Here is a 255,090-nt window from a genome sequence, read left to right as displayed (position 1 = left end):
CAAAGATAAACATGAGTTTAAGCTGCAGTGGGACCCAAACTTAAAAGCAATAATTTGACATTTTGGAAAATAAAAATATTTACTTTCTTGCTGAGTCCAGCAGCTGGTTAGCTTAGCTTAGCATAGCATACAGACTAGAAACAGGTAGTCTCGCATCGCCAGACCGATCTCCACATCGCGCTGTGGAGTAAGATCTGGCTACACCACACATACATTCTGGCGTAGGAGGAAAAAAAACAGCTCAGGGTTATTTGCATTTCTTTAAACCAATCACAATCGTCTTGGGCAGTGCTAAGCTACGGACGCAGCAACGCTGGCTCTGCAGAATGATCTCGGAAATGAACGTGTTTTGGTGGAACATTTGCAACGCGCAAAAGAAAAGGCAACATGCAATATTAAATAAAGTCACCTGTTCACACAATACAGTAACGTGAGCTATTCAAATTAGCTGGATACATGGTTAAACGTAGTTTATATCCATGACGTTCCACTTCCGGGATTGCTCTGTTGCCGTCGGACATTCCACTGGATTTCCCTCTTTTCAGCCGGATGTCAGTTACTTTCCGTTTTGTTTGTGTTGATATTTTAAACTCCGGTCAATTTATGAGGACTATGGTTAACTGCTCCTCAGATCTCTGCAGGGTAAATCGAGACAGCTAGCTAGACTATCTGTCCAATCTGAGTTTTCTGTTTTACGACTAAAACAACTTTTGAACCTACACGTTCCACCAAAACAAGTTCCTTCCCGAGGCTATTTTGCAGCGGCACCGTGGCTTTTCCCAGGGCTTAACGCCGCCCATGACAATTGCGATTGGTTTAGAGAAATGCCAATAAACCACAACACGTTTTTCTCCCATCCCGGAATGCTGTGTGGACTAGCCAGAAGTGGAGGAAGGTCTGGGAAAGCGAGACTAGGTTAAATGTAATTTGCTCTTACCAGTGTATTGCAGTGTGTACTTTGTCCACAGCAATCCTGCCAATCCGTCCCAAACCTTCCCAGTTACATGGTAAATGCCGTAAACATATTCTTTTTAAATCCTTACAATCATTCCCAGAAAGAACCAAGCGGGCCTGCCTTGCTGCACAATCAATTTCTTCAAAACTTGCCATTTTCAGCATTTAGCTTGCTAGCTTTAAGTCTGTTGTTTCCCGAAGCGAACAGAGTTTGAGAACGGCAACACAGAGATCGGAAGGTGAGGATCATCCGGGCAATTATCCTGGTAATGTACTTCCATTGATCCTGACTAAGAAACAGGGAGAACCTGATAACATTAACATGCAATATAGGGTTTAATTCATGCAAAAACTGTAAAAAAAAAAAAAAAAAAAAAAGTATAAACTAGTTGTGGTTTTACATGGGGTTAACTGCCAAACTCTTTTTTTCACTGTTAGCAGTGATGAATAAGCGCAGTTCCCAAAATGTAGACCTATTCCTTTAAAACACAGCCAAGTTGCCCCACAACCACTGAAAATAAAATGAAATGTATATAATCAAGAAATTACAGTTTTTTACAATTGCTTACACACTAAAATTAAAACTTTCCCACAATTAGCAAAACCTTACACTCAAGGAGCAAAACACCGGCCTAGATTTGCACAACTTTTTGCAAAACATCACACACAGTGATTTGCAAAACACTAAACACACTTGTATGCATTTGACACATATTTATCATGATGTCATTTCCTTGCAATTTCAAAGCAAAGGCTTTCAAATGAACACACCCATGAACCAATTGGTTAAACACAGCCACCAGGTATGAAAACACATGATGGCTTAATTGTAGACACACCAATCAGGTTTTAAGGAACACGCCGACTTATTGGGAATTTAGCGTATTCACCGTAACCCCCAGAGTAAGACAAGTCGATACATACCCTTCTCATCTCCGTGCGTGCTGTAACGCTGTCTGACGGCTCCAGCATTAGCTTAGCCCAGCGCAGATGCTGCAGGTAACTGGTTCCAACTAGCCTACTGCTCCCAATTCAGACAATAACGCTAACATGTTCCTATTTACATGTTGTGATTTGTAGAGTCACAGCGTGTACAAAAAACAACGTAACATGAGACACAGCCGTCTTCTAACCCTTAACAAACCGGGAACTATATTCTCAGACAGGCTTGCTGCGAGCATATCACTCCGCCCAAGTACTATATTCTTCCGCCTGAGAATATAGTTCCCGGTTTGTTTACGGATAGAAGATGGCTGTGTTTCATGTTACGTTGTTTTTTGTACACGCTGTAACTCTACAAATCACAACATGTAAATAGGAACATGTTGGCGTTATTTTGTCACTTATTCGGAGCAGTAGGATTACTGGAACCATTCACCTGCATGTTCTGTGATGAGCTGATGCCGCTGGAGCCGTCTGACAGCTTTACAGCACGCACTGAGATGAGAAGGGTATGTATCGACTTGTCTAACTCTGGGGCTTACGGTGAATAAGCTAAATTCCCAATAAGTCGGCGTGTTCCTTTAAGCGCTATATAAAATGCAGCAGGTACGTTCACCTGCCTTCAACCAAAATGGAAGGAGTCAGAAGAAGACAGAGTGAGAATCCACAGAGGAGGAGAAGGAGGTAGAGGAAGAGGCCCAGCCAGAGGTAGAGGCTGAGGTGGAGGTAGAGGAAGAGGGAGAGGAAGACCTGAAGCCGGAGAATATGCTCAAAGAAGAAGAGGACCAAATTTATCAACTGAAAGTCGCGCAACACTAGTGGACCATGTTGTGAACCATGGATTGATGCTGAGGGAGGCTGGACTAAGAGTTCAGCCAAATCTTAGCAGATATACAGTGGCATCTGTCATAAGGATATTTCGACAAGGAAACCGGTAAAAGAAAATCTGTCTACAGTTACAGTAATCAGCTGCTCATTGTATGCACCATAACTTTTGATACCCCTCCCTGTGACATTTGAGGATTGAGGGTCGAGAACAACAAGGAGGAAGGGGGGCCCATATTCACGTGGGGGTTTACAATCTTCGGCCCCAGGCTCAGGTACCCCTCATTGAGGGCATGGAGGACGCCTGTGACCAAGTCGACGCCGCAGCTGTGCAAGGATGGATTTGACATTCAAGACGGTTGTCTTGCCAATGAGGATATCGCCTGTGATGTTGATGAAATTCTCTGGCCAGATTCTGCTAGGCGAAGAGATAATGTCTAGTATTTTCTGTACTTTTTCACATCATTTGTTGTTGTTTTTTCTGTGATTGTAACCTGTACTGGATACCTTATTTTATGTTTGTCTGTTGTTTGCGGAGCTAACAGTGTTATGCACACTACTGTAGTAGCATGAAAACTGGGACTTGTTTTGTTGCGATTCTCCATGTTGACATGTTGATTTGGGTATATGGAGAGAAATAAATGATATTTTCCTCAGTCTGCAGCATTGGTCTTGTGTAGTGTTTGGTGAACTTATTGTAAATTTGCACTCTCTGTGTAGTTAATTTACAGTACTCTAATCACTGAGAAGTAGAATTGCTAAAAGTGTTTTAGGTTAGCAACAGCAGTGTGTAGCTGGTTTAAACATAATTAAGTCAAATGAAACGTGTGTGTTTCATATGGTTACAACATATGTTTTTTATAAATTAGTGTATAGTTTTTGCAGGAGTGTTTCATTTTGCAAAGGGTCTGAGCTGTTCTGCTAATTGGGTGTGTGGTTGTGCTAATTGTGTGTAGTGTTTTGAAAAAGACAGTCCCTGTTTTCAAAATTGTGCTTAAGCAATTGAAAAAAACTGTAAAGATGCCAGTCCAATAAAACAGGATCCATTTCAAGGATTTAATTTCAAGCTTTCTATGGATGTTTGAAATGTTATTTGAAAACTAATTTGATCTGAAAAGCTCTCATGTTAAAACTACCTAAGCAAACCAGCTCACCTGGAAAAGAGCAGAACATCCACAGTGCAGAACCGGCTGGAGAAGAGCTATTGGCAGGATTTTGGAGGTGTATATGATTTAACTGATGGTATGTGCAGTAAACTGCTCAGGTGTGACACTAGATCTGAGCTTCAAATTGCTGGTTCAAGCCAGCAGTGACCTTCCCTCTTTGCATCCAGGACCAAAGTCCTGCAGTATTACATTATAGTCCAACTGGCAGTGGCTTGTGCTTGATTAAGTCGATCACAGATTAAGGGTCAGAGGTCACCGCATCGATACACTGGTTGCAATAACATAACATGTCAGCAAATAATAGAATGCATTATGCTATTATTAAGTTATTATCTACATTATATAAGTTAGGAGGAGTTGAAATGGTGGATTGGTGTGTTAAGACTGTTGCAACATGTCGGCAAGCAGGCTAATTGTTTGTGATGAGTATTAATGAGACTGACTTTAACCATTTATCTTAATAAGAGCTCAAGCTGATGAGCTAAACATTGGCCTGGGGCAATTATTCGATTGGTTTACCAGACGAGCTATACATTACAGTGATGAGGTCAAGCCAGAGGTTTGAGTTTTGGTCAAGTTCAATATGGAGAAGAGAAGAAGAAATGGCAGACACTGTTCCATGGAGGACGGTGTGAGATTCTCCTCTGTGCAGGATCACATACTTTACAATCATGTGTTGTTTTGATTAAACAGAGGAAAAACTGGATGGCTAGAATGAGCAGCGATAGCCGCTATGACTGAACAGAAAGAAGAAGAAAAAACATCCCATCTACCAAAACTACATCAATAGAAAAGCCAGTACCAGAAAGTCCCAGCTACACTGATTGACTGACAGGTGGGTTCTGGGAAATGCAGTGGTGAAACTCCATGCAATGACTTCTGGCACTGAAGGTGGAGTCTCTATTAAATCGAATAAAGCAGTGTATCTGGTACTGTATGCATAGGACATATCAAATGAACATACGACCATTGCACACACGCACACACTATAGCCTTCACATTGCCAGCTGTGTAAAAAGAGGGAGCAGTATCTCTATGGCAACCTGGGGAGTAAGAGGTCATTGTGTGTGTGTGTGTGTGTGTGTGTGTGTGTTTGCGCATGTTTCAAAGCTAATGCTATTTCCTGTGCTGGGAGGCAGCTCTGACTTGATGCTTATCTGGATTTGCCCATCCCTGATATTTTAGTGTACTGGCTGTTGTCTCCCCTACCATGTCCACACTAATGAAGTGAATACAGATCAGTTTCATGTCAAATTTTCCATCCAAATAAACTTCTTCAGATAGCGTTCTATAAGTTTTCTATTCACACTGAAAAAAACAATACAAAAATGCTTAAATCTCTTCTATTGGGCATGTGTAGGGATTCTATGGAATGTGATGTGACTGTTTTCCACATTTTTCCCCAATTTGGAAATCCTAGTTCCCTAAGTACTGTGGTCCTTATCATCGACCAGGAAGGTGTGGACAGGACTTTAACTTCCTCTGTTAGTCATGGAGGTGCCAAATGCTTTATTTGACCACATGCAAAGTGCTTCATCAGTAGGGCTTAAAGGAATAGTTTGGATCTTTTTAAGTGGGGTTGTATGAGGTACTTACCCATAGTCAGTGTATTACCTACAGTTAATGGCCTCAGCATGCCCCCAGTTTGGAGAAGCCTGCATGGGTCCCGACATGGAAGCTAAGTAACGTACTGCTGTGGACGGGGCACACGCAGCCCAATCAATCTGGTGAGCCTAAAAATTGGTCACGTCTTTACAGCACCTTTTTATATGCTCACATGAGAAATTGTGCATACGGCAAGAAAAAAAAAGTACAAATTGGATACTAAAACACAACTGGGAGATGAAGGCAAAGCATGATAAAGTCAGGTTTGATTTAGCCCTAACGCTAGAAAGAAAGCAAGGTCTGAAAATGGGTTCGGACGTTATTTTCCATAGAGATTTCTACCAGTTATCATGTTATACTATATATAGTACTTTAATTTTCAGCTGGTCAATATCACTTTAAAATATAACTTAATAAACGGAATGATTACAGGTGACGTTTCAATCTCCTCTGTCCCTGCAAAGATAAACGTGGAAGAGGACAAGAGAGGAAAAGGAGAGAGGAAAGGAGACAAAAGGTGAGGGGAGGAGAAAAGAGGGTAAAGAGGGTACAAACAGGGGGCAGGAGAAAAGGACAAAAAGGAGAGGCGGCAGAAAGTGGTATCAAGGATGGAGATTTCGGAAGATGAGAGCAGGAAAGAAGAGAGAAGAAATAGAAGAAGAGAGAAGGTGAGGAGAAGAGAAGAGGGGAGTCAAGGCATGTGGGTGATGATTAATCATGACTAAGCGTTATGCTGCTGGCTGTAAGTGAAGTCATTCATCAGGTGGCCGGCGGCTCTTCATTCAACGCTGCTTTCGCTAAACGCAAAGTTTCATCACTTAACTGCAGACGGACAACATCGCCTTAAGATCGATTGCACGCAGCCAGTTAACATCAATATCCATCTATTCTAACTCAAGTGCGGATAAGCAACTTTCCTAATCACAATAAATGAACATCCTACATGATCAGTCACCAGCAATCTAGCATAGTCCGGAACAAGCAATGATACAGGACACTTTTTCGGGGAATACTTTTTTTTTTTTTCTCCTTTGATTCAAATACGTTTAGAAAACACACAACATCCCGCAAGACCTGCTCCATTGAGTTGTTGAAACTAATTCATTAGAACGTTCTTCTATTTTTTTCCACCATCATGGGTTGTGGATGTGGTGGCAGCACACTAATAAGAGAGATAACACAGGTTCCACGTGCCCAGAATATCTCCAGAGGAAGCTGTCCAGCATTTAGATACCTAAACCACATCAACTGGTTTCTTTCTCAGCACAATGGATTCGTCATGCTCCTCGTTCTGTTTTCAAGGGTCAGCCAATACACCCTGCTTTAATTCATTTGTATCTGCTCCTGGACTGTACCTCCAGAATTGGTGACAAAGCACAAACTTTCAGCAAGACCGTGCGAAGACAACCCTCCATAAAGACCCCAAAACCAAACAGTAGTGGTCACTAGAGCACAGACAAGGACAGGAGCCCTTCTGATGCTTTCCACTTATGAAAACTAACCATCATGTTTAATGGTGGTGCCCAAACAAGCTTGAAGCACCATTGTCTTGGAAGTCAAGCTGGATCACTGTGGTGGTAGATCAGGGCTTTTTACACTTGTATTAACACAGTCTTTATAGAACAGTCCACTATCCCTATAGGCATTACGTTCATATTGGACAACTCTGCAGCATACAGTTTATGTACAATAAAAAAATTTAGTGCCAAAGTATAAAATAGTGCAGCAGAAAGTGTGCAGAGGGGTGCACAGGGTGTGCAGGTTTCAGGTCATGCAGAGTCCGACTTTGTGCCACATCACATATGGGCGATTAACTAGCCCTAACCTTTCCTTAACTACAATGAAGTGTTTCAGTTGTCTAACCCTAACCACTGTATATTTTCCATAAGCAAAATATTTCCCTAACTACAACCATTCACCATGCATGGATATAAAAATAGACAACTGAGCATCTAAAACTTTTTTAGCACCGTACGATTGCCATGTTGAATAGTGGTGTGTCCCTCCCAAGGGGAACGGTCTTTGGTGCAAAAGCTGCGGACTGTAGTTTCATGTAATGAATGTCGAAACTGAAGGGTTGCTGAGTCCCACTGCTGTGACATTGCCTATATGAATGGATTTAAGCCTGCTCATCCCAGATATGTTGTATAGCTGAGGGTCTTTTGTTGTACAAACCCTGTCTAATGCACCAAAGAGACTGACAATAGAGTTTGAAGCGAGGGTTTTAACTACATATTCACAGTACTTATTGGAGGTCACTCCTTACAGGAACATTCATACACAGATCTTTCTAACTTGCCTTATTTTATCATTTTTATATATATATATATATATTTTTATAATCTTTTATACAATGAAAGATACAGGCTAATGCGTTTGTTCAAATAGAGGATAGCAAACAAGACAAAAGCAGGGAGGATGGGATGAGTACAAGATGACGATGGAGACAGGATAAGAGAGAGAGAGAGAGAGAGAGAGAGAGAGAGAGAGAGAGAGAGAGAGAAAAGGTCTACAGGGACAAACAATACCCAGTGATGGTGTATATTGTCTCTGTTGTCACTGAGCATGGCAGTTTGATGCATTGCACTGCTGGACCAAAGACAATTCTGCGAATACGGACAGCCTGGCGTATCTGCATATCGATTACTTGTGGCTGCCATAAATACGGTTTAATGGAACTGTCAGTGTGTGCCATCGCATATTAACTGAGGCTGGAGCTCAGCTGCAGCTGGATGCTGCTGCCAAACAATACTGGCCACACCTGCATCCAGGTGGAGAACAGCAGGGACAGTAGCAGGTGGTCTGAGGAACATGTACCGACTTGAATATGGACAATGGGTGTGTAAGAAAAATAATTTTACTTTCAACAACTACCCTGTATATTTCCCGCATGCTGAATACAAAAATAACTACTTTTAAATTTGCTATAATTTTTGCCTATGTTTTGTAAGGGGGCCTTTTTACACTGCAAGGTAAACTGTAATACTAAACTGTATTTAAACACAGGACTTTCACCCAGGAGAGCCGGGTTCGCATCCCGCGTGTGGTGTTTTTCAGCCGTTTTTTTTTTTTTTAAGCCTTTCCCAATGTTTCTTTCCTAAACCGACCCGTTTATTGTTTTCCTAAGCGTGTGTTACTAAAGCCTTTCCCAATGTTCTTTTCCTAAACCCAACCTTTTTTTCTCGCGATAGTATGGCACGTTCTTGCGATAACACGCAACGTGGCAACGCCACGTGGTGTGTAGGTTTACATCCGCTGTATACAGCGTAGACATACGCGTGGATAGCTCAAAATGCGTACAGATAACACGCCATTTGGCTTTAGGAAAGTGGCGTGTATGTTTACGCAAAGTCATGATGCCATGTTTCAACCACATACACTGCATATAGTGCGACGAAACATTTCACCATGGATCAAGTGATGTTACACGCTAAGCACGCGGTTACATTTAAAAATATATAAAAACAACATTTGAGACAAGCTACATTTAGTGCACTGCACACAGATATACAGAAAGTGCAATTACTACTTAAAGTATAGCATTTAAGATAGACAAGGGACAGGACAGACAAAAGACAAGGCATAAGTAGACTTGTAACGGAGCACTGATTGATTGAGCTCTCTAAAGACTTTGAAAACTGGTATTTTCTGCAGGGTTATTGTTATTTTAGTTCACTGTAGAAGTGTTGCTTTTCGTATTAAAAAAACAAGACTTATTTATTTTTTGTGTTACTGTTTTTTCAGGTTCTCCTTTAGCATTCAGACTACAATGTTTTCCCATTTTCCAAATCAAACCATATAAACAGGCTGTGTACTGTAGAATGCTGGGATCTGCTGCAAACAAAGTTAATCATTTAGACTAAACAGCGTTAACTCAGGGTCCACATACTAGATTTTTCTAGAGCTTTCAACCACATCTAACATTCCTAACACATAGCCCCAGCTGTGGCCGTTAATTTTGTCACACTACTCTTTCCAAGGTCAAAAATTAACTTTAATGCTCGAAGTTGATTATGCTTAATGGTGGTTAATCCGTTTAATGATCTGCTGCTTAATTTTACAATCAGATTTGTCAGCAGCTTGTTCTGATTCATTCAACAAAGAATAGAAGCGCCAATAACCTCTCCTTCATCCCTCCATACTAGCTTAAAGGGTAACTTGTCTGTAAGCACCACGCCAGTGAAGCTGTAAAGTTGATGGTGCTTGGGTTTATATTGGAACTTATAGCTAATTAACTTCTGGATGGGACTTGTATATGAATGGGTTTCAAGTTAAAAGTGACATTGGCTCTTCTGAGGCAAAGTTCCATTTAATATAACTATACTGGAAATATTATAATATATACAGTACAGGCCAAAAGTTTGGACACACCTCATTCAATGCATTTTTATTTTCATGACTATTTACATTGTAGATTATTACTGAAGGTATCAAAACTATGAATGAACACATATAGAAGTGTGAAATAACTGAAAACATGTCATATTTTAGATTCCTCAAAGTAGCCACCTTTTGCTTTTTTGATAGCGCTGCAAACCCTTGGTGTTCTCTCAATGAGCTTCATGAGGTAGTCACCTGAAATGGTTTTCACTTCACAGGTGTGCCTTGTCAGGGTTAATTAGTGGAATTTTTTCCCTTATTAATGGGGTTGGGACCATCAGTTGTGTTGTGCAGAAGTCAGGTTGATACACAGCCGACAGCCCTACTGTTAGAATTCATATTATGGCAAGAACCAATCAGCTAAGTAAAGAGAAACGAGTGCCCATCATTACTTTACCAAATGAAGGTCAGTCAGTCTGGAAAATTGCGAAAACTTTGAATGTGTCCCCAAGTGCAGTCGCAAAAACCATCAAGTGTTACAACGAAACTGGCTCACATGAGGACCGCCCCAGGAAAGGAAGACCAAGAGTCATCTCTGCTGCTGAGGATAAGTTCATCCGAGTCACCAGCCTCAGAAATCGCAAGTTAACAGCAGCTCAGATTAGAGACCAGATGAATGCCACACAGAGTTCTAGCAGCAGACACATCTCTAGAACAACGCATCTCTAGAACAACGGTTAAGAGGAGACTGCGCGAATCAGGCCTTCATGGTCAAGTAGCTGCTAGGAAACCACTGCTAAGGAGAGGCAACAAGCAGAATAGATTTGTTTGGGCCAAGAAACACAAGGAATGGACATTAGACCAGTGGAAATCTGTGCTTTGGTCTGATGAGTCCAAATTTGAGATCTTTGGTTCCAACCGCTGTGTCTTTGTGTGATGCAGAAAAGGTGAACGGATGGATTCTACGTGCCTGGTTCCCACCGTGAAGCATGGAGGAGGAGGTGTGATGGTGTGGGGGTGCATTGCTGGTGACACTGTTGGGGATTTATTCAAAATTGAAGGCATACTTAACCAGCATGGCTACCACAGCATCCTGCAGCGACATGCCATCCCATCCGGTTTGCATTTAGTTGGACCATCATTTATTTTTCAACAGGACAATGACCCCAAACACACCTCCAGGCTGTGTAAGGGCTATTTGACCAAGAAGGAGAGTGATGGAGTGCTGCGCCAGATGACCTGGCCTCCACAGTCACCGGACTTTTCAATTATTTCACACTTTTTTGTTAAGTACATAATTCCATGTGTTCATTCGTAGTTTTGATGCCTTCAGTGAGAATCTACAATGTAAATAGTCATGAAAATAAAGGAAACGCATTGAATGAGAAGGTGTTTCCAAACTTTTGGCCTGTACTGTATATAAAACAAAATTTGCTGCAAGGGGAGGGCTAAACGGTCACTTCACAAAGCAAAGTTTAAACTGGGACACCACAACATTTAACAATAATGAGCAACCATAACGGGGACCATCTAGGACAAGAGTGAGGTGAACCAATGGCATTCAGCATTAGTCTTCCTCCCTCTTTTCTTCCTGTCCTTCCAACAGGCAGCTCTTATCTGCCCCCCCAGTATATCTTCAAGGCCTCTATTAATTCACAGAGCCATAAATTCTCCATCTCAGATTCACAGGAGGAAGGGCTGGGATCATAATGGGAGGGTCATGACAACAGGTTGCTGGATGCAGTTTCTTTAGAAAAATCTAAAAAGTTCTCTCTATAATTAAAATCATAGAGTTCTAGTATATAGACCGATGTTGTCAACCGTACTGTAAGCCTTCCATTAGCGAATTACAGTGCAGATGTTCTGTGTTTGTCATGAGGGTTAAATTTAGGAAATAAGCTTATTTGCTTTCTTATGCAGATGTAAAGATCAAAACCAATCTCCCGACTGTATGTACAGATGTAGAGCAGTTTAAAAACTTTTTTAAATCTGCCAATACCTAAAAAAATTATTTATTTCCACATTATATCTTTAATCTGTACACAAAAATAATGGGGAATTAAATGCTCATAATTTGCTTGCTTGCCAAAAACATGGACAACATTCCATGAAACCACAAATTGTCTCTTTAACATTTCTGTTTGTGTATGTATCTGATATTGACCTGTGAAGACCTTGACAATACCAACATTATATCAATGAGAATCCTTGCATATGTGGTGGTGATTAAAGTACTGTTTGGAGTTAAAAGGAACAAGGAAACCGTCACTGTAACTAAGTGTGGCGTATACATCCAATGTGTACAGTGGAAAAGCTTCATTAGGAGTGCTGGTTCTACTGTTGTGTGTAGAAGTAGCAGAACTAGAGGCCTGAGGGATTAGCAGAATTGTCCTCAAATTAATGCAGCAGATAAGAATTTTGACAAAGGGATAAAAATAAAAGGCGCCTCTGCTAGAAATTATCTCTCAGTGGATGAGTGTGACTTAATGCACCCTCGCTTACACACAGAATATAAAGTCACACACACACACAGCTGCTCACACACAAACCTCAAATACTACACACCCTATTAGAACGCACACATGGACACACTTGCACACTTTAAACATCCAGAATCATTAATTTAAAAGCAGACAAAAGAAGAGACGAGAAGAGAGAAAATACAAGTCTACTGGCCATCTGAGATATGATATTTCTGTCCTTTGCCCTTCTCAACAGACAGTGATATTCTGAAGAACACCAATAACAATATGTGTTATCTTTTGATCAATGTCAAATATTCTGGGCTACTTTTAATCTTTTCCAATGTGTATGGGAAAGAAAAAAAAGACAATACCACAGTGTAAAAATACCATGTAAAAGCAGTAAAGTATTATCAGCAAAATGTATTTAAAGCATCAAAAGTAAAAGCACTTGTTCTGCAAATAAATGACCCTTGACTGACATTCATTTAAATCACATGAATATAGAGCTGGGCAATATATCGATGTTATATCGATATCGTGATATGAGACTAGATATCCTCTTAGATTTTGGATATCGTAATATGGCATAAGTGTTGTCTTTTCCTGGTTTTAAAGGCTGCATTACAGTAAAGTGATGTCATTTTATGAACTTACCAGACTGTTCTAGCTGTTCTATTATTTGCCTTTGCAAATATTTTTGTATTAGTAATATTTTAATATATCCACATTACTGATGATTATTCATCAAAAACCTCATTGGGTAAATATTTTGTGAAAGCACCAATAGTCAACACTACAATATCGTTGCGGTATCGATATCGAGGTATTTGGTCAAAAATATCGTGATATTTGATTTTCTCCATATCGCCCAGCCCTACATGAATAGATTATTACAATGCATCAATCTGTTAAGTAGCATTTTACTGTTGTAATTGGTTGAGGTGGAGCTAGTTTTAATCACTGGACAAAACTACCATACTTCATACATTTAGCTACTTTAGTCCAGTGAGTCCCAATCTAGGGGTCGGGTCCCTACAAAGAGTCACAAGATCTATGGCGTGGGATTCTGGGTTTCTTTCCAAATGGATATTTATTCAATGGTACAAATACTATTGTTACACTTTACTAGTTTCGTATACGTTTAGTGATTATGTATTACATGTGTATATTTCCAAGTATTGAGCTAACCATTCCTTGTTAGTTGTGTACTACATCAGTCAAATCCTTTCCAACAATTCCTGCTCTCTAGCTGCTCCTGCACTGAAGGCTTTCAATAAACATCCAAATAATCAATAGTACCCATCATCTACTCTGCTAATTAGCAAACCAAAAACCTGTGAAACAAAAGCAGTCTTCCTCTGACTGAGTCTGATTCAGGGTTTTGAGTGTAAATCAAAGCCATCAGATCTGCACGCTTCATTCAGCACACTGATGCTCTGCTGCTGTTGGCTGCAACCACATTACTCTCCTCCTTAATAAAGTTTATGTGTACATCTGCCACATGCACGAGCACAAATGTCTTGGTGTTAAAAAATTAGTACTGTGTGTAATTATTCATGCTTGTTAAAGACTGCCAACCTGAAGGACAATGCTTGTGATGTTTGTGTCTATGTATAGTTTTATTTTTTCAAAGATTATTTTTTGGGCTTTTCCGCCTTTAATGGCTAGGACAGCTAGGTGAGAAAGGGGAGAGAGAGGGGGAAGACATGCAGGAAATCGTCACAGGTCGGATTTGAACCCTGGACCTCTGCGTCGAGGCATAAACCTCTATGTTTATGTGCGCCTGCTCTACCCCCTGACCCAACCCAGCCACGTGTATAGTTTTGATCCTAATGCACTTGACTTACAAAAAAAACTATACTGTGTTTGTGTGCATAACAATTAGATATAAGGTTTGTGTTCCAAAACAAAGTATTCATATTTGTATGTATCGTGTGTAAATGTATGTCTGAACGGTGTCATTGTACAGGAAATGTGTGTATGTGTACAGTATATAGGTTAACACTCTTCATTGTGCTGCTGTGTTAGAGTGAGAGGAGGAGCTATTCTCATTAGGGGCCTTTTTAAAAAGCTAATTGGCTGAGCCAGTAAAGGTCAGGAAGCCCAGCATGATGCAGACTAATGATCCAGGACTCCACATTTTGTTAACAAATCTCTAGTTTCAAGCTCTAGCCTCCCCATATGTTTTAGAAGAATACACACATTAAGTTAGCTTCTTTTTTATAATCATTTTGGAAAATGAGATGAGAAAAGGTGGTAGGTTTTGGAACTGTAAATCTACATTGGGTTGCATGGGCAGCTCTGCTAAATAACAAACATATTTGCTCCATAGCTGTCAGCTCTGCTCAGTAAAGCACCTTGATTCACAGCAATGAGCATCTAGAGTTTAGAGATTTCTTTTTGTTGTTTTGTTTAATTCATTGTTCCTGTGCGCTCATCTCGTGGGTGTTAAAATATTTCATGCTTTAAAGAATACAGTATTAATGTAAAGCATTGTTTTAAAATTGGTCTACAAATGTATGTGAGACATTGGATCCACTAAAGCTAACTGTGGAAAATAAGAAATGACTAAAGGGAAAATACTAAAATAGTCTATCAAATAAAATTTATTTCCCAAAATAAAACACTTTCTGTAATGTTTACTGTAAATGTTTTAAGCTTGTCCAGAACAGCAATATTAATATATATATAAAATAAATTAAACCATTTAACACATCACAGACCTCTTGATGGCTTCTGAAAAAAATATTAAACGCTTTACACAAAGAATAAAGTTGTTGTTTTTTTAAACAAAAAGCATTCACAAGCGTATTCACATTTAAAAAATGACAGCCATCCTTTCTGGCATTTCTTTTGTCTTCCAAAACTGTTAGGAAAGTGCTACAATTACAGTTATCAAACAAATAAACAGAGCCTAACATACAATTTAACTGATCTAGAATACCGTAGATTAAAATTAACTTCCTATAAAAATGCTTCTATCACTTTTTGCAAGTCGGTAAATAACTCAAAATGATGACAAAATTATTCCAAAACTGGATTATCAGAGTGTCCCGATACTATGATTACTAGTAGTTATTATGGAATAAATGTTCATTCCTTTGGGTGTTGACTCATTCTGGCTGTGTTGGATGTAGGAGACACGTCCTACCTGGTCCCAAACAGAGGAAACAGATGGCCAGAGTGCCGCAGATGGAGCGGAGAAATTGGTACACCTGGACAACAGAAAAAAAACAACAACATAATATTAATATAAGACACAGCTATTAATATTAGAGCTGTTCAGCACACATAAAAACAAATCTTTATCAACAAATTTTCTAAGTAAACAACTCACTATCCTGAATCACTACAGTCCATGTATCAGTAGCTTTAGCAGTGGAGCTCCTCATTGGGGACAGAGCGCAGTTGTCAGCTAAGCTGTGATTCACAGTGCACTACTTTATAATTATTTATCATCATACCTTATTATAATTGATCCTCATTTTATTCTCGTGTCACATCAAAACATTTATTGTGATACTAAGAACCGTGTGAGCAAAGTCCTGTGTAGCACAACCCTACATGCCATTTTAATAGAGTCCCAGGCTAAAAGTGAGTCTCAAAACACCCCTACTGTGAGTTGTGGTCAGTGTAGTATGTAACAAATATGCTGAGCAGACAAAACTCATCCGTAGGTGCATCAAGACATACAAGAAAATCGCGACAAGGGACAAGTGCCGACTTTGCAAATGTGAGTAATTGTGTAGATTAATTTCAAAATTTGAGCTATGTTTCTGCTAACTCAGGTTTCTGAGGGAAGCCAGGATACAAGTCTCAGGGCAGGCTGTGAGACCGAGATGAGATGCAAGTATGAAGGGAAAGATTTCTACCAACCACAGGGAATGTCTTCAGCAGATTGTCAAATTGTGCTGTCTGTATGTAGTCACATACATCTTCTGTGTAAAGCCCTTTTTAACACTGCAATTCACAAAAGCGATTTGTAGATAAATCTGCCTTGACCCACTTCTTTTTTTGTTGCTTTTTTTTCCATCAACACTGCAAGCAGAGCCATGGTGGAGCAGCAGTGTATCGATATCAGGACAAATGCAATGCAATGAAAGCAGCTTGTTGGGTCAAATAGCTCTGGTAACAGGTCTAATCGAATCCGTGTCAGGTTCCCATTGCAGGTACATCCACCACTGCAAGCAGCGGGATGGAAATCAATACGTCCTCTCTGCAACCATGGACACAGGCTAATTTCATTGAAGCCTTCTCTCTCGCTCTGTATATGTCATGCGCAGGTTAATGAAGGTCATTGTATAATCCTATTAGAAAATGAGTGTGTGCGCAAGAGAGAGGACATGCCTTTGTGTGTACAATGTTCTCTTTCTACAATTTGAAGGAAACAATACTATGCTTAGAAATAATTAAAACTTTATGTGATGACTTTTAAAACTCAAATATTTATATTTTTTACTGTGTAAAGCATTTTGCTTAACTTAATCCTTCAGTTTCTTTTTCTGAACTATAGTCTACTGGATAGAACATTGGCGCATAGTTGCAGTGTCACAAGAAGTGGTGAATTTGTTTGTGTTTATAATGAACAGAATGTATACCAATGTTGTCCATTCAACAACAAATTCAGATGGCAAATTACAATTGCTGAAATAGCTTCACACTAAATCAACCTGACTTATCATCACCCTACGAGGCAAAGTATTTTTTGTATGAATCTTTTGCAGTTATACTCACTTTACATCTTTACACTTCAGCAGACTGGATTATTTAGGTCATGATTTATTGTGTACTTCTGTGTATACACAAACCTTGCATACGGATTAAAGGACAAATCCGGCGCAAAATGAACCTAGGGGTTAATAACGCATGATTACAGTAGCGTTTACGTATACTGTACAAGCAGGCGCCATCTTGGGAAAACAGTCATGACCAGACAAACGACGAACGCCTTGCAACCAGTAACCAGTAACATACCTCAAGCACACCTTGAGCCTTGATAGTAGTATAGAAATAGCGAATTCTAGCTTTATAAGCTAATAATCGGTTTGCGCTAGCTTTTTTCAAGCTAGAGACACATTCGATTAGCATGAAAACATATCCCAGAGAACGGTTGACTCGGTAATCATGTGTTATTAACCCCTAGGTTCAGTTTGCGCCGGAATTGTCCTTTAATCGGTATGCATGTATATGTACCCTGAGTGTAGTCGTGGATTTGGGCCAGGTCAGGGGTGTGGAGGCTCAGGGTCTTCAGGATCGGAGGTGGCCTGACCAACGAGTGGGCAGCGACTTTGGGGCAGTGCTGCTCCTCTTTTGGTGCTGGACAGCAGGAGCTGGAAGTGATGCTGGATGGAGTTGGTGGAGGAGGTATGCTCAGTGTCTGATAAGAAATTAAAGTTTCTTTAATGGACAAAATACAACTATCTTCTATTATTCTGTTTTAAAGTGCTTGACAAAAAACATAGATCCAGTGATTTTGCTTCCATAAAAAACAACTGATGTCTTCTTACTTTAAGATCAGCTTCACACAGAGTTAGGGTTTTCTGGGTCTGGATCAAATCTGGAGGGGCGAGAGGGCTGGTAGGAGGCGGTTTTTTGGTCAAGGCCCAGCCCAATTCACTGTAGCTCAAGGTTTGACCATTTATTAGAGCATTGAACGGGTTGGCGTCCATACCCTGAACAAGACACAGCAATAAACAAGACTTTGGTGGCGTGTGTTCACTCTGTTGTTGAACAAACCTTTGTGTCCACATACAGACAAACTGCTCTGGCATTATATATTTGATTCTATTTATCCTTTATTTAAAGCAGGTGTTTGCAGTGCAAAAAATCAACGTGAATCAACAATCCAAAATACAATTACTTGAGTTGTGTTCCACAAGTAAGTTAATAAAACATTAATAAGTCATATACCCAATTAAAGCGAGCTCCAATTTTTGGTCATATATTGTACATATAAACTGTTTAGTTCATTTATTCTCAATTGGTCATACCTGGAGATGGGGGCTGACTTCTTTGTCCTCAATAAACTCCAGGTCGGGCAGCTCTTCCTCCTCAACCTACGACACCAAGAAACTTCCCGTTTCCTTCAGATTCATATTTCATTAACAAATGTAACTGTACAGTGATCTCTGGTTGTATTTTTTGCATGTTGAATTATTTGTTCATAAACCAACATACACAACAACCTGTAACTGTATGTTATATTGCACTTACACACACACATAATATGATGTATTGTGCAAGTGATTTCAGCTGATGGCATTGTGTGATTTCGCATAGCTGGGTACACACATGCACCCACAAAACCTGTTCAACTTTATTTAATATGCAAATACGTATAACAATAACCAAAACAGCTCTGGTGTTTTTGCAGTCACAGACAATAACACTTAAAAAAAAACAATTTTATTCAGGTTAAGACAATACCCCAGTTTCTCAAATGCCATGTCACCGTAACCCAGATAAAATCATACCCCAGTTAACAGATTTAGATTACCAATTTAACCGGGGATTTCGTGCATTCACCTTAACCGGGGTAAATTCAGGTTATGTGTCTGTGCATGCTCCGTAGGTTATAACTGCCACACCTGCAGTGTGTTTTTTACCCAGAAATAGAAGAGAGCATTTGGAAGCAATGGTGCCAAAAACAACAGCAACACAAGCTTTAAACCTTTAAATCCACTGAGGACTTCGCCATGGCAAGTACTATCAAGAAGACCCATTTCTGGGACTGAAAAGTCATCCGTGTTCTCTCCGCTTTCCAAGTTGCTATGATTTTGACAAAGGTCAACCAGAAGAAAAAGCCTTATTCCGACCAGTTGTTTGTTGGCAGAGCGCCACCTACTGTATCGAAGGTAGAGCTACTCCCATTCAGATGGAACTGGCATAACCCAGTTATTCACTTAATCGGGGTGTGCATGTAAACGCACCGACTGTAAAATATCCTTTCCTATGTTCACTTTAACAACTATCCACTCATTAAGATAACAGCGACACAATCCTGTAATCCAATATACATTAAACAGCCCACTTATTGGCGGTCACATCATTTATTGGCCAACAACAAGCTGTGACCTTCTCAATAGTGTGAGTATACATTAAGGAGCATTGGATTGGACCCCTCCCTTTGGCAAGAGGATGTGTGTGTATGTGAGTGTCAACATTTACTGTGTGTGTGTGTGTGTGTGTGTGTGTGTGTGTGTGTGTGTGTGTGTGTGTGTGTGTGTGTGTGTGTTGCTGCAGTGGGCCTGCAGCAGTGACAGTATGGCTGGTAAGATAAGAGCCATGGACAGTGGAGAATAAAAGCTTTACAGCAACATTAAAAGATTGGGTAAGAAAGAGGAAGTGTAAGAGGGGGAGGGAGAGAAGAGACAAAGAGAGTGAACTCATAGACAAGAAACAATTGAGACATAAAGCTGCAAATCAAAGTAACCCAGTATTGGCACTACTGTTTTGTTTGACTGTACTGCAGCCTCAATGCTTTTTACATACATCGGCAGAAGCTTGCTTGCACGCGTGCGCGCGCGTGTGCAGTACCTTCAGTGAAGTCAGCATGGACTGTTCAATCATGTTTGCTGGCTTGGGTGAAAAAGTGGCTACCTCTTCTACCTCTGGCAGGTCAACCATTCCCTCCCCGAGGTAGAGACTCACTGGGCGGATTTGGACACACAACTAAGGAAAGAAAAGGGACGTACACAGAAGTGGGTATATAGATCAAGTTTAAATATATAGCAATATGTATAAAACAGTATTTCAGTACTCTTACGATGGTCACATAAACAGACGGACCCAAAGTTAGTAATGAACGCATACCGTAACTAACCTGAATCAAAAGTATTAATGATGCCAGGTACATATCTAATACACTGATTCAGTAAAGTGTTGTGATGGTATATCTTTACTATATTTTCAAAGACACCTGCAAGCTAATCAAAAACTGGTATTTATCATGACTATGGTAGAAATAAGTGTGTGTGGCTTACTGCTGCACTGGCTGTGGGGCTGCAGGCTGTACCATGGCCCTGGCTCACCAGGATGGTGTGGATGTAGATGTCGATATCAGTATGTGTGTCACACAGGTAGAGCTGAAGCACATCTCCGGTGTAACAATCCAAAGCGCCCACCAGGGTGCGTTCGGAGCACAGCTTCTGGAAAGAAGCCCTTGCCTCAGCAGTCCAGCTGCCCTGCAAGAGGCAAACCACAGCGCTCTTATTCATAAAAGTTAATATAACACGATATTTTGCAACATCTACAGCTGAACAGTTTGAATTTCTTCATCTAAATATGCAAGATAAAAGCATAAAACACTTACACACTACTTAGTTTAAAATGATGGAACTTTTGAACATAACTAATCATGAAGCAGTTGGTGGGCCAACAAAAAGGGAAAATAATCCAACACTGATGGTAAGTTTTAAACAAATGCATTTCACGTGCCAAGTCAAAGGCAAATATTCACTAGGAGTCTAGGACAATCAGTCTGATAACGATGCAGGATGAATGCATGACCAAGAAATGCAAGGACCATGAAATACAACACTGTCTATAATACTAATACAGGATGGATGCCAGATACAGATCACCGCTGTAGTACTAACAAATAGTGAAGGTAGGCCTTTGCAAGAGAGCTCACATTTGCCAGGTAACTGAATATATTATTAAATATGCTATCAGACTCACAGTGGTGGGTTTAATTCCAGCCAGTGATGAAGGAACAGCTTGTGCCGGAAGTTCAGAATAACATGACCTGAGGAAACAGAGATGAACCGTAGAGAGCACAGCAAAACACAGAAACCAATCACCTTAATAGCAGTAGAGGTAGTACTAGTTGGAATGTTTAACTGCTTAAATGTATGAGATGCACCTACTTGAGGAACTTGAGGTTGGTGCTCTGTACCACGGTTATATCGCCAAAGTCGACATAGTACACCTCGACCTGAGTGGGGCTGATGATCTGGTGGATCACCACCCGGTAGAACCACATTCCTTTGGGTGACACGCAGCAGACTTGACCCCGTCTGACAAATCGCTCAGGGAGGCGGTAACGCTCTGACACCTCAGGATAGGTGTAACATCGTCTACAGGCACCAGAGGAAGAGGGGGGGGAAAAAAATAGAAAAGACAGCATGTCATTGCTCAGAGAAGCATCAGGAAGCTTTAAATGTAAAAGTCTATGTTGAGACAGTGTTGAAGGACTGTTGATTAAATGTTGTGAAGTGTCATAGCATAGTTTTGTGATAAACGATAACCTTCGACGTCACTGTGACCTTTAATGTGACTATTATCGCCACTGTTCATCACACCCCCAACCGGCCCGTCAGACACCGCCTACCAAGAGTCTGGGTCTGCCAAGGTTTCTTCCTAAAAGGGAGTTTTTCCTTGCCACTGTCGCGATAGCCACTGCTAATGCTTGCTCTTGATGGAATTACTGTAATTGTTGGGGTTTTGGAAAGTGTCTCGAGATAACTTTTGTTATGATTTGATACTATAAATAAAATTGAATTGAAATTGAATTGAATTGAATTGATAAAAAAAAAAAAAAAAAAAAAACATTAGCACAAAAAGTAAGGAAATTTGTGTTTGGTAGATTATTTCTCTGTGGTAACAATGCTTTTTGGCAATACATCTTATACCTTTGGAAAGCCTGTTTAGTTCCCTTTCAAATGGTGCCCCATTTGTAAGGATCATGCATTTGTGGGATGAGCAGCAGCGCTGAGTATGTGGGTTGCGCCCATGACAAATTTGCCAAATCTTCTCTGCCAATGCCCAACAGCTTATTCTAACATTGACTAGTTTGGTGTTTGGTAGGGGTGGGGGAAAAAAATCGATACAGCATAGTATCGCGATATTTTTCGTGGCAATACTGTATCGATACACAGATGCCAAGTATCGATCTTTTATAACTTATGTGTTGGTCAGTTTGTCTGCTTGACAATCGGATTTTGTAGCAATATAATTGAAGTGAGATGAACAAACAGAGAAATTTATCTTTTTAGATAAAACAGATGTTGACAAAATTGTCCTTTTGGGGGACATCATTTGAAATTGGAAAAAGTTGGAAAAAATGTAATACCTTGCAATATATCGCAGAATATTGCAATATGTTTAAAATCGCAATAATATCGTATCGTGACCTAAGTATCGGGATGATATCATATCGTGAGGCCTCTGGTGATTCCCACCCCTAGTGTATGGTGGATTGGATGACAAACAGGAGGTTCAGTAGCGTGTGGAAGAACCATACACAGCCACAACAGCCTGGCACCTCCTCCTCATGCTGGTAACCAGCCTGGTCACACACTGCTGTGGGATGGCATCCCATTCTTCAACCAGCATTTGTCGCAAGTCAGCCAACGTGGTTGTGTTGGTCACTCTGGCACAAACAGCATGCCCAAGCTGATCCCACAAGTGTTCAATGGGGTTGAGGTCAGGACTGCTGGCAGGCCATTCCATCCTCTCCACTCCCACATTCTGGAGGTAGTCTCTGATAAACCCCACCCTGTGGGGGCGAGCGTTGTCATCTTGGAGGATAGAGTTCGGTCCCAGACTGTGGAGATATGGGATTGCCACTGGTTGCAGAATCTCATCTCTACATCTCTCTGCATTGAGATTGCCTCCAATGATGACAAGCCTCGTTTTTCCAGTGAGGGAGATGCCGCCCCACACCAGGCTGGTGACCAGCGTGAGGAGGAGGTGCCAGGCTGTTGTGGCTGTGTATGGTTCTTCCACACGCTACTGAGGCTCCTGTTTGTGAAATGAATACATTGTTAAATTGACAATATGTCTTGTTTCTTCAAACTTCAATCATCCAATCCACCAAACGAGTCAATGGCAGAATAAGCTGTTGGGCATTGGCAGAGAAGATTTGGCAAATTTGTTATGGGCGCAACCCACATACTCAGCGCTACTGCTCATCCCACAAATGCATATTCCTTACAAATGGGGCACCAACTGAAAGGGAACTAAACAGGCTTTCCAACGGTATAAGATGTATTGCCAAAAAGCATTGTTACCACAGAGAAATAATCTATCAAACACAAATTTCCTTACTTTTTGCGCTAAGTTTATTAAACATTTATATTATGGTTCCCATAATAATTTTTAGAAAATATAGATCTTTTAATTGCCCATCAGATAGAGCAATATGGTTCAACATACTACATATGAGTGTGCCAGGCATGTTGAAATGGTAAATATAAAAGGATTATGTATTGTATTACTGATTATACTGCAATGCCAAAGGGGACAGCTAATATTACAACAGGTACAGGAAGCGTTAGTACATTATCTTTTGACTAAGCTGCCACTAACAAGTCCACCACCTCATCTCAATCATCATGTCCTCCATTGCTCGAGACTCTTCACTCTCGCTGAAGCGGATGTAGAAATGTCCTGGCGACTCCACCTGTTCGACCAGGACTTCTACCAGCTCTCGAGCACCATGGGGTGTCGGCGGTTTGAGACGTTGACTCTGCAGGGCGTCCAGGGGCACTGAAGGGCTGCAATGCACCTGAATGGCAGGGTACATCTGAGGACACATGAAAACCAGATTGGTGAGCGATAATAATACATTTACTTAATTTAGCACTTTACAGAACATACAGAACACACTTTTTACAGGTACACAGCAGTGGTAATAAATAAGTTTCAGAGTTGTCTAACCTGAATATATGGACAAAATCAACAACATTTTACACAGGGTACACCGTTAATGGGACATTGACACCTGCTTGTTAAGTGCTGTGAAAATTCATGTTTGCACTGGCACTGTTGTGCTCCGATTACCTGACAAAATCTTTATTTAGGTAATGTAAAACAACATGATGAAAAAGATACTGTCTAACCATTTCATGGGTATTCTTGGAATTGTTGGTTGTATTGGTCTCTAGCTCCTTGTTCTCATAATCTTCTGTGATATTATCGTTGTCTCCTTCCAGTTTGCCTTCCCAAGGAGACTCTTCACAGCTGAAATAGTAGCTCATAATTGGCAGCTTCCCAATATCACCAGAACTTTCAGTCACCTTTGAGTCTACAAAATAAAGAAAAATACATCTTCTGCTTAGTTGAAAGTCATTGTTGCACAAGAATGCTTCGTCATGCGATATCTCAGGCACCAACCTTTTATTACAATTCATTATTGATTAGAAAAGTATTGATTGCAGAAACAAACACAGACTTGTGTCCTAGTGAGACGCCAGTAGCGGGTTCTCAAGAACACCTCCATATTACATAACAGTGTTTCCTCTATGTTGATGGCGGCCCACCATTGTAAAATTTCCACCGCCACGGTATCAGAAATAGGGCAGTAGCACAACAGGGTTTCCGCTATGTACACCGCCACTCCTTAAGCTGTTTAGGAAAATTCATAAAGTCGTAATTCCGACTCTGCAGAGCCATCTGCTGTAGTGAACTCAAGTGTCCGCTCTCTCTCCCCTTTAGAGTCCATGTTTAGGGTGAGCAACTGGAACAGTGTCAGGACGTCATCACCGTTTATCAGAGCCCAGATGAGATAAGAAACTAACGTTAGCGAACGCTGCGGTCCCTCTCTCTTTGATTCCCTGCTGCAGGAGACGCTGTATTCCTCAAGACACGCTGTATTAACGTTACTGTTTTTAAAACCGGTTTCCAGGTTAGTGGGGGTGCATACCGCTCAAAACCAACATGAAAAATGTAGCTAGTAATGCTCACTCAGCATTTTGTTGTTAAACTGTGTAAAATGAGCGGTGACGTTAAATCGCCCTACAGTAAACATTAACTGGTGATAGCATGTAGTGTAACCACCAAATTAATTGTCCATGTGCAGCATTTTTCTAACCAGCCTTACTACACACCTAATGGAGTAATTGACAGCTGGTATCTAGGGTTGGGTACGGTTTGTTGTTGAGACCGGTGCTAAACCGATACTTAAAAACGGTGCCTAAACAGTGCCTGAACCGACACTACCCAAAAAAAATTTAAAAGAACTGTGTTTAAGCCTGCTGCCAAGTGTTATGTTTACCAGCGTCACACGCAGTGATGCTTTAGTTTCGAACACCAAAGAGCAGCGCAGGCTTTTAAGTGGCACGGAAATGAGGCACCGTAATCTGCGTTGTCATTCAGTCCGGTAGATGCTGGTCATACTGGCACCGGTTTTCGGTACCCAACCCTACTGGTATCTTAACACATACACACCTGATTGCGTATTGTCATCGCCATTTATGACCATGACTATCCAGTGTTGCCCATTGTCATCCACTACAGGTTTCAGGTGGAAGGTGTCACTCATGGCACTGACCAGTTCAGTGACACTGACAAAGCCGCTTTGTTGCAGTGGAACATCCTCACCAAAAAGCCTCTGAGGAGCAAAACACATATTTCATTACTATCTGAACTAAAGAACAGCTTAGGCGCTTCATAATCACTATTAGGGTCAAGTTGGCTAAATGGGAGTGAGTTACTTTCTAGATCAGTAAGGTGCTCAAAAAAAGCAAGAAACAAAACCAAAACAGTCAAGCCTATGCTTTCTATTTAGCTGGATGTGGAATGACTGAATCTAGTTCCTCAACTGAATGAGTTCTTAAAGGGTAACTACTGTATTTTTTGAACAAAAATCTTTGAATTTGGTCCAGTATTGATCGAGATCGCAATGACGAGCCGGCGCGAACTGAGCTACAATGTAACCTAATGGGGCAATTCTGGAGCCTTGCTTTTTGTCCAATAAAAATGATTCAGGCTCAGATTGTTACTATAAGTGTCCGACAACATTATCAATCTCAGGTCGTGACTTTTTGTCCGAAGACAGCGGTGTGGAGAGTGAAGCGCTAGACGAGAAAAAGGGGTTCAGGTAGTCTCGGAGTCTTTCGGAGTAGGCTACAGAAATTATAGGCATCTGTTGTATAAAAGACTTTCAATGTAATGGCTCAATATTTAAATGATTTTGACAAGGTGGATGAGGTCGTTATAGTTCGATGACCACATGTAGGCCGTTAATTTGAGCCGGAGTAGGCTACGACGTTACAGATGAAGAGAGAGAGCGTGAGGCAGCGGGCAGAGGAGGGTGAAGCAGCGGCTGAAGGGCTGCGAGGCTCGGGATATTGGTAGTGCTCTCATGGGTGCTGTGTCCCTATATGCCCAAAGAATACGTTGTAGGGAGTGGGACATGTTGCTGCCAGATATCTGTGGTCTCAGACCAGTGGTCTGGATGTGTCCAGTGATATACCTCGGACACAACGATGTGTTACCACGTCAGGATTCCCCCTTCAGGGCTGTGAGACATACGAAATACAAATGATGACATGCAGCCCTTTCATGCAGCCCCTGCATGTCATTCCCCCCCCTCCCCCTTTCGTGTCTTCAGCTGTCTTATCAAAAAAAAAGCACCTGAAGCGTATACTACTCACTGAGTGACGGCTGAATCATTATGAATGGGTCCAGCACGGGTCGAACATGCTTTGGCTGGTCAGCGGCGTTACACACATCTTGTGTAGGCTACGAAATGTCTGTATCGTCACTGCGCTGCATTTTTATGAACTATGATATTCTGGCCATGGGTCACATCTCTCGCCCAGGTCCAGCAGGCTCCGTCTCACACACTATTACTCAACGAACTGAAGTTAGTTGCATTTAATAACTTCTAATGTGTTTTTCGCCGTGGCGGCCGCAATAACAGAGAGTTACCAGCGGAAACACTGGTACCAATACAAGTTTCCCTCTCATACTTAACAATATACAGCTGTGTTAATAACAATTAAAACTGTAGACAAATGTCAGCAGTTTGGACCGGCGGCGCTGTATTTCTCCAAGTTGCAAGGGAGCCGTGTGTGAGTGAATGGGGGCGGTGCCGCGCAGAGGAGAGATCCAAACACAGGCACGGCTTTACAGAAGGAATGGGTCATGTAAGGCAACATTAAACATATTGATAAACGACATTGCTTCGCATGTGGAGAGGCAGCGGATGAGAGGACGTTAGGTGCACCGGTGCGACCTAGGAAAAATCTTAGTTGCACCCTTACAAATTTTGGAATAGAGCCTGTTTTCATTGAAAATCTTTTAGATAAACACGAAAAAAATAATTTGTATTGGACAAAAAGCAAGGCTCCACAATTGCCCCATTACGTTACACTGTAGCTCAGTTCGCGCCGAGCTACAGTGCTTAACTACCCTGTGAATATGGCTCTATTTGGAACAAGAGCTGCTCATGAATATTTAGAATGAGCTGCACGCTGATTGGTTTGAGCAAACTACATAGAAACACATGGGAGACTTGACAGGAGGTCTTGTATTTCAGACACTGCAAAGTTATTCATTGTTTGTCGGGCTATTTTGTTATTAAATTCACTTCTGAGACTTTTTTTAGCGAGAAATCAACCATATAAAGCTCAAATATGGGCCGTTTTACGAAAATTGATGGCCAATTGCAAATTTGGTAAGACTGTGTGTCGGAGTTCAGCGGCTGGTGCTGCCTGTGTTGCTGCCTGGGCGCCCGGCCTGCCTTCCTTCACAGACCCCGGCCTGCTGTGAGGTACTTGGAGCTCCGTCATGGCTGGCAGCCCACAGCACTCCATACCCGCACAAAGTCACTACGCACGCTAATGGACAACCAAACGCTGCTGCCCTGACAGAGCTCCAGGGCTTGAAACTCCTCTCTTCCTGCTAGCTAAATGGCCCGTGTGTGAGAGTGAGAGCGCGGTCAGCGAGCTTGTTACACCAGAATTCGCTTACCACAGTTCCAGTTAATCTAGTCAGCTTCCGGCATAACTAGAGTAGCTATATTTACAGTTTGAATTTCGTCACGCCACGTATACAACATCTACCTAAATGTCTTATAAAGCTAACAATGGTGTCCAATTTCAAGTTAATGAATATTTGTGAAGATTAGGGGTTTCGTTAGCTGCAACTGTCCCTTCAATCCTAGCTACCTATGTGTAGCTACAAATCACGGATAGTTAGCTTCATTTTCAGCGTAATTCGAGTATATTTACAGTTTGAATCTTATAAAGCTAACAACGGTGTCCGATTTCAAGTTAATGAATATTTGTGAATTTCAGAGGAATTCGAAGAGGAGGCTAGCTAGCTCTCATTGAAAGAGCTACATCCAGCCGCAGGCTCTATCAATGAGACTCGCGGACAAGCTGCGTTTATTTCCCCAATCGTTTGTTTAAATAACTCAACACATTATAATTGCACACATTAAAAGATTAACTGTAACTGTGGTAAGAGATTGCTGGCGTAACAAGCTTGCTGACCACACTCTCACTCACATACACCGGGCATTTAGCTAGCAGGAAGAAGGGAGTTGCAGGCCCTAGAGCTCTGTCAGAGCAGCGGCTCATAGCAGGCTCATAGCAGGCCGGGGTCTGTGAAGGAAGGAAGGCAGGCCGGGCGGCGAGGCAGCTACACAGGCAGCACCGGCCGCTGAACTCCGACACACAGTCCGACACACAGTCGGACAAAATTTGCAATTAGCCATCCATTTTCGTAAAATATTAATTTTTGCCCATATTTGAGCTTTACATAGTTGATTTCTTGCATAAAAAAGTTTCAGAAGTGAATTTTGTAATGGAATAGCAGAGATCTGCGCGACCTAGATTCAGAAGCCAACCTGATCTCAGGTCAGTTGTGTAGCTTATGTAAATGTTGGGGCGTGACCGTTCTCTTAATACACCCATGGGCGTGACAAAGGTACAGGTCTTGGGATGCTTACGTAAGCAACTAGCTTTGTTGAGATTCGCCCGTTTTCAGCGGCAGTTTCAAAATATGAGATTTTCATAGTAAAGGGGCGTCAATTGGATTTTGAGCTTCTATGTATGTCCTATTTACCCACCCAACTGTCTTTATTCAACTATGACAGGGTAAAATCGGTTTTGCATTCTATCACCCCTTTAAAACCTCCTGTGACACTGTGAAGGTGAATAGGAAAACTGCATGACTATCTTTGCTGTTGTTTTTTACCTTGTACTCAGCAGGCAGATCGTGCACCGATAATCCACCACTGGTCTGACCTACAACCTGCAGAGAGCCATGAACATACAAATTACAAGACTTGTAACCATGGTCCTGGTTACATTCTGTACCAAATTAATTCTTGCCATGAAAGCAAAACATTTGAGGTTTTTAGTCACTAGTGACACTAAGACATCTGCTTATAAACAAGCAGGAAGTCTGACCTTTCGCAGCTTGTCCTTCAGCTCCTGACTAATGGTGCCAGCGACTCCATTCTCCACTATTTGCTGGCGAAGCTCCTCTTCCAGCTGAAGTAGAATCATTGTACTTAAAAATAAATACTCATCATTTTTCCCACAATACTTAATTTAGTAATATTGTATTTGTACCAAAACAAGTCTTTAGATTGTAGCTGCCACACAAACACCAATTTTCTTTTGCTTTTCATACTAGTTTTCTGTATCTTGTCATCTGACAAAGTTGTGTCTGTGCATCCAGTTTATGCAGTCAATTCAATTTTATTTATAATTGAAAAACATAACAGATGTTATCTCAGGACACTTTACAGATAGACTAGGTCTAGACTACACTATAATTTAGTGATCCAACAATTGCCTCAAGAGAGAAATCCTTACTTTTAACAGGCAGAAACCTCAGACAGAACTAGGGCTGCACACTCTTAGTCGACCAATCGGTCGTTTTGGTCTTAGTCAACTTAGATTTCTTTAGTCGATTAGTCATGTTTTATGTTTTTTCATGCTGAATTACTTATTTCCAAGAAACGTACGAGCACATCTCCGGTAAACAAGAATTAAAGTGGTGCTTTTGCATGACTCTTTGCAGAGAAACTCAGATTTACAGATCTGTCAATTAAATCAACTAATCGATTAGTCGATACAATTGAATGAGTGTTAGTCGACTAAGAATTTCTTCAATCGAGCACAGCCCTAGACAGAACCTGGCTCTTGGTGGGCATCCATCTGCCACAATTCGTCAGACATTATAATAATCAAATACTGGATAAATGCTCCTTTAAAGAGTCGTGTGTGGTCTCTTCCCCCCCCCCCATCTTCCACATTATCATGCCTTGCTGTAAGCAACAAGATGCAGGTACGACACTTTCTTACCTTTTGGACACATTTCTGAAAGAGCCGACCTTCCTGACAGAGCTCTGGGTCCGCTTCCTGGTCCTTCTCAGCCATCTGTGTCTTGTTACCAACAGTTGTTGACTCTTTATGAACAGGGTCTAAGGTAGTATCAGTAGCTGGATGGCTCAGAGGACTCTGCTTCACCAGGACTTCAGTTGGAGTAAACCACAAAAGGTATTTCAAAAATTAAAACCGCTGTGCCAAACTTACAATGGAGTTTGGAGTGTGTTAGTTTGACATTACTTTAGTAATAACCCCATCAACATTTAGCCAAGCAAAGCATTTTGGGCAGATTTAATAGCTATCCAATCTCAAAAAAGCCATGCGTATGTGCAACCAAAAGACACTGGATATGGATGCTTTTAGTGAAACATTCTAGCATGTTCAAAATGTGTAAATGCATCACCTGGGGGTATTGTTGGTGTCTGAGTTTTGATGTCTGGCCCTTTGGAGGCTGACTGGACAGTTTTCGGCGATACTGACTTTACGGGTCCAGTTCTCCTTGGTAAGCTAGTCGGTCTGAGCAGCTGCCTGGGCAGCATATGTTCCCTCAGGGTCAGAACTGAGCCCAGCCTGCTCTGCTGGATAACGACTAGGTCCGCCACTGCCTCCAGCATCTCTCCAGTGGAGTAGAAGCCGTAGTTGTAGACACGCAGCTGGTAGCCGAAGCAGCGCAGGAAGCTGGTTTCCAGTTCGGACAACCTGAGTGGACCCTGGGAGAACGGCCGCATCGTTACTTCAAATTTTTGTTAGAAAATTAACATATAGAAAACAAACAGAAGTCAGTCAGGCCTCTACTTCTCGGATTTAGTAGGGTGTGTTTTCATAGTGCACTGCAAAACAGTTCAGACTCATGACGCTATAAAAAGCAAAACTGGACAGGGGACCTTCAAGTCAGACCTGGGAGAGCAGAATGCGGAGCTGTGTCCTCAACTGGGCAGGTACAGCCAAAGGAGCACGACCTCTTCTGGGAAGGACCACAGCGGGGGACTGTTGACAGTAGCGGGGCGAGAAGTAGCCGACACCTCCTGTCCTGGACTTCTTGGTGGTCTTAGACACGCGCTGCTTAGCAACCAGCTCCTCAATGTTTCGGGTGGATTCGTCACTTACAGCTGCGATGGCGGACATATAAAAGGTGACAGCATGAAGTTTTAGAGCTTGTTCAGGTAGATGTTTTAGAGGATTTATGCATCAAACACTTCTATGCTGTGCTGTAGTTATTTTTCCCCCCTTGATGGAGAATTGAAACTTCAGCAAGCTTTAGAATTTGAAATACATTCTCCAATAGGATTCTACCTTTTAAAAATGTGCTGCCATCTACCCTGAAGTTAACCGACACCACATCAGGCATCTCCTTCACCATATCCATGATGTTTCTGAAGCCCAGGAGTTTCAGGGGCATAGGATGCCCCAACATTTGGACATAGTCTCGCCTGAGCTGTTCGGGGTCCAAGCCCAACTTAGATGAAATGAGCAAGGAACGAACATCCTTCTTCAGCTTTGCCAAAACTACTTCTTGGTTCATCTTGCCTGCTGACATCTGCAGAACATGCAAAAGGACAAATGGAACAAGACATACAGGACGGTAACATGCATCCTGAACCCAAACATGTGATTGAAGTACCAGCAAAGAGAAATGCATAGTTATTCCACTAAAATATATACTAGTATTTTATACTAAAATAAAATTACAAATGCTGCATTATTAATTGCTTTGACTCTATCTTTTTTACCAAAATATCTTGAATTACCTCCTTTCTTTTTTTTAAAACAAAATGATATGGTCAAATTTTTCACTTAGATTCATCACAAAAAAACGATAAAACATGTTAGATGACGGCAGCGAGGTCATGGCGTCAAAAGTGACCTATTCGTTTTCGGCCATCTTTATTGTTATCTTACACTTGAACAGCATGCTTTTTGAAACTGTCATTTACAGGTCCAATAAACTATCTTGAGGTAACGTTAACACACCATAAACACGGCTAACAGCTAAGCTAGTTACCATTGCTCTGCACTGACCACTGACACATCACCGCCGACTCAACTGTTAAATTAGCAAACGTGCACTTAGCTAGCCTCTGACTTGCAGATCAGAAAAGCTCTAGAGGTTAAGCATGGCATCCAGTGAGTTAACTGCTAAAGTTGCCGCTGCAGCAATTTTAAATTAATTAATTTTGTTGACAACTTATTTAAATACAGACACAGAAAAAGCCATGTCTCGTTCAAATTGTTCCAAATGTATTGTAGACACGTCAACTTACCCCAAACTTGACGCATCCCCTTCATCAACTTCGCCACACCTGTTGCTAACAAACCACAGACAGTATAGCAGTACACGCGTGTGGTTCAGTAACAATGTTAGCACCGCAAACACAGATCGTTTATTGCTGAAGCAACGATGACTAGTGCTCTTGAGGAAATTGTTAAGACGTAGCTAATTGTTGGGTCTCTGTAGCGTGTAGACCTTTATCTGTTCTTCTGTTAAGATTTGACACTTGTCAAATCATAACAGAAGTTATTTACATTTGTTGGGTTACCATGACTGAGACACAGGGGTAGATTGATGACCTATGTGTATTTAGTGTGTAGAATATAAAATAAACGTCCGTAGATTTCAATATCTCTGGCTCTTTGACTTCTTCCACGTAGCTCGCTACAATACAGTAGAATTGAATTTAAAAAACGAGCTCAAACTACAATGGCTTATTTTCTGATCAATAAAGTAAAAATGTGTGTTAGAGCTGGAGGATACGCATAAAGTTATGATTTCAATATGATCAGGCTTTACAAAGGGATTCAAAAAACGAAATAGTTCAAATACTCTATTACCACTGAAGACGCAGCAGCGCCCTCTGCTGTTTGCTCTTGACCGGGCCCTACCCTGCTTAGCTTCCGAGATCGGGCGTGTTCAGGGCATAGACTGTAACAGTCTATGGTTCAGGGTGGCGAAAATAAAAGTAGGCCTTAATAGTTGATTTACCAGAGCACCCGGTGTCTAGATATCAGGATGATGCACTATAATTTATTCACATTGATTCAAGTGCCATATTCACTCATACATTTGGCCCTGGACCTCTGACCAACCACATGGACCTTCTGGGTTTGCACTTTAGACACAATTAGACTTAGTACTTCCATCAGAAGAACATCTAGAATTCATTTTCAGTTTAATTAAGGATCTATTAGGGAGGATACTGTGTGTCATTTCCTGTAAAAACAGATAAAAAAAACTACATCAGCTCTTTGGAAAGGAGAGGCCTGAGTCTGCACATTCCCCAAAAAGACACACTGTGACTCCCTGAAAATAATGGACCCAGTGACACAAAGATTTAGAGGTATAAAGGTTGTAATGCAGTTAGTGTGCATGTTTTATATTTTATATGAGGTGCACTCAAGTAGCATGTTCTATGCATGATTTAATGGCAATAAAATTAAACATTTCCCTGCAGGACACCCAGTGGCACGTGCCTCAAACAACTTTCCAAAGCAATGATGTCAGTGATTTTAGTAGGCCATGCATACCTATATATATAGTAGATGTGCTACCATGCTGCTTACTAAAACTGTGATTTTTAAAGATTGAAACATTTCTGCACATCTTTTCTCTCTTAAAAAGAAAATGTGGGGATGTGTAGTATTATTGTTATGGGGAGAATTTAAATTTCTGTGACAAAATCAAATGAATCAAGGCAAGGGAATCATTTGATTGAACTTGATACTACTGCAATTATTTACCCTTGTTTGAGCTTTTGGATAAGAATAAGTAAAGAATAGCGTTAATAAATGAAATTGAATATTGCTGAAATAAACTCATACATCAATCCCTGGATGTTTTCATTTTATGTCTGATAAAGCCATTCTGAATCTGGGAAAAAAAAGGGAGAGAGTTGCCTGTAGATCAAGAGATGATTTGTACATCAGAACTTATCATTACCATATCTTGATGTTTTTTTTTTTTTTTACATCATTAGCATTTTATTTATTGTTTGTTTGCTGCTTTGATAGCAGATATTGAATATCATGCTGACAAAAGTTCACTGACCCAAAATAATTTGAAAAAGAAGGTGGTAAGTGGCACTCCCACTGCTGTCCTACTCCCACGCTCAAACAGTCTGCCTAATTTACCATCCATGTATTCTGTCTGATGCACAGTGGACGGCAGCAACACTGACTCATTACAGACCTCCCGCCATAGGAAGAAACTCACAGCCGTAAAAGTCACGCAATTTCTTCTTCCTCTCTGCTTTCAACCAAAAAGAAAACCATCAACCCAAGAAAGATCCCAACAGCCATCACTCCTATGCTCTTTACTGCAGAGCCTCCAGACAGTATGGAGAAGTCCTCCAATGTTAACCCGCCGAGATCCAGAATGACGCCCAGTAAGGAGAGGGAGAGCGGAGCCTCTGTGCCTCCCAGAAGTCACAGACACAGGCCATCGAAGGCAGGCCGGGTCCCAGAGGTATCAACAGTGAGGAAAAACAGGCTACAGAAGGAGAAGCCAGAGACAAATGAGGTGAAGGTGAGATCCACAGTGGTGGACATAGACAGCGTGAGAGAGGATGAGGTCAAGGAGGAGAACTTAGGGCTCCTGGAAGCAGCAGAGCAGGAAGGTAAGTCAAAACCTGGTACATTGTACTCTACGTGCAGCTGGGGAAAGTTTAGCAGTATTTTTCATTAATTTGTATGATGGGTTGTTTAGTTTTCCCTAGTTTGTTGTTCTCAAGATAAAGAAATATGTGTGACTTGAAATTTTCATAATGTTGAATTTCTTGAAGCATACGTTCTGGAAATGTAAGTACAGATAATAAAATAAATAGTAATGTTAATTCAAGAATGCGATGACACAAATAAATAAAAATTCTAAATAAAATTTTATTTGCAATTACTGCATTTTTTTGGTCTTGACAAATCGTAACAAAAAAAAGAATTCAGAAATCTTGGGAGCTCTTAGGAAAATTCCAAATTTACTCTTGATTTTATTTATTTTGAGTATCTCGGTTAGATTTCTTACTCCGTACTGTGGATCTCTGCAGGTCTGAAGCGCAAGAGCCTGGGAGTGTTTGAGTGGCTGCTGATGGTCTTCGTCTTGGCTCTGGTTCTGCTCTTCCTTCCTCTTTCCATCTGGTTCTGTGTCAAAGTACGAACTACACCACAGACCTTACAGAAACCAAACACTACACAATAATCTATGTGATTTCTTCAACAAAAATGCAAATTATTAGGTCAAGGAAAAACAACTAAGACACATGCAGTTTGTGATGGAGTTAAAGGGTCATAAAGGGTGAAAATTGTATCATTCAGGTTTAATCTAAGACGTCTCCTAATGGTAAAAATTGTTTCCACATTTTCCACCTTGACAATAAGTACAATAATTGGAATAAATAGTGAATATTGGGGATTTTTAGAATGAAAATGGGCTATTTTAAAGAGTTAGCATTTTCACCTCATAGCCTTTGTTTAATTTCTAATTCAGCGTACTAGATTTAACAGCCAACACAACAATGTTAGTGTCGTAAAAGCTGGCCTTCTTCTGTTGTATGTCAATTGGAAACTGCCTACTGACTGATGTCTGTCATTTTGAGTGACAGGTAGTGAGGGAGCATGAGAGAGCTGTGATCTTCAGACTGGGTCACCTACTGCGTGGAAAACCTAGAGGACCAGGTTGTCACCAATTACCATTTTTATTTTTCTATTTTTTACAGTTGACTTGCCAATTCTGAGGATGTGTGTCAGTTTTTGGACACCCTACAATTCAAAATCATCTGCATGTTTTCTATCATACAAACATAATAGGAAAATTATAATATAAAAAATTTAATTTTAGAAATCTGTCCTTAGATCAAACCCTTCTCCCTCCTCTCTCTAGGCCTTCTTTTCTACCTCCCAATCCTTGACGTGTGTCACAAGGTCGACATCCGACTGAAAATGCTGAAGGTTCCTCCCCACAGGGTAAGAAACAATAAACAAAAACACAACTGACATACCACCCCCCGCCCCCCCAAACTAATTAACCAAAGAATGATAAGGATTTAATTGCATTAGACTGCTGACTTCTTATACGTCTGTACCCAGGTGGTGACAAAGGACTTGGTGAGGCCAGAACTGAGTGCAGTGTGTTATTACCAGATAGAGAACGTGGCTTTGTGCAGCACGGCTCTGTCCAGTCTGACCACGGTGCTGCCGACTCTGGTCCAGTCAGTGGTCAGAGACATTCTCGCCCAACACACATTCAGCCACATCCTGCTGCACAGGAGGAGGATCGGACAGCAGATACAAGCAGCTGTTGACTCTGTTGCTTGCCGCTGGGGCATCAGGGTGGAGAGAGCAGACATGTAAGACTGAAGATACCATTTGATTGTTGAATACTTGTGCAAAACAGTGGCTGCAGGAAAAAGCTCACACAGGGCCTGACAGCAAAACCTCATAATAACAGCTGATACTTTAAATGGCTAAAGAGAAACAAGATGAGTTTTAAAGAACCCTTTCAGCCCAAAAGAAAGAGGCTGATTTGTACAATATTACACGGTAGCAGTGCTTATGAAAAAAATGCATGAGTGGGCAAAGTATTTTTCCTCTGAAAGCTTTGATTTTTCCCGGTAAACAGCAAAGAGTAATGTAGAGATTTGTAGTGTGCTGTGATCTTCCTGCTGACCAGGCTTGTGTTTGATTTTCTGTCAGAGATGAGCTCAGTTTTCCTGTGGAGTTACAGCAGAGTTTGGCTGCAGAGGCCGAGGCCAAGAGACAACACCAGGTCAGAGTGAGTAACTATACCAGCTTTTTATAAGCTAATGTGTATTGTTTTATATCTTAACGCTTTGTCAAATATTGCATTTAACTAAAGATTAAACTAACTAAGGAACTTAATTATTATCAGCATTATTTCTAAAACCTTTGGAAAATAGATAGTCTTCCCTCAGTATAATTCTATGTGTACAATTAGAAAATGTCTAACTTTGGCAAATCCTCGTGGTAGTATAAAAGACAGTAGCTGACAGCAAAGAAAGCCAGTGGCTGATCTCTGTTCCAAAGTCTTCCAACACGCTGCCCAATGCACCATAGTTTCCGTTTCCATTTCAAACCATTTTTCTGTTTTTCCAGCCTTGCGTAGCCTTGGTTTAGCCTGCCAACTGAAGTTTACCTCAGCCTCTGTCGTTTCTGCGTTCTCAGCAGTATTTGTAAAGCAAACGTGTTTCCAACAGCAGTCCGTCTTTCCTCCAGGTAAATGCAGCAGAGGGGGAGAGAGATGCCTGGGAGGGGTTCAGGGCTTCCCTCCGTCTCCTCCATCCTGCCCTGGTCCTTCCACTCCCCCCAGATCTTCTCGGCATCAACCCTGATCTCTCATCCCTACCACCCCCCCCTCCCCTTTCTGTGGAAGGAGAGGGAGGGACGACGGAGGGGGAACCAGATACAGACTCGCCAATGATGTGACAGATTGTAATGACATGAAAGCTTATTATTGTTGAAATGGTAGCGTTTCAGGAGATTATGATCATGTTTAAGAAAGTAACTTCCAAGCTAAATGATTTTTTATTTAAGTGCAATTTAAAATAAGAGTTCATAATAAGTGTATTGATGTGCTTTCGCTATGAAGGGTTTGAGAGCATCTACTGTAGGGTAACTGGGTTTGTGTAACAATTTGACAATTTCCATGTTTTGATAATAAAGGTCCAGAAAAGTCTAACTTTTTCAAATGTAATGCAGAAACTTTATTTTTTGGAAGGAAACAAAAACCAATATCACAAGGTTGAACAAAACCACAGCATGTCGTTATATAAATGGCAACATCACTATATCCATTCTCATACAACAGCCAAGCAGTCTGAATATTGGACAACCTCCCGATACTGGAAATATCTTATACTTGAAAGGTAGTGCTGGTGAATGATGCTTCTTGGTTATTCTAGTTGTTTTTCTTCCTGTGTGCTACACTATCTTATAAACTTTTGAGACAGTACATGTGTTGGTAATGTGCATCAGAAGTCATAATACCCTTTCCCTTATGGATGTGATTGTGATGGAGTGCAACAACACAAAAAAAACAAATGAAACGTAAAACCCTAAAAGCGATTTTACAAATAACTGGACAGTCCCATACATACATAAGAAGTTGTAACACCTCCTGATCCCATGTCAGATCACCGTTTCTTGTTCTTTTTGGTGCTGCTTGTTTGTTTGGCTTCAGAGGCGGTTATCTTTGGAGGAGCTGGGGGTGTTACTGGTGGTGGGGAAGGTGGTGGGGTTTTCTTTTTCTCTGAAACACAAATAAAGACATGTACCACCTTAAGCTTTAATACTTTTACTGTTACTTTCTCTCTGTCTCAGTTAAAAGTTTGTCGAGTTTTTTTGTTTAGTCGGTACCTTCACTTCTTTTGGGCTCCAGACTAGACCGACCCTGCAGTTGTCTCTCCAGATCCTGAATCTTCTCCAACGCTGACTGCAGGGCTTCCTCAGCCTTCAGTGCTCGCTGCTCGGTACTCTGGACCCGCAGCTCTGAATCCCTGATACACATATGGAAAGAACTCTAACATGGGTGTCCTTTGCACATCCGCAAGTAAATAAAAGGCCATTTCTGAACAACCACAGACACTCGGCTGATGTCCCTCATTTAGGCCGGATGTCTGTTACCTAGGGCTTTCTTTGTGTTGGCATTTTAAACTCCGGTCGATTTATGAGGACTATGGTTAACTGCTCCTCAGATCTCTGCAGGGTAAATCGAGATAGCTAGCAGACTATCTGTCCAATCTGAGTTTTCTGTTGCATGACTAAAACGCCTTACGTGGCTTAGCGCCGCCCAAGACGATTGTGATCGGTTTAAAGAAATGCCAATAAACCAGAGCACATTTCTCTCCCATCCCGGAATGCTGTGTGGACTCGCCAGACCCTCCTCCGCAGCGCTGTGGAGGAAGGTCTGGCAATGTGAGACTAGCTGATGTGTGGACATTCAACAAACTTATTTCCACAATGCTTTATGGTTACTGAACTCGACAGAAACATTTGTATAATTATTTGTTTGTTGCCCTTCTGATGGGATTTTGCTTACTAAACTCCAAGTCTGAGAGGTGTAAAATTGTCTTTCTGACTAATTATGAGAAGTAATACAAAAGCATGGATGTTTAGCCATGGTGGTACTGGTAAATGCTGGTCATGCAAGCTTCCCAGTGGTTATTTTAAACAATAAAGAAACTACAATTCCTGTGTGACACAATTGAGCCAATAGCCAGCGAGTACATGGACAAACTGGATATACATTGATATCGTCCCTTTTTGACAGTTTGGGAGAACATAAGGGGAAGAAAAACACTAAAAGGTGACATGATTGATATATATATATATATATATATAATCACAGCATTACAAAAATACATGTGTTCCACTCAACGATAAGAAAGTTAACTTACTGCAGTTCCTGCTGCAGCAATCCTACCGTGGTCAGATCACTAAAAGCTTTCTGGGCTTCTTCTGTTGTTGGGCATACAACCAGCTCAGGCTGACAGACAGAGACAGATAGGCAGATTATTCAACTCTATACACAGTTAAAGGCATGCCACTAACACTGAAAAAAATTGTGATTTCATTGTCTGACCCCATTCAGGTGGACACTGCTCTCTCCCAGCTTTCTTTGTGTAATGTTTCCATCATAGCTAATCAGCTTCACCACTGGGCTTTCACAAACCGTTAGCTCCCCCTGCTGGACAACAACAACAACACTTTATTTTAGTTTTATACTGTAGCCAGGGCCACACTAATAAAAAATGTCTCAGTCAACTCCTCACCATGCTGTCTGCTGGAGAGACAGGGACATCACTGCTGGAGCCGGGGTCAGCCTGTCGGACGGGCAGCTCCACAGGACCGCCTCTCAATCCTGAGCGCAGGATTATACAGGTCTCCACCAAATCAATGCACTCCCTCTGAGGACGGACATAACAACACACACCACAGTACTTATGTAGGTTTGCTTAGCTTATCTTACCCTAGTCTGTAATTGCAGTATGGCTCTGGAGGTTTGTATTGTTTGAACACACGAGTAGTAAAACAGAGCTGCTGTTCGGTCTCAAAATTGAAATTAGGTTTGATACTATCTGTTCTATGCTATTTATTTAATTCTGCATCAGAACTTTGTTTACCTGTAGCTTTTTGCACTCATTCATCTCATTTTCAGCCTCTACGTCATGTGAATTCTGCAGAATCTGCTCCTCCAGAATCAGTTTGCAAGAGCTGGAGTCACAAAAAAACATTTCCTCGTGAGAAAATCCTGAAGAAAATCCACCTGTGCTGATCCATTCAACCTTAAAGTTACTAAACATACTTTAGCCATCATTTCATTTCTGTGTTGTTAGTTAGTATGTATAACATAAAGAGGTTATCACTGCCCTCTGTAGTAAAATTAATTTAAATACTGTAAGACAACAGTGTTTACTTATTGTACCATGCACTAATTGTTAGTTACTCTGGTTAACAGCATCTGCCTAACAGCAAATTGTAAAAACGGGTAAAAACTTCTGGTACCTGCTGATGTATGTGGAAAAAAGGTTCAGTTTCTCAGCCAGCATCTTGGCATCCTCATCCAGTGTCTGTAGTGAGATGTTTGTAATGTATTGGTGTTCCTGTTCTTGGTTGTGGTCCTCGCTATGGTCAGGTACCATGAGGAGCAACAGCTCCAACATCCAGCGGGTCTGAGCCATGTGAATAGAACTGACCTGGGCGGAGAGGAAACACAAAAACTCAAGCGAAGCACCATGTAACATTAAAGCAAACAAACACATTCATTACATATATAATGTAGTAAATGTGGTTATTTTTGGTCACATATACAAGTTGCTAAGTAACAACATCTTAAGAGTTTTTTTTTATTCGGATGTATTATCTGTGCAATATCTGAGCATCACATTCATAGAGCTGATGGGTTTGCTCCAAAACACTTGATAGAAATGCACTTAAGTGACATTGTAGTTTTGAAACCTTTTCAAAATGTGTGTTGACTAAACCTGGTTGGTACTGACCTCCTCACTAAGTCTCTGCTTCTCACCATCAGTGAAGTTGGACAAGCTGGTTATGAACTGCTGCACATTGTCTAACACCTTTTCTGTGTCTGTACTGGTTGAACAAACAAACACACACAACATAAACGGGAATATTTAAATTTCAGAATTAAAACACAGTCTTAATTTCGTCTCATAATAGATCACAGATCACAAGTGTTAGATTCACAAACACATACAGAACACCAAATTTCTTGCACTGAAGAACATTCAAAATGTTTCATCCTAGGAGTATATTTACAAACTTATCTACAGAATGCTGATAAATTAGGCCTCTGCTTTTTCATTCAATCCAATAGTTTAGCCCAACTTACTATATGTCAAGCTTGTTTTTGTCCTTTTCGTTCTCTGTGTTTGTGCTGGAGACGTTCGGAAAGGCTTTTTCAGCCAAACTCTGCCAATCGCGCAGTGCCTTCTCCATCTTCAGCCAGTCAGAGATAGACATCATCTCTGTCCGTCCAATCACTGCACCAAGCTTGGAAATTCGGGACTCCATCAACCCGAGCAGTGACATGATCTCTCCGTGGATCCCTGAAACAGCATGGCTCATATCAGTTTCAACACTTAAGTCCATATCTTAAGGATTATAATGAGACCCATTACAGCTTTTGGTGATTGCTCACACACTTGTCGCAGAATGTGACTCATTGTGTCAAAACTCTTCATACAAGCCAAATAAGACACAACACTTGGAGAGAAATGTCTCACTTCGATGTCAAAACGAAACTCTGCAATCAAAACGTAACAATCCATTTTCAAAATGGCATTTTTGCAACAAAATAAGACACACGTGCAAGACTTCAATTACTCTTTCAAAGCAGCAACAACACACTGATGTACATTATACAAAACACTGCTCTCTTTAGTACTTTGTATACCTATTTTCTTATACAGGCTTTTGTAAAAGATTGATCTAGTACAGAACCGCTACTTATATTTCAATGAACGCAAAAATAGAAAGGCTTCAGAAAAAATATATAGTTTATTTTTTCCCACTGCAGGTTTTTACAACAAAAAACACAAAGAAAAGTAGAATTACAGTAAATAATCCATAGAATATGTTACTATAAACAAACAATAACATAATTGCAGTAGATTACAGAGCAATGGTAAATAAAACATTTTTTGTAAAGGATGAGGTGGATGGTTTATAGATCCCACCTTATGTTAGGGTCTGGCCACATCACCTCATTCAAATCACAGCAATATCATCCCTGGTTAGGCAACGGGGGAAATATCGCCTTGCGCGCCGTATCACAAAAGAAGTGAGTTCACCTGAAGTCTATTTATAGTGCTGAGGTTCAAACTGATTTGTGTTCACTTACTGTCAAAGTGTTTTCATGTGTTTGGGTGTGTTGCCAATTTCAGATAGTGTTTTGCATTTTGAATAGAAGTATTTTCCCAATGATTGCAAGAGTTTTCATTCTTGAACAAAGTGTCTAATGTAATGTATTGTGTAGCGTTTGCAGGAAGTGTGTTGCAGAATTGCAAAGCAGAAAACTTGTTTGTACTTTTGCCTTTGTTGTTGATGGTTACAAAAGTTAAAGGTCCCATGGCATGAAAATTTCACTTTTTTTTAAATGTTTTTTTAACATTAATATGCGTTCCCCTAGCCTGGCTATGGTCCCCCAGTGGCTAGAAATGGTGATAGGTGTAAACCGAGCCCTGGGTATCCTGCTCTGCCTTTGAGAAAATGAAAGCTCAGATGGGCCGATCTGGTTACCTCCCTTTTCTCTGCTTTGCCCGCCCAGAGAATTTGGCCCACCCATGAGAGAGAGACATCATTGCTTTCAAACAAGCAAAGTGGCAGTTGGTCAAGGCCACACCCCCACCCTCCACCTTGCCCCCCCCCCCTCTCTCCCCCTCAGTAACTACAGACACAGAAATGGCACATACTAAGGAAAGCTCATTATGGGACTGGCTCTAGTGGCTGTAATTCTACACCAAGGCTGAATTTCGGGAAATAGACTTCAGATACAGTATTAGGGGACCACTAAGGTCTATATAAAAGCATCCAAAGAGCACCATGTCATGGGACCTTTAAGGTTTTGATGCTTTTGTCTAAGCATTTTACTAAAAATATATAAAAAATAATAGGAAAAATACTAAAGACAGATATAGGAAGATTCTGTGACTATAGCTTGTGTGTGTGTGTGTGTGTGTGTGTGTGTGTGTGTGTGTGTGTGTGTGTGTGTGTGTGTGTGTGTGTGTGTGTGTGTGTGTGTGTGTGTGTTGTGTGTGTCAGGAGCACACACCGTGACATTCACCAAGGTCCTGATTTTGCAGATTTCAGCAGTTTTGTTCATTTACAGATATCCTTTTGGAAAACAGTCAAGCAAAAACTAAAGCAGTGCCAGGTAAAAGTGTATACTTTACTTACCTGTCTGTAGGCACTAAAATCACAGTTTCTAGCTCATTTAAAATGATTCAAAATGTTGTCTATTATCAGCCCTCACCATTCTCTCCAGTGATCTGGGTGTCCAGCTGTTTGAGGAGATCAGATAGGACCCTTTCCAGCTCTCTTAGGGCCTGTTGGCCTTCACGGGGTTCACCATCAGGAAGAGGGTGTCTTCTGAACAGCTCAAGGCTCATATTCAGCCATCTTTCCTGGACACGGCCAAGCTCGTTCAGTGTCTGCTGGCAGAAAAGCAGCTTCTCACCTTGGTAGTGGTCACACAGGAGGGCCAATGTCTGCAGAGTAAAGGAAGACAGATGAGGACTTTAGGACAACAAAAGAAAATTTGCTGTTGACTAGACATACCGTATGAAACTCATTTTAACATATCCACTAGATATTTGGAATATAATCTAAAAGAAGGATGCCAAAATGGCCACTACCTTATGAGACAGAAAAATACCTTAGACATGCTTAAAAACAACATACTAGTTAGTCCTGGTTGAAAGACTGTGTAAACATCAAGTGTTCAATACATCAGATAGATAACATCAATGACCACAATGAGAAAAAACATCGACAGAGGAAGTAAATTTACTGTCTTACATTTGACCACTGCTTCAAATCAGCATGAATCTTTTCCAATGAAGCTTTCTCATATTTTGGGGTAGGACACCTTGAAAGAGAGTAAGAGCATTTGGCAAAATACACACAGTGATCATCACCTCTTCCATAAATTGCTCTCAATAACTGCTGGTTATCGACACTATAGGCTACTGGGTTTTCCAGAAAATCCTTTCTTCTATAACTGATGGTACTTTGTCTTTGCTTGTCCTTACTTGTTCTGTGTGGTGCAGAAGGCGAGCCACTTGGCGATGCCTTGCTGGATTGCACTGATCTGTTCACACTGAGCATGCTCAGTCTTCTTCAGCTGGGACATGAAAGCAGTCAGCTGCTCCTTCCAGTAGTCACTAAGCTCCATGATGATATTCAGGTCCTCTGTGTCCTACAGCAGGATGGTCACTGTCATAGTCAGAGTGTAATTGAACCACCAGGGATATTTCCAAAGAGTCATCTGGGGCGTTTGGTGTTTTTACCATGAGCAATACAAAAAGTGTTTCAGAAATAGGAACTGAATTGTTACCTTCAGAGTGAGGTAAAGGCTGCAGTGCTCAGCTGTCTTGAACCAGTTCTGCTCGATGATATGCAGCCGACTGATCAGCTGCAGCTTCTTCACACTGATCACCTGATGATCACAGAAAAATCTGATCCTTACAACCCATAAATCATAGTGAGCAACCAAGTGAGCCATATCTATACATATAGTCTATATGGACGATATTCCAATTCCGGGATTGTTCGGGTGCCGTCGGAAATTCCGCTGGATGTCCCTCACATCAAGACTGCTAGCTAGACTATCTGTCCAATCTGAGTTTTCTGTTGCATGTCTAAAACAACTTTTGAACGTACACATGTTCCACCAAAACAAGTTCCTTCCCGAGGCTGATTTTCTGTGCAGAGGTGCTACAATTTAGGGATTGGTTTAAAGAAATAAGACAAATCGAAGGAATTAAAATGCCAATAAACCAGAGCACGTTTTTCTCCCCTCCCGGAATGCTGTGTGGACTAGCCAGACCCTCCTCCGCAGCGTTGTGGAGGAGGGTCTGGCAATGCAAAACTACTACCCATATAATAAAACAATCCATGTTGATATCTTTCGCATTCCTTCTGATTCCACAAGCCAAAGTCAGTTATACTATTATCTATTCTGCATAACAGCACACCAGCACCATCACATGAAAGTCCAATTGAAAGAAAGAAACTCCATCATGGCTCACACACCTTGAGGGCGAGGCAGAAGGTGAGCTGGCTCCAGCAGTCTCTCTCCTCAGTCATCTGGAGCAACTGAGCCTCAAGGCGACCCCTCTGCAGCTCATACAGCTCGTGGTAACCCTGGACCACACTGAGAAGAGCACATGGACCATTTGAAAAGGGAACACCTGGTCACATGTTGTACTTTTGCACTGCATGCTTACTGAAATGCTGCTGCTGCTCCATCTCAGAATAAAATGTGCCTTAATCACTTTTTTACTCCCTCGTATCTATAATTTGAGTTTTAAAAGTAATAATTAAGGACTCAATAACCACTACTGTGTACATTACAACAGGGTTACACTGATAGCAGTACCCGGTAGATAGTACATGTAAAAGTAATTGCTTCTACAGTGTTTTTATAGTTTTTTGATCAAGGCATAAATACATTTTGCTTGAAATAAATCACTCATATCGACCAGATAAATAAGCTTCATAATGTTCACGCTGGAGAATTTTGGAATGCATCAACTTAACGAAAATGTGACCTTGACTGAATGAACAATAGTTCAATTCAGACCTACGAGGGACTGACTCTGAGTTGGTGTGAGTCTGCTCAAGAGCCCCAGCCAGCTGCAGGTGAGCGCGCTCTGCCTGCTGGGAAACAAAGGCATCATGGTCTCTGATTCTGGACAGTTCCCTGAGAAAAAGGATGCACACCCATAAACACACACACACACACACACACACACACACACACACACACACACACACAGAAACACATTTCTCATATTCACACAATGAGTAGAGTGCTATTATTTTTATTTCTTGCATTTATTATTTCCTATTTAGATATAATCACTCTATGAACATGTTCCAATGCATAACAGCACATAGTAATTTTATTCATCATGACCCTGCAGCCTGGGACCTGACCTACGTACATGTTGAGGTGCTGGATGGATGTCTTGATGTGGTGGATCTCCTCAGTTAGCCGGCGGTCCAGAGCCCGCTGCGCCACTGTCTCAGTGTGTAGAGCTTTCAGACGGCTGGGGATTCGCTCGAGCAGGGACTGGTAGCGCTGTCTGGACACATACACACACAAGAGCTGATGGGAAAAAGGCTTCCTTGCATCATTACTGGAAAAGATTTTCTGAAAATGTCAAATTTCTTCCAAACTATCTGTCAAAATACGTTTCAGAAATAACTTGATGTAACAAAAAGGTAACATAGTTGCAGAATCTTGCTTTATTTTATTTTATTATTTACATCCATATGTCCATTATCTGGTTTTAAGGCTCATGATACTCCTTCAACAAGTGGTGCTGTCCTAATGTATTGGCTGCTAACCTGAGTTTGGCTAGCAGTTGTCCTCTCTCAGCACATCCGACGCTGACCTGCCTGATAAGTTCATGGAATACAATGTTGTAGATGTTCTGCTCAACCTGCACCAGCTCCAGCAGACCCTCCATCTGTAAGACATTTCCTTGCACTGTTTTTTTCTCTGTACATAAATGCAGCACAGCACTAGTGTCAGCCACAGAGGCCAGATCAGCCTGCGTCTGTCTACCTGGGAGAGTTCTGTCAGCTCCTCACTCTGCTGATCCACTCCGGCCTTCTCCAGCATGTCGTCCATCATCCTCATCAATTGGACCACTTCCAGTCTGCCACTGGGCCTCCTGGACACTCAGAACATACACACATCCCTTATCTTACCAGCACTTTCCCTGACCTAACAGTACACAGTATTTCCTACTATTAAGCTGTACCATTCCTAATACAGACAACAAAATCTCCCAGTGAAGGCTACTTGACTAAAGTGTATCTGTAAATTAGACAAAATCATGTTTTTTTTAACTCACAGTGAAGGAAAGACCCGTAGCTTCTGCTCATCATCCTGTAGCTGCACTGTGAACGCACTGAGGAAGAGAAGCAACATGGAAGTTGAAAGAAATGTTTAAATCCAATGATAATATGAGGGTGCACAGTTAACATGAAGTATTTGAACAAAATGAAGCAGACTCACTCCTCAAAGAACTCAAGGCTCCGCAGCCCTTTGTTTTTCACAATGTGATATTCTTCTGGGATCAGACTTTCTGAGACACTCAAGTTCTGAAAGATGTGTATAGATGAATGGCAATAAATGTGAGTTTGAAGTCAGTACTACTACAGTAAATCACAGTATTTGTAAGACAACCGTAAAACCTTCTACTACTGATTATGAAAAATCTATTTGAATTTCTCTCCAAACTTTAAAACAAAATTTCAAGTTACTGGAATACTGATCTAAAAGTATGGACAGACTAGTTTGAATCTGCATGGTATCCCTTTAATAGTTGTCTACCTTTTCCCCTTTTGTGCTTTTGGGAGATTCAAATATAAAGTTTTGTGGTTGTTGAGCAGGGATATCTGGTTTATTTGTCACATCTGGTTAATTTTGTTATGTTGTAGTTACTGCTTTTGATTTTGTGTTTAACCACATATTCTGCTAAGAAAAAAACTATCTGGTAAATTATGATAAATTGAAAATGGAAATGAAGGCACATTCTCAGGCCCTACTTGTTTTTGCCATACATGTTTACAAGGCTAGCAAATCCAAACAGGTCAACCGCAGGTAAGACATCTTACCTGCATGTCTCCAATGCCACTCCTTTCAGTCAGTGGTGGGAGGGGTGCGGTCTTCCTCTGGGTTACCACAGCATCGCACAGGAATGAAATATCCCTGTATAGACACCGTCCAATCAGAAAAGAAAGAAACATGCACATCTAGCTGTTTTAGGTCATCTGCAGATTGCAGCAAGCTGAATTTGAGACTTTTAAAGACATCTGTTGTCCTGATTTTAGAGCAATGATATCATTATCTGATTAAAGATAACTATTTCAGACAGAACCTAAAATTTGTTTGGCTGTGCTAGGTGTCCAGTTATGAAAGTGCAAAATCAAAATCAAGCTGAGCTCGTATTAACCCTATCCTGTATTAGTGTCAAGAGTAAAAACACATAAATGTGTTGCAATAACTACTGATACAGCTTATCCACGTCATGTTTACAAGATATCACTACAGACTGATTTTTAGTTCAAATGAAATCTTTGAGGAAACTTCATAGTTGCAACAACAATGTTGCTTATGTCTTGTTTGTCTAGCTGACCTGCCGGCTCCAGTCAGGGACGTTGGCTGCTCCAGAAAGAACTTGTATTTCTTGCGTCCGAGCTGGTGATGCCAGACTGCATCCGGCCGTCTGATTCCACATCCCTGTATTCAAAGTCATCTTAGGAACACAAGTGTGAACTGTTGTGAAGATATAAATGGAGGTTGAATGTACCTTGCAGTGCCGATGGTGTGCAGTGTGCCCCAGTGTGCTCCTGCTGCAGACAGTGGAGGTAAGGCTGACCAGCAGTTCATCTGGGATGATGTGGTTGTTGACAGGAGGAGGTTGTGTCTTCATGCTCTCTGCTGGGACTTGAAAATTCAGTTCTGCCACTGAGAGAAAAAAAAAATCAAACTTAAACAAACCAGTAGGTGTATATGTATTGTGTGAAATATTTTAATTCCAGCTGGATGGAAGAGTGTTTGGGTAATCTGCAAAGCAATAAGTGATAAGATGTGCCATGCATTTCAAACAATGTGATTTAATGTTTATTTTCTCTCAAGAAACTATTTTCTTTAAAATTACACAAAAACAAATTAATCTTCCAATGATTATACTTTCCATCAATAGTTGTAAACAACATCCATTGTTTACAACTATTGTTGTGATACTTGTGATGAGGTGTGTATAGGTGTGTTAGTTTGAGTGGAGAAAGTGTGACTTGTGACCATAGATTGTAGCTATATCAATAATATTAATAATATACAGTCTATGCTTGTGACGTTATTTATCTTTGAGAAATACCGGTAGTTAGCGTGTGACTGTAATTACCGATGCAAAGGTTTGTGGCTGTAACGTTATCTAGCTACCTAACTTACTGTCTGTGTGAGGTGTGCCGTGCCAGTATAAGCGACTAATGTTTTGTTTGTTTATCTACCATCTGCTTAGCTAAGCAGCCAGCCTCCCCCCGACTTTACGCTAACGTCACCTCTGGTGTCCAGCACTGGCTCCGGCCTCGATGAACTTGGCGCTGAACTGGCTCTCATGGACGTAGACATCATGCTGGACTCACGGTGGAGATGTTACCTTAATGTTTCGGCTATCAAATTCCGAAACTTTGACAAAGTAATTTGGCCGAGAACCTAGTGTTATTTGCCAAAAAGTAAAAATACACCGTCCCTTCCACTCGTCTTCTGAGGTCCAACTTCCTGGTCGCGTTGCCATGGGAACACCCAGCGCCTTCTGTCAAAACACTAAAGTTTAGTTCATTTTGATCAGAACAGGGCAGGCTACACATATCACCTCTTTGTAATCAGTTCATAAATGGAGCACAAAATAGACATACAGAAAAAAAATATATATATATTTTATACATATGTTACCTACATTTAGTGGAGTCCTATGAGATCATAGACAAGACAAAATCCTATTCGAGGCGTTTTAGCATTTAATCATTAAAATAAGTAATATATCAACAATTACGTTTTTTTATATCTAAAATAAATCCGCCATTAAAATGCTTGATATCAACCGTCAAAATACATTTTGATCTTTTTTTTTTTAAGAATTATATGGCTTTATTCTTTAAATCAAATCAATAATTAAATTGTAATCAATGATTCTGAAAACAACTTATTCTTTGATTCACTCACTCCTATTTCTATTTTAGGCTAATTCTCAAAAATGGATCAATAATTGATTTTTGATATCAATAGGCTATATTAGGCCTAATATTGGGATTTTAAAAGATGTTTAATTTGTTTGTTTTTTGTTTTGTTTTAGTTTTGCCAAATGCACAAGGCTACTTAGTCAAATATGTAAATTATAGTATTTGGATACTCTTAAGTATCTAAACCCATTTCTGTGATATTTAGGCTAAATGTTATTCCTTCAGTTATCCTTCTGTCCATGCAGTGAGATTGCTGTCCCTCCCATGTATCCGTCACTGCCCGGCTCTGCACGGGAGGGTGTGTGTAGCCTTTTGAACGCCACTCTGTGGTCTTTTTATTATTTCATGCGTGATGGAGGCTCTCGAGGGTGCTCCATCAAGAAGAGAAGTGTACATCAAGTGGATCTGGAGTTGACAACAGATGAGTCGCAGCAGGCATGCAGGAGCAGAGCGATCCGTGTATGACAAGACTTCAACACAACGATCAGGATGATTTCCTGTCACGATTATGGATTTAATTCGCTATAATCATTTTGAATTACTTGCATGCACAATTCTCATCTCATCACTGTTTGTGATAGATGGTAAGTGACTTCTTCTCACGGGTTGAGTTTCCGTTTTCAGTTATTGTTTACCATACTTTGATGTGATGCTGTAGGCTTGCTGCAATCATCATGCATTCCCCTAGTTCACTAATTAGTAGCCTGTTTGTAGAAGTAGTTTCATAGAGGTTTGTTTTGCATTTGAACACCTGCCTGAACATGTTTTGAAGTAGCCTACAGTACTATTTCAAAACATGTTAGTTTTTCAAACGTTTCATAAAACCTTAATATTAGAACAGTGTACACATTAATACCAGCTTCTGTGTTTTCTTGTTGAATTTGAGTAATTGGCTTGCATTTTAACCAGTCCATGCTTGGAATATCAATTACGACTGTGAGAGTTGACATCATGGTGATCTCTACACATTTTCTAAGGACAAAAAGAAATCTAACAATGGGGGGCAGCGTAGTGACCGAGGAGGGGGTGTGAGGATTGGGAGTGTGCAGTTAAGTGATGGGACAAGGGGGAGGCACTTTATGTCTCTGTGGCTCTACAAGACACCCAACAATAACATGTCTTCTTATCACCACTGAAACAAACAGACAGATACACCAGCAACATGCATCTGTCAGGTGACCCACATGTGCTATTTCAGGGCATCCAGATAGGACCACACAAAAGACCCTTAGAAGCAATTTGCATATGAAAAAGCTTACATGCTGTGGGAGGGGATGTGAGGTTGGCTGGAGCTGTGTCACAAACGTCTCAAATATAGACAACAGGCCTGGCTCTGAATCCTCTGAACTCTGCCTCAGGGGAATACTGAAAGACCAGTGGATTCAGTAAAGAGCAAACACACACCACCTGTCATGGTTTCCTAAAAAATGCATGGTTAGTCATTGGTAATTTCTTTCTCCATGGTTATAAGAGTCTGTGTTTTGTAGACATAACATATATACAGTACAGGCCAAAAGTTTGGACACACCTTCTCATTCAATGTGTTTCCTTTTTATTTTTATGACTATTTACATTGTAGATTCTCACTGAAGGCATAAAAACTATGAATGAACACATGGAATTATGTACTTAGCAAAAAAGTGTGAAATAACTGAAAACATTTCTTATATTTTAGATTCTTCAAAGTAGCCACCCTTTGCTTTTTTATTAATAAGGGAAAAAATGCCACTAATTAACCCTGACAAGGCACACCTGTGAAGTGAAAACCATTTCAGGTGACTACCTCATGAAGCTCATTGAGAGAACACCAAGGGTTTGCAGCGCTATCAAAAAAAGTTGAAGAATCTAAAATATAAGACATGTTTTCAGTTATTTCATACTTTTTGGTTAAGTACATAATTCCATATGTGTTCATTCATAGTTTTGATGCCTTCAGTGAGAATCTACAATGTAAATAGTCATGAAAATAAAGAAACACATTGAATGAGAAGGTGTGTCCAAACTTTTGGCCTGCACTGTATACACTTCTGCAACATGCCTCTAATCTGGTCTGAATTTACTGGCTGATCCTTATTGTAATGAGAGCTAATATAGGCATATGGTCCGAGCATCACTATGATCTCCATCACACCCCCAGGACACTTGGCCCATACCTCCAAGTCAAAGTCTAGACATGTATAAGCTGCTCGTAGAGAACCCTGCCAACTGTCTGTAAAATTGATTGACCTCCACCAATGACAGAAGATTGCACTCTTCTACATCTTTTTAGTCTGCACTCAGCCTGATTGTGCTCTTGAGGCATGATTACTCTGCGTGATTATCATATAATATATTTGGAATATCTCTGTATATCACTGTAGCTACATTTTTGGCCCCCAGCTTCATAATGATGTTGAACCAATCATGCAATACACACTTTCAAGGCTTTAAGAAATGTGGCACAGTGTGATTATAATCTAATAGAGGCACCACTTGTTCAGCTGATTTGAAGCCTCTTTTTGTGGCATCATGCCTCTGTGGCCCCTCATGCACATACCATGGATTACGAGGATCGTTGCCTCTGATCTGGTCCCATTTGTTCTGCCCGAAGTATGACAATTTTGAGATGCCTCACAGTAGCTATTTGTCTTTGATGTTTTCTTGCATGTGTACACGTGAAAGGGGGGAAATCTCAAGTTAGACATGATATATGATTTGAGAGTTAGGAAGAGTGAGAAAATAAGCAATGCATCATCATAGGATCGAGGTTCTCAAACTGTTTTTGGTTTTCAGGTCACAGTGAAACTGTTTAACCTATTAAATCTTGCTTGACCAGCACCCATGAAAAATTACATGAGTTTGAAGTAATTTGGAACATCCAAATGCAGAATTATTATTATATTTTCTATATAATTGATGTTTAAGGGGTTTAAGAAGTTAAAGACATTTGCCAAAACATACCTTAAAATGCAGTTGTTTTGAGATTTGGGAAATTAGCTGTCAAGATTATAGAAAATAGTATCCTACAACTACTGCACATTCCATTGCCTGAGTTGGTGCTCCCATAACTTCCCCAAACATACCATTTTAATAGTTCTAGACATGTTGAGGTTTGGAATAGCCTATTTCCTAGAAATCAACACCATCAGTTAATTTATAAAGCTAGCCTAATTAACAAATGTCTACTTTTATGAGGGAAGTCATAAAAGTGGTGGAGTCTGCTATTTGCATATGAAAGATGTCTATGATGAGATGAGAGTCCTTGGATTGCAAGAATATTTATTGTTTTTTAAATGTGTGATAAAATCCATGATCATGAAAAAGTTTAAAGTTGAATTACGAAAAATAGTAAATGAAAGCTGTAATCTCGAAGACGTTCATTTAAATACATGTCTGTTGTCATTAAGTGAACTGCAGTCAGCATCCTGTTGCTCGCAGGCATGCTCACACTGCAAATAAATAAATTACAATCATATTTAGAATAACGTTACTATCAGTAATGTTCCTACATATTATTTGAACTATTGTCTCCATGAAGTCGGGGAAGGTGTCACCCAGTAAGTTCACCCATTGGCAATACAAAGCAATTAATATAGACGCATATATTTACATATAGACACACTGATTAAGTCATACACAGTGTAAGAATTATTGCTTTTCATTGATGTTTCTGGGGAGGATCAAGAGCTGATCCTCTAATTCGGGGGTCTTCAACAGTTTTCAAGCCAAGGACCCCTTATCTGAGAGAGAGAGATGGAGTAGGGGTCCCCTACTTCATATATTGTATAATATTAAGTTGCATATCAAACTGGGCCTACAATAAAAGCGTAAAGCAGGGGTCTTCAACATTTTTTAAGCCAAGCACTTAACTGAAAGAGGGACCCCCTAATACATAATTGTAAAAAATTAACCTGGGCCTACAATAATGCATTTCTGCATATAATACTAAGCTATTAAAATAATAATTGTTGGCTACCTTACCTATGGGCCAGTAAGCCTATTATCAATTTAAAAAGATTTCACAAATAGGCATATTTACATTTGCTAATAATATGTTAGATTCATGTTAGGCCAATTTGGTGGCCCCCCTGCAGTAACTCGGAGGACCCCCTAGGGGCCCCGGACCCCCTGTTGAAGATCTCTGCTCTAATGCTCTAACTCACTGAAATGAGACCTAAACCCAGAGCTCTGGCAGCGTGGCATTAATGTCTTGCTGATTAAAACACAGCATAAAGGAGTAAATGCCTAAAATCTTTGGGGCAACGCCTTCGGTCGGATGCTGTCACCATGGAAACAGATTGAACGCTAAAGCCAAACAGTGGAATTGGTCACCATGGCAGTCAGCCATGAAGCCTTGAGTGGCCCTTCAATTTAAAGTGCTTGTACTGACAGCTGCTAGATTGTTTTAATCAAATCTAAACATAAATTCTAAGAGCTTCATGCCAGACATGATCAAACTAAAATAGCGATCAAGAGCATGTCTGCTCCATCGATGTACATCGATGCAAACAATTGTTACGTAGTACAGAGGAACAATTGAGTCATTGAAAGGGATTGTTTGGACTGTATTCTTTGTGTCACATAGCTTCTTGAAGAGTTTGACATGCTGATAGGGAGCTACTTTCCTAATCTAATGTTACTTAATAAGGTCATTTTTATAGTAATGTAGATAAAAACAGATGTTAAAAAGTAGAGTATGTTTTATCATAAGTCACCAACGCATTTTTAGTTGTAACAACCCATTGTTTTGCTCCAAGACTAAAATAATTAATATGAGAAGTAGCATATTACAGTGTTAGGGAAAGGAACATTTGCCTATATGGGGGCAGTTCAGTGGAACAAGTTAGATCGTCATATTAAAGTCATTTCCAGCCTGAACTCTTTTAAAAAGAGCATCAAGGTCTGGTTACTAGAGAGGGTTGCGGAATAGATTAAAGGGCAAGTTACAATTTATATTTAAGAATAATGTTTTTATGTTATGTCATTGAGTATCTTGTCTTGTCCTGATGTGTGTTGAGTGCCACAATGGAAATAAGTCTTGGACTTTATTGTGTTTTTATCCTCAATTGTATTTGATGTCCTTTTGTCATGTGTAGGGCACTCTCTTACAATTAAATAAAATAAAATAAAATCAAATATTGCAAATTATTATTACTTTTAAATACTGGTTTTGTTAATCTGTACAGCCTAAGTGATGTTCTATGATATTAATATTTTTGAAATGTGATCTGTTCATAGGTGCATCTTCTGACCTGCAGCCTCCACCAGAGGACCAGTGCGCTCCAAACCCGTGCCAAAACAAGGCACTATGTAGAAGCCGCGGGGACGGCTACTCATGCTTCTGTGTGCCGGGGTTTCAGGGCGCTCACTGTCAGATTGACGTGAATGAGTGTGTTTCACAGCCCTGCAGCAACGGGGCCACTTGTGTGGACAGAGTGGGCAGCTTCTCCTGTCTGTGTTCTCCTGGGTTCACAGGTGAGTGGAAAGAACGGCGCTGGGTATCCCAAGAGCATCTTAAGAGTGAGACCACATCGTTTGGATTAATTTAAAAGAAAATGTGTGAAATGTTGAATGGGGTCAACATAGGTCATCCATGTTGTGACAGAGCTGCTAGCATGGCTGTAGACTCTTGCTTTCATATGAGTCTGGCCAAGTGGGAGTTTAATATGATAATATAATAATAATAATATTATAATATTTGAAAACCTAAACCCACTACATCTGATGTGGTGATTTATTCAATATCTTATTGGGATATAATCTCACACCTTTATTCACAATTTTTGCCCTGCATCATGTCTTGATCTTATTTTTATTTTATCTTCTTTTATGTTTCAAATCTTCTTCTTTTTTTTAACTCATTTTAATAAAGAATAGATGAAATAGCAAAACCCCAATGGATCAATCTGCTGAAAGGAGCCGGATAGCATTATGACATAGCATAGGCAAAACAAATTCAGTGACTCAAGTGTCACCTATTTCAATGTTCAGATGGTTTACTGCATTTAGGCAGTCTAAAACCATGTATTGTTAGTTGTATTTAAACTCATTAAGCTTCCATTCTCATCTTTCTCCGACATTGCATGAAGACAATACGATTTCTTTTAGTGCAGGGACAGATTTACAGATATATTATATACAATGTACTGTTTTTAGAATTGCAAACAGCTGCAGAAGCCTTGCCGTGAGATAAAAGAGCAATCCACACATGATCACAGCCAGGACACATGAAAGCTTTGTTCATTTTTGCCCCCTGCCCTCAGTCTATGTAGCAGGCTCACTCGCCCTTTGACATCTGTCCTGCTTTGATGTTCACAGGGGCCACTTGTGAGGTCCAGATTGATGAGTGTCAATCACAGCCATGTCTCAATGGCGGCGGTTGCCATAACTACGCCGGTAGCTTCACTTGCACCTGCCTGCCCGGTTTCCAAGGACACCGATGCGAAATCGACTTTGACGAGTGCCAAGAGCACCCATGCCAAAACGGGGCTCTGTGTATAGACGGGGTGAATAAGTAAGTGGCCCAGCTCCAGTTGCTGAAAATAAAAAATTGTAGCTCTTGCCAAGTTTAGAAAAGAAAAATTGTTTTGTTTAGCACAAATTCCTTTTATATTTAAATGTCACACCTGTAAACACAGACTGGAGGAAATACTGTAAATAATCTCATTCATGTGTTTTCTGAATCCTTGATTGTCTCAGCTACAGCTGTGACTGCTCTCACACAGCCTTCACTGGCAGACTCTGTGAGACACCACTACCACCGTGCCTCTCTGAACCATGCTTCAACAGCGCCATCTGCAAGGACAACCAGGGTAACTACAGCTGCGAATGCTGGCCAGGTACTTGAAGCACTTTCTCGCTCAGTTAACAAGGGAAAATAATTTTATTATTATTAAATTTATTTCTGAGTTACAGGTTTTAAAGCGTTGAGAAGAATGTCTTTAAAGAATTCTGACTTTATTACTTAATTTAAATGGGATGTCACATGTGCTGTCAATCAAAACATATTATTCCCATCAGAAACACTCTGTCTGACTTCCTCATTCCAGGGTTTGAGGGGCGCCAGTGTGATATCGACATCGATGAGTGTGGCAGCAACCCCTGCATGCATGGAGGCCGCTGCATTGAGAGGTCGTGGCAGGCTCTGTATGGCAGCGAGCCTCTGCTGCCTGAACACTATGACCAGCAGCATGCTGCAGGCTACATCTGCAGCTGTCCTCTAGGAACTACAGGTCATTTATTCTGATTAAACAAATTTAACTCATTATGTCTTACATAGGTCTCCAATGACGGTTAGACAGTAGTAGGTGGTTTCCAGTAATGCTGTAGTATGTAGAGACTTTAAAAATTTAAAACAAAACAAAACAGTGTGTACAGTGAGATGTCTGATCACAGGAATGAGCAGTTTCTGATTGGCTCAACATCAGGGTAAATTTAAATGGGAATGTTTTGCTATTACTCAAAACATATAAAACAGTCTTTTCTCTCTTATCTTTTGAAGAAGTAAAGGTTCACTGAGTTCACCCAAATCACCATTTCCCTAATGGTGTCTTGTCATATCCATAGTTTGAATTGTACTTGGGGAAGATCTCAAATGGCAGCCACTGTGGGGGTATAGATTTGTTTTTGTGCTCAATGCATCAAAATTTTACATTTACAGTACATCTTTAACGTTTCCAGAAACAACCTACAGGTAAACCAGAATCATTCACATTTTATTACCAGTTTTGCTACTTCCAAAAATAATAACAAAATAACTTTGAATAAACTGTGTAATGTTGCTTAACTGGATCCAAGTGCAGAGAACCCACTACAGGTGTAATATATTACTTCAGAAAAATATTCTAAAATTCTTTTCTTAAGTCTGCACAAAAACAAGAAATGCTACATACTGCTAGAATGGACAGACAAAACAAACTAAACTGGCCACAGACATAGGGAACTGAACTAACCTACTCAATAACTAAATTAATCTCTTAATGAGGCAGAACTGACTGACTGGAGTGACTTTGCGTTGACATTTTAAGACTGAAGTTGTGTTACAACTGTGTAGTTAGCAGGTGAGGCAAATAATGAGGCTTGGGCACGTTCAATCTCTAAACGGTGTGCACCATTTTGCTACGGTTTCCTGGTTGAATAACATGTTTCCTCGGAACGCCTTGAAGCGGCGTGCAGCGGCTTTGAGATTATGTTTTCTCTTGTTTATTGGCTGTGTCACAGGTGATACCCAATGATACCCAATCAGCAGGGACGTGTCTGTAAACCGTGGTAGTAAAAACAGAGCGCTTGCGTACACAGCAGGGTGTTCAACGCACCCGTTTCAGTTTAAAAAAAACGTGTTGCAATGTTTTGTCGGGGCTGAACGTGGCCCTGATCAGTCAAAGCAAACTACTGGTTATCACTTTCTGCCAGCAGGGCATTCCAGCACACCAGTGTGTATGTCAGGTTTGGCATTTTCTGATTTAATTGATGTGCAGGCCATATAATTGATGATAATCAATTTAATAACATTTGTATATTCACATTAAATTGTTGGTGCATTGATGTCAAGACAATCTTTGCATTGTTGCAGGGATGCTACATCAAATTTTACTTTTTAATTGCAAAAGCAGAAAATGCTAGTTTTCCTGCTTACACAAGACTTGTAGGTAAGACTGTGAGCTGTTGCATGCTGAGAGATCTGTTCTAAAAATTGACCTGCTGCCAGTCACCGTGGCACTGACCCAGTAAAGTGGCCAAATAGCATTAGTTTAATCCCCAGGATCTGGCTTTGCCGGTCTCCTGACTGGAGCCACTCAGACCTATGTTGTTGTAGAGAAGTAGACAAGGAACAGACCTCCACTGGGATGGCATGTACACACAAACTAATATGGTGCAGTTAGACACGTTTGGGGCTATCCTGGGGGAAAAAGCGACGGCATGATGTGGACACCTGCACCATGGATTTGGGGTATTTTGTTGCTTGGAACAGGTAACATCGATGTTTTTGTATAATATTAATTAATTATTCATTAATAGGTATTTCATTAATTTGCATTTTCTTCTACCAATATAAAACAAATAGACCTGTTGTTACAGTATTTTACTACAGTGTGCTGTGTTGTACTGTATAACTTATAGTTGTTGCTCCATATGTGCCTACTCATTGCAATCGTATTAGCTTTTAAATGTATTTCGAAATTTGTCTACAGTACAATTTTAAAATGCTGATAGCCTCTACAGCATAACAATACTTACAAAGATTTCTGGATACAAACAAGCAGACAGACAGTGGAGGATAATTCATGTACAAGTAATTGTTGGGCATCCTGGTATCTGGGTGGTGTAGAGAGAAAAACACACCACCAGCATAGAGAACTGGGGTTAATACCTGTCAGTTTGGATTCAGGTGGGGCTAACTTGACTTGGCATGTGTTAGAAATTAGAAAAAAACAGGAACCATGATACACATAAGAACAGGTGTTGATAAAATATGGAGGAAAACGGGAGAAAAGAACTGGACACATTTGCAGTAATTTCCTCACTTGCCATTATTATGACAATTTTCCCCATAATAACCTAGTTCAGTCAGACAACTCATGATTGAACTGTTTATTATAACAGCAGAATATTGTGTTTGGCAGCCAGACTCTGACCTCATCACTCCCCGCAGATTGGGTTTACATGAGATATTGGGGAGTGATGATAAAGTAGCTCCCCTTGGGTGGCACCTGCAGGTGGATGCTGGAGTGGTGGTGGGGCTTACAGAACAGTCAGCAATACGAGAGCAGGGTAGCAGCGCCATTGACAAGCAGCTTAAATAGACTGCCAAATTGATGGGGTTGGTGTGTGGTAAATGATATGGAGTGTAAGCGTGTCACGTGTATACAGCCGTGCAGCTCGAGTTGCCTGCCTGAACTACTGTAGCTCGCAGGCGTCGCCTAAACTATGTGTGTATGGATGTGACTTGTTTGTAGTAAACGCGCAGCAGGGACATTCATTGCTTAGAAGATCACTGAACAAGAAATAATGACAATACTTCCCTCCTCAGTGAGCAGAATAATTTAAAACAGGCCACATATGCAATCATGTTTTTAAGTTGTTTAATGGGGCAGCAGTAACAACGTTTAAGAGAGTTTGTGTCTTAATGTGACTTTATTGTATTCTTCTGCTAACAGGCTCCCTCTGCCAGGAGGTGATAAACCAGTGTGACCCCAATCCCTGTCAGAATGAGGGCAGGTGTGAGAGTCAGGTTGGAGGCTACATTTGCCACTGCCTTAAACAGAGTAACGATGGCGTCCTCTATGGCGGTGTAAACTGTGATGTGAGACTATTGGGCTGTGAGGGCCATGAATGCCAGAACCAAGGCTCCTGCTCTCCTTTCCTGTTGGATGGGAATCACGGATACACCTGTTACTGCTCACCTGGGCACACTGGACCACTTTGTAATACCCCCACCACCTTCTCCTTTGAGCGCAGAGGCTACCTTCTGCTGCAGAGTCCCCTGGTAGATGCCGTGGTGTCCTGCAACATCACCCTCAGCTTCAAGACTGCTCTGCCCAGAGCGTTGTTGTTCCAGAGGAACAGCAGGGGGATGCTGCTGAGCCTGGAGCTGGATGAAGGGCAGCTTCGTCTCACACTGAGGAAGGAGGCCTCTGCTGGGGCTGAAGCAGAAAGCCCAAGCCAGGTCCTTGAGCTTCCACACAATGTCACAGATGGAGAGTGGCATTCTGTAGAGGCTGTGCTCGGAAGCTGGATGCTCAGTCTGACACTCTTGGATGATGCTGTAAGCTGTGGGAACCAGTCGTGCCACAAGGTGGCTCCAGTCCAAAGCACCATGGCCAGGCTGGTGTCGCCTCCTCAGAACACTTTCATTGGAGGAGTTCCTCAAGACTCAAATGACCCCAGTGACGACTCGCCACTTCCAGCATTCATTGGCTGCATGCGGGATGTGTTTGTGGACTGGCAGCTCATCGTCCCCGAGAATTGGCTGAGCGACTCTGCTGTTAATGTGTCCCCTGGCTGCAGCCACAGGGACCGCTGTCTGGACGTGCCTTGCCAAAACAGAGGACAGTGTGTCAACCTGTGGCAGAGCTACCAGTGCCGATGTCCGAGGCCTTATGAGGGCCAGGACTGTGAGGAGGGTATGTTTACAGCTGTGAAATAATAGACTTCAACAGAAGTTGGGAGAAGATTTGGGTTTTCTAAATCTACTAGTTGGTTCCATGAGGACATCCTCTAACTCCCTCTGGAGCTGCTGCTCACTTCCATTCCCCACAATCTGACACACACACACACACACACACACACACACACACACACACACACACACACACACACACACACACACACACACACACACACACACACACACACACACACACACACACACGTAAGAAAAACTTTGGGATATGTAATCACCAAAAGCAGATATAGTGTATGGGACTCTGGGAGTCTTATTAAAGCTTGAAGATAACCTGATTAATTGAGGGGGAAAGAGTAACAGGTCATTCTAAGTGGGTAATTAGATAACATCCTCAGTTGCTGATGTGTAACAGTAGATAAGGGGGGGGAGGATGAGGCCAATCAAAAGTCACAGTAAAGGACGGAGGCAGAGATCCTCTTATCTGACGCACTGGATAAAGGATATTAGGGATTCTATTTTGGAAATACACAGAGCATTCAAGAAAATCAGTAGACAGTTGAATACTGTAGTCAACATACATACATGATACATCAGAAACAGAATAATAAGTAGAAGGAAAAAAATTGAAGTTTGAATTTGTCACTCAAGTTCCCTTGTAAAAATTAAATAGTTCAGTTTTTTTCACAGAGGATATCTATAGCCTCTTGAGTCTTTCAAAGCAGATTACTAGTGAGCACAAACATTTACTCACATGCGCACAACTACACGCTCGAAAACATCCACACACACATACACCTTAGAGCTTTCATAAGGTTTTTATATGGCCCGTCATACACTGTGAGTCCTCTCTCTTTCGCTTTGTGTGTTTTAAATGTCCTGCCTGCCTTATAAAGTGACCAACCAGCAGTGGAAAGTGCTGACAGTGGACACAGAACATACAGCACAAGGGGGCTGGTGGCTGCTCAAATTTCCTCTTTCTGTGCTCGTTCTTCTAGGGAGCTCAACATAAACTGCTTCAATGTCTTTTCTTCCACTTAGTTAGTTCTGCAAAAACACAAATCATAATGCTCTTTTAAAAGTAAATATTTTTTTCTTTTGCTCAGCACAGATAAGGAAAAAAAAATAACTTTGCCCTCTTGTGCTGAAAATAAAAACGGAATAAATAGTATTCAAAGTCTCATAGATTAGAGAGTGTAAACTCTTTTTGTACTTGGCAGACACTGAAATTAGGTCACATGCACCCCAGCTCTCTTTTTGTCTTTGGTACAAAATTTCTCTACATTCGTGGTTTCACTACTAAGGAATGCAAATACGCCCCCCTGGGTAGCTCACCTGGTAGCGTGCACGCCCAAATACAGAGGTTTACTCCTTGATGCAGTGGCCGCGGGCTCGACTCCAACCTGTGGCCCTTTGCTTCATGTCATTCCCCCTCTCTCTCTCTTCCCTTTCGTGTCTTAAGCTGTCCTATAAATTAAGGCCTAAAATGGCCAAAAAATAATCTTAAAAGAAAAAAGGAATGCAAATACATGATATTCTTAAACTTATAGAACACTTTTAAACATGCATGCTGGCCCAGCTGAAAATATTTGAAGATGTTTTTATGATAGTGAAACCCATCCATATCTTACTCTTTGTTTCCCCCTTTTTGCAGAACATGTGACCACACGCTTTGGGAATGAGGACTCTCAGAGTTACGCAACTTTTATTGTCACCAATGATCTGGGTCACAACCTCTCCATCTCCCTCTTCCTGCGCACACGGAGGCACTATGGACTCCTCCTGGTGTTAGCCAACAGCAGCAGCCAGTACCTGCACATGTGGCTGGAGGATGGCAAGGTCACAGTTCAGCTCCAAAACTTTGAGAGCCTCAAAGCGGAGAGTGCGATTGATGACGGGGAAGTCCACTTTGTGAGTGTAGAGGTGGCGGACGATCGTATGGCGCTGTATGTAGCAGCTCAGAAACAGGGCGATGTGGAAGTCAGGACAGTCAATGTCCAAGCAGGAGACACTGTGTATGTGGGAGGTATGTTGGAGAGTTGGATGACTTCAGTGTTTGGTGGATATTTTAAAGGCTGTATTCAGGACCTGAGGATCAACGACAGGCGGCTGCAGTTCTTTGGGTTGGACACCTCAGTGAGATCTTTTCCTCTGGAGCGCATGGAAAATCTGACTGCTGGATGCACTGGGGACAACACCTGCAGTGTGAGTATAAAGCTTTGGCTTCTTTTCATTGATATTGGTTAACCTTTTATTTTCAGCCTTTATTGACCGTGTCGTTCTTTAGTATGAAGTAGTTTAGGGCGTGCATAAATGGATTCAAACTTAAAATTCTGCTTAAAATGAGACCTCACACATGCCCATGAAAGCATTCACATACAGTATAGTTGTATCTCATATTTAGTGGCAAAAGTAAGCCCCTGTATCACTGTCTCATCCTCAGACAAACCCTTGTCTAAATGGTGGGATGTGCTACTCCATGTGGGATGACTTCACCTGCACCTGCCCTCCCAGGACAGCAGGGCGGCGCTGTGAAGAGGTCAGGTGGTGCGAGCTATCACCTTGCCCCACAGACTCAGAGTGCAAGATGCTGAACCAGGGATATGAATGTAAGTGATGTTCAAGATTTCAACAGTTGCAAGCAGAGGTGTTTTAAGTCGTTTTCTTTTAAGACACATGCAGGTTGTTTCTTAAGTCATGTCACACCAATATAGTACAAGTTTAGTCACAAATCTTTATAGGCAAATTGAAGGTCAAGCTGCAAGTCGTCATGTTCGGACCAAAGATAGCATTAAAATGAGCATTTGAACATCTCCAGTGATAAAGATGTCATAGCCCCAGACCAAGATAGACCAAGTCTTTTCAGTGAGTGCACAGGACTAAAAAAATAATGAAGAGTGTCCTGCGATTCAAGGGCTGCTTGATGCTGTCTTATTCAGTGATTCTGAGATTTTACCATTTCAAAATCTGAATCAGACTCAAGTCCAAGTCAACAGCTCTGGTTATGAGAAACCTTTAATCAGTGTTTATAAAATGGTCTAGCACCTGATTGTTTAATAACTGTCAGATCACGTAATAACATGTACGGTAATAAATATCCTTCTATAAGGGTTCAAAATGTTGTTCATTCCATAGATTAGTAACAGCAGTATTATGTGACAATACTTAATCGAAATACTTAATCTGAAAGTTAAATTTAAAGGTTTAATTGCATTTTCATCCCATTAAGATGGATCTTTTTTCCATTTGTTATTACACTACCAGTCACGGCATGCTAATATTTAACAGCATTAGCGAGGTTAAAATCTCCTAAAAGCAACCTAACAATGAGCTCACTTTTATCCCGTGTCATTAGTGAGGTTTGTTGCCTTCTTGACATAATTTCTTAGTCACATAAAAGCCCTTAAACCCAGACACAGAGTTGTGTACCTCTTAGACTTACATTATATGTACGTTACCTAATATTTGAACTTGTTTGCGGAATTGGTAACTATGTAACCAAGTGATACAACATGCTTGGTCATAAACTAGCCTTAATCCACCACACAGTATTCTCTGTGTGCTCTGTAAAGCAGGATTGGGCTGAGGTCAGCTTATCCTTTTTTTGCTGGGATTAGTGATGATTTGCCGTGTTGCCTGTCTGTCCTGCAAGCCACCCCATGTTTACCTGCTCCTTAGGAACATTTCCGACAGATGACCATATCTAGTTGCCTAAAAGGATAGTAGTGTTATCAAACAGGTAAATGAAGGTAAAAAAAATCTGTGCTCTTGCCTAATGGGCTTAATGTATTCTCATGCATAAAGCCAGTACATAATCAAAAACAAGAAGCCAACTGACAAAGGAGTTTTAATGGTGCAACGAAGTGAGTGTGTAAATATGTAAACACAACAGATATTTTCTCTAATCTCCTAGGCTATTCCAATGCAACTTTCCTGAATGACAGCACTGTGTTGTCCTACCGGGGAAACGGCCACATATCCCGCAATCTAACTAACCTCTCCCTAAACCTACGCACACGAAAGCGTAACACAGCTATACTCCACGCAGAGAAGGGCTCCGATTTAGTCACACTCTCTGTGCAGGGTGGTTTCCTCTTCATGGAGCTTCAGAGTACCACTGGAGACAACAGAGAAGAGGAGGAAGAGGAGGAGGAGGAGGGAGAGCAGGGTGTGCCTACGGTCAGTATCAGCAGCAGGACGAGCGTTAGTGATGGTGAGTGGCACAGTATCCACCTGTTCATGGCAGTGCCATGGGCGCAAACCTCCCGGTGGACTTTGGTGCTGGATGAGGAAATAGAGGAAGCCATCACTTCCAGGAGCCAAGGAGGCAACCTGAACTTCCTCAGGCAGGGGGTGGACATCTTCGTAGGGGGCCTTGCCCCGGAGGCTGGGTGGTCCCTGACTGGATGCCTGAGCACAGTAGAGCTGGGTGGCATTGCCCTGCCGTACTCCAGCTCCTCTGATGTGAACCTCCCACGTGTGCAGGAGGAGCAGTTCATCCAGACATCACTGCAACCACCGCTCCTTGGCTGCAGCGGGGCCCCCGTGTGTGAGCCCAACCCGTGCCTGAACGGAGGGGAGTGCCAGGACCTGTTCAACAACTACAACTGCAGCTGTGCCGCAGGCTGGGCCGGGAGACGCTGCAGCTTCTTCACTGACACCTGCGCTTCCAGCCCCTGCGTTCACGGCAACTGCAGCGTGAACGGGCTGACCTACGACTGCACCTGTGAGTTTGGCTATGCGGGTGTGGACTGTGATGAGGAGGTGGATATGTGTGAAAACCACCTGTGTGCCCATGGAGGCACCTGTCTGCATGGACCGGACAGGTACGCCTGCCTCTGCCCTGATAACTTCACTGGACCCCTTTGCAAGTAAGTTCAGGTGTTTGCTGGATAAACAGCAAAAGCAGGACAATATTGAATAAAATAGCCTAGTAGTCAGTTTCTGGTGAGTTGTGGAAAACATAGACCTTACAGCAGAAGAGAAAACTATGTCATAATAAATATTTCATGCTCCGAAAATTGACTTAGTTTTTCTATGATTAGTTTTGAGAGCTTAGTTAGTTAACCCACACAAAATACAGAAATAAATGCTCCAAATTGCACAAACAAGGGGCCGCACCGCAACACATATTCTTTCAATGTAAATGTCTCCACATCACTGCCTTTGTTCAGCATTTCAACCACGCCTGCAGTGAGCTCCTCAGATGCTGCATTTCTATTCTAGTGTCAGCCAGAAAAGGCCTCAGTCTGCTGTGGTGTCTCACTAAACAAGGCTCTCTGGTTCAGCGCCAGTTTCTTTCCTCTGTCATCTACCGCTTGCCTCGGAGAACCAGCAGGGGAACGCCTCCGAGCATTTATCCTGTAAACACACAGCCTCTTGCATTTTGCCTCTTTTGCACAAGGAGAACCTTTGCAAGTGTTTCGCTAAGACAAGCTGCACATTTCTCTTTACCGGGAACATCTACGCTGTAAAGTTTTCATCAAAATGACTTCTTTTTGTTTGTTTGTGTCTCTTTCTACCCCCTTCCCCTGTCTTTCTTTCTGTTTCTCTCCAGTGAACGCATTGAAGAAATTCCGTGGTACCTTGTTGTCAGAAATGTGTAAGTTTTCTATTTCTCAGGTGTTCGCTATTTGTTTCCTGTTAGATATTTGTCTCCCAAATGTCATGTACGATGTCTCCAGTTTTTTTGTTCAACTGTGTGCAACAAAATGCCAAGCAAAGCTAATATTAACGCTCCCTGTGACATTGTTTGTCTTAAAATGAGATACCCACTGTTTCAAAATGAGAACTGTAGTTCAAAAATGATTCCTGGCATCTAAATTAAAGCTTCACTTACAAAAACTTTACACTTTCCAAACACACAAAAAAAGCCTGTATTTTGTAACCATTGAGGGGTGAATCTCAAGTTGCCAACAAATAAATAGTAGTTTTGGAAGAGAGCTGCTGTGCTTCAGGCAAACAGAAGGTTATAGGCCAAAGAAAAAGGCTTGGCTTTTTTTATTCCTGTACACTGTGATTTGACCTCCTGCTGGTGAATAGTTTCCAGAGGTCTTTAATCGTATTATCCTGGTCCCCTCCTGAGCCTCTTTGTCTCCCCTGTGGGGAACTGCAGGAAGCCGAACAATGCAGCTCCTGTCCGGCTGATACTTCTGCTTCCGGCAGACGTAAAGACGTCAAACTCGACTGCACATGACCCGCTGAACATCTCGATACCTCAGATACCACAGCTTTACATTAAACAAAAACAATGCACGTCTTTACCCTCTTACATGTCTGACTGTCTCTTACCAGACGGCCTAAACTGCCTGTTTCTGTGTGCGGCGATGACAACAGAAACTACACCTGCTTCAATGGAGGCAACTGCACTGACCGAGAGCTGTCCTGCGACTGTCCACCTGGCTTCACTGGACACCGGTAGGACAAAAAAAAGATGTTTATTTTATTAAATGATACCTGTAAGTAAATAAAATGGATCCAGAACTAAAATATACTGTCGTCCCCTGATTTATCTGCAGAGCATAGTATAAGTTCAGACAGAACACTGCCGTCACACTTGCATTGGCTAGTTGGCATCAAACTGTTTCATTCATACTTTACAATCACTGGCCGTGTGGCTTTCAGCTCACAAGTAATGTCCAATCATATTCTTACTCTTCTATTGCATGCCAACGTCGTTTGCTTTTTTGACATAACTAAGATCTAATGTTTATGTATGTTTATAACATTTCTCCCAGCAGAGCTCAAATTCTTTGTGATCTCTCTCTAAGAGCCGAGCCTTTTCCTCCTCAGAACCTACTGGACAACTATTTTGCTATAAGTGGTCACTTCCTTGGCATCAGTGTCCCTGATTAAACTGTAATTGTGTGTCTGTGTAGGTGTGAGCAGGAGGTGGACGAGTGCAAGTCCAACCCCTGTCTGAACGGAGGCTACTGCCGCAACCTCATCAACAAGTTCTTCTGCGTGTGTGAAATGAGCTACGCTGGAGAAACGTGCCAGACGGACGTAAGCGACATTTACTTTTACGTGGCCCTGCTGCTGTGGCAGAACCTCTTCCAGCTGCTGTCCTACCTCATCCTCAGGCTGGACGATGAGCCTGAGGTGGACTGGGGAGGCAATGAATGAATGTGTGTGTGTGTGTGTGTGTGTGTGTGTATGCGTGCGTGCGTGTGTACGTGCATGTGTATGGGTGATTGGCTGATCTTTAAAGATGAGAATGACCGATGGTTTCCCTACAAAGCACAGGGGATCAGATATTTATAACAGCACACTGCCCACATTAGGGTTTCCTCTAGTTTGACGTACGATACCACAGAGCTGTTTCTGTGCCTTAAAATGATACAGTATGTTGATCATCAGAAGCACCTTTTTTTAGTATAGTTATTTAGAGTATATTACTCAATTAAATGTACTTATTTAAGTAGCTATAGATCACAGATGCAACTACAAGGGCACTCGGAGAACGCAGACCTCAGCCAAGGCCATGCCCTATCTCACAATGGTATTGAAAGGGAAAAATAAGTTGTGTATCCACTCCATGATTCACATCCGCTCCAAAATGTAATGGGTTCTACCTTGGCCCATGCTTCACAATTCGGTTTATTAGTTTGTCCGTAATCTTGACAAAGCTGACTGAACCGAAACCATAACCTCCGTGGCGGAGGTAATAATCTCTTGCAAAACCAACGCAGACAAAATACAGTTTAGGGCTGCAATTAAAGATAATTTTCATTATCAATTAATTCATATTGTTGATAATTTCACTAAACACATAATCTATTAAATGTTCTCAGGGCACAAAGTTACAAATTCAAACTAGTTGTTTTGACCGACCAATTGTCCAAAACGTAAAAAAACACTAATTTTGAAACAAAGTGAATTTTTTTTATTTATTTAAAAGATCAAGCTATTATTAAACTTGTTGGCAATTGATCAACTAACTGATTAATCAAATGCGCAGTATAGCTCATGTGGTCTAAAGGGAGGGATTGTCTCCATTTAATAAAGCACTTTTTGATGCAGTGAAGAACATTATAGAATATGTGTTATTTATAATGTTTCTCATTGAAGATATCCTGTCAGTCTTGTCTGAACTGGATTTTGGGAGCTCCATATGGATGAATGTGTGAACTATCAAAAACAGTGCTGTAGTTACAAAGGAACCTAGAGGGGCTAGAAGACGACAAGATGTCTCACTTTGTTCTTGATGTGCGTTCAGAGCACAGCGGTGACTGACTGACTGACTGACTGACTGACTGCTGCGTGTTGTTTTGTACCCAAAGAAGAAGTTTTTGTCTCTAAACCTTCCTGAGTGAGGCAAAGATATTTTAAGCCTAAAATTCTCTGCGGCTCTGCCTGAACGGTACCTATAAACATTCACCATGCTGTTGTGGTCAACATTTCCTAACGCTCTAAATCATTGTCTGTTCCTCATGGACTGTGTTTTTGTGTGTAGTTTAGTCTTGCTGTGCTGACATCATGCTGGATGATCCATGTATGACAGTAACTTCTTGTTTGTCTTGTTTGTCCTTCATTATACTCTGTCCTCATGTCCTGTCTCAGTTTAAATTCAGTCTCTGTCTCTGTCTTTGTTGTTGTCAAATAAAAAAAAACCAATCTTATCAGCCATTGTTTGTCTTCTGTCCTCTTTTCATCTCTGTCAACTTATTTCTCTTTTCAGTCACCACACATTTTGCTTTCCTTTCCAAATTCTTTCCTCCCATTTTCTCCTAGACAAACGTCAGTTGAAGGTTAACTGCTTTACAAAACCTTTCATTGATTTCCTAACTGTGTATCATTGTGTGGATGTCAGTGGGAGCAGAGGCCCAAGTCAGGTGGCAACCATGGTACCAAACACTTGATCTCTCTTAACGAGATGAAGTGTGAGCAGATCCCAGAATAGCCTAGGTTCATACACACACATACACACACACACACACACACACACACACACACACACACACAGCCGTAAAGATCCGCTATTATGCCAGCTTTGCTTTTTTACACTTAACCAAACAATGCTGACATAGTGCAGTCCCAGTGTGGGATTTCAGATAGCATGCCGGCATTCTGGAAGCAAAATAGGCGTGACCGACGTGACATTAAGGCGCTGACACACCAGCCCGATTATCGGCCAGTGGGCAGTCGGATTCAATGACCCATTACTGGAAATGACAAGCGGGATGAGCGGGACGAATGCCTTTCAAAATCTGACGAAAATCTTTTAAACTGACCTTTGTCGATCTGAAATGAAGACAGATTCAGCAACCGCATGGCCTATTTCTCGCTTAAAATGTTTTCAGAAACACGTTTTCGTAAAATACGAGATTGTATTCCAAACGAGCCACCATTATAGTCTGGCTTTGAAATTCGGGAGAAGCTAGACCCACGTGACGCGTTCGTCCAATCAGCTGCTGGTTTTCATTTCTTGGGCGACAATACAGATTAGCGCCACCTGCTGTTATGGAGACGTATTATGTCAAGATTTCGATTTGGCTGTTACTGCCGGCTAACGGCATACCAAGTCTGTCCCCCTATTCCGTGTCCGTACCTTTTACACAGCACAGCGAAGCGCAATAATGGCACAACAATCCCGTCTTAAACATGCTGTGTGAAAAGGGGCTAGTGTAAGTGGTGGCGGACAAAATCTACATTCCTCGTTTTGTCAGAAAATTAGTTCAAAGTTTATGTGAGATTATAAAAAAAGCTTATATAAAATTAACTTTTTGTGTTTTACTCTTGAGCCGCAGTGGAAGGATAGTGAGAAAAAGACCATAACTTTGGAAGATATAGCCTACACTTGATGTGTGTAACTCAGATGTTTGAAGCCTCATATTAGATTCAGAAAAGCTTTTGAAAATACTTTTGCATTAACCCAGGGCTGTAGATGTTGTCCCCCATCACTTACACTGGAAGCACATTAGGCAGTGGCAGTATAAACAGGAGGAATGAGAACAACAAGCCAAAAACAGTGTTATTGTTCATATGGACACCTGACTCCTGTTTTTAAAACAGACTTGCAAAATGGCAAACCTATCCTTTGACAAAGAAGTGCTCGACCTCACAAACGCTCTTGTGGGTGAATGGGAACAATTCCCTGCAGCCGTGTTCCAAAATCTCGTGAAAAGCCTTCTCCCTGAAGACTAGAGCCTGTTACAGCAGCAGATTTATGCCCATGGTTTTGTTGAGATGTTAAACAATCGGTGTAAGCAAATAGGTGTTATGTTCAGCTGTCCACACATTTTGACCATGTAGCCAATATGCACTCATAGGCTGTTACTATTTACAGTCTATGGTTGCACTTCTCTCTTGTACCTGTCTCCTCTCTTCCATCTCATATTCTTCAAGTCTATGTGTGCATGTATGTGCATGTGTGTGTGTGTGTGTGTGTGTGTGTGTGTGTGTGTGTGTGTGTGTGTGTTCCCTTTGAAAGCACAGGTAGCCCTAATGGTGAGGAGAGAGGGGGAGGAAATGGGAAGCAGTTGTTCAGTGTCGGCACTGATGTGGCCATCCTTTGAGAGAGCGAGAGAAGCAGAGAGGGAGAAATGTGCTTCACCAGCAAAAAAAAAGGAGCATCTGGCACTGAAGTGCAGTTTCAGCAGAGAGCTGGTGGCATTCACAGGAGTTCGGTCTGCTTTACAGAAACGTATGAGGGCAGCTTAACACACACACACACACACACACACACACACACACACACACACACACACAGAGCAGGTTGATAGTGCTGACAGCAGGGAAGCATTGCTGCCGTCTCTGTATGTGTAGCAGCTCTGCTGAGGCTTCAGGGTGGCCCTGCCTTGTACCTTAGAGACTGGTTAGTTAGACGTTTCCGTGTCTGTGTGTGTGGCAGTCAGTGACTGATGGCGGATCCTGGCTTCAGGCTGCTCCGGTTCGCTTGTGTCACACTCGCTCTGACAGCCAACTGTGCTGCAGTGACAGGTAAGCACTTTCCAGGAGTCAACAAAGAACCTGTAGCAAGGGAAAGAAAGTGTAATGTCTACAGCGTCGAGCATGAGTGCATAAGTTATTTTTTGCCTCAGGATATGGATGGTTGTATTCTTATAAGAATTACGTTTCCATGTTGATTGCTCAGTGTAAAGTTTGCTGACTTCTGAGATTTTTTCATAGTCTTGTGTAACCTGACAAGTTCTGTAAGAGGCTTTAGTTAAGAAGATGGTGTCAGCCAAAATTTGAAGTATAATGGAGTGATACTTACAGCTTGTTGTGCTGTTGGTAACCTTGTAGCAGCCACTCAGAGTGTCACAACTATCACATCAACCAGAACAACTGATGTAAGTGCATCTGCTGCTCCGTTTTCTGTTGCTGGTTATTAATGAATGTTAACAATCATTCACCGGCTGCACTGGAAGCTTTGATTCGCCTTGATTCGCTGGGTTTAACTTGCAAGGTCAGAAATCTGTGCGTTTGCATGCAAGGTTGTGTTTCTGGCTGGTCGTGAAGCTGCTCATGTGTTTGTGCGGTGTGCGATGATCAAAGGGCCACAGGGCTGTAAGTTAAAAATGAATATTAGCAGGTCTCACAAGTCATTAAAACACTTCATATAAAGCAGCTTTTCTTCCTGCAAGAAAAGAATCATGTGTGTGTCTGTATGAGCTATTTTTGGTGCGTGAGTGTGTTTCTGGTGGTGTATATGCTAATGGGATCACCAGGCAGCATCTTGCCCGTGTGTGTGTGTGTGTGTGTGATCCTCCACAGACGGAGCGTGCTCCATACAGCTCGCGGGTGGTTGCCGTGCTGGCACCTTGTCTGGTTGGCTTGGCGATAGTGGTGATGCTGGGGCTGGCGCTGGCCGTTGCCAAACTGCGAGAAAGGCGGCAGACGGAGGGAGGTTTCAGTCCGCAGCAACTCGAGGATCCTGGTGGTCGCAACCCACCTGCTGAGCTGGGAAACACATCCATCAGCACTTTGGCAGCTCGTGTGGAGCGCCTGGTGTAGTGTAAAGCAGTGAGGAGAGGAGAAGTGTGTGTGAGAGCGTGTGAGTGAGAGGAACAGTGTTTGAGAGAGACAGAAATAAACAATGTATCATGTGAATGAGCGTTTTTTTTTTAGACCAAAGGAAATGTTTCTGTCTTTTTCCCTCCAGTTAACCTCTGAGGGCTTGACCTCTGACCTCTTACTGTCCGTCAGTCTGGTGTCCGTCGTCCTGCTGCTGGTTCTCATCCTCACCTCCGTCAGCCTGGTGATGACGCTTAATCGCCGCGCCACCCACGGCACCTACAGTCCCAGCCGGCAGGAGAAGGAGGGGTCACGGGTGGAGATGTGGAGCATCACCCAGCCGCCACCTATGGAGAGACTCATATAAGATGCAGGGACTGTGTTTACATGCAGGGTAGTAATGTGGTTATTGTAGTAATGAAGGAGCTGATGCTAGAAATACACCTGATGTATAACTTAAATTAATATCTGCAGCCTGCATGTAAACGTGGTCTTCGCCTCACAGTACCTCCATTTGAAACTACAGCTGTCTTTCTTCACATGCTGTAAGACTGAATGAGATCTTGTGACACCATTCTTGTGTTATTGTATATCTCAGTGCTTCATCCATCTTCCTGCAATGTTTTGCACCTGGCTACACTAGTCAGCAGTACATCCATCTAAATGCAAAGATTTCAATTCAGAACGTATCGAATCTGTCACATCTATGCGTCTGATCCATATTTGTTAAGGATTGATGGACCATTTGATCCGAATTTTGGACACACATAAAACATTGTTTTAAAGCCTCATCTGGAAACGAGCAGAATGAGTCAGATTGTTCCTCATGAAAGGATAAGGATAGCATTATTCTATATTTTTCTTATTGTCAACAAATTCCATGAAATTATCAAAACCAAACATGTTAGTCCGTCTTTCATTGGTTCCTAGTGAAGACATGAATCTTTAAAAACATGCTCAGTAGTTTCCTTAAACAGCGGGGCACTATTCTTTTTAGCAAACATTACTCAAACAGGAGTTAATATTGCATTTGTTGGGGACTATTTTCAGCTGCGCATTAATGCACATTTGGTGCTCAAGTGATTTACTGTAGCAAGACCGTGTGTACTGTATGTGGGATTGGCTCAAAATAAATGATCAATTCAGTGTTTTGGTCTTTTCATGGTATTTGCTGATAACAAAAACATAGAAAATCACCAAGCCTTGAAATTCATGAACTTCCATCTGTTTGGATTTATTGCTGGAAAAAGACTTTCAAATTGTTTATGTATTACATGTCTACACGCTGAGTCTTGCTGCCAGTTTTGATTCATCTTTCAGTGAATATTTCCACTGGAAATGCTGTAGCTTCTTACTGACAGAATAATGTACTTGAGAGTCAGATTTCAGGATAAGTTGCACTTGTCGAGAATAGTTTCTTAGTTTTTCTAGGCTGACTCGTGTGTTGTTAGACACAAAAACTGTCTTGACTGCAGTGTCATTTTAAGTGTATATAATGTAATGGTGATTTTTGTTTATCATGTTTTAAACTGTGAATTTAATTTCAACTTTTAATTGTTGGCAACTGTACATTGACAATGTGGTGCTTGATTAAAGTGAATTTATTTGTGTTAATGTATTTCATGTCGACAAAGTTATTATTATAAGGTCTTTTTAGGAACAGTGTTGTGATACTGTAAGAGAGGGTTAGCATTTTTACTCTAGGGTTTGCCATAATCAGTAAGCCGATGCACACTTTTTTTTAAATTAAATAAACCAGCACTCTTTTTGTATATGCTCTGACGCAAAAATGCATTTTTATTTCCCCATACTCTGGTTGGTATACAAATGAGTCCAGAGATGCAGAAGCATGAAACATAATTTATTTTCAGTTCACAGTGCATACATTATGTGCAGTTGTACCAAGTTACTCATCAATAGCACATTAGATTGACCTCCGTTGTTTAAGACAGTTGTTTTCTCTGCAATGAGAACATGCAAGTGTGCACAGAATCAGAAAATCAGTTAATGGCAGACTGAAGAGTTGATCATCATTACAATACCCAAAAAAAGACTGAAAGTTGCTTACTGTAACTCAAGTTGTCACTACACTGAAAATATGTTTTTTTTTTTTTTTTTATAATGTGTGGTTAAGTGGAAGTGATGTTAATATCTTTATAAGTTGAGTGTTCTCACTCCAGAGTACCTCACTAAACACTGCTACATAATCTGTCACCTCCCACTCACCCCAAATTTGTAATTTCAGGACAATTATATATTTATTGATTACTTTACACTTTATTCTTTGCAGAGTTTCAGTGACCCTTAGCAATCACAGGTCTGCAGACATTTCTTTGTTACTATTAAGTAGTTCTTCCCACAAACTTGTCAGACTTACAGTAGCCAGTAACCAAAGTAGGTATGTTTTCTTTTACATAAAATGCAAGGCAGATGACATTTAACTCCACAATACCCAATGCAAGGCAGAATGAGTGTATTGTGCGAAATCCAATGTTTTTTCCATCATTCTCGATTTGATGGAAGAGCTAAATACTGAAATAATAATTAATACCAACAAAATAGACCACAAAAAAAAAATAATCATAGCATACAACACATACATGCAGATACAACAATAAGCATTGTACCGTGTACGAGCAAGTGTCAGTCTCTGCTTATTTTGATTAGAAGGTGTCAAATGCTTCTGAACATAAATGGCTACATGGGACATTTGTTAATATTCTCTATTTTCTTCAAAAAATAAAATCTAAAACATTCAAATATAGGGTATCTTTTTTTCTTCTTCTTTTTTGTTTTGCTTTACAACATAAAACACCAATCATATATTATCCATGGAAAATAAACTCAAGCCAGCAAAAATACACGTCTATTTAGTTGAAAATAATTTGTCATCAATATGAAATGAACTAGAGAAACTCCTCTGAGAAACGTCTTTAAATGCAATTAGCTCAGAATGTGTAAAAAAAAAAAAAAAGAGAAAACTAAGAAATAAAAAGAACACAAACTATACAAGGAATCACCTCATAGTACAATCAAAGAAAAAACCTAATTTACAAGACGTCAAATAACCCAGAGAAATTCAAAGATCTTCTATTAAATACAGACAGGCAGGAAGATTTCCACCAACCACCGCAGCAAAGAAAAACACTGAGCAACTCCAGCTGGGCTGCAGCCGAAAACCGAAAAACAAAAACAGCTATAAAAACAATGCTAGTACCCAAGTTCATTTTTAGGTCTGTTTATCATATAAATTCCATAATGCTCAATGTCTGTGATTTAAGGTGGCCTGAAAACGTTGCATACACCTCCTTTCTATAATACTGTACCTTGTTCTGATTATACTGGGTGGTACTCTTGCTGTATAAGGCACACCATACACACAATTCTGTCACAGACACACCTCAGCTCACACACCATTAAATAGACTTTAATATTTATTCATGTAGGGACACATGAGGCTTACTCCTACTAGAAACTAGATTGATTGTTATTTTTCAAGTAGAAGCATGCATTATAATGTAATTACTGTTAAAGGACTGACCTTTTTTGAAAATGTTAAATATTTGCATAGTAAATAAGCTTTGTAAGTGTTTACAATGAATAAGGCCAGTGCAGGGATTGTTCTAGTCTGTTTTTCCTACTTTTTGGAATTACTAGGACTGATTCCTGGGCTTTTAGAAGCACGCCAAAGACTTTATGAGCAAATCGTTAACGCAGAGCAGCACTCAAAAAGCGGAGAAATAGCTGCTATTAAACTGCCACACCGACTGGCGTCTGGCATAAATCATAAGAACAACGAACCATAAATGTAATAATCCCAACACAAGCACATGAAAAAGCTTTCTTCTTTTCTCCGGGTTTGTGGCGACGCAGAGAATGATGGGAACCCACAATCTCTGGACGCTGCGTTTTCTCTCCACAGGAGAGTCTGTTATAGAAATACTTTAGACTCTGTACACATTACATCCATGTAGCTACTCTCTGAGGAGAACCATATTGCTTCATAACAGTACAATCATCAACCACTGCATTCCATTACAGTGTATGACTCTAACCTAGAAGGACAGATATTGCATTTACCTCCTGTGAGCAAAGAAAGGGAGACAAAGTTATGTGATAAGTCTGGTGATATTATATATTTTTCATAAAATGAACAAATACTATGAAAGAAAGAAAATGAATTTATCCAACAATCAGGAAATCTGTCCCTAACAAATGCACTATTCACTCCTGTATGAGTAACAAAAACCAAAGTTCCCAGCTAAATTGAAGCTACATATTTTTGACCATGTTTTTTGTAGGAACAAATAGGTTTGGGGAAGGGTACACAATGCATTGTTTCATGAGATTTGTTCACAATAAGAAAACATAAAATGTCACCAGCCTTATCGTTAAAAGTTCACCTTTTCCAACATCCTTTTCCAACAACTTCCAACCACATTATCTCTGAAACAACTGGCCGCCATTTTTAAGGTCGAGAGTGAAAGTCCGATGTGCTGAAAGGACTACAAGGCTGAAAATGAGGCGAGACAAAATGCGGGGATAAGTGGGGATGGTGGAGAAAGAAACAGGACAGGGAGCATCGACAGGGGCATTTTCAATTCGTCCACTTCAACTTTTGACTGTATTTGCTTCTCTTCAGAGGAAGAGGAGAGAGACAGAGACAGGTTTCTACATGCACGCATCTCATTGTCTGGAATGCTATTCAAAAACAGCAGCTTAAAGAACACCATATTGATCCAGAGAAATACAGTGCTTACAGTGTTTAAGTACTCCTAGTCTCGCATTGCCAGACCTATCTCCCCTGTGCTGTAGAACACACAAAAAAGTAAAGCACTACTAAATGTTACATATGAGATCTGAAAGTACCTGTATGGTATCTATAGATTTAGACATCAAAAACAATTCACAAGTCCATTTAAGGCATGGTGTTAAAAACATTAATATTACACAGTGTATAATAAGTTTCAAAAGCCTGTGTGGACTTTGTGTGTGGAAAATCTTGTCTTACTTTGTCGTTTTTTGCTCAAATGATGTTAGTAACATATGGTCAAGACTGAGTACAATATGTGCAAATTTAACTTGGTGACGTGAAATGTTTGGAACACTGCAAGTAAAAGATGTAATGATGTGTGGAGAAGATATGTTCCCTTCTTCATCCTAACAAAGTACTGAGCCTTTTTGTTTAATTCCTTTTCCTAAGTGAAGATGGAAAATTCCTCCATTAACGGTTTACTACTTACCCAAAATGTAATTCATGGGTCTTTTTTCAGGTATTACATTGTGAATATGAAAACTACAACACATGTAAATACATGTTATCCATAAATTGAGAGGATTACAGACAGAAATACTACAATGAGCAGCAAAAACACTGCAAAAATCTCCTTATTTGTAATTGAGTTTATAAAATCATATTTTCCTAAAACAAGTGAAACATCTCCAAAAAAACACACAGTTTGTGTTTTTGAAGTGCCACTCTGACAGTTCACTTGGTTTAAGAAATTAAAACTTTATAAACTACCATGTCACTTTATCAGAGTATCCAATACACTCCGAGCAAAAGTACTTATCTTGCATTGGAAGTGAACAAAATCTGCCACTGTAGTGAGATCACTTAACATCTTTCTATTTCAAATCAATGTATTTTAACTGTTGCTTAGTAGAGACCTTGTTTTTAAATTGCTATGTGTCAAGATACAGATGGTAATTTTAAGAAACACATTTATTATGGAAACAGGTTAATATATTCTAACAACACTGGCAGATTTCTTTACTTGTTTGAAGATAAAAAAAAGGTTTTTAGGGCTCTATTTTTCACAAAAAATGTATTTAAAGATGGAGAGTTGTGCAGTGCACAAATTCATCTCTTTCTGTTTCCTGCTCTCGAGGCTGTGTTTGTCTGACATCAAATTTATTCATGTTTCCTGATAGCTGAGTGTTGAGATAAAAAAAGATAATGTTCTCTGAGACTGTGGCTAATTGTAATAGAATAATTACAGTAACTAGATTTCAGTAGAACCTATGGCATTTTACAGACACGGAGTCTTTGACGTCCCTACGACTCGTCTGTGGCTTTGCTCTGGACCTGGCTGTGACTGTTGTTGCAGTGAACCTGTGAGAGCTGCAAGCTGGTGTGTAAGACTGAGCCGAGGCAACACATGGACTCAATCTCCTCGAGGAGGCCTTGATCCTGCACCCCAGCTGCCCCGGAGCTTTTGCCCTGACCCAGGCACAGGCCGAGCCCCAGGAGCCCCTCCTTGGACACCTCTTTCTCCCACGGGATCTGCATAGCGGCCTGGCTGTGCCTCGGCGGGCTCCCCTGACCCTCTTGGCGCCCCTTTCTGCCCGGCCTCTGGAGGGCCTTTTCCTGGTAGTGCCTCACGGTCTCCTTGGACAGCACCTTCCTCCTCAGGATGCTGGTGGAGGCAGTCTGGTTCTGGGCCTGAGATGGCTCTGTGTCGCCCTGGGGTTCTGAGATGGTCCGAGACCGGCCCGCTGGTAGAGGAGAATGGTTTAGGTGAGAAACAGATGCTGGAGAACTGTAGGTGTGAGAGAGAGTGGGAGATGGCGGCATAGGTGTAACTCTATGGGACATTGAGGGCGAGTAGGAGAAGCGGTCTCCTGGTTGTCGCCCTGGACGTAGAGGGTGAGGGTCGGAGTTGAGTTGATGAGGATGTTGCGACCAGGAGATGTCAGCCTCCTGGGCTGGGGGAGTAGCTGTGATGACGGGCACTGCGGGAGGTGTCGCGGGTTTCTTTGACACCTTCAGGCTGCTCTTGTTGGGCTGTCTGCGTGGGGACGGGGGAAGGTGTTTTCCGTGGACCGCGCTGTCATCCTGGCCCATATTCCAGCCGCCCTGATCCCCGCCTCCACCACAGCCACTCTCATCTGCAGCTTGAGATTGGCCGGGAGGTGTGGGCTTGCACTGGAACAGAGGAAACAAGGAATTACCAATTAACTAAATACCTTTACGAATATACCTGGGTGTCATTAAATATCTGCCCTACTTAAAGTGATGGTTCGGAGGGTCCTTTGCACACGACCGCCAAACACTTCAGAAGCTTTGAGTCTGAACATTGGAGTTAAGCGTGGCGTATAGCCGCTGACTAGTATGTGGGCTAATGGACCACGTTTGTATCTCTTAAATGACTAATAATGCCCGAATAATACCAGTTCTACACTAGTACAAATAGGTTATGCACTCATAAAACGATGGATTGGAAAGTTTGTAAGTACACCAGAAGTTTATGAACACTTTCCTGCTCTCTTCTGCTCTCTGCTGCTGCTGCTGCTACCTGCAGTTAGACTCACAGCAGCAACAACAGCAGCAGAGAGCAGAAGCCAGCAGGCAAGTGTTATTTACATAAACTTCTGGTGTACTTACAAACTTTCCAATCCATCATTTTATGAGTACATAACCTATATGTACTAGTGTAGACCTTTGGTATCATTTCGGGCATTATTAGTCATTTAAGAGATACAAACGTGGGTCCATTAGCCCCGCACTAAGCTATTCAGCGGCTAACGCTACTCTACGCTAACTCGCCCAATGTTAGACCCAAGTGAAAAAAGCTTCTGGGGGGGTGTTTGGCTCGAGGTCGTGGTGCAAAGGACCCTAGGGTAAATTACTCCGAACCATCACTTTAAGTCTGTGGGTGAAAACAATATTTCTTGTGTATCTTAAACCTATAGTGCGTAGTTTCTGCCTCCCCCATGAGGAATTCTAAGTAATTACAACACCGCTGTTGCTGCATCCACATGACACAAGACTTCTGTGACCGTGCACCACCCCCACCCCTCCTCCACGCAGTTACTTGTAACCAAGGAGGACACGGAGGATTAAAAACACATGATGGACTCTTCAGAAGAGGCAATTATCTTCACTTGAGCTTCTGCGCGTGAAAGTTGCCGGACGACACAATTTTCTAAACATAGACGTACTGAGAAATATACAGAGAGAGTTGTGTGGAGCGGATAGTCTTAATTAGCTTTGTATCAACTCATTTGGCAATAGCTTGAATGTAACGGACGTTCATTATTATAAAAAAGTTACGCACTAAAGCTTTAATGCCAGCGTTCTGCACACTGTTTAAGTGAGGTTGGCACATGCAACGATTGAATTGGTGTAACTCACTATACAGTCATCCGTATCAATAACCCTGGTCATTATGAAGAAAATGAGCAAAAAGACATGAGTGACGGTGCAGATCTTATAATACCATCTATCCTCAATCCATCAGTGGGTCTTCACATATCTGGACACAGTTCTATACATGAACTCTTTCTGTTACAGCTCTCTGCCCTCTTTCAAGTGCTGAACCTGTACTGTAAATGACGACAGGCCTTCTCATAAGTAAGTCTTCCTCAGACTCTCATGCGTACCGGGGCCTTGTAGTCTAAATCATCCATGGACCTGAAGAAGTCCAGGCTTTTGGCAGCGCTGAGTTTGCCTTGCTCCACCGTTGTGGTGTTCAGAGAGTCCAAGATTTCCTCCAGCAAGTTCATCTGGCCTGAGCGGGAGGAGTCCATGTCGAGGTCTAGTGAGTAGGAGTCGTCGCTGTCCTCGATGTACGACGGGACATCCCCGCTGTCCTCTGAGGAGATCCTGACAAACAAAACAGGAGGAATTAAATAGTGTTTCAGGTATTGTTTCATAAGATAACAGTTTTTTCTCCAGAGCACAAAATGCTAATCTACGGTGGGAATTTTAAAACCTAATATTTTATATATTGTTGTGAATATCACTAGGAACAAGTCAACAATTACGCTGTGATGACCGGTTTCTTTGAAAAGAAGTAGTTAAAGTCTATGAGTGACATTTCTGTCAACTCATGTTGTTATTAAATATGTCCACTTGGGGGCAGTATTATCATGAGTAAAAAAAAAAAAAGATTGAATATGCTTGAAAAAAGCAACTTTCATCCTGCTATGAACTTTTTCTTGATAAAATGAATCAGTCATCCAGCAAAAGTTCCCAAATCTTGACATACATGAGATACATACTTGAAACAACTGATGAATGAAATGTGGCTTTAGTGCCAAAACGTGATTATACGGTACAAATAGGAGTACTTACTTGCTTGCACTGTCCAGCTCATCATCATCTAGCCTGTAGCCAAGGTCTTGAGGGCTCATGCTCATGGGATACTTGAAGTTTTGCTGTTAATGAGAACAATAAAGCAAGTGGATGTAGTTAGACACAAAGCATAACATGATAAAACAATAAAAGTGGACCCAAGTGGGGGGTCTCAGCTTAAAGATACAAGGCTCCTGATAAACACAGAGTCTGCTGAGATACAGCTTTTCATAAAACTAAACTACTACTTAGACCCTGCTAGAGAGACGATGCAGCTTTGTGTCTGGTGTGTCCCCATAAGACAGGAGTAGCAGTTTGTTTTAATGAGCCTAGACCCTCAGGGTTGAGACTAAATTTGTCAAATTTGGGTCAAGGGATAAAAATCTTTAAAATCCCCTGCAGTATTATATCAAACTCAGCATTATATGCAAACTAAAAGCTACGTACACACTGTGAGTTAAGATACTGTATGGGTAACTACATTAATCATTTGCAAGGCGACACCAGTGCACGTGACTGTATTTGTCATTGTGTTGAATGATCAGCGTGTACTGGAGTTGTCTGACACAGTGGGTTTAATAAGCCACCTGTGTACCACATTTAATGGGCGGGTTAAAGAAGAGACAGAAGCTTTACAGAGCAGGGCAGGACTCTCCCCATGGGAGCCCAAATCTGCCCCAGGCCACTTATTAACATGCCTTACACTACGACGCACATGTTCCTCTCTCACTGCAGGTTCACTTATGTCAACACTATCTCTCACTTTCTAATTTACACTCAGTGAATTCTTACATATAGCTGCACACCTCCCGTGTCTATATCTTTGGTAATATCTCAAATTGCCCTTCAGTCTCTTGTGTGTTTTTGCACACACACACACACACACACACACACACACACACACACACACACACACACACACACACACACACACACACACACACACACACACACACACACACACACACACACACACACACACACACACACACACACACACACACACACACACATTTAAGGGGTACAGTTACCATGAGGGGGCACTGCCTGTGTTTTTTTCTTATACCGGTTTGGCTCCACCTCTCTGATTTCTCTGCTTTTTTTCCTCTGTAAACTCACGTTATCAAAGCCCAAACACTGAGATAAAGGCTCTTTACAACCCTAAAAGTAAGCGGAGCAAAGGGCATGGGTTTAAGAAGTTAAGACTGTAATGTTTGTGTGCTCATGTTGTGGTTGTGGTGTAGGAAAAATCAGAAACACAAAAGGTGAAAGGCAACAACAACAAAAAAAAAAAAACCTGACACAATAGCAAAAGGAGTAATGGAATTAATGAAAAAAGGAAGGAAGGAAACAGTGAGAGGTGAGGAAAGATTCCTCAAAGCCCCAAAGAATGATGGGAATGGGGGAAGGGAGGCAGTATTGGAACCGTGAATCAAGCCGGTCTTGATTAGCCGACGCAGTGCCAGCCAGACAGGCGGAATGTAACGTGTGGCTGGCCTGGCCTCATTTAGGGCTTGTGTTCGGCCAGGGAAGACATACACACCCACATATACACACTCAGTCACATACGCACCCTATTACAAAAAAAACACAAAGAGTTAAAGTGCCATTTTCTCCATAAAAGTCAGCGAAGGAGATGTGTGCAGTAGCCACTTAAGCCTCTCAGCAATCGGGCTAAACACGAACACATGTGGTGGCAATGCTGATTGGCCAAGCTGCTCTCCTCCATGGTAGCTTGGAGCTATAATGAAAGAAATTTCAGAGGGGCTCAGGCCTGGGATCCCTAAACAGCCTTTAATGGATTCCTGTGTCAGGGCAGTAAATCTGGGGCCAGGCCAACATGCCAGTCAGCCAAAGCGGGCAGGCAGAGAGGAGATGCACCTGTGAGACATTTGGGGAAGGTGAGGTTTGGACAGAAACAGTTACACACAAACACTACAAACACATGTGCTGTATGTTCATTGTGCATGCAGTTATTTAGACTGTGCATTTTTGCTAGAGAGCTGTGTTTTGGGGAAGCAGGGCCTCTCTCTGAGTCTAGGTGTTTATTAAAGCAAGGTGAACCCAAACACAACCAGACACAGGTCATGAAGCCTGGCCCTCTGATCTCTGTTACAGCTTTGGTGCCGTCTACAAAAGGAAGTTCCATAGGGAGCAGTAAATGGATGGTACCTCACTTCACGGCTTTATCAATTTGTCATTCGCTCTCTTCGCTGTGACCCTTTAGTGCAGCAGTTAAGATTAAACTATTTACAACAACCAAGCATTTTACGATAGAAAGAGTGGGTTCATCACACTTTTTTGTCTTCTTTTTTTTTTTTTTTAAATGGCAAACAAATTGCATTCATTTTACTGGTAATGTGAGATACAAAGTATGCTTTTGTCAGTCACTTGAACATATTGCTGCTCTTCAAAAGCTGTCAAAATCAACATCTTCTAAAATTAGATGTACTGTATGTCAATGTAAAATAATATATATATATATATACATACACACACACATACATATATATACACACACACACATACATACATATACACACACACACTCTACAAATGTAGACATTCACAATGAGATATTCGCAAACAGGTCCCGTGTTAAAGCTGTGACAGCTCTGCCACCGTTCCATACCTCCCCAGGCCTGACAGGACAGTGAAAAGCATGAAATAGCAGAACAACAGATTATCATACTGCTCCTTCATTAGCTTCTCGCTGTCGTCTAATGGGAAGCTGAAAGGTGAAAATGAAAAAGTGATTCTCCTCTCCATGCCTTCCTGTCTCCTATTTTCTCCCTCCATCACTCTGCTGTCAGCGACAGATGTCACAGTTTGTCTGGCTCTCGCTTCCCTTCCTCTCCACCACGTCACCACAAGTGAGACTGTACAGATCGCAGAGAGCAAACGAGTCAGGAGGAGATACAGCAGAGGAGAAGAAGTCATGAAAATAATAAAAAATAGTCAGGTTGTTTCAGTGAAACTAGCTCAATCCAGTATTTTGGAAGAGGGAGAACATTCTTGTGTGATCCTTAAATCAAGGATAAGATTTGACATCTGAGCTTCTCTTGTAAAGAGAACTGGTTTTTTTTACCCTGAGGGAAACATTCTTTATTATGTTTTACATTTTTTTGTAATCTTTGTTTTTATTTGATCCAAGTACCTGGCTAAATAAGTAAAAGAATCCTGATTACCACCAGTTTAGACTTCAGACACACATCCACTTACAAGTCTTTTCAGTCATGGATTGTGAGCAAATGAGGGTAGAACTGTAAACATGACTAACTTATCCTTTACTGTAACCCTTTACACCCTGGCCTTCCTCATGCAATACGCAAAGGTATTAAATATATATCTAAGGGGACTCAGATTTCATACAATAAATTACATTTAATTTCTGTGTTATGGGGGGAAAATAGTCATCACCATCTATTTTAGTAGCTGCATTTGGAGAAACAAACTTTCCCCTCCTCTTCCCTGCATGACCAGTTATGCAGAACAACTATGCCTCTCTGTGACAGGGCCAAACGCTAGCGGCCTTTAATAGCCAGTCTTACATTATACATTTTATATGGTATTTCTGAGTGGGCACTGATCTCACAGCTTGGCAGAGTATGTAAAGAGATGCCGGTAAAATGCAAACAAACCTTGGGGAGAGGCAGAGCCTTTGCAGAAGTACGGCCAAGTCTGTTTAAGAGCTGCTCACTCAAAAAAAAAAAAAAAACTGTGTTTGAGGTAAGATCCACTGCTCGTCTGTCCAACTGGCTGTTGCTGAAAGCCCACTTCCCTTTCGCTTAAAAAAAAAGGAGCCATATAAAAGAAAGAAAATGTGCATTATGCTCATTCTGTTAGACTAAACTAAACTCATCAAGTAAAATCACCAGGTGTCTTTCTGTGAATGGGTGCAGTGCAGTACTTTGAAGGTGCCAGGAGATGGCACTTTGGTTTCAGCGAGGAGGCCAGTTGGTCTCTGAAGTGGGATAAAAATTAAATGAAGTGGAGACTACAAACGCATACAAACAACCATGTAGACACACACTAACATGCACACACACACACACACACACGCGCACACACACAAACACAGCCACTTAAAGTTCATTGTAATACATCTTATCTATTCATCAAACAATATTTATCCACAATATTAATCTTATAATAAATATTATGAGCATATCTGAGCTATTTTCCAATACAGTTACATAAAAAAACTCATTATTATGAATTATGACACACTCACACTGTATGCTCTATAATCTACAGTACATGAATAGGCCGGGAAATAGTTATTAGCTATTCAGTTTACCAAACAAGTATTGCTTTTGCATATTGTTCATACTATAGCATTTTCAATCATGTAATGAACATAATGCACAAACAGTGTCTATGTAATGCTTTATGAGCAATATTTCAAGTTAAGTGTTATTGTACTAAAAATGCATATTAGTATAAGCATGTTTGAACTCAGAGACAAACAATTATTCCTGATATCTTAACCACACAAATGTACCCCCCCGTAATAACAGACACTTCACAAGACATGTGTATAGTGCACATATGTGTCCACTGGCCATGAACACATGAGCTGTCTCCCACTGATGGGACACACACATCCACCCACACCCACAACCACAGACTGCAGCATGTACACACTGAAGTATCCACGCGACTTTGTTCCTCTGTTTTACATCTTTGTCAGCTCGCACTTGCTCCCCTTCCACCTTAGGCGGTGTGGTGTTTTCCGAGCTGGCATCTCTCCTGCCTCACCAGGTGAGGAATCCAGAGCCTTGGGCTGAGCCCGGCCACAAGCCTGCTGGCTGTCATTGTCCATAACACTGTCCCAACCTCTATTCTCATCCACTCTCTTAACAGCTGTCATACTGTTGTCTCCAACCTGAGGCAAACTGCAAAATGGATGCATGTTTGTGTACACACAGTACAAACAATCCAAAACATGCTCATGTACAAAAGAGCTGAGGTACAGACACACCTTCTGGTTTGTAGATGCTTACAGCACAATACTACATCACACACACACACACTCACACACACACACACACACACACACATACACACACACACAAAATGGTTGTTGTTTGTTGTATCAGAAGAAAAGTCAGCAGTCCAATTCAATCTTATTTTTGTCAAACGAAAGGATTACTCCTACATTCTTAATCAACAAGCTCACCAAACACTGCAAAGCACCCACATTGCCAGATACGGCTGAAATATGTACGCAAATGACAGCAGCACTTTCACTTTGGTACATGTGTTGGCTGATCAAATAGAATATGAATTTCATGACTTGGATTATTTTTTGTTATGATTAATTAAAGGAAGCTACTCCAGGATCATTCATTTCATTTCAAGGACAGACATAGAGAGGGGTTTGCACACAAAAAAAAAAAACATGATGAATGATAAAAAATTTATCAGGCTTTTTTTCTTTCATACAGGAAGATTCAGGAATGTCTTTAATCACACCAAATTTTTGGAGCGCCAGATGACAACATGTTTCTGAATTTATATTAGCAGTTGAGTGACCCTTTGTAGGTCACTTGGTCGGAGGTATGGACATGTTGAAAAGACATGGGTAGTTGGTTTAGGTGTATATGTGCTGTAGCTAAGGACACAACGCAAAAATTATGTCATCTGGTGTACGTGGCTCTAAGTCTGAAAGGAAATAAATATAAATATCTTATGTTAATTGTTAATGAGGTGACTTTTGCTTTCAATTAGACATGCATATTGTTCAATAAGCAGGACCACTGCACTAGCTCAATATACACTAAGTTAGTGTATTAGGTACACGTTATGTACAATACTAGGTTTATGTTGTTTAACTTTTCTAGAGAGGTGCTGATTCAACTTGATGGTTATTTTGAAGGCTGTTTTTTTGTGGTGCTGTGTTGAAATGTTATACTGAGAGGTGTTTCTAATAATTTGTCTACCCTTACTGATATATAAATGTCAAATCAAGAAAATGATTTTTGAAAATAATATGTAAGGATTGAAAATGTATGTTTGTATGGCATTGCGATGTTGAGATTGCACGTACAAAGACAGGACCTTGTTTTGTCTTCAGAGACGGAGTGGAGTTAGATATAACAGTAGGTACGGATATACTGTAGGAGTCTGTGTGTGGGCACGAGAGGTAGGGGAGGCATGAGGATAAAGATACGTTTTCTATTTTCTTTATTTTACTTAACCTTTATTTAACCAGGTTGGTCCCACTGAGAGCAATTTCTCGTGAAAGGAACACCTGGCCAAGACAGTTGTGGGCAGAGCACAGTATCAAGATTTCATACTGTAGGAAGCAATCTTAAAACAAAACATAGATAGAAATGATAGAGGCTGAGAGATAAGAGAGAATAAGAACAATAGCTATATTTTCCTCCAACATTCTTTTGAATTAACTGAAATGTAAATATGGTGTGCTTTAAACAGTCAGGTGAAAGTAAAAAAAAAATAGCTAACATAGAGTGGAACTACTTAAGAAGAAAAAAATCCATGAGGAACCTAAAAGAGTCTTTATTTCATTATGTATATTCCAGTGGTATTTTATAGAGAAAAAAAACATTGTTCTTAAACTTGACAGAAAAAAACTGTGTGTAAAAATGAGTTATTTTTTCAGCTTCATTTCAAAGCAATGTGCTTTAATACTGTATGGGTATGAAGACATAAACCAAGCTTATATGACTATCCTGGAAAAACAACAAAACTAGGAGAGAGCCAGGAAAGTGTACTGTTTTGAAGAGTTTCAATCTTTCAGGGGTTACTGCACACTGAAAGGCCATAAATTATCAAGGCTGTCTTGGCTTCTCAATTTTCAGTCTTAGTTTCAGTTGACAAAAAGAAGAAGAAAAAAATCTAGGGGATGTCAGAGTGCACTCTCCTCCTGGGTTTGTGTCTTTAATGTGTAGGGGTCTGGGTGATATACTTAGATACCTGGGTTATGAAGTAAAAGTAATGCTCAATAAGGCAATATGAAAAAAATGAAGAATGGGAAGAGCATTGTGTATGGCTGAAGAGAATCTGATGGATTATATATATACACATACATACACAGTATATATTAAAGAAAAAACACACACACACAAAACCAGTGCTGTGGGAAATGCTATCCTGTGTCCTGTGTGTCCCTCCTGCAGTGGTCTCCAGGGACCCGTTACTGTGGCAATGAACAGGCCTCAATAGCAGGGACAGGGGGGTGAGAGTGTGTATAGTCTAGATGCGATGTATGCGTGTTTGTGGGTGTGTGCGCACATCAATTGCATGTTAACTGTTAATCTAAGTGCGTGTGTGTGTTGGGTTGGCCCATCTTTGTGTGTGCACTAGCTGGGGGGGGGGGAGGGTGGTCCGGAGGAGGCCTTTAGAAAAGCCCTAATTGCTGTTCTTCTCCTCTCCCTGACCATCACACCTTCCTCTGCACTAAGACTTTCCAGCCTCATCACACACACACACACACACACACATACACATACACATACACATACACACACACACGAAAAACAATGCTAATTAGAGACAGCACAACCTCTACTAATCACACTCTTGCATGACTGTGACTTAAATGTCAGTGGGTGCATGCAGGATTCTTTTTTTTTTTTTTTTTTTGAATAGATAGAATTGGGAGTCCACTTGCCATTATTTCATTTAGCAATAAGAAATAGAAAAGCTCCAGCTGTGAGTATGGAGGTACAGATATAAGGTGAGAGATATAATTAGTAACCTGAGAATGTATGCACGTGTTTAATACTGTACAGAAGCGTGCCATTTTAATTACATGAAACTAAACTTCCTGTACCAATAACTATATGTGCACATTTTCATTTACACTACAGTGTCTTATTATTTTCTAACGTTTTTACCTTTATACATGTATTGATGAATGTGTATTTTGTGAGCATGCATGTGCTTGCACATTGTATGCCAGCTCTGCACACAACAAAGAAAGAAGGAAGGAAAAAAAATTGCTATCTACGTATGGTGCACAAGCAAATTCTTCAGAGGAAATGCTGACCAGCAGATGAGTTGCTTCTACTGTCCGTGCTGTTCAGAGAAAAATACTGAATGTACAACATGAGTGCGTTGTAAGACAAAAAATGCTTATCATTACATTTGGCACACTGACAAACTGCTGTACTTTCAAGAGCTGTTACGAGAGAGAGAAAGCAGGGGGAGAAAGGATGGAGATGAAAAAAAGAGAGTGGGGATGGAGAGAGGAAGAAAGAAAAGAAATGAGAGCAAAAAGTGGACAGAAAGAGCAAAGAAATGGAAGACTACATCCATGTCGCCAAGTGAAAAATGGGCTCTGGGATGATCAGTCAGTGTACATGTAGTTGACTCATTTACTTATCTGTGTGTGTGTGTGTGTGTGTGTGTGTGTGTGTGTGTGTTTGTCATACCCGTCTCAATTTCTGCAGTCTCCGTGGAGACAGGCTCTTGGTGCTGGTGGGAGACCCGGCACAGACCATCATCCCCTCTTCTTCTTCTTCCTGAGAGAGAAATGATGAATGTAAATCTTAGATGATTTGTGTTGTAAATGAAGTAAACTGACTAAAATATATGGAGAATAATGGGTATTTGCATTCATGTGAAAGAACCACACCACAACCCATTCAATGTATTACTCCCTCGTTTTAAGATACTCCATTATAAGTGAAAGAATGAAAGAGATTACTGAACTAAAGCAATGATGCTCCTTGTCCTGTTTGTTGCCATGTCTTGAAGTTTATGGTTTTGTTTTCTTACTGCCAACAAATCCCATGAAATGATTAACTGATCCTGCTAAAAAACATTGTGTGTCTAAAGCCTGATACAGCTTATTCATCTGTGCCATAAAGGTTTGTTCAAAAAATATTAAAACACATCAATGAGCCACACTGTTGCATTTGATGACATGTTCCTTTATTACGATGAACATGGGCACTGTAGTTTACCCGTTTACCTTTTACTATAAATATTTGGTAGCGCACCAATTCCGCCCCTAAAAATAGTCCCTTACAAATGCACCATTTACCAGTGTCTGAGCAACGATTTCTAAAATACTATACTGTTTTAGGAAATGACAGAGGCTTATTAAAAAAAGAAAAAAGTATATTCTAATGACCTGTCTTTAAAGATTTAAGTCCTCAGTAGGAGCAAATGTCTCAGAGTCATGGACATGGTCTTGAAGTCAGAAAACATCGAGAGAAGAAGTAACATATTGTTGCCTTCAATCTTTCCATGGGATTTTCAATAACAGCAGATTTATTGAATATCACAAGCCGTATCCTTTACAACATTCTCTATGAGGTTATAACAATTATATTCAAGGTAACCAACACTGATGAGTTTAATTTCAATACATTTGTGTTTTGAGGTCCTTGTGTATACATTTGTGGCTGGCAGCAACATAAATGCACTGCAGATTAAATGTGATCCTGAGAAGGTCGAATTAATTAATTAGTGTTATTTGGGAATTAATTTATGAACGCACAGGAAATCTGTTTAACCCAAAATCAAATACATTTCAACACCTCCATTTGCCCTTACTGTGTGTGTGTGCGCACACACACACACACACACACACACACACACACACACACACACACACACACACACACACACACACACACACACACACAGCAGAACACTGCATACACACACAGCAGAACACTGCATACTCCTCGTGTTCATCATCAGTGCCCTATCTGCTCAGTTTCCCACTGACAGATCAAACTGCTATTGCCTTATCAAATCCATCAGGCTTATGGAAACATACACCTTGTTACATTAGCTTTGAGGAAATCACAGACTCACTGATGAAATATGCAGACAATAAAAGAGAAAGAGGGGCCGGGGCTGGATGACATGACAGGCCATAGCCAGAGGGGCGTTGGTTAAAAATGTACAGCCCTGAACAAAGCGCTAAGCAGGCTTCAACAGTCATTAAAAGGCCCAGCATCAGAATCACACACTCCATGTAAAGCAGCCTTCCTGTCTGTTTCTATGAAGGGGGTGTGTGTCTTTTGTATCTGTGTGCCTCAGAACAGCATTATGTGTGCAGGCATGTTTCTACGAGCGTGTGCATGTGTGTCAGAGAGGTGTGAAGGTGCGTGCTGCTCACCCTTGCTTTAAGTCTGCCCTTAATGTCCCGGATGCCCCTTTTGGCATGACTCTTGGCCTAGGAGGAAAAACAACACACACGGATTACTAATCAAAACACACTGCATTAACATTCTGTCCTGGTTTCATGTAACATCAAGAAATGCTTTGATCCCTGTGGCAAAAACACGAAGACAAAAGGCGGGATAAAAGAGCCTCACACACTAACAGGAGGCGATAACATGAAAGGGCACCCTGACCACCTATTGCACAGCACATAACCACATGGCACTGCTCATCAAACACAGACTTATGCTGAACAATACTCCCATTTCTTCCACTGTCAATTCCAAAACAGACAAGTTTTTTTAAATTAAGTTGTCGTATATTCAAGCAGACTGATTAATTTTCACAAAACAACTGGCAAAATGTCATCTGAGTTCTGTTTCAGTGGAATTTTCAGGACTTAGTGTTTCAAGTTATGTACATAGAAGAGTGCATTAAGCCACATTAATTGGACTGTTTTGCAAAAGAACGTACTTTAGTCACAGCTGTGTTGATGAGTGCTCCTCCTCTCTGTAATAGACACAGAAAATTATTAGTAAGTGATAAAGAGGCATTTTGGGTGAATTTCCACACATTCAAATTTCTTTGAATTTCTATTAAATATTCATGTAAGCATGCAATCATATCGCGGTGATCTTATCAAACATGAATGAATCAAGAGCTAGCTGAAATGCTTTTACAATCAGTTTGGTTTCTGCATTTGTCCTACTGTGACGCACAGTATCCTTATCAATATCATAATTATTTCTACCACATCATTCGACTCCCACAGTAGCCACAAGGGACTCATTTTCAATATCAAACACAACCTCCCTGTGCAGCTGTAAATAGTATTTTAATGCAACATCAGTATACAAATGGTGACACCAGGCAAAGTAGGATATCGCTGAGCCATGATAAACTGCATGATTCAAAGGATTCAGGAGGTTTTTATTTAGAAGCAGCCTAAAGCTGCGATGGAAGGGACCGTGTGTGATTGATTTCTACTTTGAGTTCTGCAGACTGACATTATGGGACCCAATAGCTCTCTGTGCCTCTCTTCTTTTCTCTCTCTCAGAGTTGCTGCATCTCTCCTTTGGCGTCTCTCACTTTTCCTCTGTTTGGTCTTTAGTGTAAGCACAAAGCGCCAGCTAAACGGCTAAACAGAGTAAATGGCAGACAGCGTTTCAGAAGATGGCAGAGGGAGAGGAGGAGAGAGGCCGAGGTGAAGGCCCCTCTTATAGATCCCTGTCAGTCAGGAAATGTGAACTTTAACAAACCTTTGAAGAGCACTCTAGAGAACTAATTCAGCCTTAGCTGACGGCGTGGGGAGAGAGGGAGGGTGAGGGAGAGATACTTACTGAGAGAGAGAGAGAGAGAGAGAGAGAGAGAGAGAGTGAGGGAGATGGGGGGGGCTGTGACAGAGATGAAAAGAGGGAGAGAGAGGAAGATAAAGGGAGATAGATATGGGAAGGAAAGGAGAAGGGGAAAGACAGGAGATGAAGAAGGAGGGAGAGATCTATGTTCTTGGGTCGGTTCAGCGGAGTAACGCCTGTGTTTGCTGCCAGATCAACATGTCATGTCTGAGGACGTCTTGTCACGTCAAATCACTTCTGTCTCCCTCCCTGTCTGTCTCCACTGTCCTGCTGCATGCGCCGCTTCACACACCAAACTGCACTCAAGCTGGATCTGTACATTCAGGCAGCCCCTTCATTCCAAAGGCAACACTAGGACTTCAAACACTGAGTCGTGTCAATCATACTTTCAATTAAATATAACTCTGGAATGAAATGAGTGAAACATAAAAAAAAGCCATAGATAAAAGCATTTAGGTATGATATGAAGGACATTCTGTGAATACCTTCACAGTATGCATCCATTGCTGGTAAGACCTTGAATTACCTGGAGGGATGTATAAAACAGAGAATATGAATTAATAATGTTGCACTCGATATTGCAAAGCAAAGGTAACTATGTATATTACACTGTGACACAGTCTTTATAGTCATCGCTACACACACTTGAGCATTTAAAAATATTGTAGATAAAACCATTTCTATATTTGGTTATAGTTGATTAAAAAAAATTGTAAAATACAAAAACATTTAGTGCATTATATGTTGTTGGCAGTATTTGTTATTGTCCCTTTCGTCAATTAATGAATAATAACTAATAAGTAAGATATTTGCTGATAATGTAAAATTAGTATTAGTATCCGGATATAAAGGACTTGTTAGAGTAGAATAGAGGACTGTTTTAAAGAGGAGATTTGCTTCTACAGTATGGTGTCCAGGGCTCTCAAAGGTTTAGAGAACAGAATTACAGATGACAGCGTGGGTTTGGAGCAGGATCAGAATGAATAAGCCCAATAATATGATGGATATTTTAGCTGCAACATCCGGATGCCATTTCTTTTTTGTTGTTGTGTAAATACGACTCAAACCTGAAGTGTTGCGATCAAGACGGTATAATTTGTCTGAGCATTCCTGTGGGATTTCAAACTTCTGATGTCTCCACATGTACAGTAAAAATGCTCAATCCTGCCAAAACATTACTTATTTTTTCATCAATCTTCTTTTTTTGCCACATTCAATAAGATTTACAAGTTATCTTTGTATCAGTTCCAATAAAAAAATTGTTTGCAAGAAATGACAGTCAAGATGCATGTCAAATATAAAAATATGAACCAATTCACCATGAGTGCAGTTTTTTTTTTTGTTTTTTTTACAGATTTTGTAATGGCTAAGAGTCACTTTAAAGCATAATGAGGTCATTTTTAATCAATAACAATTCAATTCTGTTCTTCAAGAGACAACAAGTTCATTATTGCATTAGTATTCAAAGTGCCAGGTATGTTCATGAGAAATTAAACAACAGCTGTTCATACATGACTTAAACAATAAGTAGTTCAGGACCAGAAATGTTTTAAAATTGAACATTTTGTAAAACGTATAGAAGCACACCACAGTATATATTTATTTACCATATTTCTTTTTTAGCAGTTTATCATTGTCTTAGAATACTTTTTGTAATTGTTTTAGAATTTTAAGAGAGTAATATTTTACATGGGGAGTAAAAGGCTCTTATTGCCTTTTCTTGCAATTTGCAAAACTTCAAAGATTTGTCTTTGTTTAATGAACTCCTTTTGTATCTTACTATAGCACAATAACTACAGCCTATTGCATGAAATATGGCAAATAAATATACTGTTGCTAATTGATAGACAGGTCTTAGCACTACTCACTTCCACAGAAGCCCCCCTCTGTGATCTCTTCTTCAAACACGTCGGAGAAGCCGCGGCCTGCGTTCAATTTGGCCAGCCGTCCGTCGATGAACTACAAACATAAATTACAATGTGCTTATTAAAGAAGGGAGGAGGGAGGGGGGGTGGACACACTTAAACAGATACAAAACACATACACACATATTTAAACACTCAGTGCAACAGTGGGGTGTTATTAATCCTACCTGACAGAAACTACATCCCAAGATTAGGTGGGTTGCAGGTAATAGGGATTTGGTAATGTGGAGCAGGTGAGGGATTAGTGCAGCAGACTACATGCTGCACACTGTCTGAGACATGAGGAAGTTTCATTTCCTCCCTTTGTAACATGGAGCGCATAAAACTCCATCTCATAAATATGGACCTAACAGCCAAGACAGCTACACATTTCATGAGCAGAGTCACAAATTCGAGTAAATATGTTACACAAGCAATCACACGCATTCATTGACACACACATTCACTGATATTTGTGATTAACACAACAAAAAATAACCGCATTCTTTAGACATTAAAGCATGAGAAATAGCTAGTTTTTACAGGCCGTGACCAAATAAAAGCAGTGATGAGACGGGGAGGCATAAGATAGAGATTATATATATATATATATATATATATATATAAATAAAAAAGATTTTGAGATTTTGGCATATCATAAGTGCCTCCTGCGAGCAGTTTACAGGCTCAGTTATGTGACTGACAGTTGGACTGTACAACTTGCAGGAGAAAACTGCACTAACCGTATATCATCTTTATGAATACTGAACATGAAGAAAATCTTTAAAACAATTATGTGAATGTAGATCACTCTGTCACACATATGCTGCACTGTTTTCTATTAGCTTAATCCAACCACATTGACCCCCAAGTTCCTGTTATGGGTGGCTTATAATATCAGCAAATCACTGTGTGGAAATAATACCTTCCAGTAAAATCGTTGGGCTTTCTGGTGTAACAAAAAACAAACAAAAAAAACATGCGACTTCAATATAGTACTTTTCAAAAAGTCTGCAAAAGTCCTGAAAAACTAACTTGCTACCAGTTTGTGTGTAAAGCTTTAAAAAAAAAAAAAAATCTGCAGTATCTTTTTAACTGCAGAGTTTAAATGTAGGAGGGAAAAGCAGCTAACAATCAGTTATAGTGTCTTTCAAAATAATTCGTATATACAAAGTATTTGGATTTAAAGCTAAAATCTATTTTGACTGATTAATTAACAATCAACACATCCTACCTTTAAACCACTCTTTTGTATTTTCAAGGACAACAACAAATGATGCACTATTCTTTTTAATACTTTACACTCGGATAATAACTGTAGCAATCCTCGTCCCACCTCTCTGACTGTGTTCAAAGTGTAACAACAATGTAGGTTGTTTTAGGGCACTTGTCCTCAGGGACAGCCTGCTAACTAGCGACCGACACAGCTACCCGCTCCTCTGGTCAAAAGAGCCAGAGACTCATCATTAGATCATTTTAATTAGAGGTGAGACTGCAGGTTTCAACCACTGCTCTGCTACTTAGCTGGCCCAATTAGTGCAGATAATCAACCCAAATCATCACCTAGCCAAAGCCTCCACTTATCTCCCCCACATACCCCGGCCAGATTACCTGCCTCACTGTGGGCCTTAATTGGACATTACTCAACAATGGCAGACTGTGATCAACACACAACACACACACACACACACACACACACACACACACACACACACACACACACACACACACACACACACAACACACACACACACTTAAAAAAACACTTGCTCATGCCCACGTGCACATACACAAACAACAAGAACACAATACAAGGGCTCATTTTCTTTGTTTGTAAAAGAGAGACCAAAAAAAATCTCTCAACGGAAACAGTAAATAATTTGAGGGTGGGACGTCAGGACCAGCTTCATTCAAACAAAAAGTAGCAGACTTTTAAATACACACTTTGTCAATATGTGGAAATCCAATGACATAAAAACAAATTTACATTCCATTAACAATTACATAATTTTGCTTAAATATTACTTTTACTAAACAAATTCAACCCAAACTAGATGTGTAAATAAAGTCAGACTGTGAATCCTGCTCCATCTCTTCATGTCTACATGTCAGCTTGTTTCCTGTTGCTGTTCGAGATGCAGACCATAGACTGGGAGAGTTATTCCATCTGGCTACCAGCACATTGACTCACTCACGGGTCGGTCACAGTGGTCTAGATTTATTTTAACTCTGGGTATTGTGGAGCCAGAAATTGGGATTAGGACTCCACAGTGGTTCATTTACAAAGATATAAATGAAGAGCCTAAAAGGAAATGTAATTTTTGCAACCTGGAATTTTAGCCCATAAACTGTAGATACTCAGGGATGTAGCGGAAATCACTCTTTGCTAGTTACCAGAGCATGGAAATCCAAATTTGGCCAAAAGGAACAAGGCCTGAGGAGCAAGTGGCAACAACTATCAGTGATTCATACAGTAAGCTGCAATATATGTCAATCAGATATAAGTATAGCAATATATAGTTCTTTTTAAACCATAATGTCTCTTAACCAACTTATAACTCTTAAACTTGCCACAGAAACACACATAAGAGGACATTAAATATGCTATGAGGACCAAAGTCTAATTTGTATTTTAAAAAAGAAGTTGGAACTATCAGAAAGAAAGTTTTTGAAGCCAGCATCGAGCAGCCATTACAAGTAATGAATTTAAAGCATTTTAAAACACTTTGTTTGGACAAGGCAGCTAGTTTTATCCATCACTCCTATTGGTTATAATTTCCAGCTCACTGTAACAGCTGTGATATGGAGTGGATGGAGCAACTACACAATAAGATTTTCAATCAGATAATTAGATTTTGCAAGGACACACCTTTCCCCCTTTCGATCAATGGCTCGGCTGTTGGGGTCATACACGCCGAGAATGACTGATGATTATTGATTGATGGGACGCACGTTGTGTCTATACAGGCTCCTGGTAGTAAATTATCAGACTAAAAGTTCCCCCTACAGACTCAATAAAACTGTGTATGGCTTAGTTTTGTCAATAAAAGGAAGAGACTTCATTGAATCAGTCTCTGCTATCACAATACACTCACATGAGTGTGTGTGTGCACTTATGAGTGTGTAGGAGCTGAGAATGGTTGATAGGAAGCAGGTTAATGTCGACAGGCTTTCCCCACGCATACTTTTAGAAGACTTCTCCCACTTGTTCTGCTCTGAACAGAGATGGGCTGCTGGACCGAGCACACAGGAAACAGGAACAGAACAGAAGTGTGCTCAAAGGTAATACTGTGACATTTTAAGAGGTATGTGTGTGTATATTTATTTTATCGTTGACTTAGTGTCTATATTTCATAGAGGCACAAGATTTTAGGACTATTGTTTCTGCACACAAATCAAACGTTTACATTTTAGTTATTAAGAAGGTGTTCTTATCCAACATCTTAAGGTAAGTCATTTGTTACAATAATACATTTTAATAGGGGTATTGAAAATAATTAATGGCCTTTAATGACATGACAGCAAACAATAGTCTCTCTGTCTATGAGGTCATTCAGCTTATTAAGTATTACTAATGTTTTGCTGAATTTGCATGAACAGCTCCATGCTCTTCCCTCTATAAAACTGGAATGACTTGCTGCTTTACAAGGAATGAAAACAAAATCACCTGTAGAAAAGCAATTTCCTGCTGAAATGGTAACACCTCAAACTCAGGTAACACCTCGACCTTATGTGTGTGCTTTACCGTGTGTGTATAATGTGTGTTGTGGTCTATCAAGTCCAATAATATGGTTTGAATTTGGCTCAACTTTGACCAATTATTGTTGAAATATAGGCGACAGTGACAAATCCCACACTATAAAAGGCCATTGTTTGCAAGTGAATAGAAGACATATAATCGGATATATTGTATCAGACATGTTGTTTCACTCTAGTCTTGCACTAATGACTGGTTGCTTGATAATTAAGGAACCCAACCTGTTTGTTTACGCTATCCTATGTCAATCCCCTTTGGAAATAAAGCACAACCTTTTAACTTCAGTTGGTGAATAGGGAAAACAAACAAACAAAATAATAAAAAAATAAAAGTATGCCACTGTAAAGGGTTAATCCCTGCTTCTATTGTAATATCAGCAATGCAACATTTGTGGATTGTAATACATGTTCTTAATATATATCACAATACATAGCCAGAAATACAAAACATAATTAGTGTTGTGTTAATGTTCATATTACTGTTTATTGTGTACTGTCCAAATATTTGAACACATTGTACTTTGATGCTTTGGCAACACTGTTATTGAAACTTTCATGCCAATAAAGCTCTTTTGAATTGAATTGAACATAGCAGCCAAAGTTTATTACTCATTGTATGTGGCCAAATGCTATTTATGATTCTTAATTAATGGGCATACTAATAAGACAACAGTCCTACTTAAAGGCCTATAAATAATTTGCGATATACTGGCATTGAAGATATATATATTGGATTATAGGTGCAATAGGACAAAAACAATAACACATTGGTATAAAAACAATAACAAAACAAGGAGTAGTACTGGAAAAAATCTAAACATCTCCAGTCCCAGAGTGTGTACTTAAGTTTATAAAAATGAATGTGTGCATGCGTGTGGCCTCGCAAGTCAAGTATTATTTGCGTGTTTGTGAGCGGATGTGGGTCATGGCCAGAGCAGAGCTTGGGCGGACCGCTGGCCTCTCTCACTTTAGTCGAAAGAGGAGTGGAGGAGATAAGCTCACCCCAACCCCCGTGCTGGAGAGGAGGAGGAGGAGATAAGGGCCTGTTTCCCAATGCTACCGCTGAGGCAGGAGCCAGCCCGGGAGGATGCTTTGAACTGCTGCTCGCTATCTGCTCTGCCTGGGAAAATTATAGATGGGGCAGAGTGTCCAGAGAAACAAAAGGCTGATTGAGGGCCGCTGTGCTGCAACTCTCGGGGGTAAATCACACTACTATCACGGGTCAAAGAGCACAAAGAAAAATTCAAGGGGTGAAAGGAAATTTTCTTCGAGGCCAGAAGTGTCTCTCCACTTGGCTCTGGCTCAGCGAAGTTTAGTATTGCTGAAGGGATTTGGGGGCCTATGTAACCACAAATGAATAAAGAATACCTGCGCACACACACGCGCGCTCTCACACACGCGCGCTCTCTCACACACACACGCTCACACACACACACGCACACCCACACACACACACCCACACACACACACACACACACACACACACACACACACACACACACACACACACACGAGTTGATAAGACTCTACTCCACTCTATTAGTGGTGGATATTCACAGAGGGTACATGTTTTGCTTTTACAGGCTTGTGCATACATGTGAAAGACAGAATTCGACCTTGATATGGTTTTGTACAGTAAAAATACATGTAACAGGCCTAACCAATCGTGGTTTTGTTTGTACACCAGGCAAAACTGAGCAAAAAGAGAGATATTAAGACGTTACTTAAGTGTGTTGAGAGATAACTACAGTAAACAGTTTCTAGGGGTCAATAACCGTTCATAATTCCAGACCTCTTTCTTTTCCATTTCTCCTCACTCTGAACTTTTGGACTGTCAAGATACTAAATGCTGACTTTACTCGGCTAAGGTGCTGAGAGACATCTGTAAAAATGAAGACTTTCACCCTTCTAAATCAAAAAATATGATCAAAAAAGAAACCGCTCAAAAATAAAATGGCATTGACAAGAGAGGAGAGAGTAACCTACAATAAAAGAACTTAGTCATATTTTTCTATTTGTGCTAGAGATGTGCATTATGTAAGTCCAAGCAGATATATAATTATGATTTGAAGATCAGTAAATGTTCAGATTTCAAAAGTTAAATGTCCAGAACATCCATAAACATTTTCTAGGATCAGATTCATTTGACAGATTAGAGTACACCATTAATTTGTAGTTAATGCTGGTTAAAAGAAACTTACACACACACACACACACACACACACACACACACACACACAGACACAACACACACACACAGACACACACACACGTTAGTACCTGTTTGAAGAGCTGCAGGTTGACGGCCATGGACAGGAAGTTCCTCATGGTGCTCGATCGATGGTTCACAAAGCTCTCCTCGCAGAAAGTGATTGGCTCCCCCTGAGGAGTCCACAGAGACATTATTGGCAAAAAAAATAAAATCAAAAAGTATACTTGTTCATTTTGGCTCACTTTTCTTTGTACCAATCTGTTTTTTACCATGTTTACTGTTCAGAAATGAGCCACAGCAAACAAAGGCAGATGCGAGTGGTGACTTGAAAGGCAGGGGGTCTAAACTAAACAAGGTTATTTATAATATGCTTCACAGCACTAAGACAATCACCTCATGTCTGTTATCATTATGCACTGTAAAACGTCTTCAAACAAACAAGGAGTATTTCAACTGATTTCTTCATAAGTGAGCCTGAAAACAGAAAATGAGTCTAAACGAGAGACAGGAAGGAAAGAGAAAGGATCAAAAAGGAGGAGGAGGAAGAGTATTAAAAGAAAAGAAAAAAAAAAACAGTGCTCTTTAAAACAGTTCCCCTGGAAGAGCACACATAATCTCCCCTGGACCAGAAGACAGTGTCCCAGTAAACTCCCCAGTACTCCACATGAACAAATGATCACATTATTACTATTTCTTACATCATGTCTGTTGGCCTGTGAGCTATATACACGAAGGATGACAACAGAACCACTGCAGGCCAATCACACGCAGCCCTACAGTCATTTCCAATTCATGTTTTTCTCATAATTAACATCATTCTCACATATTTCAATGATGCTCTAAATTCTTCTGGTGTAAAACAATGTGCTTTCTCTGTTCCAGGCTATGAGTACAGTGTGGCAAATAAAAACAACTTAACAACACCGGAGACTAACCCCTATTTTCAAGGATGGGCGGATGATACCAGTGGCCCAAATTACATCACATGAATACTGCTCCACTTACATCACAAAAAGTTTTTAAGGCGTATTCTCTCGTAAAAGCCGAGTTGAAAGTAGCTTGTTGTAGTTTAATCAGCTTTGCCGTTTCCGTCTGGCTGCTCCAGCCTCGGATCAATCTCCAGCTAACAAAACTGAACAGCATGCTGAGATGAACAACTAACTATGAGTTGATTTAGTGAAACAAAGTTTATCTAGAGAAACAACATGAGGCTGGGCCAGTATTGTAACTGCATGAAAAGAGAAGGCCATGTACTTTTGGTGAATCTGACCTAACCCTTTAAAACACCAAAGTTACACAATAACACTCACTAACCAATCAAGGCAGCGTAAGACCAACAACTCTTAGGGCCCTATCTTGTACCCGTACCTTGTGTCTGTGCTAGTTTAAGACCGACGCAGTTGTCAATTTCCCGTCCAGCGCCCGCGTCGTTTAAATAGCAAATGCACCTGCGCCCATCTTTGCGCCCATGGGCGTGCTGGTCTTACAGGGAAATGTGTTCAGGTGCATTCTTGGCGTATTGCTATCTTGAGGCAGCGGGAAGTGATTGCGCCATTGACCAAGAAAAACCTGGTCTAAAGTCAATAGCGCAGCATTTCTTTATTTTAACAGCAAATTAGTAAAATGTGCCTAGGCCCGTGCACAGCACGCGCACAATATGCTTGTTACACACACACACACACACAGGGAAGCGCAGCAGCACACAAACATCATAATAGCAATGCGCCAAGGTACAAACACGCCTGGCTTTTAAAGGGAATGGGAGATGACACTCAAAACACCCAAAACACACCTATGAATTAATGAAGACACCCTTTAGAACCATGCGCCCGGGGCACAGACCCTTTTTTCCGCCGTCAAACTAGCAAAAGTGGATTTGGACACGCCCTAAACACACCTGCGCCATGCGCTTCACACAGTGCGCTTAGATCGTTAAAATAGGGCCCTTAATGGTAAAATTACTTTTTTTTTTGTCAAAGGAGTCTGGTGGCTTTGAAGAGAGCAAAGATGGATATAAAGGCTTTAGATCCCTGTCGGAAAGGGCTGTCTGACAGCAAGGTAAAGGGGTGAAAATATTCTAAATGTGGCGTACCCTTAAACTGATATTTTCTTTTTTTTAGGTGGGCCTTGTTTTAGGTAGTTAAACTGCACCGTCAACAGCAGTACATTGCTTAGCTTCTTTTCGTCGGAACTCCTGTCTGCTTCTCCAAATTGGGGGCGGGCTGATCGCCACCTACTGTAGGTAATACACTAATTAAGGATAAGTACCTCATACAACCCCACTTCAAAAAATCCAAACAACCCTTTAACTCTATTTTAGAGTAAATGTAGAGCGATGAGTGAGTACTACTTGTTCACTTCCAAGGCTGCTACAATCTGAGCTGCCATGGTAATTCATGTGTTATGGTGAAGTTAATACGCACATTACACATGCATTCAGTGCCAAATGGTGTTTTGTGTTTTAAAAAAATGAGACTTGATGTTATCACATCATTTATGTGTCGCACAAACTGGACTGTCCTCCATACAGTAAGTGTGAACGTGAAACTTGTTTTAAAACACTTGAATAAAACAGAAGCCCTTACTTTAGAGACATGAAAAAAAGGCTATATCTATAAAGACAACTACAAGTTTATCTATGCTTAATGTTAGCCTGACATCAAGCTATGAGACGTATGATCGTTATATAAGAGATTGTAAGAATTAAGGAAGCCATTACATAGAAACAATTATACAGAAAAAAAAGAATCTCATCATGTAGCAGATGTGTCCATCGTGCCAGAACAAGGTGGCGGTTCTCTGTGGATGAAGGTTTGGATCTAGGGCGAACTGAAGTCGCAATAAGCTTATAGGAAATCTATAAATATGACAATATCAATTTCTGTGATAGTTTAAAAGATGTGGACGCTGCTAAATCTATCATCATAAGAAACATTTTTTGTTAATTATCGTGTAAGCATTGTTCCACGTGGATATAATAATTAAACAGCTTCTTTAAATCAAGACTGAAATTCCAAATACTCTTTAGAATAAACGATACTCACTGTAGTTTAAGCTTTATGGGTTATTATCCTCTTTGGTGCTTCAATTTTACAGATTTAGGTGTCTTGTATGTGTATGTGTTTTACGTATTTCAATTGTGGCAATGTTTAATGTTTGTTTTCATTCTAGGGACGGGCATTGGAAATTAGCAATAGCTATAAATGCTGTGATGCTGTACATTGGAGATTTGTTGCACAAATGGTTATGTCTAAGTATCTTTCCCTATTCAAATAAAAATGAAATGAAAAAAAAATGAGTGTGTTAAATAAAATGAATAAAACCAAACAGAGCTGTTTTTTCATACAGCTGTTTTGACATGTGTATTTGAATATACACCGCTTGTTTTAGTTATACCTAGATGTTTCAAAAATATTCCTTTTCAAAAACAAATTGCACCTTGATATAGACCAGTGTGTTCTTGTCTCTATGTGAACACATTATATTGATCTTCTATACATGAGAATATGCAATGTGTAATATTTTCTATCTAAAACGGTTTCATCTACTTTTGAAACGTGATGGCGACCTCCCCTACTCAGCGTTTTCACACCTGGTTGGATGATTCGAACTGGTTACATGCCCCCTTGAGTAGAACTTCGGCTAATTCTGCCCCTAAATAGTACCGAGCACACACCTACAGAGTATGTGCACACGACTTGGCTTCATCAATGGTGGTTAGAAACTAATTTGATCTGCTATTTCAGGAGTAGCGTGATGTTCCACAAATATCAGAACATAGCAAGTATCATCGGTAGCTTCATGAAAGCAGATGTGCTTGTTTGTGCATGTATGTTAACTACACAGATACTGTCTAAAAGAAAAGATGGTGTGAGTGAACTGAGAAATAACTGCATGTTGTGCTCACACAAACACACATGCAGTGAGTTTCAGTGCTTGTGTCAGAAGGGAGGCAGTTTGTTCGTATACTGTCTGTATACAGAGAAAAGAGAGACAGCATCAATAATGTAGCATCTTGACTCCGGGAGTCCACAAAGTCCAATTAATCTCAAAGCCAAAGGAACAAAGGCTTCGCTATTTGACAAACAGGACATGCTGTACTTTTCTCTGCTCTGACTCAGACTTGATAAGAAGAAAAGATCGCGAAAAGAAATGTTAGGGGGGCTAAGTAAAGGAGAGTAAAACACCAAAGGTGGCTAAAAGGGATCTTCAAAGGTAACGTCCTGACTCTTTTCAGCTCCTCTGACATTTCACTGCCACTGCCAGACAGGCCCACCTTAGATCTGCACTCCAGCTGAAAACACACCTTTTACCTTCAGTCAAAACTGCCCCAGTCTAACCAGACTCCAGTTAAATTTGACTCACCTCACCCAAACTGAGATCGCTACTGCATGCTACACAGTCTGAGGAGCAAATATATTATACGCACTTCTGTTAATATTTCTGCTTGTGAATGAAAATACAATCTGTGGCCTTTATACTGAACATGCAATGTATTCCTGTTGTTTTTATATACAATCTGATAGATCATAATCATTGTTTTAAAAATAGTAGTTATAAATATGTTGTTTTGCTGTCCAGTACAGAGGCAAGTCTGAGATGAGTTTAAATGGCAGTTCAGCCATATTACAAAAAGGAAACATTCTTTCTCACTTACATTAAGATGCAGATAGATATAGTTGTAGTTTACATTTTGAGATATCTGTCTCTGAGATTTCTGCTGCCACCCCAGTACAATATGGAATTAAATTCTGGGTCCTAACAATATTAAAGAAAAAAAAACATCAAAACAAAAAACTGTCAACAGTGTGTTTAGTGATTATCCAGTTTGTGAGACATTTTGCTGTGATGATCACAGACAAAATTCCATTCTATTGGGCACGGTTATCTCAAAAACTTGGATTATCAAAACCAAAATTGTCTGGACCGTCTGTAACGGTAGATACCACTAGAGGAAAGTGAGAAATGATGTGTTTTTTTTTTTGTAATTTAAAACAAGGTTAGCTCAAACACTGGATGTACTGTTTGTATCACACTCTGGGTTTGATGGTAAACAAGCATATATCCAAACATAAATGATCTAAGAAAGTAAGGCTCCAACATGACACAGCAATGCTATTACACAAGATGACTGGTGGTGATTAGTGACACTGGATCCTTACAGGTTTATATCTGAGGGCATCTCGATAGGATCCAAACAGAGCGGCCTGCACTCTCAGGAAGGCCCTCGCCACACCACATCCTGTTGCTGTTGACTGCTTCTTCAGCTTGCTTTTCAGAGAGGACACCTGGTGGAAAACAGAAAGAGAGAATGTGGGAGAGAAAGAGACAGAAAGTGAAGGAAAAGGGAGAGAGAGGTTGGAGGGCGGAAAGGGAGAGATGGGGGGGGGGTAAAAGTTAAATTATCACCTCTGAAATTGGTGGAGGAAACAGCTAGCCCATTCTGGGTGTGAAGTATCACATTTGCAGGTCATCTCAAAAAAGGAAAGAAAAGAAAGGGAAAAGCTTAAGCCTTTCCTCCAAGCTTATCTGTTGTGCTGCTGGGAGCACCTGCTGCTTTGCTAATTGAGCGGAGGATGGGGGGGCAGCGAGAGGGAGGGGACAGCAGAGAGGAAATGGAAACTCGCATCTTTGCTCTTCCTCTCTCACCCTCTCCCTCCATGCTGCCACCCCCGCTCTCATCCCCATCACCGTCTTGCTTTTTTCACTTCTCTCTCCATTTCTTACTCTTCTCCTCTTTCTTCCCAATCCTCCTGTTTTCCCCTCCCCTGTTGGCTCTCCAAAACTCCCTCTAGAAAGGGACTCTTGACATAAAATGTCTTTAATTATTTCCCCTCTCCTGGCTCCGTTTCCAGGACTCCAGGCGAGAGTGGAGGAGCAGCAGGCCCGAGCTTGTTTTAGGATGACAAAAGATTCACCCTGGCCAGCGGGCCCTGGGGAGTCTGGGGAGGAAGTTGTCAAGAGCCTCTCCTCACCTGCTCAGCAGTAGTCTGACTGTGTTGTGGCAGAGTGAGGAGGAGGCAGGGATAGCAAGGGACCACTGCTCTCTGTGTGGGCTGTGCCAGCGTAGCACAAAAGCACAACGTTTGATTGGGTTGCACAGGAGGTCTGGATTACTGTAATGCAGTTTGGTGTGGGCTGTGTAGTAGTACGGGCTTCAATCACAATTTTAATTTCAATTAGTGAAAAACACATTAATTGTACATCCTCACTGAATAACTTTGCATGGTTTCATCTTATATTCTATACCAATATAAAAAGCTATACATATATACTGTACAGTATATAAAAGCACAACAATTAATGCTTAATTTCTCTATATAGCACTCAGAAGAGTGTCACATACAGAGCCTAATGAGCCAGTGCCTAGTAAGAATTTGCTGTCTTGCTCAGGGCAGAGTAAGCCAAAGCGCTCCAGGTGAGGATGTTCTACCTTCTTACTTCACAACTCTGCTGTCTGAATATGGGTCGAGAAAACTGCACATGCAGAACTGATAAAAGTGTGTGAAACAACAAGGAATTAACATTTTTGGTTCGCAGTCTGACAATTAGATTTAACACTGCACTGCATATTTCACCAGACCATTCAATCACCTCTTTATAGAGTGCAACATTTTGTGGGGTGTGCTCTGGCGGTTCTGTGTTCGGAGTGTGTGTCAGATAATTGTATGTTAATTGTCTGGCTTGTCTGCCTCTGTGAAGCAGCATAGAACATTTAAAACCGATTCTATAAATCTATATTATTCGTTTCAATGCTGCTATTTGATTGTAGCAGTATTGGTGGGCAGGAAGAGAAAGAAGAGGAGATGAAAGCAGGAGAAGATTTAAGGGTTGTGTCTGCCTTTAAATGACCCCAGTTCTTCTGTAATGTGATACAATTTTGATCAGCTCTACTTCAATTAGAGGTGGCCAAATATATCATGCTGTGTAGCTGCAGCGTTAGAGGGATTGGCGTCTGCAATTAGCCTATCTGGACGACTTCAGGGAGGAGAAGCAAAGTGTTAGCACACAGCTCATACAGAGGACAGGCAGAAAGAAACAGAGGCTGAGAGAGAAGGAGATAAAGCGAGACAGAGAGAGTGGCAGTCTTAAACTGGGACAAAGACAAAACGAACAGCGTGCATTCCTCTCCCCTGGGCTTTCTCACTCTCCACAACGTCCCCGTGCTGCCATTGCAAATGCTCCCAGGCATCAAACAGGAAGTTTATCACGGTTAAATTAACAAGTGTCATCTCCATATTCACTCATTGTGCTAAATGCTTTTATGTTTATGTAAAGCCCTTTCTAAATTAATATTTCATGTTTATATGCGTTTTCACAGATTTTCTTTTTTTCAATCAAAGCAAACACAATGTCAATCTAAGTGGGGGAGGCATACCCCAAAGACTGTCAGAGAAGACGGGATAGCAGCGGAGTTCACTCTGTACACAGAGTTCTGTACAACAGCTTTGAACGGGTGAGAGGACTGCAGTGGCAACCACTTTTTAATGAGGTGGGGACACAATCACTTGTGTTTTGTTACCCAGAGAAAAATGGGTGATAAAGCAATAAAATCAAAGTTTCACGTTTATTCACGAGTAAGATTAGGCATTATGAAAAATAATCTTCTTTAGTCACACGTGGTAATTAATTAAATTGGCACATAACAAATATAGTAGAAGTGCATGACAGATACGAGAGTATCGTTTTGTTGCTAATAGAAAATCTAAGCACAGTCTTTTATGCGCTCCTTCACATACCCGATACAAAAAATAAATGTGTTTAGTAATTGGATATTGAATATGGCGCCTACGCCACAATCATCAGGTATGCCTTCACGGTAATGGCTCTGTCAAACTAATTAACTTCTACAGTTTGAGTGAAGCTAACGAGATGCGTACAGGCATCAGAGGAAGGCCAGGCTCTACAGGTGATAACCCTATTTGGCAGTGACATTTTTTAGTGTAAAGTCACAGTGGCGGTGATGAGATCAAAGGCAGAGAGTCCCCCATTGGGTCCAATTAGAACTATAGCATTGTACAGCGAAGGGGTGGCAGGAGGAGAGAGGGGAGTGGGTGGCTGAGAAGAGGGAAGAAAAAAAAAACTGTTGAGTTATGATATTCATAATCTATGCAGAGAGGCCTTTCCAGTACAGGTCTTCTCCCCATAGCTGTGATCTTTTCAATTTACATCAAGGGAAGATAGTTGGGGATGAAAGTGGGGCATCTAAGGCGCACAACCCACAGAGGGCAGACATGGGGCCTCATTAAGGCCCAGCCCAGCCAGCCCCAAACAGGGTTTGAAGTGCGTCACATAAAGAGCATGGGGTCAAAGGTCAGACATAGAACAGATCTCCATTTAACTCTCCAGCTGGAGATGGTAATTAGCAGGTGCAATGATGATCCCTGCCTGACTGTAAGGGATGATACCGCTGTATGTGACACCAGGCATCTGTATGAACGTACACACGGACACACACGGTGCCTGGTGGTGTCACCTACAGCGGTATCCTCCCTAGGGCCCTTACTCCTATCATTCTCACATGCATGTGAATATAGAATACTCAGGTACTGTGTATATTTACACAGTATCAAATATAGAAATTCTGAGGGCAAACTCGACAAAGACACAAACACCTCTCGCTATCTTTGTAAGAGATGAAGTAGCCTACAACTACTACTGCTCTATTCTAAAACTCAACCAGATAAAATAATTATCACTTTATGTTGTGCATGACAACAAGCAATATTTCTATAGAAAGTGCTCATATAATCAGTCACACCACACAACATATGAAATCTGGTCATTGCTGTTAATTAACTATTGGACATATCATTAACGTCCACTTCTAGTTAACAAGCAAAAACAGAAAACAAAACATGAGAAAAGTTAGGAGCCGGCTAACAATATTATATTTACTATTGAGTATATATATACAGAAAACTCTGAATATATATTTAGAATTTTCCTCTAAATTTTCACTCAAGCATAAAAAAAAACCTTCCCAAATAACGACCCTGACACTTGTCTGTTGTTAAAATAAATAAATAAAAAGTTGGGTTTTCTTCTCACAAAAAAAGAATGTTTTGTTTAAGATTCTGTCCAGGGAAAGAAAGCCATGGGGACGCAATTAAAGAACTACAAAGAAAAAAATAGTTATGAAAATCTCCCACTTTCTTTTGATGTGCTGCAGTCTGAACTGTACACACACGTTACACACACACACACACACACACACACATACGCATACGTACACACACACAACTCTGAACAAAGACACACGGAGAACCGGCATATACTCTCACACATATTGTACATGAGCATGTAACTAACAATCTATAAAATTCCATCATTCAATTCAATATGAATATTTGGTATTTTATGATTTATGTATTTTTTAATTAACCTCTTTTTTAAGTAAATGTCACAATGATAGGAATACTACTTAAGTTATTGGGGTGGAGTTAATTAAAATCTTTCATAACTAACCACATAAAATCACTAACCTCTAGTCTTTGGTAGCAAATATGAATATTAAATTAGCAAAGTGATAAAATAAAGAAATACGTAAAAACAATGAATGACTTATATAGACAAACTATTAAGGCACATCATGAGACATATAATTATTAGTCATTCAGTATGTTGATCTGCTGTTAAGCACATGCAATACAATGCAATAGCCAAGCGAAATGATAAAGAGTGAAAAAGCAATGGGGAGAAAAAGTCTGTGTGTGTGTATGTGTGTGTGTTTTAATAGGGCTATCTCATTGCCATGAGACTCTCCCCGGTGTGGGGTTACTTTGTCAAGCTGACCTCTTATAGCAGCTGAGTTTTGCATACATAATTAACTACAGCTAAATGTCATCTCTCACTTCAATAACTAACGCAGTGGGTGATGCTGCTCTCTCTTTTTGACTCCTAATCCGGAGTGAACCGCCGGCAGAACGAGAATGTGAAAATGAAGTGCAGCTTTTAAACTCCACATGAGTAAATGAGGGGTTACTAACACTGCAGAAAAGGAGTGTATGCACAGTTCAGCGCCATCTAAAACAATCGTAACCTGTAAAATAATGTTTTCAAATGAGCAGATATCGACATTTGCAGTTGGTAAAGTACAGACACAACAACAGCAACAAAATCAAAAGCTTTGGCGCTCGTTATTATGTGTTGTGGACAGCCAGACGGTTTTTGTGAAATACAGTATGTAACTGAGGTGGAGTAACCACATTCCCAGCACTGAGCTAACATGTAGTTAGTACACCATGTGAGGGGCTTTACTGTAAGTGACTCCGCTATACTGGGGAGGACACCAGTGAAATGAAACACCAAAACTGAAAATGAGGGAATCTGGTGGACATAACGAAAATCTGTAAGTAGCAAAAGTTTACTCTTGAACTAGATCTGAATGTCATTGATGAACATTCCTGGCCGACAATGTGTAGGTGTCTCTGTGTGTGTCAGTGCATCTGTGTGTGTGTGACGGTTTGCCTGCTGTCGGCTGTACTCCGTTGTAGATGATGATGTAGATGTTGTTTTCTGGGAGCATCGGAGAGCTGAACACCAAATTAAAGCCGCGATGTTTGATTAAGTGTGCCAGGTGATCTCAGGAGAGGCACGCAGACACAACCTCAACCCCCTCATTCATTTGTAAACCTCCAAATGCAAGCTTGAAATACAGGAAGTAGGAGTGTACGCTGTAAATTCCCCCCTTGATTGGGAATACAAATGATCAAATGTATGAAGGCTAGGAATGTATGGGTACACAGTGTCAGCAAAGCTGCGAGAGGCAGAGAGGAGGAGAATAGAAGGAATTAGGCTGTGATGTGAGAGGGAGCATCTGAAAATAAAGATGTAAGCTGCATTGTAGCACCTCACCTTGAATAGGTGGTACAGAAAGAATAATACATGAAAAAAAAAACTCTTCCGTCACTGGTTTGAGATCAATTGTCGGGATCAAATAAGAATCTGATTCGGTCACACACTGTTTGTTTTCAGAATTAAGAGACTCCTAATTCGCTATTCTTGGATACTTTTAATGACTAGCGTGGTAAACAGCTCTACCAACCAAAAGCCAATTATAACTTTATCAGCACAATCTCTGTGCAGAAGAGGAACTGTGGATCTCAGAAAGAGAAACAAAAATACCTTGATCTTCCAGGGAAAAAAATGTTTTTTTATGGAATATCTCTTTTCAGTGTGCTTGTCAACACATTGATTTTACTGACACGTGCACAGTCTCTCTGAGATTAATATGATTTATTAATGTGTATAAACTATTGAAAATTTTAGTTCAACTTAGGCAATGGTAAAATATGCAACAACCTGCTAAAAATACACAAAAGATCTATTTTTTTAATAATATCCCAATGTTTACCTAAAATATAGGAGTCAAAACAGAAAAGCACAAACTCAAATAAAGAAACAAAAAAAAAAAAAATTCCTTGATCTGCATTATTTTTTATACAAATATACCAAAATATACTGGTTAAAAGAATAAATGTTTGGATTGACTTTAAATAAGTACAAAAAAAATGTACAGGGCAAACAAAACTAAAAGTTAAAGAGATTCATGTGATTAATTTATTGCCACTGTCAAAACATGCTTTGTATATTTAAAAAGACAAATCCAGAACAAAAGTACAATTAATGCTGAACCATTGATTCATATGACGTTTCCAATAAAATAAAATGTCAAACGCCATTCTCAAAAGAGTGTTGCATCCTTTTTTTGACCCGTTACCAATTACTCTGTTATTCAGATCTTTCCTTTTTTTGCCAAACGGAACCGCTACTGGCATGGTAGCATTAGTAATAGTCAATAAATCTAAAATATTATGTGTGAAGTTGCGGGAAAAGACCATTAAGGGGCGGGCACTAGTGGAGCCGGTGTAGGGGTCCTGTCTGAAAGAAGGCGGCTAATTCGGGACAACTGTGAACTCTGAACCTGCTAAAAGCACGGCCACTGGTCAGCCGAGCCACGTAATAGAGTCCACATGTGCTCACAGCCTGCGTTGCCATAATTAGACGGATCTCTAAAGGTTTGCTTAAATCAACATCAGAGTGCTATGTTTTCACTCTTAGTTAGACTTAAAAGACGCACAAAAACTGCCTGTGGCCTTCACCTTTTATTCCATTTCATGGTTTATATATTCATACAAAGTGATGCTGGGCTTTTAAAGTGACAATAATCATTACTTCATAGGTCTCAGGGCTTCAATTTCACACTGAATAAAGCCTGAGTGTTAAGTAGCCAGTGTTACAGTGAGAATTGGAGAGAAATGAAGAGTGTTTCAAAAGCTCAGAAACAACGCGTGGCAACTCAGCCCAGGCAGAGAATCGCTCAGCATTAATCAAAATTTCAGGCCCTGTGTTTGACAAAATGCACAATGCCTCAAACATCTCCTTGTGTGTAAACACAAACATCAAATGCCATGTGGCATGTCCTCATCACTAACAAGCAAACTAACAAGCGACCTGGAATTCCACTCAATTAGTACCTGCTCGCTTCCTTATTAATCTACTAGCCTCCGTGAGAAGATGAGAGGAGACAGAAAAAAAAAAAAAAAATAGTGAATCGGAATAAAAACAACAACAATTTGTTGCAATAAATATATTAATGCCAGTGAGGTTTTCGTTTCAGGTGGTGTAATTTGACATGATATGCAGGCTATGTTCTGTCATTAGTAAGGAAAAATGGTGAGTAAGGGATCAAAGCAAAAAGGTTCTGAGCCTGCCACTTAATTTATCACACGGCAAAGACAAAGGCTTTTCTCTCTGCTTCTGTCGCTTTTCAAAAGCCCTGACTCCTTTTTATGACAAACTCAGTTTGCAATTTAATTTAGGACTTGAGTCCCTGGGTGCAGAAAAGCAAGCAGGCAGGAAGTGAAAAGAAGGTACTGTAGCCAGACAAGCACACAGGCAAAGAAGCAGGAGAAGCAAACAGCGGGAGCTAGAAACGTCCAGGCTGGTGGTAAGTACTGTGAGAGAGAGAGACAAGGAGGCAGACAGGTGTCGTGAAACTCCAGCAGCCAGGCAGAAAGGCAGGCTATAAGGCAGGCAGGAAAACAGGCTAAAAAGTAGGCAGGACATTGTATAAAATGTAGGAAAAGATCTTATCATTGTAGCTTGTAAAGAGGCATCAATGCACACCAGCAGTCGTGGTGGGCTGAGCAGTGCTAAATCAGGAGAACCAGAGAAGTGTGGGAATGTGACAAGGTCTGGAGTCTGTTGGGCAGTGAATTTAATTATATATTGCAGGTAGGGAAGAAGTCCGGTGGAACCTGAGAATAGCAGTTAGCAGTGGGGGTAATAGTGCGTCCGCAGCCTCAGCGGGGCCTCACACAGGAGCTTTAACACATAAACCCACAAAAACAGATAAACAAACAGTTTCCTACTTCGACAAAGACAGGGAAGACAAGCATGCATGTTGCTCTGTGTGTGTGTGTGTGTGTGTGTGTGTGTGTGTGTGTGTTTGAGCGACCCTGACGCCGTGGTGATGTTTCCTGTAGCACTGACCGGCGTCAGTGCTCCATTAATTAAAGAGACGACGCACTGGCAGGTGGCTTCACTGCCCACACTGGTAATTGGCCCCCTTCTTCCCACTCTCTCCCCCTAGAAAATCACCCATCTCTGCCTTTTCTTTTCTTTTCTTTGCCTTGTTCCCTCCTCCTATCTCTGGTTCTCTGAAACGTGCCAGTGGGCAGGCAGAAATGCAAGACTTTGTGAAATAATGATTAGAATGGATGGAGATGAAGGGAAGGGAGCTGCACATTTTCCCACAAGCCTCTGATGGTCGGGGAATGCTGTTCGCCTTCAAGCGTCATACACCGCGACGGGAGTTTACTTTAGACAGCCACAATCTGAGGAGCCAGTACTGCAGTCATTAATGATGTTGGGAGGGGACAGAGCTATACTTTGACAAGTTTCTGTATGTGTATGTGTTTGTCTGTGTATGTTTTGCTGTGTCTGTGTGTGTGTGTGTGTGTGTGTGTGTGTGTGCGCGTGTGCGCACATGGGCGTGAGTCAGTATGAGAGTACATTGGAGGACAAGAGAATGAGTGTTTATTCAAGAAAGACTCGATGTAAAAGAGGAAAAACGAACCCTTCCGTGTCATCTGTAATGAGACAATAAAGGTTAAGAAGCTCTTGAAGGTGTGTGTGTGTGTGTGTGTGTGTGTTGTTGTGTGTGTGTGTGTGTGTGTGTGTGTGTGTGTGTGTGTGTGTGTGTGTCTCACCACGTCACTGGGCAGGTTGTGCAGGTCATCAAAGGGACTCTCCAGGGTGTTGGTGTCCACATTCAGAATGACCACATCCTCCAGTGATCGACTGCGTACTCTCTAAAGGAGGAAATGTCCAGTGTTATCAGCCAACAGTGCACAAGCTGCCACACTAATAACTCTAATCACCATCTCACAATATGGAAGAAATCTCCATCTGTAAATACTATTACAACATGTCCAATTTTGCAAGCAAAAGTTCTAATATAATTAACAATTAAAAAAAGTATTCTGTTTTTACATAATGGAATTTAAGCATTATTTCTCAAAGTGAACCTATTTGTTTTTTGCCATCTAACATTTCATACTAATTAATTGTGTTTACTATTGAACATTGGTAGAAACATGTATGTTAAATAAATAACAACGAGCCTGAAAACCTAGTTTGGTTAATTATCAAATCATGACATTAAGTTAACGTTTGAAAAGTGTGGCCCAGGTGTGTTTCCTAGCAGACAAATTAATTTCTGTCCTGAAGCCCCAGGTAGGAGAAAGCACAGCGGTCACTTTTAAAACCACACTGTCATCACACTCCTTTACGATTAACGATGAAATATGGCGTGTAGGAAAATAAATATTAGGACATCTTTACTGTAACACACACATGCGCACAAAATGAAGAATGGCACCGAGAGGAAACATTTGGATTGCGCAAACATTTTCCACAGCACCAAAACCTCATGCATCAACAACAACAGAGTGATGCTGTGCTGCGCTGTGTGCATTCTGATGGCGACAAATTCAACTATTATTTCAGAGTGGCGCAGGATGCAGGCAGGTGTGGTGGTGGTGGTGGTGGGGGGGGGGGGGCAGCATAGTGTGTGAATTTCTAGTTTGTCACTTTTGTGACAGCCTGTGCAGTGGAGGCTCACATGCTGATCTGGACTAATTATGTAGTGGCGGAAAGGGGGTCTGTCACGGATGCAGAGTGTGATAAATACTGCCACTGCCGCAACTGTCAGACAAATATCACACACACACACACACACACACGCACACACACAACACACACACAACATATGCATTTGCACAATTACACACACACGTGCAAATGTGTGCGTGCTTGCAACGTGCATTCACACACAACCGAAGTGCTGGTGACGGCTTGCCCCCCCCCCCCAACCAACACACAGGGTTTAACAATGAAGTAGAAAAGCTCTTTGTTTGCAGATGCTTTTTCTCCCTTTTTCTCTCTCTCTGTCTTTTGTACTTCTGGTTAAGAATCCACACAAGCAAGACAGAAAGATAAAGAAAAAAAAACATTGTTGATTTTTTTAATTCAATGTGTTAGAGGTGCCAAAAATTACCTTACTAAAAGCTTCAAATATTTTATACCAAAATTGAGAGCACAATTCACCAAACGAGGTGCAGCATTAGACCACTGCCCATATATATAGAGAGGGAAAACTAGGAAGTGACAACGTACAGTTACAGCTTTGTCCCTCAATGTAAATTGGTTGTTCATTTTAAGAAAATCCACTGAAATGTATATAATATATATCTGATGCAAATTAGGAAACATCAACGTTTAATGTTTCATATACAGTACCATTTTTTATTATATACATCAATTTGCAGCAGCACATTATGCACATACAGTATAATAATATATGTGTATATACATGCACTTTTATATGCATACAGATACCCATAGGTTAACTAACGTACCTCCAGCAGACTAAGATGAACTCCCACAAAGTATGGCATGGGGGCACTGTGGATGGAGAGAGGAAAGCTGTGAGCAATATCAATATCAGATGGTTACATGCAGTAAAGAAATATTTATGGTGGCTACACTGGCACAGCATATTTCACACAACCATCTGAAAAAGTAAAATGCATAGCCTAATGTTAAGCTCTGATTAAAAGATTAGTCGACAAATGTATTCAATAACTATGTTGATATTTGATTAATCTTTAGTTATTTATCAAGCTATAAACTAGAATAAATCACAGACCCTTCAAGGTGAGGATTTGGTGCTTATCTTTGCATTCCTATATTTTGTGAACTGAATGCTGTTAGGGTTTAGCAATCTGAAGATATGACCTGGTTGTAATACAACTTGTGATGGCATTTGTAATTGTTTTAACATCTTATACACTAAATTATTCATTTGAAAAAAAATCATAAATCAATAGAATAGAACTAAAGCAAATACTTTTTTTTTTTTTAAGTAAAACCTATTTTAACAACTGCTAGAAATGATGTGAAAACTACTGTAATGCAACAGATGTGCATTGGATGCATTAAAACTAACATTGCATGCGATAACATAAGAGTAGCATAGGCAGCAAAACTCCATATGTTGTTCTTTAACCCAATCATATTACAGTATATGTAGGGCATGGACTAAAAATCGGACTTCAAATTATTTTCCCAGAAACCACCATGCCACTCAAAATGGGAAACAATTAGATTAACTGGTGTGTGTAGCAGCGCAAGCAAATTGATCTGGTGCTACTGGACTGGTTTTTAAAAAAAAATTAAGTTACCAGGTAAACAAGTTTCTCCTTCATTCAGTATTTTTAATTTGGAGTCATTGACTTTTTGCTTAAAAAGTTCAAATGTGATTCCAAAAAGTACATTTTGTCTAAAAATGTTTTCCTTTTATTCTAAAACTTCCACACTCAGCTATCAGTAAGCATTAATATACCTGAAAAGACATTAGAAAAATACTAAGAATACTAATGCTACAGCTCTTATTATTTCCCTTGTCTATTATAATAATAAATAATATCAACAATAACAACAATAAATGTTTTTGCAGGACAGTTAATAGAGTTTGTCCTCTAACAAGATGGTAGATTCACAAAGTACAGACAGACCTGGAACACTTCCCAGAAAGCTAAAGGGTAGAAGTGTCAACTGTTTTCATTCTACCCTCAAAAAATTGTTTGCATGGTTATTATCATGTCATTCTTGTTTTATGTGATATTTATCTTCAAACTGAAAGTTCGTGGCAAGGAAAGGCTGAATCATAGAGTATGTTTCCCATCCACCACGATGGATTAAATCAACAAAAACAGTCAAATAATAGAAACCATTTTTATGATGAGGTTTACAGAGGAGGCAATAATCGGATAGCTTTGGGTCACCGTATTCCTGGCAAGAATGATTCAGAAGCCACAGGCTTGTAATCAACTTAAAGCAACAGCAAAACAAACAGCAGGCCTGTAGCTCTGAAATTTAGCCACGTTCTTCTCTGTTTCATGAATATACTGTCTTTCACCAACATTTACACAAATGCATGCACATATACACATACATACACACAACATCTAATATAATTTAGTTATCTAATCAGTGCGTAGAGGACATCCCTGTGATTAAATAAGATAATGATGAGTCTTCACAGAGTGTTGAAAATCACATTTTACTGTCAGTGATGAATAGCGTTTTGAAGCTGACGTGTCCCTTTGTGCTAAAGCACTGTACTGTAAGCGTCAACGTAAAACAGCTCCTTTTACATGAGCTGTCTTTTCCACTCTGCTTTTTTTTTTTTTTTTAGATATCTGAAGTTGATATGAACACATGTAGATTTGTCGATGAGCTGTTACTTCTGCTCTACATTTAGTTTCAATTAAGTCCATTCAGATTAATTGGATTTGAGTTGGATGGGTGGTAATGAACCCCTGAGAGGGCTAAGATGATGAGAGCGTGATGCTGCACTGGCATGAAATATGGAGCAAGGTGATCCAGGTCGTTTGTTACATCGAGGGGCCACACAGGAGAAGACGCGCCACAAGAGGAATCGTGCGAACGGGTGGGAGAATGTGTGAACATGTGTGTCTGCACTTTTACACAGAGGTTTTAGCAGCAGAGCTCGGTGCATGACCAGCACACATATCCTGGTGTGTGTTTACGTGTCTATGGGTGTGTGTGTGTGTGTGTGTGTGTGTGTGTGTGTGTGTGTGTGTGTGTGTGTGTGTGTGTGTGTGTGTGTGTGTGTGAGTGTGCATGCGTGTGTGTGTGTGTGTTGGAAGGTGGCTGAATAATGAGAGAAAGAAGGAGAGAAAAGGTGGGGGTGTAAACATTTATTATGATGATCCTGATAGTGTTCATGTATGTGTGCGTTTCAGAGATGGTCAGCCTTACCAACAGTAGTCCAGAAGATGCGAGGGCAGAACAGGGATGAAGATGTGCTGCCAGTACATAGGAAAGAGCAGAGCAGCTGCACCGTGGACACATGCAGTTAACTACAGAAAGAGAAAGAAGTAAGAGGACAAACTCAACACAACTTTTCAAGGCAACACAAAAAAAACGGTTAACTTTATGCTGTATGTTCACTGGTAGTTTCCATTATTAAAACAGAAGGTTTGTGTGGATTCAGAAGAATTGCCTCAAAGACAGAACTGCAACAAGTAAAAAAAAAGCAATAAAATAACTTTGAGCTAAATATAATGCTCGTCTTTTTTATTTCTAAAACATTTCTACAACTTGTCCAACTTAGTTTCTTCACTGCTAAATTCTATAGAAGAGAGAACTTCAGCTCTATTTCCTTCCAAACAATATCCTATTTTTCAAAAAATCCAGAAGTCTGATCAAGGTTGCTGCTGTGGTGATGTTTTGTGTTGATGTGTCGATCATCAATGTTTGATTTCACTGAATTAGCCTTTAATCTCGCTCACAAACAAAAGCCCTCAGAAAAAAAAAACGTGGTACATTGACATGCCTAGTGCTGTTGATGAACACACGACCTGCAAGCTATTGTTGGAGGAAGAGAAGAACAGACTGAAAGCTGGAGCGCTTGTCTTAAACTCATGACAGAAACACAGCAGAGGAACAAAGATTTATGAGGAGGTGAAAAGAAAAGTATTGAAAGGGCTGACATGAAGAATGGCAACACATGCTTTACACAAAAAGAACAATGTTTCCACCATATTGATTCATTTGTGGTGGGTCATCACTGCAATAATCTTGCCACTTTTGCACATGGCAATGAGACATTTTAATAAAAAAAAAAAGTAATTCAAAGCACAGATTCTAACCCATTTTGAACACAGAAATGAGAGCAAATACAGTACAAGCCCAGTGTTCATAATTAACTGCTTTTGAATTCAATGTCAAAGTGAGAATTGTGCTGTGACCTGCACAAAAACAACAAACAAAGCCCAAAACAGTGCTGACAGTAACCATCAAAATCAAAATTACTCCAACTCCTATGACTAAGAAATTAAAGAGAGAGAGAGAGAGAGAGAGAGAAAAATAACATCTTTTTAACATATAATGAGAAGCAATCACATGAAGATGGCATTCTTTTTCAAAGGAGCTCTCTACATTGTCAAACCAACATTACACATAAAATTAAAGCCATTGTCTCCCATTGTCTTAAAAACCAGCACTCCCCCTCTTGACATCCCATCTCATAAAAACCTAGCTATAGTAATGACCTGCAACACACACACACACACACACACACACACACACACACACACACACACACACACACACACACACACACACACACACACACACACACACACACACACACACACACACACACACACACACACACACACACACACACACACACACACACACACACACACACACACGGCAGGAGAAAGAGGCGTTAGCTCATCCCCCAGATTAAAATAACATGATTAAATATGGAAAGAGAACAGAGGTCTGAGGGGCTCCTGCGGGACTTCATTAGGGCAAATTGCCAAAGAATGAAACATGAGTTAGCCAAGAGAGACTGCGGGCTAGGCCAATACCGCCGGGACCCCGGAGCAGCAGCCGCCGTTATACTGCTGGAGCTTCACAGTCAATGTGTGAAGCGGACACACACTATCACACACACACGCGCACAACTACCAGGAGACCCCCTGCTCACTGACACACACAATGTCACAATTGACCGGCCAAAAGCGGGTGAGCCTGGCGAATGAAAACCACCGCTGCCAGAGAAAGAGAAAAAGTGCCCCACCCTTTGAATCCACCCAAACATCAAGCCCGGACATCTGAAAAGCTTACAACAAAAAGTGTGTGTGTGTCTGTGTGTGTCCATGTGCCTCCCCCTCCCTGCATGTTTGTTTTAACTGCATTCATTTTTCATATCGGCAGGAAAAAAAGCAAGGATCTTTTTTTTTTTATTGTCTCTGTATAATCTCTCATACACCCAGTCCCACAATAGTTAGGACTTAATCAACATTTAATTGGTGTCTTGCTCTGTGTATCTGCATATGCATATTTCCGCTGCCTGCCGTCTTCAAATAAAACACAACAATGCCACGCTCCTGTCAGGATTAATTCCCTGGCAAACAGTTTGTATTTTTGCGAATTCTGAAAATAAATCAATGGTATGAATATTAATGTCTGAAAGTGAGGTACTTGGTGAAAGAGTTACTATCAAAACCATCATACCCTTCTCCCTTTTCCAAAGCGAGGACGGTAAGAGGCCATTAAATTGTGATGAAGAGAGGTCAGCAATCCGGCTGTGGATATACATACACACATACGTACATGTGCCACACAAGCACGCACGCACACACTAAGCGGAGTGCCAACAGGCGTGTGTATTCCTCCTCTGGGAGTGCGAGACAAGCCCCAGCCATTCACTGGTACCAGGAGGTAATGGCACAGAACACCTCGCTAACCAACTTCAATTATCTCCACCCGGCCTCAAGGTGAGCCCCCCAACTGGCATGATTTACTCTCAGGTTGAAAGGGAAAACAGGAGTCTCTCTCTCTCTCTCTCTGCTTCTCTTCTTCTCAGGCTGGGTGGCTGGCTTGGGGGGAGTTGGCCGAGAGGGGAGGGGGGAGTTACTGAAACTAAGATAATGATTTATACGAAGCAAATCTAGATTTCTGTTTTCTTTTATTTGTTATCTCCAAAGCAATGGAGGTGGCAGTGTGCCTGAGATAAGGCAACTTGGAAGGAACTCCAGAGGAATAGTTCACTTATTTGCTTCTCTAATTCAGCTTAGTACAAATCCCTGTCCTTGTTCAAATTTGAGAACGAACGAGGCAAAAAGTAAAAGGAAGATAAATTGGGGAAAAAAAGAAATCGTACCCCCCCTTTTTTTTTTTTCATTTAGAGGGGGGCTTCACATGAGAGTGGGTCATGAGAGGCTAAGGCTGATAAAATATTTGCCAGGCTGATAAATAATAGATGAGTGGAGCCAAATGGCTTACACGCTCCACAAAAGACCTGGGTGCTTAATATTCCATTCAATGGAGAATCACAGATACAGTCCCCAAGAACAAATACAGGATTAGGTGCTGGGTCCAGTCCTCAGGGACCAGGGCTCTGCCCGGTAATGAGGGGCTGCCTGCCTATTACACTGTGTGTGTGTGTGTGTGTGTGTGTGTGTGTGTGTGTGTGTGTGTGTGTGTGTGTGTGTGTGTGTGTGTGTGTGTGTACCCCCTTCCTCTGAGAGAAGCTAACCGATTATACAGCGACAGCCTGCTTCAAAAAGCAGTCAAGGTCTTTGGTTTTGCCCTGAGAGCTTTTTTAGTGCGCTGTAGCCGAGACAGAAACAGTCCACACTAACACTGGTTTTCCAAGATCCATTCAAAAGGACTAAAGGAAAGAGAGACAGAAAGAGATAGAGAGGAGGTGAATGTGGGAGAAGAAGAAAGAGGAATGGAGAGATCAAATTTGCATTGCAACTTTGAAGTAGGTAGCAATAAACCTAAGCTGAGAGGTCACACACCAGTTTTGTCAATAATGGGGGTCTGAGTGTGAGTTAATTGCCATGCCCCCTTTCAGACTACATACTAATAGTATACAGTAAGTATTGCATACTAAATGTCTCAGCATACTGTTTTTGCTGTAAAAAAAAAAAAAAATCAACATAATCATTTTATACTAACAGGAAATGAAGCAATGTGTGTGCCGTTGATGTCAATCAAACTGTGACTTTGGAATGTCACTACCAATTAAACTTTACAAATAGACATAAAAATATTTTTCAAAGATTTAACTGTTATTCTTTTGCTTTCTGCTGTGTTCACAAAGCTGTTTTACCACCATCTACAATTTGTTTTTATACTTTCCAGCTGTAAGCAGCTCCCCCATTTCCTTTGAGTATTGCATTGTGGGACAATAATGTCAATCAACAGCACACTGAAAGATCCAGTGTTGCACACTTACCAAACTGTGCCACTTTTAGATTGTGAACATGCCACATACTTAAAACCTGCAGGGAATTAGGTGTGTAGTATGGAATAGGGATACAGCTAATGCAATTTTTTTTATGCAGGAAATTAACCAAAAAGCTGAATTATGACACAAAGATTCACACATTTAACAAAAACAATTTGTTCATTACTTGTGGATTGCTATCCCAACTCTTCTGACGGCTCTCCACATTCACACATCATCACATTGAGATGAGTCAACAGCTACACAATCCTTCAACAGTGATGTCTCCTTAAAAAGCTGGACCCACCAGATACACCTCTTTCACATATCTTTCATATTAAACGGCAGTGTAATGGAGATTTTACTGAACTGGGAATATAACAACACTCATTCCCTCTGTTTGTATACTCTCAGATGAGGGAACCTATCGCACATGTTAAATTACAGCGAGAGTGAGACAAATAGCTGCTGCTGCAGGCAATGTAATTCAATTTGACAGGAGGAATGGTATCAACAGAGTCGCTCTTGACCTCTTCACACCAGCCTCAAACACTCATTTCCCTTCCACTAGCCTTTCCTTCCAACTCCGTCCCTGCACACTCTCTCCAAATTCAATTCTCCTTTCCCAGCCTCATATCCATCCCAGTTCTTCATTTCTTATCCTGTTTTCCTCCTCTCATCCTGCTGCCTTCTGTCCATTGCTATCTCTCCCTCATTTCTCCAGTGGGTTTAAAACTGTGTTAGCCTTTCCCTCTCCCCTCTCCTGCACAGAGTAAGTCACCAATTACCCGTGCTCTGCTTCTCTCTCTGTTGACAAACGCCGGTGTCAGGCCCGGCACAACGCAGGTGTGCCACAAACAAGTAGGTGGCACAGGGAGAGAGAGAGAGGGGGCACACAGGACGACAAAGGTAACAGCTAACGCCAGGCCTCCCACACATGCACACACAGTCACTGGCTCATTCGCAGAAAGACACAAGACATAAGGTACAAACACCTGTGAGTGCAGAAGATACACAAACAGGTGCATGCAAAAGAGACGCAAACACCCACAACATATGCACATACACATTCACAGCGGCACAAGTCAGACACATGGCATGAGGCTGAGATAAGTCTATTGAGGGGAAGGATGTCCCGATGTTCTGCAGATGCCCAACAACAGAGAGACGCATTAAGACACCCAGGAACAGGGAGGCAACGTCTGAGAGAAAGAGAGGTGTAGCCAGGGTGAGTGAGAGACAGATGGACAGAAAATAATGTCAGTGAGGAAGAATAACTAAGACGGAGAGAAAGTAGAGAGACAGAGAGAAGTCAGGGAAAGAAAGGGAAAGAAGAACAGAGGAAAAGGCAGGAAACAGAGAGACAGCTGGCACTCTAGGGCATGGTGGATGGATAGTTCCTTGTTAGCATAGGCCTGACAGGCTGATGAGAGGGCTGCTGTCAGCCGGTGCTGGGGCCGGGCTGTGTGAGTTTGGGCGATAGGCAGGACAGAGGCTGGGCTCGAGAGCTGGGGGGCCTCGGCAGATGAAAGACACGGAGGGTGGTGGGGCGATGGTGGTGGGGGTCCTCCCAACTGACTAGTTAGAGGAAGGGCCGATGCAGCCCTATTATACGGCCCTATGACAAGGCTGCACGCTCGGCTGGCTCCCGCCCCTGCGCCACTGCCGACCGGCCTTTTAAAAACACTGGTACCATTCACCTCCGGTCACGAAACAGCAATAAGTCAACTGACGCATTGTTGTAAGATCATGATTTATTCCTTTGCTGTTGGCTGCTTGCGAGACACGCCAGCCATGTACCGGCAGACTGACACACCGGGTTCACCAAGGGCTTTAACACAGGCAGCACCTAGAGCAGGCAGAATAAATGCAGTATATCTTTGTGTCTGTCTGTCTGTGTCTGTGTCTGTGTCTGTGTGTGTGTTTCTCGCCCTCTTTCCACTTTCTATTCCCTGTTTCTCTTTGCTTGGCTGAGAGGCTGGACAGGCGGAGGTGGTGAAAAGCAGCTGGATGGTACTAACGATGTTACTAACAATACCTTCTCTCATACATCCTCTATCTGTAGCAAGCAGACTATAGAAATATTACCTCTCCATCCAGTGACTGCTAACACTCACTTTAACAAACATTTTTGACAAACTCTGACGTTAATTATATATTTCCCGTCCGTTAAGATATTTGATCGCAACACAGTGGTGTGGATAATGAGCTGGGCTCTTTGCAGATAAGTATGTATACACGTAGATAGCTGGCTTCCAGAATCATTGGCAGCCGTTTCCACAACAGCAAAAAAATAACGCATCACAGGAGCAGTAATAACATCAGGCCTGCTAGTAATCCCAGTGGAGATGTGGAAATACCTTTGTAATACAGTGCCTGACATATATCGCTGCCAAACCAAAACACCTCTCCCTGAGGAAGACGGATGGATAGACAGATGAGTGGATGAAGGATTGCAAAGGATAAAAGGTTTACACAGGTAAAGGTCTGACGTGGAAGCTCTTAAAAAATCCTATCGGCATAAATTTGTTTAAAAAAAAAAAAAAAAAACAAGCCGAGATTAGTCGCAGGCGCAGAAACCTATAAATCACGGACAAATATCGCCTCCACTTCCTCTTCCTGCTAAAAAGAAAAACACCTTCACCCTTGAGTCTGATAATTTACATTGTGTAACCCTTGTGTCACAGCACAGCGTGCAGCCGAGACCCTGAGCGAAGTGCTGCTGGTCTGAGAAAGCTGAGGGGAGACAGGTGATATTCTCTGAGGGCTGGGTATGTTTTTTTTTTTTTTTTTACAGCTTTTTCTGATTATAGCTCCTATGGGAGCCGTTCCCTGCAGCACCCATCACCACTCACAGGCCCCTTCGGCTGTTCAGTGTTGTGCAGCCTTGTAGATAGCAAGGCAGGACCAGCTACACTACAGATAGGACTTGGATGACATCACTTCCATCTCCCATTTCATCTGTCATAAACATTTGGCTCTGCCTCATCAGCCGCATAGATAACGGGGGGGGGGGAGGTTGGAATGAGGAACAGAGGGAGGAAGAGGGGAAGAAAGACACAGAGAGATTTCCTCCCTCATACAGACAGACAGAAGGGACTTTAAATTATGTGCGAGAGTTAAGACATGTAATAACGGATAATTTAAGGCTTTTTTTGGCCATTAATATGTTGCAGTTATAAGACAAACAGTCAAGTATAATCCAGCTTTAGTGTGGATTTCACAGCTTGTCAGAGTGTGGTGATAGTGCTGCTGTCTGACTGCAGGATGCCAAGGCAACGAGGGAGGGGCAGACCGATCAGTTCAACTCTCTCTGTACAAGTAGCGTAGCCATGTCAGATAAATATTCTCATCATACTAATTAGAGTTTGATATCCTGCTGGATTATTAATGAAGAGAATCATGTCCAATCTACGAAAAGGTCCCAACATTTGAGCTGCATACTTTTTTAAGAGGGCAAATCGGTATCTGAATTAGATCTGAAGCCAAAAATAGCAACCGTGACTCTCACAAAAACACAGAGCTTAACATTTCATGACTGAAAGCTTCCCCTCAACTTGAAATTAAATGTTTAGGAAACTCATCTTTCAAGTGCAGTATTTTAACTATTTTCTAACTATTTTATAGAGCAGGCCAGAGCTGGTAACTGACTACAGCTGAGAGAATGACTAGGAAGGAATGGACTCACAGTGCTAAGCTTGCTTGAGGTAATGATGATGCGCCGTTCATGCAGCATACTGGCGTAGAGCTGGAGCATGTTGTTGACGTCCACAGCCACAAAGTACTCTGTCAGGTTCCTCTGGAGATAGATGGGAACAGAAGGATATGCAGGTACATAAACTGTCCTTGCTTACAGTAAAGTGTCAAAGCTACAGACGGTGAGAGTGCCAGAGTGTGCCATAAAGAGAGACATACAGTAGTGGCTGAAAAAGGACTTGGACTTCCATGTCTGCACGTATTGTTTTTGCAGTAAGAAAATAAATGGCTGAGAAATACAGATTCAAACCATGTGCTATACCGTAAATTCTCAAATAACGGACGGGCCGAGGCCTTTATTTACCTAAAAATACAGAGGGTACCAGGCCATTACTTGAAGCAGACCTATATTGGAGACAGGCTTTTATGTCTAATTCACTCCGTTTATATTTGATCATATTTTAGTATGAAGCATCGTTCTTTTCTAAACTGCTCCCGTTTGCTCAGTTAAAATGTTGTTACTGCATTATGCGGTTAATAAAAACTTATATCCACGACGTTCGACTTCCGGGATTGCTCCGGTGCCGCTGGAAATTCAGCCGGATGTTCCTCTTTTTGTCCAGATGTCGGTTACCTTCCGCTGTCTTTGTGTTGGCATTCTAAACTGAATCTGAGTTTTCTGTTGCACGACTAAAACAACTTTTGAACGTACACATGTTCCATCAACACAAGTTCCTTCCCAAGGCTATTTTGCAGCAGCACTGTGGCTCCGCCCGGCGCTTAGCCCCGCCCATGACGATTGTGATTGGTTTAAAGAATTGCCACTAAACCAGAGCACGTTTTTCTCCCATCCCAGAATGTTGTGTGGACTAGCCAGACTCTTCTCCGCACCGCTGTGGAGGAAGGTCTGGCTATGCCAGACTAATAAAAACTCAACACCTCCTGTATCTGTTTCGAATTAAAAGCCCTGTAGCGTTTTAGTGGACAGAATCCATAAAATGATTATATTGTTGAATTTATTCAATTAAAGTAATGGAAGTCAAGAAGTTTACATTATTCTCAGTTAGCATGAACGTTTTATAACAGGCACCAGAAGTTTATCCACCCTTGATTTTTTTTTCCCAGCCTTTATTTGAGAAAATACGGTAGTCATAGATAATAGATAAGAAAAATAGATAACGTATCAATCAATGTTGCTTAAATTTGTCAGATACTGTTTTCATCTGGTGTCCCTTGTCATGAGGACTTGGGCTGCTAGAAGCTTGAGCTACAATTTGAATACAAAATCAAAAAAGAACATGTGTTCAGCTTGAATCCTCTAATACCCATAGCAATCACTGAACTTCGACATTAAAAGTACAAGCACCACAGGAAGTAAAGCTGAAACAAGAGGATGATGCAATAATTTCAAAAGGTGACAAGTGAATCTGATTAAAAAACGATTACAGGCAGAGATGTTTCCAGAAGAGAGGGATGTCTCTTTATCTCCTTCGGTCTCTTTTCTTTTTTTAATGCATACTTACGCTCTCAGGGATAGTTGGCAGTCCATTGATATCCGGGGCGATGAAGTAGGAGTGCTGGAAAACACAAACATGCAGGAGAAAGAAGAGGGAAGGTCACAAGTGAAGCATACCACTCACACAGAAGAGAATGAGGGGAGGGGGGAGGTCACTTTGTTCTATGATTTATGGCTCATCTTCAGCTCTGTCTATATGAATTGCTGAGCTGGTGTCTGAACTGTGGCAATGCTTTTATCAGGCCTACAGAACAGAGAAAGCTCAATAGCAGCTCAGCTCCCCATAGACACAGACTGGGGTGATGTCTCCGGTGGAAAACTGAGTCTTTATTTAAGCATTAAAAAGGCTTGCGGAGCACCAACACAAGTATACGTGCACGTGTGCATCCACACAGACACACAGGTTGTTTAGAGGATCACAGGGCTGCCTGTCTCACTTTGGGAGAGCAGGGCAGGTTCAGTGTTCAGATCAAAGGGGGCCTGAGAGAGGTGGTGTTTGGAGACAGGTAGACAAAGCACCAACTGAAACACACTATTGTGTTTCTCACACACACACACACACACACACACACACACACACACACACACACACAGTCTCCTGTATCCTTAGTACACCTGCGTTTCTCTAGGCCTTCACTAGACCATCTGTTGCAGGTCTTCACTTAAATCTAAAGTACATTCTCACATAGTATTTAAAGTAAAATATTAAAATGAATTTAGTCCTCTAAGACTTCACAGTGTTTAAACTTGTGACTACTATTTATGTGTTATGCAAATCTTCCAACAATATCAGGCTAATACCCAGTCAGGGTTTTCTCGAATTGTTGAGAATTGATTTGATTTGTGGCCCCTGTGGCAGGAAGAATAACATCTAACACTCTGAGAGTTGGTAGCACAACAGTATCGCATTCATGACCTCATTCTGATTAGGAAACAATCTGCACTTTGAAAGGGACAAACAATAAATAGGACAAAATAAATTCCTTAAAACAGAAGACAACAGTAATACATTACAATATGATTAAGAGTATGCAAACATAAGGAGTCATTTACAATCAGCAACCCCACCAAAGGTACCGCCACCAAGAAAGCAAGATGTCTCGGATTATAGAGACATAAGACAGGAGAGAGAAAGCCTGTCACAGTCGCACAGTAAAAATATGAAATTTAAAAGATCCATGACAATGTGCCGAGCAGGATTGTGACAATTTGACTTAATTCTGTGCCATTCTGAACAATGCTGGGTTAACCCTTGACATTATTTAGCTAACTGATTCAACAATCTTCAATAACTACAATGTTAAGCTGTTAGCACATTTCACAATATAAAGTGCTGCTGGTCAGTATTGTTCTGGCGCCTGACACTGAAATGTATCAAAATGTATATCATAGAGCAGTGCAGTTGGAAAGGTCTGCTAATCCTGTTAACACCAGTTAAAAGAATGATGCTTTTTGGTCTTAGGAGACAGTTTTTAGCAAATAAAACATTACCGGACTGTAAGGATGAAGAAAAAGCAATGGCCGCACATAACCACTTACTTTTTGTCTGTGGTTGACATTGGAACATTTAGTTTAATGTAAAACGAACTAAAGCGTTTCACCCCCTAAGTGCATTAAGTGTGAAAAATGTGAAAACAATCGTCATGAGTAAACAATCCTGATATTCCCAGAGGAAGGTCATTGCTGTAGTCGAGTGAAGCTTAAAGGAGATGAACATGCAGCAAACACTAAACTGAACCCAACACCCAGGGCTTTGCCTTTTGAGTTTTTGTATGGGGAAAGGATACTGCATCTGAGCATATGCAAATTCTACACACACTTATTTATGGCAAGTGAGCAATTTGTTAAACGTTTGAATTACTGCAGAAATATTGTCATACACGTTTTCTATAAAAACACATTATTTTTAGCTGAGAAGCAGAAGTAGGCTACGGTTAAACAATAACAGACAGCTAGCTAGTATTGGTGATTAGCCGCTGACTTTATAAAATCACAAATGCACTGCATGATTTGAGTTATTGATACAAAAACGCTTGTGAAAGAAAGTAAACCTGACTTATCTTTGCCTCCTTTCTGGAGCTCTTTCCTGATTATATGTTTTAATCAGCTCATTTTAAAAGGGGCTTTCCAGTGGCACTTGTTGGACTTCTTAGTTTTTGTAAAATCATTAAAATAAGACAGTAGGTAATAAAGTATATATTTAAATAACTGTTCCTATCATAACTTGTCAATTAACTCATCTAGGTAACTCTCATTCTTGCACTGGTATGCAATGAGGATACAGATGAGCCGCAGTGCCATTTTCTCTTTACATTAAGCTAAATGCTACATGACGGACAAGTGGATTTGAAAATCTTTGCTCCTTAGTCATTTTAGAATCAACAATCAACAATACTGTAAGCCTATTCATAGTTGACTAAAAAAAATAACTAGTACAGTAAAATAAATAAAAGATCAATTGTAACCAAACCAATAAAATTGTAATCAAAAGAAGCAATTCACCCGGGGCACAGAACACACCCCATAAGCATACGTACAGTTACTACAGTATACTGTATATCTCGGTCTTTCTTCTCCTGTGCTCGGTGTGCTAAATAACGTTTCCCTGTTGGTCTACCAATTCATGGCGCTGTGATAATCACAAGCCATGCTCTTCAACCCAACCCGGGCTTTCATTGGCTGTTTGCTTGCTTATCTGCTTTTTTGTTCTTCTTTCGAAGACGTGTTTATATAAAAACATTGAAAGTGGGTTAACTGGAAAGGCATCAAGGAGATTTTTTGAGCACAATTGCCTTTGCTTTAAACATAAAGAGGAGGGGGGAAAAAAACTTTTGATATTCAGAGAGAGAATATAGCAGTGTGGAATGGCATGAATCATTTACAAAGTTTGATTGTTTTCCAGAGGAGAAGAAACATACACCAAGGCCCAGGATAGTTTGTTTTTTGTTATATTTAAGAAGATAGCGCAGCTTATTTGGCCAAATTGGAAAGCCGTGGCTCCCATGCGATTAGTACAGCAGTGGTTTCATATATTACAGCAGCCTCCTTCCCTCCTCCAGTTTCTGCAGTTGACTCATTCCCCTCCACTCACCGGCTCCTTGCTCCTCCAATCTCTCAGTACTTGCCCAGTGGCAATATACAACTGCTCATTCTTGCACAATGAGAGAGGGAGATAGAGAACAAAACAGGGTTCACACATGAAAGTGGACAATGATCCTTCTTCTTGGCTGCCGTGATAAAACAAAAAAAACACGCTTTTAAGGAATAATTCTGCTTCATCAATTAAATATCAAACTAGTGGCTCCAGAAAAGACATGGAGCTATCACCTCTGTTCTCCGGGGCTTCTTTTCCAATGAAGCTCTGAGATGCAGATGAAAAGATTCTGTTCACATATACAGCTGATAAGGAAAATACTGACACAAAGAAGAAATAAAACACAAGGAATCTTAATTAACCTTGTTAACCTTCATGGAGATATATTGATTACCTCATATTAGTCTTGTTATGTTGTATATTCATCTGTGTAATTAGATGTGTATCCTTCTGAGACCTATGCTGCAGAAATGACCCAGAGTTTGTTTAGTTTTTTTACTTTTTTAATTGGTCCAAAAAAAAAAAAAAAAGGAACGGAGGACAAATGCTAACACTAAAACTCTTTTGATCCCATTACGGTGTGGAGTCTAAGCAACTTAGAAATAAAGATATTAGTGAACAATACACTACGAGTTTGGCATTCCCACTGAAAATCATTGCATTCTACTTATATAGGCCAGGCTAATGGGAGTGAAAACTATTTAAGAGTGAGTGTTTTATGCAGGAGCTGAAAAGGAGAGGTTGTGTCAGAGTTAACCTAAACACGGGTTGACTTTGAGGGACCCGGGATCGTTAAGCCATTTCAGTTCTTGATAAGCGGGAGACATGACGAGTTGTGAAAGGACCCTTCGAGTTTTAACATGTCCAGCTTTGGCTTATCACACACAGACCTGTTAGTGCCACTTCTTGTTTCCAAACAGAGTGTCAGACCTGGGCCCTCGCTGTCTCTCTGTTCCTACCTAGTGTATCTTAACCTCCTCCTGCTCTCCACTTCCTGTCTGCTCTGTCGTTCCCTCATTTATTTCACCCATTTCAAACTCTATGCTTTGTCGATCTCTCCCAGTTTCTGCCTGTCTGCCCTATTTTCTTTCTGTCTGGTTTTTATGCCCTCTTTGTCTCCTCCTCTCCTCTTTGTGTCAATTTCATTTTATTTCTCATTATTCCTCCCTTTGTCTCCATTATAAATGATGGTCTTTAGTGTCTCTCGCTCTACTTTTAACTTCTTCAGCCAACTGTTATCATCTTCTTTTCTTTTTTGCAGTCTCCTTCCTGATGCAACACGCTACTACAGTAACCTACCTGTCCCCCCTCTCCCCCTTTCTACCTCTACTCTCAGCTGTCTTGCCTCTGATAAGGGGGAATATGAGATCTATACCTACCACACTCAGGTTGACTGGCGTGAAGGGCTTTGGCACTGGCATATCATAGAGAGAATTCAGCATGTCATTCAAGTCATTTTCCTGGGGGAGAGAAACAAACAACAATAGAAGAAAAAAACATGAAAACATAGGACACATGAATTTGATTCACTTGTTTTGTTGATGTCGCGAGTTATGTGTCAATCTTAACAACAGTGCTGGGACAGGCGCTGCTGCAGACCAGAGGGCAATCCTGCAGCGAGGCCTGAAGGGCTCCAAAACTTCCGACTGACATATGTTTAACAAGCAATGGTGAGGTTAAAAGACGGCTGAGTGTAGGGCTGCAGACGCTTATTATCCGGCAGCGTTGATTTATGGCCAAGAGTGGGCTGTCAGTAATTAAGCAGGGGTCCCCGCTCCAAAGACTGGGGCTTTAAGAAGCCGTCAGAGAGAGCTAGCTTGACCACAGAACAGGCCCAGAGATTATTCTTCCAGCATTTATGAGCTCTACGACAAGACTGCTATTTACACTCGGGCCTCTGGCTGGAGAAGTCATCGGGACAACAGTTTGTAACTTGTACTTAAACTAAACTAACGACTGTGAACACAGAGGTTACGCAATGTTGTTTGCTTTAGATTCTTTTTCTATTTGCCCTCCCAGAGAACTTTGTTTTGGTTTTGGCTATGAACCGTTGCTTGTTTAAGGAAATGTGCACGCTGGTGAGTGCAGATGTATGTGCGAGCCAGAAGGAAATAGAAACTCGAGAGAGGAATGAGCGGCAATATACAGTAAGAGAAGCAGAAGAGTGGGAGGGAGGGGAGGGTTTAGGGTGTGTGCAATCGAACAGCCTCCTGTCATGAGAGGCTCAATGCTCACACGCATGGTCAGCAACACGGCCTGGGGAAACAGTTCATTTACCCCTCGCCTTAAACCCTCATCGCTCTTCTGTCTTCTCTCGTCTGTCAACATCTCCCTCTCGCCTGGAACGGACAGCGGGGTAAATAGAAACCAAATCATGCACACTAACACTTCAGTCACACAGGATTTCCAGCAATCTTTCTGTTTCTCTCTTCCTCGCACACAAACTGGTATATTCTCTCTAGGCCCTATATAAGACTATCCTGCCTCTCAAACACATAAATGTGGGTGTGTGTTGAATGTTTATGTGATCATTTTGTGATTGTCTACTTTAGCGAGCCTCTCTGTCCTGATCATGGCTCTCTAAGGGTCTTGGAAGAAGCAGCGCCTACATGACAATTGAAAGGGGTCCCAAAGCTCTCTGCATCTCTCCCTTGCTCTGCCTCCCTCCCTCCCTCTTCTTCTCTCTTCAGTATAAACATGGGAACATCACCTACACCCTCTGTGCTAGACGCTGCACATCTCCCCAGTTTGTTGCATATTTTACATTTCCCCTCCCTTTGCTAGTACAATGCAGTGAATAGTCAGGGGAAAAAGACTTTTGTGAAGTGCGAGCAGTTGTGTGAACGTTTGTGTGTGTGTGTGTGTGTGTGTGTGTGTGTGTGTGTGTGTGTGTGTGTGTGTGTGTGTGTGTGGTTTCGTTTTTTTCTTAACGATTTGTTTTCCAGTAAATCATCAGGAATAACTTCCAGTGTCAGATCAGCGTTTGGTCTGTGAAATGTCAACATTGTTGCTGCTAACAACAGGAGCCAAGTCGAGCCCCAGACGGCGAACAAAACTTGCACACAAAAGACAACATGCAGAAGAACAGAATGGAGGAAAAATATCTTAGCACAGTACAATTTCAAAAACACTAAACAGTGTGCTTGTTTCTCAGTCAAATCAAACCACCATGTCTTATTTTGTATGCACTTACACTGCACCATACATACATACATACATACAGTTATAAATACATCCAGAGCAGATGATTACCTGTTGTTTTGTTAGGTAGTCTGCCAGCGTATTCAGCAACTTGTAATAGATTTCAAACCATGGTAGATAGCTGCAAAAGTCAGAGAGACAAATGTATTAATGACAAGGATTCAATTAACTTTTATCATCTTCTACAATAAACAAGCAGAATGTGCTTCAGTTGTTATTATCACAGGATTGTAAAAGTAAAAGTACAACAAATGTAGAGATTTGTTCAAAAATGTATTTGTGTGTTGCAACTCCATCTTCGCCCATCACAATGTCTACAGTATAAATAATTTTCCCCATCTACTGGACAGCATTGAACATTGAGTTTGTTATGCAGGGCCTTGCAATATGACTGTGTGTATGTACTGGCTATTGTCGGTGACCTATTGCTTAAAGATCAAATGCACACAGCCCATTGATAATGGATTGTGTTCCCACCTACTCCAAAGCACAGAGTCGTTGGAAAAAATAAGTAAATGCTATCTAGTCCTTATTATGACATTCTTCGTACCCATGGCGCTCCGCATGCTAAGGATTCCTGTCATGTCTGCCCTTTAAGCCAATAGGAAGGGAGGGTAGGAAAAAAAAACAATGAGTTTAGATTCTTTAACAAAAAACACCATAGCTTTCATGTCATGCGGAGGGACGCTATGGTTTACAAGCATGCTGCTTACAGATGGCTTAACAAAAATGCAGCCCAAGATGCCTCCTGCCCCCATTTCCTCCTCCTTCTGCCCCTCTCTGTGCTTCTTCTTATGCCCTTCGCATTAATAAAAAAGGAATTTGCCTTATGCAATTAATGTAAAATAAATAAATGTATTAACAAGCTCAAAATAATTTATACTGCAGTGTTTGTGTTAAAGCTAATCACTGAGTACACCCACCATAAGCTAAAAGCATCTGCAGCATGGCTTTCTTTACAAAGTTGACATATTCTTGGCCAAGTCGAATTGCTTTCTAGGTGGAAGATGGCCAACATTTTCTTTTGGCATAAAAGCTGCGAGGGGCTTAGCTCATTTAATGTTATGCAATCAAATGATAAAAACATGGTGTCCTATCAATGTATTGGATTTTTATTTAGTTTGAGGTTTTAGCATGCAGTTCAACACTGCATGAGTAATGATTCTAGATAAGGACTTCTTAGCATTAGCATTACTTCTTAGCAATAAACAGAAACTCCCATTAATGCTTCATTAACTTGCCTGGATGCAGGGGTTGCAAATAAAATTAGTGGCCAAATAAGCCAATCAATCAAAAGTGGATTCTCATTTGCTCACCAAAGTCAGCGAATAGTTCTTAATGTCAATCAGTGAAAACAATATAAAATAAATGTCATTAAGACTACAATTTAATTGAAATTGAAATAAAAATCTGACCAAGAGCTTAAATCTACAGTTTCTTAGTTATAATAAATGATACATTCGTAAGAGTGAAGCTTTGATTATGTGTGAGTTTATAAGCCAGTGAAGTCCTGCTCAAGCAGTTGGCTGAAGACTGAGGAGCTTCCAGGGCATGGGTCACTGGCTGCTCTGTAGACTGGAATTAACAGACAACAAGAAAACAATAAAGTCAACCTAATGCAAATTTTCATATCGCTAAATCCGCAAGGGGCCATTGACAGGCCAGGTTCCCGGAGAAGTGCAGCCAAGCGCACCAATCAGAGAAGCTGAGTGACCATTAGCCTGAAACAATCAGCCTCTTAACATGCCTGTATTTTGACGTCTGTGTGAAGATTTACCGCAATCAGGTCACATTCGCAGGAGAGCCTAAATCAAAAATGCGTATGTTAATGCACATGCTGACCGGATATGAACCTGAAGACCTATTTCTGCCACGTCAAACAACATAAAACACAAATATCTGCATTTGGGGTCCGTTTACATTTAGCAATTACACAAAACGTCCAGTCTGATATTATGACTAAGGGGGAGAACAAAGCCTTTGTATTATCTGCCTCCTGTGCGTGTGTTTAAAAAGCCAGGCTTCTGGACATTAATCCTTCATTTTTCACAGTTGAAGGGGATGTAAATAGGACTCTCGCTGTCAGAGCAGCCGTCAGGCCTCACAGATCTCACAGTCATTACACACCTACACCAAGGTGCTGTAAATCCTTTGTTTTAGAGGAAAACGCATGATGCTGGTGAAGTCAGCCAACCATAAAGTATCAATATTCTTCTAACATCTTCCTACAAATGCAATAGAATGAATATGTTAAAGTTATAAAATGTATTGTTTTGTTCTACTTATCCTCCCCACCCCCCTTGCTCTGCTCTCTCTGTTGATGCAAAGTTAAAGTTTGGAAAGCTTAGAGAGATACTCCTACTCGTCACAGTTCATTGCTCAGATCTGTTTGTGCTTCGCAAATCCTCCGATAGAGAGAGAGGCATCCATCACAGCAGTGCTCAGTGTGTGGGGGCCCCGCAATCTCTCCTGCCATTTTAAACACATGTCTTCTCAAAGTGCCATGTACTCAAAGAATGAACCAGTTAATCTGCGGTCCACTCGCAGCCCGTCGTGCTCTTCATCCCCGGCACAGACTACCTAACAGCACGGAAATATCTGACAGAAGACAGGGACATGGGGGTGCCTTTGGAACTTACAAGTATGCTATAATGGATAGGAGAAAGACAAAAACAAATGCAGCTGAATTAAGCCTTTCAAAAGGAGTTTTCACGAGCATTGTATATAACCACAAAAGGAAATCTAGAGTGAAATAAAACAAACCATTCACAAAATCTCCAAATATTGTGGACACTCATATTCCTACATGTTATCTATACACATCAGTAGTTAAAGTGTTTGATTAACCCTTGGTATTGGAGCCCTTTTTGCAGCCGTAAAGTACCTGTTGGGTGCTAAGTACGACACTTATTCCTATTCCTTAGAGGAGTCTTAAATCTCCTTCAGTGCACGGGCATTTGTAATCGTAAGTCATCTTACACTTTGTAGACGGGTCAGTGGAAGATTTCATTACACCTTTACTTTCTCGGGTTAAGGGTTAAGTACAGGGAAGGAAGTGTCCTCCGGCGATCCACTAAGTGACCTCAAACTTGAGCAACGCAGTCCCTAAAATGTATCCTAAAGCCTCAGCCATTAAATGAAACTAAGGAAATCCACATTTGTCTTCTCTGAATTACTCACATTTAACAGAACATTTGTCCAATGTGAGAGACAAAGAATGAGAGAAGACAGGGGATAACAGTATGCAATTAAACAAGTTATAATTTCTCGTTTGTGTTGTTTTGTGTGTGTGTCAAGAATGTGCCTGAAGGGAGCACGGCCCTTTCGGCCACGGCTTAAGCAGCGAGACTAGAAAGGGTTGTCCACATAAAACTGTCCTACTCATTAAGGCACTTCCTCCTGTAAGCAGAGGTGACAATTTTATGGTCCCAGCACTTCAACAATCACAGAGACGCAAACTGTTTTAATTACTTTTATTCTATATCCATGGGAAATTATAAATTAAAAAGACATTTTTACCAGACACATTTTAACTGATCTTTCTTTTAAGAAAAAAAAAAGTATCTGTATTTTTTGTTGGTTATTATTTTAACACAAGTATTCTTCTGACATTTCCTTAATACCGTCTACTAATACGGCAGAATGAAAGACAGTTTAAAGAATAACAAACGAAGACAAAAACGCTTGACCAAGGACCTTGAACGCAGGAATATAATTAACACATTTGTCACATTTCTTCGATGAGAAATGTAAAATGTTTTTTTGTTAAGCTTTAGAATATTTTCACTTATCTACCTAAAAAAATTGAAAATGACCAGCACAAACAAGAGAAAGAAAAATCTGAGGAACACACAAACAATTTTAAATTAACTGCGACCAAAAAAAACTTTCTATACGTTGTTTTATTAAAAATGAAGGAAGCCATGCAAACTACTCAAAATGCATAATGAATTTTATACATCATATGTCAAATGAATTAGCATGTCTAACTCAGCGAGAGGGACAGGGGAACCTCTGCTAATTGGCAGTGAAGCTTCATGCATAATTATGGGCCAAGCGTCTTTGCTGTCGCACTGTGGCAGTAGCCGAATAACGAGGAGAAAAGAGAAAAAAAAAAAAAAAAAAAAAAAAAAAAAAAAAAAAAAAAAAAAAAAAAAAAAAAAAAAAAAAAAAAAAAAAAAAAAAAAAAAAAGAGAGAGAGAGAGAGAGAGAAAAAAAGAAAAAAAAAAAAAAAAAAAAAAAAAAAAGAGAAAAGAAAAAAAAGAAAACAAAGACCATGGAAGGTGGGAAGGCTGGGTGGTGTGGGGAGGAGGGACACTGTTCTTCACAGGAGCTCATCAGGGCAGCGACAAACCCACGACTGTCCATCACAGCCACCGCCCCCCCCACCCCCCACCACCACCACCACCACACACACACTGCTTTACACTAACAGAGAAAAAGAAAATGCTTTGTTGTTTGTTAAACTGCTTAATACATTCATACAATTGATTTATTTGTCTAAATGTTGCTGTTTATTTTAAGTGCATATGCCTGTCCACTGAGATTAACACTGGAGGGCTCCTTCTTTGTAATGGTTAGGTAATTACATCCTTTAAAAAATAAAAAATAAACATTGTGTCAACATGCAATTACATGGGAATTAAATGATAATAGCCTTTGTTGGAGAGTAATTATGCAAAGAAAATGAAATTTTCCTGGGTTTGGTATCCTCATTTAAGTACACTGTGATTAGATAAATCTACCTATGAAATATCAAAAACTGCTAAACTTTTGGTAATTATAGGCACATCACTAACATATTTGTGTGGGCAGATGAAAATATAAATTTGTTATTCTGGCATAGTGCAGCTCAGTGTGAGAATGAATGAAAATCTTGTCGAAAAAAATCACTTCTAAGATCTGGTAAATTAATTTTTTTCATCACACTTGAGAAATAAATGCAGATATAAAAAATAGTTCTGAGACTGATACATAGATAATTTGAAAAAGGGCAAAACAGTCCAAGTCTTGGTTATCTGAACGAGTAAATAAAGACACTAGTGTTTGAATAAGTCTTTTTCCAAACATTTTCTTGTTTAGGATTCAGAAAGTAAAATGTGAAAGGCTGACTTTTATATGTTTGGATTTGTGAGGTGCAGCTTAACTTTTAGCACACCCAGTTGTCTCTCTTTTGTTTAATTTATGGAAAGAATTAAAAAGTATATGATACCCATTGTTAAAGACGGCAGTAAGATTCATTTCATTAGGACAACATGATTTTGTATAAAGCACACAAAATAAATATATGCTCCTTGGTGTATTAAAAGCACACCAAAAAGATTTAGGGAGCATGTGAATGTGTGTATGAGTGTCTTTGTGTACGTGTGTTACCTGAGCAGACATATGCAGACCCGGCAGCCTTGAGTGAGTCGACAGAAACCAAACCTCTGTTTGCCGTCGATGTCCGTCAGCACAAAGGTGAAATTCTGCCCCACCTGATTCTGGGAAACTCTGGGGCCAGACACGAGGGACACACACACACACACACACACACACACACACACACAGTCACAAATGGCCCAAACTTCATAATGCCTTAACAATCAACTGAATACAATAGGGTGCAGTAGATATAAAAATCATAAACATTTAAAATACAAAATAGCAAAACACAATTTAGTCTGCCTGGATCAGAAACAAACTCATTCTCAGACAAAATTTCACTATGAGCTGCAGTCAAGGTCCAAATCTGAAGTCGCATATTTCTAGTATGGCTGCTTGAAAAACTGTAAAAAGCTTTTCAACCTCTAGGTAAATTTCAGAGCAGCTCTGTACATCCCTACTCCACTAGATGGCAGCAGCTCAGCTTCAGTAAAAAGAATGTACTTTCTCTCCCCCCACCCCCCTCACTCTCACTCTCTCTCTCTCTCTCTCTCTCTCTCCCTCTTCCCCTCTCCCCCTCCCTCTTTACAATGGGAATTTTAACATGTCATTTTCCATCCTCAAAATAAAAAGGCCGGTTCTTTTCAGAGTGCTGCTGGTCTGATCGGACCTATATTATATAGAAGAAAACACAATTCCCTAGACTCTGGACTCTTTTACACACTTACACTTCTAAACATGCTACTGTGCACAAAACATCAAGTGGGCAGGTCACTGATGACCTCATCGGCATCATCCTTAATGGAACTTGTTGTTATCATTATCATCATCGTTATCGTGTGTCCTCACCATCACACCATTTACATTCTTAGGGAGATATTTTGCCAACAGCTGTGTTGTTTGCGGGCACAGTCGGTTTTGCAGATTGTATGCAGGGAAATGTCCGATTAGTTGGGGTTCAAGACCAGAGATGCTACTTGCAATCACACCAACCAATGCCCTCATCATTACAATTTGACAGTTAGTAAATTATATGGCTGTACCTAGAAATGATGGTAATTTTACCGTAACACAACTGTGTGACGCACAAAACACACATCATCTCATTTCCTTTTTTTAAATGCATGTGTCTATGTAGGTGAGAAGAAAGCTAGGTGCACGTGTGTGTGTGTGTGTGTGTGTGTGTGTGTGTGTGTGTGTGTGTGTGTGTGGCAGCGAGGAAGAGGAATTGTACCTTGCCACGTCAAAGGGAAAGCAGAACTTTGGTATCGTCTGAAGGACCTCCTGAGAAACCAGAACAGAGAAAGACACACACACACACACACACACACACACACACACACACACACACACACACACACACCTTTTAGAGAAACACACATCACAGGGAAAACAAACAATAACTGCACATTTCAATATAAAATCTCTTGGGCTTCCACTAAGTGGGTGCTATCAACTGGCTGAACAAAATGAGGATTAATGTTAAATGCTGCTGATAGCAATCTGACAAAGTCTTCACATCCCAAACACTGCAGCCTAAATGCACTTAATCCAAATGAATGGGCAACCTAAACCACTTCATTTAGCAGAACAGAGTAGAAAGGTCCCCTTTTTTTGCCGAGGATGGGGAGGAATCCTCAGTCCACAGCTTGAATAATTAGCAGTTAATAAGTTCATCGATTATCGGGTGCCAAAGGGAGATGAAAAGATAAAGAGAGAGAGAGAGAGAGAGAGAGAGAGAGAGAGAGAGAGAAAAAGAGAGAAAAAGAGAGAGGGGACACACAACACCAAGGCAATGGTGGCAGATTGTAGTGACAATGGGCTAAGCAGCTCTGAGGGGTTAAGAGGTAGGAGGGGGGGTACAAGCCTTCAGGGCTTTACCTCCCAACACCTCCCTTGTGAGTTGGGGGAGTGCGGGGAGGGTGAGAGTCTGCATGCTCTTGAAACAAGGTAGGAGGGGAGGGGAGTGGAGGGGGGGCACCTTTTCACCAGCAGCATATGGATTTAGACAGGGAGCAGGAACAGAGCGGAGCACCATATGGGTGAGCCACTCCAGACCAGCCACACAGCCACAGAGGAACCGGGTCCCCCCCTCTGTCTGTCGCTCTGTCTGCCCGTCTCTCTGCTGCTAACCTGGCCCAGAGAAGACGCCATGCACCAGGTCCTCTTTGCCGGCTGTCTTTCTGCTACCTCTCCCTCTTAGTTCTGGCCAGGCTCTGCCAACCCCACAGACTAATCCTTGGGACTGGGTGGCTGTGTGCTATGCTCTGGCCTCTCTCGCTGTCTCTCTCTCTCTCTCTCTCGGTTTGCCTGCCAAGCTCAGCCACTGAACCCAAGGTCTGTCTCTTCTTTCTGATTGGAGATGTCCGAGCTGAGAGTGATGCAGCTGCTCCACTATCTCTCTGTCTGCCTCCCCCAGAGGCCGATCCGGACGACAGGTTGGTTGTCTTCTGCTGCCTACTTTGCTAAGACCTCGCCGTGGGGAGCAGTCACTGATTCCCCCCCCGCCCCTCCTTATCAAAACTTAAAGCTGCTACCACAGCACAACACGACCATCGCCACAGACAAGCAAGCAACAATGAGCTATGACAGAAGGGAGGGGGGTATGAGTGTGTGTGTCATGTGTATTTGCGAATTTCAGTTCATGATTTATGTGAGTGCCTGCCTGCTTCAAGGACTTTTTGCATTCAGTATGAGAGGGTGGTTTAGCATGTACATTTATATGTGCTGTGTATGTGTGTGTGTGTGTGTGTGTGTGTGGTTGGTTGGCTGAGTTTGACTCGGCTATATGTTTGTGTGTGTGCCCACATATGGAGCGTACGGGAGGGGCAAGGAGGCGAGGCAGGGTGGGTGGGAAGTGGTTGTTTTTACTTATCAGGATCTGTGATAAAATTGAGAACTTAACAAAGACGGAGGTCTCTGTCTCTGCTGTGTGTGTGTGTGTGTGTGTGTGTGTGTGTACAAGACGGTGTCTTGGCGTGTGCGGCTGTAAAACTGTCACACACATCAGAGCTGCCATCGCTGTATGCGTTTGCTACTATTATTAACCACTATGTACGCACACCAATATGTTCCAGAGAGCCCTCCTTGGCGCACTGCATATGGCACACAAACCCAAACAGACACACACATGCGCGCGCACGCACGCGCACACACACACACACACACACACTTTCCCTGCAAATAAAAACATTTGACTTGCCAGATTTGAGAGTTGTCACAGCCCCGCCCACATCAGTTTGAGTGACAGAGTGTAGAGACTCTGATCTCATACAGGACCAGTGGGAAGTGATGTGTTTGTATGTGTGTATAATGTGACAGCAGACATGCTATATATGTGTGTACATATTACAGTCTATAGACATTTTGAACCTAGATAGGTTTCAGTTTCTGAAATCAGTGAAGATCTACCTTCGTCTTTATTCACCAATTTATTTTAGGGCTGCATCTTATTAAATTATTATCAAATAATCTGTCTGAATGATGAGTTTTCTTTCAATAGACTAACTGATTAATAGACAAATTGGTTCAGCTCTAATATATTTATATGAATATGATAACAACTCTTCACAGAATTCTTTTTAAATAGAAAATCAAACTTTGAAGGGAAACTGCTAAAGAGTAAAGGACCCAAAATCATGAAGTGTTGTAGTGTAAGATAAAGCACAACTACCAGCAAATGCTTTGGCTGTCTACAGGACTTTCTCAGTCTACACGAAAATCAACTGTGAAATGCACCAACAGTGTGACTTACAGGGTCACTTCACCCAAGTTACAAAAAACATTTTCTCACTTAGTAGTTTTGGTTGTCGTATGAGACACCCCTCTCTTAGATTTCTGGCTCCAACCCAATATAATGCAGTTGAACAGAATTAAATTTGTAGTGGTCACAGAGTTGAAGAAAAAGAAAAAGAAAAAAAAGACATTTCTTTTCCGCAGCATGTCTTTTTGCAATCATTGTCTCCATTACTCTGGATGATCTACAGACTTCACTGTCAAACATTTTCATTGGGTGTATTTCTTTGGTAGAAAGCAGTTCCATAAGCAAAGAGATGTGAACATCTTAAAACATAAAAAAAACAACAACATATATCTCAAAACCTGGGAGAATAATACCAAAACTATCTGCATAAGGCTACATACCACTGGAAAGTGAGAAAATGTGTTTTGGATGAATCACACCTTTATACTGAGCTCAACAGTGATCTTGTTCCAACATCCCTTTTAGTTTTTAACCAAATAGACTGCTTCTATGTGATATGCAACTCATAATCTTTTTTTCCCCCTCATCTGTCAGTCTGTTTTCTGTTTCCTACATCCTACCTGTATTACTGATAACTCTCCTTCACATCTGTAGCTCTCTTTTCCACTTCCTTCCCTCCATGACTGGGCCCTATACCGTAGGGATATCTAAACAGGAATGGCACAAAGGGGGGGGGGGGGGGGGGGGTTATCTTCCACAGTTTCTTAGTATAGTAAGCCCACCACACACACACACACACACACACACACACACACACACACCCCCTGCTTGCCATTTTCCCAAGACAAAAGAAAAAGAGGCAGCTAATATATTTGCAGCTTTGTGAGCGGTGGTGGTGGTGGGGGGGGGGAAGAAGGAATCTGCTGCTAGGCTGGGCTTGGCAGACAGTGTGTGTGTGTGTGTGTGTGTGTGTGTGTGTGTGTGTGTGTGTGTGTGTGTGTGTGTGTGTGTGTGTGTGTTTATCGTGAGTGGAGACAGGGGTATCGCTCAGTGAGACAGAATACTCCGGGTTCCCCCAGCGGACGCTCCTGCTATCACTGCACCACAACACTACAACAGCCCTCAGCAGCACTGTGCAGCTTTGCACCGTGCCCCTGCAGGATAGCACGGTACGGCGAGGAAGAGCAACAAACTTTGCAGCACAGTGCTTTGCTACTAAAAATAGGCCTAAACTTCACTTTTATCCCTGCCCTACCCTTATTGTTTAAGACGTAATTGTGGTGGGTTAAGCTATATATGGTTAAGGCATACAGGGGGTACTGGGGGGGGGGATTTGACACGTGACAGATCATACTCTATGGGCTCTATGCGTGCACCTCCCCTCTTGGCCACTCACCAACACTAAAAAAAGGGGAAAACCAGCTTTTAAGATCACAGCAAGTGGACAGAATGATGTTAACAGGTTAATTATTAACAGATTAAAAGCTAAACTCAGTATCAGACATGGTGTTTCATTTTGGGTGTGAACTTCATGAGCAATATTCATTTTCCCATATGCTTGCAAATATAGAGGAGAGACAGAGGAGTGTTGTAGAGAAATGTGGATCTAAAGAGGAAAGGAATGAGAATGCAGTAGGGCAAATAAAAAATGAAAATGATCAACTATGAGGCAAAAGAAGAAAAAAAAGAAAAAGAAAAGTAGAGAGGCAGACAGAGAGACTGACAAGAGTGAATGTCTTAAGGAAGGAGATGTGGAGAAGGTATTTGATGGACGGACACAACAGTGGAAGGATGGAGGAAAAAAAGGGAAGGAGGGAGAGAGGAGCAGCCCAGTTCACGCCCCTCTCTCCATGCAGCAAGGATTCCTCCCTGGGGGGACTCAGACTTTAAGCCCCTGCCCTGCTTTATATTCCCCTGGCTACTGCAGCCAGATCAATCTAGCTGGCTACCCAGTGTAACTCAACCTAGTTCAGTGTAGCCTGGCCCCCAGAGCCCTCTATACAGGGTGTAGTTTTAGGAGGAATCGAGGCTGGAGGCAGGCAAATTTGTAAATGTACCACTGGTGTACCCATATTAGAAGCAGACTTTAAAAAGGTGTGTTAGCCCATCACTACAATTCACATATACTTTACATTACTGTCAGCTGTTTTCAAAGAATGCTGTACTGTTTTAGATTTGAATGTAACTGTACAATCCATCACAGTGAACATTGCGCCTGCTTTTATTTTTTTGTCAAAGTTAATTTATTATTTCCTGGAAAATGCAACTGCAAGACTGATATGAAAAGCCTGCACTGCATTACCACATAAAAATAACATAACTCAAAAATAATGCAGGCAAGATGTTTACTGTGATCGATTACCTAACTCAAGTTTTTGCAAGAGGAGTTTTTATACCATATGGAAATAAATAGAAATCAATTGAAGCTGGGAAACTAGTAAAAAACATTCAAACAGTGACATCGTTTAGGTCACTACATACCATATTATAAGTTGAAGGCCAGAGCATTTTATATTCGCTCAATGATTCAATGGGGGGGGGGTTTTGGGGGGGGAAAGAGAATGAGGGATTGTTTGTTTTTTTTTTTTTTTTTTTTTTTTTTTTTTTTTTTTTTTTTTTTTTTTTTTTTTTTTTTTTTTTTTTTTTTTTTTTTGTGGGGGGGGGGAAAAAAAAAAAAAAAAAGGTGGGGGAGATTTTTTTTTTTTTTATAAAAAAAAAAAAAAAAAAAAAAAAAAAAAAAAAAAAAAAAAAAATTTTAAAAAAAAAAAAAAAGAACGACATCACATACTGTAGTCAAATTTATTACCCATTTAGCAACATTTTCTCACTCCATCCACTGAGGAAGACCACAAGATTGGCTTGAAAGAACTCTATAAAAAAATATACTCTAGTTTTAAGAATGCCAAAAGTCACACACCTTGTTACACAAACATACAATCTCTGAAATAAATTAGCTGCTTCCTGCTCACAACTCTATTCAAAATTCATTACCTCTTAATTATGGCCATCCATATTGCAATTGTGCTGTGCGCTGGGCAGATGAACACATAAATAGTTCACATTAATAATATCACACCTCACAGGATATTTCTTTCTTAAACTATTCATGTATATGAGGGTATTCCCCAGCTGATGCCTTCTCTGTTGGAATCAAAAGTATGTTTTAAAAAAGGTAAAAGTTGAGAGAGACCAGTTCCTGTTTGAATATGTTTAATAATTGCAAGAAAACTGGCATGTGCAAAGCTATCTTTTCCATATGTGTCAACCATAATGGAGTTTTAAGGCTACAGTGGTTTGCAGCAGGCAGGGACCCTGGTTATCCAGCCAGCACTTCAACAGTATAATGACATAGTCAGCAGGACTACTAACACATCAGCGCTGGAAACCACAGTGTCTCCACTCACCCTTCCTTCACCTCTTCCTCCCGCACGCTCTCGTGCCCTCTTCATCACCTCCTCTCTTCCTTCCCTTCTCTCTCGTTCCCTCCATCCCCCACTCTCCGTCCTCTTTCACCTCCCTCCTAAACCCCCTGTCGTCATCTTAGATTCCCCCTTCCTGCATACCCCACCTTTTCCTCACCCTTACCAACACCCCTCGCCCCCCTACTCGCCCCCCTTTTCCCAATTAGTCTGTCTGTGTGCAGCTACCCAGTCGATCTCTGCCCATCCTGCCGGTGCTGGTTCGCTCACCCAGCCCCTCTGGCGAACATGACAAAGAGACATCCTCAGTATTCAAACAGACACACACTGCTTTCAAATGCCGAATGGCAGGGTCGACCTGGGTGCAGCTTTAAGCAAAATATTCAAATTCTCAGCCTTTCTTTTTATGAATTTGCATGGATATGCATTCATTTGCAATGTGTAAAGGCACAAGGACAGCTGAGCCTTGGTTTTGGAGAGCTAGAGAGGGGGAAAATAAATAATGCAAAACAAAAATGTATGATGGTATGAAACCTTGATTGGGTAGACTGGTGGATTAAAACTAGGCTCCAAACTCAAAGTCACAAACAAAATGACACATGTAGATTTTTGGCACCAAATAATGATGAACTGACAGGGCTTGACATTAACCTTTTGAGGCACTTGTCCTTCGGACAAGTACATTTACGTTTCACTTGTCCATGCATAAAAGTCACTTGTCCGGGTAAAGATTCATCATTTTATAAAAAAAATTGTGTTTTGCTAATGCAGAATTTGAACAAACCGTGGAAAGCATCCAAACACTATCAACATTAATACTATTCTGTTGAAACAGTAGAAACAAACGTGTCCCAACAATAGATTTCCCCTTCAACAAGAAAAAAGGATCTCCAGACTCCATAATACAAAGTAATATGTTGCACGCCGGTGTGCAGAAGTTAATATATTGAGATTCTAAGTCAGTATTTTAAAGTTTGTCATTACTTTCAGATTCCTAGTCAATATTCTAAGTTACTTAGTCAATATATTGAGATACTAAGTCGATACTTTGAGATATTGAGTCAATATATTGAGATTGTAAGTCAATATTTTAAATGTTCTTATTGGTTTGAGATTCTTAGTCTATATTCTGAGTTACTACGTCAATATATTGAGATACTAAGTCAATATTTTGAGATAAGTCAATATATTTAGATACTAAGTCAATATTTTGAGATAAATCAATATATTGAGATACTGAACAATATAGTGAGATATTAAGTCAATATTGAGATACTAAGTCAATATTTTGAGATAAATTAATATATTGAGATACTAAGCCAATATATTGAGATTGTAAGTCAATATTTGACAGTTTCTCATTACTTTGAGATGCTTAGTTTATATTCTGAGATACTAAGTCAATATTTTGACCAGAGGTAGTGGTGACTTGAACTTCTACTATATCTAAAATAATTTTGTAGACATTAAATGATTTATTAAAAATGTAACAATAACAACCACTGGATAGGAAAAGGGTATTTTACAACAACTATGAATGCAGCACAACGCTGGCGGGGCGAATTTCAAGTGAACGCAACATCTGTGTTTTTCCGACAACAGCAGCGGCACACTGTCATATTCCTCTCCAGTAAAATACAGACAGACACACTTTTACACCGTTTAGCTGTCAGCATTTTAACGGTTTACTCCAGCTGCTAGCTAACGATAGGCTAACGTTACTTGCTGTTGAGTGTAGTGTTAACTAGCGTAACATGCGGCGATGTTTAGGTTGCCTCTAACGTCCGTTTTCGGAGCATCCGAGAGAAGCGCAGGCATTTCAGTGGGCACCGCGTTGCAATTCGGTCCGGTAGATAACGGTCGTTAAGGCACCGGTGCCGTATTAGCACCGGGTCTCTCCTTTTCTGTCAACGATGTGGCGAGGAGGTAACGTTAAGGCGGAGTTAGCAAGCCAACGTTAGCTAACTAACACCGGCAGGTTCACCGTGCTTTCATGCTGCATTGCTTACAGAGAACGAGCTGAACAGGGGGCTGGGTCTAACGTTAGCGGTCCGCTGACCGGTATTGCGGGGGAAAGAAATTATCGTTTCAAATCTGTAACATAGACGTAATGAGTGACACATGACGTGAACTAACATGGCATTTTAGTTTGTTTGACTTTTAACTTGTCCAGTGGGACAAGTAAATTTCCCTTCCACTTGCCCTACAAAAAATCCACTTGTCCCGGACAAGCGGACAAGCCTTAATGTCGAGCCCTGACTGATGACTATTATTATCTTCAACTACCCGATCAACTTCCTGAACTACTTCCTGTTTTGTAAGTGATCTCCAAACTGATACTGAAAGGTTACTGGATGTGATACTATACTGAGAAAGACAGAAAGAGACAGAGAAACACAGACGCAAAAACATTAAGACAGAGAGAAAGACTGAAGAAAAAAAAGCAAGAAAGTGAGAGAGAAGAGATCAACTGGGGCTTAATGCTAAAATAGAGCTTTTGATTTGTTTAAAAAAAAAAAACAAAAAAAACAGACTTAAACATTGTAAATCCTAAAGAAACGGTAGTACTGGTTGTAACGTGATGAGTTTCTGTTCCTCTAAGGCAAACAAAACAAGGGGCTTAATCCTATTTCTCAATTGTTTGTTGATTTTCATACCTCCCAGCATATTAATCTAACGCTGTACAAGTATCAAATAATCTATATGAGCAACTTCTTCCAATAACATTTAACAGCCCACTACATCTTCCTGGACAATATAATTATTTTCTAAGCCCCAGAAATAAATGCAGGTATGGTGGTTACTGGAAAGTGTTGCATGAGTCATATTATAGCTAAGAACTGCTTGACCACAGAAAGCCATGCATATACCAATGTAAACCACACTCTGATAATGCAAATTTGTTTTCAGAGTGCATGTCTAAAATGGTAGAGCTACAGGTTATTTTCCTGCAATAATAACTTTTGCTATAAATTGACAATGTGATGAGCCAAGCAGGACTAGTGGTGTTCACGAAGACAGGACATTGAGAGATGTAATCCCCGATGTCAGGACGTATCCGTGTCCTGAGCAGGACACTCTCTTGAATCAGACTTCTGTAGATGACCCTGACCTCTGGCCCCCCTGTCGAGGGGGCATCAATGAAGACAATCCTCTGGTGGGGATCAATGTGGCAAATACATTGTCTTTAATTAATGACTGATTCCTGTATAGATGATCATAAGAAGGTCAACTATAGATATGTTGAGAAAACAAAAAAGTGAACATGTTTTTTTAGAGGCTTCACGGTAAACTCCCTGGCTTTAATTGAAGTGTATTCAACAACATGCATGAAAACCTACAGTGTGCCTAGTCTTCCTTACAGTATGAGGCCAAAGCAAATTTTTTCCGAGCAGATGAACAAATTTCTAAGAGTGCAAACATCATCTGATGCAGACACAGGTAGAGTGAAACTTAATACATGACAGAGAGACACAGACAATGACAGACAGACGGAGGCAAGGGAGAGAATAGAAGCCCGATTTAGAGATGGAATAAGAAAACCTACAGAAGAGTGGGGAGAGGTGCAGAAGAACAACGGGCAGAGGCACAGCCTCCTCTGGCCGCTGCAGACCTCAAACCCTGCAGAGATTCCTTTCATTAGGCTTTAAAAGTATGCTGCCGGCTTGCCATTCTGACCTGCGCTCTGTGCCAGTAATAAGAACGGCCTTCAAAGCCGGACCAAAGCAACAGAGCTGCTTGAGAGGGGGAAATGGTGGGGGGTGATGGAGAGAGGTGGAGGGGCACATGAGCCGATGAGGTGCACTTTCAAATTTACACGGGGGCGTTACATTTTCACATCCTTGCTCACTCTGCTCAGGCTGATAGGCGAGGGAGATGGGGGAAGGGGGAGTTTTGTCTTTCTGGATTTTGTTTTACTCCCCTCCACAAGTTTCAGTTCCCAGTGACCCCTCTGCTGCAGCGTATTTGTGTTAAGGGAGGTTATTTTGGTTAACAATGGTCCCATGTTACCAGGGCCCCATGCCAGGAGGTGTTGGAAGGTGGCAGACTGATCCTCTGGCCTCTTCAAGCACATGCCAACACCTGACAGGTATAGGTGTTCTTATATCCATATGTGCCACCTCTATAACAAGATGAAACCCTGTTTTATGAAAATATTTGTCATTTTCAAATCTGCACTTCTGGACCCTTAAGGACATCACAGATGTATAAACCAAGGACAAAACAAAGGCCTTAGTTTGGCCCTCCTGTGAAGCGCAACAGCACACCTTACACTCCTAAACATCACTGGAAAATTAGCGTCCCAGACGTCGCATTTACCCTCAGAGTTGTCCTTTCTCAAGTTTAATTAGGATAGGTAAAATGTTAGTCAGATTCTTTTTTTCCTCTCTTTAGCATATAACGCACATATAGTATGAATTCATCTACTTAACCTCCCACTGTCCAGCCCCAAACTCATTCACCCGTCTATCAGCGGTTAATGAGTCACCTCTGATATGACAACATTCCACTGGGGTAGGATACATGCCGTCCATTGTACTGCACTCATTTATTTTCTGCATTTTTCCACAATGGATGTATTTATTTATGTTATGGGGTGAAGGGGCATATTGCTTGGAAAATAAGTATATGGCATCAACAATAACAGTGTGCATTATTCCAGTGCTAATAACCTGTCCTGCTGATGTCCTTTCTACATATCACAGATGGGCTCAGAGAGGGGAGAGCGGCAGTATTATGCCTCTGCCGAGATCTTCCACTGAATATATTACCATGTGATAGGGGGAGATGTCTCACTCCCTAACATGCACACACACAGACACAAAAAACACACACACACACAAACACACACACACACACACACACTTGTAGTGTTGGGCCAAGAGAGCTGCATATGCCCCAAACATACAAGCATGGGCTTCATTAATGAAGTGCCAGGAGGAGAGGGATAGAGAGAGAGTGCACATACGTGTGTGTGTGTGTGTGTGTGTGTGTGTGTGTGTGTGTGTGTGTGTGTGTGTGTGTGTGTGTGTGTGTGCGTGTGTGTGGTGTGTGTGCGTGTGCAGCAGCCGGGGGGGATTTCCTTCTTTAAGCTTTCAGCTCCCACTGGGCTTAGCTCGACTGTATGAACCCTGATGTGGGCCTGCCTCTAACACATGGCGTCACACACACATACACCCTCACACACACAAAGAATGTATACATTGAAGCTCAGCAGGAGGGCAGCAGTGCAACACTGGCTCCTAAACATTTGGCTGTGGACGTCTCATTGACAGATGTACACGGAATCAAGCAGAGGAGGTCAGGTCATCGCTGAAGCCTCCTCTTCCTCATTCTCCTTCCCCTCCCTCTCTCCATCCTTCTCTTCCTTCACAAAACATTCTATTTGTTCTGCCATTGCTTCTATCTCGGTCTCTGTCTAAGGAAAAATGCACGCCAATTAAGCTACATCGTGTGATGTGTGATATGTGCGATATGTGCGATAGCTCTGTTGGCAACAGCAGTATGTGGTTAGGGTAAGCCTGGCATCTGATACCGTAAATATGAGCTTCTTGGTTGACAGAGACAAGCTGTTTCCAAGTGTGTAGATGCACTCTTTCTTCCTTTGTCACAGCAGCCGTAATACTGGGGGAGTTTAGCAGCATTTAAAAATGTAATATACGGTGCAATTTGGAGAACATGTACTGAAGCAGTACACTAGTCCAGTTTGCATATGTTAAACCCCAACAACGAGCTCTGGCAAATGGATGTAGAATTCAAGATTTCATTATGAAACAAAACAAGGTAATCATTTTATACCACATGACTATCTCCCTGTTCCCTATTCTAAAATATCTGTTCCGTTACTGTGGTCTTGTGCAAAAATAGTTTCAAACAAACTATAACAGAAGTTACATATTTGTATGTTTAAAATCTTTGATCTTGAATGTTTTTTTTTTTTAGCTGTAGTATCATCTTTATCTATTGTCCATCAACATCAACACACATTCACCATCCATTTACTGTACATAGCTTTAGAAACAATCTGTTCTGGGAGTGGAATGGCAGAGAAGCCAAAGTACATCTGTAGCTGAACCCACTGCTGTCCACCTGCAGCTTGGGAAACACAAGCAGCCAACAGCTCTTTACTCCAATGCCAAAACACACCACCGCTTTTTTTTTTGCCGGTCACTGTGCGATGCTGAAAAGATGTGAGCAGCGGGCCGGAAAAACACTTCTCCTGCTCTCTACCACCCATCTTCTCCCAGGAAGCCAGCCCAGAGGTCAGCGCAATCAGGACCCATGAGCAACAAAGGGCCCTACTTAGGCGTCCGGCTCAGTGCCCGAGCGAAAGGCCAGCTTAGTAGGGCGAGACTGTCCATTAGGAGAGACCCTGGAACACCCCAGGGATCTGAGGTGAACAGGGTTAGAAAGAAGAATAAAAACACTATCAACCAAGACACATATTCTCAAAGAAATACACAGATCATATGAGGCCTTGTTTGACACTGCTGTCAGGATGCAGTGAAGGGGAAAGATGAGACCCGGTGACACGCTGAGACATCTCACACACACACACACACACACACACACACACACACACACACACACACACACACACACACACACACACACACACACACACACACACACACACACACACACACACACACACACACACACACACACACACACACAGTATGAATTTCCATCTTTTTCATCTCTCAGTTTCCCACACCTCACACCTTGCTGTTACAGCAACACAAAACTGGCAGTAGCAGCACCCAAAGAGCTGGCAAAATTCTCTTCACAAATTATCACTACTTTTCTGTCTCCTATCTTTTTGGAGGGTGAGTGGGTAAGTTGGCCTGTGGTCTGACAGAGGTGCTGTACTTTCCTCTCCAGCACCATCTCCTTCACTGACGTCAACTACCCAACGCCTTCCTCTGTCAACCACACTCAACAGTGTGATGCAATACGGTCATTAAGGAGATCACCTACTATCGCACTTATAGGTGGGGTTTCACATCTAAACTTGTCACTTTCTCAGTAACTATAGAGACAGCCTTATCGTTGGAGTGACGACAACATTTTGTGTTGGGTTTGTAGACCCGGAGGCCCCGAAATTTACGCTTTACATGACAAATACATTTTTGGATTGCTGCAAACACAACACTCCTAAAACCTTCACGCTACCAACTCTCCCATCTGCCAAACTAACTCAATCTCTGCTTTTCACTCTCCTCCATCTTTTCTCAATTTCTTTACCATTTTGTCATATTACACACCTCTAACCTTGCCTTTATCTTCTTTATCCCTCCAATCTCATGACTTCACTTCCTTCCAACTTTCTCCATAATGCTTTTTTTTTGCCAAAAATCCTTTTTTTAAACTCATCTACTTCCCATTTTCCACCTCCTTTTTTCTTACGTCTTCTCTTTTTCAATATCATGCCCTCTTCTGCGTGCTATACAAGGTCTCAACTGAGGGCCAGTGGGCCACATATCATTGTCTTCAAGTTAGCATCTCTGTCCCCCTGCTACCGAACCTCTACACACTCACCTTGACTCCTCCACCACCACTCTCACCCACTATCTCCTCCTCTCCTCAGGGTCAACACTCAGGGACCAATCATGTCCACCAGCTCCACTCCCTTACCTCAGTCTCTCAGACCAGTGCTACTTCACCCACCCAATCGAGCCCCCTTTCCGCCTCCCCCACCCATGGCCTGTCCAGAGCTGTGGCCACCAATCACATTATGTCAGGCAGCCTGTCCTGATGGAGTATGGTGTCAGAGCAACACTCAGGGTTGCCAAGGTTGAAGCCTCGAGAGACCCTCCCACCCTCTCTTCTTCTCTCTCTCTTTGTCTGTCCCTCCCTCTCTCCCTGTCTGGCAGATGACACAGTGGGCTTTTGAGCAGAGATGGATATACAGGACTACGTGAACAGAAAAAAAGCCAAGTTTAGCCTGAAGTCATGGCATCTAAAAAAGAAAACTTGACAGTGGTTAAAACTTAATAAAGAAACATTTGAATAACACATTTAGAGACAATCATGGCTACAGCTAGAGTGATTTGTACATTTTGAAAAATACTGCTAAATTTGCCTTATTCCCATGTCTAATTTGTCAAAAGCGGACAATATGACATCAAGTCAAGGCACTGGCCGCTCTGCTACAGTGAACTGTGATACGAGGAACAATTTTTACAATCAAAAACACCTGCTGTAAACAGGTATTTTTTTCAGGTATTGGTGTCAGTCCAACTGAACCAAAGGCCAAGACATTTTTTCTAGGCTCTGTGCTTTGCACCAAATTGTAACAATTACATAGGGGAAATCGCCATCATTGAAGAACTACAGATAATACTTACTTCACCCAAGCCAATTAGTCCAAAAAGTAATGTAGTATCAACACACAAGATGCATGAAATAGGGTTTGTGACTCTTCTTTTGCATCAACGATTGCTCTCTTCATCACCTACAAGTTCCAAATGCAACACACTCATAAAAAAGTAAATGTAGGAAATCATACGAAAATTGCTCATGGCAAGGAGAAAGTACATGACTACGTGTTTCACAACAGAAGTACCTAAGTGCAATACATATCACAAATTGATTATACATAGAAACAAATATGTCTATATCAAAGCACAGATTTACTTTTAGGATCAAATCACACCTGCTGTAGCCTTGGTATAAATGAAAAGCAGCATGTTATACGGTCAATTCCATGCAGTATGCAGCAGGAAGATCAAAGGTTCCCTATTAAAATGTGTGGAATGGTCATAGAGTTAACATCAACTTTAGTTCATAGCTGAGAGTAAAATCTATTCATTATTCAAGATTTCCTTTATTTCTCTCTGGATATTATGCTGCAACCAGGCTGGTGGTTTATGTGTAATTTGCAATTTCGTTCAACAGCGTCTTTATAGGGGAAATATGAGAAAAGGTGTTGAACGAGAAGGTTGATGAACCAGCAGGGAGAAAGAGATACACAGGGACAGAGGGATACTGCAAAATAGAAAGAAAGATGGGCATAAAACAGGGTTATGAAGGTGGAGAAAGAAAAAGACAGGACTGGAGACATGAGAGTGAAAAATCGGGAAAGAAATTAACAGGAGCACCAAGAGGTTGAACCAGAATGACGCATAACGAGGATATGCCAAGAAAGCAAACACGATTATCTCCCTGTATGCATGTGAGCGTGTGTATGGTATGCAAGTAACTGGGGGGAAAGCTTACTGTATCGGTAAGGAAGGAATGTGCAAGAAAGCACAATGGAGAGAGATAGAGATGAGGAGTGTGTGTTACTAGAAGAAAAAAAGAAGATGGAGTGTGCAACTAGAGTACGAGCAGAATCTGGAATAATCAGTGTCTATTTCATGAGTGTAACACACCCATTTTATCCATTTTCATGGAGCATCAAATATGGTGACAGTGTTTATGAAACGCTGCACAGTAGGGGGAGTTTCTCTAAAGTCAGCGTTGGGAAATATGTTTTTAATTGCAGTCATAAGAATCTTCAGGAAGTAGATATCACTTTCACACAAACCTTTAGGTTTATGTCCAACATATATTAAGAGAAACAATGCATCAGCACTAAAACCCAGTAACCTTGACATTAAATGTCACACTTGACATTAAATGTCACACAAAGAAACAAAAAAAGCTAAATATATGGACAATACCAAAATATGTGGCCATGGTTGGCCAGTGTTGATCCACAGTCCCTTCAGCAGGAGAACTGTGTCTCAGTTAATATGGATTTCTGCCTAGGAGTTACAAAAGCAAACAAACAAACAAAAATCTGATTTTTTCCAACACATAATTCTCCAGATAAGGGAATTGATACAAGAACACGGAGTTTCCCAGGCTTGCAGCCACACACCCTAAGGTATTTGCAGTCTTATATCTTTTTTCACAACAATGCTTTATATTATAATAATTTATTGGATTTTTGTTCACTGTGGTGACACCCTATACTTTCTTTGTTACTGTCACCGTTACACACATCTATGAATATCTGACAAAAATGGACCGGTAAATATCAAAAGAAATCATAATCAGCACAAATTCTGAAACGTATCAAACTTCTGATGAGATACAATTTCCTATAAGGAGGCAATTCCAAGTTGGGTAGAATATAAATCAGGTGAGAGTGAGAAATCTGGAAATGAACATAACATTAAAAAAATTAACAAAAAGAGAAACACAGATATGTGTATATTAAAAAAAATAAGAGATAATAAAAGTTGGAGTCTGTCAACCTTAAAAATGTGTTTTTGCCCGCAGTGTTGGGCAAGGAACAACAGCAATTCACAGAGTGGTGAATCTGTGTGAGTAACTTAAATGTGCTGTGTGTTTAAATACTGTGGATTTGCTCATGCTTTAAGATTTCAAAGGGTAATCTGTTTGTGGAACTTGCTGAGTGTGTTTCTCATATAATCATCTGTTCTCCACAGAGGAGTGGACCCTTTATACACCAAACTGTGGTTAGCTAGAACTAACTGGCAAAACCATTTTGTGTGTGTGTGTGTGTGTGTGTGTGTGTGTGTGTGTGTGTGTGTGTGTGTGTGTGTGTGTGTGTGTGTGTGTGTGTGTGTGTGTGTGTGTGTGTGTGTGTGCTGTCTGCTGTGTTTTTTCCACAACTTTGGGATGAGATCTGAGAGGAAACGGACAGATTTCCATCTGTCTGCTTCATTTGCAAAAAAAAAGCCCTTCTTGCGATTCAAATATATGCTTTAGCCACCTCTCTTTTGCCCTCCCTCTCTCTGTCAGTCTCTCTCTCTCTCTCTCTCTCTTCCGTTTCTCCATCTCTCCCTCTCTATCCAAGTGGCATCTGTGGATGACCAGGGCATCAAGAGTCTCAGGGGCTGAGGGAGGAATAGGGGGAGCAGGAGGGGAAAAGAAAGCAGAGAGAGAGAGAAAGAGGGAGCAAGCGCCTCTCACTTCATATTTCCCCAGCACCACCCCGGCGTGCCAGCCAGCCTGCAGTCTGTTCTCCTTTGAGCTTTCTATTCTACCATAGAACAGAAAAAAAAAAAAAATCAATTCATATTTCCATAATCCACACTCCTGTCTGTCTGCATGTCTTTGCCTCTCCCCCTCCTTCCTTCCATCCCTCTCTCTGTCTCCCTCTTTTTCGTCCTCCCTCTCTCCCCGGGGTAGCCAAACCCAACCCTACGCCCTACAAATGTCATTACAGCCTGACAACAACAAAACCCCCAAAAAAAAAAGAGGCTTTTCTCTGTTTTTTGTGCCTCTTTGTGGAGACTGTTGGCTACAACAGCTTAAAGGGGTTTTTTTTTTTTTTTTTTTTTTTTTTTTTTATTTTTTTTTTTTTTTTTTTATATGTTGCCAGGACCTCTGAGCCACAAGACGACAGACTGTGGGCTACAGAGGACTCCAGCCCTCGGCCCTACAAAGGAGAAAAGGAGCGCTAATCCTGGTAATGAGGCCCGTGAATACAGCCTTTATGTATACGGGGGAAAGGGCCAATCCCTCTGTACACAGCACGCTAACTAGCCATCTTAAGGGCCATCTTATCCACACAAACGATCTAGTTGACAACAGAATGAAAGAAAAGTAAGGTTAGGTAAGGGGGGGGGGAGGGGACATGTCGGAGAGGAAGGATGAGGCAGGACCACGACAACCCATAGACTATGTTTACACTATTTCTTCATTTCATCTCTTTTGGCTCTTAGCTTCTCTTTTTACTCCTTTTCCATCGCTTCCATTTCCTGTGCCTATCTCTGAAAGTCAGTAATTTCTTGCTCACACTATCAGTCCCACACTCCCTCTACCTCTTACTCTGATAGCATGCTCTGGTTCGTGTGGGGAAGGCAGACATCGCCTGAAGCATCTTTCTACAAGCCCGTTTATTCCTCAAAGTGGATCAGAGAGGCAGGAGGGCGATTTAAAACTCACTGGCTTGGCTGCTGTGTTGAGATAGTTAGCCTACGCACATGTTGTTGTCTTTCGCTCAAGTTTTTTTTTTTTTAGTTGTCCATTTTTCTCTTCAGCCCATTGATGGGCTGCTGCAGTCATCTGTCTAGTGATTTGCTCCAGGACCTGTTCTGTGCCCGCTTTGGGAACAGAAACAATATGTTGCACGTCTTGTTTTTTTTCCTGTCGAAGCTCTGTCTTCTGTCACTCACACTCTCTCACACACACACATACACACCAATGTCATGGAGTCATCACATGTTGGAGCAACAACAGGAGAATGAGTCAACCTGATCTACTTACAGAGTGATGTGCCCAACATAGAGTTTATTACGCATATTATTACAGGCTGTGTGATTGTTTTGATCAAGTTGAATCTAGACTAGTAGTTCTTTGAAGGTGAAGCCAGAGAGAAATAACAAAGACCCCCTGCTGAGGTGGTGTGTTTTCTAAGGGTAAAGAGCTAAGCTTTAAATAAAAGGGATATCAAATCAATTTAAATTATTCCAAAGATGTTTTTGCATCTGTGTGTGTACATTGTCCCTGAGACAGCTGATAAGATTTGTGATTGGCTTGAAGGATCATTTGGGTTTATGACACCATGGGTCTTATTTCGTAGTTTTGGCTACCATTTCTATCATCAATAACATTGCACCAAGTTAATTCCAAGTCAAGTTAATTGAAGTGACATCACTAATAAGAAGTCAGATGGGGTACTAAACATAATCAGCATTTAGTTAAACAAAACCCCAGGAAATAAAACTAGGGATGCACCAATCCAACTTTTTATCTACTGATAATAATTCCAATACTTCAACTGAGGGTATCAACCAATATCAGGTACTGAACTAATACCCATTTCCTCAAATGTAAAATTTGTATACCTCAATAGGTAGAACTTATTGGAATCATTTTAATGTAAGGTAATTTGAGTCCAGGGATTGTTTTGGCGCTAAAAACTACGGGTGCACCGATCCGATATTGGCCCCGATATTGCAAAAATAGCTGGATCGGAAAAATTAACAGATCAACGCGCAGATCCAGTTTTTTAGATTTTTTTTTAACACTCTGTTGCAGCACCGGGGCCCCTGTTAACTGCGTACCCTTCTCACTCATGGTAGTAACTTTATAACACAACAATTAATAACCCACAACTAACTCTCTTAAAAGGATAAAACATCAAAGTATATAACAATTTGAGACTTAAACAGTTTCTAACACTAATAATTTTACATTTACAAATGTAGCTACACCGCCAAATGGCATGCTGGGTAACATTACAGCTGCTAGCCTAGCTAGCCAGGTAGCAGAACAGTCTGTTAAGCTGGGAGAGGCTATGGTCGCTACTGCACAAGAACCGAGAAGAAAGTTAGCTAGAGGATGAAGAAAGACCGGAGATACACCAGAACAACATGTGCTCAAGAGAGGAGCCGTCTGTTGTTCCCAAGTTTTTTTCTTTCTAACAAATCGGACATAATTTAGCCACTGTTGTTGCCCATCGCTCTAACGTTACTCTGCCGTGCTAACGTTACTGTGCTAACGTTAAAGACATGTCACTTCAAGCATGCAGCGGAGCAACGTTATGAACGCTATCCACCTCCGGTCCCGCTACAGACCGTTGAGAAAGACGTGCAATGACTAAAACTCTGGATTTAAGATGTCTCGCCTCGCTGAAATACGTCCGCCAACCTACTAACATTATTCAAACAGCGAAGGAGGCTGACAGCGGAGCTACGTTCAGTCCCCCACTACAACCACACTACAACCTAACTTACCTGTGGCCAAGGTAGTGGTTATACAGTACTAGCTTACAACTATTTAGTTTTGAAAGGGAAACAGCGTTAAAGTTGTTTGTATGTGTAGGCTATTCATTCGATTTGAGTTTATTTTACTACTTTGCAGTTTGCACAATACAAATAGTTCAGCTTCTGTAACTGTTTCATGGATTCCCCTTCATACAAAGTTATTGTATAATGTCGTGGAGCCAAGCAAACTCTTAATCAAAGCTTTTAGTAAACATGATGACATTAACATGTTTTTGTGATATTCTATGTACTCCTGACAGTAGAATAAGCCATTATAAACCTATATAAAAGTGGCCCATTATTGATGGCCCATTATTATGTATTTAAATTTATTTTAAGAAGTTTGATTACATTATATTTTCGATTTGAATGCACAATTGTTTTTTAAATAACAAATAAATACAGTGTTTCCTCTATGTTGATTGGCAAGTGGCGGTCCACCACGGTTAGATTTCTCCCGCCACGGTATCAGAAATATGTATACAAAAAGCCGTCTATCAGCAGCGATTGTAAAGAGCACGTCGACGGAGAATAGCGCAGACACGCGTTTCACAACGCGAGTGGGCACGCGCGCCACTCGGAGAAAAGGGAGATAGAAAAAAAGAGACAGGCTGTCCGGAGGACAGGTTGAGATGGCATGTGTGCATTCTTGACAACTGTAAGTCGTATAACTTATATTGTCAGTTCATTTAAGCCTGTATTAGTCTATTGTTCTCGCACATTTTTAGTTTCACCTTCACCTGCTAGCTAAATTGCACGTGGCTGTTGATTCAATACAACGCCCTTGATATCAGATCATGGCATAGTAGGCTAAACCGTGATTATTTCGTACATTCATGAAACATATTGGGGGAAATTCATTCAACATAATTCACAGCCAAATAACAATTAAAAGTATGTTATTTGAACATTTATAACCTAACCTAACCTGGCAGGCACTGCCACTGATTTGGTGTCTGCTGCGGTGCGCAGCGCAGCTCGGACCGTGCGCCGCTGCCCTTTTTTTCCTCCATAAACTCCGCTCTCAGCTCCTCTGCCAGTTGCTGCATGAACTTCCTCCGGGACATTTTACAGCTGGTGCACTCCTTGGAGAGGATGTGTGCAATGATTCCAGCCAGTTGTAGCATGTATAAAGTTATATGAACACGTAGACAGCTACCGTCTACGTGTACTGCGCCTTTCACCGGTGCTTTTCTTCTGATTCAGAACCGAGTCCACCCACGCCGTAGCCTACGTTACCGACTCTGGCTTTGCCTTCGGCCCATCGGTGATGCCCACACTTGTTACTTGAGACCGCTAGTTACGTTTCTCTGACAGAGACTATGATTATTACTAAGCAACCAAGATGCATCTTCAACCGCGAAAATCTGAGCGGTCAATATGACAGTATGGCCAAAATAGGTAAAAGTGATTGTATTTTCTTTGCCTTTTGTGTAATGTACAGTATATAAAAACTATTTTAAATGAAAATACAGACTCTTTTAGGAAAAGTCAGGTAGGATTGTATTTTTTTATTTAGCAAAGTTATTACACATATAAATTTCAAAACGGTTCAAAATGACCGTCCTGGCCGTTCTAGTGTAACCCAGCCTTGGAGTTTTTTTCCAAAAGCCAAGAAAAATCAAATGCACACTGCAAGGCTCCCAACTTTGCCACTGAGGCAAATATGCAATTAGTTTCATTATGAATGGTTTCATACTATAGCCTACTTTGGGTTTTGGTTTCCCTATGAAGAATTTCTTGTAAAATTCATTTTGTAGACCTACAGTTCCTCAAAAATACAGTTCAATCAAAACGAAATGAAAATATGCCTCATTGTGTGTGAATAGAGGTGAATAAATATATTTGTTTGTGTTGCAGCGAAGTGTCCGTTCTGTTTAATACGTAAATCATTTCCGCGGGCGGAAACAGATCTGCCCCCACTGCTAAAAAAAAATCCTAGAGGAAACACTGAAATAAGAATTCAGTACATTACATCTATGTTATTTTGTCTTAGTTAGGAAAGTAATGTTTAGTTAGGAAGGTCTGGTGCCTTTAGTGTCTTCCACATGGTGGAAGGAAGGTATGATGTGGAAGGTATACAGTTTATTATTAATTCAGCAACGGTATCGGATCAGTATCAGGTATCGACAGATACACAAAGCCCTGGCATCGGTATCGGTATCGGGAATGAAAAAGTCGGATCGGTGCATCCCTACTAAAAACTAAGTTGGCCGACATGACTGAATGACTATAACTGATGGCAGAAACACTGAATCTTACTTAACTAATTCATTTTTTTAAGTTTTTAATGTGGATTGGTCACTTCATTGCTCATCTCCCATCTGCTTAAAAAGGTCAGTATTGGCCTTAATACCAGTCTGCCAAATTGAATCTGTGCATCCCTAAAAAAAACAAAAAGGTGAATTGTACAATATACTGTAAGTTGTAAACATCCATTACAGGTTATAAACAGACTTCCAGGCTTTGACCTACTGTACTTAATATAGTTGTGGACACACATAGAAAATTACAGTTATATGTCCAAATAAAGCGGTATTCATAATCTGGCTTGTTGGTAACTGTTGGTTTGTTTACAACCTATGATCGTCAGTCTGCTTGTGTTTCTTGCCCGTCGGGTTTTAGAGCTGCAATATTTCCCAGATTGCAGCTACTTCTTGACGAGTACAATGTTATTATAATCAATAGAATTTGTGTTGTGATACTGGAATCAATCATCTTTTAATAACTAGGTCCTCATCAGACATGTGATATTTCAACATTACAGACTAGTGGGAGATACTGAGGTGTATATAACCCTGCAATACTTACCACTGACTGCTTTAGGAGGAACATGGCGTTCCAAAATGTATTGCAAAACAGTTGCAGATTTTGCTTTCAGATTGAAAATTTAACAGATAATGCTATAAATGTGAAACAATAGGAAGCAAACATAGTAGCACAATGAGAGAGAAAGCAGGAGAAACAAATGAGAGAGAGAGAGAGAGAGAGAGAGAGAGAGCAAGAGAGAGAGGTGTGCATTCCTGTCACGGTTGCATGATAATTACTGATTCGTCGGTTATTGAAGACGTGCTCACTGCTTTTCATTACCAGCAACAGACGTACAATGAGACAGAGAGAGACAGAGAGGAGGAGGAGAGAGAGAAATATGGAGAGAGAAGGAGAGGAAGCACTGATAGGGATGAGGAGGAAAGTGGTGGTGGTGATGCTGATAGGTGTTGGGGGGGGGGGAGGTTACCACAGGATGGCAGGGTGAGTGAGGGCATTAGGCAAGGAAGGGAGATGGGAGAGGAGGAGGGAGAGGTTGTCTGTAACCGTGAACGAGTGAGAGTGAGAGCAGGAAGAGAGTGAGAAAAGAATGAAAAAGCAGAGTGTGTTCCAACCTGGTCGGTGTGGTCCTGGGGGAAGCTCCACAGCACGGTTGGATCTAGAGGTAATTGACAGACAGCATTAATCAGCGGGTGAGAAACACACCGTCTTCGCTAGCTGCCTCAGAATACATACATATTAATGAGAAGGGTGGGGGCAAGGGTGGCTGCTGCGAGTCTGTGCACGCACACACACACTTATATTCTCACGTACACACACGTACAGAGCAGTGCACAGAGAGAGAGAGAGAGAGAGAGAGAGAGAGAGAGAGAGAGAGAGAGAGAGAGAGAGAGAGAGAGAGAGAGAGACTAGGTGATACGTGCTGTAAATATGCTAATCTATATTCTCAGTGTAGCTATGATAGCTTAAATTATACACCAAATCATGCACATTTAAGAAAGTCATATCAACACATACTCTAGTTTATTTGCTTAATTATTCTTACATTGATACAAGCCTAGGTGTTTGCTGAAGCAATGTAAAACCTTAACTAAAAGGTTTATCATTATAAGGGGTTTTATTATTTTTTTTCCCTCTACAGTAAATAATATTAATGCTAAGAGATTAGCCAAGTTGATTATTCAATTTTTAGATGGACAGGAAATGAACCAATTCTGATTTTGTCAATTAACAGTTTAGTCAGTTATTGATCGTATATAAAGAACTAACTGTTAGTTGGGTTCAAATGCTTCAACATGCCATTATAAATGGAACACTTTGGGATTTTTGGCTGCTGATCCGACTAAACAAGAAATCTTGAGATACAACTTTTTGCTTCGGGAAGCTGTGACAGGCATTTCTCATTCTTTTTGACATTTAAATACCACATACTGATTGATTAATAAAATAAAAGAACTGATAGATTCATCAATAGTAAAATAATCACTAGTTGCAGTCCTAGACAACCTAGAATGGTCATTATTTCTCCTTTAAAGAGTGTGCTTCAAAAGACATTCAGAATGTATACCAGGTTATTCAGGTTTTTTTTTTATAAATGATAACGACAACAAACACATCAGCGTCATTCTCTTAGTACTGACAATTTGATACTATAGTAGTGAAAATGGGCATTGATCATCAAAGATGGGGTTGGCAAATTGACACAGGACAAGTATACCAAACTGCACAAAATAACTGTTCAGTTTTGCTTAATAAGCAGCCAGCATATGGTTGCCTTCGTGTCACCTTTGCAATATGTTTGCATCTCTGTTAAAGCTTCCAAACCAAAGCATGAGACCTGCTTCTCGCAGGTTTATACCATGTGGTTGAAAGGAAGCAGCCACCAAGCCATAGCCTGAACACAGGGGTCTCTGGTAAACATGGCTTCCACAGCTCCAGGGTCACCCTGTGACCTCAGCAGGAACAGCAAGGGTTTGAAGAGACGAGCTCTTGCATGCCAGCTTCACTGTCGTAGACGTACAAAAGGCTTACGGGCTCACAAACAAACCTCCACCTCTGTCAAAACAAAGGTGGCTGAGAGAAAGTGAATCTGTAAGCAGCAAACCTTTTGACAGCACAGATACTTCAGTCAGAAAAACAATAACTGTGAGTTCAATAGAAATAAGAGGTTGATTAAGTCCCTTAATTAACAGATATATGACCATATTAACACAGGCTAAATTTATGAATGATCCAGCTCTACTAATATGCCCAAAAAGATTAATGTAGACATGTATGAAGCCAGAGGAAAGGACCCCTACCTTAGTAAAGAGGACATGCAATAACACACAATGCGTGGAGTAGCTTCATGGCTAACGCACCAGGCTGCCTGAGATAGAGGGGCATACAATGGACAAACGGATGACAGGACGCAGCAGAATCTATCATGCCTTACATAATCCTGTTGGATAATTTCATGGGCCCCATCTTGAAAAGAACGGCACAGGGAGAGAAAAAAAAGCAGCAGAGCTCAAAGCTCTACACACCAACTCTGACCGCCCCCCTTCTGCCTACCCTATGATCTGCCACACTTAGGGCTATTTTATGCTGATTTACTGGGTGAGAGGATGGGAACTGCTGCTGGAGTGTGATTCAGGGCAGCAGAAAAGGGACAGGAAGAGAAGAGGGTGGTGGGGGGGGGTCCAATGTTTGTAACTTTTGGCAGCAATGCCTACGTATGCAGGTGTGCCTACGTATGCAGGTGTGCCTACGTATGGAAATAAGGGGGAGCTTCAACAGCACTGCAAATTGATTTGTCATGCATGAAATGCACAATTGATTTTACAGTAAGATGTATGCTACAATTAACAATTCTAGTTAGTCCAATTAACCCAAACGTCGTCATACTTTAGGTTTTTTTTCTTTACTGTTGGTAAATCAAAATAACAAAATGACTTCAGTTTTGGCTGAGAACCCTTATGCAATAGCCAAAAATATGAATAGATGAACCGAAATTTAAAAAAGGAAGTTACAGTGCTTCTTTGGGGCTTTTATGCCATGTATGGAAGCTTCATGTCATGTCACATGACTAAATGGACTTCAAATCAGCACTTCTTTAACCAAACATTTAATGGGCACTGAGTATGTTAAAAGTCAGTATTGAGTCACACAGAGGTAGAGTGGGGTAGAGCGAGAGAGAGAGCCATGAAGAAAGGGAGCAAAGGAGGCAGAAAAGAGTGAGCTGTAACAACACACAGCTGAGGACTTCAGAGCATTACCAAACACCTTCCTTTATCATTCATATCTCCTCTTTCCTCTGCATCCTGTGTGCACTTTTCTCTCTATTCAACAGGCTCCACCGCCACATTTCTCTGCCAATCATTGCGCCTCTTGCATCTCTTTTTCACTGTCTTTCTTTTACATATTCCTAATTTCCCCCCCACTTTTAACCTCATTTATGTACCTTCTTCTCGCCTCTCTTTCCCATGCTTGCCTCATTTGTTTTCTATTTCAGCCTCTCTTTCTCTTCATCCCACCATCCCCTGCAGCTCTCTGTCCTCTTCACTTCTGCACCCCCCCCCCTCTTTTTTTCCCCACTCTCTTGCGCTCGTATACCCCTCCCTTTGGACGTGCTGGGCATGTGGTGGGGGTTAAGGCTGAAAGTTGAAGGTTACAGAGGTGAAGAGGACCCCTGCTGCTCCGCCAGGGGACACAAATGTCGCCATGACAGATCCTGCACTGGTTAATCCACCCCACCCACCCACACCCCCCCCACACACACACCCACCCACCCCACACAAAAAACAATACAACAATTCATTTCTGAATACGGTCAACTGTGACGTACAGCATGCACACAAAAAAGCCTGTAATAAACCACTTTCTTTTCAGCACATAATGCACTTAATTGTAAGTCGCTTTGGATAAAAGTGTCAGCTAAATGACATGTAATGTAAAGTAACTTAACAAATATTTGAGGTGCAAATGACATGCTCATAATTATCTCTGTTTAAATGTCATTATTTGGTTTGCAGGGCAGGGATTGTGGACAGCCATGAGTTCACAGTAAATGTATTACTGTCTGCACTCCCGTGGGATCCTTTTCAAAACACAAGTACATTGTACGAATGTTTTGGGCTTGCTCACAAGGTCATAAAACATTTTCTGCATGCAACAGACAATGGTAGCTGTCAGTTACAATAAAAAATGACAAAGTTAGAGACAGGGAGGTCTGCAGAACACCACCAATGCCAAGCACATAAACCTACTCTACATCTAATAACAGCTATTAAAAACTACACAAAGCTACAGCCGTACGCAGGGTAGAAATGCAGTGCCTTGTTCATTGGCACTTACATCAGGCAATAGTTTGACAAATGTCAATATGCAATAATTGCATTGTAGCTTTTGATACCTTTTTAAGACTTATTAACCACTTTGTGCTTTTTCATACACCTGCCTACGCTGCCTGCTACCGGTTTGTCCATACATCTGTCATGCAAACCATGCTCTGTTAGGCCTGCCTGCATGATGCATTGCTTTGTTAGACATTCGCGTCTCCATCACCTAGCCCCAAAATAGGATTCAAAATGTGTTTATTGTATTTCCTACAGTTGACAAAAACTATAAAGAGCTGTTGCAAATAGTATAAAAGCAGTCCATTTGATGTGACACCAGTGGCAGCTAGAGTGACAAAAGGAAAACAACCTATAGCATATTTCTCCCTGGTGGAGTGTAAACCGATCCAGTGGGTGAGAATTGAATTGAAATCACCTATCCAGAGTTAGATTCCTCCATTCACACCCCCAGGAAATGGAGGTGAGGCAAATGTGACGAAAAGCTCAAGGAGTGACCATTGGTCTTCGTTTGCAAAGTGCACGTGTGTCTGTGCACAAATGTGTACTGTACAAGTACATGCATGTTTACAGATAGATGGCAAGCTCACGAGTGAATATTTACTGTACGGTAGCATGTCCATTTATCTCTGCGGGCTTCAAGCGTGGCTGACCTCCAACAGTCACGATGGGGGCAACATGCAGGAAGCCCCTGAGCCGTGACACAGATCCTGGGAAGAGGGGGGTGGTGGTGGTAGATATGGTGAAAAATCAATGTTTTGGCTATTCCTGAGACGCCTGTCTTTAAAAGTCAGAGGAGGAGAGTGAGCGAGGAGAAAGGAGGGTTAATAGGTGAAGGGTGCTGGGAACTGAGAGCGGGCCAACAGGGAAAGAGTGGGAGGAGGAAGGAGGAGGAAAGACGAGGTGAGGGAAGAAATGGATGGATTTCCTAAGAGTGGGAGGTAGAACTCTGGCTCTCTACACTGACACCACGTCCTTCCTACCTATTCAGGTGGATCATTATACGTGATGGGATTAAACAGAATAAATTAGCTAGATATATGTTCACCGAAACATGAGAGAGACTAGAAAGAAGCCTACCCCTTCATCACTTATTTCTTTTATTCTCTGCATAAATCTGTGTCTACTGGCACTTCCAAGTAGGCTAAAAATGAAAAATGCTGGCATCTTCATCTTGGCATAAATCTACGCTTCTTGGGATTTCCAAGTAGGCTAAAAAGAAGCTGTTGGCAGAGGATGTCATTCCTAATGCTGCCCTAATGCTGCTGGCTGGAAGGAAAAGTTGGCGCATAACATCAGTGTGTCAGAAACCTCGCACTGCCCAGCCCTGCAAGTTATACAAGCCATGTTGTCATGAAACTAAAAAAAGTAGAACCCAACTTGCTTACTTTGAATGATATAAAGCTTCATAAAAAATATCCTTTGCAAACTACTGAGAAAAGATATGATAAACATGAAGTACACCCACAGTGCAGAGGCCTATATTTGTGTTTCTATAGGAGAACCTTAGCAGCTGGCTTTAAGACTAGGGTAAAACACAAAAAGACCTAACCCTAAATCCAGTGTGAATACACATTTAGATGAAAGCTTCTAGTTTATAATTCTCTATACTGTGTGAATCAAACACAGACTTAGAGCCCTCATGGCCATCCAATGTTCTAAAGGCATAAAAAAAAAATTGCACTTTTTTCACCTTATTCCATGAACGACTGAATGTGTGTTGTGAGTGAATAGGGGGCCTGTTTGTTAAGAGAGGCTAAATCCCATATGGTGAACAGCAGCTCCTCTGGTGAGAAGAGAGGCTGTGAAAGCCACCGGCAGCCCCTCTCTTCCATCCGTGCTCCGGAGATGAAGGGATGTAGAGCCTGCCTCTTCTTGTTCCTCCTTTCTCTCGCTCCCTTTGCCTCCTCTCCTCCCTCTTTCTTGGCCAGGGGTTAAACTGCTGCACTCTAACCTCCTTGGCAGTGATTTCATTCACTCCGTTTCTCTTGCTTGCTCTCTCATCTATGAGAGAGATTTATTTCACAGTATGTAGTGGATTAGGCCCCCCTCGTACGCCCTCGGACAAAAGCATTGTTTTAGCACTAGCCTGTTCGCTGTAACGGGAGGAAGCTACCGCTACTAAGCATCCACAATACGGCCATTGTGGACACAGGGCTGGAAGGACCCTGCCTCGGAGGCCGTCTAGACTTTGAGCCTGGGCCGATTGGAGAAACAGAGGGAGAAAATCCCATCAGGCAGTGGAGTGAAAGTTAACTAAGGTAACCTGCTGTGAACCTGATGAAGATGTCAAGCCAACATATGGTAAAAAATGTCTATTGTCAGAACAAGGAGCTTTCTTCCCTCTGAGGGAGGGTATGGTGAAGGAGGAGGAGACGAGGGGTGGCTAAAGAAGACTAGGGGGGTGCACAACCTAAAGGGAGGAATAACTGTGGTGGTCATCGTTTTACTTCTGGATCAGTAGCCTTATTCTGGCCCGGAGGAGGCCCAACCCCTAAACTCACAATTAAAGGAGTAAGCAGATTAACTGGCATCTTTCAAAGGCCAGCAGAAAGAAAAACACACTCACAGACGTTTAAAAAATGTCTTTCCCCTTTTGCCTGTCTCGGACTGCACACTGCAAATGGCATTACATTTCATGCTGATTTAGTGAGCAGAGGTTTTCAGAAAAGAAAAACTTCTTAAACGATGATATGGTCCTTAAGTTTACTTCTACTGATTGGTCACACTATGTTGTTACAAATGAGGACTGGGCCACTGACAGAAACAGTGAAAGCCTGAGGCTAGTCAGGAACCACCTGGATTAAATTAGAACAGATTTGTGTTTGACATTAAAACTAGTATCTGGAATTTAACTGTGACAGAAAATGCTGATACAAAACACTCTAAAGGGTATATCATTTCTTGTAAAAGGCACTAGCAAATACGTCATCACATTGGTCTCGATAAGGTCTGGAAATAGGTCTAAATTTGCAAAAGGAACGATACATTTTAATTCCAATGCTTGAAAATGTTAATAAAACAAAAAGGAAAATAAACTATAAGGTAGAACCTCCTTTACCAGCCAAAAAAAATTCAATTGGTAGGCTTCAGATGTGAGAGATGCTGGCCTGGGGGATTTCTTAAGCCATTTCTACAGCTACATCTGAAAAAAGATAAACAACAGCCTCAGCCACTGGAAGGAGAAGAAAGAAAGAACTGCATGGAGATGATGTGACCCTATTAATGCCACATTAGTTGTTCCATCTTCACAGAAAAATGCTTCAGTGGGATAAGCTAGAGAGAGAGAGAGAGAGAGAGAGAGAGAGAGAGAGAGAGAGAGAGAGAGAGAGAGAGAGAGAGAGAGAAGTGAAAGCGATACTGTCTCCAGGCTAGTTGGGATGCAACCCAATTTCACAGCTTCACGAATGAGTGGCACAGCATATGGATGCAACCTTTGTGACAGCCTCTGTGTATCACCACATATCAGCGTTGATATTCCCAGTCAGATTCCATACTGGTCCAACATTATGTCAAACACCAGCTCCGCATGACTGCATCTTCAACACAGCACACAGACAGCATGTTTGTTGGGGGGGCTGTTAGCCTCTTAAGCTAAGAAAAAACAAGTCCAGTATCTCTCTAGACAGACTACTCGCCAACTCTCTTTACTGTACGATGTTCACCTGCTGCAGAATTTCAAAATCAAGTGCTTACATTAAAACAGTAATGTGCTCTAAAATCTGAGATATAACCTGACATCTGAGATATGACCCATATATTTAGTTCCAAATCGAAAGAAAAAAAAAAAAAGGTGTGTAGGCTAGGCTGCAGAGTTCTGAGTGCAACAGCACAGGTTAATTGTGACTATTCCATCTGTGGTTGTTGGCTGATTTGCTTAACCAACATTTCTTCACATAACATACTTTTCTCCATATGGTCCAACCATCTGCCTTGGTCAAAAAACATCTATATAAGCACAGTAAATGAATAACTATCATTAAACTAATGCGCATAAAAAGACATTAATATGTACCAACAGTGAAACATACTTTACAAGGTAAGTTAGCTTTAACTTCACTGCCAACTAGGGCTGGGCGATATGGAGAAAATCAAATATCACGATATTTTTGACCAAATACCTCGATATCAATACCACAACGATACTGTAGTGTTGACAATTGGTGCTTTCACAAAATATGAGATTATATGAGATATAATGAGATTTTTGATAAATAATCATCAGTAATGTGGATATAATGACTAAGTGGGTAAAGGCAAATAATAGAACAGTTCCAACAGTCTGGTAAGTTCAGAAAATGACATCACTTTACTGTAATGCAGCCTTTAAAACCAGGAAAAGACAACACTTATGCCATATTACGATATCCCAAATCTAAGACGATATCTAGTCTCATATCACGATATCGATATAATATCGATATATTGCCCAGCTCTACTGCCAACCATGTTGACTTTTTTTTTTATTTATTTTTTTTAGGTGTGGTCTCATGTGACAGAAACAGCAGCCGATAAGTATGACAAAATTTGGTTCATGAATTTACAACTTATAAAGTTTAAGAATGTTGGTGGTAAGGTTATTGTTACTCAATTACACATGCTTAGGGGAGAGTTCCTTTTCTAGTCTTTGAGGTGGTGGTTGCAGCATCAGAGAAAACACTGTGTGTAGCACAGCAGCTTCTTGAGGTGTGGAGAGGATCGATCTCAGTTAATGTCATATGGCACAGCACCCAGAGGCAGCTGTGTGGTGCTGATGACAGTGTAAAGCCTTGCCTTTGGCGGCTACATGCTTGGTGCTGCCGAGCTGCGATTTGAAGTTCACATGCAAAGGCTGACAGACAGACAGCTCTCAGTCAGCCAATCTTTCCACAGGGATGACAATACATCTGTTATCAAGCGCACGATAGAACAATAGTGCCTAATCCTTAACACATTCACAGGGGTCTCAATGCTCTGCAGGACTGATGGGCGAAATACTGACAGAAAAACACACACAGAGAATCATAACTTCTAAGATTATCCGAGATGGCCATTTGGAGAAAAAGGACCCTTGCAGTCCAGAAAATGTAATCCAATATGTAATGCATTATCATTCCTTTGCATTTCTATAGTATGATCTCCAGTTAAAGAAAGTCAGGGCTCCTATTAGACAAACTGACAAAATGTATAATAATGTATTTGGTTCATTTCACTTTGTGTGATCAGCATGCTTTCTGGGAATCTCATGGGAATCTGAAAAGTGGGCTCAGCCAACAAGTGACTCAGCAGACAGGACTAAGACATGTCAATAAAACTACAATCACTTTCCCACACAAACCCGTGTTTGATGCGGGTCATTAAACACACGTTCTACCCGCATTGGACCCAATAATATCAGACTGTTGTCACAGCTTTAATCCTTGTCATCCACAGTCACACAGGACCCAGAACTGGAGTTCCAGAGATCACTGGGTACAATAGACCTAGGGCCTTATCTTGCACCGGGCGCAGCGCAAAGCCGACGCAAGGGTCTTTGCTAGACGCAGTTGTTAATTTCCCTTCCAGCGCCCGCGTCGTTTAAATAACAAATGCCCATCTTTGCGCTAATGGGCGTGCTGGTCTTACAGGGAGGTGTGTTCAGGTGAATTCTTGGTGTATTGCTATCTTGAGGCAGCAGGAAGTGATCGCGCCATTGACCAACAAAAACCTGGTCTGAAGTTAATAGCGCAGCATTTTATTGTTATTTTAACAGCAAATTAGTAAAATGTGCCTAGGCTCGTGCACAGTACCTATTTATTCATATTCACACACACACACACACACACACACACACACACACACACACACGCAAAAGATTACAAATAAAAATATTACGGTGCAAATCCACCATCATAATAGCAATGTGCCAAGGTACAAACGCACCTGGCTTTTAAAGGAAATGGGAGAAGACATTCTGATTGGTTTATTGCATGTTACGCCCAAAACACACCTACGAATTAATGAAGACACTAAGTACAACCCTTTAGAACCATGCGCTCGGCGCACAGACCCTTTTTTCCGCCGTCAAACTAGCAAAAGTGGATTTGGACACGCCCTAAACGCACCTGCGCCAAGTGTTTCACGCCCTGCGCTTAGATCGTTAAAATAGGGCCCCTAGTATGGATCAACGACATTTCCAGGATAGTTGCCTCACAGCCTCATATCTGGCGCCACCGGATGTTCCGCCGGATGTCCCTCGCCTTCCGCTCTCTGTCTGCTGCCGTTCTCAAACTTCAAGCTCACAAGCTACACAGTGAAAATGGCATGTTTTTAAGAAAAGTTGGATCATGGAAGAAGGTAGGCCTGCTTGTTTTTTTTCAGGGAATGATTGTAAAGATTTACAAAGAATATGTTTGCGGCATTTACAATCTAACTGGGAAGTTTTGGACCGATTAGCGGGATTGCTGTGGACGAAGTACACACTGCGATACACTGGTAAGAGCAAATTACGTTTAACCGTGTATGCAGCTAATTTAAAAATAGCTCACGTTCCTGTAACAGTTACCTCGGAACTCGCTTCCCCGCTCTATATGCAAATAAACACATACATCATTTCTGTTTGCATATAGGCTGGTTGTGTGTGTGTGTGTGTGTGTGTGTGTGTGTGTGTGTGTGTGTGTGTGTGTGTGTGTGTGTGTGTGTGTGTGTGTGTGTGTGTGTGTGTGTTGTTGTTGTTACGGTCTGTCTGTGTGCCGACATAAGGATGTCTTCTGACAGGCAGCGGGAGTCTCAGTGTTTTCAGCTTCTGTGGTTTGAAGTTTAGTATATTATATCTGCTTTATGTTACATGTTCGCCTAAAGTGGTTGTCTTAACGTTACTGCTGACGAAGACAACATTTCCTGATTTTGCAGCTTCGTAATAAAAGCATTTATAACGAGGCACTTTTATTGTAAAGAATTTTTAGGATGAAACGGTTACACAGCTGCTGCTTTGACCACTCCGTTCACCAGCTTTCTCCAGAGATAAAGCGCTGTGTAGCTCTGGCAACGCGAGACTCATAAATAACCAAAGGAGACGACGTAAAAGCAGGAATGTCTGTAGGAAAATCCTACATATTGGTGAATTTGGGGACGTTTTATGAAACTAAAAATAACATTGTAAACCAGCAGCAGCCTTTTCCAGGCAACAGCCCTGCACAGAGCTATGTATTTTTGCTAACAGTTGAGTAGGCGGTCCTCAAGACACATTCCCATTCTCACAGCTATAAGAATGTGGACATGTGGCACAGACCTAGACTGGGTAAACCCAGCCCGATCTGCCGGCAATTTGATTTCGCCCTGCAGCTCAGGCTGGAAACCTACACGTTTATCTATCCTGCTTCCGTTACAATTTTGCGGGCACCAATCACAAACTGGCTTATCCACCTGGCGCGCTATTGGCGGGTTTAACACAATGGCGATAGAGAAGTGACCAAGCAGCTTCTGGTTTACATTCGGCCACTGAAGCACAACAACCTGTTGATGCCACCGTCGCTGCTACATCACCCGGATCGTTGGTCTGATTAGTTGAAGGACTATCCAATTGCGTACAGAGTCATTTGAACTATGCCCATTGATCACGCGTCTTGTGCAGTAGAAAATACAGAGCAGACTCCCCAGACTAATGCTCAATTTTAAAAGATTGAGCTTGGTCTGGTGGTAGCCAGACTACCTCCGAATGTGGTTTTAGTGATCGGATCTCAATGCGTCCTGAATGCATCCTGAGAGTTTTTTCACCAGTACTTAGAGCTGTCCACTTGTGATCCGATCGCTCAGATCGGATTTTACTACCAGGTGAAAATATGGTATAAAATTCCATACAAAAGTCTGGGGTCTAAGGAGAAAGGGGTTCATATCCTGTGCCCTAGAGGCAAATTTGTGATTTTAGGCAATATAAATAAAACTGACTTAATTTGAAAGCAGAGCAGCAGCTTATCAGTTCAGTCCTGGTCCGAAGCAGGTCCTGAGGCCCTGTTGGACAAAGCATGTTAGCCTATTTACTCTGACCATAAGCTTAGACCATAACCAGTTCCAATGGAGTGAGACCATCAGAAATTATTCCACATTCAGGAAATACACTCAACAATAGCAGTCAAGGTGCAGGTTTGGAAGGTACTATAAAATATTGATGGTGTGGAAAGCATAAGAGAGTGAGTGAGTGAAGGAGTGAGTGTGTGTGTGTGTGTGTGTGTGTGTGTGTGTGTGTGTGTGTGTGTGTGTGTGTGTGTGTGTGTGTGTGTGTGTGTGTGTGTGTGTGTGTGTGTGTGTCTATATGAAAACAAAGATCTTGTGGATGAATTATATGATTTGCAATGATAAATGGTCTCAGACATTCACAGAGACATCAAGATTGACCTATATTTTCTGTCTTGAAATATAGGCCAGAACCCAAATTAAGGGCCAGTAGGGCTACTACATGCATGTAAACGCCATTATCTTCACAGTAATTGTGTGGTGTTAGGCAACATAGAAGCAGTCATGAACGGAGAGACATAGCCTCAGGGCGTAGCTGTTGACATGTAAATAGTGGGAATAGAAGCTGAAATGACAGCACAGACAGTAGGCTTGTACAACTAGTTCTGCTTGACTTGGGTTTGGCCTTGGCCACAAAAATTAAGGTCTAAAGGACAACAGTCTAGATGTCAGGATACCAGTACTCATATCATGTCAATAAGTAGGTTGATTTCCTTAATTGCCGGGGGAAATACATTTCTGTCTTTTACATCATTTACCTTTTAGACCATTTTACATCAGTCTACATGGCAGCAGTCCTGTGAGACCACAAACAACCTGAGACTTCATCCTTTGTTACAATCTCTGCCTTTATCTGCTTTTGCCGTTCGTCTAAAAGTGGGGTTTAAAGAAGGCTGGATATCCTTAAGTCTCTCCTGCAAAATAAATACGCATCATTTTACATTAAATGTTATTTGCTAAATATACAATACAGATAAGTTATAGTTATGACAGTCAGAATCCTTTGAGAAAAGCTTTATGAGCCTCTTCTCACTGCACACGACAAGAGAAGTGGGCAGGTTGGTGTAGTCATGAGAAGTGAGTCATCCCCAAATCCTGTTAAAATCCTGTCATAAAATCTGCTCAATATGACAGTCACAAAAATCAACACATTTTAAGCACAGCTTTTTTTGGGGGGGAAATCCAATTTGGCAGACTAGGGACAGATTAACATCACTAAAGCTACATTAAAGCAGGAGCTGCACTAATCCTGTTCATTTGTGGGCTAAACTAGGCCACATTGGTATTACATCAATAAGAACCAGCCAATCATTGTTCTTTGACTCACAATATTTAGTGTGTGTGTGTGTGTGTGTGTGTGTGTGTGTGTGTGTGTGTGTGTGTGTGTGTGTGTGTGTGTGTGTGTGTGTGTGTGTGTGTACATGCTTGTGCCATCTGCTGTGCTGAACATGTACTCCTGGCCATCTATTGTCATCCTTTGACGTGATACATGTGAATGAGAGCTTAGCTTCAAGAGTGGTTTTTGGAAGCTGAATTCTGCCGGACAGTATCCTAGCCTTTGCTTTGCATGCTTTTTATTTTTAAAAACACATAAAATTCCCACAGCTCCCTGGAGCATAAGTTACGAGTGGTCACAAGGGAATAAATGAATCTGCCGTCACACAAAGATGCATAGCACACAGACACAATCAAACAAAACACAAGCCACCAACAACAATGCTGTGAGGCTGCAAGTGGGGGTGACGTGATGAAACTCCTCTGCATTAATCAAAATCATCTTCATTTTAAATCATTGATTGGGTCCCTACTTTTCCCCACTTTTTCGCCGTGGAAAGGGGAAGTCTAAAAATAGCCTGTGAGCGTCAGTGTGCCTAGAAGTCTTTCCATGTTCTCCCAGTCTGGCAGCATTAGTGAATTCAGATGAGCCTCCTGCAGCTCTCACAGCCTCTGTGTCTCTTTCTCATGCACACTTACACACATCCGTGCAGCCGTGCACATGCATATACAGCCATAAATGCACAACACACACTATTCACTTAAACATGTGCCTTCTATCACACACCAAACACAGTTTGCCCCTGGAGTTTCAGTACTGTGTCAGTGAATGGGAAAGCTCAGCCAGCCACCCCATCAGTATATAACCTCTCAGTTTATAGACTACTGCCATCAGCATATCCACCACCCGCTTCATCATCTCTCCCCCATCTCGCTCCCTTCCTCCCTGCCCCACCCCATCTCATTTTGCCCCAGTTCTTCATGCTCTGGCCAATAATGCTCTCTGTGCTCTGAAGAAACAACCATGAAGTCCACTCACAGCTGTCCTGCTGGTGGTGGATGCATGCGTGTGTAACCAAAACATGAATGTAGCGAGGTCACACGGTACTAGGGCTGGGCGATATGGACAAAATCAAATATCACGATATTTTTTACCAAATACATCAATATCGATACCGCAACGATATCCAAAATCTAAGACGATATCTAGTCTCATATCACGATATCGATATAATCGAAATATTGCCCAGCTCTACACGGTACCACCTGAAAACTCCTAGTGACTTGTTCCCTCTCTCCATCCCTGTTGGGCCTGTCTGTCCCTGTCACAGCGAGTGATAATCAGAAAGGATTGCACCTGGATTGTGAAAATAACATGTGACCACAAAGACAAAGGTCCTATAATATGTGAGAAGAACAGGTAGAGACAGGACATTCAAAGTGTGCGTAAAATGTTGACGTCTGAAAAAGGCAGCTGCTCCTGGACAGAATGAATGAACAGAGAATAACAGTGAGTTATGTGTCCACACAAACAGAGCCCTCTCCATCATACCCTGCTGCAAGACCAACTAAATCAGATTAACAAGTGCACATTTATTGCATTACTTTTTGCAGGCAATCTTGAATTTTCGTTGCGTTGTAATATTTGTAGGTTATCATTATTGGCAACGATATATAAACCTAAAATATAGAGATTGCAAAAAAAATTTCATTTGTGGTCTTACCTGGGTAACAAATCCGATGGCGTGTGTCTGCACTGGCAAAAAGCTAACTCAAACAATGATGAGTTATATATTTTTAGTCTAAGCTTCACCATATAATCTGAAACAGAACAAGCCGGGGTGAAATGTGAGGACAGCACTTGCTTCTCTTTTAAATAAGAAAAGAGCTGGAACTAAACCCAGTAAGCAGCAGGCCATCACACAGTTACTGAATGGATGAGTGACTGCGAGCAGGGAGCTACAAATGACCCCAGACACGAACAAAAGAACAAGGCAGTAGAGCACTGAGAGAAGCAGTAACACTAGCTGGCCAACTCTGTCATCTGGATAGCCAAAATGGAAATACAAGTCTTATGTCATAACTTACTGTGTAGTACGCAGGGTAATCTGGGATGAAAAACATTGCATTTGAGGGCGAATCCATCTCGGAAACTGAATTCACATTGCTAATCAAATCAAACAACAGCCTAGTCTGGATTTGTGAACATGTAACTATTCCAAAAATGTCAACCAAATTTCAAATGTACTGTCAATGACGCAGATCCAGGTTTTTGCTCTCAATGACACACTTTCCTTTTCTTTCAGTAATGTAATAGCACCCACACATATTTATGTCGCTTTTTTTTGTTTCAGTTAGAAATCACAAATCACAAATTACAGTCATTTCAATTTCTAGCCTGAGCTGGTCTGATGCAATTGAAACACCTTTTTAAATGTGGTTCTGATCTTCAGTCAGGTAATGCAGTTTTACTTATGATCATTTGCTGCACAACAATAGCGGGCAATTTGGACACAAATGCCCATCAAATGTCTAAAGTCTCAGTAAGTCAAAAGAAAAAGGGCATCAGCAGACAAACAACACTCCAAATATCCATAAACAGCCACCCTGAATGCAGACTAAAAAAAAACTAAAACTAAAAGTTGGACTGTGGGTCAGATATGAGCCTATAGACACTCAGAGGACATAGAGTGGGAGGGGATTTCTCAAAGTTCACTCACAGTGCAGTCATTACCATACCATAGCAGGGACGTTAAGAGACTTCCTCAATTGGCTTCAGAGGAAACCGATAAAAGACAACAAAGACTTGGATGATATCTAATTCTGTGTAAAAGAGCCAATTTAGCAAAGTCATATGGGTGAGACAAAAGGGAAAGGCAGAAGCATTGTGACATAAACAAAGTGTGAGACCCCAGGATCCTCTCAGGAGTGTGAGTGTAGGAGTGTGGCCTCTCTAATGACCAATCAACACCCTCCTTGCTGCCATGGCATCTGTTAGTACTCCAATGGCCTCCTGTCTAAGTGTGAGCCCACCGTGAACTCAACACGCTGCTGGAATCCAATCAGACCGCAGAACCGACAAAGCTTAGGGTCAAGGAGCAATTCTGACATTTTGCAGAATGTCAACGTTCAACCTTTTCTAAAAGTTCTGCTACACAGGAGTTTTGCGCTCTAATATTATGAATAAAAAAAAAAATTGTAAGAAAAAAAAAAAAAAAAAACTTGTTTTTTTAGGACGGGGGGGTGGGAGGGGGGGGGGGGAAAGGGGGTTTTTTTTTTTTTCTTTTTAAGCTACAGCAGAGAAGGAAACAAAATGATAACTAACTAGCGAACAGGTGACATTGTGAGACCTCCGGGTCCCAACGAAAAATGTTCTTAGGCTACAGAACAAAAGTATCTTTTCATAGTTTAACAAAGTGAAGTTATAAGCCCATATGAATCAAAGAGCATAATGTGTCTACTCTATCCTATAGCTTTCTGGTTCTCATACCTATGCAAGTGCACTTATATTTTAACATTTAAATCTCCTGCTGTGTATTTTAATACTAGTGAAAAGCTATCTTGAGATCTTGAAGCAGACACAAACTTGTCACTTACCTCAGACATAAAAAAAAAAGACATCCTCAATGATAAAGAACTGGCAGGCGCAAACTTGAGATGGAAACAAGTTAACAGTGCTTTCACCCATCTTCTAAGGCTGGAGGGTGTCATATGTTGTACAGACTGTAAAGAATGTCAGTCTATTGTAAGGCATGAAAAACATTCACAATCAGACAATGTAGAGCTTCCAATTTTTCTGACTGAGGGAAGAACGCAGAAAAAGATAACTTAAGTGTACACAAAAAGATGCAAAGCAAACCACACAGAAGAACCAGGGCCAGGTTTTAAACCCAAGACCGTAGTCATGAGGATTCAGTGCTAATCAAACTGCACTAATGGAGTTTTTTTTTTGTAAAACAGTAAATCGTTCCCCTAATTGCAGCATGAGTGTTGCAGTAAAATTGATACGTTGATCTATTAAGTTTATTGCTTTGTTACTGGGAACAATCTGGCTGGAAGGATTGGGTGAGGACAGGTAGCATCTGTCCCCACCTACTGCCTTGGCAGCATTAGCGTCATCTGCTAGCTTTGGCAGCATCTTGGAAGTACATCAATATGGCTTTATGTAGCCAGGGCCGCTAGTAGCTAGCATGCCAGTCACGCTCTCAGGCAACGCTTGCTCACAGCCTGAGCATCCACAGAGCACTGAGCCAACAGAGCTAAGCGGAACTGAGCTCGGGCTGAACAGGGAGGCCAGGTCTCCATGGACCTGCATGAGGAAAAAGGGCCAGTGTCTGTCATCTATCCACACATCCATGGTTAGAAGAGTGGGGCCAAGTCCAAATATGAACACTGCCACCGTTGTAGCTGTGAGCACTATTTTCTTGTCCCCCCCCTCCCCCCCACACCATCAACACTTCTGTTGAGGAATGTTGATGCTCTCATCAAATCTCTGTATTGCTGTACTATAATCAAATCTGTAAGGAGATGGACTTTTCTGTTTATACCTGCACCACTGATGTTATGTTGTTACCACAAGTGTTGCCAAAAGACGGTAAAAATTTAAACCTACCCATGGGAGTAATAATTGGGAGCTTATGAGACACTGCTAACAGCAGTGTACTTACTAGTCAAATCTGTATAGGGTGAGCATTCCAGTTTAGAGTTTATTTTAGTAGCACTGATTTTAGATTGGACCATTGTCAGGTTTTTATTACTGGAAATGCTAAGTGACAAAATGTGATGAATGGGCAACTTTACCTTTGAACGGTCTTAAACGATTCTTAGTTATGAGAGATGCACATTTTAAGCAACTTCAGTAAAGGTGCCCTGTAAGTTTTCCTGTAAACAACTTTACATTCAATGTTACTCACCAAAACTAGTTGTGTGTATCCTTGAGGTATAACGAATGTGTCAAGTGCATTTCTTTCCTCTTAAACATTTGCAAAGCACAATTCTTTATTTATTTATTTATTTATTTATTTATTTATTTATTTATTTATAGTATTTTAAATCCAGCATTGTTGACATCTAGGTGTATTAGCTTCAGTCTTCTTCCTCGCTGCCTTTGCTGGCATACTGCAGCATATCTTGTCATGTTAGCGTCACCTGTTGATCAGTGCAATAGTGCGGCATCACCCGCATGTGCAAGTAATAAATAAAACTACTAAACCAATAGAAACTTATAGAAAAACTCCACAGCGCTACTAGAAGCTCAAACTTTAATCAATCGTCCTCCATAATAATGATCAATAATTTATTTCAACACTGCACGTTTACGTTTAGTAAATCTTAGTATTTTAAATTTGCAATTGTGATTGATCACAGCACATGACTGTAATAAACTTGATAAAAAATTTTAATTGATAGACAGCCCTAATAATTATTAATAAAAATGTATTAATCCTTAAAGGCTTATAAAACACAAAACTGTATGTTATTCGCACGACATTGGCTTTTGTTGCAGCACAACCTTTCTAAATATTTGAACAAGCACAAGTTAAAGATCAATTTAAAAAAGCGTCACAATGTTACTCAAAAAACTGTCACTCCCGCTCTGTTGCTCATTATTCAGTAAATAGCCACACAATCAAACATAATAATTCTGCACAACTTGTGTATTGTTCTGGAGGACATTAATAACACTATTTGCAGAGCACTTAAACAAGGCTTAAGCCATTCTTTAGACAACAAAAAATGGCCTGTACTTTACAAATACCTATATACAATAGAAATTTGCATATCTACATGGTCAGGGGTTGGATATGTGCTGCTTAGTGTAACTCAACTTGTAGAATAGATTTGCACAAGGTTGAAAGAGGAAGCAGCAGCCACAGTGAACTGGCAGCTGGGTTTCTCCCGCTGGCCCCGCCCGCAAGTTCCCACTCGGCCCATAGACTTTACATTGTGGTGACGTCACGTTTTTTTTTTTGCTTTTCTCAGATTGAGGGAAGTCTTTCAAATATAAAAACTCCATGGAATAAAAAGTCAGAATAGAGTCATTACCAAGCTTGTTTGCAGTTTGAGGTGTCCTGGCAACAGTTTTACAGACGTCTCTTTTATAATGGTGACATATGGGGGAAAATCCTTTCCGAGTCACAGGGGGATTTTTCACTGCAATACCGCGAGTGGCCACTGGACAAAATCAGCGGAAAGGCTGAGCCCTGTTCCGGGGGGTGGGGGTGGGGGGCTAGACTGTATGCAAAGTCAGCATGGCTCCAGCCAATGAAACCACCCCCACAGATGGAACTGGTTTCCCGTGCCAATTTTGCTCCTTGCCAGTTGATATAGTTTTGAGTTAAAATCTTACAGTGATTAATTACTTATATTCAGATATATATTAACATTAATATTAACAATTCAGTACTCTGGTGTGGGCTTAAGAGAGCATGTCATATAGAGAAATATTAAGTTGTGAATTACGCTTTGCACAGTTCAAATGCCAAAATGTTGTAACATGTTGTAATGTAACTTTATAATGAGTCAACAATCAATCTATTCTGAGACTGTCAGTTTAAAAGGGTCACGTGAAACGTCTTAATAAAAAACAGGCTTATTGCAGGCTTGTCTGCAAACATGTGGGTGTTATCTGTACACATATCGCTGACTACAGAAGGTGTGAAACCCACTTAACACAGGAAGTTGAGGGATAGATGTACTGACCATCTAAAGGGCTAAGCTATAGGTCTATTAACAAAGGGGACTACGCTCCACACTACACTACAATGGTATCATGTAATGCCACTGCGCATAGATCTAGTTTCAGACCTGCAGGACCAGGATGTGGTACGAGTGGGGAAACTGCTGCGGCTCATTCAAAGAGGGCACCCTTTCAGACACTTTTAAGCATGGTATTACAAATCGCATCGCTGGTAGAGGGAGTATATAACTAAAATGCAGCCAAAGTCAATCTAAAATTAAACTTGTATTCCCTAAACTGTGAGGAGGAGATATGAGAAATATGAGCAAGCTGAAACCTTACACCACTTCTCCAAATGCTCAAATGTTCTTCGCCATGTTGCTATGACAATTTAATTATAGTCTATCATGGTTGCACTATTGTTTGTTTGCCTCTGTGAGTTAGTGGGAAGATAATGTGTGAATGTGAAGTGGTGCTTTTTGGCAAAGTACCTAATGTTTGGCTGTAGGAGAAACCGCTCTAGTCTGTGGTGAGTGACTGTGGAGGTTTCATAGCTGGCTAAAGCTGTTCTGTTATGACTCATAGCATTAACCCTTTCAGCTTGTGATAAACGTAAGAAACACAGAATTGAGACAAACGCATGACAGGTCAAATTTGACGGCTTAATGCATGTGTACATATATAAATATTCACACACAATTGCTCAATTCAGGCCTAGTACAATGATAGCACAGTTTTAGCATTCAAGAAGTATTTCATTTCAAACAGATAGCAGATAAAGCAAAGTTAAAGAAAGGGAAATTGATCAGATTCAGAGAGAAGTGAGTCATTCCTCAAATGGTTTATCTGAAACTACTCTTTTAAAAATCCACCACTACCCTAAGCCTCTGCTGGCAGACGACAGTATAGATACATCATGACAACATCCTCAACAGGGACGTTCTTATATCCAATCAGGAATTAGCACAGAAAGGCAGAGAGAGAGCACTTCAGTCAAATGACTGAGCAGAATGCGTACGTTCAATTTGACCTGAGTGGTGTTCAAACGTTGCTCTGTAGCTGTGCTCCAGGGAGCAGGAGCCCGGATATGAGCCTGACCCTGGATCATACCTGGGGGAAGTCGGTTATTACAGCGCAGGCCGGTGGTTTATGAGTTTGGTTCAAAATCCAATATCAGATCTACATCCAAGGACAAGTTTCAGTCAACTCTGGTCAGCTCAGCAGCTGCATAACCCAACCGTCCACATAACACCTCTTTAACGTCAAAATTGAGCGGGCAAAATAAGACAGCTGGTGTAATGTGCAGCGAAAATGTTTTTACACGATATTTGACTTATGGGTGACACTGGATATTGATGTGAAATATAGGTTACTTTATTTCCCATATTCATAAAGGTAGAATATAGTGTTGTTCTTCATTTGCCACAGTCATTTCCCGGACTAGTCTGAACACTTTTTGTCCTGGACACCACTGCAGGAATGTTTGACCACTGCAAACAGCAGAACAGTTAATGCAGCTCGCTGACCCAAGCATGATCTTTGTGGGGTCACGGTTACAAGAGAAATGCCTGCACTGGTTAACTTATGGTCCGGCTTAATAAAAGAATAGTGCAGACTGGAAAATCAGTCAAATAAATGAAGAAAGAACACTAATAAAGATCTATAAGCAGCTAACATGTGACATTTTACAGCTAAACTCAGTGTTGACCTGTTCTAGTCCTTAGGATCTTGACAGAGTCAACTCTGGAGCACACAATATAACACCACAGACATAATGATAGCTCTCATTGTGCAAGACTGGACTCAGTCATGCTGTGTAGTTCTGTAACGCTCGCTGTCTGACTTTTAAGCAGAAACACTGCTGCCAACGTTACATGACATCTTGGCTGTACAGCCTTACAATTACTGTAGTTACAGTAATTTTAACAAAACACATGGCTTACAAAAACATACAACTGGCAAACACACAAAAACATCTTTATTAACATGGATGTTAAGGCCACTACCAACTATTTTCATTGTTGAATACTTTTTAAAATGTATTATGAATCAATTAATTGTTTGGTAAGAAATTTGAGAAAAATGTCCATCAAAATTTCCCAGAACACAAGTTGACATCTTCACATGCCCAAAGATATTCAATTAACAGAGATATAAAAGCGAGGAAATTTACACTTTTGAGAAGCTGGAAACCAAGACTGTTCGGCTTTGTCGTTTGATAAATTACTTACTGTTAATAAATGACCGTAAACTTTTCTGACGAATTAAAATGTATATGCTCTATAGGGCTGCCACTAACAAGTATTTTCATTATAGATTAATCTGCCAATTACTTTCTCTATTAATAAATTAATCTTTTGGTCTATAGAAAATGTCTAAATGAACATCACACTTTATAGAGCCCAAGGCGATGTCTTCAAATATCTTGTTTAGTCCAAACATCAGTCCAAAACCTAAAGATATTTAATTTACATTGAAACAATGATGGAATCAGGTTATTCTGGGCATGTTTTGTTCTTGATGTAAAGCACTTTGGATACCTGCTGGTTGCTGTAAAGTGCTATATAAATAAACTGTTAATTGATTGATTGATGTTTGGCTTATAAAATGACTTTGATGATAGTGGAAATAATCAATGAATCGACTAATTGTTTCAACTCAACCTCTATTAATTATGCATGCGGTTTAAATGTTCAGAAACGTTTTCCTTTTACTTGTCTACACAAAGCAACTGACAGACAAATTATTAATGGAAATAATGACATCACCTACCCTCATTTTCAGATGTTGGACATGCCACCTGTACAACCAGATCAAAAGTTCTTTCTGGATTCTCCCTGTAAAGAACAAAACACTGTTTACTCAGGGGAGGTAAGGGGCCGCTAGGCTTAATGCACACAATCATGGGCAACAAGTGTGTATTCAGCATTAACACACACATAGCAACTGTGTTGAATTCCATTACACGTACAGGAGTATAATATCAATATAGTGGACCTGCCCTACTTTACGTCAGTCACACTGTCAATAGCGGTCAATAGCCGAAGATGCCAATAACAGCATATTAGCCGGTAGTGCATTATGTGAGAATGAGAAGCGTTCTTATCTCTGACAACATATCGGGACAAACTTGGGTCACAGGACCCGGGTCGCTCTGTCTACATCGTGTACACATAAACCTATTTAACGCTGTCTGCTTGGCTAGCGGAGCTGCTAATTGGTGGTCAGCTAGCAGACAGAGCAACAGACTGACCCACATGCTGTCGAGCCAGCTGGCCTGGCGGTTAAATCTACTGCTGGAGGTGGCTCAAATTACGGCCAAACATTCCTTAGTATTTCACATTCAGCTCCGAGTTAACGTTACGTGCCACACGATAGCCGTTAGCTCGGCAGCTCTATATCAAGAAGCGACATAGAGGGGAGAGAGACACTACACTCAGGGTCTTACTTTATTCTGCAGTCCATGGTTTAGCTACCACATCGCGACAACTCCGTGCTGTCGGCGGCTCTGCTCTGGCTCTGCTTGGCTGTCCGAGAATATGTCCACCTCGTCCTTCCTCAGTCTAAACCGTCACTTCTTCTGCCTTATCTGATACCGGTCGAAAGCTGCCGCGACCGCATGCTTGGAGGTGGGTTAGTGTAGTAGTTTGTGCCGTCCTTCTGCCGTTTAATGTAGCCTGAACCCCCCCAGTTCAGCACCACGGCGTTTATTTCCCACAACAAACACCACTCCAGGAAGTGCTGTCAAAGATTTGGTGACGTCAGCGCGTCAGATGAGCACCTTGCTACTGCTTGTGCCTGCAAGCATCTCTCTTCCACTTAAAATGAGTAACACAGCAGACCTGAGCCCTGTGATTCATGCTTCTGATAAGAAAACGTGTTTCCCTATGAGACTGCATTATTAGTTCAGTAATTGTAGCAGCCGTAGCCTTCAGCAGTGGCTCCCAAAGTGGGATCCTGGGGACCATCAGGGTCCTTGAGAGGGCTTCCAAAATAAAAGGTAGTTGAGACTAGCCTAATAGATTTTTTGGCCACTTGAGGGCTGACGAACAACCTACAAATTATAACACTACATATGAACGCTACCTGACAAATGTAAGCTCAATATTCACTCTCTTTTTAGTCCCGTGTTGATCTCCACCAACTCATAAGGGGAATATCTGGCTAAATGCTCCACAATGTTCACCAGCTAGCTGCAAACTTTGTCTGTCTGCTGTTTACTGCTGGGCAGGTTTTAACAGTTTTAGGCCAAAATAATGTTTCAGGCCATTAAAACCATGAGCTCAACTGACACTGAGCTGAATGAAACAAAAATTATCCTTAGACTTGGAACTGCAGAGTTGGTTGGTAGCCTAATTCTCACCTTTCACGTGAAACATAATAATTTGATAATCCATTGTTAGTATAAAAAATATTAATTTCCACAGGAATGAGTACAGTGAGTGAAAACTTTTATAGGAAATTCAGCACATCAGTATTGATAAAATCTCTTTACCAGTTTACCAGCTGGGCAAAGCAAGCAACTACTCTGGTTCACTGTGAGGTATGTGGTTTTGGGAAAGCTCGATTAAATACAAAAATTTTAGGGAATTTGCAACGTAGCAATATAGATTAAAGTGGGTCTTGCATCATCACCCTCTTTTAAGGACCCCTGTGAAGTGGGTCACTTGCGTGACAACAAGCATAGCGCTCGTGGAAACATTTTGTCAGGTGCCTTTGGCGTTGTTATTGAAGCTAAAAGTCTCCTTTAGCGTCATTTCTAGACGTGCTTTATCTAAACGGGCTTGGTCGGGACTATTGGCGTCACTTTTGACGCAGTTAGGTTAAAGGTGCTGTAGGATTGCGAAGTTCCAGGACTTGGCCAAACATTTTTAACATCAGCAACTTCTCAGTCCCTCCCCCCTTTCTGCTTAAGCCCAAAACTGTCTCCTAAGCCCCTCCCCCACAAGAGAGAATGAATGTGTGTGTATGAGCAGTGATTGACACAGAGTTAGTCACCCACCCCTGGCCCTGATTGGTGCATCTGAACAGGGAGCTGTGGATCTTTGCAAATCTCACTACAGGCTGTAGGTGGTGCCAGAGGAGCCAGCTTTATTTTTGTAATTACCTGCTTCATGTAGTTCTTCTGGAACATAGGGTCAGTTTCAGCAAATATGACAGAAAGTTAGTTTTATAAGTCTTTAAAGAAAAGGTTGTGGGTGGGCTTACGTTTCCTTGACACACGGGACAAGAACAGGACGGTTGGGTTTAGGAAAAGAAGAACGGGACGGTTGGGTTTAGGAAAAGAAGAACGGGACGGTTGGGTTTAGGAAAAGAAGAACAGGACAGTTGGGTGTAGGAAGGGTTAGCTGAAGCGTGCATATTGCGTCGTATCTGACGCTGACAGCCACTTCCCGATACACCCGTATTTTACAAGTTCGGAGTGAAAACGGGTTGTGGAAACAGTGTTTTCCCCTCATGGTTCTCAAGTTGTGTATAAAGCAAGCCCAAAGATTCGAGAAGCTGTCGACTTGATTTGTGTGGGCAAAGTGAAAGACTACTGTTTGCCCCCAACAGCTTCAGTGGAGCTGCTCAGCAACCAACAGATCAGACTGTGGTGCACAGTAGACTGGTGAAGACTGGCATGATTACTTGACTTTATCCTGCATAATTGTAGTGTTCCATTCGTAAAATGCTACTTACGGTAACCATGTTAGACGACAGTACATGCATGCATGAAATAAATGCTGAAGTTGCAAAACATAACTCAATTACATAACCTTTTATATTATGAGAAACTGCAGGTGTCATACACACAAACCATGTATAGAATCAGCCTATACTGTATATAACTATTAAAATCTGCTTCAGGACTGCACATTTAACATATTGCTCATGAGTCAGCTGAGTCACTTACCTCTTGAAGGGGAAATCCACCTTAAAATAAAATTATTTCTATAATTGTGTACACCTCTGGGATTTCGTTTGATAATTTAAATGAAAGAACTCCTTGTTTCATTGTTGCATGTCTTGATTCGAAGTAATAACCTTTATTAAATTAAAACTCATTTTGGTATAATCAGTCTCAAACAGAGCTTACATGAGCCCACAGGGTCAGTAACACATTCATTGTCGGTAGACCAGCTCCCTAAAGTGATGACATAATCAATTAGTATCATGATGCTCTATGATTTTCTTTTTTAAGGGAATATTTGTCATTTTATAGATGTCTTTTTATAAATCACTGATATGCAGTGCCATGCAAATTCTGTTTTAGGGTGGACTTTCATTTTATTGTTTGCATGTTTATGCAATATTTGTCCCATGGTAAATTGAAACCAATGGCTTAGATGTACTTCTCTCTCCTCTCCAGAGAGTCTGTGTGGATCAGAGCCAGATTTCTTCAGGCTGACTGGAAGGTAATTAAGTGGCAGCAGACTGGGGCATGCTGTTTCAGGCATCCGTATGAAATGATAATGGCAGGGCTGCTGCCTTAACATAAAAAAAAATATATGACACACAACCACACAAAGAGACACGTACATAAAGCTCTTTAGAGTCTTTGGCACTGGGAACCAGTGAGGTTTCACATTTTAGAGCACAGTGAACAGTAACCAGTCCCAGATTATATTAAGATAACCTAACATTGAAAAAAGGACAATTCAGTGTCCCATTGTTGCTTTTTTGAGACCCTGACAATATATTTCAGAATGGCTTCAAACATTTGACCTAGTTGAGGTGCAAATGATTTATCTTGTCAAATTAAAATGTCACTCATAAGAAAATATATAGAGATGCTCCCTGTTTTTGTTTTTTTTATTTGTAAAAAATGCAGTCTAGCCTAAATGTAGAAGAGTGCAGTAGAGTTAATGCATAATATTGCATTCATGGGGCGGCCTCTAGTTCACCTGATGGAGCTCACGCCCCATGTAGGCTCTGTTTTTGCCAGTGGCCTGGGTTCAAATCCAACCCGGTGCCTTTTGCTGCATGTCATTCCCTGTCTCTCCCCCATTTCCTGTCTCTCTTCAGCTGTTCTAAATAAAAGAAATCCTAAAAAAATATCTTTAAAAAAATAATAATATTCCATTCATTCCCAGGGTCTATTGCATTGTAGCCTACATCTGTGAAAACATATCACATTTTCATGTTGTTTTTGCGGTATTGCATTTTTAAGATACAGTATATTTACCAGTGATGTGTAATTTGTCTGAGGGTAAATTGACCCCACAGTGTCTGTCAAAAGACACTTGTCAGGTTTCATTACCCAGAATTCTGCTGTAGACACATCATAAGAGGTGGCTTGCAGCGCTGGATAACCTTGAAAGGACTCATTAATGTCCACTAATCAACCTTGCAGTGCTTCGTCCAAGTCACTGTATTACTTCAATATTATCGTGTCTTTGTTTGCACTGCAGTGTGTCATTGCAGCCAATGAGAGCACCGCTAGGAACATATACAGTGCCTTGCGAAGGTATTCGGCCCCCTTGAACTTTTCGACCTTTTGCCACATTTCAGGCCTCAATCATAAAGATATAAAACTGTAATTTTTTGTGAAGAATCAACAACAAGTGGGACACAATCATGAAGTGGAACGAAATTTATTGGATATTTCAAACCTTTTAAACAAATAAAAAACTGAAATATTGGGCGTGCAAAATTATTCAGCCCCCTTAAGTTAATACTTTGTAGCGCCACCTTTTGCTGCGATTACAGCTGTAAGTCGCTTGGGGTATGTCTCTATCAGTTTTGCACATCGAGAGACTGACATTTTTGCCCATTCCTCCTTGTAAAACAGCTCGAGCTCAGTGAGGTTGGATGGAGAGCGTTTGAACAGCAGTTTTCAGTTCATTCCACAGATTCTCGATTGGATTCAGGTCTGGACTTTGACTTGGCCATTCTAACACCTGGATATGTTTATTTGTGAACCATTCCATTGTAGATTTTGCTTTATGTTTTGGATCATTGTCTTGTTGGAAGACAAATCTCCGTCCCAGTCTCAGGTCTTTTGGAGACTCCATCAGGTTTTCTTCCAGAATGGTCCTGTATTTGGCTCCATCCATCTTCCCATCAATTTTAACCATCTTCCCTGTCCCTGCTGAAGAAAAGCAGGCCCAAACCATGATGCTGCCACCACCATGTTTGACAGTGGGGATGGTGTGTTCAGGGTGATGAGCTGTGTTGCTTTTACGCCAAACATAACGTTTTGCATTGTTGCCAAAAAGTTCGATTTTGGTTTCATCTGACCACAGCACCTTCTTCCACATGTTTGGTGTGTCTCCCAGGTGGCTTTTGGCAAACTTTAAACGACACTTTTTATGGATATCTTTAAGAAATGGCTTTCTTCTTGCCACTCTTCCATAAAGGCCAGATTTGTGCAGTATACGACTGATTGTTGTCCTATGGACAGAGTCTCCCACCTCAGCTGTAGATCTCTGCAGTTCATCCAGAGTGATCATGGGCCTCTTAGCTGCATCTCTGATCAGTCTTCTCATTGTATGAGCTGAAAGTTTAGAGGGGACCCGGGTCTTCGTAGATTTGTAGTGGTCTGATACTCCTTCCATTTCAATATTATCGCTTGCACAGTGCTCCTTGGGATGTTTAAAGTTTGGGAAATCTTTTTGTATCCAAATCCGGCTTTAAACTTCTCCACAACAGTATCTCGGACCTGCCTGGTGTGTTCCTTGTTCTTCATGATGCTCTCTGCGCTTTACATGGACCTCTGAGACTATCACAGAGCAGGTGCATTTATACGGAGACTTGATTACACACAGCTGGATTCTATTTATCATCATTAGTCATTTAGGTCAACATTGGATCATTCAGAGATCCTCACTGAACTTCTGGAGAGAGTTTGCTGCACTGAAAGTAAAGGGGCTGAATAATTTTGCACGCCCACTTTTTCAGATTTTTATTTGTTAAAAAAGTTTGAAATAGCCAATGAATTTCGTTCCACTTCATAATTGGGACCCACTTGTTGTTGATTCTTCACAAAAAATTACAGTTTTATATCTTTATGTTTGAGGCCTGAAATGTGGCAAAAGGTCGAAACGTTCAAGGGGGCCGAATACTTTCGCAAGGCACTGTAGGTATATTGTAGGTTTACCTGCTTTTGCTTTATTTAGACACATTTACAATGACACAATTATATGAATGTTAAAATGGCGTGCATCTTGTACATCATGGTCAGAGGTGCATAAAGGGTTCAAATATAGTAGAAAATGATAACAGTTGGGAAACACAAAGTAAAACGATAAAGACAATCCATATAAGCAACGATACCAGTGAAAAGCTCAATGTCATAGACCTGTACATGTTATAACTACACATGTTAAAGGGCCACACAATAAATGAAACCACCTTGTATGGCTGGATATCTAGTTCAGTGGTGGAAAGTAATAAAGTACATTTACTCATGTATTTTCAGGTACTTGTACATTACATTACAGTATTTTCATTTTCTGCTACTTTATATTTCTACTCCACTAGAATTCAGAGGCAAATATTGTACATTTTACTCCACTATGTTCATTTGATGACTTTAGTTACTAGTTACTTAATACATTATTCTGAAATGGGCCATTCTGAGCCATACTTTTACTTTTGATCCTTTAGGTATATTTCGGTGCTACTACTTTTCTACTTTTACTTTAACAACATTTGGAATGCAGGACTTGCACTTGTAACAGTGTGGTATTGCTACTTTACTTCTGTCACCACTGCTGTAGCCTACTAGTGGGAGTCATCGAGTTGTGTTTTTCTCAATTTGGGTGAACTGACCTTTTAATTAATATCAAACTGGTGCAACATTTCTTTTCAGAAGAAAATGTTTGAAAGTATAGACTTTTGCCTATACTTTTTACTCTGATTTTTGCGGATCAATAACAATTTATTTCATTCTACATTTAGCCTAGAACCCTGTTTTATGTGTGATGATTTCCCTCTATCAGTAAAGTGTAGGCTACTCGTCATCCTTGGTAGCTGCAGTGGAACAGCAGAGGCGCTGTGACAACCAGGGGACCAGTGTGTTACGAGATGGTCACATGTCTGTGACGAGGCGAAGCAGGAAGTGTAGCACATTTCTGTGCATGGGCTTAACTGAGTGGAGGAGGCAAAAAAAGTAAACATGCAACAGAGACAATCTTTCATACAGATGCTGCAACCAATCGTTACTGTATTGAATTAAGAGATGGTCTGTTTTTCCCGGGTATCGTTTTGCACACAATCGCAAGGCGAGTAGTTCAACGTAGTTCAACTTTGACCTCGTCTCTAAACCTGCAGGAGCATGTTCCACCAAAACTACCAGTATAAAGCATTTGTCAGCAGATTGATTCTTCTCCATGTGCAGTTTAATAAACGAGTTGTAACAATGTCGATACCGAAACTCTCAGAAGAAGGCTCCAAGCGACTGAGGGGCAGAAGCCGGTTACAGATCACTGCAGACAGGAGAGAGGCTGCACACTGTAATGGGGTGGTGACAAGCAGCACGGGGGACGAACACGGCCACGCTGGGACAAAGTTCACAGAGGAAGAGATGACCATCCATAGAGCCCACAGAGAGGCGTGCGAGGTAAGACGAATCACTCTCATATCCAGTTATGTCATGTTCAATGTGATAACTGCAATTACGCGTGATTAACTAGCACCGGGCGTCCCCACATGTCTTTAGCTGGTTATAGAAGTACTGAGTTGCCCAGCTGCAGTGGTGGAGAAGGTATTCAGATAATATCACAGTATAAAGATACTCCAAGTACAGTTATGCCATTCAAAATATTACTTACTTACTTGTATTTAAGTTTAAAAAGTAGACTTCTGCGCAGAATGGTCTCTTTTAGAGGGCTAATTATACGGTATGAATGTTATCCTGGATTGGTAATACTCATTGTTTAACATGTAAGAAGCATTTTAATGTTGTAGCATGATGAGCTTGTTTATTTTGTAATGTTGAGCTGGTAGTACCTACTTACTGTTGGGTGCTATGATCTATAAAAATGTTTTACATGATGATCATATCTTTAAATGTAAAATCTGAATCTACACAGTAACTACCGCTGTCAAGCAGTTGTATCTGAGTCAAAATAATATTTCTCTCTGAAATAAAGTTGACTAGAAGTACTGTATAAAGTAGGATACAAATGGTATCTCAAAGCTGTACTCTACTTCAGTGATTAGTAAATGTACTTAGTTTTGAACTGTTTAAATGTGTCTATAGCTGAGCAAGGTCAAACCATATGAACAAAATAAAACTCACTGTAGTGCTAAAATGAAAACATAATACAGGTCTTTTAACTACACACGCTGAATCTGTTCATCAAAACAAATTCACTATATAGGAGGTCAGTTGCAATGATTTTCGGAGCTAATATTCAATATTTTCTTTACCATATTTAACAATGTTGATGCATGATTTATGAGGATCTTAGTAGACCTGACTACCTTGAGGTAATCAAATAAAACCTTCAGAGCTCCACAGCCCACCTGTCCCCAGGGCAGAGTTCCCAGTGGGTCCTTGGCAAAGCGAAATCTTACTGTAATTTCAATTACTTAAAGTGAGCATAATGGTGAAAGGTTTCAGTCTTTACATTCTTACTTCCCTAACTGTATAATTTATTTTCTGAATCATTGAACAAATAGATTGTGGGTAGATTAGACATCTGTGGTGCAATAACTCTGTCAAATGGTATCCTAAAGATATTTGACGAAGATTCTAGTTTTTTTTTGTAAACAAAAAAGTTTTGTTACAATCTTATTTAGAAGCATACCTACCTAATGCGTTATACACAGTACCTGTCATTTACGTAATGATGACCATTGTTATTGTCAGGTCCATTATATTCACCAAATCGTACTTGCTCTTCCATCAAAGAGGGAGCTCTGTGGTGATGACAGTGGTGAATAGGTGTCATCTCCATGCCTTGAGGCTTATCTGTTGTAAATATTGTGCTTCTGAGTGTGGATGAAGATGAAGCAAGTTGGCCGCGACCTGAGGAGAGTGGTAGGGCCTGGGTGGGAAAAGCACAACACAGAGGGGGCCCAGCTATGCCAGCTTCACTATGTGCCCCTGCAATGCCATGCGAAATGACAGGTCGTGTCACCAAAAGGCCTGGGGCCTTTTTCCCTTTGTGGCCTGTCAAAGCACACCAACTAGTGGGCTCTCAGTTTGAAACAGACTGAGAGATGACATTTTCTAACTTCCTAAGGGATGACGGAGTAGTTCAGTGTTTTTCACATATAGAAGGTGTTTGTGTGTCTGTACAAGACGGGTTATCGGTCAAAATAAAAGAATGATTGTGTCAAAAATATGTTTTTTAAGCATGCTGCAAATATGCAGTGACTATAAAACTTGCTACAGTTCAACCAGTTGGTTAATCATTGCAGATTCTCACCTACTGAAATGCACACAAAAAGAACAGAACTAATTAATTAGTAATATCATAAGCGTTAGTCTTACATCTGTTTGTATGCATAGAGGTTGTCTCTTTGACTCAAAGCAATCTGTCTCTATGTGTATGTTCATATTCAGTACCACCCTTGCATGTGCCTTTGTGTTAGCGTATGTATATGTTCTGTTAGCGTATGTATATGTTCTGTATATGGTTATGTATGCAGGGGTCACACACCAGCCTACGTGTTTGTATGTCATACTAATTAAATAATAATATCTTCATTATTTTCAGGCAAAGAAGCAGATGTATGTCGACCCTTCCAGTGGGTACAAAGTGTTCACAGAGTATGCCCACCTTCAGAGAGGGAAATGCTGTGGCAGCGCATGCAGACATGTGAGCTCTTTGTTTTCTGTTTTTACCAGGTTGTGTGTTTCTCATCTGACCTCAGCTGTTAGTTTTGTCTTTTCCCATCCTCTATCAGTTCTTTTATGTTCTGGATGTTTACCAATAATAATTTAATTTAGATGTTAACTGTGTTTTCTAAGAGAGTTTTGACAAAATGTTCTCTATTTCTTATGCCCAGAACATCACATTAAAATAAGTTTATGTGCATGGCATCTTAACATAGCTGTCCATGGTGCTGGAAAGGACAATTTATTTGTTTATTAACCCTTGTGTTGCCCTTCGGGTCCCAGTGACCCGAAGGACAACACAAGGATTATGTACTTCCGTTTACTTTGTTGAGAATTGCTCTCTAAATTTTATTTTGGTCAGCTTAAACTGTGTCTAGAACTGTGTTCTAGAAATAAACTTTACTTACTACAAGAAACAGGGTTTAGAGAGCAATTCTCAGCAAAGTAAACGGAAGTACATAATCCTTGTGTTGTCCTTCGGGTCACTGGGACCCGAAGGACAACACAAGGGTTAAGTAACACTGTATATTTATTTTTCCCTAAACAGCACACATGTATATAAATCATTTCACTCAGTATGACAACGTACTTCAATGTTCAGTCAACACTCCAGCTAGCTGCATTCTATATGATGCATGTTACTCATTGGAAGTAAGTGTAAGAAAGTACCTGTGAAGAGATTTGCCTGCTGCTGAAGGCCAATGTTGCCCATAAGCACAAATTAAGAAAAAGCGTCAAAATCTAGAAGTGGACGAGAGCAATATCATACTGTATATTCATGCATGTTGTCATATTGGTGTCAAATAAACCATCCTGTATTCGAACACTGTTAACAAAATTGTCAATTTTATAACAAATTCTCTAACAGAGCAACATAAATAGAAAAATATGCATATATGAAGGCTGAAAATTGGCCAGATGATGACCAAATATGATGTTAAAAGAAATATAGGCAAAAGCCCAGCATGTGTACTTAAAGTGCACACCAACAAATAAGGGTCAAGTCAAATTAGAGGATCAGCTCAATAATAAAGTCCAGTAGACCACTATCGGTACACCATTGCTGCCTTGGCGATGACACCCTTACATGATTTAGACAAGGAGGATGACAGATCAGCCGATGGCCTGCTTGATGCATGGCAACATTTTATTCCTCAATCTTTAGTTTTTACATCTTAAGTTACAACGGTTTTTGTAAACCACCTGTGAATGGGAGGTAGATATAGGATGGGTTTCATGATCACATTATAGCCTCGAGACACTTTAGGAAGCAGGGCCCTGTTCTGCTCACTTCACTTCTGGTGACACTTGTTCTGGTCTGTCTAGTGCACATCCTGTCCCATCCCTCCCTGTCCTATACCGTCCCGTCCTATCCAGTCTTCTGTCTTGCCATGCCCCGTCCCGTCCCATTTTGTGTTCCCCTGTTCTGTCCTCTCTTGCTCTGTGTGGTTCAGTCCTAATTTGATTTGGCCTCATCCTGTTCTCCTGTGTTTTAAGCTTTTAAGCTGGCATGGCCATGTCTTGTTCTCTGTGTGACTGATGTTCTACTCCACATGTAGCCATCTAACACCATTTAATTATTTCATGTTCTCCTCTAGTGTCCATATGGCCAAGTCAACGTGAAGGACCCTGCAATGAAGAAACAATTTAATTCTCTATTTTATGTATAGGCCTCACATGACAAAGGTAAACTGCCTGTTCAGAATGGAACCCAGAACACGTTGCTTATCGTAATTTGGACTGCTTGAGTCATTTTTTTTAGCAGTGTACTAAATGATGAAATATGTGTAGCGTCTGTGCAATATCTACCTCCTGTGAATCCCAACTATTCTCAGGATTATTTTTATTCTCACAAGACAGGGAAGAAGGAGAAAGGATCTGTTCACTAGAACCTCATGTAAAACAGTCTTTTATCGCCTTTTTTGTTTTGCTATATTTTTCAGATATTTTTCTCGAATGGCCAATGAAATGCCTTGAGCTTCATTTTTTGTTGCTCTTAAAGAGTATTTAATATTTTTGTGGTGTTCCGCTCCTCTGATGCATTTACAAGGGTTGTGGGAGTATGGAGATGAAAACTGAAACAGCATTTTAGATCTTCGCCCTCAAGATAAAGGGCATATAGGCGAAAGTAACTGGAGATAGTCAGATGGAGTCTTTTGCTCTTTTGCTATGCATCTCTTGTTATTTTTCCTCCCAAATGTACGACTGCATGAATATTAGCATCATTTACACTCCACAAGTGCTCGACTGAACTGTCTACCTTTGACTGAAACACTGTGTTGTTAAAAATAGACAGGGGCCAAGGGTCAGCCCTCACACTTGGCTGCGCTGCTTTTACACCACTTGATGGAATCAGGCTGTTAACAAACATGCCATGGACATCAACAGCAGCCCTCCCCACCGGACTCGCAGCTCAGCCTCCTGGCAACACTTGGCTGCGGCACAGCTCCCTGCGGCTGCTCTCCTGAGCTGCAGCCTAATGAACTCCTGGGCCCTCTTATCCCAGCACTGCAATAGATCAGCTCATGTTCACGAGCATGCTTAGACGCACACATGCATAGGCAGGCTTACTCCATCAGAACACCCTGTGGCTCCTAATAGGCCAATATAGAATAAAGGTTGCACTAAACAGTGCACTGTGTAGCCCACAGTAATAGTACAAGGTAAGGTCAAGCGCTCATGCAGCACTACCTGTGCGTGCAAGAGATGTTGAGGAAAGATGTGCCACTTGATTTATGAGTGCATGTGGTTGGACAGCACGATGCCTCCAGGCACTGGCTCTGAACCTGCCACACACACTTGCCTGTCTCCGCCTGATTGGGCAAACAGCGTCGGGATGAGAGGATGTGTCTGCCGCGGAATTCTGTCGCAGCCGCCTACTGGCGCGGCCACAATTTCCCTCGGCAGGTGGGTCCCAAAGGCAAGTGCTTAGTGATCGGACTAAAGCCCTGTGAGCGGCTACAAGGAGATTCATGATCCCAACAGTGCTGGGGAGGACAGGTTCTGGGGGACACGTCGTCAGGCGAGATGAGAGGCGAATTTATTTGGTGTTATTCTAAACCGAGGCAGCGGAGCGTGCGGCAGCAACATTTCTACAGCGGGACGGTGAAGGTGTCACACTCATCAAGTACCTGGGCCCGCTTGCATGCTGCGGCTCTGCGAGTTTTGCCTAGGGACTTGTCTGTCACATTAAAGTAGATGCATTGCCATTCAGGGCCTCGGCGGTCCCGCAGCCTGACCATGAAATAGGCCAACTTTCATGTCTGCCTCATCCCTCCACGTCTTCCCAATCCAGTGATGGCACAGTTTGAAATTTTCTTTTTTTTTTTCTTTTTAATATCATGTTCTAACCAAGCAGTTGGTGACTGAGACAAACAGCACAGCTGAGCAATCCCTTCAACAGATTTACAGAGAAATTTACTTGGAAATCGACTCCGCCTTCTGCCACCCTGGTCAATCATCATAAATGTTTAGAAACAGTAAGCCTGGTCTTAGGCTACATGTTCTTGAATTGTGCCCTTTCAAATGCATGATTGAGTATGTCATGTACTTCCACAACGAGAGAGCTTTTAACTAAAGTCTGGGCTTTTTCCTACTGTCATTGCAGAATCATTGTTTATAATACAGTCTTTAATTAATTGTAGCAAGTTCATAACATTAATGCCAGGTTTACTCACAAAATGCCTCAATCGACATTATGCATAAATGATTTCCTTTTGTTGATTTTATCTGTATTATGCAGTGATGAAAAATAAAGACATTTTAAAAGTTTTATTTCTCAATATAAACACACACACACTCACACACTCACTCACTCCCTCAGTGAAAATGTGCTCCAAAATTACGACAGCCAACCCTGACATGTGAGGTGTTTATTTCAGGCATTTTGGACTGAACATCTCTGACCTTCAGCTGGAGCATATGCTGTGCTGGAGCAGAGTGGCAGCAATATACCGTGTGCCTTTCTACAGGACGATGGCACTAGCCGCAGAGAAAAAGAGAGCTGTCCAGTTGGAACTGTGACCAGACAGGCTCTAGTCATAACCAGTTGACAGGCCAAGCAGCCCCTCCTCCCTCAACCCACCCACCCCCACCTCCATCTCAAACAGGCACGGCAGCCCTGCGGCCAATGGCCCCAACCACAGTGAGTTACAGTGTCTCCATCACTGTTGGCCAGACCAGCCAGGAACTGACACAGGGTTGGCGGTGAAAAAAAAACTTGAGTGTCAGCCGTATGATGGCTGAAAGGAACATCAGTCTCAGCAATTGGCCAAGCACTGCTCTGTACGTGTGTGTGTGTGTGTGTGTGTGTGTGTGTGTGTGTGTGTGTGTGTGTGTGTGTGTGTGTGTGTGTGTGTGTGTGCGCGCGCGCGCACGGACGTGGCTACGCCCATGTGTGTCTTGATATTCAAGCAACATTTGAGCAGCCCCTACATCAACGCCTGGTCGTTCTACACAGACAATGTCAGCTCGCCTCGGGGCAGCAGCCTCCACAGTGGTCATATGGACAACCAGATCCCTGTGGTAGAATTAGTGATAAAAAAAAAAAACACATGACCACTGAGTGACAGTCAGCGCACCAGATTCCTTTGGACAGACAGGGCTGCAAATAGCACAGAGGAGCAGTTTCTCCCTCAGACCGCAACTGGTGGTCAGGCTCATGCCAGGCCAAGTCGTGGCCGCCAGATGAGCCCAGATAAAAAGGAGAGTCAGGGGCAGTAACGGGCACCTAAGTGCCCAAGGAGCACTTTGACCCGTTTATTTCCCTCCTGGTTTTACATCAGTGCAGATATATCTGTGATTTCTAGTCTACACTAACAAGACAAGTGATGTAATTGCTTTATTTTGTGGCTTTTACACCTATAACACCTACAACCTATAACTTATGCTTCCCTCTGACTCTGTCTTCAGTGAATGGTTGAAGTAGGAAGAAAGAGTGTTTGACACTATAACAACATATACAAGCATCATCTAAACGAGTGTGTCTCCTCCGCAAAGCTGCTTTGCCCCATAAGGTTATATAGCCGTAAAGAACATCCGTCTATTATGTTTCCATGTCCTTTCTAGTGTGGCCAGATATGGACTAATACGCACACCATTCCCCAGGAGGATACTCTGTCCCCAGAGGAGATGGTGGGGAGGTGGCGGTGTGCTGTTGGAGCTGTTCTGGAGGCAGGGAGGGGAGGCAGGCAGCAGTTGGTGTGCAGAGAGCAGAGGCTCAGGCTGGCTAGTTAAGAGCTTCTCTCTCCTATCCTCCATCTGCCAGGGACCGGGGTTGTGATTTGAGCTCCAGCAGAGCAGAGCAGGGAGGAGATCGAAGGAGGGGTGGAGGGAGGTAGGAGATGGGCTGGGGGTGGGGGTGGTGGTGGTGAGAGGTAGTGAGGGGGTAAAGGGAGTGGGGGGGAGTGTTGGTTGGAAGAGACAGAAAAGAGAAAGTGGAAGAAGCGGGACTTGGAGGAGTAGAGGGGAAAAAGTGAGGGAGAAAGACCTGGAGAGAGAAAGTAAGGATGGAAATGAAAAACAGGAGACGTGGGGATTGAGACTCTTTGAAATCTATTCATAGGCTTATTCTGTATCATTATATTTTTTACTAAATCACGTTTAATTTGAGGTATCAGCTATAAAAACAGTGCTTCTGTCATATTTCACCCGTGCTTGTGTATTTTCATATTTCCTTTTCCTCCAATAATTATAAAGCCATGTCCACTGTGTGTTTGTAAATATTTCCAGGATGTATCACCATCTTCACACCCACCCACCTGGCTCATGTGACTGGGGATACAGCCTTACAGTGCTTCACTCCTCCCTCTGTTCCTCCTCCTCAACCCCCCTCTCTCCCTTCCCTTCCCTTCCCACTCCTCTCCTTCATTCTGTCAGTGTTTAGCCTGTGGTTCCCTGCACCAGTGGATCCTGGGAGAGTCTTCCCACCTCCTCCTCCTCCTCCTCATCTCCTCCGCTCCTTTTCTGGCTGTGCTTTGGGAGTGACTGAGAGCTCCCTCCGCGAGACAGAGTGTCACTTGAGTTGACCCAGAAATGATGACTCCAGATGAACCCTGGATGTGTGGTAATCTAACCACCATGCCCAAGGAGCCAGGCAGTCATGGAGGCAGGCAGACATCCTGGGCTGATGCTGTATCTGTGGTCTCACTGTTGAACCAAGCATGCTGCACAGCCTGTCTGGGTATCATGCTCAGAGAGCGCTGTGTGCACGGTACTTGTTGTGGTACACAGTGAAATGGATCTTAGTGCCGTTGCATTATTGATGAGATACATTGTGATGTCAGCCCAGGCGGAAGGAGCAAAGCAAAATGACTGTTAGCAGTATGGCACAGTGTCATTTATGCAAGCAGTACAGAGGTGTAATTAATTATCAACTCTTTGCTCTCACTGGAGCTGAGAGCATTTGCTAAACAAACCCTCTATTTGCTTGTTGTCAATTAAAATCAGTCCATCTATACCTCGATGTGTTGTCCAGTGGCCAGGGTGAGCAGGTTTAGGACATCCTGTCTTCTGCATGAAGGGTTTATGTCATGGTAACAGTAAATATAAAATTCAAATGGAGGCACTACACACTTTAAACAGTTCTGTTATCGATTGTATTATTATTTAATGGCTTCTTGTCATATTGTTTAGCCTGCCAGGTAAATAATCCAATAATGCGCATGGAAATGACACCAATACAATGGAACGTTATATAATAAGGTAATGAATGTTCAACGTTGAAATTGAAAAAATATAGTCTCATTAGCAGCCTGGCACAATCAAATCATCTTCAAAGCATAAACAATATTAATATTTACTAAAAACATCATTTGACATTATTAAATAGTGGTGAATTTTTCATCAACAACATTTCTTTATTCATTAGATGTTGCAACATGAGGCCAAATGTGTGTAGAATGCTTCCTGGCTAAATACTCAATACTGCATTGAATTTATATGAAGTTTGTCAGCTGGATTCTCCAGGTGAGACAGATGGAGAGACGTGCATCACAGTTCAGGGGAAACGAAATATGAACCCACATTTTTTTATTTTTTTATTTACATGTTTGAAGAGCTAATTTAATATAACGGTGAGAAACATTGAAAAATAGACCACAGGTTGAGCATGTTAAAAAAAAAAAGATTTCAATTGGATATTCTTAAATAAGCCCTTTTCTGTAGCCTACTGTTGTGATGACGTTGAAATAAAATAGGATATATGGTCATACCAATTTGCCTACCACTGCTTGGTTTAGATTATTGTCACATATTAAAATACGTAAAATTAAGAAATGATTTAGCACTTTTATTTCTAAACAGATTTCGATTTGGTATCATCAATACCAAACCCTTTTTTCCAGCAGGCTTTGTGATGATGTGCTCCATATTTTTGTCAGATTGATTGAGATTCAGGCTGTAACCGTAAGCTACTCATTCCTCTTGAATCTCGTACAGTATGAAGTCGTAAGTGATATAGAGGTGTATATGCTTCAACGCATCTATAACTTTGTTTTCAAAATCCAGTAAACTCGTCTTTTGGGGTTAGAATAAAACTTTAGGGTCTGAATTCATACGTTAGGCTATAGTTGTAAAATGCATGGCGTTAAAAGGGGGAAAAACATCAGATTTTATTTAAATATTCCTAAATCTGATAATAGTTGTTTACCATTTGCCGAACACCGTCTCCAGATGATGTAGTTTAGGCTATCCTTTAATTTACGACTATACATCACACATTTTGACCTACATGCTGAGTAGTCCATTGGCTCATTGCCTCCCATTTTCTGTGCGTTGACTGTGTGTGTGTGTGTGTGTGTGTGTGTGTGTGCTGTGCTGCGTTGTGCTGTGCTGTGTTGAGGGCTGCCTGCATACGGGAGAGGAATATTTAAATGGCTTGTGTTTTAATTGACGCTCGAACGAGAACTGTAAGCTCAGAAACGAGGAACAGCCCCCATCTACCGGCAGCGTCTCCTCTGTCTCCTCTTGCACACTGCGCACAGTCCGGCGCTGCTCCGCCTGCACGCTGCACAGGGATCTCACACACACAGCACAGCCTCAGGTAAGACCTCTTTCTATATGTCTGCTTGGGAAAATAATCATACAAGGTAGGCTTCTTTTTTTTCTTTTTTTTTTTTTTAGCAAACGCGTGTGAAGCAATGCGCGACAGGTCTGATGCATGATGAATTCAGTGACATTGGTAACAGTCTCACGGATAAACAGGGATGTGGTGGAAGGTAACCCCATCCAAACGCTCTCTATCTATATTTTTATTTACGGAATGCTGGAAACAAATCTTCCACCCTGACAATAATATTTACATGTATAGGGTAAGAGGAGTTTGTGAGTAGTATAGGCCTATCACAAACATGCAAGTTGAAGGGCAGGGAAAATATAAAATGACGCTTTTCTTAAAATGTAGGCAATACAAGTCCTTTTTAGTTTGTATTGTTGGCTGAGATATGAGATTTGATTTTTATTTATTTATATAAGAAAAGTCAGAGACCCACTGAGCCGTCCTGTGTTAACACGCCATTTTAAACAGTGGTTAACACTGTTTTTATTTATTTATTTTTTAAAGCGTCAAAGGTTTGAAATGGAGGTCAATACAGTGCATGAATACGCAGCGATTAATTATGTGTTAAAAGACTTAATTTGGTTCAATGGGATCAGGATTTTTTAATTAGGGTAAATCATTCTCAGTAACTGAACGAAAAATGACACAGAACCGCCCAGATCAGTTTTCATCAATTTATTTAAAGCCAGTAATGAAATATGATGAGTAACACACATAACTAGGTTGCTTAAATAATATGATGTATTAAGAAAACATTAAGAAAAGAGAACTGTTACTTTCAAATCAAATAGGCTAAATACTGTCACTTTTTTTAATTTTCTTTTTCTTTTTACTCTTTTTTTTTGGCAAAAGCGTGATTTCTCGAAATGGCTTTGGTTTTATCCTTACAGACTTTCTCCAAATTACACACAAACTGTAATAATAAAAGAAAGAAAAAAGACGGCCATTAGTGTAGCCTATATTTAGTTGCAGGTAATATCCTGATTAGATACAAAGAGAAACAAACGAAAGAAACAAAACGACAAAACAAAAGCCATTTACCCCTCAGCCCCTTGGTGTTCACTGACACATTGTTAAACCCTCTTCAGTCACATGAAATGTCACTGCTGGAGGCAACGGGTCCAAACAGCGTTCTTTATCGACATTAACGATATGATCGATGTCTTGATCAAACAAACAAAAAAGACGAACACATAGGCTACACACTTCTATTTTACTGTGTGATTAGGTCCAGTTTTTAAAGTCAGAACTCAAGACTTTTTTTTTTTTGTAATTATTATTACCGGAGAGAAAGGAAACAGCAGACAGATTAAATATCACACAGAGCTGAGTTGATCGGTTCCTCTCGGGGTGTCTTTGTCCAGGTGAATGAAATCCCTGTGTCCTTTTTGAGAACTCTTTTCACCGCTGTGTGGCTGGTGCTGAGACACTGACACAGAGCGCAAATTAACGTTTTAAGCTTTCCAGAACAGCTGCAGGTCCAGCCCGTCCAGGAGGGTCCAAGCCTCGTCTTATAGCTCTGTTATCAAGGGGCCTCCAATTAAAGCCAACACAACTTCATGGTGGGGAGGGAGGGGGGGCACATGATAATGTAACACGTCTTGAGATGAAGCATCCACACCTGCAACCCCGAGCCTCCGTAAATCTATTAATGGGACCAAAGCCGAGTCCCAGATTCAGTCAGTGTGTCTATTGTTTTATGGCAAAATCTTCAGCCATCGACCTTGCAGAGACCATGAGCTCGTTATCCGGGTTTCAGCTGTAAAGGCCCATGCATGTTGTGTTAAAAATACAGACCTTGAGCTGCTGCCTCATTTTGGTTTGTTGCCACCATATTTGGCCTGCACGTTGGACAGTAAGTCTTATTTTCAAAAACAGAGCTTTTCTCACCCTTTAAACCTGACACGGATCTGTATCTGTAACTGCAGTCGCCTCAATAATGTAGATGATATTATTACGTCAACTTTATGGAACGTGGATTTCAATAACTGGTGGTGATTCCTCCCTTCTTGTTTTCTTTTCTTTCTTTCTTTTTATATATATATATATATTTTAGCTCGTATACCTCCATATCACTGCTTGTTGCATGGCAAAAAGGATAGGCTACATGAAATATGTTTCTAGTTGCGATCCTGTTTGCATTCTCATCAAATCAGCTCTCCTGTAGGTAAACAAGATTTGGGCCTAATTCAAGAGGCAGAGGAAAGACAAAGGTCGTGTTAATGAATGCTCGGGCAGCTTCAAATGAGCTTTTAATGAAGAGAAAATTGATGTTGCACTGAAGAGACTAACCAAGGCCTAAAGAGATCGGCTCGTCGGTTCATCATATATCCTACTTATTTACAAGATAGAGAAGAAAAGACAGAAACAAGCTGGCGTGCGATTGTCTATTTGATGGAAGAGGTCAGGATGCTTTTATTTTTAAACACAATCTTGTTCATTTGTGTTTAAATTCCTTGTCTTTCAGATTGTTTAATACAATCTGTCCCCGCCCTCTAGCCTATCACTGATCACGGCCCCGCCCCAAACAATCGTTTATACCACACACACACACACACACACACACACACACACACACACACACACACACACACACACACACACACACACACACACACACACACACACACACACACACACACACACACACACACAGTTATGTTATGTTGGGACAACCAAACACCTGATAAAACACCTAAAACTGTGAAGTTTTAAAAGTGTAAAAGCTTTAATAAGCAAATTAAACCTATTAAATTGTCATGTCTTGTAGAATCGGTCATCCATATTTTTGCCCCTTTTAGTAAAACTCCAAAGGAGTTTATTATAGCCTACTTTTTAGATGCGTATTATTTGTTTAAGCCATGTTAAATACAATATTTGCATTGAAATTACTCTAAGCCCATTTCAGTTAATGCAACATCTGCCTACACTCCAGAATCATCTCCTGTAAATGGGGAAATAAAAGTAATGAAAATGCCAATACCATAAAGTAGTGGTCCTTCGCGCAGCCAGAATCGGGAGTTTTTGAGGGAAGAGTGACAGCTCTTTGTTGGTGAATAGAAATCAGTGGCGATGGAGAGAGAGAGAGAGAGAAGAAAGGAGAGAAACAAGTAGTGAGTGGGGTGTGTGGGGGTGGGTGTTGTGTGTGTGGGAGGGGGACTCCTCCTACCAAATTATTCAGACTGGGCAGGCTTTGCTCTCTTCACAAATAGGACACGGTTCTCAAATCCAGGCAGTCCCAACCTGACCTCCAAGCACCAAGGAACCCCTGACTGGGAAATCTGGAGAGAGAAATCACCAAAAAGAAAACAACAAAAACTTTGTGTCATTATTTTTGGCGAGTGTTCACACTGTAGCCCTCCCCCCCCCCCCCACCTCCCTCCCCACCACCACTTCCACACCGGTTTGTCGCGTCATTTGGACTATATATTTTTCCTGGAGGAGAGACATTCACGGGAAGAAGGAAAAAGCTGGTGCACCACCACCACCACCTCCTGTCCCACCCATGTTGTAGTTTCTTCGTTCTTCTTTTCTTCCAGTTGCCTTTTGCACTCTGGCGAGGAGGTGATCTGAATCTCTGGGGTTGTGTTGTTGTTTTGTGTGCCTCTCTCAGAGCCTCAGAGCCCGTGTGGATGCGCTGAGAGAGCGGGGCGCAGCGCTGCGGTACAGTATATGGAAGTTGTGGGCTGCAAGAGAGAGGCAGGCAGTTGCACGTTGCGTCCAGGACCGGGAGCCATGCTTTTCCACGGGATCTCCGGGGATCACATCCAAGGGATCATGGAAGAGATGGAGAGAAGGTCGAAAACGGATTCGCGTCTGGCGAAGGGCATGCAGCTCAACGGGAGAGAGTCGGTAAGTCTGGTCGACCCACGTCTGAGTTCATGTAAAAACTGCATAAACGACCACTGTGGCACCGGTAACGTGCCAGGGAATATGCAGTCGAGGATTTATCAGTTACTACTTTGTGTCTAATTATGGTAAATATTTTAGTCTAATTCTTTATGCCAAAATGAATTCTCTCTTGGGTAGTGAATTTCGTAATTAGGCCTATAGTTAAAATGCCATGTTATTTCAATTGCTGCTCAATAATCTGCACAAAATAATTACTACCAAATAAACTGGCTGCAACTTGACATTCAGTTGTCTCTAAATATAGCCTATTTAAAATACACATTACTCTTGGCATCATATGAAACATTGTACATTACAGCAGTAATATTTAGTTTTCTGTTGACAAGTGTAGCTACACATTTCAGATCTGGCAATTATATATCTACAAAACATTGTTGAGAAAAACATGCTGCATTAATATTAATTAGTATAGATTCAAGTTTTATTATTTCAACTGTAAATATAATAATAGTACTATACATTTATTAGGCTACTATATTTTTTGAATAGGCCTTTTATTCAATATTTTAAATATATGTTTCTCACCAAAACTGTTAAAGTGAATTTGTTGTTCGCTTTGACTTTAATGTCTACGACAAAAGGAGATTTTAAACTTATAAAATGTTAGCTTAGCACTACAAATGTATTCAACTCTCCTCGATATTCAGTTAATTTCGGAAACAGTTGTTTCATTGATGGTGGAATTCCTTCAGGGGGGCCTGTGAACACACCGAGGCTGCATTTGTTTACCAGCGTGTTTAAAGTGCTCTGCAAAAGGCCCTCTACCTCATAGATAAAAAAATAAATACAAAAATAAAGAGTTGTCCAGAAAGCTATACATAAGGCCTGTTGTTTCTGTTTTTGCATGATATATGCTGTATAAGTCTCTTGAAGGAAGTAGTTGCCATGAACTTTCTTCTCTCTCTCTCTGTCTGACGCAGACCATGCCTTCCATGAGCCCGGAGAAGCCTGCTCTGTGTGCCGGCTGTGGCGGAAAGATTTCGGATAGATACTACCTCCTGGCCGTGGACAAACAGTGGCACCTGCGGTGCCTCAAATGCTGTGAATGTAAACTAGCGCTGGAATCGGAGCTAACGTGTTTTGCCAAGGATGGGAGTATCTATTGCAAGGAGGATTACTACAGGTAAGAAAAATGAAAGTTGTCCATTTAAATGTTCATGAAACAGCTTAGGGAAACATTCGTGTCCCCGTCACTCTGTCACGCACACGCGCACGCGCGTACACCCACCCAAAGCTGCTGACTTTATAGGAAGATTTATTTTAAACTCTTAAATGAACAAACGATTATTATTTTTTTTTTTGGGAGGGGGGTTGGGGGGTGATTGTGCAGCCACTATTATTAACCCTGATTCAACAGGCTGGGGCTGTTCATCTGAAATTATGTTGAAGCCTTTTGGTCCAATTAGGCCTCATTCTTGTTTGAATAGCATCATGTCAGTCTCCCAGGGGCCCTGCGTGCTGTTAATTTGGAATAACTTATGATATGAAATTTAACTTTTATTCGTTTGTGGTTTAGATGTAATAGTTTCCATGGCTCTGAGTGTAATGTAAACTGCATTAGCTTGTATGAGTCAGCCTACCAGGAACAAAGGAGCACATCGTTGTATATTTATATCGTGTTTGTTCAAAAGTAACCTACCTTCGTTGCGTTTGTCAGCATGTACAATGGTCTAACATGCCTGAGTATGGAAAATAACCAGTTAAAAATGCAGCTATTGGTCAGATATGTTATACCATATTTTAACATACATTTGTACAGTCATGGTCTGACACACAGGCCTGAATGTTATTTATAATGCACTATATAAAAATAACCCAAGAAAGAAAAGAGATGCGGTTAAAATGCTTGGGCAAAATGTCTTAGCTGTCTTTGCATTTTAACAGGTTATTATAGCTCCGCCTTTTGCCTACCTTTAGCCTTTTGTGTTTAATGTCAGATACACTGCCGAGAGGTCAGTTATAGGTTTTATCACTGAGACTGTAGATTGAATTTTTTTTTAGTTTTTACTTAGGCCTATTTAGGAGAGAAAATATTTTTACACTAAACAAAATGTGGTTTATCGACCAGCCGTCACTCAGTTGTAGGCCAGATGTGGCTATATTAGCTCAGAATGTAAACTCAGTCTATAGGCCTGTAGAGTATTGCCAGACACTAAAGCTGTGTCACACACACACACACACACACACACACATACACACACACACACCTTTGTCACTGGAACGCACGACGAAAGCCCATGGCAGTGTATATTTCGGCTTCTGTCTTTGTCACATTTGGTCTCTATGTATGAGGAGTCTTGACAATTTGTCTGTTCCAGAAGGTTCTCCGTGCAGAGGTGCGCGCGCTGCCACCTCGGGATATCGGCCTCGGAGATGGTGATGCGGGCGCGCGACTCCGTGTACCACCTGAGCTGCTTCACGTGCACCACCTGCAACAAGACTCTGACCACGGGCGACCACTTCGGCATGAAGGACAGCCTGGTGTACTGCCGGCTCCACTTCGAGACGCTGGTGCAGGGACCGGACTACCACCAACAGCTCAACTTCGCTGAGCTGGCAGCGAAGGGCGGCGGCCTGTCCCTACCTTACTTCAACGGCACCGGTACGGCACAGAAGGGAAGGCCGCGCAAGAGGAAGAGCCCGGCCATGGGGATAGATATACCTAGCTACAACACAGGTGAGACAACGTGCTGCTCAGAGCAGGGCCTCACATCAAGTCAAGAACATACTAACACGCACTTGAAAATAGTCTAGCTAAGTTTTTCGTTGTTAGTCTTGATACACACGTCGCTGTAGCCTTTAACAGTCTGCCCTGTATGGATAACCTAGGCCTAATTGTAGGGAAAAACACGCCGATCTTTTTAACTAACTGCACTCTACATTAAACTGTTCCTGACGATTAGAGCCATCTGGAGCCTTTTGAAAGACCCCAGGTAGTCCCTGGACCATAGTTTGGGAACCTTTATAACTGCATTGTGGTTTATGTGTTCTTCACTAAAATCTCCTCAAACATTGCTGGCCAAAGTGTCGTCGTATTCATTTAATTGTAATGTTTCAAAATATAGCAGCAGCAATAATTACATTTAAGAAAAAACACCCACAAGTAAACACATAAATGAATAAAGTGAATACAAATTTTAGTTTTTATTTTTTTAAGAAAATGATGGGTAAATTAGTTGTCATTACGCAAAGCCCCTCGCTTTTTAGTCCAGACGGCTCCTCAATGCCCCAGCTGGAACAGCCATAGGTTTACACGTCTGGGACGAATGCATCTCTCCTGCAGGCTATGCTAATGTAGGTGAACATTGCCTGAGTGTAACGGCGCCCGCAGCCGTGGCTAATTGATCTGCAGCTTTCTGTCAGTCCACGCGTCTTTAACGCACCGTTTTTTGTGCTTTTAAACTGAGGCGTGTGTTGCACGGAGGGTGATCGAAATTTGACATCGCACTCCACCTGCACATCGACTTTATAATTAAGACTAATTTAGGTCAAAAGAAATGTGTAGGATGGGTGTGATGGGGCTCAATGTAGTTCGGAACTGTTGCGTAAAAATCGGTGGACAAAATTTTTTTTTTTTGCATGTCTTTTGACTTTTGTTGGAAGACAGAAAAACTGGAGTCACAGTCAACATTAATCTATTGATAAATGTAGGTTTCATCTAAAATCTTCCATTGAATAGCTGAATGTTATAACCCGACCCCCACACACCCCCCCCCTGCAGCGTCCCCATTTTGTTGTCGCTTTCTGCGAATTAGTGTGCGGTTGAGAAAGTTTGTCATTGTGCGCCAAGTTGCCTCTGTTCCTGGTGAATGGAGAGGAATAAGGGTAATCTGCGCGTTAATTGTTCTCCGTTAATTGAAGGTGACGTTGGAATCCCTGGCCTCCTGTGCCGCGGTCAGCACAGTTCTCAGGGGCCTGCTGCAGGGAGAGGCCATGCCTCTGAACGCAACACTGTACAGTCAGCGCTCCGGTTGAAGGGGCTTTGGTTTGTTATTCGCAAACACAATTCCAAGAGATTATGCAAATCCTGAAGTTCTCATGGATGCTTTAATAGGACAATAACCATTGTAGCACTGTGGTTTTTCTTTAATAGCAGGATATGCCTACTACATAGCATTCAAATAATATATAATCCAGCCAAAACAGGTAAAAAAAAAAAATCCCACAAAAGAAAATTCCGCAGAGAAAAACATGAAATACAGTGAGATGTCCCTGTGAGCTCATTATTAAGCACCACAGACACAGTAAAGGTCCCAGTGGGAATATTATATTTTTCATTTGGGATATTTAATTTAAAATAATTAAGTATAGTATATTTTCTAATTTCAAAGAAGTTTAATGGCTTCTTTAAGCATTTTGTTTCATTTTGTAAATGTTAAATGTTGTAATTTTGTGATGGATTTATGACCTTATACAACATTCAAATTAGCTCGTAAACTTAAAAAAAAAAGAAAGAAATACAAATCTTAGAAAAAAGAAAGAAATTAAACTATAGGGAACAACTGAAATATTTAGTCTTTGGATATTTTCTCTTTTCCCTGGGTTGTTCAGGTTAATATGTCGTTCTGCAGATCAGGAGACTCACATTCCTGACAAAAAGGATGAGGTTTTGTTTGAGGTTTTGTTTCTGCTTATCAAGCACATTCATGTTTGTTTTCACCAGGGAAAGGTGTGGGTCTACTGAGTATTCCACACCACTCTGTAAAGTTTGGTCTTGTTTGGATATAGAGACCCCTAGTGGGTAATATCTAGTGAAACACAATCCAGTGAAGGCTGGAGCAGCAGAACATAGATGTCAATGATTGTCATATTAATGGTGCGTATACTTGTCAAAGAAGAAGTCTCATATAACAAAAAACACAATTCACGCTATAACCTGTACCATAACATAATGCCACATGTTTTATGTTTTTTTTATTTAATTCAATAATTCATTTTTTAACATTTTGAAAGTGTTTGCACTAAATTTGTACGATGAAATATTGGTGTAAGTCATTTGATATCTTATCATCCACTGAGAAAAACAACTGGTCAGCATTTCCATTATACATGGACCCAAAAGAATCAATACAACCTAGGTATAATTTAAAGAATCGTATTCTTTGCTGGCTAGGTTCCTTTTCCATAAGAGACAAGAACTAATAAGATCTAAAGTAAATACTAGATTCTATAGAAAAATCACAATCAATGCACAATCGATTATCATTAGTTGATTTAATTTTGTTTATTTTGTTTGCACTCATGTAAATGTCAGAATTCATTTAACTTGCAAATTTATTTGGCATGGGAATTTTCTCTGTCACAACAGTGTAGAATTATGCAAACATTTTATTTGTAAAAAAATATGATATTGAAATAAAGTGTATAGATTTGCCTTTTTAATGGTGATAAATGTTTCCGCAGCACTGTTTAGCCACACATGCATTTAATTTATTGGATCAGTTTTTGCATTTCACCGTCTTTAAGTATTTTACACAAACAGTGCTAAGCTATTGACAAATAAGGGCCATTAGACCTATTAGTCTTTGCAAAGACAAGCAGAAATAATTCAGCCCGGTCTCACTGTATGGTTAAAATACATCATGTTGCTTTAAAAAAATATAAAACAGATTATAAAAAAACCCACAACAGTCAAAACTTCCAATGTGTTACAACACATTTAAGTTTAGTCCGTTTTTAATGAGTTTCTTGACTGTCACTTATTTGCATATTCTAATTGTTTGTTATAAATAATCTAAACTTTTTTCATCAATCTTAATAGATCGTATAACACAGCAAGTCAATGGAAATGCCGGAACTTTCCACAATCAAGTCCATATGTGATCGCCTTAATAATGTGATTCATTGTGTCCTTTCTTTCCCTGTGAAACCGGACCACGTAGCAAAATATTCAATTTAATATTTAGCCTTAAAACCAGTGCAACATTTCATTAGTGACCGTTGCAAATAATCATATTTAAGCATTTTTCTGATTTGAATAACGTTATCTTGATAGTAGAGGAGTTATTTGCCTTAATTCAAATGCAAAGGACTAGTGTTTAGAAAATAAATGACTTTATTTTTGCAGTTGTTCCATTTGGACTCTGATGCAGCCCCTGTGCTCTGCTCTCTGCCCTCTCAGGCTGTAACGAGAACGACACCGACCACTTGGACCGGGACCAGCAGGCCTACGCTCCAACTCAGAAGACCAAACGCATGCGGACCTCCTTTAAGCACCATCAGCTGCGGACAATGAAATCCTACTTTGCCATCAACCACAACCCAGATGCCAAGGACTTAAAGCAGCTGGCCCAGAAGACAGGCCTCACTAAGAGAGTTCTACAGGTAAGCAGAAAGCCATTCTTCTTACTGATCTGATCACCCCATATCTGTGTCTGCACCCCACTCCTCCTCCATGTCCCTCTCATTTCACACCAGTATTATCATTGAAGTCATCTTTTTGATTTGGTTTGTTTGGTTGGCCCATTTAGTCATTAGATGTATATCCAGGTTTTTTTTTATCAGAAATCTTGTAGATTCTTAAATGTTATTTCTTTTGGGAAAGAAAGGAGAAAAGTCGTTTTAAAAGCGCAGAAACTTCAATGTAAAACTGTAGCTGATATTATTAATAACAAGAGTGCACATGTTCTTTTTATCTGTGGAACAGAAAAGGGTGTAATTCAACTCCCACAGATAAAAAAGTAAATAAATTAAAAGGATAATATTTTTGATATGCTATTAAAATTCACATTCTTGCATTCAGTATTCAGGAGCTAACTGGTTCATTGTTATCTGCCCCTTTTTAGCTCAAAATATTGTATGACAATTGCCATATAAAGATCTATATACATAAGGCCAGGGCAAGTTGATACAGTAATTGCTGTGATAACTTGACATGTTTTAAAATTAATCTTAAAACAAAAAGTAAAAGCCACACTGGGATTGGTTTGCAGGTTTGGTTCCAAAACGCAAGAGCCAAATTCAGAAGGAACGTTTTGCGACAGGAGAATGGAGGTGTTGATAAGGCTGATGGCACCTCACTCCCTCCACCCTCATCTGACAGTGGGGCCCTGAGCCCCCCCTCCAGCGCGGCCACACTAACAGACCTGACAAACCCCTCTATCACTGTAGTGACCTCCGTCACCTCTAGTTTGGACAGCCATGATTCGGGGAGCCCTTCGCAAACTACCTTGACAAACCTTTTCTAACAAGCTATCCCTAGCAGACTGAATTTTTTTTTTTTTTTTTTTTTTTTTTTTTTAAATCTGATTTTTATTTTGTTGTTGTTTTTATTTTATTTTGTTTCCTCAATTTACATTTTATTTTTTTAAGTGACACCTTTAAATCTACCAGAGACAGCTCCTTGGAACAGAAAGTGCTGTACTGTGTACACAAACAAGAACAACAAGAGCAAGAACAGAAGCGACCACATTAAAACACAAGGAAATCATTTTAATGTGTAGCATTTGAAACAACATGGCAGCCGTGTCTGTAGTTGACTTACAGTATGCAGAGATTGATTTTGGGCGGGACATTTTTGACATTGACGGCATTACAAAATTGTCATGGATCAATTCATTGAAAGAAAAAAAAAAACTAAACTTGAAGCTTGTCTGGAAAACTAGATTTTTACTCTTTATTTGTATATTTGTATTGAATTATGATAAAAAAGCCCTTCTTAATTTATGGTTAATTGGTAAATTTAAAAAAATAATATGAATATTTTGCCCTTGGTAACCTGTATATGTATGCACTGTGTTCGCACTATCCAATTTAAATATATTTCTTTTCTGTTTTTGGAATAATCTGGGAAGTAAACTTGTAGAATGTTCTGTATATGGGTAACCCCAGAAAACAGGCTTTAATTATTTCCGAATGTTTCAGTCTTTAAGACTGAGTTGGATGGAATCAGACATTGAGATATCTCAGAGAGCTACATGTAAATCGTCTAAATTGCATTTTAAGCACCTACCCATCGCAGCTTATATGGCAGATAGCTGCTGAAACAACATACGTTTTATGTCTTGATTTACAAATCTACTGTGATAAAGAGAAAGAAGCTAATCCTACAATCTGTACAGTGGTAACTGTTCAACATGTAATGCAGTCACATTGATAGAAATGGTTTGATAATTAGAAATCAGCAGGACAAATTCAGATTGGAGAACAGTTTATGCACGCTGCTGCAATCGATTGTTTTCATGACAGAGCACTTTTTCAGATTTGCTGGCCTCATAGATTAACCGTCGTCAGATGGATAAATCCTAGATAACATACATATTCATTGATCCACAGCTAAACTCAATTGCACAGTGACAATATACTGCCCAGTGAAAAGTGCATTATTGTTTTTATCATGTTGCTCAGGGTAACGATGTGATTTTAAAAAAGGGAAAAGGAGTAGGGGTGAGAAATTAAGTGGTTGCGACGTTTCAGACTAGATTTGTAGAGCTGACATGAGCGTTCAAATGACCTCAGAAAGGTGGAGTCGTAACAGGCAGCCAGTGGGAAATCATTGTTCATGTGTTCTCCTTTTTGGCCATATTTATACTTTCTTTAATGACACTTGCCACTGAACAGACCAAAAACATGTTTCTTCTGGCTGAAAGATAGAGAGAAAAGAGAGAGCAAATCTTCAACGGAGTTGATACATTTCATTGTGAGCGTCACAATTTGTTCTATTGTAGAACAAAGTGGTACTCTAGATCTACTTAATGAAGTAGATGCCTAACTCAGTTCTACTATGTGCCTTATGCTATAACTTGGGAGAAAGTTTGTGAAATTCAGGATATATGTGTTCTTTGTTAACTGATTCACATCCTTTTGACGCCTCACTAGTTTTGTACTGTTTTGCATCTTATTTCCGAAGATCTTTTTATGGTGTATCCTGTTAAAAAGGGGGCAGCGATGTCATAGAAAGCATTTGTGCACTCTTTCAGATATAGTTGGGTAATCCAAGAACCTTATATATTGATCTTCGTGTTAATAGTTGAGTACAGTAAGTGTTCTATCAAGATTGTCCATGTTTCCCTGTTTCTTGATAAAGATGGTGTATAGAAACTATTTCCCCTTAAATATTTATGGACCAAACGGTTGTTATATATCTTATTAAATTTGTGTGAATAAAATACTTTGCTTTAAATGGGTTTTATTTTTCATTACACTTGCCATTTTTGTGTTCTATCTTGAATACAATTTTTGTTTATCACATCAACAAATGAGAAAGCATTCAGTTATTAATGACCAGTTAAACGTCCTCATTTTTGCTTCCATTTTTAATTTCTATTTCCTATTTTATGATGTTTATGGTTTTTAACGTAATGCCCCATGGATTTGCATCTAAACCCTGCAGTCAAAAATATGCAATTGCTTTTTAATGCATGAACATGGCTTTAAACACACATAGATATACATCTATATACATATATAGTATATATTTATGCATAACCTATTGGTAAACCTAAAATGAAGTAAGAGTAAATGCAGACCTCGTAAAACCAGGTTGCTCTGTAGTTAATATATTCTTACTCTATCATTTCTTTCAGGGAGAACAAATCTTGGGGCATTACAGCCATACATCCCGACGTTTGAAAATTCCCTAAAGTATTAACAGAAGGGGAAAACTTTGATGGGAATTCCTCACCATTGAAGACAAAGACAATATTAGGATAAGATGATAGCATATTGAGAACAAATAACCAACCAACATAAAACCTGTTTTAGTTGCAAATGTACAACGGATGATTTTCTAAACAAAAGTTTGTCCTGAAAGTTTGAATCCATCAACGGCGGAGACCACACAATGTATATTTATGACATTAATGTGAGAAAAAAAACAACTTTCTGTATTGGAATGGTAAATGCACAAAACTGATGATAAAATGTATTGTAACATAGTAAAAAAAAAAAAAATACTCCTAGAAAGGCACAGGATGCGGTTAAAAGACAGCAGGCATCCAACATGACAACAGCGTGAAACAGAGACGGTATGGATGCTATTGGTACGAACACACACACACACACACACACACACACACACACACACACACACACACACACACATATACAAATGCACACACGCTGCTGCCCCCATGCACCCAACCCAAGATTCAGCTTGCTAAATAGAAGTTTTCTTTTGTCACAAGTGTCATTTCGTAAACACATGGCCTCCTTGAAACTCGGCAGCAGGATGCCCATCAAATATGATGAGTGTATGAAGAGGACTGCAGAGCTGGAGCTTTGCCATCTGGCTGTACCGAGGGAAGGAAGTGAAAAAACAAAGCAGATAAAGAAGAGATTCTCATTTTGCATGCGCCTCATCATCTTGTTAACATTTTAGATGTATGAGATGTATATTATTTCTTTTGATTCATTGTATGATGCATTGTCAGCTGCAAAATAAAGCATATGAAAATGATGTCCCTGATGCCCATACAGTACCTCACAGTGGAAAAATGCTCTTATATCTGTCTTTTTTTATTACTATTTATAGTATAAAACCCCTTTCAGTTCTTTCACTTAAAAAAAAAAAAAAAAAGATTTAAAAGCATATTCACACATTTGACAAATGTTTATGTAATAAAGCCAAAAAACAATCAAGCAAGCCAGTTTAAATAATGTTGCAAAAGATGGACAACGTATTATACAAACTGTAATAGTCAAAAACATGATGCTTCAGTTAGTTGTTTGGCAGTCTCTTTACTTAGTATGAATGCTGGGTATGTAATGTAAATAAGGTGTGTTGTAGGAAAAAAAAAATTTAGAAAGAAAGAGGACGGAATGAGGGAAAAAGAGAGGGAGAAAGAGAGAGACTGAAGCCACATGGGGACCAGTAAACAGGCTGGTGTTGAATTCCAACAATGTAGGAAACAGCAAACACTTCAGTCAGTCCAAGAGGAAACCTCAGTCGCTGTGGTGCCTGTGCACTGTGGCAGCAGGGCTGTGTTCCCCGGGTCTGATGGGAGGACGGTGGGCGGGTTGACACCACAGAGCTACAGGAAGCAGGGGCTGGAGCAGAAACACAAACAAACACAGCCAGCCCTGCTCACTTTAGGAGCAGCAAGATGAACATTCTGGACAACGTCATGGCCCTGTGTTGACAAGAATTTCAGGGGTTTTCTGCTGGGCTGTTGGTGACTGGAATGCATGCATGTGTGTGTGCGCGTGTGTGTTTGTGTGTGTGCGTGCGCGTTTGTGTGTGTAAGCAATGCCTGATGATCAGCCACCTTCTTGCCAATAGGATTGCTTCACCCTATTCCAGGTATGTTTCTTATTTCCGAAAATATTTTAAAGAATGAAAGAATACATGATGTTCCCTTGTGACTACATTGAATTCGATCATTTGCACTACATTTATCCTTGGTCTATTAACTAACTGTAACACCAACAAAAATCCCACCAACGAACAGTGAGATCAATGTAATTTCAACCTGCAGTCTTTACTGTTGCATGAATCTCAGTGTAAAAAACATAACACATAATCTTGTCTGTCTGTGCAGAGACCTCAACAGGTAAGAAAGGAGGGCATCTGCCAACTGACATCCTTCTCCACCTCTCTTATCCCCCTACCCCCCTCCCCCTGTTAAATGACTCTGTGTACTATGACTGTACAAAAACAATGATGACAGTGCTGTATGTTTTCTGTCATACAAGCAGCTTGTTCATAAAGTTTGGGTGACTCTGATATATGTGACACTTAAAAAATAAAGAAAAATATCTGAAATGCTCTACCATTCAAGCTCAAATACAAATATAAGCATAGAATAAAATATATACACCATGTAATTTATGGACAACACATGAGCAGGTTTTTAATTAAATTCACTGACCGCAGGGAAAAAGGTAACCTCACAGACGTTTTCAGTACTTTAAATGTATCAACAAGGACAGAATAAATTAAACCTATAGTGCTCAACTTGACACAGATATATGCCAGTTTATCAGAGTGGGGTTCTACAAACCTGCTCAAACTTGTGACATATGCAATTGAGGCCTGCCTTGGTCAGATCTGACTAAAACGTGTTATAAAGTTATTAAGGTCAAATGAGAAACCAGCTGTAAGGATAAGCCCCTTTACTATGCCTGTCATCACAACTAAAATATAAGGTAAATATCCAGTGTCCATTAATTACAGTATATTGACATCAGAGGTGCTCAGTGACCATATAAACCAAATCAACATACGGTCATATCCTCCGGTGTCCAACATTTTGTATAGCTATCAAAGCTATTCTCAATAAACTCCAGGAACACACACACGCACACACACACACACACACACACACACACACACACACACACACACACACACACACACACACACACACACACACACACACACACACAAACACACACACACACACACAACACAAAAAACACACACACACACACACACACACGCACATCGTCACACAGACATTACCACACATTATACACACACACAGTGACAGGCGACAGGGTCAAAACAAAGTATGGGATGATCACTGAGGCATAGGCCACACCTGCAGTTTACATGTTGCTCTGATAGTGTTGTTTCTATTGTCACTGCTTGTGTGTGTGTGTGTGTGTATTGTGTATTTGTGTGTTTGTATGTGTATGTGTGTATGTTTTTGTGTGATATTCTGCCAGTTCCGCCTCAGTTCCCTCTGCTCATTGCTAGGCGCCTATTTAACCTCACCTCACACACCAACCACCCTGCTAACACAAATACACACCGGCACTGGGACACACACAAACGCACACAGGCAGATGTCAGAGGGGTGACGATGTGAATGAGACACAGCTAAACTGCAATGTCTGAGTGTGTGCATGTGTGTGTGTGTGTGTGTGTGTGTGTGTGTGTGTGTGTGCGTGTGTGTGTGTGTGTGTGTGTGTGTGTGTGTGTGTGTGTGTGTGTGTGTGTGTGTGTGTGTGTGTGTGTGTGTGTGTGTGTGTGTGTGTGAGACTGAGGCCTGCCCCGCTGGTTGATGCAGAGCAGGTGGAAAGATCCTCTGTGCTGGGTGTTTGCCAAGAGAAGGAATACACTAACATATACACATGCAAGTACACACAACACGGACACATATAAAAAAATGTAAAAAGCCATTGAAAAACAGATTTTAGGCAGAAATAATATGCCAGTTTTGTCCTTCGCATTATCAGACTATCTCTCCTGTGTCTCATTTGCACAGGGCTCTCCACACGCCATAAATCCTTTCTGTCTTTGTTGTGGTGTTATTCTATATTTACAGGTATTTGTTATGTGATGGCTCACATCTAGACAACCTTGAAACTGCTGCGATCAAGGCTGATAACTATGGGTTGCAATTGCACTTTGAAGACAAAACAACATTAATTAGCGTTTTAAATGGAAATGCAGGCGTCACGTGCATGCTGCCTCCAAGTTCGCCTGGGTATATTAAGATAGAGAAAACATTTCATACATATTTCCATCTGTAATCCCTTTCTCTTTTCCTCTGATAGCTGTGCTCTGTGAGGTACATAAACAGGAAGCTCATCTACATTGATATGGCATGTTTCAGTGTGTGACAGGTCATCTTTGTACTGGTAGAGTGTAACCTCTCAGTTCTTGCTAAACCTTCAGGATGCACGCAGCTCCTCTCCCCTCCATCTGCTGGTCTCTATGAAGTCTGCACCGGATCACAGGAGCTTTGACTGCAGCTTCTGTCTCTACCACATTGCAGTCATACCTAACCCCTGAGCCAGATCAACAACACAGAGGGAAATAAAAAAGACATGAGTGAAAACATCAACATTTTTTTCTTTTAAAGTGTCTAAAATGTGCTTTCAGCCCTTGGGTGCAATATTTCAGCATATTTAGCGATGAGAAATCCAGGTAGGATTGCGCTGAAATGTATATGTTGAAGAAAACAAAAACTGAAGTAGTGTGCATGTGTTGTAAGTGCAGATGTTGTTCACAATATATAGCTACTTAGTGGTTTTCATCATTGGAATATACTGTTTTACAAATGATCTGAAATTAACCTTTTTCTCTGTACTTGATTTGGGCCAAAAGTGCTTGTAGATGTCCTCTCATGGTGTTCATATTCATAAGCAAATCACATTAATAGCCACATTCAATTTAATTGTCATCAGATTACATTTGTAGGCAGTTTTGTTCCGAAAAAAAGTACCAAAATAGGAGCAAGAGTTTGTTCTGACGCATCAGAGTTAAATGTCACGTTTACAGTAAAATGTCTAAAGCGTCTCTATAAATCCAGCGATTCAACCTTCGTCATTTCCCCTGGAGGGAGAACCTTTTCCATCCTGGTTACCTGCAAGCGACACCAGAAAGTCTGAAGGGGAAGGGAGTGAAATGGATGACAATACTCTTTTCATGCTAAAAAAAAATATCCCTGAATCAAAAAGGAAATCCTCTCTGTTAAATAAACAATATCAGCAAAAAGAACACAAAAAGTTTTCTATTGGTTTAAAGCACCAGATCAGTGCGGAGAGCCACTTTTAGAACAATAGAAATTCAACACGATTATTAAACAGTTTTCTACCAAACAGACGTGGAGGCATGCGTGTTGAACTAGAGGATCTCTGGGTGCAGCTCCCCTTGCAGACTGATGCATTACTTTTCATCCATCCATCTAATTATTCCCTCAGAAACCTGAAATTTGAAGATACAAAAGACCGTCCCTATCTGTCACTGCACACCATTGATCTTATTGAAAGAAAATGTGGGTGTAGAGGAAACCCAATATAACTCATGCCATTAAATTCCACACAGCATTATTCACATACAGAATTGACAGATTTCTGTGAGACGTTTCTTTTAATCTTCAACTGTTGTTGAAGAAAAAGGAGGGAAAATCCTACACTCCAGGCATCTCTGCCTTTTCCATATTTGCAGTGAGGTTAACAAAAAAGGCTATTGAAGTATAGCAGAAAAAACACAACCCCACATAACTTGTTGATTATTAACAATGGGGATGGGAAGAAGACAGATGTGTTTCCTGTGTATCAGCAGTGTTTGAATTGTCAGTCTGAAATCAGTGATGAAACTTTTATCAAAGCAAAGTAAGCTGATCAATTCCAGATGCTCTCGCTGTCCATGTGAGTCAATCTGCAATACCATTTGTGTCAATAAATTGTCATGATATTCCCAAGAGCATAATGTGGGTGTGTGTCATGGGATGTGTGGGTATTCTGCATGTATGTTGATAATAAGCAAGACTGTGTCAAAGTGTGTGTGTGTGTGTGTGTGTGTCTGCGTGTTCAGAAGAATCCATTAAGCCTTGGCTGCCTCTGTCTCTCTCTTGCACACACACTCACACACATACTTGTGTGTTATGGGATGTGTGGGTATTCTGTATGTATGTGTATGATGATAGCAAGCAAGACTGTGTCGAAGTGTGTGTGTGTGTTCATTAAGCCTCTGTCTCTCTCTTACATATACACACACACACACACACACACACACACACACACACACACACACACACACACACACACACACACACACACACACACACACACACACACAAACACTTATACACCCAAAACAAATCAGTGTATTCTAAATGAAGTCAGAATAACCAATCTTTTAGTTTTGTTACAATTTAAGAATGTGTAACCCGAAGTGGTTAAAAGTAATACTTATTTCGAGGTATCTGTTCTGTAGCCTATGTATAGTGTGTGTACAGATATCAGCATAGTGTAAATACTTTATATATTTGATATTTACTAATCAATTGCAAATTCCATCATAAAATTTGCAATTGGTCTGCAAAAAGCTCAAGACATTGAGTTAAGAAGTTTTTCTCGTCTGTTTCTAAGGTCAAGTATGAACTTTCTAGCTCACTATCATATCCTATCTCTCAATAAATATCACGGAAAACGTCCATACGCTTTTAATGGAAGAAAGGAGGGGTGTTGGGGTGGTTTGAGTTTGAGTTTCTCTGTTGAATCTCGCGGTATTTGACAGCTTGGAATGCTGGGTTGTTTACATTACTGGCACACGGGTCAGGAGTGAGTGGTGTTGAGAAGGGCCTAGCTAGTGCAGAGACTACCCGAAAGCACGTACACATCTCGGCTGGCTCTACAGCACAGGCTCTCTCTCCGAAAAAAAACTTTTCAGCACTCAGTCAACTTGCCACGCAAGAAGAGAGGCCCGCCGTGTCCACTTTTAGGAGCGACCTTGGAGAGAAAAGGGAAAGTCAAAACAAAGACAACCGCCATAACCATCAGGAGAAACTTTCAACGTGAAGAAGGAATAGCTTAGCAACAGAGTCCCACTTCCTGGTAAGAGCTGAAACACCGTTAGCTGACAGTGAACTTTTGAATCTGTACTAGCTACACTAGACGGCTAACGAACCACTTGTAAACGGTTACCCACCTTTATTTTGGCTTGATTTTGAATTGTCAGTCTTGCAAAGCTCACACGTTGTCACGGTTTATAGTGCAAACGCGATCTTGACACTCACTAGAAAAAGTTTTTATGAAGTTCGCTAGCTAGCTTAGCCTGTTAGCCGACTAGCATGCCACATTGCTAACTTTCACTGCCTGGAAATGACAGTCTCCGCTGTCATTCAAATTTAACAACGACATTGTAACGTTATGATTACAGTGTGCGAAAGAGCAACTTTCTCCTAACCACGTAGTTAAATCTGTAGTGGAAACATGACAGTAGCCAAATAAAGTAGCCACTTACTGATGCCATGCTCGAGTGTTACAATGATGTTATAACGTATACTGCATAATTGTCTTCCTTGTGCAATTGTAGGTTTTATTCTTAAAGATGAGACTTCACTTTTATGACATTGCAACTATGTCTGTATTTACTCTGTATTGTTACACTCATGCTAGTTTATGTTTGTTTGTCTTTGCAGTGGAGGAATATTTGTGTGTAACTTATGTGTGGTTTATAATTATCTTATGTAGTAGTAGTAGTACTCGAAAGTAATATCTGCATCAGCAAATATCCATTCAGTCCCACAAGCTTACTTCACTTTGGATGCTGTACTGTCAATGGGAGCATTTTTAGAGATAAACAGACTGGCATGCACATGAATACAACAGACAGGCTGTGCCATTATAAATCTAAAGCTCAATAGTTGACCACAATTGAATTGCTGCTCATGTACTTGATCTTTTAGATAATGTCAGAGTTTCAAAGTCAATTGGCTTATTAAGTGGACACCTTTTTAATGTGCCTCTGCATTGCATATCTGAATGTTACATCTGCATCCTACAAACTAACTTGCACACTACAGAAGTTGCTAACTATACACGTTTCATGCATTTTCCCAAGTAGAGAGCAGCAGCCTCAATTACTAGCAGTACACATATCCACACTGTTATCTGCTTGGATTAAGCTTGACTGGCAACTTCAACTGAGCGTTCACTCAGCTGTCCAGCCACTCTCATTGTCAATTCAAATAATGTAAAAATTAAATAAATGCCTAGGGACTACAGATGAAAATTAGCTAGTAGCTAATTCTGGTATAAAGCATATTTTCTTTTTTTTGAGTGTACATGGTCCCAGATATAAATATATTTAATAAACTAAACTAAATACAGAGCTGATAAAAGTAATATGTAGGTGATAAAAAGGCTTTTGAATCGCAATTTAAATGAACTGATGAAATGAGACTTGGTTTGATAAAGGCAGAGCCACTAGTCTTGGTTTTCCCTGGCTCAGATGAGGCAAAGTTGACCTATCAAACTTGATTTATGAACTTTGGTTTAGTGTTTTTAGGAAGATTTGATTGCCAACATTAATCTTAAACTGTTGAATTGGTTGTTGGTTTAAACTGCTACGTGCCAGCATCACGTCCTGATGAGAGGAAAGGAAGTGACTTGATTTTGTTGCTTGTCCGTTCAATAGTTAGAATGTGCTTCACTATCACAGAGTGACTTCATACCTCATTGTATAACATGCAGGGTTGTGGTAGTCAAGTGATTGCGTTAGTTGTGAACTCAACTTCATCTTCAAGCAGGCTTCATGACCTGCTGGAAGTTGAGAGGCTAGCAGATTGATGAGCAGACTTGTATGAAGTACTAGAGACCCAGACTTGAGTAAAAGTAGAAGTGCTCTATCAAAAAAGTTGAGTAGAAGTTAAAGTGCTCTTTAAGCACCACACTTAAGTGGAAGTACTAAAGTATTCAACATTTTTTGTACTTAAGTATTGCAAGTAGTTTATTTATTTTATTTATTTTTATTATTATAAAATGTACTAAGTAAGTAAAAGTACAAGTATTGTGTTATGTAGTTATTAAAGAAAGCACTCAAACGTTTGAATATCATATTGTTTATATTATTTCAAATGTTTAGCCTAAAGGACACTCACAATTCCATTGGCTGTAGCAGTAATACAAGGAATAATTGTAACTGTTGGGATTTTAACTCTGTGAATGCTGGATAATGTGTATTAGCTGCTCCAGGGCTCCTATCCGAGAGCACAAGTCACCAGGTGGAGTTCAACGTTTTACTTGGTAGTAAGATGGTGCATTACAGGCAGTTACAAGCTGTATATTGCTGGATATATGAAGGAAGTTTCTGAAATAAACCCAGAAAAGGTACATTAAGGTCACAGCTGTTATAACTACTATTATCTGATATAACAGTGGGTTAAAAATCACTTATTAATAAATACTGAAATAAAATGTACAATTATCACACTGTGCAAGTAAAATGAACATCCTCTCCAGCACAGTAACAATTAAAGCCCCCAAAAACGTATCACACACTAGCAAGTAACGTGTGATGTACAGTGGAAAGTTAGCAAAATACAAATAAACTAGCAGCGTCACATCACAGGGTAAAACGGTTAACATTCAGTACAAGGGTTGCAAAGTTTGCAAAACATTTCTGGTAACTTTCCATTGAAAGTTTAGCTGGGGAATTTTGGAAACATTCCAATTTTGATTTACCATGGTTAGTGGGCTAGTGGCAAGTATGCTGATTACTGCGTGCGTGCACGTCATTGACGAATATAGGGAGGACATTCAACTGAAGTTGCATTAAATCAGGTTGTTTTAACCAAGATTATGCTGCAAGATGTGTTTTTTTTTTTCCGACTGCATTTAAGTTCCCTGTTATAGACTAACAGTATTATAACAAGCAATATTAAAAATATCCAGTTTATTCACATTAATTCCCGTTTATTCCCATGGAAAGTTTCCAACTTTGAAAATTCCCGGAATTTTGCAACCCTATTCAGTACTCATTGCAGACTGAAACAACTCAGGAATAGCTTAATCTGCTGCAACAATAGCTAAATAGAAAGAGTACAAACTTACATCGTCTCTGACTTCTGAACAGGCAACTACCGTAATGAAAAGAAACACGAGGCGATCTCGGGAATTTCTTACGTAACTTACATAATTAGCGTACGTAGCTAACGTAGCCGTAACTATACACACTGTAACCTACAGTCTCCGTAGCGTGAGGAATTCACAACAGAGTAACGATGCAGCACATAAAAAATGTATCGGAGTAAAAGTATTTAACTCATCGAAAATATGTACTCAAGTAAAAGTGAAGAGTTCACTTCACGGTGAAAACAAAATACTTTCACCCAGGAAATGCTTGTTCGTTCATCGGGAATGTCTTAATCCAAACCACAATCTTTTTCCTAAACTTAACTAGTCGTTTTGGTGCCTAAACTTAACTGTCAACGCCGCATGACGCTAACTTTTTCTGGCTAAACTCTACATGGCCACTTATTGGCGGCTAAACAACTGCCGCTGGTTGTCCCAGAGCTCTGTAGCGGCTAAATACTGCCAGCAACTGCCGCTCGGATATTATCGTTCTATTGCAATATAGACTGTTGACGTTGCAGCGCTTAACTTAGTTTAAAATACTTCAATTTTAGGTATTAAGTGGTCTATTGGTGAAGTAGCATTGATCACTTTGAGGGGGGGAATACATTTTGTCCTCACCGGTGATAAAACAATTCAGCAGAGGCAGGGATATATAGACCAGAATGGGGGAAATCCTACGCATTCCCCCCGCCAAGTCGCATCATGATTATAAATCAATGCGGTATTTCATCTAATCAAATTGTCTTTTAATAATGCATATTATTTTAAAAAGTTAAAATTTAAGAGCAAAATTTGATACATTTAGAAATTATAGAGATTATATAAATTTTATGAATTTAAATTTAACCAGCTTGTTTTTTTATCGTGTTAGTTACAAAACTGATGTGTCAATTCATTGTTAAGCTACAACCAAAGTAGTTAGCATGACAACATAAAGCTATCTCTGTATTTCCTGTAAACCCTGCCAACAAATGTTTCTTAAGCTGCTTACACACTAACCAGACGGCCGACCCTTGGCAGAAAAGCCAGTGGAAATGATCAGTCGCGTCCCCGAGGTCCAAAAAAACTGCCTCGGAACACACTGAGGCGACACCGACTTGAGAAACGTAATACGTCTCCATAGCAGCAGGCGGCGCTACTCTGTATTGTTGCCCAATAAATGAAAACCGGCAGCTGATTGGACGAACATGTCACATGGGTTTGTTTTCTCTGGAAATTCAAAGCCAGACTGTCATGGCAGCCGTTCAGAATACAATCTCATATTGTACTAAAATAGTTCACCGAAACATGTTTCTGAAAACATTTTAAGTGAGAAATAGGCCATGCAGTTGCTGAATCGGTCTTCATTTCAGCTCAACAGAGGTCAGTTTAAAAGATTTTCGTCAGATTTTGAGAGACTTTAGTCACGCTCATTCTGCTCGCCATTTCCGGGTGAGTCCCCACTGCCCTGCCGCCGACTGAACATGTCAGGTCGGCCAAAATGAACGCCGACAGCCCCCGAGACTGACGACGGCACGGGACACACCGAACAGATTTGAGTCACTGACCTCGCCAGACTGTCCAACGGCCGACAATCTCCTTGGTGTGTCAGCCATGAAGTCATTTTCAGTGGAAATTGTGCCAAATGATTACTAGAGCCCGACCAATAAAGGATTTTTAAGGCCGATATTGATACTAATATTTGGTGATTTAAAAATCAGATATTCCGATATATATTTAAAAATAAAAAATCCAGAAACGCGTAACAAAACATAAACAGATTTCCCTAACATTAGTTATTTGTAGTTATTTGTGTCCTCACTAAAATAATGATAATGCTGTTTAAAAATAAACTTGGTTGTTTTATTGTCAGAACAGAGGAACATCAAAATATATCATAGTTCTAATAAATAAAATGTATAAAATTACAAATTTAAGATATTAAACTTAAAGGCTTAAACACGAGTGTTGCCAACAGGGACGTTGTAGAGCGCCCTCTGGTGGACAAACTATGCAACGCCAACACTCAGAACGTGATTGAAGAGGGTTTCGTCCATTTTTATTAGATTTTTGAAATATTAATTTATCGGCCATTATAAATGCTGCTACCGAGAGTTTGGAAAATGCCTAATATCTGGACGCCGATATATCGGTCGGGCTCTAATGATTACAGTTAAAGTGTATATTGTATTCTGACCCATCTCTGTCTGGGGAAAAAAGCTCAAGCTGCTTCCAGCTGTCTGCTTCATGCTGTTAAACACCATAAGAGTTATAGCCTGTATGACTGTTTATTTGGAAGAGAACTACTGGTAGGCTAGTTGTAAAGAGATGGTTTATTGGAATGAAAAATAAATCGAGAAGCATTTTTTGGGAATAAAGTTTTTTTCTTGTGCAATGCACGGCTTTTTTTGTGAGTCAGAATGGTTATTGCAAAACCTTGTATACCAATTGCATCTACAATTATGTTATGACCTAAGTGTATCATTTTGTAATGGCTCCTTTATAATGATGATAATAATGATGATGATGATGATGATAAAAAATAATTTTACAAATCAAAGAAGGAAATACAACCCAGCAGCATAACAAACAAACAAGCAAGTAAAATAACACTTGCCTCTCCTAGGCCTAACCGTTTTGGGGGTCACACATAGGGTGAAAAGGGTATCTCATGCCATGTTGCTGTCGCTGTCTATCACAGCCAAATATTTCAGGCGTCATACTATCACATTTGGCTACGCTGCAGAGAGATGATTCAGACAAGAGTTAGTGGGAACTGACATACCTTGTTGACCCAATTATTACTCACTTCTCTGTTGCCACATTCGATCATTGTCAAAAGACAACCGGCTTGAGTCTGCCAGCGTCATCAGGTGATGTAGATGAACACCGGCTGGCTCTGTGAAGTTGACTATCAAGGAATGTGTCATAAACCGGATGATCAGGAATGGCTGCCAAATGTTTGCATCAGCCTCTGTGGTGAGGGATTTCTGCCAGTATATCTCGCTTTGAATTTCAGTGGATGAGAGGTGGATTACTTATGACAGGCTTTGGCAAAACTTAATTATTTTGCCTTGTTCTATTGTGTGGATTTTAAAAGGGTTATAGACCTTTTTCACAGCAGACATGTTGACATGTCCTAGTAGGAAAAGCACAGGTGTATTCAAAACCATTAATGATGGCTGCATTCCACTTAGGAGAGGTCCTGGTATTGTGCATGCTGACTCACTGAAATAGCTTACTGGGACACTTGATAGAATTAAGCCATCGTTAAGGTTTTCAATTTCCTACTATGACAAGTCAAAATGTCTGCTGTGAAAAAGGTCCGTTAGGGTAGACTAGAAAATGGCGATAGCAGCAGTGATCAGTAGTGTTTAGCCTGATTGAATTTGAAAATAGAAGCACATAGGAAGAGGAACTTTGTCATCAAAAATACTTTGTTACAAGTTATTGGAAGAGGCACTGATGATGTGCCGTTATCACATGAGCAAGGAGTTGGCCTTCTAGAAGCACAGATATTATTTACCAGGCTTTCTCTACGATTTAGCTTAGGTTCACATACATATTGGCCGCCTAGGCCATACATATGTTCTCTGTCAGTGCCGTTTAAATGGCAGCTAGACGTTCTACTAAACTATTCAGAGTGAGACCTAGAATGCCATTCTTCGGTGTGGAGAAATCTGCTTCACCCAAAGCAGTGATTTAGCGCACTGGAATTGACCAAATCGCTCTATCCTGTGAGAGTTTCCTGTTTTAGCCCTGGAGCTGGCCCCTCTGCGGGATTAGAGATCAGATGAGACATTTGTCATCTGACCACTTTAACAGTCATCTTGCCTTTGGGTTTCATAAAGAACAAAAAATGTTTGCTATGTGTTTTTTTTTTTTTTCTTTCTCATTCGCAAAGCATATTTGAAGGAAGATGCTTCCTAAGGCCATTTTTGAGCTACATTAAGCACTGTCTTTTGCATGATGTCAAAGACCTTGGCCAAGCATTGTACAGAAATGATGCTGGCCAAGGTAGCAGAATATAGGCTTGTTTGGTTTCTTTGCGATTAGTTGTAGTATTATCAGATAATAGAAAGCAAGAAATAGAAAATACAAGCTGGATGCCTCCCCCAGAAGAATTTAGAATTGAGTCTTTCCTTTCCAGGCTCAGTTTAGTTTGGTTAGAGTTTAGAGTAAGGTCTTTGGCAATGAGAGTGGGATGTCTAAGCAGCTCCTTATACTCTCCTCAGAAACAGCCAGTCAGTCAATATTTTTCATATCCATCTCCCTTCTATCTTATGAAGGGTCATTGATGTTTCAAGCATTCATATATCCTTAGAGGATGCCTCGCGGCTCTTTGTGTCACGTGAAAGTTCTCAATTTCTCCGTGGCATTGATGTCTTTTCTCAATGGGCTCTGAAGTGCTCTGGGGGGAAACGGACTTCAAAGACATGCAAACAAAAAAATGACTGACCTAGGACCCTGTTTAAAGTTTATGAAATGCTTCCAGTGCCCCTTGGTCAGCTTATGTCATGACCACACAACATCAGTGGTTTATTTCACTACAAATGGTGTCGGAAAAAGGTTTTATTCATGCTTTATTTATTTGTTTTATTTACAACCATGGTCTTGTCTTTGGCTCTGAAATCTTGCGCTAAATAAAAACTCTATATATATATATATATATGAACCTATTAAATTAATGTATTCATTAAAGTAATGAATACCCCCCCCCCCGTAAGCTGTCGGCTTACAGTAAAGAGCCTCTAAGCAGACAAAAAATTAAACAGATGAAGTAATAAATAACTTCAATATGCCTGTCAAAGTGCACACTGGAAAAGGTTATAGCAGGGCCCACTTAAAAATAATGTTGAGCTAAAAGTGGGTAAACATTTCAGTAATTTAGATGTATTGACAGAAATAGCATGCTGTTTGAATTAATTAGATATACGGACTTGACTGAAATAGCTTTGTAATGTAGCTGTTATAGTTATTTGTTACACTGACTATTTTTCCCAATTTTCAATGTTTTTGGTAATTGAGTGGACATTTTTATGAGTAACAGTGTGAGAGTCGGTATTTCACCAACTTTTGTAATCAGTGGCAGTCTACATAAAGAGCAATTTAGTCAGGCTATTTGTGGACTGACCGCACATGCTTTATACTATCGATATTCAATACCTATTATATGAACTGTTTCTGGGGGTTAATGCATGTTGAGGAATTAGCTGGTGTTTGTTGCCATCTAAACAAAGGCACCAAATCCATGTTGGCATATTGTAAACTGTGCTGGAAATATGGCTTTTAAGCAACATCCTCCTTTTTATTATTGGAGATCACTCTCCAATCGTCCCCTCTCACTCTATCTCTTTTGATTATCCACACGCAAAAATACAAATCCCTCAGGATACAAATTCACTTTCATAGAATAATTACAAGATGCTTTATGCCACTGTAAACACCACATCAGTGACAGTGACAGTATGCATTTGTCATGAGATCAGACAAAAGCAGAAGGAATTTGCACTCATGAACAGAACGAGGGAGGAAGATTTTTTTTGTGTGTGTGTTGCTTGCTGACTGTGCTATGGGCGTTTGTTCCAACCTCATCACAAATGAGCCTTAATGTTTCACACGGGATTTGCTGCAGAAGAGAGCAAATTAGTTTGAGAGCATCTTGTTTTGACAGACAGTCTGTTTTACCCTCCTCCTTTTCAGTGTGAAAAGCCAGGGACATTTCACTGTCTCTTCTGCACTCTTTTTTTTCATGTTCTTAATTGATGGTAAATGATTGAGTATAAGTCTTGCAAAGCCAGATACTTTTTTTTAATTATTATTATTGTAACTAGGGCTGTCGAAATTAACACGATAATAACGAGTTAAGGCGTGATTAACGCGTGCACGTTCTGTCATTTGGGCCTTGCGCTGCGCTGTAATTTGGGAAATCAGGAAGCGATGCAGCAGTAACGTTGGCAGAAACCGTAAAGCGCTCCGTGATAACATCCAAGGGATCACCAAACCCGCCATCCAGCGGCAGAGTGAAGCACATCTCCGGTCTAAGCTACGAGGGTACCCGTGGTGTGCCGAAGGTGTTCCTGGCGAACGTGATCCGTGATGCCGTCACCTGACACTGAGCACACCAAGAGGAAGACGGTGACCGCCAGGGATGTGGCGCATGCTCTGAAGAGACGAGGCCACACCCTGTACGGCTTCGGAGGTTTAACCTGATCCTGAATCACAAAGAAAAGGCCACACGCTTAATCTAAAGAGAGACTTCCCGTTCTGAGTAACTTTAAATCTTACATTTTTAACTAAATCAATGATCATGAAAAAGCAGCTCAAGACCCCCCCAAATCAAAAGAAACAAACCTCCTTGAGCAGAAATGGATAAAGAAAAGGGTCTTTTGAATGGCAAGTTCAGTTTCAAAGCCCTTCCAGATGGTTCTCTCGACAAGACTAAAGTTATTTGCATGTACTGTCCATGTGAATTGAGTTACCACCAGAGTATATTGAGTCTCAAATACCAATTGAGCATTACAAACTTGAAAAATACCCTTTTTTAAAGTACATTTAGAACAGATAATAAATGTGTTTTTAATTTGTGGTTAACTATGGACAATCATGCAATTAATTGCGATTAAATATTTAATCGATTGACAGCCCTAATTGTAACCCATTGCACTGTTGGAAGCCACTGAATTGCTGTGTAAAAAGCTTCAATTAATTCACTTGTCATTGTGCATCCAATGGAAGAGGGAGCAGAGCTACTAGGAGTTCAAAAGAAGTTTTTTTTGTTTTGTTTCAACTACATCTTTTTCAGATGTGCAATGGATGTAAATGCTGCTTGTTGAAAGCTGCATTAGAACATATTTTGTTCATGCTGGGGATATCCAAATCTTGTCCGTCCAAATCTTCCATATTTTCCACAGTTCCAGTCAAGCTCTTCTCTCCTTGATGTTTTACAAAATATTATGGGATATTATATAAAATATCATAGGAAACTATTAAAGGAAAGATTGTGATATTAATGTAATGCAGAAATGATGAGTTTAACAGCTAAATACTATTCAATGTATCATTGTGAATGCACTGCGCAGCTGTATTATGTAGAAAATCTGATTGGTCTCTTGGTATAGATGAATAACGCCTAAATGGCTTGGATCACAGGCAAAAAAACAATTTTTTTTTTTTTTTTTTTTTTTTTTTTTTATATTGTTTTTTTAAAAAAAAATTTTTTTTTTTTTTTTTTTTTTTTTTTTTTTAATATTGTTTTTGAGTGCAGGGGACATCTTTCTCCCCCTCCTCCCCCCTACTCGGTCTGTGTTTGTACCCTGACTCACAGCTGTCTTCCATGGTCTCCCTGGTCTCTTGGTTTGGCCTGGGGCTTTGAGTTTGTGGTCAAGGCCTGGGGGCATGAAGAACGAAGAGGAGTCATAATGAGAAGCTCCCCTCAACTCCTGCTGCATAACCTGCCCTCGAGCCCCTTTTGTCTCGCTCCCTTTCCACTACCATTCCACCCATTTCTTCTACTCTTCCTGTATTACTGCCTCTTTTCTTAGACACCTCTTCTTGCTTACCAGCCCCCCTCTTACCTATTTAGTTTCCTTACTACTTCTTCCCACCGTTCAACCTCTGTGACTCACAATCTGTCCCCCATTCTTGCCTCTCCTCTCCTCTCCTGGGGGTCCTCTCTACCCAGGGCCTCCCCTCAGCCTCCTCCCTGCCCAGCCTGGCCCACAGTCAATGGGAGGCAGGCAGCCTGACTCCCTCACAGCAGCAGGAAGCTGCAGCAGCAGGGGTTAGGCCTGTATGGCGCTGCCGGCTGGCTCTGTCAGAAGTCCTGCCAAGCCAAGGATGAGAGACCTTTGCCAGTGCGGTATTGGGGCACCGAATAAAAATATTTTACAGATGTCTGAAGTCAGGCATCAGGAGTCCGCAGCGGCTTACTCAGGCCTAGAGCAAAGGTGTCTTTTAAGTGGAAACGATGTGCATGCTAATGTACTTGTGTGTAGGATTCATGATTAAGAAAATGAACTTTATATATGAATGGAGGAGAAAGTGCTTAATAAAGTAGTCCTCAGGAGTCTTGGCAATTCAGGAAGCGGGTGTGTGGCAGGAGGAGGGAAGTAGGCCGGTCTCATTCTGGATTGGCTGGAGGAAAAGTGATTGATTTGGTCTGGCTGCTTTTGAAGAAGGGCAGCATCCAACGCTACTGTGCTGTGAATGCCTGGTTGGGTTCCCAACCAGTTCTGGCTTGACAGTTTAACAGTGAATATTTAACGTTGTGCTTGTCTGCGGGGCTTGGCTGTAAACAGCAGTCAGCAAGCAGCATAACAGCAAAAGCCAGTGTGACGCTGGGCCTCAGTTGTGAAGCCCACCTAAAAACAACACACAAGCAGGAAGCACATCTTGAAGTTCTGATTTTAGAAAAAGGCAGATGGCATGGGCTGGTGGTGTCACACTGTAAAAAAAACCACCAGGATCGCCTGATGAAAGCAGCTCCCTCTTGCTTTGAACAGCAAGTCTGTCATGGCTGGTGTCTTCTGTGTGGCTCCGGGTCAAACTGTGATACGCAACTCCTGGAATTTGTGCTTTTTAAGTTTTTCATGTTCATATCGTTTGAGGGTAAAAAAACAGTGTGTGTGTGTTTGGGGGGGGTAGGAAGTTTCATTAATATTAATATTATAATCTGTGAAGGAGGCAGGGAAGACCTTTCTGGTTAAGCTGCTTTCAACCCCTGTCGTGGAGCTTTTCTCTCACTCTCTCGGTTTCTCTTGCTCTTTTTATTCCCTCCTGCAATTTCGGTATAACTGCCTTTTTTTCTGTTCTGTATACATATGCCAACACTCAGATTCATATATGATACTTGCTTTGCTTGTGCTGTTTCTGATGACAAAATAAAGAGGTGGCAAGAGTGATGAAGTTTAAGCAGAGTTGTGTGATTGGAGAGAAGAAAGAAAATAGTTGGTTGTATGATGGTAAGAGCAGAGTGGGATGGATCTGACGACAGGGATAAGAAAGGGCTTAGCTATTATGAGCTGGAAGAAAGTGACTGTTTACAGGGTTGTGACATTCGATTATTTCCTGCTTTTCTGGGCTCTCTGGAAACGGGTGTAATTTGCGGCTGTGAACAAGTGTTTTTGGGGGAGTTCACTTACAGTATTTTTGGGGGTCCAGTTGTTAGCCAGGGATTCTTATAATTTGCTCCATGTCTTTAAATTAATATTAATTCTCCAATGGGAATTGTGTACAAAATAACAAACGCTGTGTTAAAGATTATTTGGAGACCTTTGGATTCCGCTGTGGCCCTGTTAAGCTTTACTCTGCCTTGATATCTAGAAATTAGACTGATTTGTAGCGTTTCACAGATGTTGGATGAATGCAGGGCAGAGTCCAGCCTCTGTGTGAGGGATGGTGGAACAGGTCTGACATCTCTCCTGAACTGAAAAGGGAAATCCCTGCAGGCACAGAGTAGAGAGGAGGGATAAGGGAGGAGGAGGGCGAGAATGGAGAGAGGTGCGACCCCTTAGGGGTAACGTTATTCTCGTCAGCTCCTTACACATACACTCGCACACATACTGGGATGCTCTGTCGGTTTGCCGGGTGATGCACTCATGCAAAGAAGGATGAGTGCCTGAGGCATACAAATAAACATTGAACTTCTTGTGTGTGCATTTGTGTGTCTGCCTATGTGCGTATCGTGCTTATATGCAAGTTTATATTTTTTCTATAACCATATGGGCCCAAATGTACATTTTTGGGGTGTTTGGCTTCCACTCTTGGCCTATCCAGAGCAATTTTAAGTAGGGCTGGGTACCGAATTCAAAACTTTTTAGGCACCGACCGAATTGCCTCTGAAGTATTGAGTATCGAAAAATACTTTGTCATTCAATACCCAATTTCAATACTTAAGGAGAAAATCTCATCCGCGTCAGTGAGCCAATAAGCATGCAGCATGCTTCTACCAAGATCTAATGTTTGTGATTGGCTGGCTAACGTTACACATCGTAGAGGCAGGCAGGAAAAACTCTACATTAAGCACGTGGGGCTCACATAGTAGGAGCTGAAAAATAAATACAAAGATTTGTGCCGTAATGTTGCAATTTCTTTTTGTTTTTATAAAATTGTTATCGGAAAAGGTATCGATAAGGAACCGGTATCGAAGTCACATTATCGGTATCGGAATTTTTTTAGCAACACTTAGACCTAATTTTAAGTGAGTCAAACGCTAGAATATGACCCAATCCAAAAATGTTGACTGGCTTTTATATAGTCACATTATTCCTGATTTATTTACTTAGTTTTTCCTCAAAGGTACACCTCCTCTTCAGACAGAGCCATTTGTCTAGAAACAACAATGCAGGCCTACCTGTGCCCCTGTTATTAATCATCACACAGTTTCTTTTTTTTCAAATCTTGAAAACCAAAACCTTGAAATCCTCTACCTTGAGCTAGTAATTTGGCTTTGCTTTGTAGATTTACATATGTGGTCAAACCCAATCATGTGTGATGTGATCTTAAACCAGGAAAAATTGGGCTACTGGAATCAACTGTAGTAGTTGCGTTATTGTTGGTTTTATAGTAAGGAGTAATCCTCCTTGGCAGTATGACAACAAAATGGGTGTACACACAGTCATATGCAGCAACTTTACTGTATTTGACTTCTGATTGAGTAGCAGTGCTCTGGATCTGTGTGTGTGTGTGTGTGTGTGTGTGTGTGTGTGTGTGTGTGTGTGTGTGTGTGTGTGTGTGTGTGTGTGTGTGTGTGTGCTGTGTATTGTGTGTTGCGTGTGCGTGTGCGTGTGCGTGTGTGCGGCAGCCAGAAGGGCCCACCACAGAAGCCACAGCAGGCTGAAACCGAACCAGAGCCAAGCTTGATTTTTGTGGAGCCACAGTCCCATGGGCCCACTATTAGTATACTCAGTATATGCATCCAGTTTTACATTCGTGTGTGTGTATTATGTGTATTACATTAATGTGTGGACTCGCACTTTGTGTTTTGGTATCTCTTTCTCTCCTCATTTGTTGAGCTAAGGTTGTTATGGGTTCAGGGTCTTGGATGTTTTCATTATTGACTGTGGAGATGCTGAAGGGTTGTGGTCCTCTTCCCCCGTCCCCCACAGAGTATATGAGAAGGCTTGGGCCCAGAAAAGCCCCAACATGAGCCCTTAGCCCTCACGTTAGCACTCAACTATGTAACGAGACATGCCTGGGAACTGCTCCACTCACATTACTAATGACTTGGACATCTTGCTCTTGTCATTTCCTCTTAGACAAACTTCGATGCTGACGCAGGGTAACTGCTTTAAACTATCCAGGGAGAAAAGGGAAAAACCTGCTTGAAGGGAGTATGATAGTCTGCTGGTTTTGTGTGAAGGGAAAATAGACTACATTCACCAGATGTTTTTTTTAATGGTTGTTTTTATAGATGAGAAACTCAAATGACAGGCCCCAGCAACTCCAAAACAGCACAGAGATGGTACAACAGTTGATTCTTTATCATTGCTGTCCTAGAACCCAGTAACAGCCAAAACTGCATGCAGGGTAGAAGGCACTAATGCTGGTTTGGAATTAAAACTTAAAAGGGTGGATTAAAAGGGTGTTTGGTGTTGTAGCTTTGTAATCTCTCTAAAAACACCTATTATACTTTAATTTCTTGTTTAAACAGCAAATGCCACATTAAGTCGTCTTTGTAACCGTCCTGTACCACTTTACATACAAGTTTTCTTGATCTTTTTTAGTTTTTTTTAGTTTACATGGGCCATGTCTGGCTGGCTGTTTCTTTGCAGCTTCATCTCCTCCTTTATAGATATTAATAGAGGACAAAGAAGGGTAATGTCATTTCAGAATCATCTGTTGACTCCTGTTAGTATGATCACGAGGTTAGGCTTCAGAAAACACAGCTGTACCGATGAAGACCATACTCGTGGTATTCTCTCACAGAAATGGCATACTCATACTGGTGGAAATGCTATGTAAAACAATGCTTAATTTAGAACAGAACAAAAAAGTGAGCTTGGCATTCCCTTATTTTATTTTTTCATGAAATTCCCTCATTTGTCCCTATTTTATGTATTTTTTTTTCTACTGTAGGCCCTCTAGCTTTGCAGACAAGCAGAGCCACAGCCCTGTGGTACAGCATGTCACATCCGATATCCTGGTGCCAGAGGTGATGAAGCTAATTTGGTGGTCAGTCAGTGACATAGCTAACAAACAAAGCCCTTATTGGTCCTGGAGCACTGGAAGCTCTGCTCTGTTTTGCATTGTGAAAGACCATGAGTTGTTGCCTAAGGGCACTAATGCAACCTAAAGCCTTGGGATCTTGATCATGCTGCAGTGTGCAAATCTGGGTGTGGATATTTGGTTCAAATGTTCAGACGAAGTGAGAGGTGTGCTTTTAAAATACCCTAAATGCCGTAGCTTTAATAATAAAATAATCATAGATATGGGCATTTTTTGCTACACTTTTGTTTTGCTGATGCCTGGTAGTTTGCAGTATGAAGGTATTTCTATTTAGAAGAGTTGAAATATAAAGGGCTATACCGTGCTTTGATGTGATGTAACTACTTAAGGGGTTTTCACATTAAAGTGCCACATATGAACTGCCTCAACACTGACCGCACTGCTTTCTCCTAAAAAAAAAAAAAAAAAAAAAAAATCAGACTAGAGCTGTGACAATGAGTCAATTGACGATTTTAGTAATCAATCAGTTGTTTGTCATTTTTCAAGCAACAATGTCAAACATTCGATGGCTTCATGTTCTCAGTTGTGAGAATTAATTGCATTTCTTATTTTGTTTTGTTATTGTAAATACATTAACATGTTTGGCTTTGGAAAAAATTAGAAATTTGATGATGTCACATTGGACTCTAGGATGTTTTTAATAGACCAATCGATTTTAATTGAGAAAATACCTGGTAGATTCATTTATAATGAAAACAATCATTAGTTTCAGCCCTAAATCAGTAGGAATGGGTACCATTCAAACATTTTCGTGACTGGTGCCGGTTCCTGAATGATGCTTTTTTCGATACCAATTTTATAGATCCATTTCAACAAAAAGAAATTACAACATTACAAAACTTTTTCTTTCTATTTTTTTTTTTTTTTTCCTCAGCTCCTTTCCACCTGTCACTTACATGTGGAACACACTGTAGTCAAGCCTCTGAAAATAGCGTAACGTACTGTTTTTCCTGCATGCCTCTACAATGTGTAATGTTAGACAGCCAATCACAAACGTTATTAGATCCTCGTACAAGCATGCTGCATGCTTATTGGCTTGCTGATGCTGACAAATTGTACTCCTTAGGTATTGGAATTAGGTATTGAATAACAAGGCATTTTTTTGATACTAGAAACTATGGAGGCAATCTGGTCGGTGCTTAAAAGTATCAATGTTTGGTACCCAGCCCTATAAATCAGACACTCATACCTTTTCATTTTCTCTGAGCTGAGCCTCAAAGATTTCCTCTATAATGGTGCACTAAACTTTATGTGGCACCCTGAAAGTTGTAATTCTGCTCTCAAACCATTGCAGCCTGGAGTTGGAACTACATCCATGATTAGTCCCTCGAACATTCTAAGAACCTATTACATCACTTGCAGCCAGATCAGCCAGCCTAAATTAAGTGCTCTTGATTTTCTTTCACATATTATGCATTCAGTTTCTATTTTAACTGAGGTGTGATGGTGATATGGCATTTTGAAGGGCTGTGAATGTAGTGAGGGTGTGCAAGCATAGCCCAAATCCCCAGGGTCCCCTCTCCTGAACGCCTGGGGGGGTTCTTTCCTTCACACAGACTGCTCCTTCACACACTAAGCTGGTTTCTGGGGGATCACACAGCTGTCTTAAATGCAGCTCTGTTTTTGCATACTTTGCCCACATGATTTTGTCTTTCCTTACACAGTCAGCAATTTGTCAATATACCTTGTTTATTCTCAGTGATTGACAGTATGAATTGGTTTCACCAAGGAAAAGGGGGGTGGTAAGGAAGAAAGAAAGATGGGTAGTGTGGCTGGCAGTCTTTTTTTTTTTTTTTTTTTGACTGGTACCATGGCTGTCTGTCACTCTTCTTTTATCATTGAAATTGGAGTTTATCTTTTACAAGCCTGAGTGGAATGTTTTTGTTTTTCAAGTGATTATTAGCATCCTCCTTGGCTGCCGTCTCCGGCTGATGAAATGAGCACATCAAACGGTGCGCCGCACTAACGAAGCGGTGCGGGCTGGCTGGCTGGCTCCTGCCTTTTGCTGTAAGGCACCTGCTGAAGTGACAGGCTGGCAACAAAGGGCCCCTCGCCACAAGAGAGTCGTCAATGCCGCTGTGGAGTGGGCAGGACAATAGAGCAGAGAGGTGGCCTGGGCTTTTAGCCACGTGCCAGCTCGTGTCGACAACACACAGGAGCAACAGAGCACAGAGGGGAGGAGGTGAGGAGGACAAGAGCGAGGGTAGAAGGAGAAAAGTGGATGAGAGCGGCCGACACCTGCATGTCCTTGAGTTCTTTTGTCAATGGTGGACATCTTTACTATACGTAGTGGTTGAAAATGCGAAAGAAAAACTGAGATAGGATGGGATACAAATGTGCAGGTGTGTATGTGCAGACACACACACACACACACACACACACACACACACACACACACACACACACACACACACACACACACACACACACACACACACACACACACACACACACACACACACACACACACACACACACACACACACACACACACAGATGAAGACAGAGGAGAGCCCAGTGTTGTTAATGGGATTACTGGCTCATGGAAGGTCAGGTGATAGTGCAGATGTATTTTATAATGGCTCCAGTAGGTGAAATATACTCACACCAGAGCAGAGCACTGTGCTAGTTTATTTGGATTGTTGGGGGAATAAATCAATTTAGGCCTCACATGAAGCCCAGGCTATTTGTGCTGTGCTATTTACTTCTGAAGTGAAATAATCATTAGCCTATAAAAATCTGAAAGTGAAAAATGTAAAGAAGGGCTATAAATAGTTAGCAAGCAGCATTATGGATCACTGGCCTTGTAGTGTCCCTGTGGATCTTGGTGGTTTTCTTTTGTCTTAATTCCCTATTTTATCATTTCTCTCTGCTCCCTACACTAGGGAGAAGGTGAAGGTCTGAGTTGTACAACGATATCACACTAAAACAGACACACATACAGTATATAACTCTAAAACACATTATGCAGACACGTTCACATTGAGTTAGAGGTAGTAGAGCTGCACCAGGAAGTCGGCTAAGCTGAAATATCAACCAGTTTTAGCTCATTGCAGGTATACTGGTATGTGCATATGTGTCTACCAATAAGTGACAAGAACCTGCATTTTAAAAATGCCAAAGATCTGTTTGATGTAATTTATAAACTTTATTTTTTAACTGTAAAATGTCCCGCTCAGTACATATCTTGGTCACAATTTTTAAATAACCAAATTTAAGAGAGCCATATAAAAATGTTTGCTTATTTTCTGTGTTTAGAGGATACAACAATAACAATATTATCAGAATTTTTTAGACTTTTAAACATTGAAATCTGTTTTGGTCTAAAAACAAATCCAGTTTTGTTCAGGCTATAGTTGATAGAGCCTGAAAAGCCACGTTGAGTTTTATCAGATAGATCCAGTCTGAAAGAGACCTAGCCATTAATCCAGCCATGTTCTGCCTGTTGAATAATAAATCCTGTTTGATGTCAGTGTTGTTGTTGAGATTCGTTATCATTCTCATGCTGACTGGTGCCCTGATTAACTTTATGCTTTTGTAGCTGGATTTGGGGAACGGAAAAGTCTAGGCTAAATGATTTGACTCTGTACTGTAGTGTGTTTGGCTGGCTTTGCAAAGCCTATTTTCAAAGGCTTCTTCCTTTATCTCCGTGTTTTTTCTTTTAGATTGAGGGACAATAAAGTTTCCTCTCTTCATTTTCTATTCCATCAAGTCTTGGACCGTCTTACTCAAAGGCTTTAAAGACTGGCTCACATGCTGAGGTGTAATTGGTCCTCTCCCACTCTCGGTCTCTCTCTCGGCTCGTGGTCCAACGAACACGAGTGCTCGCACATTTGGGCTAATGATTTTGAATAGTGATTAAAATGAATTGGAGAGTGCGCTGCTTCAGTAGTATCCGGACCCTTCCATCATTAGTGGTTCTCTTCCTCTCTCTTCCCTTTTTTTTTTTTTTTTTCTTTATGTTTTTGTATCATCCGTGTTAGTCAAGCAGGGGTTTCAGACGAGGCCTGGGGTGGGCTTTCATGAGCACAGACTCAAAGATTTCTCCACTTCTTGTAATCATGGACACCACTCTTCCAGCACTTTCACTGTCGTCTTCTGGCTCCTCAAAGGTGCCTTTGATTCCCTCACATCCTACACCCAGGCCGGATAGTGTCACATTATATTTTTCCTCTCCTTTTTTAAACCCCCCCTCCCTCCCAACCCCTCTCTTCACTTCCTTTCTTGCCCTTCTCATTTCGCTCCTCTTAGACCCACGCTCATCAGTTTGTGTTCATATTTATTGTCCTCGGACTGAGAGCTGATTTAGCACTCTTCTCTTTGGGGCCGCTTAATTCTAGGACCCTTCCCCTTCACTTCCCTATTCCCTTCCAGTTTGCCTTGATCCACCTTTTTATAATCGGCTCCCTCTCTTTGTTTTTCCTCTTCTCCTGTTTTAAATGAATAATGCAGAAGGGAGGAAATGGGGATTAAAGAGAAGCTAAAGCCACTGCCAACTTCTGTGGTGCACAGCTCCACACCGTCTCTCACAGGACCGTGAACACATCAGGACTAACAAGGTTCTCTTTTTCCTCTCCTGCCATTTTTCTCAGTTCTGCATCTGTCCCACTCTGTCTCCATCCCTGCTGTCCCTTACTCACTTTTGGCTTCTCCCACTCAGTTTTGACCCAGTTGACTGAAGACGTGCTCTTTTATGTCAACGTTGGGACAACTTGTTGTCCACAGTGTTGTGAAAAGCCAACTTGTTGTTAGAGCGATTTGAACTAAAAGCTCATGGTGCATCATAGTGATGATGAAATGATAAAGTCGAACAATTCTGCGGCACATCCGGCCACGGTGTTCTGGCGGCACCGGAAAAATACTGTGTCGATATAGACTAATAAAGAAGCTACAGCAAATTGTATTTAGTTAAACACAGTTAGCCACTATTTTTTAGCAAATGTTTAATGTAAACAGTGAGTTTAATTAAAAAATGTGGAGTGGTGATTTAGCGAGGATCTGTCTATTAGTGCATCTCTGTACTGGAATCTCGAAGAAGAAGATTTAATTAATAAAAAGATTTATGGTCACATTAAAAAAAAGTCCTGAATGTTTTTAACCAGTGGTGTGCTTGGCACAGTTGGTTGTACAGAAATGGACTCTGTAGAAATCCTGGGTGGTCACCCGTCAAGCAAGAACGCTCCGAGACAGATTGGATTATAAGAGATTTATCTTTTGTGTGTAAATGATTCAGTAGATCAGGAGAAGTAAGAGGAAAACTGGATTTTTCCATTGACTTCAAAGGACACTTCAATGATTTCATTTATGAATCTCAGTTTACTCATGTAAAATTCTGCTCAGCCTGTGAAAACGGTTGTATAATGTCTTCCATGGTTCTGCAGGGAGCTCTCCAAAGTTTGAAAAAATAACCCTGATGATGTCATCAGATGAGTCCCCCAACTTTATGAAAGTGCAATACATAAATTGCCGGAGTGCCCTTTTTGGTGGATTTTATGATTGGAGCCAGCATTTTATGGCCTTCAGGGGAACTGCACTTCACGTAAAGTCTATTTCTTGTCGAGCAGAGAGTGTAGAGTTTTGCACAGTACATTAGGTGATAGAACATATGTTACAGGAAAAGAAAACAAAAAAAGGAATCACAGATTTGAGATGAGTACGATAGGTGAGAGATGGAGATGTGTTGCAAATAAGGAAAAATTACCAAATCAGATGTGTGCTGGAAGTGTGACAACACAGAAAACGGGGATGAGAGATGAATATTTGCTCATTAGCTAACTCTAGCACATTTACATTGAGGTGGAAACTGAAATGGTGATTAGTGTGCATTGTCCATGGTGAATGAATAAATAAATAAAATTGCTGAATAGTCTTGTTAATATCCTTTTCTCTACTCCTCTTGTTTTGCCTCACTCTGTTTCTCCCTTCCCTCCTCTATCATTTAATTACCTCCGTGTGATTGGTCCTGCTGTGAGAATGTCGGGCTGGAGTCTCACATTAGATGGAACACAGTCAGAAAACAGTGTTTGTTTACACTGAGTGGTTGGTGGTCTGGATGGTAAAGTTTTTTTTTTCCATCACTCAACAGAAAAACAACCATCAGCTTGTCAGAGAGATAAATGGATTTCTTGCTTGTAGGGATGCACCGAAATGAAAATTCTTGGCCGAAACCGAAAACCGAAAAAGAGGAGACCGAAAACCGAAACACCAAAATAAATTATGCCAATTATTAGTACCATTGCATTTATGGCTATGACTGTGTACTAACTTTACTAAAATCAAGGCATTGCAATTGTATAAATTAATATTAAGTTTAATTAAAAAAATATCTAGCAGAAATATGGCTACAATCTCATAGTCACATACAGTATATAGTAGCCTAAGAACAGAATAGCTTACTTATTATTATTATTATTATTATTATTATTATTATTATTATTATTACTACTTAAGGCACTTTCTTGCAGGATTTCACTGAACATATCAGACAACGAGGGTGCATGCCCCTCATCTGGTGCAGAGAGACAAGTCTTTTTTTCTGCGCTCTGATCTCCTCCTGCGCTGGGCGCTGCTCCGTCTCCACGCGGGTTCTCCGCATCCATCGCGGCCTGGATCATTTCCTCGTGCGCCCTGCTTTATTTCCGCATCCAAGTAATGGTCTTTATAACGCGGATCAAGTACTGTCGCGATGAAGTGCAGAGGATCCGAACAGATCTCACTGAAACGTATGCTGACAGACTCTAAGAGCGTACTTTTCATTGTTTTCACTCCGTGGTCCGTCTCAACCTCTTTGCTTAGGAGACGCTTTGCTGGTGGATCGGGTACTGACACACGTGCAGGTCGCGGTTTCTGTTTGCGTCATCACAACATTTCGGCCGTATTGTTTCGGTGATAAAAGTATTTCGGCCGAAAACCGAAAATGCCCTTTTGGGCCATTTTCGGCCGAAAATTTTCGGTGGCCAAATATTCGGTGCATCCCTATTTGCTTGCTCCAATGCACTGTAGATCACGCCAATTTTTTTATCTGCAAATGTATGTATGTATGTATGTATGTATGTATGTATGTGTATGTATGTATGTATGTATGTATGTATGTATGTATGTATGTATGTACATGTATGTCGGCCTAACTGTTATGGTAATGGTGAGAACGGTTTGGGATAATCTGTGGACATTTTTTTCAAGTATAATAATATACAGTAATAGTTTGACAGTCGATTTCATTGTGACGTCACAGCTGCGAGATGATGCCAAAGTCTAAGTGGTAAAGCCCGAGACCTAAAACATGTCAAGATTTTAGGTATGAGCATATTGTGTTTCCACGTTTAGCCTGTATTGATTCTCTCTACCGCACTCTAAACATGGGTCTATTCTGTTGTATATTTGCAGCTGTCTCAGACCAAAGCTCTGAACTAGTCTCTGACATGCCTATGAATAGTTAAGGGGATTTAGCTTTTAGCTGCTGCTGCCCCACTGCTGCCAAAATCACAAGAAAACACTGGTACCTTGAGTTTCCACTGCTGTTTGTGACCACCAAATGTTTTGGAAGTCAAAAATTCCTTCCTGGGTTGAGAGCAGCACCTTTTTTTTGTGGATCAGAGACGAGGAGAGAAACCGTGGAAATGGCATAGAAGGGCTTATGGAGAGAGAGCTTTAGTAGCTTTAAGGTTCACATGATGAAATTCAAAATCAATCTATGTGTTTGATTTGTCCGGTCACAAGGACAAGGCTTTGCTTTTGATGAATTGCACATTACGTAAACTGTGTGTGAATACGAACACCCCGAGAGTGTGACCTTGCCTCATTTGATTGAGTTATCTTCGTTAATTGTGTTATTTCTTGGTGTGTTTTAATCTAAGATGGCAGTCTTAATTGATCTCGTTAACGTGGGATGTGGGAGGCGAAAGAACGTCGGGGAGCTCAGATGCCCGCTGGTTATTTTGACACATAGACAGTCCGAAACACAAAGGGGAGGAGTGAGGTGGCCAGCCCCAATCTAACAAAACACAAGGCTGAAGTGCAAAGAATCACTACAAGATGAATAAAGGCTGCCTGGGTGGGTGACCCGCAAAGTGCCCTGTGACACCCAAATAAAAATGCCACGACACCCAGCTAGTCAGCCATCCAGTCAGCCTTTGTCTAATAGGTCCCATTTTCACCTAGCCCTCAGTGCTTATCCAGAATGTTTCCAGATTGTCTTAATAGGACTTAAAGCCAAATTAAAAACAGGTACAAATTAAAAGGCTCAACCAATTATTACAAAGGCTTGCCTGGCTAAGGTCTACAATGATCCACTAACCATGGTACACATTGTATGATAATGGTGCTGTCTGTTCGTGGTAGTCAGTCTTGTGAACTGCACATGATTTGTTAAGTTTCACTTTGAGATCGCAGGTTTCTCGCTACAGAATAAGTGATCTAATCAAATTGTAAAACACCTTGCAAAGATCTGCATGTTAATGAGGAAAACGGATTTCCATGACAGTGCCAACAGCTCATGTAACATGTGAAGGTAAATATACTGAGATAGATACAATATTTGACAGGTAATACCTTTTATTACCGTAATTAAGGGACACGTGCTTAAAATGTTAAGGTGGAGTAGTGCAGATCTTTTGTGTGACTGGAACCGTTGTTTATGTATCGTGTAGAATTACATTTTCAACCTATAGCTCAACTTGTTTATGGTTAGTATGGGAACAAGTTGTCAATTTTATTGGTTTTCATGGAAAATGTAATCAACATTGGTATAGTGTCATTGTTAGGCCTTTACACAAAACATGGCAGTAGTTGGCTTTCAAAAATTATTGTTCTTTAGTGATTTTATTAAGTTAAAAAAATAAGAACCAAAAGATTCAGCATCGGACATTTGACAAGGTTTTTCTAATTTGCCTTTTTGCCTCTAGCGGTGGGTTCTTTTAAATCCTTATTATATTATGTAAACCTTATTTATTTAAATATATATATATATATGTATTTTTTTTTTTTTACATGTGAATTTATTTAAACTTGTTTGAAACGAGCTTTTAATGTAAATTTCAAAAAAACAATATTCCCAATATAGTCAATGCAATCCCAGGAGAAATGGTGTTGTGCAAACAGTTATTTTCACCAGCTTCGAAGCTCACATGAAGGCCGGCGAACCCCCGGAAAGAAAAGCTGAACTAATCTAAAATAAACAACCACAGAATATGCAAAATACTTGCATGCTCACGCGCACACATGCACATGCTTTCTTACATGCACATATTAAAGACCTCCAACACGCACTCAAACATGCACTAATAGTGCCATGCATATACTGTATATTGCAGATGTCTAATTAGCATTATTAACCTTTAGTGAATGGGACTGACAACATCAGGGGAGAGACAGCTTCTCTGTGCTATTCTCCTCTCCATTGTACCAGGGTTTTTTTTTAATTGGCCAGGGAGGTTTGAGGCGACAGAGACCAGAGATAGTTAGTAAGACACAAATGACAGACTGACAGATCCGCAGACAGACGGCCTTCGCTCTAGTGGAAAAAAACATGCAAATGTCCCACTGTGACATTTTGTGTCCCTTTTAGATTTGTGTAGAACTTTAATGTCTTTGTCCATTTGTGTTTGCTTGTATGTACAGTATTCGTGTAATTAAGACCTTGCAAAGAGATAGTGGCAGAATCATAAATCCCTACACTACAGTCTAGATCTGTAGATAAACCATATATGGTACTAGTCTTGGTCATCTCCCCCCCTTCCCCCCCTTACTGACTACTGAATATGTAAAGTCTGGATTTTTTTTTATCTGCCTCTGTCGATAGCTTCTGCTTGTTAATGCTTTCACCCAGCCTGTGTGCAGATGCATGTGAACGCCTGCATGTGCACACACATTCAAACATCACAGCAAATATCTGGGCACGCATTTCCTTAGCTTAACGTTGTATGTTGAATACTTGCAAACACCTCATCTCACATATGTATTTACTTGTGCATGACACATAGTGTTATGCATCCATTGTATCGTGTGTAAGTTATGAGTAAATTGGTCTTAATTGTTAGACTATGCAACGATAGTTTGTGCATTACAGACACCTTGCACAGAAATGATCCAAGAGCATCTGTTCAATTCAGAGTTCATCCCACATGCATGAGTTGAGAGGAGACTCTGGATCGCATTAGTGAATAATATATGTTTTGCATCATACTTTTCAAGATTTGTGTAAATTATTATATCCGGTAACATTTCATATTATGGCACGGCCTGTTTTTAAGTGCGGTGATAGGCCAAGCAACTGGTGGTGGAGAATCTTAAGCAATTAGCTTGCTTACATGCCAGAACATGCAATTATACAGCACCGTGGCAAACACCCATACCCAACACACTCACTTCTGTGTGACCTGTATTTCTTTTAGAAAACAGAACATTAAGTGGAAATGCGTAAAATGCTGGTATAACCAGTATTTCCCATGAAAGGTTCCTTGGAGGAATGCCAAGGAAATACAGAGTGGCATTATCTTTACTTTGTTCAGATTCATATCACTGCCTGCTGTAGCTCTGCCATGCTGCAACTTGAGAGGGACCCAGACAGAGTTTCAAATCCACAGGCATGACGTGGGATCCAGTTCCGCTGAAACTTGACACTCTGGCTGCAACCAGCACTCAATAGTGTAGTGCTGAACAACTGAGAACAGTTGTCCAGTTGAGGTTATTATTTTCTGTTGTGAAATGTTGTAGAATTTAGATATTTTTTTAAAGGAAGTGACTGCTGCTGAGTGTTTTTTGTCTGATGATGTTGAGTTGGCTAACCTGAAGTTCTATTTTGTGTGTTTGTTGTTCTCAGAGGTGTAACGGATCAAGCTCCTATCACCGTGGATATGGACACGCAGCCACAAGGACAGCATGCAGCCGTGCCAGTCTTTCAACCCCAGGTAAACCCCACACACATGAACACAAGCCAATCGGCTTACCTGGGTGGTGAGGTAGGATGACCTATAAAGTGAGATGATGAAAATTGTCAGCTGCATAAAAGGTATTTTATCATACCTTTTTATAAGATAAGATAAACTTTATTGTCCCGAAGGAAATTTGTCTTGGGCAAAGAGAAGCGCTGACAACAGCTGCATACAAACACATGCACCAAACATGAATAGACAGTAAGTACATAACAATTTATAACAAGACAACAATGTGCTTTAGGCCAAGCAAAAAATTGTTGAGAGGATATTGCACAGGCCCTGATATAGGAAAGTATTGCACATTCCCCATAATAAGTTAGTTACGCATAATAAATAAATAAATGAAAAGTTTGAATATAGGAATTGCACATAGTGAGTAAACATACACAAGTTACATTAAGGCCAGCACAATATTATAGTGATGAGGACTGGACTGGTTCTTCAGTAGTGCTATCTATGTGGGGACAAATGAAAGCTTAAGGCTTAATCTTTCATTTGTCCCCACATCGATAGCACTACCGAATTCTAATCAGTCTCCTACTCAGTCTCTGGTGGTTTTGGGCCATTGTCAGCAACGTTTCAGGTCTTGCAGGTCTCGCAGATGGCAGTATTAGATTCACAGGATTGTTGCATCAATGTGATGAAGTATCTGGATTTTTTTAAGTCCCAATCAGTTCAAATTATCTATGAAGAGTTTTTTTCAATTTATTTTTTAGGAGATGCACCATGATAAAAGATTATACCACCCTGTTGCTAATTGTTTCTATTTCAGTAGATCATGTGTTGCCGTCATGTCACATTCTATCATATAGTGAGTGATTTTGTTAAATTGAATAAGGATTGTGGCATCACAAATTGTTTCCCTGTAGATTTATTCAAAGGGGGACATATTCGATAATTTATGATGATATAACCCACTCATCTGTTCATTGCAAGCATAGTATCCTACCTACTTCACAATTTGAACTGTTAATACTCTATATTACTATAATTTCCCTGCTTCAGTCAAGTTGTCCCTTTCAGTCAGTGCATCCTTCAGACTGCTGTAGCCTGTGTGTGTGAGATAGACAGCAGTGGATGAATGTTGAGTTGTTTCTATTGATCAGAGCTCTGGAGGCTGGCAGAGCCTGGCCTCCCTGCACGCCTCTCTTGGTTCAATACAACTCAGGTTTGCTCTGTGCAGATCTGGTCATTGTTGGATTTTAATACCGCCCTCCAACATCAGGTCCATTGATTTCTTTCCAGAAGGATGTTTTTGCCTCCATAACTATTGAATAGACTTTAAACAAAGAGGATCATCCATATGCCCCAGAGAAAATGTGGATTTATTTTGGAGAAAGAAACAAAACTAAAAATAGGCCTGCACTCTCAGTTGTTGTTTTTCTTGCGTATGCAAGGGCACTGCAACATTAACACTGGAATTGCCAAGGGGGTTAATTTATTTTAAGATTTGTAATTGCAAAATTAAGGATAATTGGGTTGCACACAGAAGAAAGTCAGATAAAAGCTCTAATGATTATATTCGCTTAGGCAACACACACACACACACACACACACACACACACACACACACACACACACACACACACACACACACACACACACACACACACACACACACACACACAGACACAGACACTAGATATTCTACTGATCTCCCAACAGTTGATTGTGTGTTATTGTTCAGGCTTAATGATTTCTCTTTTTTCTTTTTTCAGCCTATTTCTAGCAGTTTACATCAGTGTTAATTCCAGGCCCACTTTTTGTGCTTAGGTTATTGGTAGCACAGTGAACCTTCTGTGTTGCGTCATGTTTTTTCACTCTCACAGAAGACGCTGAACTGATTTCACATTTAGTGGGAGATGGAGAGAGAGAGTCAGTTAGAGTATGTAGATGGCTGTCTAAGCAGCATCCAGATGGGTGTCTTTCAACAAGTCCTGTTTCTGTTTCACACTTTCCCAAGGTTCAGTCTGCTTGGCAGCACGGCTGCCTCCTCCCTGAAGAAATCTGAATTGTATATGTGATGAAGGATATTCAGTATCGCTTGCAATATCATTTCTCTTGGTCCCGGAGGTATGATGCATATGCATTAGGTAAACGAGATGAGCTGGTAAGATGTGCATTTTTAATGGCGCATTTGCTCTTTGAGTGAGTGGGAGGGTTGGTGAGGAGGCCCCCTCACATCAGATTTTGATCGTCACTGCAGAGTTTGACAGTCACGGATCTGTCTGTAAGCGCTGAGACAAGGCAGTGCGGTTGTGGAGCAGATTGATAGGAGAAGAACGATAAGCACCTTTGGGGTGAATCCTGGCGGTTGGCTGAGAAATATTGCATGGTGCCGTGCTCAAGGGGGCAGGTGACTGGTGGGGGGTGGGAGTGGGGCTCCCTGCCTGCCAGTTGCTCTCTCCGTCTCTCCTTGTATCCCTCCATGTCTCTCTTGGAAACATCCACATTACTAATTTTGGAAAACATTGTTTACATGACGAGAAAACCATTTGTGTCCACACAAGAGTTTTGTGGTTGTTTTGTGGAGATCCCTGTCTGCTTAAACAATAAGAAAACAAACCAATTGATACATTTAAAAATAGTGTTTAGTCGTGGGTCATAAATGCTAACTTTTAACAAAATGAATAGTACTTTCTAGGGCACTGTCTGCACTGAATGTTGGTCACTACTTTATGATCTCAAACTAGTCTGACAGAATAAATACTAAAAATACCTGTATTCACCTGGATAAGCTATATTAAGGTTTAGAATGAGTAATCACAGGGTGCTCTGGTGGCATTAAGGCACCAGGGGTTAAGGCACCGACCGACCTACATCAACCCCGCTTCATGTCTGGGACCCTTGCATGTGATTTTCCTTCTTTTCTGTCCTCATTTCCTCTAATTTTTTATACTGTTGGCTAATGTTATTTTCCCCATCCACACCAAAATACGCAGCCACAGCCTCACAGAGATTTTACAGTGTGTAAAATGCTGGTTCAGTGT

At 40.9% G+C, this 255,090-nt stretch overlaps 8 protein-coding genes and 1 long non-coding RNA gene across 23 annotated transcripts in view; 5 read left to right on the top strand and 4 right to left on the bottom strand.

Moving 5' to 3' along the window:
* Positions 1–14,419: 14,419 nt before the first annotated feature.
* Positions 14,420–32,831, bottom strand: tdrd5 (tudor domain containing 5). 2 transcript variants are annotated; one of them, XM_039812294.1, is made up of 18 exons: positions 32,610–32,831; positions 31,642–31,885; positions 31,246–31,457; positions 30,752–31,058; positions 30,325–30,494; positions 29,422–29,505; positions 29,207–29,263; positions 25,448–25,610; positions 24,121–24,305; positions 23,599–23,804; positions 21,145–21,354; positions 20,957–21,023; positions 20,260–20,460; positions 19,814–19,948; positions 18,268–18,333; positions 17,785–17,949; positions 17,471–17,654; positions 14,420–15,492 (listed from the first exon to the last, which is right to left on the bottom strand). In XM_039812294.1, exons 2-18 carry the CDS (start codon positions 31,883–31,885, stop codon positions 15,425–15,427), a joined length of 2,724 nt encoding a protein of 907 aa, XP_039668228.1. In that variant the 5' UTR covers positions 32,610–32,831; the 3' UTR covers positions 14,420–15,424. The 2 variants fall into 2 exon arrangements, with proteins under 2 accessions (XP_039668228.1, XP_039668227.1); XM_039812293.1 differs by lacking the exon at positions 32,610–32,831 and adding an exon at positions 32,351–32,555.
* nphs2 (NPHS2 stomatin family member, podocin) lies at positions 32,072–38,033 on the top strand. Of its 3 annotated transcripts, XM_039812303.1 has the most exons (8): positions 32,072–32,304; positions 34,665–34,958; positions 35,382–35,485; positions 35,937–36,009; positions 36,215–36,297; positions 36,421–36,680; positions 37,027–37,105; positions 37,567–38,033. In XM_039812303.1, the coding sequence occupies exons 2-8, from the start codon at positions 34,679–34,681 to the stop codon at positions 37,774–37,776; spliced, it is 1,089 nt and encodes a 362-aa protein (XP_039668237.1). In that variant the 5' UTR covers positions 32,072–32,304; positions 34,665–34,678; the 3' UTR covers positions 37,777–38,033. The 3 variants fall into 3 exon arrangements, with proteins under 3 accessions (XP_039668237.1, XP_039668236.1, XP_039668234.1); XM_039812302.1 differs by lacking the exon at positions 32,072–32,304 and having other exon boundaries at positions 34,501–34,958; positions 37,027–37,099; XM_039812300.1 differs by lacking the exon at positions 32,072–32,304 and having other exon boundaries at positions 34,501–34,958.
* axdnd1 (axonemal dynein light chain domain containing 1) lies at positions 37,860–49,929 on the bottom strand. Of its 3 annotated transcripts, none has more exons than XM_039812289.1 (24): positions 49,672–49,929; positions 48,918–49,075; positions 48,744–48,847; positions 48,223–48,316; positions 47,621–47,706; positions 47,457–47,513; positions 47,165–47,273; positions 46,945–47,066; positions 46,539–46,679; positions 46,175–46,294; positions 45,625–45,745; positions 44,927–45,028; positions 44,622–44,788; positions 44,389–44,458; positions 43,844–44,078; positions 41,702–41,918; positions 41,349–41,442; positions 40,855–41,045; positions 40,473–40,563; positions 40,122–40,256; positions 39,932–40,036; positions 39,747–39,835; positions 38,707–38,846; positions 37,860–38,599 (listed from the first exon to the last, which is right to left on the bottom strand). In XM_039812289.1, the coding sequence occupies exons 1-24, from the start codon at positions 49,742–49,744 to the stop codon at positions 38,484–38,486; spliced, it is 2,937 nt and encodes a 978-aa protein (XP_039668223.1). In that variant the 5' UTR covers positions 49,745–49,929; the 3' UTR covers positions 37,860–38,483. The 3 variants fall into 3 exon arrangements, with proteins under 3 accessions (XP_039668223.1, XP_039668224.1, XP_039668225.1); XM_039812290.1 differs by having other exon boundaries at positions 46,190–46,294; positions 49,672–49,925; XM_039812291.1 differs by having other exon boundaries at positions 49,621–49,694.
* Positions 49,930–50,697: 768 nt separating this feature from the next.
* crb1 (crumbs cell polarity complex component 1) lies at positions 50,698–75,029 on the top strand. The gene is given in 14 exon segments (XM_039811531.1): positions 50,698–50,786; positions 50,788–50,936; positions 55,570–55,806; positions 56,650–56,845; positions 57,031–57,170; positions 57,381–57,563; positions 60,489–61,454; positions 63,108–63,658; positions 63,897–64,062; positions 65,367–66,324; positions 67,011–67,055; positions 67,748–67,870; positions 68,332–68,458; positions 73,560–75,029. Coding segments are annotated over 14 exon segments (4,149 nt in total). The 3' UTR covers positions 73,779–75,029.
* Positions 75,030–75,251: 222 nt separating this feature from the next.
* dennd1b (DENN/MADD domain containing 1B) lies at positions 75,252–188,729 on the bottom strand. Of its 7 annotated transcripts, none has more exons than XM_039812295.1 (24): positions 188,414–188,727; positions 187,738–187,802; positions 165,321–165,364; positions 145,409–145,495; positions 142,320–142,369; positions 141,095–141,214; positions 135,773–135,842; positions 133,900–133,980; positions 132,518–132,577; positions 129,434–129,487; positions 127,903–128,013; positions 120,221–120,321; positions 117,793–117,838; positions 116,083–116,184; positions 107,029–107,154; positions 101,935–102,036; positions 95,863–95,953; positions 94,480–94,520; positions 93,114–93,149; positions 92,596–92,652; positions 90,893–90,982; positions 82,491–82,573; positions 81,797–82,019; positions 75,252–80,339 (listed from the first exon to the last, which is right to left on the bottom strand). In XM_039812295.1, exons 1-24 carry the CDS (start codon positions 188,428–188,430, stop codon positions 79,470–79,472), a joined length of 2,727 nt encoding a protein of 908 aa, XP_039668229.1. In that variant the 5' UTR covers positions 188,431–188,727; the 3' UTR covers positions 75,252–79,469. The 7 variants fall into 7 exon arrangements, 5 of the variants coding, with proteins under 5 accessions (XP_039668229.1, XP_039668230.1, XP_039668231.1 ...); XR_005640328.1 differs by lacking the exons at positions 75,252–80,339; positions 81,797–82,019 and adding exons at positions 86,132–86,277; positions 86,366–86,454 and having other exon boundaries at positions 188,414–188,729; XR_005640329.1 differs by lacking the exons at positions 75,252–80,339; positions 81,797–82,019; positions 82,491–82,573 and adding exons at positions 85,064–85,369; positions 86,132–86,277; positions 86,366–86,454 and having other exon boundaries at positions 188,414–188,729.
* A 6,171-nt stretch (positions 188,730–194,900) lies between these two features.
* On the top strand, positions 194,901–201,511 carry c9h1orf53 (chromosome 9 C1orf53 homolog). The gene is made up of 3 exons (XM_039812528.1): positions 194,901–195,511; positions 197,619–197,720; positions 199,339–201,511. The coding sequence occupies exons 1-3, from the start codon at positions 195,227–195,229 to the stop codon at positions 199,408–199,410; spliced, it is 459 nt and encodes a 152-aa protein (XP_039668462.1). The 5' UTR covers positions 194,901–195,226; the 3' UTR covers positions 199,411–201,511.
* Positions 201,512–205,638: 4,127 nt separating this feature from the next.
* On the top strand, positions 205,639–220,104 carry lhx9 (LIM homeobox 9). Of its 4 annotated transcripts, XM_039811871.1 has the most exons (6): positions 205,639–205,781; positions 209,410–209,648; positions 210,629–210,831; positions 212,027–212,385; positions 215,830–216,032; positions 216,641–216,946. In XM_039811871.1, exons 2-6 carry the CDS (start codon positions 209,469–209,471, stop codon positions 216,893–216,895), a joined length of 1,200 nt encoding a protein of 399 aa, XP_039667805.1. In that variant the 5' UTR covers positions 205,639–205,781; positions 209,410–209,468; the 3' UTR covers positions 216,896–216,946. The 4 variants fall into 4 exon arrangements, with proteins under 4 accessions (XP_039667805.1, XP_039667806.1, XP_039667809.1 ...); XM_039811872.1 differs by lacking the exon at positions 205,639–205,781 and having other exon boundaries at positions 209,011–209,648; positions 212,030–212,385; XM_039811875.1 differs by lacking the exons at positions 205,639–205,781; positions 216,641–216,946 and adding an exon at positions 217,020–218,829 and having other exon boundaries at positions 209,013–209,648.
* LOC120565827 lies at positions 207,491–212,029 on the bottom strand. The gene is made up of 3 exons (XR_005640293.1): positions 211,916–212,029; positions 208,966–209,077; positions 207,491–207,555 (listed from the first exon to the last, which is right to left on the bottom strand). It is a non-coding gene; the product is annotated as an uncharacterized LOC120565827 (long non-coding RNA).
* Positions 220,105–225,637: 5,533 nt separating the features above from the next.
* nek7 (NIMA-related kinase 7) overlaps positions 225,638–255,090 on the top strand; it is a 67,466-nt gene continuing 38,013 nt past the window's right edge. Inside the window, exons 1-2 of the mRNA XM_039811169.1 lie at positions 225,638–225,935; positions 251,986–252,073. Coding sequence (XP_039667103.1) covers positions 252,020–252,073 — 54 coding nt within the window. The 5' untranslated portion in view covers positions 225,638–225,935; positions 251,986–252,019. The remainder of the gene's footprint in view (positions 225,936–251,985; positions 252,074–255,090) is intronic.

The sequence above is a fragment of the Perca fluviatilis genome, chromosome 9, assembly GCF_010015445.1.
Source record: "Perca fluviatilis chromosome 9, GENO_Pfluv_1.0, whole genome shotgun sequence".
Lineage (NCBI taxonomy): Eukaryota > Metazoa > Chordata > Actinopteri > Perciformes > Percidae > Perca > Perca fluviatilis.
Note: the sequence above shows the minus strand (reverse complement) of the source record. Positions and strands in the feature narration are given on the sequence as shown.

Bases quoted from the DNA above. Each gene is read 5' to 3' on its own strand.
- tdrd5 (XM_039812293.1), bottom strand. The intron at 29,264-29,421 runs GTCAGACTTCCT...GGCTCTCTGCAG, and splicing joins TGAAGGACAAGCTGCGAAAG to GTTGTAGGTCAGACCAGTGG. The intron at 15,493-17,470 runs GTACATATACAT...TCTGTTGTCCAG, and splicing joins AATCCACGACTACACTCAGG to GTGTACCAATTTCTCCGCTC.
- axdnd1 (XM_039812289.1), bottom strand. From the start codon at position 49,744: ATGATGTCTACGTCCATGAGAGCCAGTTCAGCGCCAAGTTCATCGAGG. The intron at 46,295-46,538 runs GTACGTAGGTCA...CCTTTTTCTCAG, and splicing joins TCCATCCAGCACCTCAACAT to GGAACTGTCCAGAATCAGAG. The intron at 38,847-39,746 runs GTAAGTTAACTT...TATGTGTATCAG, and splicing joins TTGCTGCAGCAGGAACTGCA to GGATTCAGAGCTGCGGGTCC.
- c9h1orf53 (XM_039812528.1), top strand. From the start codon at position 195,227: ATGTTCCACCAAAACTACCAGTATAAAGCATTTGTCAGCAGATTGATT. The intron at 195,512-197,618 runs GTAAGACGAATC...CATTATTTTCAG, and splicing joins CCCACAGAGAGGCGTGCGAG to GCAAAGAAGCAGATGTATGT. The intron at 197,721-199,338 runs GTGAGCTCTTTG...GTTCTCCTCTAG, and splicing joins GTGGCAGCGCATGCAGACAT to TGTCCATATGGCCAAGTCAA.
- dennd1b (XM_039812295.1), bottom strand. The intron at 95,954-101,934 runs GTACTAACGTGT...TTATGTTTGTAG, and splicing joins ACCTGCAGCTCTTCAAACAG to TTCATCGACGGACGGCTGGC. The intron at 82,574-90,892 runs GTATGACAAACA...TCTCATTAACAG, and splicing joins GACTGCAGAAATTGAGACGG to CAAAACTTCAAGTATCCCAT.
- lhx9 (XM_039811871.1), top strand. From the start codon at position 209,469: ATGGAAGTTGTGGGCTGCAAGAGAGAGGCAGGCAGTTGCACGTTGCGT. The intron at 209,649-210,628 runs GTAAGTCTGGTC...TGTCTGACGCAG, and splicing joins AGCTCAACGGGAGAGAGTCG to ACCATGCCTTCCATGAGCCC. The intron at 212,386-215,829 runs GTGAGACAACGT...CTGCCCTCTCAG, and splicing joins TATACCTAGCTACAACACAG to GCTGTAACGAGAACGACACC.
- nphs2 (XM_039812300.1), top strand. From the start codon at position 34,649: ATGCTCTTTACTGCAGAGCCTCCAGACAGTATGGAGAAGTCCTCCAAT. The intron at 36,010-36,214 runs GTTGTCACCAAT...TCCTCTCTCTAG, and splicing joins TGGAAAACCTAGAGGACCAG to GCCTTCTTTTCTACCTCCCA. The intron at 37,106-37,566 runs GTGAGTAACTAT...TCTTTCCTCCAG, and splicing joins AGAGACAACACCAGGTCAGA to GTAAATGCAGCAGAGGGGGA.